Source organism: Mobula birostris, chromosome 7 (assembly GCF_030028105.1).
Source record: "Mobula birostris isolate sMobBir1 chromosome 7, sMobBir1.hap1, whole genome shotgun sequence".
Classification (NCBI taxonomy): Eukaryota; Metazoa; Chordata; class Chondrichthyes; order Myliobatiformes; family Myliobatidae; genus Mobula; species Mobula birostris.
In genome coordinates this window covers 39729734-40018091 of record NC_092376.1, presented here as the reverse complement: position 1 = coordinate 40018091, position 288358 = coordinate 39729734, and the positions used below count along the sequence as shown (strand labels likewise).

At 41.0% G+C, this 288358-nt stretch overlaps 3 protein-coding genes and 4 non-coding genes across 8 annotated transcripts; 1 reads left to right on the top strand and 6 right to left on the bottom strand.

Annotated features, from left to right (window-relative positions):
• Positions 1 to 36667: 36667 nt before the first annotated feature.
• On the bottom strand, positions 36668 to 74741 carry katnal1 (katanin p60 subunit A-like 1). Its single transcript, XM_072264292.1, has 11 exons — positions 74627 to 74741; positions 52815 to 52990; positions 49733 to 49896; positions 47894 to 48059; positions 46872 to 46999; positions 46678 to 46783; positions 43531 to 43689; positions 40831 to 40957; positions 39997 to 40131; positions 39701 to 39827; positions 36668 to 38412 (listed from the first exon to the last, which is right to left on the bottom strand). Exons 2-11 carry the CDS (start codon positions 52974 to 52976, stop codon positions 38214 to 38216), a joined length of 1473 nt encoding a protein of 490 aa, XP_072120393.1. The 5' UTR covers positions 52977 to 52990; positions 74627 to 74741; the 3' UTR covers positions 36668 to 38213.
• A 16801-nt stretch (positions 74742 to 91542) lies between these two features.
• uspl1 (ubiquitin specific peptidase like 1) lies at positions 91543 to 244396 on the top strand. 2 transcript variants are annotated; one of them, XM_072262957.1, is made up of 11 exons: positions 91543 to 91579; positions 92130 to 92267; positions 208707 to 209142; positions 214819 to 214989; positions 215469 to 215597; positions 217236 to 217869; positions 226105 to 226218; positions 231817 to 231946; positions 234086 to 234211; positions 234290 to 234450; positions 242097 to 244396. In XM_072262957.1, the coding sequence occupies exons 4-11, from the start codon at positions 214864 to 214866 to the stop codon at positions 244004 to 244006; spliced, it is 3330 nt and encodes a 1109-aa protein (XP_072119058.1). In that variant the 5' UTR covers positions 91543 to 91579; positions 92130 to 92267; positions 208707 to 209142; positions 214819 to 214863; the 3' UTR covers positions 244007 to 244396. The 2 variants fall into 2 exon arrangements, with proteins under 2 accessions (XP_072119058.1, XP_072119059.1); XM_072262958.1 differs by lacking the exons at positions 91543 to 91579; positions 92130 to 92267; positions 208707 to 209142 and having other exon boundaries at positions 213553 to 214989.
• On the bottom strand, positions 165994 to 173789 carry LOC140200130 (high mobility group protein B1-like). Its single transcript, XM_072262956.1, has 5 exons — positions 173644 to 173789; positions 171988 to 172152; positions 168828 to 168976; positions 167466 to 167640; positions 165994 to 166611 (listed from the first exon to the last, which is right to left on the bottom strand). Exons 2-5 carry the CDS (start codon positions 172138 to 172140, stop codon positions 166435 to 166437), a joined length of 654 nt encoding a protein of 217 aa, XP_072119057.1. The 5' UTR covers positions 172141 to 172152; positions 173644 to 173789; the 3' UTR covers positions 165994 to 166434.
• A 9487-nt stretch (positions 244397 to 253883) lies between the features above and the next one.
• trnav-aac (transfer RNA valine (anticodon AAC)) lies at positions 253884 to 253956 on the bottom strand. Its single transcript has one exon. It is a non-coding gene; the product is annotated as a tRNA-Val (tRNA).
• A 182-nt stretch (positions 253957 to 254138) lies between these two features.
• Positions 254139 to 254212, bottom strand: trnan-guu (transfer RNA asparagine (anticodon GUU)). The gene has a single exon. It is a non-coding gene; the product is annotated as a tRNA-Asn (tRNA).
• A 4734-nt stretch (positions 254213 to 258946) lies between these two features.
• Positions 258947 to 259018, bottom strand: trnae-uuc (transfer RNA glutamic acid (anticodon UUC)). The gene has a single exon. It is a non-coding gene; the product is annotated as a tRNA-Glu (tRNA).
• A 1063-nt stretch (positions 259019 to 260081) lies between these two features.
• Positions 260082 to 260153, bottom strand: trnae-uuc (transfer RNA glutamic acid (anticodon UUC)). Its single transcript has one exon. It is a non-coding gene; the product is annotated as a tRNA-Glu (tRNA).
• Positions 260154 to 288358: the final 28205 nt, after the last annotated feature.

Below are 288358 nucleotides of genomic sequence, written 5' to 3'. Positions count from 1 at the left end.
TTTTTGAACCAACATGTCGAGGAACCGACTAGAGAGCAGGCTATTCTGGACTGGGTATTGAGCAATGAGGAAGGGTTAATTAGCAATCTTGTCGTGAGAAGCCCCTTGGGTAAGAGTGACCATAATATGGTGGAATTCTTCATTAAGATGGAGAGTGACATAGTTAATTCAGAAATAAAGGTTCTGAACTTAAAGAGGGGTAACTTTGAAGGTATGAGACGTGAATTAGCTAAGATAGACTGGCAAATGACACTTAAAGGATTGACGGTGGATATGCATTTAAAGGTTGCATGGATGAACTGCAACAAATGTTCATCCCTGTTTGGCAAAAGAATAAATCAAGGAAGGTAGTGCACCCGTGGCTGACAAGAGAAATTAGGGATAGTATCAATTCCAAAGAAGCAGCATACAAATTAGCCAGAGAAAGTGGATCACTTGAGGACTGGGAGAAATTCAGAGTTCAGCAGAGGAGGACAAAGGGCTTAATTAGGAAGGGGAAAAAAGATTATGAGAGAAGACTGGCAGGGAACATAAAAACGGACTGTAAAAGCTTTTATAGATATGTAAAAAGGAAAAGACTGGTAAAGACAAATGTAGGTCTCCTGCAGGCAGAAACAGGTGAGTTGATTATGGGGAGCAAGGACATGGCAGACCAATTGAATAATTACTTTGGTTCTGTCTTCACTAAGGAGGACATAAATAATCTTCCAGAAATAGTAGGGGACAGAGGGTCCAGTGAGATGGAGGAACTGAGCGAAATACATGTTAGTAGGGAAGTGGTGTTAGGTAAATTGAAGGGATTGAAGGCAGATAAATCCCTAGGGCCAGATGGTCTGCATCCCAGGGTGCTTAAGGAAGTAGCCCAAGAAATAGTGGATGCATTAGTGATAATTTTTCAAAACTCGTTAGATTCTGGACTAGTTCCTGAGGATTGGAGGGTGGCTAATGTAACTCCACTTTTTAAAAAAGGAGGGAGAGAGAAACCGGGGAATTATAGACCGGTTAGCCTAACGTCGGTGGTGGGGAAACTGCTGGAGTCAGTTATCAAGGATGTGATAACAGCACATTTGGAAAGTGGTGAAATGATCGGACAAAGTCAGCATGGATTTGTGAAAGGAAAATCATGTCTGACGAATCTCATAGAATTTTTTGAGGATGTAACTAGTAGAGTGGATAGGGGAGAACCAGTGGATGTGGTATATTTGGATTTTCAGAAGGCTTTTGACAAGGTCCCATACAGGAGATTAGTGTGCAAACTTAAAGCACACGGTATTGGGGGTAAGGTATTGGTGTGGGTGGAGAGTTGGTTAGCAGACAGGAAGCAAAGAGTGGGAATAAACGGGACCTTTTCAGAATGGCAGGCGGTGACTAGTGGGGTACCACAAGGCTCAGTGCTGGGACCCCAGTTGTTTACAATATATATTAATGACTTGGATGAGGGAATTAAATGCAGCCTCTCCAAGTTTGTGGATGACATGAAGCTGGGTGGCAGTGTTAGCTGTGAGGAGGATGCTAAGAGGATGCAGGGTGACTTGGATAGGTTGGGTGAGTGGGCAAATTCATGGCAGATGCAATTTAATGTGGATAAATGTGAAGTTATCCACTTTGGTGGCAAAAATAGGAAAACAGATTATTATCTGAATGGTGGCCGATTAGGAAAAGGGGAGGTGCAACGTGACCTGGGTGTCATTATACACCAGTCATTGAAAGTGGGCATGCAGGTACAGCAGGCGGTGAAAAAGGCGAATGGTATGCTGGCACTTATAGCGAGAGGATTTGAGTACAGGAGCAGGGAGGTACTACTGCAGTTGTACAAGGCCTTGGTGAGACCGCACCTGGAGTATTGTGTGCAGTTTTGGTCCCCTAATCTGAGGAAAGACATCCTTACCATAGAGGGAGTACAGAGAAGGTTCACCAGATTGATTCCTGGGATGGCAGGACTTTCATATGAAGAAAGAATGGATGAACTGGGCTTGAACTCGTTGGAATTTAGAAGATTGAGGGGGGATCTGATTGAAACGTATAAGATCCTAAAGGGATTGGACAGACTAGATGCAGGAAGATTGTTCCCGATGTTGGGGAAGTCCAGAACGAGGGGTCACAGTTTGAGGATAGAGGGGAAGCCTTTTAGGACTGAGATTAGGAAAAACTTCTTCACACAGAGAGTGGTGAATCTGTGGAATTCTCTGCCACAGGAAACAGTTGAGGCCAGTTCATTGGCTATATTTAAGAGGGAGTTAGATATGGCCCTTGTGGCTACGGGGGTCAGGGGGTATGGAGGGAAGGCTGGGGTGGTGTTCTGAGTTGGATGATCAGCCTTGATCATAATAAATGGTGGTGCAGGCTCGAAGGGCCGAATGGCCTACTCCTGCACCTATTTTCTATGTTTCTATGTTTCTATGTAACGTACAATTTTTTTTCATGACTTACTGGCACAAAACAACAAATTTCATGGGCATATGACAGTGATAATAAACTTGATACTGATTATTTTATTTTAATGTTTTAATTATTTGATGCATTTGAATATTTTTAAAGCACGTTTGACTTTCAGAAACATTTAAAAACTGCTAAAAGACAGCTGGCATTGGCAAACTGACAAAGCTATCAGACTCAGACAGTCCAGGGTGCAGTGCCTGAAGACGCCCAACTGCTCCAGATCCATTTATCTTCACTGGACCATCAGCTTCTTCAGTCCTCCACATCCTGCAGGTGAACAGGTGAGTTCAAAGGTTCATTTTATTGTCAAAGAATGCATGTACAGTACAACTCTGATACTTGTCTGCTCCAGATAGCCATTAAATACAGAAAGAGCATGGGTGCGGATGAAAGAAAAGGCATCAACTTCCCCCCCCCAACCGACACTAAAAGTAAAAGATACAGAATGTGCAAACCCCAAAATCCCCTTTCACGCACGGCCACAATAATGATCAACGAGCCCCTACACATAACAATCTCCGACCCCTCACTCGCAGAAAAGTGACAGTAGCACCAAACCCCCAACTCCCCTCTTATACAGAAAAAAATTAACAGATCACCCACCTGTCCATCATCCACAAGGAAGAAAACACCAAAAAACTGAAATAAATCAATATAAAGTACAGTCCAATAATCACGTAAGTCTCAGAATACGGGAAACACGAACTTAGTCCTTCCGTAAAGAGTGACAGCCAACCTGGGTCTGAGCACTGTCAATCCAGGGCCCAACACGCCAATCCGGCTGCTGACCGTCTCTGTTGGGAGCCATTGCTGACCCCTCCGCATTCCCCACCATGCTTCAATCTTCCTCGTTGCTTTGAGATGGAGACGTTTGTGACCCCACGGCTCATCTGTGGTCTCTTCCACAAGTGAGCTTGTGTTCTCGGAGTGCAGAGCAATCCAGCCCAATTAATTAATGTGGTACATCATCTGCCAGAAGATCGTGTGAATTTCTGTAACTACTGCACGCATTGCAATTTACAGTCAGAGTACTGAATGGGGCAGGGCATGGGGAAATACCATTTTCTGGCTAAATTTGAAGAGTAACAAATAGTTAATGCACTCTACCACATATCCTTTCACAATACTAAAAAAGTTCGACAAGTAGGAAAAACTCTATTCAAAGTTCAAAGTAAATTTATTATCAAAGTGCATATAAGTCATCATATACAACCCTGGAATTCATTTCACATGTTCTATGCCATGATTTTAAGTTAAGTAGACTAATTTTACACTGTTGAAAGAAAAAGCAGGATTATATGAGAACTTGAAGTGAATTGGCTTTATTGATTTAATTTCTTACATCCTTCATATACATGAGGTTTATATATACATAAAGCTTTACATTACGTCTCCATCTAAATGTGCAATATCAGAATCAGAATCAGGTTTATTATCAGCAGCATGTGCCATGAAATTTGTTAACTTAGCAGCAGCAGTTCAATGCAATACATAATATAAAAGAAAAAAATAAAAATAATAAATAAATCAGTTAAAGTATGTGTATATTGAATAGATTAAAAATCGTGCAAAAAAAAAGAAATAACATATACTAAAAAAGTAGGGTAGTGTCCGAGGGTTCAATTTCCATTTAGGAATCGGATGAAAGAGGGGAAGAAGCTATTCCTGAATCACTGAGTGTGTGCCTTCAGGCTTCTGTACCTCCTACCTGATGGTAACAGTGAGAAAAGGGCATGCCCTGGGTGCTGGAGGTCCTTAATAATGAACACTGCCTTTCTGAAACACCACTCCCTGAAGATGTCCCGGGTACTTTGTAGGCTGGTACCCAAGATGGAGCTGACTAGATTTACAACCCTCTACAGCTTCTTTCAGTCCTGAGCAGTAGCCCTCCCATACCAGACAGTGATGCAGCCTGTCAGAATGCTCTTCATGATACATCTATAGAAATTTTTGAGTGTAATTGTTGACCTACCAAATCTCTTCAAACTCCTAATGAAGTATAGTCGCTGTCTTGCTTTATTTATAACTGCATCAATATGTTGAGACAAGGTTAGATCCTCAGAGATCTTGACACCCAGGAACTTGAAGCTGCTCACTCTCTCCACTTCTGATCCCTCTATAGGGATTGGTATGTGTTCCTTCGCCTTACCCTTCCTGAAGTCCACAATCAGCTCTTTCGTCTTACTGACATTGAGTGCCAGGTTGTTGCTGTGACACCACTCCACTAGTTGGCATATCTCATTCCTGTACGCCCTCTCATCACCATCTGAGATTCTACCAACAATGGTTGTATCATCAGCAAATTTATAGATGGTATTTGAGCTGTGCCTAGCCACACAGTCGTGGGTATAGAGAGAGTACTGCAGTAGGCTAAGTACACACCCCTGAGGTGCACCAGTGCTGATCGTCAGCGAGGAGGAGATGTTATTGCCAATCCGCACAGATTGTGGTCTTCCGGTTAGGAAGTCGAGGATCCAACTGCAGAGGGAGGTAATGTGTAATTTATAGTGATTTATAATAAATAGTATGTAGAACAGGATAGTCAATATAATAGAAATACAATTGTGTCAGCAAGAATTCAATTCAAACAAGATCCTGCAACACTTTGTACAAGTTCTTTACACATACCAAGCATTCATGCAACTAAATAGATTGTAATCTTTCCTGTCAATTGTTCAAGGAACTACACAATGAGAATACAAACTTTGTATGAGATGTTAAGATAAATCTTCTTATTCTGGCAGATAACAATTCTTTGAGAATTTCTGGGAGAAAACTGCTCTCTCGGTGTAGTTAATGATATTTATTCTGCCCCAAACACAAGTAAAACAATTAGTTAGATATTTATCTTGCTGATTATTGTGTTCCTTTGAAGCCACTTCACTTCTAGTGTATTTCATTGCCTGGAAATTGCTTTGGAACATCAAAGGGTCCCAAATTCATCTTACAGGTCAAATTTTTCTCTCCTTTATCCTTGCACTCCTGTGTTATGCAAAAAAGTTCAGCAGCATCTCTAGGAAGAGGTACAGGCGACGTTTCAGGCCGAGACCCTTCGTCAGGACTAACTGAAGGAAGAGCTAGTAAGAGATTTGAAGGGGGGAGGGGGAGGGGAGATCCAAAATGATAGGAGAAGACAGGAGGGGGAGGGATGGAGCCAAGAGCTGGACAGGTGATTAGTAAAAGGGATATGAGAGGATCGTGGGACAGGAGGTCTGGGGAGAAAGAAAAGGGGGAGGGGGGAAACCCAAAGGATGGGCAAGGGGTATAGTCAGAGGGACAGAGGGAGAAAAAGGAGCGTGAGAGAAAGAATATGTGTATAAAAATAAATAACAGATAGGGTACGAGGGGGAGGTGGGGCATTAGTGGAAGTTAGAGAAGTCAATGTTCATGCCATCAGGTTGGAGGCTACCCAGACGGAATATAAGGTGTTGTTCCTCCAACCTGAGTGTGGCTTCATCTTTACGGTAGAGGAGGCCGTGGATAGACATGTCAGAATGGGAATGGGACGTGGAATTAAAATGTGTGGCCACTGGGAGATCCTGCTTTCTCTGGCGGACAGAGCGTAGGTGTTCAGCAAAGCGGTCTCCCAGTCTGCGTCAGGTCTCATCAATATATAGAAGGCCACATCGGGAGCACCAGACGCAGTATATCACCCCAGACAACTCACAGGTGAAGTGTTGCCTCACCTGGAAGGACTGTCTGGGGCACTGAATGGTGGTAAGGGAGGAAGTGTAAGGGCACGTGTAGCACTTGTTTCACTTGTTTTGAGATAGAGACAGAAAGATCTAGAAAGGGGAGGGAGGTGTCGGAAATGGACCAGGTAAACTTGAGGGCAGGGTGAAAGTTGGAGGCAAAGTTAATGAAGTCAATGAGCTCAGCATGCGTGCAGGAAGCAGCGTCTCTGTCTCTGGAAACTGCTTATCCACTGATGTCTACTATAAGCCCACTGACTCTCACAGCTATCTGGACTGTTCCTCTTCTCACCCTGTCTCTTGCAAGAATGCCATCCCCTTCTCGCAATTCCTCCGTCTTCGCCGCATCTGCTCTCAAGATGAGGCTTTTCATCCCAGGACGAGGGAGATGTCTTCCTTTTTTAAAGAAAGAGGGTTCCCTTCCTCCACCATCAACTCTGCTCTCAAACGCATCTCCCTCATTTCACGCACATCTGCTCTCACTCCATCCTCCCGCCACCCCACTAGGAATAGGGTTCCCCTGGTCCTCACCTACCACCCCACCAGCCTCCGGGTCCAACATATTATTCTCCGTAACTTCCGCCACCTCCAACGGGATCCCACCACAAAGCACATCTTTCCCTCCCCCCCCCAGCTTTCCGCAGAGATTGCTTCCTACGCGACTCCCTTGTCCATTCGTCCCCTCCATCCCTCCCCACCGATCTCCCTCCTGGCACTTATCCTAGTAAGCGGAACAAGTGCTACACATGCCCTTACACTTCCTCCCTCACTACCATTCAGGGCCCCAGACAGTCCTTCCAGGTGAGGTGACACTTTACCTGTGAGTCAGCTGGGGTGATATACTGCGTCTGGTGCTCCCGATGTGGCCTTCTATATATTGGCGAGACCCGACGCAGACTGGGAGACCGCTTTGCTGAACATCTGCGCTCTGTCCGCCAGAGAAAGCAGGATCTCCCAGTGGCCACACATTTTAATTCCACGTCCCATTCCCATTCTGATATGTCTATCCATAGCCTCCTCTACTGTAAAGATGAAGCCACACTCAGGTTGGAGGAACAACACCTTATATTCTGTCTGGGTAGCCTCCAACCTGATGGCATGAACATTGACTTCTCAGACTTCCTCTAATGCCCCACCTCCCCCTCGTACCCCATCCTTTATTTATTTATATACACACTTTCTTTTTCTCTTTTTTCTCCCTCTGTCCCTCTCACTATACCCCTTGCCCATCCTCTGGGTTTCCCCCCCTCCCCCTTTTCTTTCTCCCTAGGCCTCCTGTCCCATGATCCTATCGTATCCCTTTTGCCAATCACCTGTCCAGCTCTTGGCTCCATCCCTCCCCCTCCTGTCTTCTCCTATCATTTTGGATCTCCACCTCCCCCTCCCACTTTCAAATCTCTTACTAGCTGTTCTTTCAGTTAGTCCTGACGAAGGGTCTCGGCCTGAAACATCACCTGTACCTCTTCCTGGAGATGCTGCCTGGCCTGCTGCATTAACCAGCAACTTTTATGTGTGTTAGTTAAATACTTTCCTAGTCACAATACAATGAGAAGTGCATTGTAATGCACAAAATACAGTCAACCAGAAAATCAGATACAGAAATAATTTGATGCAAATCCTAAATGAGGCCCCCTTGAGCAATTTTCAGTTACCTTGCTTCCTTTCTGTCCCTGCAGAACAATCACAACTTTCACTTATGCAGCACAAAGTTAGTTAAAAAAACTGATGGCAACATACTTAGGGAAGATGATCAAAGTTTAAGGAGCTTTGTTTAAAGGCAAAGATGTAAGGAAGCTGAGAAATTTAGGGTAACAACTCTAGAAATTGAGTCTTGGGAAGCTGAAGCCATGATGTTCAAATAAGGAGCATTTACATTTGGAAACTATCTAAGGGCCAGAATCGGCACACACAGATTTCACAGTGAATTGTGGAACCGGATTACAAAAAACAGCAGTGAAAACCTAGACAGGATCAAAACAAGGTTGGGAGTTTTGAATTTAAAATATTGCTTGGACAGTCCCCAATTAGCAGCTAACAAGGACAGTGCTGGTGGGCAGATATGGCTAAGTCATCGGCAGGAGAGTGTATTATAATAAGGGATTCCATCTTGGAGTGTACTGGGAAAATCCAGAGAAAACAAAGGTATATGTGAGCTTTACAGCAGGAGATGAACTGAAGTGTGAACGATGGTAGAAAAATAGAAATGGGTGATCCTGGTGAAGGCCCAGTGTTGAAAACAGAAATGGCCAAACAGCTTTAGAGAGCTGTAAATCAGGATGAAAGGAGAAGAGCTGGTATAACTAATAAAATGGGAAAGGTTTAATAACCAGCTGATTTATTCTTGTTCCAATGGAATCTATTTTTACTTTTAATGCTCTTGGCAGAAAAGTGGCCAGGAGCACTGCAGCCAGAATAATTACCACCATGCTTGCTTTATCAAAACAGGCATGTGGAAACAAGAAGAAAGTAGATAACTATAAAGTGAAAAGCCAGGGGAAAAAATAGATAACATGTAAACATAATTAAACATAAACGCTCATACCTTATTTTCCCTATACTTGTTTTCATTTTACTAACCGTTTGACAATAATGTAACTATCACAGATATTCCAATAATGCTTTCATTTGGAACAAGGGAATAGAAAACTGATTAAAACATGAAGCAGGGTTGAGTATGACAATTAATTCAAGGTCTGCTGTAATATCATTTAACATACCGGAACATAGACGGTAGCCGTCAGCATACAAAATGTATTTCCAGTAAATCCTGAGGAAATAGCAATGAACAGAATTGATTGCTTACCAGTCTCCTTACCCAATGTATTTTTTATCCAGTCTATTTAGCAATGTTCAATAAGGCTTGATTAAATTTCTAGTAATAATCGAAAAAAATCAAGTGATGTCAAATAAACATTAAACCAAATATTTATTTCCCTCTTCAGTACCGTCAACATTTGTCAGAGACAGGATAAGAGTGAAAATAACAATGCTGAACCTACGTCACTGGTTCACAAAAGCTTGTGCTATGCTGGAAGTCTGATATAAAATGGACCACATTTTTCACCACATTTCCTGGCAGGTGATGGAACCATGAAGTTTCATTTACTCTGGGTCAAAGGATAATCAATCATTCTGCTCCCTGTGTGAGAACCAACATTTTTTTTGGAAATCTGTGATAAAAATCTGGCCAGTGTACCAATTATCTACTTTTAGCTCAGAATGCACTCCACAGCTGTGGACATACTTTCAGGTACTCTCAGTTCCTATTCCTTGTATTCTTGTTTACTTTTTTTAAACTATTTGTGCGATTTGATCAAGGCACTTTGGTGTTGAACTTAACCTGCTTTGTAGCTGTGGACTCACTTTCCGGAACTCTGCTATTTGTTTACTTTTTATTGTTCTTTTCTCACACATTGGCTGCTTGATGGCCTTTGTTGTGTGGGGTTTTCTTTAAATGGGTTCTATTTTGCTTCTTTGTTTTGTGGCTGCCTGCAAGAAGACAAACCTCTAGGTTGTATACTGTATTCATACTTCGATAATAAATGTACATTGAATGTTGAACTTTCAGACAATGCCTGTCTTAATGGGATTCTAGTCAGTTTCTAACAATATGGATTTAGCACAATGATGAAAGTTAATGATTGTCCCAATCTGTTGTCATGAAGTCTGGCTAACAATTTGATGTAGCATGGAATTCTTTAGAATAACATTTACTTGCAAAAAGAGGCAAGCACATTTTGGGAGTGATTAACATAATAAATTGACTGCTTTATATCATTCCACTTTCATCTACTATTTAAAACTGCTGGGGGTTCCAAAGAACATTCACTCATTTTTAAAAACAGTTTCAATAAATTATTTAACAAGATATTCCACTATCAAAACTATTAAATAATGAGTCTGTTGCTTAGCTCTGAATAAACAGGTTTATTTCCTCCCCTTATAAATAGTTCATCTTCTGTGCTAAAGATCTGCCAGGGACTAAAACAAAACTCGAGACTTTGAATTTACTGAGCCAGATTTGTAAGCAATACTTCACAGTTTATTCAGTACAAAGGAAGGCAAGTATTACCTGAGGGGGAAAAAACAGATAAACCGCGATAAAATCCCATATCCTGGACCTCCCAGTAGTAGCTGGAAAACACTAGAATGTTTTTGGAAGTTGAATATTCCAGTATGTTAAATCATTTATCTTTCCTCTGCAAATATAGGGCCATGTGTGATTATTTCCAAATCATAAACTTGCATTTACAGTATTTGATAATTTTAACACGAAATTCAGCCCAAGGTTTGCACTGAGGTGAAAACAAAAGAATAGATGTAGACTAAAAGAATGGGTGGAATGATTGAAACTTATTAGTGTGAGGTGGCTTGTAAGGAATCCAGGATGACTGAGGTACAGATGAGTTTAAAGAGTAGATTTTACAACATGCATTTTAGTGGATTGAATACATATTCTCCAACAGGTTGACAATTGGGGAGGTCGTGAATTAAACGGGTGGCAGGAATTGGCATTTTTTTGACAAGTTAAAAGATTAAAATAAAATTGGTGATGGAGCGAGTTGTGTATAAGGAGAGATAATGTAAAAAAATGATTTTGATCTTACCTGTGATTATTTTGAGAAGGTTGCAATTTACTCAAGGCATGTCTGAACACGCATTTAAAGTTTAGAATCAGTTGGTAGGTGACCTAAGATTGCCAAAAATTGCGGCCATGTGTCAACAGTGGACAATATGTCATGGAGAAGCAATTTATAATTGAGAAAGAAGAGGGAGTCAATGTGGGGAGCAATAATGATGGTATAGGGCAAGGAAGTTAAGCATTTTCTTAAGTGTCTCAAATAATCAATTTGACAGTATTGTACTGAGAGGAGTGAGGAAGTAGAGGATGATATGTTTGTACTGAGAGGGGTGAGGAAGTAGAGGATGATGTGTTTGACCTATCAGGAGCTACAAAGTCCACAGCTTATGAAGAAAAGGAGAGAAAGCACGATTTTCACAATCAAAGGGGGATAAATTATGGGTTCCATTATGGCCTGTTCAGGGCTGTGGGGTGTGGCAGAAATCTGTTTGAAAGGATTCAGGTGGGAAATTTTGGGAAGGATGGACCAGGACAAGTATAGGAATTAGAACGCATTCAACAACTTTGAAGGATGGTGCTTTTCAGGGACAGAGACTGGAAGGTCCATAAACCCATAAACACTATCTCTTTATTCATCTTTTGCACAATTTACTTATTTTGTAGCTTGCAGTAATTTAATGTCTTCTGTACTGCTGTCATAAAACAACAAATTTCACAACATACGTCAGAGATAATAAATCAGATTCTGAAGTTCTTGAAGTCCTATTTGAATTCATGGTGATACATTCAATGTCCAATTAAAGCAAATAAACTTCATTTAGCCCTATGTCTATGTTCTGATAACTGTGTTCCAAATGTCAACATAATTCAAAGTTTGTAATTAACTAGTACATTCTGGAAAATGGGTCAGAGGAAATGGAACAAGCTTTCACCCAAATTTGGAGCCCCTTCATTTGGATCAATCTAAATCAAAGGATAATTACTCTAATTTTGTAGCAATTCAACATTGGTTGAATATTCAATATATTAGTAGTATAAGGATTGTCCTGGTACAGGTAACAGATAAATGTATTAAGAACACTTATGTTAATGAGGCTAATTTCTTTAAACCTGTTCGATTCTTATTAGGATTATGAGTTTTGCATAACCAGAATATTAACTGAAAAATAAATCAATTCTAAAGTAAGTTTTCTAGACCGAGACTTTGCTGGAATATTGCTTCAGCAAATCATACTGGCTTTGTTTTTAATCTCTCCAAACTGTAAACATACCAGTTTAGACCACCAATAAAACATTAAGGCTGTGACTTACACTTCTCCATCACTTCAAAAATTTAGCTGCATATGAACATTGTATTTCTAAAATGTATTTCTAAATGCTGTTACAAATATGTCAGCGAGATATCTGTGGAATTTTAACTAACTGCATTGCTGTTCTTCTTTTTTACCATATTGTCTCTCTGCAATATGAGGGTACTATGGTGCAATAGCTGACATTTGAAGTTCAAGTTTAATTATCATTCTACTGTACACGAATGCCCACGAATACAGCCAAATGGAACAGGGTTATTCCGGGCCCAATGTGCAAAACACTGTACCAACAGTCACACACAGCACAAAACACACATATAAGATATTATCAAAGTACAGTCACACAGTCTATGAGTGTTGCAGCAGTCTGCAGTCAAAAACAATACAGTCTGTCTTCTGCCCAGTGAACACAGGAGAGCAGCACGAACTCCTCTGTCCTGGGCAGCTGCAAACAAGTGACATTGTGGCTTGTGGCCTTGTCCTTGCTACGATCGAGGCCACACAGCTCCCCCGCCGCCTGCCTATAAGTCAGTGAATCAAACATATAGCATTCCACATTAACAATGTCCAGCAAGGTCTTGTGATCACAAGAAAAGCAGCTAAGACGTTGACTCATTTTTAGGCTGCACAGCACCTACGCGCACCGACTTCTCTGATGCCTCTCTGATGTAGGCACGATCCCCACCAAGTCCAGCTCCTTCAGTTTCTCCACTGATGGGGGAGACCTGCAATATCTTAAGTTCTTAATGTCCAGCAAGGTCTTGTGACATGTAAAAAGGACAACCACACCTTTATAAACTTGTTCATCTGGATCAAAAGTTACTGCAATAATAAGTACCAGTGTGTTTATTAAGAAAATTGCTCAGTGATAGTCACTGTTTGACCTTTACAATGATTGTTACTTCATTATTTATTGCTGACAATTCTGTAAACATAAATAACAGTAAGTTCTCAGTGGAAACCTTTAGTGCTGTTAATACACATTGATTATGCCAGTCATTCAACAAGAACAAGGCACATGGAGCCACTACTCTGTTGAGCACACTCTAACCTAATGCCAATGTACTGCATTCCAGTCTTGTTGCTAAGATGCTCTATGGGCTCGGTGAACAAAGAACAATGAAAGGGTTTATTTAAAGTTGGCCATGAAGATTTAGAAATTTGTGTTGGCCTTTCATGCTCTCATTCCAGGATGCCAGGGAAGAAGGAAATTAGAGAACTTTTGAAACAGATTTCACAGATTGTGGCCATGGTAAGAGTCAAAGCATGTTTATTTCTCCATTTTAAAAACCCAAGTGCAGGGTTAATCAGCATTTGTCAACTTTTAGTAAATATCGCTGGTTCTTTACATCATGTTGTTAATGACATATTGTTCACAACCATCACATTTGCATTAGCACAGCCATATTTTTAGCAAGTAGATTATTAGTTGTCATGACTAAAAATTTCTGCTTTTGAATAAAAAAATACCATCTCTAATTTTAAAGAATAAAATTGTATTTACTATGATGGCTATTTGAGAGAAAATTCTATTCCATATTTAGTACGTTCAATGTTTGGTTGTTTCCATGGAGGCTTATTTATTCTTTCCCCCTCCTGTGTGATACAATTTACAATGCTGCAGGATTGTAATAGCTTGTTTAATTCATTTCACTCTAACACATGACTTTATTCAGTTCCAAATAATAGTTGTTTCATACTCGTTCCCTGTTGTGTTCCAGGCTGTTTCACTTTCCTGTATTAACAACTCCTTTCACCCAAGATTGATATCTGAATACTTAGCCTTTCATCATTCATTTACATGTATAGTGTAAGCTGATTTGCAATTTTATTTATCAAAGACCTCTTCAACACTCCCAATCTTAAACTTACCCATGGTATATAGTCATTTTTCAATAAAATTCTTGCATAATATTGTAAAGCTAAAAGCTCCATATGACTTTGTTAACTGACCAGAATTTTCTATTGTCCATTACTTTAAAGCTTGTCCCCCCAAGCCTGCCTACTATTCAATATGATGGCAGATCTATCCCAGGCCTCATCTTCTCTGTGCCAAATCCCCATAGCTCACATTCTCCTGATCTTCCAAAAAATGTCTACCTCTACTCTATAATAAACAAACCTTTACCACTCTCTGGGGCAGAGAATGTAAAGATTCACCCCTGTCTGTGAGGCACAAAATTAGTTGGATGGTTTAACACTTCATTTTATATTTTCTTACCATACAAAGAGCCACTCAGTCCATGGGGTCTACGCTGGCTCAGATCATTCTCATTAGTCCCAGAACCCAACTATTTCCCTGTATCTTGTTCTCCTCTAAATGCCCTACACCTGGCAAACACCCACTCTAGGGGCAAATTAGTGGCCAGTTCACCTACCGACAACCCAACAGAGGACACCTTTAAAAGATGGTGCCTCGAGAAGGCAACATTTATCATGAAGAAACTGAGTGACAAAGAGAATATTCAAATTCTACCAACACTGTACCCATTCTTCTGCTCATATTCTATTGACTTGGTGAGAAGTAGGATAGTTATACTATCTAGATTTTACTAAATATATAGATCAAAGTAGCTAAATTACAATTTCAAAGATTTAATATCTTAGACTGCTACTTTAGATAATTAACTTAATTAGGTACTCTGTTAAAATTATACTTAATTTTTATGTCAGGAGTAACATGAGAAGTAAGAGTTTGAGGAGGTTTATTGTCATCGAAGACGAGCAGGTTTCTACAGATGTTTTGTGGAGAGCATTCTGATTGGTTGCAACACCATTTGGTGTGGAATCATCAATACACAGCGTCATAAAGAGGCCTCAGAGGGTTGTAGGCTCAGCAGCTCCATCACAGACACAAGCCTTCCCCCACCTTTAAAAGATGGTGCCTCGAGAAGGCAACATTCATCATGAAGAACCCTCAACATCTGGGACTTACCCTCTTCTCATTACCACCATCAGCAAGGAGGTACAGGAACCTGAGAAATGTTCATTCAATGTTTTAGGAACAGTTTCTTCCCCTCTGTTATCATATTTCTGAATAGTTCATAACCTCATTTCCTCTAAATTCCTCTTTTATATGACGGCATTGCTCTTTTGTACTACTTTATTTTTTAATTGGAAATACTGTAAAAAAGAATTTGTTGGGCTTGCACTCTACTACTGCTACAAAATAACAAATTTCACAACTTGCAGTACATCAGTGACAATAAATCTAATTTTGAAAATTTAGTTACTTGTGAAAATGGGCATGAGAATCATTAAGTGTGATTAACCCCTGCCCTCGTCTGCAAAACTGGCAGCACAGCAGTTTTAGGTGTCTGTTCATTTGAATGATTTTTTTTATCTTACTAGTACAAATCATGCTAATCCATTTGTGATTGAATTAGCGGTGTGCCAGTAGCAGGAGTGACTAGTTCCAGTTAAAGTTAGCTAGCTCTTATAGGGTTCCAGCATTGTGGCTGGAACTGGTTTCAGTGATCATCCTACCGGTATATCTGATTTGGAAACAGTGAAATCTACAATAACAGGGTGGAAAGAATCTCAGGATAGTAATACCATCCTTCGGTACTGAACATTTGCATTCCAGAACTAGATGTACCTCCAGTCAACTTGCTCCAGTGTGCTTACCACAATGGCACCCAGCTGACAACACAGAATAGGCTGGATATTTGCTTATACAAAAGGCCATCTCTGTCCAGTCTGGCTTATAACCCACAAATGCATCAAGTTTCAATCATAAATAAAGTGATAAAAGTTGTCGTAACAGTGCTATCACATGACATTTACTCACCGATCACCTGCTTACTGATGTTCAATTTGAGTTTTACCAAATGGAGACAGGATAGCGCCAGTGACCCAAGGTGACGTTCTATGGGCTACGTACAATACTTGTAAACATACTGCTTTTGAATTACTCTCACTGCAATCTGCAGCATGTAATTTCCCTTGAAGCAACAAACTTTTAAATCAACTTAATGAACTATAGATTTCATAATCTACTGAAGGACTCAGCAGGCTCAACTCTCACACAAGCACCTTTAAGTGGGCGAAAGTTCTTCGCCTTAGCCGGAAGCGAGGCAGGAGTTGTGGGGGGGGGTGGAGGGGCAACTCAAAGCTAAGCTGAAACACAGAAGAATGAGGCCCCGCTACACAGCTTCTTTTTAGTAAATGTGCAGTCACTGGAGAACAAAATTAAGAACCTGAGGCTGAGACTGCTATTTCAAAGGGCAATGAAAAATTGCAGTTTTCTGTGTTTTAGTGAGACCTGGCATACTCACAGTACCCAAAATAAAGTGATCAGACTTCAAGGCTTCTCGATACATAGAATGGACCGAACTGCTGATTCAGAAAAGTCAAAAGGTGGAGGTACGTGTTTCGTGATAAAATCTCTGTGATGCTCCAATGCGACGGTTTTGTCGTTCTTGTATCCCCCTGACCTTGAACACCTAATGATCGAATGCCGACTGTTCCATTTACCCAGAGACGACTTCTCCGTGATCCTGACTGCAGTTTACATACCACCAGTGGCTGACTATAATCAAGCACTTAAAATACTGCATAATGCCATCACCAAACAAAAGAACAATCCATTCCGATGCATTTCATATCATAGTCAGGAATTTCAGTCAGGCTTGTTTGAAGAAATCCCTGCCCAATTACCATCAGCACCAGAGGTCCCAACACACTAGACCATTGTAATACCAAGATAAGGAATACCTACCGTTCTGTGACCATAGGGGCTCTGGAACCCTCTCACTGAACTGTTCCCACTTTCACTTTCACTTTTTTTTGTAATTTATTTTTTATTGAAGTTCATCATCGAACAAACATTTCCATAAGATGTATTTCAGATACTGTACATATATATCATATAGTCATATTTGTCACAAATTTCCACATAATACTCATCTGAGGTATATACTTATAGAAAGGAAAGGAAAGATAGAACAATCAAAAGAAGAAAACTATGTACAAAGTAGGGACTCTTCACCTCGTGTTCTCGATGTTTAGTTCTATTTATTTATTTATTCATTCATTCATCCATTTGATCATGTAGTCATCCATTTGTTTATTTGTTTGTTATTTATTCATTCATTCTCAGCTCAAGCTGGTAAAACCTGAGGTGTGGGCATAGCCAAGCACGCTCATTTGTCAATTGCTGGGAACTTTCAGACTAGTCTAGTGGTGTTTAGTATTGTGGCTTTCTGAGGATTTACTAGGATACTGCTGTGTAGCCCTAATGTTTAATGCTATTGTGTAGTGCCTTTGGGATGACACCAGTTGTAGATATTACTATTGGGGGCAATATATACCCACCACATATTCCAAAGTCTTTCAATTTCCCCTTTTATTCGGCAGATTTCTGGCATTTTCACTTATTGATTTCTGTATGTTATGTGTGCTTGGAATAGCTATACCTATTGAATAAGTTGTTCTTGCATGTTTTTCCTGTATTACTATATCCAGAGTTATTATGAATTGTCCTATCTGTAATAATGGATCAGTTGTAATATAATTTGTGGGATTCTGACTCTAAAACTGGATCAGGCTAGTGTTTATAGTAAGGTGTGATTTCTTTTATGAGTTTGTATTTTAAAGCAAGATTTTGGTGAAAGATGTTTGCTCCTCGATTGTGCTTGTGCAAGTAATCATTTTGCTAAACTGCTACAGGATCCTGTAATGTGTTGCATTGTTTCTGGTTTTCCTTAGCATTTTCTACATTTACCATATTTAATTTGTTGGTCTTTTATTATGTATTTTTGATCATTCAGAATCAGATTTATTATTATTGGCACGTGTCGTGAAATTTGTTAGCAACAGTTCAATGCAATACATAATATAGAAGAAAAAAAGTAAAAATAAGTAAATCAATTACAGTATCTGCATATTGAATAGATTAAAAATTATGCAAAACAGAAATAATATATATTAAAAAGTGAGGCAGAGTTCACGGGTTCAATGTCCATTTAGGAATCAGATGGCAGAGGGGAAGAGCTGTTCCTGAATCACTGAGTGTGTGCCTTCAGGCTTCTGTACCTCCTACCTGATGGTATCGGTGAGACAAGGGCATGCCCTGGGTGCTGGAGGTCCTTAATAATGGACGCTGCCTTTCTGAGACACCGCTCCTTGAAGATGTCCAGGGTACTTTGTAGGCTAGTACCCAATATGGAGCTGACTAGATTTACAACCCTCTGCAGCTTCTTTTGGTCCTGTGCAGTTGCACCCCCCCCCCCATACCAGACAGTGATGCAGCCTGTCAGAATGCTCTCCACAGTACATCTATAGAAGTTTTTGAGTGTTTTTGTTGACATACCAAATCTCTTCAAACTCCTAATGAACTATAGTCACTGTCTTGCTTTTTTTATAGCTGTATTGATATGTTGGGACCAGGTTAGGCCCTCAGAGATCTTGACACCCAGAAACTGAAAACTGCTCATTCTCTCCACTTCTGATCCCTCCATGAAGCTTGCTATGTATTCCTTCATCTTGTTCTTCCTGAAATCCACAATCAGCTCTTTCTTCTTACTGACGTTGAGTGCCAGGATGTTGCTGCGACACCACTCCGCTAGTTGGCATATCTCATGTATGCCCTCTCGTCACCACCTGAGATTCTACCAACAATGATTGTATCACCAGCAAATTTATAGATGATATTTGAACTATGCCTAGCCACACAGTCATTGGTACAGAGAGCATAGAGTAGTGGGCTAAGCACACACCCCTGAGGTGCACCAGTGTTGATCGTCAGCTAGGAGGAGATGTTATCACCAATTTGCACAGATTTTTTGTGTTGTAGCGTGGCTGAAATCACCAGAGAGACAGAGTCACTGGTAGATACAAAGCAGCTTCTTTAATCGACACAACAAGGTACAGCAGGCATCATACGGACGGAGACGCTTTCCACAGAAAGGTCTGCTTGCTCAATGTGGGCTCGATATTTATATGCTAAACACAAAGGCAATCGCTACTTAAAAAGTTATAGACAATGCTTAGACGATGCTTCCTTTTGAAGCTACATACAAACATCACACCTTCAGATTTCATCCTTTCCTTCCGACGACAACATGTCTGGGATGGTATCCACAGCCTTTAGTTCAATCCACAATACATTTATTTGGCATTTTACATGCTAACATAGAAGACAATTAATATTTATAATGTATAGATAATACTGTCTTTGAAACTACAGCATCTTGTCAAACTACGGTGCCAGAAGCATCTGGTATTCACACCTTTTAGGAAGCCAGTTGTGGTGGACTCAATCCACAGTCCTTTGTCAAACAGTTAAAATAGAAGTCTGGTGGCCAAAGTCATTTAAGTGTAAACAAATCATCTACCCAAAAAAATTCACTCTAACATTTTGTGTTAGCAACTTGGTCTTGTATTGCCAGTAGAGCAGAAGACAAAGTGTACGTGCTTGAGCGGCAGTAGTGTTAATTATCAGTGAGGAGAAGATGTTATCTGAGATCTGAACTGACTATGGTCTCCTGGTGAGGAGGTCAAGGATCCAATTGCAGACGGAAGTACAGAGACCCAGGTTTTACAGCTTGCTGATCAGAACTGAGGGTATAATTGTATTGAACTCTGAGCTATAATCAATAAACAGCAGCCTGACGTAGGTATTGCTGTTGTCCAGGTGATCCAAGGCTGAGTGGAGAGCCAGTGAGACTGCATCCATTGTAGACCTATTGTAGTGATAGCAAATTGCAACAGGTCCAGGTCGTTGGTTAGGCAAGAGTTGAGTCTAGCCATGACCAACCTCTCAAAGCTCTTCACTACAGTAGGTGTGACTGCAACCAGGTGATAGTCTTGAGGGAATTCACCCTACTGCTCCTGATTGTGGCCTTTTTGAAGTAGGTGGGAACCTCTGATTGCAGGAGTGAGAGATTGAAGATGTCTTTGAACACTCCCAACAGTTGGTTGGCACTGGCTTTCAGTGTCCTACAAGGTGCACTGTCTGGGTCTGATGCCTTGCAAGGGTTCACCCTCTTGAAAAATGTTTTGATGTTCGCCTCTGAGATAGAGAACACGGGTCACTGGATGCTGCAGGGATTTGTACAGGTATAGTTTTATTCTCCCTTTCAAAGTATGCATAAAAGGCATTGAGCTCATCTGGGTGTGAAGCATTGCTGCCATTTATGGTGTTAGGTTTCACTTTGTAGGAAGTAATGGCCTGCACCTAGAGCTGAGATGCATCTGATCCTGTCTCTAACTTAAATCAGAATTGCTTTTCTGCTCTTAAAATAGCCTTTCATAGGTCGTACCTGGACTTCTTGTATAGTTCTGAATCACTGGCGTTGAATGCCACAGACCTGGCCCTCAGCAGTCTAAGAATCTCCTGGTTCACTCATTGCTTTAGGTTTAGGTATGCCCTGTATGTTCTCAAAGGCACATATCAGACATACCCAAACTCCTCATCACCATTAGGAATTCACATGCCCTGAAAATTTCATTAGTGAAATATTGTAGCCTTGCTTCATGCACTCCATGTGAAAAAAATATGCAGCTCACAAATTCAGCAAAGTTTAAAGTCATTTAGAGCCTTGGACCTTCTGAAGAAAGACTGCTGTTTCAGAGTGCATCCTCTACGATATGAGGAAACTGTATCTAGATCATCAATCTCCTACAAGATTAGAACTAAATTACCATCAACTACTTTTGGCCATATGGAAAACCCAAAAGTTGCTGCAGCATTCTTAATAAGAGGACTGGATTTGCCTTTTGTTAATCAGGGTGAAAGTGCCACCCATCACCTTCCATAAAAGGACATAGTTACAAACTTCTACAGTTGACATAGATATGTGCATGGTTAAATGTGGGAATCTAGAAGCTGCCCTGCATTCCAATTTTGTAGACTTTTCCACCAAAATCTCTAGTAATCGATTTTAAGAACAAACTTTGGTATCCAGAAATGCTAAACATAGCGCTCACTTAGGAATGTATTTTTCCATTTATATGTTCTCTTGTATTCAAAGTATTGGAGCTCCCCAAGTAGTAGTGCAGTGGAGTGCCATCAGCACAGGCTCCAGTCAGAAAGGGAGGCACTAGGAATGACCTATGAATATTAAACTGTCTACAAAGTCTATCATCCCTCAAGGGAAATCTAAAATATAATGTTTTTCACAGATCAGTGTCTCCTTGAGCAGGGATCATAAATATCAGAACCTAGGAAACCAAACCTGCAGCCATATCCATCCAAAACCAATGCCATATAATTGTTGTCTAATCACCATTTCAGTTCCTGTACCTATAATACTACTTGTGCATAGGGCAACCATCATAGACACGTTGTTCACCTCTAGTGCAGAAGGGCCGGTGACTGTCAAGGAAAACCATGAGGAGTGCTGGGTCCAGTTCTGCTGAGTGCTGCTCCAGTCCCTCAGAATCAGCAAGAGTTTGGTTCAGCTGACCCGGTCCTGTGGGCAACAGAGAAGGCAAACCAAGGGCAGCAGTGTGGAATGCGGTGGCAGAACAGCAGAGTCCTGCTCAAAAGAGTCGGCACCATTTCCAATGGGCTGCATCGGCAATCCTCTGAATGTGCAGGACCACTTTATGTCCATCTCTTGCCTGATTATTATTACCCATTCTATCCTGTTCAATCATCTCTAGCAGCGTATGGAATTACTGATCTCCTTAGCTTTAAGTGAAATGCATATTTATCCGTGCAGGTTAGTTTCAACTGGTTCTTGGCTCTCCTGAATTTACTCATAGTAATAGTTGCTAATGCAAAATAAATTACAGATAGCTGTCCTTCAGTGAATGAAGCTGAGGCACTCAAGAAAATCTTGCACTGAACGTAGACTAACAAACTGGCACAAATTACTTGCTCAATGGCATTTTAACAGATGGTTTCAAATAAAATTAACTTTCCAGACCTTCATCGTTTAATGGTCCTGAACACAGAGACAGAGGATACTCTTCTGAATGCTTTTGTTTTGCAATTTTCAAGATAACAATTTACCACCATTAACTTTGTCAACAACACTGCTATTCCAAGTGATTAAACAATAATTAGAAAATCAAGTCTATTCTGATTTGAAAACATTCAAATAATGCCCTAGTTTCTTCTTAAACTTCTGTTGCCTCTTCTGAAAGAAGGCACCATAGAAAAAGAAGTATTCAATCAGCATGGTGTCAGCTTTACTCTAGTTTTCACACTCAGACTTTATCTGAATTTGAATACGTAGTCTTGCATTGCAGAGGGGCAAGTGCTTAGCAGTCAGCCATAAATGGAAAACATAATCAGAATAGACCTGATTTTCTTGATGCACTGTAAAACATGAGCATGTTAGAATAACATAAAAGTAGGTACTGCAAAAAAAGTACACGTAAACATGTTCTTAAGAAATGTGTATTGTTTCAGCTCTAATGATATCAATCCTTATACTGTATCAAATCAATGTTATAAATACCTCTACATTACGAAGTACAGGTTGAAGAGAGTAGGCAGTTTAAATGGTTCAGCACAGACTAGATGGGTCGAAGGGCCTGTTTCTGTGCTGTACCTTTCTATGACTCTATACCTGCTTATTTTCTGTGCAAAGCAAGTGAATGCTGCATAATTATTAATTTCAGTTTTTGAGTCCAGATATTTTGGTTGTAACTTCCAGTATAAGTCAAAGACAAATATAGCTGCCAAAATTACAGTGATTACATGTACAATCTTCTGGTTTTATGACTAAATCACATGATATAATGCATAATTTATAGTAGAAAAGTACAATGATTATCACTGACTAATATTTTGGAATAGCTATTAGCTGAAATAATTTCATGCTGTCAGTCTAGATTTATGATAAATATATTTAGTCAACTACCACTCACCTGGAAGTTCACAGAAATGAGGTTTTTTTTTTGTTGATAAACCTGGTCAAACCAATCCATTTGAAATACAACATTTTATGATTTGAAATATTATGAAACAGAAGTTCTATTATATATACAAACTGAGCAAGCTACCAACTGAAAAGATGTATTTGGCCACATCAGAATTTGTCTTCATATTGCAGTGAACAATTCTAAAATGGTAATAATTGTAATCAAACATAATCAGCAAGGTACTATGAATTTTGACAATGGTATACACCATTTTTGTAGACGAGAAGTTCATTGATTAAGGGTCTAGTTCTTCTGCATACAAAGACAGCAATTGTTGTCTAACAGCAGTACATCAGATGATGGTTTTGTACTGCCCTCTATAGTCATAAAATCCCCCAGCAGTTACTGAATCGCTTGACATCAGGCAATGGAAAAAAACCTCTTTAATGACTCACCAAAAATTACACTCTTGACCATTATAATTTATAGTCTGGTCATACCATATTTAGCATCTTACTAAATCAACGAGCCAAACAATATACAGAAGTAAAACTGTCCGGATATTGTGAATCTCAAATGAAAAAAACAGAAAATAGTGGAAATAGTCAGCAGCTCCTGCAGCAGTCATGGAGAAACAGAGTTAATGTTTCAGATCAAATCCCTTTCGTGTGAATTAGAAAAAACAATCAGATGGTCTACAGCATTGGCAAAATTCTTAGGCATCCTAGCTATAGATATGTGCCTTAGACTTACACAATACTGTATATGGTAAAATTTGGTAGCTGAAAGAATAGAGAAACAAAAGCCAAGATTAGGGAAGCTAACTGTTTTTACTAGAGTCGAGAAGGTTAAAAAAAGATATAATTGTGTTATGTAAAATGAGGGCTATGGATGGGTAGACTGCTGGAAACTTTGATATGTTAGATGTAGATAACCAGAGAACTAGAGGACATAATTTTAGGGTAGAATCAGAGATGAAACTTTTTCCACTCAAAGACTAGCAAGTACCTTGAAATCTGAAGAACACTGGAAGGCCAACTACCGGAAGATGTGAGTAACATGGATAGGTGCCAACCAGTCAGTGAAGGCACGATAATCCAAATGCTCTGTCTCCATGCTGCAGGACTCTATGAAGCACTAATTTGTGAAAACCTTGTAGTAAAGATAAGGTCAAATTTACAGGATTTCAGGCATTGATTCGATAACACAAACCACTTGCAATAACCAACTAGGAAAGGTACGAAAGAGCTTCATATTCCTATAGACAGTGTGGCCATCTTTTCTCATATAGTTTGACACCAATTTTAAGCACTTTGTGAGAATATCACCTATAGAACCAATTAGGAACTTTCATGGTGAAATGAAAGTATTCTGAAATGTATGATTGTTGCTGCACAGCAACTTAAAGTAATTTTTCACTAGTTTCCTAAATGAATATATGGATAAAACTGTAGAATGGCCAACTCAAATTAGTGCATTAGCACCATTTATTAAACAATGTTTTGTGGTAATCAGACAGAAGAGTAAAGGACTGCATGGTGCAAAGTATTTAGGCAACCTTCTAAAGGGTCACTATCATACAAAAAAAAGGAAGCCATTGCTACTTGTACAAAGAATTAAAAAATTAATCAATGATTTATAATTGAAAAAATAGTTGAAAGTTGTAGCTTAACATAGTTGTTTTGCCTCCAATCGAACTGAGAGGGAAGGCTGCCCAAAGGTCGGGGTAAACATTTAGATTGTTTCCGTCGGCCCAATCTAATCATAGCTCATTAGCAAAGGCAAATAAAAATAACGTAGGGACAAGCAGAAGGGTCATTAATGGAGTGGACTAGTGTTAGAGTGGGAATGATTTAGTTCAACAGGCTTGGGCAAGATAAGTTTCAGGGAAGTTTCTACTTCTGCATTCTTCATCAGTTAGTGCAGTGAGAGTTGTTCCAGGGGCCATGTTGCGTTCTTTGTGTGAAATGTGGCAATTCTGGGAGCCCTTCAACCTCCCAGATAACAACATCTGAACTAGATGCAACGAGCTGCAGCTTCTCAGAGAACGTATTCAGGAACGGGAGCTGCAGCTCGATGGCCTTTGGCTCATATGGGAAACTGAGGAAGTGATAGGTAGGAGCTACAGGGAGGTAGTCACCCCTAAGTTGCAGGAGGAAGGTGTCAGGCTGTCTGTTGGGGGGGGGGGGGGAAGGAAATGGACAGCCAGTGCAGAGTACCACTGTGATCATTCCCCTCAGTAATAATTATATCACTTTGGATATTGTTGAGGGGGCAGCGGCTTTGGCTCAGCAGGGAAGTGGGGAGAAGTTGACTGCAGTAGTGAATGTGTGGCTGAGGAACTGGTGCAGGTGTAGAGCTTCAGATTTCTGGATCATTGAGATCTTTTCTGGATCATTGGCTGTTCAAAAAGGAAGGGTTACACCTGAACCCATATCTTTGCTGGCAGGTTTACTAGAGGGAGGGTTTAAACTAAATTGACAGGGGGATGGGAACCAGAGTGATAGGGCTGAGGATGGAGCTGTTGCTACACAACTAGATGCAGTGTACATTGAAACTGTCAGGAAAGACCGGCAGATGATAAGACAGAATTGCAGTTAATGGAATGAGTTGCATTGTAACAGGGGAAAAAAATCTAAAAGAGTGATGAATACAGGATTGAAGGTGTTATATTTGAATGCAAGCAGTATACAGAATAAGACAGATGATCTTGTAGCGCAGTTACAGATTGGTTACATATGATGTTCTGGGTACCTCTGAGTTATGGCTGAAAGAAGATTATAGTTGGGAGCTTAAAATCTAAGGATACATATTGTATCAAAAGGATAAGCAGGTAGGCAGATGGGGTGGAGTGGCTCTGTTGGTAAAAAATGAAATTAAATCCTTAGAAAGGGGTAACATGTGATCCAAAAATGTAGAATCCTTGTGGGTAGAGTTAAGAAAAAGCAAGGGTAAAAAGACCCTGATGGGAGTTGTATACAGGCCTCTGAACAGCAGCCATGATGTGGGCTATAAATTACAAAGTGAGATATAAAACATATGTGAAAAAGGCAATGTTATGATAGTTGTGGGGTTTTCAACATGCAGGTAGGTTGGGAAAAACAGGTTAGTGCTGGATACCAAGAGAGAATTTGTAGAATGTCTACGAGATAACTTTTTAGAGCAGCTTGTGGTTGAACCCACTTGGAGAAAGGTTATTCTGGATTGGGTGTTATATAATGAACCAGACTTGATCAGGAAACTTAAAGTAAGGGAACCCTTAGGAGAGTGATCATAAACTGATAGACATCACCCTGCAATTTGAGAGGGAGAAACTAAACATAACTTCCATCAGGGTCTTTTTACCCTTGCTGTTTCTTAACTCCACCCACAAGAATTCTACATCTTCAGATCCCGTGTTATCTCTTTCTAAGGATTTGATTTCATTTTTCACCAACAGAGCCACACCACCCCATCTGCCTACTTGCCTATTCTTTTGAACCAATGTGTATCCTTGGATGTTAAGCTCCCAATTATGATCTTTTAACCACAACATCATATATACCAACCTCTCACTGTGACAAGATCAGTATCAGTATTACAGTGGATTAAAGGGATTATAGAGGCATTAGAGGAAAACTGGCCAGAATTAATTGGAAGAGGACACTAGCAGAGATGATGCAGAACAACAATGGCTGGAGTTTCTGGGAGCAAGTCGGAAGGCATAGGATAGATACATCCCTAAGAAGAAGTATTCTAAAGGCAGGACGATGCAACTGTTGCTGACAAGGGAAATTAAAAACAACATAAAAGCAAAAGAGATAGCATATAACAGAGCGAATATTTGTGGGAAATTAGAGGATTGGGAAGCTTTTAAAAACCAACAGAAGGCAACTAGAAAGGCATAGGGAAGGAAAGGTTAACTATGAAAGAAAGCTAGCTAATAATACCAAAGAGGATACCAAAGATTTTTTTTAAGATATATACAGAGTAAAAGAGAGGCAAGGATATTGGAGCACTGGAAAATGATGCCAAAGATGTAGTAATTGGGGACAAGGAAAGGCCAAATGAACTGAATAGGTATTTTACATCCATTTTCACTGTGGAAGACACTAGAAGTATGCTGGAAGTTCGCATGTGTTGAGGACAGAATTGAGTGCAATTGCTATTACCAGGGAGAAAGTGCTTGGGAAGCTGAAAGGTCTGAAGGTTGATGAATCACCTGGACCAGATGAACTACACCACAGGGTTCTGAAACAGGTGACTGAATAGATTGTAGAGGCATTAGTAAAGATCTTTCAAGAATCACTAGATTCTGGTATGGTTCCAAAGGACTGGAAAATTGCAAATGTCACTCTCTCTTCAAGAAGGGAGAAAAGCAGAAAGGAAGAAATTATATAGCCTTGAGATTTGTTTGCTTACAGGTAGCCACAAAACAAGGAACCCGAAAAAAGATCCAATTTTTAAAAAATGAAACAAGGACCAACACACAATGCCCAGAGAAAGGGAAAAAGACACAAATCATGCAAACAATAGAAGCAAGCAACAACAATCTGAACCAAAATGAGTCCTTAGATCCGAACCTCAGAGCAGCCCAGAATAGGCCCGGTATCAATCCATCATATTAATGGGCATGGAGCAGCTAGGGCAAGCCTTCATGGCCATGGAGAGAGGAGAGGACATCACGAGAGAGTGAGCAAAATCAGCTCTCGCCTCCGATCCCGACACCATGTCTTTCCAGAATATCGTTTAAATTGTCCAAACAGTTCATTGTTGCTTGCATTAGGACTCGGCACCACTGCCACGAAAGGCTCCAGGCCTAGAATATGCCGCACAGCGACTCGCACCTGGGCCATATTTTGCTCCCCCACCCAGAGCTGCTCTCAATTTCTCCAAACTGGCTTGGTGCCCAGAATGACCCAACCTTGCACCTGGACCTGTTGTATAGGCATTGAAACCCCTCTGCCTTGGCTTCTCCTCTGTGTTGATTCTGCAACGTACCAGCATGGTTCACCCTTCAAATTTGCGTTGAATGGCTCTGTCCATGTGCATCAATTCTGTAACATACCGGTATGGTTCATCCTTTGAATTCGCTTTGCCTTCACTCGCTTCTTCATTGTTTGCAGTGATAATTTACCACAATTCACTTCATAAAAGGTTGTATTAGTAATATGTTTAGTCAAATTTCTTGTCATTTGAACTACAAGTGAGCTGTTGCATGTGTTTGGTAGTGCCATCTTAAACCAGAAGTTTGAGAAGTATAGGCCTGTTAGCTTGACGTCAGTAGTTGGGAAGATGTTGGAGCCAATTATTATGGATGGGGTCTCAGGGTACGGAGGCACATGATGAAATAGACTAAAATTAGCATGGTTTCCATAAGTAAAAAACTTGCCTGACAAATCTGTTGGAATTCTTTGAAAAAATCACAAGCATGATAGAAAAAGGAGAATCGATTGATGTTGTGTACTTGTATTTTCAGCAGGCCTTTGACAAGGTGCGGCATATGAGGCTGCTTAACAAGATTAGAGCCCGTAGTATTACAGGAAGGATACGTGGCCGGAGGCAAAGAGTGCAAAGGAAGGGAGCTTTTTCTGGTTAGCTTCAGTGAACAATGGTATTCCACAGGGGTCACTGTTGGGACCTATGTTCCCTCTCAGCTGTGCGCGTGTGTGTGCGCACACATTTTTCAACCAACACACAAAGGAAATTAATGTGCACACTAAAGGTTCGTTACCTAAAATAATGTAGTAATTAATAATTATACTTATTGAAAATAATCTTTTAGCTAAATGTTTCTGTTCACTAGTTGGTTTTTCAAATACCACAATGCACATCACTAATTTACGTCACCTCACCTTTCCTGTTCTGGTTTGTACAGCTGCATTACGGTGGCAGCCATTTTTGGCGGACAGTGTTCATATCGTAGAGTTTACAAAGATCTGTTTCAAATCCTGTAGATAGCTTACTAAGTTTTTATTGAAAAAGATCAGTCAAATGACCCTGTGGCTGAATACTGTCACAAGAAATTGATAAACATCACATACAAAGTAGCTTTACAGGTTTTAAGTGATGTCTTTGATGAACTGGCTGCACTGTGCAAGATTCTGTAAAAGAGTGGCCTCACACCAATTGATTCACTTCATTTTGCGCGAAGTAAAATTAACAGGATAAGAAAGCAGTATCTGGGAGACAACGTTTCGCGGAGTGACAAAGTTAAAGTTTTGCTGAGCCAACAACGTGAAGAAAATGTCACAGTGGATACAAATTCGCTGTTGACTTTTATAGTCTTTCTGTTCATTTAGAAGAAAGGTTTCCTGAAGATGAGGTACAAGAATGGTCAGCTTTTGATTTCTCTGCGTTGCAGATTGTGACTTCACATTTGGCGACGGAACAAATTAATGCCTTATGTCTAAAATATCATGATTTTCTAGCTGAAAGTACTGCAATAGTTAGACAGTTTAATGATTTCAAATTTTCTGTGCAAGAAAAAAATAAATCCAAACTGATTTCAAACTTTGCTCAAATGGTGTCACTTGTACATCAAAATGAACAGTTTTGCGACCTTCCACAGTTGATGGACATTGGGGGAACCTTTCTTGCATCTAGTGTGGACTGTGAGCGAGGTTTTAGCCTAATGAATCAACTCAAAAACAGGCTGAGAAACTGTTTAGGTGAATGTCATTTGGATATGTTAATGAGAATCAAAAGCTATCAATTGGATGGAAGTTCTATTAGCCTAGATAGAGTTTACAAAGAATGGGTAAATGCCAAAGACAGGAGAGAGAAAAAATAACTGAGTGACTTAAATGTGTATGTTATTTTGTTGTTGTTCTGTGCAGTTTTATGTCAAATATTTTGTAAACCTACATGTGCCATGCGTGCATTCAGTGCACACATACTTTTGTCACAGGAAAAAAATTTGCACAACATAAGATTTTTGCGCACACTGACTACTAAAAATTAGAAGGAACATTGGTTGGGACTGATTCTTTTTACATTATATGTCAAGTGATTTGGATGACAGAACTGGTGGCCAAGTTTGCAGACGATACTAAGATAGGTGGAGGAACAGGTAGTACTGAGGGAGCAAGAAGACTGCAGAAGACAGGTTCGGAGAAAGGGCAGAGAAATCGCAGATGGAGTACAGTGTCAGGAAGTGTATGGTCATGCACTTTGGTAGATGGAACAAAAATATGGACTATTTTCAAAATGGTCAAAAATCTGTGGTGCAAAGGATTGAGTAAGGCCTCACTTGGAGTATTGTGAGCAGTTTTATTTAAGGAAGGATGTGCTGACATTGGAGAGGGTTCAGAGGAGGTTCACACAAATGATTGCAGGAATGAAAGGCTTGTCATATGAGAAGTGATTGATGGCTCTGGGCCATTACTTGCTGGAATTTAGAAGAATGAGGTGGGTTGGGGGTGGGGAGGATCTCATTGAAACCCATCAAATGTTAAAAGGCCTAGATAGAGTGGTTGTGGAGGTGATGATTTTTTTTTATAGCGGGGGAGTCTAGGACCAGAGCGCCTAGCCTCAGAGTAGAGGGACATCCATTTAAAATGGAGGAATTTCTTTAGCCAGAGAGTAGTGAATCTGTGGAATTTGCAGCTGTGGAGGCCAGGTCATTGTGTGTACCTAAGGCAAAAATTGATAGATTCATGATTAATCAGGGCATGAAAGATTACGAGGAGAAGGCATGAGAATGGGGTTGAGAGGAAAAATGGATCAGCTACGATGAAATGGTGGAGCAGACACAATGGACTGAATGGCCTAATTCTGCTCCTGTCTCCTATGGTTACTGGTAAGATGGCAGTGGTTTCTAAGGGGTCAACCAAAGGTGCTATTGTCCACTTTAAGCGTATTTGTTTTATGATTGCAAAACCCTGCTGGACGTTAAGAACTTAAAGTACTGCAGGAGTACCCCATCAGTAAGTTACTCATTGGCAGAGAAACTGAAGGAGCTGGACTTGGTTTGGATTTTGCTGCTGCATTAGAGAGGTGGCAGAGGAGTTGGTGCACAAAGACAGTGCAGTCTAACAGCAAGTGATTATCGTGGGTCATTTTCTTGTGATCACAAGACCCTGTTGGACGTTGTTAATGAGGAAGTCCTATTCACTGGTTTATTGGCAGATGGTGGGGGAGTTGCATACCCTTGGTTGTTGTGAGGACTAAGCCTCAACCCACAGTGTCACCTGCTTACAGCCATCTAGAGAGGCATGCGAGACAGTGCCCTCCACCAGAGGCAGTGTGGTGTGGTGTAAGAGCTGGAGACTGTGCTGTTGCCCAGTGTTTGCTTTGCCACAGCCAAGCTGTATTGTGTTCACCTGCAGATTTCTGCAACATTCCTGGACTCAAGAGCCTTAGACTATTCATTTATTTGGTGATCTACACCATGTAGTAGGCCCTTCCAGTCAGCCACCCAACAATCCCCAACTTAACCAGCCTAATCATGGTCATGGGACAAGTTACAATGACCAATTAACCTACCAACTGGTATGTCCTTGGACTGTGGGAGGAAACCGGAGCACCCAAGGAAACTCACGCAGTCACGCAGAGAACATACAAACTCTTTATAGGCAGTGGTGGTAAATAACCCAGTTATCAAGCATTGTGCTCACCACTACACTACTGTGACCATGTTGTGACTGTATTTTAACTGATATCTCTATGTGTCTTGTGCTGTGTGTGATTGTTGGTATTGTATTTTTCACCTTAACCCCGAAGTAATGCAGTTTCATTTGGTTGTATTCATAGGTATAACCATAAGACCGTAAGTTTTAGAGGCAGAAGTAGGCCATTTGGCCTCATTCAGTCTGCTCCACCATTCAATCATGGGCTGGTCCAATTCTTCCAGTCATCTCCACTCCCCTGCCTTCACCCGATACCCTTTGATGCCTTGGCTAATCAAGAACCATCTATCTATGCCTTAAATGCGCCCAATAACTTGCCCCCACAGCCGCTCTTGGCAACAAATTCCACAGATTTACCACCCTCTGATTAAAGTAATTTCTCTGCATCTCTGTTCTAAATGGACGTCCTTAAATTCTGAAGTTGTGCCCTCTTGTCCCAGACTCCCCTACCATGGGAAATAACTTTGTCATAGCTAATCTGTTCAGGCCTTTAAACATTCAGAATGTTTCTATGAGATCCCCCTTCGTTCTCCTGAACTCCAGGGAATATAGCCCAAGAGCTGCCAGACATTCCTCATATGGTAACCCTCCTCATATTCATGTATGACTGAATGACAATTAAACTTACTATGTTACTCATTGTGCAACAATCACAACATAAACTCACCATGAAGACAACTTGGAAGTGTGTAGAGTAATGACAATAAAAGACTGAAATATTAACATACATATTGATTTTAAATGAATTTAAAAATAGGGGAAAAAAATCCCAGTTTGTCCCTACTTACTTGATTAAGCAAATATTTCCATTTCTACACACAATTCAATAGATGTCCCAATTCATTTAAAACTAATGCAAATTGACTGTAACATGCAGAGACAATACTAAAAGGAAGTTTTAAATACATTCATATATTAGTTTTCAAACTCTAGTTTTTAAATGGAACTACAGTGAGAAGTTTGAGGCTCAAAATGCTACAGGAATATACTGGCAATCCACAGCATTTACATTTACAAAAATGTAATATTAGTTCAGGATATCATTCATTAAAATATTCCAATTTGAAATACTGAGGTGGTGGAAATGGATTAATACCAGCTTTTGACAAATTAATTGTAAGAGTCTAAAAATACTTGAGTAACCTGCTTGCATCAGAATGTTTACTAATTAAATACAAATGGAAGCCATGGAGCTGAGTGTGAAAAGAAGCCTGTGAATGCAAGAAGAAATCAAAGAAGTCATATGTGTAGGAACCTGGTAAAAGGAATTCAAACTAGGGAAGGCTCAGATTATGCTTTTGGTAAAGGCAAATAAAAGACAGGAAATAACAATTAAATTATAGGACACTGGGAAGTTAGGGGTATTCATTGTACCTACAATTGTGTGTCCACCAGCGTACGAAAATAGCAGAAGAGGTAGGTGGTTAAGGAAACAGAGAGAAATATTTCCTTTATACTAAGACATTGCTTAAGAGCAGGAATCTTGTAATGAAACACACGAGTTAGGTTGCATTAGTGTACTGGACTATATTATTGGAAGAATAAAATATCACTAGAGGGACTTCAGAGATTACAAGGAATCACTAAGATGGAAAAGTTAAGAGGATAGACTTCTGACTGAAGGTTCAAAGCTCAAAAAGTTCAACTACATTTTATTAACGAAGTATGTATACATTATACAACCTTGAGATATGTCCCCTAAGAGGCTCCTTTCAGGTCATTGACATGAAATAGATACTACCTTATCTGCGAAAAACTTTAGCCCTTTCCGTTCTCATTTCAATACTTAAGCCCATAATTAATATTACTAGAGGATACTGGGGGATATTTAAATTGAAGTGCAAAATAATGGACATTTAGATAGCTACAAGAGGTAACTACTGTATTTCCCTTAAGTAGCAAGGTCAAATACAAGCAGGGATAGATTTAAGGCAATAGAAGGATGAATGTATAAACACTCTGGAGGCAGCAGTTTGAAAGTCAATACCTAAAGCATAGAAACGATTTTCACTACTGAAAGAGTACCTGCAAGACTCCAGACTAATACCCTGAAATTCCATATTTAACACCACCACAGGTTAGACATCTACAGTGCAATTAATTCTTGAGATGGAATTACAAAATTTTATTATATTGCACAATTACATTTATATAGTAGTATTTCCAAGCTCTGAACATTGCAAAGCACTTTCCAAAGTAATACCTTCAATAAATAAAGTAATGAATTTGCTGGTGATACAGCCATTGGTGGTAGAATCTCAGGTGGTGACGAGAGGGCGTACAGGAGTGAGATATGCCAACTAGTTGAGTGGTGTTGCAGCAACAACCTGGCACTCAATGTCAGTAATATGAGAGAGCCGATTGTAGACTTCAGGAACAGCAAGACAAAGGAGCACATACCAATCTCCATAGCGGGATCAGAAGTGGAGAGGGTGAGCAGTTTCAAGTTCCTCGGTGTCCAAGATCTGAGGTCTTAAGTTGATCCCAACATGTTGATGCAATTATAAAGAAGGCAAGACAGTGACTATACTTCATTAGGAGTTTGAAGAGATTTGGTATGTCAACAAATACATTCAAAAACTTCTATAGCGATGTACTGTGGAGAGCATTCTGACAGGTTGCATCACTGTCTGGTATGGGGGTTGGGGGGGGGGGCTACTGCACAGGACCAGAAGCTACAGAGAGTTGTAAATTTAGTCAGCTCCATCTTGGGTACCAACTTACAAAGTACCCAGGACATCTTCAAGGAGCAGTGTCTTAGAAGGGCAGCATCCATTACTAAGGACCTCCAGCACCCAGGGCATACCCTTTTCCCACTGTTATCATCAGGTAGGAGGAGGTACAGAAGCTGAAGGCACACACTCAATGATTCAGTAACAGCTTCTTCCATCTGCCATCCGATTCCTAAATGGACATTGAACCCTTGAATACACCTTTTTAATACATATTATTTCTGCTTTCTGTGCGATTTTTAATCTATTCAATATACATATACTGTAATTGATTTATTTATTATATTTCTTCTTTCCTCTATATTATGTATTGCATTGAACTGCTGCTACTAAGTTAATAAATTTCATGACACATGCTGGTGATAAATCAGATTCTGAAAGAATTTTTTTTTTACAATGATCGGAAATGTGTCAGCCAATATGTACATAGCAAGCCTCCACAAACAGCAACGTGGAAACTAAATAATGTTTGTAAAGATAGATGTCGGCTATGACCTTAGAATAATACACCCACCATCTTCCCTTCTTTGAAACACTGCCAAAAGGATCACCTATACCCTTCATGTAGTAGATTGGATCTTGCTTTAATCTTTCATTTGAAACATGCTGACAATTCACCATTTTGTAACAAAGACTTATAATTATTGTGTATAGCTGACCAAATGTCCAGAAGCACTTATTATTCTCCTTTACAGATCAGAATCTCATTGTACCGTATCATTATTAACACAAGTCAGAATCAGATTCAGGTTTATTATCACCTGCATGTGCCGTGAAATTTGTTAACTTAGCAGCAGTTCAATGCAATACGTAATCTAGCAGAGAAAAAATAAACAATAATAAATAAAATAATAATAATAATAAAGTAAATCAATCATGTATATTGAATAGATTTTTTAAAAAGTGCAAAAACAGAAATACTGTATGTTAAAAATAAGTGAGGTAGTGTCCAAAGATTCAATGTCCATTTAGGAATCGGATGGCAGAGGGGAAGAAGCTGTTCCTGAATCACTGAGTGTGTGCCTTCAGGCTTCTGTACCTCCTACCTGATGGTAACAGTGAGAAAAGGGCATGGCCTGGGTGCTGGGGGTCCTTAATGATGAACACTGCCTTTCTGAGACACCGCTCCCTGAAGATGCCCTGGGTACTTTGTAGACTGGTACCCAAGATGGAGCTGACTAGATTTACACCCTTCTGCAGCTTCTTTCGGTCTTGTGCAGTAACCTCTCCATACCAGACAGTGATGCAGCCTCTCAGAATGCTCTCCACAGTACAACTATAGAAGTTTTTGAGTGTATTTGTTGACATACCAAATCTCTTCAAACTCCTAATAAAGTATAGCTGCCGTCTTGCCTTCTTTATAACTACATTAGTTAGAATAAAAGAGTATCAACTAAATTTTAACTAATTCCTCTTTGCTGAATTAGCAGTGAAAACTCTTACTGGGTCTGAGTAATACAATGATACGAGTGGTAAAGGTTACTATACAGTTCTGAAATTAAAGTTTATGATTAAATTTATTTATGAGAAAAATGTTTAGTGTTAATTTAAGTATTGTGATCTAGGGCAGAATTAGATGGTTCACTAGCCTTCTGTCTAGATATGGTGTGAAATTTAACACAGACTTTAAAAAGAATATCTATCCCTTGAGTGTCTAGATATGTTCTCAAACTTACCTCAGACTTAAGAGGAACATCTGTTCCTTGAGCAGCAAGGATGTGACTTCAATAAATTTAAGAAATGTCAGGCTAGGTCATAGGATGAGTAGTTATACAGCAGAAACTACTTTCAAGAATGCTCATACAAAATCGATTATATAATTACCTACCTGTTACGCACATCACTTAATAATCAACTTGTAGGCAGAGGAAGAAATAAGAAAATAAATTTATTGCCATTGAATACTTTTTCCGTCCATGCAAATGACACCGATATTGGTAGCTAAGTTGACCACAATAAACCTATTATTTGATATTCAGTAAACTCAAAATATTGTGAATTTTGAAATTATTTACTCCCTTATGTAACATCACTGACACTAATCTTTAATAATTAATCTCAATAATTACAGATAAATAAGATTGCATAGTATTTTTTCTCAACAGTTTATCTAACAATGGCATGTGAAATGAAACAACTAATCAGTTAACACAAATTATGTGCTTCCATATTGACAGAAGCCAATCTCAGCACGGTTTATCTCATCTGCCAGCCGAGATCAGTCCTAATGATCATTATCATGAAAACAGAGTAACTGGTTATTTATCACAATGCTCTCTATGGGATCAACTATGTTATTTATTTGAGTGCTGATACCTAATTCTATGTTAATCAGTTGAAGTTAACTAGAGGATATGATGGATATTTTATAAATGTATGCGTTCATTTTCATAAAGTATTGATTAAGTAAAAATAAATCCGAAACCGATAAATTCAGAAGTATGTTTACTAATAAGCTTATCAGGATTAATCCATTGTACCAGATTTCACAAGTGTTTAAAAAATTATTTAGAACAGTTGCATAACAAAAATACAACATAAATAATATTCAGAAGTAATATGAGTGGTCATTCACATAGTACACAATGCTTTTACACAAACAATATAAAATGACATAAAACATTAGCATCCCTATTCTTAGAAAGATTTTTACAAAAAGTGCAAGTACTAAAAGGAATGCTCATAACTTAATACTGAATTGCTGATGTTTGCAGCACTATTCAACTCAACAAGCTTAGCTAAATTAGTCATTGTATTAGCATGGAGTTAATTTATAAAATGGAAAAAGAACCCTGCAAGATATTCTGCCTCATTATCATATTAGAAACAATTGAACCATTAAAATTATTCATTGACTTTTGACGTTCTTGTGCAATGCTTAGTGTATCCATCCTTAAGTTAAGGTTACTAGTAGTTACTTGTAGTTAGATATACTAATCAGCTCAGTAAGTTAATAAGATTCTTCATATCTGCACCACAATTAAATCAAATTACCAAGCATGGAAATACCAGTTAGTTCTCTGCTATTAAACTCCTGTAACAAGTTTATCTACTGGCTTGGTTATTCATAATTTAGTATGCAGAGGGTTAAACAGTTAACTTTATAATGCTGGTATATGTGAGAGCAAAATAATTCAAAGAAAACTAAATATTCTCAAAGATTAATGCAATTGTAATAAAGTAATATTATATTAGCTCATTATCACTTTTACACCTTTGAGTGGCAAACATCACTCTCTGTAAACATGGTCGGGAAGCTAATTGTAAACACAAAATTAGGGTCAAGGGGCAATAGGGTAAATGACAGAGTAATTACTTGCTACTATGGTCTAGCATACAGCAGACCAAAAAAATCAAGAAGAAAATTTAAATATTTTGTTAGTATGTTTGATTTGTACCACCATGGAACTAAATGATTAAACTCACCTGAAGGTAAGCAAATGAATGAAGCCTTTTCAATTTTTTATAAAACCATAAAAAAATCTAACAAATGAAAATACATTGTTGCTTATGGAATTGTTAGTTTTGTTCATGATTAATTAAAGCATGTAGTTTCTTCTATACTTTAAGTCCAACCCACACAATTATTGCTATGCATTATATGGCTGTTAAACAAAGGTGTACGTTTGGAGCATTCAGATAAGCAATGTACTGAATTATGGAATGAATCCAATAAATTAGACCAGAGAGAAGAATTATTTTCAATACACACCATAGTTTTATGTTGAGATGTAATTAAAGATTTCTCTAACATGAATAAAGGGAAAAAAGTTCTTTTTTAAACTAATTGGTCAACACAATTAAATAACCTGACATTACTTTGACCCAATACATGACAGTTGGTTTAATTACAAGTATAATAAAGTGCTTTAATTTGTATGTATCAAGTCAGCATTAGTAAACAGACAGTTCACAAGGCTCAACTTATTAATACATTGTCTATTTATGAACCAAAATGTACCAACTTAATGCTGATTTCCCTATGACTCACACAGTCTATATAACTCAAATCCATTCACTTTCACCTAGAGCTACACTGAACCAAACTCAGCCATCCACGTTGCATACTTTTCAAGATCTGAAGCAGAAACCGATTTGGAGATTTTCTTTAGAGACAGTTCAAAGTCATCCATTGTTACAGGCATTTGCAATTCTTCTTTGGATAAAGCTTTGATTTCTTCAGGGGACAGGCCTTGAATTCGTCGACGCATTGCCATCATGCAAGCATCTCTAAAAGTAGAACAAAAGTTACAAAAATACATTTAAATTTACTATTTAAGGCCCAGTTTCATCTAAAGATAACACTCTTCCTTCACCATCTTTATTAATTCAAGTATATTTGCATATTGGCATGTCTAGATCAGTGAATTCTATAAGGCTTTCTTTTGTTTGATTATACTCCATGAAATGACCAGAATATATCCAAATTTACAAATAAATAAATAAATATCAAGTATTGTAGTCAATAGATAAAGTTGATTCCAATCATCTTTTTCACTACTACTGTATGTTAATTGGTACAATTGCAAGTTAATAATTAGTTCTATAACATGCTAAACATACAAAAACGGGAAAATTTTCAACTTCTCAAAACAAAATTTCTTGAACACTACCTTCTGAAAACCACAACTAAACCCAAGTTCTAGACTCCATTGTCTTGACAAGGACAGCATTCGGTAAGGATTGAAGGCAGCTATATATTATATCTCCAATTGGACTTATGGTAATGCATTACACATTGAAATCAGATTCTTGCTGAACAGCAGGAGCACTTTAGTGATAGACAGTTGCTCATTTGATGGAAAGTTTGAATTGCCACCCACTATCTGGTCCTTATTTCATTGGCATCTGGTTAGGGGCATTTGCTTATATATTGGAATTGACAGAAGCATGTTTCAGTATGGGTCTCAAAATATAGGTATAGAGTGAGATCCAATCAGGTACTGACTTACATCTTTTGCAAGTTCCTAAAAATGACTTTTATTTCAATCATGTTGGCTCATCAATACTCAGAACAGGAAATGATCAGATTCATCCCAACTGTCCGTGCTCAACCTTCCCTTGGTGTTTAAGATTGGTAACTAGCATAACTAAATCATTTGGCAATAGGACATAAGGTCACCATTAGTGAAGCAATGGAAATCTGGACACTGGTCTTAACAGTAATGACAAAATTTAAAGTGCTTAGGGACTGGAAGACCTTACAGATATGGAGAAGCCAGTGGAAGGATATACCGTGTAAACTGAAAATTACATTGTAAGATGTAAAGGCAAGACTTTTCCCATTGGATAAAAGCATTGGAATTTCATTGTTTTAAACAATATGAATAAAACCTTGTTTAATTTAATTTATGCTTCTTCAAACTATTTTCATTTAATAACTCAACAACCTTAGCAGAAACTTATTATATTGTGACTGTGGCACACTATTAATTTCCTAAAGAAATCAAGATGCTCTTAACAACCTACATCTTGTATTACTTTGGCTAATTATATTACTTTAACAAATTATCCTTACCTGCATACATTGGTGATATCAGCACCAGAATAACCTTCCATCTTCTCAGCAATTATTGTAACATCAACACCTAAAGCAACATCTACCCCTCGTAGATTTATTTTCAGTAGTTCTGCTCTTCCATTTGCTAATAAAAAGATATATAGCATGAAATAGTGAAGTACATTCTCCAATAAGAATTCCTTACTCAAAAGAAACAATGGTTTAATGTCCCTAGCAACTGAGGCATAATGAGTATAATTCAGTAAGCACATTATTTTTCAAGAAAGCCCTTAAAAGCATTAAAACAGCTTAACCTGTTGGCAAAGAAATGTACACTCTTTTTTCCAGTCTCCTCCGTAATGCTTCATCTATATCCCATGGAAAATTTGTGGCAGCCAGAACCATTACCATTCTTGATGGATCCTCATTCTCTGAACTACCCCCTACACCTGAAATAATAAAGTAACATTAAATACCATAAATGTTAATGAACAGATTTCAATGTTTTACTAGTCATAAAGTATATCAAGCATTAATTTATATTTTGTTAATCAACTTGATAAAGTAGTTGATTTTCCTTTCATACCAGCAAGTTTCAAAAACACATACAAGTTATGTTTATTTCACAAATAGTCAGTCGCTGTCATCACAATCTATTCCACATGATCATGCTTGCCAACATTATCAGTTATTCAACAAATCTGTTTCTGTCCCTGAGGGGAGAAAATGCAAGTATTCGTTTCTCATAGGACAACCACAGGGTAACCACTTAAGGCACTTAACAAATGAAATTTTGTGTATCCAATACAAATTGCTTTTCCTTCAACCTACTAAGCTCCTATAGCCACTTCAGGAGACAGAACCAGAGTTTTTGGTAAATTTGAGTGTTCTAATGGTTTTTTTTTTTAAATAGACAGTATCACAAAATATGCCTTTAGATGTTTGCAAAGCTATTCTCTGATTCATACCAAATGATAATTATTTTTATTAAGTTAGAAACCTATAATTGGCATTCTAATTCCAAGACATAATGACCTTTACATTAAGCAAACAAAATAAAAACAAACTGCTTTAAATAATAGTTGTCCAGAAGACACAACAGTAAATATTACCTATTTACTAATATATTTTAAACAAAGATAACGTACCATCCATCTGAATGAGCAATTCTGATTTGACTCTGCGACTGGCTTCATGCTCATCAGAGGTGCCTCTACGACTACAAATGGAATCGATTTCATCTATAAAAATAGTAGTTGGAGCATAAAATCGAGCCTGAAAGAAGATCATAAATGTAGAGATTTTGTACACAAATGAATATTCAAGATATTCAAAGCATTTTCCTCCACGACACCTGTGTGCAAACTTAATTTAACGCCAGGCTGTTAAGAATAGTTACTTCATTTTGAAATCAGTAATTTTACTGGTTTCTACAGAACTATGGAAACTTTTGGGATCTAACCGTTTCACAAAATGCAGAAGACAGTGCAGAATATAGATGCTAAAAATATTTTAAGTAATTGAAATCTGCACTTTTTTAAAAAAGAGACTGAGAATAATTTGGAGAAAGGTTTTATAAATATTCTTTAAATACCAAATCTGAAAAAAAGATTTGTATTTATATGGTGTTTCATCATGTCTTAATACATGCCCTAAAATATTTTTCATTATAAATACAAAGTAATTACAGACTTGTAAGCAGAAATTTTCATGGAATAATAACTATGTTACTGGTGCTTATGTGGAGAAATGTTGAACTAACAAGTGGCTTAATGTATCATGTCAAATAAACATAGAAAATAGGTGCAGGAGTAGGCCATTCGGCCCTTCGACACTGCACCGCCATTCAGTATGATCATGGCTGATCATCCAACTCAGAACCCTGTACCTGCCTTCTCTCCATACCCCCTGATCCCTTTAGCAACAAGGGCTATATCTAACTCCCTCTTAAATATAGCCAATCAATTGGCCTCAACTGTTTCCTGTGGCAGGGAATCCCATAGATTCACCACTCTCTGTGTGAAGAAGTTTTTCCTCATCTCGGTCCTAAGAGGCTTCCCCTTTATCCTTAAACTGTGACCCCTTGTTCTGGACTTCCCCAACATCGGGAACAATCTTCCTGCATCTGTCCAATCCCTTTAGAATTTTATACGTTTCAATAAGATCCCCCCCTCAATCTCCTAAATTCCAGTGAGTATAAGCTTAGTCAATCCAGTCTTTCATCATATGAAAGTCCTGCCATCCCAAGAATCAATCTAGTGAACCTTCTTTGTACTCCCTCTATGGTAAGAATGTCTTTCCTCAGATTAGGGGACCAAAACAGCACACAATACTCCAGGTGTGGTCTCACAAAGGCCTTGTACAACTGCAGTAGTACCTCCCTGCACCTGTACTCAAATCCTCTTGCTATGAATGCCAGCATACCATTCGCCTTTTTCACCGCCTGCTGTACCTACATACCCACTTTCAATAACTGGTGTACAATGACACCCAGGTCTCGTTGCACCTCCCCTTTTCCTAATCAGCCACAATTCAGATAATAATCTGTTTTCCTGTTTTTGCCACCAAAGTGGATAACCTCACATTTATCCACATTAAATTGCATTTGCCATGAATTTGCCCACTCATCTAACCTATGCAAGTCACCCTGCATCCTCTTAGCATCCTCCTCACAGCTAACACTGCTGCCCAGCTTCGTGTCATCCGCAAACTTGGAGATGCTGCACTTAATTCCCTCGTCTAAGTCATTAATATATATTGTAAACAACTGGGGTCCCAGCACTGAGCCTTGTGGTACCCCACTAGTCGCTGCCTGCCATTCTGAGAAGGTCCTGTTTATTCCCACTCTTTGCTTCCTGTCTGCCAACCAATTCTCTATCCACATCAATACCATACCGCCAATACTGTGTGCTTTAAGTTTGCACACTAATCTCCTGTGTGGAACCCTGTCAAAAGCCTTTTGAAAATCCACATACACCACATCCACTGGTTCTCCCCTATCCACTCTACTAGTTAGGTCCTCAAAAAATTCTATGAGATTCGTCAGACATGTATGAAATGTAAGAAATCTTAAGCATCTGCGTCTCATTTACCTCAAGACTCGCACCACCAAGTTCAAGAACAGTTACTACCCCTCAACCATCAGGCTCTTGAACAAAAGGAGATAGCTACACTCACTTAAGGACTGTTATATTGTTATTTCATGCTCATTATTTATTGTTACTTATTTATATCTGCATTTGCAGTTTGTTTATAGTTAACAGTTCCTGGTGTTTACAGTTACTGATCTATAGATTTGCCAAGTATGCCGCAGAAAAAGAATCTCAAGGTTGTATGTGGTGACATGTATGTACTCTGATAATAATTTTTACTTTGAACTTTGAGGTTAACAAACTTCCTCAAAGGAGATCATCTCTGATAATGAAGCATTCTTTAATGCTGCAAAGATCCCATACCAGTCAGAGAGTAAAGGAATGTTTTCATTTCTAATCCTGCATTGGTGGGAAGCCTTCAACCTTCATGAAGCTACATGCTCCAGCAAGCAAAAGTGAAACAGTCAATTGAAAAGAGAACGTCATGGTGGATAGTAAACTGTAGAATGTTGCATTTATTCAAGGGAATGTTTGCAATAGTCAAAAATTTAAAGATTGGAATTAATCTGATCTGTCAACATCACTTAACGTACAGTATTTGCAGATTGCATTTGTGATTGGTACATTTTACGTGAACATTCCCCACTAATTTGACTCATGAAAAAATGCAAACATCAACACTGTTTTAGAATTTATTCAGCACCCATTGCGACCACAGATACACAGCATACGTATATAAAAAACAATTTTACTTACCATTTCAAACAACAAACGAACCAATTTTTCAGACTCTCCTCGGTATTTGGAAGTTAATGTGGAAGAGGACACATTAAAAAAAGTTGTACCACACTCCGTAGCCACAGCTTTAGCTAGCATGGTTTTACCTGTCCCTGGTGGTCCAACCATTAAGATCCCCTAATAATACAGAAAACAAGAATGTTTACTCAAAATTGTATTTGGATGCAATTAAGCTAATTTATCCAGCATTCAAATGCTGACTCATTATGCACTAAATGTAAGGTGAGTGTTTACTTTCTTCATCTCCTCTCCAATTAAATAACAAACCTCCTGTCTTCCTCAGTTTGAAAAGGTGGCCTCGATATTGTTCTTTTAATCATACGTTGCTGGTTTGCTGAGTAACAGTGAATAGTACAAAGAGCACAAAAGCAACAATAAAATAACCCCAAAGCTTGTCATCAGAATGAGAAATGAAGAATCACATCAGGAGAAACTTGAAGGTAGAAACTCAGCTTCATTCAAATAAAGGAAAAATGTATAATCTAATAAATAATCCAACATTCTTTTGAGCTGCTATGTCACGACATTAAAGCTTAATAAAAGCAATAAGAGGGTTATAAGATGGAATACATATATTTTTTTAAAAATCCAATCAGTTGATGGAAGTTACTCAACAAGTAAACAAATATATTTAGAAATAATACCAGCTTTACTCAGTAATTCAGATCCTGCCAATATTCATGCATGCACATGCAATTTTCTGCTTCAAATTAAAATATGCCTCCTGGAATAACATCAAATTTTCTGCGCAATGCATTTATTTTTGTACCATGTTCCAGATTCATAGTCACATTTCTCAAGTTGCGTTATTGCAATTGTTCTATGGAACACTGAAATTAATCTTGAACTAATGCCACTTGTTTTACTACATTCTGAGATTTGTACCTGCTGAAACTATGCACTGTTTCAGCTCGTTTCAAGAAATCTGTTATTATTCCATTCCCCCCACCAAAAAAAAATAAAGATCACTGGATTCAATAACTGCATGCCAGTTGCACTCACATCAGTCATAATGAAAACTTTTGAAAGGCTAGTCATGTAATTTCTCAAATCCATAAGTCAATTTTCTGGATTCTATGCAGTTCTCCTACAGAGCTAACAGATTTGTCTGTAGATAATGTAGTTAACGTTGGTCTGGATATCTTGGAAGGCATGGGACTTCCTCTTGGACAGATGGCACTACATGAGACTAGGGAAGCACATCTCTACATTGTACTCAATCAGCACTGGTGCACCACAGGGGTGCGTTCTCACCCATCAGTTAAACTGATAAAGTTTGTAGGTAACACCACTGTCGTTGGACTAATCATCAGAGGTAATGAATCCAAGTACAAACAGGAAGTAAACAAGCTGGTATCCTGGTGCAATCACAATAACTTGGAAGTGAATGCCCTTAAAAACAGATGCATATTGACTTCAGGAGAAATGAGTCTCGTCATCAACAACTCTACAGTTAGCACTGTTTCAACATTCAGGTTTCTGGACATTATTATTTCACAGGACCTTACGTGGTAGACCCATATGTCCTTCATTAACAAAAAGACTCGACAAAGGATGTACTTCTTGTGGTGGTTGGTAAAATTCCACCTTCCACATAACAGACTGGTGCAATTCAACATTGCCATCACAGAAAGCATTCTCACATCATCCATTACTGTTTGGTTTGGTCCAGCATCCTCTCACAATATACAAGAACTATAAGACAGCAGAAAAGTCTATTGGCTACAGTCTACCATCACTGCAGGACTTGCATGTGCTCAGGACAAAGAAGCAGGCAGAAAAATCATTGCAGATGCTACCCACCCGGCAAACTACTTCTTCCAAAAAGCTCCCTTCTGGAAAGTGCTATAGGGCTACTAAAACAAAAACTTCATGCCACCTTATAAGTGTCTTCCCTCAGGCTGTTAATCATTCTAGTTAGCCCTCCAACCCCCAATCTATTACCACAGTCACTGCAGAACACTGTAAACACTCTAAGCCACTTTTTACAATGCTGTTTACGTTAATATATGCTGTGTTTATGTATTTACGCACATTTATTCCATAACTATACTTCTAACAGAATAAATGGAACATTGGCCAAGTAACTAAAAGTAGATCACTTAGGGTGCCAAGTTGCAAATAGCAGGATGACAGGAGTGATCAGCCTGAAGCAATTAATAACAATCTGTATTCACAAAAGATTAATTAAAAGTAGTAAAGCAAATTACTTTTCATTAAAAGTTATTTCCATTTTGCTTAAACATTTAATTCTTCACTTGGTTAGATGTTTCTAGCCACCTATTTTAATTTTATTTTTAAAAATCACATTGAAAATCTGTTTGGTTGTTTTATTAGCTTTTAAATGTCTCTAATAACTATTAATAATCTCTTACAATCTTAGCAGTTAGCAAAACTAAGAACCGTCAAAGGTTTCACAGGCATGGTTTCATCACTGCTTCCCTGCCACTGCTCAAGCAACTTCACCACAGTCCAGGATGCTCTAGGTGAGTTAGCTGTACTTTGCATCCAAATTTGTTAAATAAGGGAAGGAGAGAGCACTATGACTTAGATTCTATAATATTTCGCCCAATTAGTTCAAATAATATTTAATTTTATTTTGCAAAGTCAATATTTTATGTAACTTCCTATGTTAAATGCATAATCACTTAAAAACAGAAGACTTGCAGGTAAGCAAATCTTAGGGGAAGAAAATAATATGATTTAGAAGTATTATTTTCTGGGTTACAATAGGGACTGACAGGGTGCAGATTCAGAAATATATGAACGTGATATACCGTGTTGATATAATATTTGAAATATGGGAAACTTGAATGAAGAAATCATGTTAAATTTTTACACGTCTCTAGCCAGTGGGTGGTTTGCATTCCTAGATACTACCCCTAGGAAGCACATTAAGGTTTACCAAGATCATGTGTGAAATAAGAGCTCAATTACTTTGAGAACTATTCTCCTTTAAAGGTAAAAATTAAGGTAAGAATCAAAAGAAGTATTTACAACTAGGAATGGTTTTAATGGAACAAGCGAGGCTAAACTATTTCTTTTGGCAGGCATGATGCTAAACAAAGGTGATCAATTTAAGATCACAACAAAAGTAATTTCTACCTTCCATGGTCGTCTTATTCCTTTGAAAAAGTCAGGCATCCACATTGGTAACACAACAGCTTCTCTCAAGAGCCTTTTAGCATCTTCTAAATCCGCTATATCATCCCTGAATAGAAAATGAAGATAATGAATTTTTCCACCCGTGACTAAATTAAAAGTATATTCAAAACAGTAGTTTAAAAATAATTCAATACCAGTGGACATTTGGATTCCTAGATATTATATCTCTCTCCAGAACATCAATTAATTCTTTGTCATAACCAGTTCCGTCAAATTTCTTCCCATCTGCATCTCCTGCTGCTTCCTGGGGATTCCTTTTGCCCTGCAATCAAGTTAGCAAAGGATATTAATATTCTTATTATTTTTCCTCTTATTAGCATATGCATGAAATAAGCATACCTTTCACATTTGCAGTTACTATCCTATAGATTTGCTAAGTATGCCCGCAAGAAAAAGAATCTCAAGGTTCTATATGGTGATGTGTATGTACTTTAATAATACATTTTACTTTGGACTTTTAATTTTTCAAGAAAATATTTCAACAAGGTATTTAAATACTTCAAAACCCCAAAAAGCTTTGATTTACCATTAATTACTAAACCTGTGAAGATAAGTTCGGTTGCTGTCATTTTCTTTCCCTACCTTAAAAGCAATTTTAATCAAATTGTAATCTTAGTTTCACTTCAGGCGTTTTTCTGCATTTAGATGGGCCTGAGTCACTTCAAGCAAGCGAAAATTCGAATTAAAAGTATTTATCACAGAAGCAGAAAATTAGGAAATGGGTTTTTTTTTAGACTTTCTTACAAAGTCAGGAGTTAATTAATTGGTCTCAAGTTAGCCATCTCAGGTACATCCTCAAGGAAGAAGAGAAGATAAAATTAGAAGTCCCAAAAATATATGAAAACTGGAAGTTGAAGGAAGCAAGAAGGATATTATAAGCCACACACCTCTCACACTACAAAGCTAGGGTTTCCCATGCTACTAGAAGACCATCCATTAGAGAGGAGAAACAATTATGTAAAATAAAAATAATTCTTTGCTGTATGATTCTATGGCTCTAAGACAAATAATAGAAAACTGTTTTAAAAAAACACATGATTTGACAGTTTCAAAATTAAAACCATAAAGAAGTTAATAACCATACAGAATGTTTGACCATAAATAATAATTTTCAGGAGTTCTACAGCATAATTTACAAGTAGCACAATTTATTTACCTTTTCATCTTTCCCCCTAACTCTGGAATCACCACCATACTTGCTGCTAGACTTCTCAGCTCTACCAGCCTGCTGACCTCGACCTACAAGTCCTCGTGCCTGGACAACTGGAGACTCTTTACGAGAGGGTTTAACTTCACGATTTTGCCGCTTCATCAAAGGAGCTCTGTGAAGTTCAGCATAAAAATGTATTAGGTAGAACAGTCATGCAATCCTATCAGGTGATGCCAGAGAAAAAGCTATTATGTAGTCAGTAACAGCGTAATACTTTTCCACAAAGTTTCAGTGAAGAGTAGAAAGGTTGATGTTTTGTAATTTTAACAGACTTTAGAAAAATTCAGGTTATTTCATTTCAATGCAATAAAATTTGATAACCATATGTAATAAAATATAACCTCTAGCAGATTTTAATCAAGATCAATACTGTTCTAAGGGGTATGAAACCATACATATGAGTACTTAATTTCATTTCCTATTAACTGTGACTTTTTTTTAAAATGTAAAATTAGTTTAAATAGTTTCAATTATCTTAAGCACTTGTTATCCAAATTATTATTTTGATATATAGCGAATTCCAGTTAATTGGGACACATCAGGACCAGTAAATGTTGGCCTAATTAAGTGGCGAAGTTTCATGGAAATAGTTCAAAAAGGTATAAAAAAGACAAACTAAATAACAAAATAACGTATTTAACTGAAATACAAAACAAATTAGAATACTGTCAATATCACTACAATACTATAAAACTAGCTATTCGTTCCTAATAGTTTTTGACAGAGGAAATCAAACATCACCATCATCATTATGTGCTGTGTCGTATGATGTAGGCAATCATGGCCCCATAATCATGACTGTTCTTGGCAAATCTTTCTATTGCCTTCTTTTGGGCAGTGTCTTTACAAGGTGGGTGATCTCCGCCATTATCACTACTCTTCAGAGATTGTCTGCCTGGCATCAGTGGTCACATAACCAGGATTTGTGATATGCACCATACAACCATCCACCACCTGCTTCCATGGCTTCACACGACCCTGACTGGAGGGTTAAGCAGGTGCTACACTTTTCCCAAGGATGACCTGCAGGCTAGCAGACGGAAGGAGTGCCTTACATCTCCTTTGGTAAAGATGCATCTCCACTCTGCACCCTATGCATTTGTGTACATGGCTGTGTTCTTTGATTGACTGTAAATGAACAATATCAGCACAGAGACACCTAGTGCAGATAATGGATTTCCTTCATACACTGCTTTCATCCAAAACTTAATTTTCATTGTAGCATTCAAGATGATTGTCAATACCTTCAAATTCTTCGTAGTTCCTAACTTGTTGAAGTCATGAATTATGTTAATGTTTATTTTTCACCAACAGTGACAAAAGTCACTGTTTTTTAAAAACACAAACACACACAATTGACTACTTATAAACTGTTTGCTGTAAGCTTGCTATAGCATCTAATTGCCACACAAGTGCATGCGATTGATGCCAGTTAGAACCCATTTTACAAGTCTCCTGTCCCAATTAAGCAGCATAGTATTCAAAATAAACGAAAAGAATCCCAGCAATTTTCTCCATTAGTTTTTGTTCTTTAAGAGTCTTCCCCAATAAGCACTTCCCCAATTAACCAGAAACTTCTGTACTAGCTTTTTGTAAAAGAAACTTCTATAAAGTAGAAGGTCCTGACTGGCCACTCTATCTATGACATGTATTATTGATTTTGTAACAGTGTTTTCCTTATAATACTTACATTTGATAAGAGGTTACCATTTACTTTCACAGACAAAAAATTAATGAACTTGTAATTCATAACTTTATAGAATGAACATTATTTACTTTACACACCTATGCTCAACTGGAATAGGTGGTGGCCAAATACTTGGATCTTTGGGAGACTCATCTTGCTGTGGTGCAGAGAAATCAGTTGGAGGTTTCTCTACTCGAAAGCTTTCCAATGTGTTTACAATACTTTTCACCTGCTCATACTCTTCAACTAGCTCCTGTCGCACCTGTAAAACAAAACTCAGTTCAGCATATAGTTTCTCAGACAGAGTATCTTAGTGTTCTAGTCAAAGACTAAACATCTATACCCTCAACAGTTCAAGAAAAGCACATTAAAATAATATCGCTTTCTGCCGTTAATCTTCAAAAGTTACAGGTCAATATATGTCAAAAAAGGGGCATTTAGTTTAGTCCAACTCATATCCGAACAGAGATAAGGTGGTAAAATAAACCTCAAAAACCACATCCAAGTAGGAAAAAGTAACATGAGTCACATATAAAGAGCTGCTACTCTGGTTCAAACTGGGAAAAAAATTGGTGAGGTGCAGCTAAGAAAGCACATAAGATATATACAGGATGGGCAGCACACCAGTGCAGTGTGAGGTCCCCCAAGCTGTGGAGCAATAGAACATGCCTTGCATAATTTAGGTGCACAAGCCTCAAAGCCTACCGGTTCCCATCACAACAGAAGCACCTGGAAGACGAAGAGCATCTCAAGTTCCTTGCGGCATGTCAGACTGGGTTAACCTACTGCTAAAACAAGCCACAGACCTCCATGTTGTCTGCAGGCTCACATTATTCTCTAGCCTCTAATGAAGGGAACAATTTTATGCATTGAAATTCAAACGTGTTTGACTGCATTTTGCAGGTTAGCATATGATAAAATTCTATTTCAAGGAACACAGTATTATTGTGTTACACAACAGGATTTTCACTGCTCCCTTGTCCATTAAGGTAAGTCAGAATAGATAGTTTAAAAAAAAGAAAATACTGGAGATCAGGCAGCATCTGTGCAAAGGGAAACAGTGCTAAAACTTCTGATTTGAAACCTTATTGTCAAAACCAAAATGTTTGCTTCAAACTCAGTGATTTTTACTAGCACTGCAAATCATTACAGCTGGCTTCCATACTTAGCGTTCAGAAGAATAAAATTAGACATGGCTCCAGGAACAATCTGTTTGTTCTGGAAATACTCATGATCATCAAACTCAGACAGGGAGCCTACAAATGAACATCTGGCATAACATGTAGGCATACATTCTGGTAAAGTACTTAGGGTTTGATATGCTCAAACAAGGAATATACATCTGTAAGAACTTAATGCAATTTTATACTGCCACTAAAATTCATGTATATAAAAGCAGTCATTTTCAAGTATTCCCATAAAACACAACTTGCCTTATTTGCATAAATATTGTGCGAGCAACAAATATCCCTACATCCTATTTTGTCTGAACCTAAGATTCTAACCTCCAATCCTATTCATGAAAGAATAACACCTTTTGTTTGCAGCTACCTTACCAACATTAAGGACAATTTCTCTCTAACGATTGCCATTCTCGATTCATCCAATGTTCTCCTAAATGGCCCTTCATCCTCTGCCCTCAGTGTCTTTCATAGAGTCACGCTGACATACAGCAAAATAGCATGGAAACAAAGGCCTATGGCCCAAATCGTCCATGTACATCTAAGCTAATCGCATTTGCCTGCACTTGGCCAACATCCTTCTAAACCTGACCATGCTATATACCAGTCCAAATCCTTTTAAATTTTCTCATTGGAACTGCCTCAACCGCTTCCTTAGTCAGCTCAATCGATATGTGCACCACCTTCTGCATGAAGAAGTTACACCTCAGGTTCCTTTTTAAATTTTCTCCTCTCAATTTAAATGTATAGGTTTTTAAAATTCTCTTTCCTTGGAAAAAAAGACTGTGCATCCACATCTATGTCCTTCATGATTCTGTGCACCTCCATAAGGTCATCTCTCAGTCTCCAATGCTCCAAAGAATAAAGTCCTGGCCTGCCTAACTGTAACTTATATTTGCCGGACCAATAACCACACCACATACAGTTCTTTACTTTATCCTTTCACCAGTTTATTTGTTCCAACTCAGCCAGCGAGAATACCTCTGTCTCTGGCGGCTCATGACGAACTTCTGTCTAATATGCAGAAACGTTACAATTTATAGAACTAGCGAAACAAAGAGCGCTTAGAGAAACTGGTATTCTCACCAGGTCTGTTGGAGCAAAACTTAATTACTTAGATAAGATAGTCTACTAAATCAAAGTTTTAATTACAAATGAATGTTCTGTCCAATCCTTATCGGTTATTCTCTTTCATTAGAAAAAGGAAGGAACTTAGTTCAGTGGTGTGAGCCTGTGTGAATCCAGCCTCCATATCGTTCTCAAGGGACAGCTATGAGTCATTAATCTAAACAACCTGAAGGCAGATTCCTCAACACAAGCCAGCACTTAATTTTAACCCATTATTTACAAGAGTCCAAGAATCATTTCTTACGTCCCCCAATTCCCTTAAAACTTCATCATAACGTCTGTCTAAAACTCAAATCCTCGAGTCCTGCAGACATTCTTATAAATCACCATCATACTCTTTCCAGCTTAATGGTATCTTTCCTACAACAGGGTAACCAAAACTGTACATAACAATTCAATTTTGTACAACTGCAGCACAACACCCCTACTCCTATACTCCATGGACTGATGAAGAACAGCATGTCAAGCATCTTCATCATCAGCCTGTTTTCCACTTTCAGGAAATTATGCACTTGAACCTCTGGATTCCTCTGCTCTACAACACACTCCAGGGCACTACTATTCACTGTGAAAATCCTACCCTATTTTGAATTGTCTTGTCTGAACACCGTTTACCACTCCTCAGCCCACTCTCCTAGCTGATCAACATCTCTACTAATAACTCATGTGTTAGAGGTAGTCAAATTATATAATACATAAACAAACATCTATATCAGGGGTCCTCAACCTGGGGTCCACAGACCCCTCGGTTAATGGTAGGCGTCCATGACATAAAAAAAGGTTAGGAACCCCTGATCTATATAAAACATGACTCAGAAAGAAATTTCAAAATGTAAATCATAGAAAAAAAATTTCAAAATGGAAATCGTACCTGCAACCATTTCACCTTTAAAGCTGGATCTCTTATTAAATGAGTGTGTTTTTGAATCTGCTGGATCACTCCTTGGTAGTAAACCATTGAAGAATCATAGTTTCCTAAAAGGGCATACTCTCTCCCTTTTTTTACATTATCATAAATTTCTGCTAAACTCATGGTGTTCCACACTCCTGTAAGATTAAGAAAATGAAATAACATGCTTTAGAGTTCACTTTTCAATCATGCCACTTTACTGCACTAATTTCCCTATTATCAAATAAAATACTGATCTTTCTTGAATAAATTAGGAATGATTCATCTTTTCATCTGAGACTGTAACTCTTGGTTCTTGATATCACAGCTGGGGACATTTACTCTGTCAATCCTCTGAAGAATACATTATGTTTCATTAAATTCATTTCTTGTTCTCCAGAACACAAGCCCAGTCTGCTTAATTATTTTCCACAAATGACAAAAACCCAACAAATGTCAGTGTACTCCTTTATTCCAAGTATATTGTTCCTTAGATGATGAGACCTGGTCTGTATACAATATTCCAGATATGACCGCACTCTTGTGAAATATAATTGTAATGTCATGATCCTAATTTTGTCCTCAAATCCTCTTGCAATAGAGGTCAAGATTCAATTTGCCCTCTTACCTGCTTGCGAAAACTACATGTTAACTTCCAGTGAAAATCCACGCAAGGTCTCTTAGAATACCAACAAGTTCTAATTTCTTGCCACAGGTTGTTCTGATAGCTCAATCAAAGTGAATGATCTCACATCTTTCCATGCTATATACTCAGTGGTCACTTCATTAGGTACACCATCATGTGGCAGCAACTTAATTCACACAAGTATGCAGACATGGTTAAGAGGTTCAGGTGATGTTCAGACCAAAAAATCACAATGGGACAGAAATGTGATCCAACTGATTTTGATTGTGGAATGGTTGTTGGTGCCAGACAGGATGGGCTGAGTATCTCAGAAACTGCTGATCTCCTGGGATTTTCACACACAACAGTCTCTAGAATTTATAGAGAATGGAGCAAAAAACATAAAGCATCCAGTGAGCATCAGTTCTATGGATGAAAGTGCCTTGTTAATGGCAGAAGTCTGAGGAAAATGGCCAGGCTGGTTCAAGCTGACAGGAAGGCAAAAGTAACCCAAATAACCATGCATTACAAAAGAGTTGTGCAGAACAGCAGCTCTGAAGGCATAATATTGAACCCTGAAGTGGATGAACTTCAGCAGCAGAAGAGCACTTTCCTATGTACACAGTGACCACCTTATTAGGTACAGGATATTATCTATTAACAGATAGGCTAATAAAGTGGATTGTTAGCCTATCTATTAGTAGATAGGCTAATAAAGTGAATGCTAAGTGTATTTTATCCAAGATGTCCTCATTCATTCACTTAGCTATCTGCATCCCTTGAAATCTCACTGCATCATCCATAGGTATAAGCACAAACTACCACCTAATTCCTACTTCCATGGGGTGAAGGAGGCAGAGTTGTAACTTTATAGAGCTTCATAAAATTATGATATAGTTAAGAGAGATAGCCAGTCTTTTTCCCAGAGAAGGGGAGACCAAAACAACAGAGCATAGGACTGAGGGCAAATTTTTCACATAATTAGTGGGTAATTACTTTACTGTCGCCAAACAATTGATACTAGAGCATACAATCATCACAGCGATATTTGACTCTGCGCTTCAAGCTCCCTGAAGTACAAATCGATAGTAAATAGTAAAAATTTAAATTATAAATCATAAATAGAAAATGGAAAAGGGAAAGTAAGGTAGTGCAAAAAAAAACTGAGAGGAGCAGATTGGAGGTTTAGAAGGGTTTCCTCAGGTATAGGATAGTGTAGAGGGCAGTTTGCTCGGGAGAGCACGCGTAGAGTCGCCAGATACCGGCACCATCTTAATATATAACAAACTCATCAAATTAGAAAAAACTGCCAGCAAAGGGGGTAGAAACAGGTACAATTACAAGATTTATAAAAAAACATTTGGACAGGTACATGGATAGAAAATGTTTAAAGCATAAATGAGATTAGCTTAGATAGGCACCTTGCTTGGCAAGGATGATTTGTGCCAAAGGCCTGTTTCCATGCTAACTATATGAAACTAATCTTGTACTGTAGCAAACTTGGATATATTAGACTCCTCTCATTCAAATCATTGATACAAATTCCAAACAACTGAGCCTCTGAATTGTGCAGCCCCCCACTAATCACAGCCTCCTCTGCTCTTACCTTGTTTTATGTCCTCATTCCTCACCTGTATATTACCCACTAGAGTATTATTTCATTTTATTTAATGATCTTGTGAAATCTTATCAATGGCATCTGGAAGTCCAAAAACAACATTGCCATTGGCTCCCTTTTGATCTAGCTCAAATTTCCAGTTACAACCTCAAATAACACTAAGAGATCACTCAAATGTGAATTCCTTTTCTTTAACCCTTCTTTACTCTGCCCAATTGAACTAACATTTCTAAGTGCCACATCACACTGCCTGACTCCCTTTAGTGCCAAAATGTTCTTCTAACTCTTCCTCTCATCCTTTGAAACTATAATTAAAAATTGGATAAACAAACTTGCTGACTCACTGAAAGGTTTTCCTGAATTAGAAACATGTCATTACTTATAACATTCTTTTTTATATATACAAAATCTCTTTCTAAATTTGACTGCTTCTGCACATAGAATAAAAACAATGATTGAAATTATATGATGGGGCTTCTCTGCTCACTGGACGTGTACACTTTCATCACAATTGCTCCCAATTCATTGCTAGTATAATATTTTTTGAAATTCTTACACTCATCTTTTGAGAATTTAAGTGCCTCAAGGGAAAAACTATGCCAAAATTTAGATGAACGAAGATAGCCAAGATGATGAATTCTGTGTGGTTTCCTAAATCAGCACATTCTGGAGGCAACCAGAGAACACGCTATATTAAAATGTCAGAAGCACTAAGGAAGCCAGGCAGCATCTATGGAAAGATAAACAGAGTTAATATTTCGGGTCAAGGACCATTTGTCAGTGGGAAAGGCAGAAAAACAAGAATGCCAAAGGCATTTACGAAGGAAAGAATTGAGAGTGTGGAAGTGAGTTTTGGTCAACATCTTATCAGAAGGGAAACAGAAACCACTCACTGAGAGTGAACAGGCAAAAGGAACAGATGGAATCACTCTGTAGAGCATTGGTAAACATCTTCAAAACTGGCATTCCTGGAAGAGAAGTGAAAGTGAATCAACCTGCTGTGAATTTACTGCATATTCTGTTTATGCTTCAGATTTCTACCATCTGCAGCCCCCACCACCCAAACAATCTGTCACTGTATAATGGGATAGAATCTATTAATAACCTCATTGTGAGCGCAGGCCTAGGCGGTAACAATTTGATCGAATTTTAGATTGAGATTGAGGAAAATAGAATGGGTCCAAGGCTTGTATTACAAACTCAAAAAGGGCTATTATGGAAACAATGAGCCACAGAGTCAAAGGTTCAAAGTTCAAAGTAAATTTATTATCAAAGTACATATATTACACCATCTACAACCCTGAGATTAGTTTTCTTGTGGATATACTCTATAAATGCAATAACCATAACGGAGTCCATGAAAGACCGCACCAAAAAGGGCAGACAACCAGAGTGCAAAAGACAACAAACTGTTCACAGAAGACCATAAGACAAAGGAGCAGAAGTTGGCCATTTGGCCCATCGAGTCTGCTCCGCCATTTTATCATGAGCTGATCCATTCTCCCATTTAGTCCCACTCCCCCGCCTTCTCACCATAACCCTCGATGCCCTGGCTACTCAGATACCTATCAATCTTTGTCTTAAATACACCCAATAACTTGGCCTCCACTGCCGCCCGTGGCAACAAATTCCATAGATTCACCACCCTCTGACTAAAGAAAGTTCTTTGCATCTCTGTTCTGAAAGGGCGCCCTTCAATCCTTAAGTCACGCCCTCTCGTACTGGACTCCCCTATCATGGGAAACAACTTTGCCACATCCACTCTGTCCATGCCTTTCAACATTCGAAATGTTTCTATGAGGTCTCCCCTCATTCTTCTAAACTCCAAGGAATACAGTCCAAGAGCGGACAAACGTTCCTCATATGTTAACCCCCTCATTCCCAGAATCATTCTAGTGAATCTTCTCTGTACCCTCTCCAACGTCAGCACATCCTTTCTTAAATAAGGAGACCAAAACTGCCCACAGTACTCCAAGTGAGGTCTCACCAGCACCTTACAGAGCTCAACAGCACATCTCTGCTCCTATACTCTGTTCGTCTAGAAATGAATGCCAACATTGCATTCGCCTTCTTCACCACCGACTCAGCCTGGAGGTTAACCTTACGGGTATCCTGTACGAGGACTCCCAGGTCCCGTTGCATCTCAGAACTTTGAATTCTCGCCCCACTTAAATAATTGTCTGCGCGTTTATTTCTTCTGCCAAAGTGCATAACCATACACTATCCAACATTGTATTTCATTTGCCACTTCTTTGCCCATTCTCCCAATCTATCCAAGTCTCTCTGCAGACTCTGTTTCCTCAGCACTACCGGCCCCTCCACTTATCTTTGTATCGTCAGCAAACTTAGCCACAAAGCCATCTATTCCATAATCCAAATCGTTGATGTACAATGTAAAAAGAAGCGGCCCCAACACAGACCCCTGTGGAACACCACTGGTAACCGGCAGCCAACCAGAATAGGACCCCTTTATTCCCACTCTCTGTTTCCTGTCAATCAGCCAACGCTCTATCCACGTACGTAACTTTCCCGTAATTCCATGGGCTCTTATCTTGTTAAGTAGCCTCATGTGTCGCACCTTGTCAAAGGCCTTCTGAAAATCCAAATATGCAACATCCACTACATCTCCCTTGTCTAGCCTACTTGTAATTTCCTCAAAAAATTGTAATAGGTTTGTCAGGCAGGATTTTCCTTTAAGGAATCCATGCTGAGTTCTGCCTATCTTGTCATATGCCTCCAGGTACTCTGTAACCTCATCCTTGACAGTCAACTCCAACAACTTCCCAACCACCAATTCAAAATACAAAAGAAATAGTAATAATAATAATAATAATACTAATAATAAATAAATAAGCAATAAATATTGAGAACATGGGATGAAGAGTCCTAGAAATGACACCATAGGTTGTGGGAGCAGTTCAGTGATGGGGTGAGTGAAGTTATCCCCTCTAGTTCAAGAACTTGATAGTTGAGGGGTAACAACTGTTCCTGAATCTGGTGGTGTGAGTTCTGAGGCTCCTGTACCTTCTTCCTGATTTCAGCAGTGAGAAGAGAGCATGACATGGTGGTAGAGGTCCCTGATGATGGATGCTGCTTTACTGCAACAATGCTAAACGTAGATGTGCTCAACGGTGGGGAAGGACTTTACCCATGATTGACTGGGCTGTATCTACTACTTTTTGTAGGATTTTCTGTCAAAGGACATTGGTGTTTCCATACCAGGCCGTGAAGCAACCAGTCAATATACTCTCCATCACACATCTAGAGAAGTTTGTCAAAGTTTTAGATGTCATGCCAAAAGTAGAGGCGCTGCCATGCTTTTTTCGTAATTGCACATACGTGCTGAACCAGGGCAGGTCCTCTGATATGAGATCAGAGGAATTTATAGTTGCTGGCCCTCTCCACCTCTGATCCTGATGAGGATTTGCTCATAGACTTCCAGATTCCTCCTCATGAAGTCAATAATCAGCTCCTTGGTCTAACATTGAGTAAGAGGTTATTATTCTGGCAACACAGCGAAATTTTTAATCTCCCTCCTATATGCTGATTCATCACCATCTTTGATTCTGCCAATGACAGTGGTGTTGTCAGCAAATTTAAATATGGCATTGGAGCTGTGTTTAGCCACACCATCATAAACATAAAGTGAGTAGAGCAGGGGCTAAGCACAGATCCTTGTAGTGCATCTGTGCTGATGAAGGTTGTGGAGGAGATATTCTTGCCAATCCAAACAGACTGGGGTCCGCAAGTAAGGAACTGAGGATCCAATTATACAAGGAGGTATTGAGGCCAAGGTCTTGAAGCTTAATGATTACTTTTGAGGGGATGATAGTACTGAATGCTGAGCTGTAGTCAATAAAGAGCATCCTGATGTACGCACCTTTACTGTCCAGATGATCTCGGATTGAAAGGGCATCTGCCGTGGACCTGTTGAGCCCGTGGGCAAATTGGTGTGGATTCAAGTCACTTCTTAAGCAGGAGTTGATATGTTTCATCACCAAACTCTCAAAACACTTCTTCATTGTGGATGTAAGTGCTACTAGATAATAGTCATTGAGGCAGGTCGCCATGTTCTAGACACCAGAATAACTGAAGCAGGTGGGTACCTCAGACTGCCAAAGTGAGAGGTTAAAGATCTCAGTGAACATTCCAGACAATTGATTAGCACAGGTCTTTGGAACTCAGCCAAGTACCCAATCTGGGTTGGATGCTTTTTGTAGATTCATCCTCCTGAAGGATGCTCTCAGATCAGGCTCAGAGACTGAAATCACAGTGTCATCAGGGGCTGTGGGAGTTTATGATGGTTCCTCCATGTTTTGACAGTCAAAGCAAGCATAGAATGCACTGAGCTAATCCAGAAGCAAAGACCTGTCGACTGATTTCACTTTGTGAGAGGTGATAACATTCAAGCCCTGCCACAGCTGTTGAACATCCTTCATTGATTCAAGTTTAGTCCAGGTGGCTTTCTGGAGCTCATACCTGGACCTCTTGTAAACCACCTTGGGCGCCAGACTTGTATACCTCTGAACTGACCCTCAGCAGATTGCGGATCTCATGGTTCACCCAGGACTTCTGGTTGGGCAAGACTCTGAATGATTTTGTGCAGACACATTTGTCTATAACTGTTTTTATAAAGTCCATGACAACTGTGGCTAATACATTCAGATCCACAGACAGACATCCCACCTTGCAAAAACTCATTTCAGGGAGGTAGCACCATCAATTTGCGGGAGACTCCAGGAACTTCTGGGAGAGGTGGAATGTCTGCAATAGAGTAGATCCTTAGCAGCTAGCCAGCTAATTTAAATAACGTTAGCTATGCTAATAAATGAAGGACACCTGTTAAACTCACCTCAACATGTCTTTTACAGTCATTTAACCCACCATGGGCAATAGAAAAGTCACTGTTGCAAACAGTGCAGCGAGCAACACTGTCATTATTTTTGACCCCTATTAGGCAGGGTGTAGTCTTTTGTGTTGTCTAGGGTGAAGTATGTTTTATTTTTTTTTAGGAACACTCTGCCATGGCTCCCTCGCACTCTCACTCAAAAAAATCGATTTCCGGGATATTGTATATAACTTCCGGGCAACAGGGAGCCACTATCAATATGCGGGAGACTCCCAGAACTTCCGGGAGAGGTGGGATGTCTGCACAGGTGAGCCCTTGAACACAGCCCAGTCAACTTACTTGAAGCATTCCTGTAGCTGTTCCTTTACCTCCTGCAACCACCTCCTTATGTCTTAACCTCTGAAGCCTTGCTCTTTAGCCTCTACCTGTGTGTGTAGGAGAAGGGCAGCCAAGTGATCAGATTCCCGAAATCACAGTCAAGAGTCATACGGCACAGAAACAGGCTCTTCGGCCAGCTGGTTCATGCTGATCAATTAATATATCCATCTAAGCCAGTCACACTTCCCCTTATTCTTCTAAACATTTCCTATCCATGTACCTGTCCAATTGTCTTTCAAGAGGTGTTATTGCACCTGCCTCAGCCACTTCCTCTGGCAGCACAGTGCATAAATGTACTATCCTCAATGTCAAAAAAAAGTTGCCCATCAAACTCCTATTAAACCTCTCATCTCTCACCCTAACATGCTGTCTGGTTCTTGATTGCCCAAATCTGAGAAAAAAAGCTGAGTGAATTTACCCTATCCATGTCCCTCATGCTTTCATAGGCCTCTCTAACAGGGGTTCCTAACCTTTTTCATGCCATGGAGCCTTACCATTAATCGAGGGGTCCATGGATCTCAAGCTGAGAATTCCCGCTCTATAAGATCACACCTCAGTCTTGTGCTCTACAGCAAAAACAGTTCTAGCCTTCCCAGCTTCTCCCTATAAGTCAGTCCCTTGAGTCCTGACAACATTCTTGTAAACAACAGGAATTCTGCAGATGCTGGAAATTCAAGCAACACGCATCAAAGTTGCTGGTGAACGCAGCAGGCCAGGCAGCATCTTTAGGAAGAGGTACAGCCGACGTTTCAGGCCGAGACCCTTCGTCAGGACTAACTGAAGAAAGAGCTAGTAAGAGATTTCAAAGTGGGAGGGGGAGGGGGAGATCCAAAATGATAGGAGAAGACAGGAGGGGGAGGGATGGAGCCAAGAGCTGGACAGGTGATTGGCAAAGGGGATATGAGAGGATCATGGGACAGGAGGTCTGGGGAGAAAGACAAGGGGTGGGACCCAGAGGATGGGCAAGGGGTATATTCAGAGGGACAGAGGGAGAAAAAGGAGACAGAGAGAAAGGATGTGTGTATATAAATAAATAACGGCTAGGGTACGAGGGGGAGGTGGGGCTTAGCAGAAGTTAGAGAAGTCAATGTTCATGCCATCAGGTTGGAGGCTACCCAGACGGAATATAAGGTGTTGTTCCTCCTGAGTGTGGCTTCATCTTTACAGTAGAGGCCGTGGATAGACATGTCAGAATGGGAATGGGATGTGGAATTAAAATGTGTGACCACTGGGAGATCCTGCTTTCTCTGGCGGACAGAGTATAGGTGTTCAGCAAAGCAGTCTCCCAGTCTGCGTCGGGTCTCGCCAATATATAGAAGGCCACATCGGGAGCACCAGACGCAGTATATCACCCCAGCAGACTCACAGGTGAAGTGTCGCCTCACCTGGAAGGACTGTCTGGGGCCCTGAATGGTGGTAAGGGAGGAAGTGTAAGGGCATGTGTAGCACTTGTTCCGCTTACAAGGATAAGTGCCAGGAGGGAGATCAGTGGGGAGGGATGGGGGGGACGAATGGACAAGGGAGTCGCGTAGGGAGCGATCCCTGCGGAAAGCAGAGAGAGGGGGGGAGGGAAAGAAAGATGTGCTTTGTGGTGGGATCCCGTTGGAGGTGGTGGAAGTTACGGAGAATAATATGTTGGACCCAGAGGCTGGTGGGGTGGTAGGTGAGAACCAGGGGAACTCTATTCCTAGTGGGGTGGCGGGAGGATGGAGTGAGAGCAGATGTGCGTGAAATGGGGAAGATGCGTTTGAGAGCAGAGTTGATGGTGGAGGAAGGGAAGCCCCTTTCTTTAAAAAAGGAAGACACCTCCCTCATCCTGGAATGAAAAGCCTCATCCTGAAAACAGATGCGGCGAAGACGGAGGAATTGCGAGAAGGGGATGGCATTTTTGCAAGAGACAGGGTGAGAAGAGGAATAGTCCAGATAGCTGTGAGAGTCAGTAGGCTTATAGTAGACATCAGTGGATAAGCTGTCTCCAGAGATAGAGACAGAAAGATCTAGAAAGGGGAGGGAGGTGTCGGAAATGGACCAGGTAAACTTGAGGGCAGGGTGAAAGTTGGAGGCAAAGTTAACAAAGTCAACGAGCTCAGCATGCATGCAGGAAGCAGCGCCAATGTAGTCGTCGATGTAGCGAAGGAAAAGTGGGGGACAGATACCAGAATAGGCACGGAACATAGATTGTTCCACAAAGCCAACAAAAAGGCAGGCATAGCTAGGACCCATATGGGTGCCCATAGCTACACCTTTAGTTTGGAGGAAGTGGGAGGAGCCAAAGGAGAAATTATTAAGAGTAAGGACTAATTCCGCTAGACGGAGCAGAGTGGTGGTAGAGGGGAACTGATTAGGTCTGGAATCCAAAAAGAAGTGGAGAACTTTGAGACCTTCCTGATGGGGGATGGAAGTATACAGGGACTTGGACATCCATGGTGAAAATAAAGCGGCGGGGGCCAGGGAACTTAAAATCATCGAAAAGTTTAAGAGCGTGAGAAGTGTCACGAACATAGGTAGGAAGGGATTGAACAAGGGGGGATAAAACCGTGTCAAGGTATGCAGAAACGAGTTCGGTGGGACAGGAGCAAGCTGAGACAATAGGTCTGCCAGGACAGGCAGGTTTGTGGATCTTGGGTAGGAGGTAGAAACGGGAAGTGCGAGGTGTGGGAACTATAAGGTTGGTAGCAGTGGATGGGAGATCCCCTGAGCGGATAAAGTCAGTGATGGTGTGGGAGACAATGGCCTGGTGCTCCTTAGTGGGGTCACGATCGAGGGGTAAATAAGAGGAGGTATCCGCGAGTTGTCGCTGTACCTCGGAAAGGTAGAGGTCAGTACGCCAGACGACAACAGCAACCCCCTTATCGACGGGTTTAATAATAAGGTTAGGATTTACATTCTTGTAAATCGTTTTTGCACTATTCCCAGTTTAATAACATTTTTTCTATAGCATGGTGACGAAAACTGAATACAATACTCCACGTGTAGCCTTGCCAGTATCTTGTAGAACCGCAACATAAACCCCCAGCTTCTTTATCCAATGCCTGACAGATGAAGGCCAGATTGCAAAAAGCCTTCTTCATCAACCTGACTGTCTGTGGTTCCACTTTTAGGGAAATGTGCCTGAACACCAAAGTCCCTTGTTGTTCCACTCTTTCCAGGGCATTAAATGTGAAAGCCCTACCTTAATTTGACTTTCTAAAAAAGCAACACCTTGCACTTATTACAATTAAACTCCATTTGCCATTGCTTAGACCACTTGCCCCAGCTGATCGATATAGGCATGTAATTTCTATTAACTTTCTTCATCATCACTGATATCACTTAACCTTGTGTCTGAGTTGTGTATATTTCAACGCAAAGAGTATTGCAGGAAAGACAGATCAGCTTAGGACATGGAACAGCATGTGGAATTATGACACTGTAGACATTAGTGAGATTTGGTTGCAAGAGGGGCAGGCATGGCAGCTCAATGTTCCGGGGTTCTGTTGTAATAGAGCAGGAGGGATTAAAGCGGGAGGAGTGGCATTTCTAGCCAGGGAAAATGTCATGGTAGTGCTCAAACAGGACAGACTAGAGAGCTCGTCTAGTGAGGCTTTTTTGAGTAGAACTGAAGAACAAGAAAGGGATGACCATGTTAATGGGATTATATTATGGGCCACTCAACAGTCCATGGGAATTAGAGGGAGAAATGTGTAGAGAGATCGCAGACTGTTGCAAAAAACATAAGGTTGTGATAGAAGCAACACACACAAAATGCTGGAGGAACTCAGCAGGCCAGGCAGCATCTGGGAAAAGAGTATAGTCAATGTTTCGGGCTGAAACCCTTCAGCAGGACTGGAGAAAAAAAGCTGAGGGGTAGATTTAAAGGTGTGGGAGGGGAGAGAGAAACAAGGTGATAGGTGCTGGAGGGGGAGGAATGAAGTAAAGAGCTGGGAAGTACAAAGTAAATTGGTGAGAAACAGAAGGCCATGGAAGAAAGAAAGTGGGGGGGGGGGTGGGAAGAGCACCAGAGGGAGGCAGGTGGGCAAGGAGATAAGGTGAGAGAGGGAAAAGGGGATGAGAAATGGTGAAGAAGAGGAGGGGTGCGGGGCATTACCCGGAAGTTCGAGAAATCAATGTCATGCCATCAGATGGAATATAAGGTGTTGTTCCTCCAACCTAAGTGTGGCGTCATCACAACAGTGGAGGAGGCCATGGATAGACATATCAGAGTGGGAATGGGAAGTGGAATTAAAATGAGTAGCACTGGGAGATCCCGCTTTTTCAGATGGAGCGTAGGTGCTCAGTGAAGCGGACTCTCAATCTATGCCAGGTCTCACCGATATACAGGAGGCCACACCAGGAGCACCAGACACAGTACATGACTCCAACAGACTCACAGGTGAAGTGTTGCCTCACCTGGAAGGACTGTTTAGGGCAGTGAATGGTAGTGAGGGAGGAGGTGTAGTGGCAGGTGTAGCACTTGTTCCACTTTCAAGGGTAAGTGCCAGGAGGTGATGGAAGGCGATTTTAACTCGCCACTTATAGACTGGGACTCCCATAGTGTAAAAGGGCTGGATGGGGTAGAGTTTGTCAAATGTGTTCAGGAAAGTTCCCTTAATCAGTACATAGAAGTCCCAACTAGAGAGAGTGCAACACTAGATCTCCTATTAAGGAATGAGCCAGCAGGTAAAAGAAGTTTGTGTAGGGAACACTTTGCATCTACTAATCACAATACCATTAGTTTCAAGGTAATTATGGAAAAGGATAGGTCTGGTGATCAGATTGACATTCTAAATTGAAGATAGGCCAATTTTGATGGTATCAGAAAGGATTTGGCAAGTGTGGATTCGGACAGATTGTTTTCTGGAAAAGGTGTACTTGGTAAGAGGGAGGCATCCAGAAGTGAAATTTTGAGAGTACAGAGTTTGTATGTTCCTGTTAATATAAAAGAGAATAATAATATGTTAGGGAACCTTGATTTTTGATAGACATTGAGGTCCTGGTTAAGAAAAAGGAAGTGGTGCACAGCAGGTACAGGTAGGAAGGAGCAAGTGAGTTACTTCAGGAGTAAAATAAATGAAAGAGACCATATGAGAAGGAAATCAGGAGGGCTAAATGAAGATATGACGTTGCTCTAACCGACAAGGTGAAGGAGAATCCCAAAGGCTTCTATAGATACATTAAGTGCAAAAGGATAGCAAGGGACAAAATTTGCATGGAGCCAAAAGAGATTTGGAAACTCTTAAATGGATTTCCTGCATCTGTATTTACTCAGGAGATGGGCTCAGGGTCTATAGAAGTGAGACAAAGCAGCAGTGAGTTCATAGACCATATACAGATATACAGAGGAGGAGATGTTTGCTGTCTTGAGGAAAATTATGGTAGATAAATCCTCAGGCCCTGACAAAGTGTTTCCCAAGACCTTGTGAGTGGCTAATACAGAAATTGCAGGGGCTTAGCAGGGATATTTAAAATGTCCCTAGCCATGGATGAACTGCCAGAGAATTAGAGGATAGCTAATGCTCTTCATTTTTTTTTAAAGAAAGGCTCTAAGAATAAGCCTGGAAATTATAGGCCGGTGAGTCTGACATCAGTACTGGGTAAGTTATTGAAAGGTATATACTAAGCGAACAGATACACAGTATTTGGATAGACAAAGACAGATTATGGATAGTTAACATGGCTTTGTGCATGGCAAGTCATATCTAACCAATCTTATTGAGTTTTCGGAGGAAATTACAAGAAAAGTTGACGAATGCAAGCCAGTAGATGTTGATTACATGGATTTTAGCAAGGCTGCTGACAAGGTCCCACATGGGAGGTTGGTCAGTAAGGTTCAGTAGCTTGGCATTCAGGATGAGATAGTAAATTAGATTAGACATTGGCTTCACGGGGGAAGCCAGTGGTAATTTTATTGATTTTTTTATCTTATTGTGATACAGCATGGGATAGGCCCTTCCAGTTCTTCAAGCCATGCTGACCAACAATCCCCAATTTAATCCTAGCCTATTCAATTTACTATGGCCAGTTACCCTAACAACTGGTTCCAACATCAGGAGGGCCTTAAAGCTCGCCGCTTCTTTTAGATAATAGACCCAACCTGTTACCCTCCACCACCCCCATTCTCCTCTGTCTAGCAGAACTGGTCCTCACTCTCAATAATTTCTCCTTCGGTTCCTCCCACTTTCCCCAAATCAAAGGTGTAGCCACAGGCACTTGCATGGCTTCCAGATAATCCTGCCTTTTGTTGGCTATGTGGAACAGTCTATGTTCCAAACCCGTACTACACGTTTGCAGTATCTCTCCTAAACTTTTCCTACACTACATTGATGACTGCACTGAGGCTGCTTCCTGCACCCATACTGAGCTTGTTGACTTCATCAACTCTGCCTCCAACTTCCACCCTGTCCTCAAATTTACCTGGCCCATTTCCGAGACCTCCCTCCCCTTTCTCGATCTCTCTTTCTCCACCTCTGGAGGCAGTTTATCTACTGATATCTTTAATAAACCCACTAATTCTCATAGCTACCTCTTCTTACCCTGTCACTTGTAAAAATACCATCCTCTTCTCTCAGTTCCTCCATCTTCAATGCATCTGTTCTCAGGATGTGGCTTTTCATTCCAGAACTAATGAGATGTCCTCCTTCATTAAACAAAGGGGCTCTCCTTCCTCTACCATCAACGCTGCCCTCACGTGCATCTTTTCCATTTCATGCACGTCTGCCCTCACCCCATCTTCCTGCCACCCCACCAGGAAGAGGGTTCCTCTTGCTCTCACCTACCAACCCAGTAGCCTCCACATCCAGCACATAATTCTCTGTAACTTCCACCATCTCCAACAGGATCTCACCAACAAGTACATCTTTCCCTCCCCCCCCGCCCACTTTCCACATTCCTCAGGGATCACTCCCTACATGACTCCCTTATCTACTCATCCTGCCTCACTGATCTTCCTCCTGGTACTTATCCTTGCAATCACAAAAAATTCCACACCTGCCCCTACATCTTCTTCCAGTTCCAGGCAGCAGTTCACCTGTGAATCTGTTGGGGTCATCTACTGTATCTGGAGCTCCCTGTGTGGCCTCCTGTACATCAGTGAGACCCAGCGTAGATTGGGAGACTGCTTCGCCAAGCACCGATGCTCTGTCCTCCAGAAAAAGCAGGATCTCCAGGTGGCCACCCAGTTCAATTCTACATCTCATTCTCTTATGTCAGTCCATGGCCTCTTCTACTGCTACAATGTGGTCACACTCAGGTTGGAGGAGCAACACCTTATATTTCATTTGGGTAGCCTCCAACTTGATGGCATGAACATTGATTTCTCAAACTTCTGGTATTTGCGCCCCCCCCCCCCACCATTCCCATTTCTCTCTTTCTCACCTTATATTCCTTACCTGCTCAACATCTCCCTCTGGTGCTCCTCCCCTTCCCTTTCTTCTACGGTCTTCTACCATCTCCTATCAGATTCCGCCTTCTGCATCCCTTTATCTCTTTCACCAATCGACTTCCCAGCTCTCTCCCCCTCCCAGTTTTACCTATCGCCTCCCTTCCCCCCACCTTCTTGCACTAACTTTTCATCTTTTTTTTTCCAGTCCTAATAGAACGGTCTCGACCCAAAACATTGACTGTTTACTCTTTTCCATAGATGCTACCTGGCCTGCTGAGTTCCTCCAGCATTTTGTGTGTGTTGCTTAACATAACAACTGGTATCTCTTTAGACTGTGGGAGGAAACAGACAGCAATGGGAATTGAACCCACGTCGCCTGTACTGTAAAACATTGTGCTAACCACCAGTTGCTTCTCTGACTGGAGGTCTGCGACTGTTGGTGTGCCACAGGGATTGCCCATTGTTGTTTGTCATCTACATCAATGATCTGGATGATAATGTGGTAAACTGGATCAGCAGATTTATGGATAGTGCCAAGATTGGGGTTGTTGTGGACAGTGAGGGAGACTATCAAAGCTTGCAGAGTGATCTGGAACAGCTGGAATAATGGGCTAAAAAAATGGCAGATGGAATTTTTTGCAGATAACTGTGAGGCATTGCAGTTTGGGAGGACAAACCAGGGTTGAATTCACACGGTGGATGGTAGGGCACTGTGGAGTGTGGTAGAACAGTGAGATCTGAGAATACAGATCCAAAATTCTGTAAAAATGGAATTACAGGTAGATTGGTTGTTTTAAAAAAAATTTTTAGTACTTTGGCCTTCATAAAAAGAATTGAGTAGAGGAGCTGGGATGTCATGTTGGAGTTGTACAAGGTGTTGGTGAAGCCTAACCTGGAGTATTGTCAGCAGTTTCGATCATCTACCTACAGAAAAAATGTCAATAAGTTTGAAAGAGTACAGATGTTGTTAGGACCTGAGGACCTGAGTTATAGGAAAAAGTTGAATATGTTGAGACTTTATGCCTACAGCATAGAAGAATGGTGGGGGGAGGGGGCAGGAGAAGATTTGATAGAGGTATACAAAATTATGAGGGGTCGCTCTCTCTGCCTATCCATCCCATAGGATGATGATGGTTCCTTTCAGTCAGTTAGTGGGGTTTGATATGTGTGTACTGGAGTGGCTGTACAGGCCGATCCTTGACAGACACTGCTTGCCACATACTTGGCAGGTGAGGCCTGAAGGGGCAACAGGGGCAGAAGCTCTGTTGTGGTGCTTCCTGTGCCTTTCCTCTGTTACCTCGTTGAGCTTGTTCTCCGCAGCGTCCATACCATTTCAGATGGCGTCCCTCCACTGTGAGCAATCTTGAGCCAGATCCTCACATGTTGATGGGGCAATGTCAGCTTTCTTGAGGCTCCTGTGCAGAACATCCTTGTACTGTAGTCGCTGGCCTCCTCGTTTTCGGGTACGACTGGACAGTTGGCTGTCCAAGACGTCCTTGGGCAGTCTTCCGTCAGGCATTCTGACATCACCAAGGTTGAAACTGCTGGCATTCCGGCTCGAGAGAGGACCTCGGTATTGGAGACCTTGTCTCACCAGGCGACCCTCATCAGGGAACGTAGGTGACGCTGCTGCAGTTGGTCAAGCTGGCGTAAGTGTCTCTGATATGGGCACCATGTCTCACATCCCTATAACTAGGTTGATATGACAACAGCCCTGTATACCTTGCATTTGGTGGCCAACTTGATGCTCTGTGACCAAACTCCATCTTTCAGCTGACCAAAGACAAAGCAGGCTTTTCTGGTTCTTGACTCAATCTCTACATCCAGAGAAGCTGAGGATGTTATTATGCTGCCCAGTTAACAAAACTTGTTGACAGCATTGAGATAAGTGTCATCAATGAGGACGGTTGGTTCTTCGTAGCTTGAGCCAGGAGCCAGTTGGTACAAAACTTACATCTTTTTCAGGCTGATTGTCAGTCCGAAGCTTTTGGCTGCACTGGCAAAGTGACTGGTGATGTCCTGTAAGTCTTCAAGAGAGTGGGCAACCAGTAACTGTAGCTCATGCACCACAATATCCCTGACTTTTGTTTTTGCTCTCAATCTTGCGAGGTTGAGAAGCCCACCATCAGCCCTCATTTGTAGGAAGACCTCTGACTTCAGGTCTGATATGGCATCCTGAAGAACAGCAGCGAAGAATAGTCCAAACAGAGTAGCAGCCAGAACACAACCCTGTTTTACGCTGTTGCTGATGGAAAATGGGTCTGATAACTCACCACACATTTTGATGCGGCCTTCCATGCTTTCGTGGAACTGACGGATGATGTTGGTTAGGCGTGGGGGGCAACAGAATTTTGGTAGGAACTTCCACAGGCCATCTCTACCAACAGTGTCAAACGTTGAGGGGTATGAGGGGTATACACAGGGTAAATGTAAGCAGGGTTTCTCCATTGAGGTTGGGTGCAACTTACACTAGAAGTCATGAGTTAAGGGGAACATGAGCGGGAATGTCTTCCTTCAGAAGAAAGTGAGAGTGTGGAACAAGCTGCCAGTGCAAGTGGTGAAATCAAATTCAATTTCAACATTTAAGAGAAATTTAGATAGGTACATGGATGGAAGGTATATGGTCCAGGTGCAGGTCCATGGGACTAGGCATATTAATAGTTCTGCATGGACTTGATGGGCCAAAGGGCCTGCTTCTGTGCTGTAGTGCTCTATCACCTTAGTGTCATCTCCATACCTTGTACATTCTTATCAAAATAGTTGATAAAAATGACCAACACCAATGGGCCCAGTACTGAACCTGAAGCACACCACTAATCACATGCTTCCAATTCAAAAGTGAACAAGCAATTTAGTTTGCTGACCAATCAATCAAGATGCAAGACATTTAACAGGATCTTTCAGATTAATAGATACATTTTAACAGAAAATAACATTAACTTAAACATAATTAGACCAAGAGTTGCAGATGAGAAGACAGATTTTTAAAAAACAAAGAATAACTAAAAGATAATAATGACTCCGTCCGTCTAAGTAGACAATGGACACGCCCCGTTCTGGGACGCAGACCTGGGCGATGAATTTGGAGATCCCGGGCTGCCCAGACATCAAAATCCCCCTCCCGGCCTCGCAGATGTGGTCCAAAGGAATGCGAAACAGTACATTTGGCATCAGCTTGGCTGCAGGAGCTGCTGGGAGGTGACGTGATACGTCATCCAGCCACCTTAGGGGCTCCAGTCCGGATTTGTCTAGGGTTTACTCCTTAGCCTTCTCTTCTCCCGAAGATACCCACAAGGCAGTGGGATCCGTAACCCTGGATAGGGGCCCATACCAGGTATTGTCAGCCGGAGCCAGCTGAGCCCAGGACTCGTGTAAGGCAGGGTCGTCACGCCCTGTATTAGTGACATATGGAGCCACTACCCACTATCTTAACTAAAACATAAAGGATGGGAAAAAAATGGAGTGGGAAGCAAGCTAACCAGGTTCATAAAAAAAGTGGTAAATATCCCTCCAGACTTTTTTTTAAAAGTTAGCAAATTGAGCTTTGTGCCCTAGAAAGCTGTTGAAATTAAGTAGAGCAAGTTGTGAAGAGAAAAAAAAGGAATCTGCAATAGATATAGATAGGCTAAGTGAATGGAATGTGTGAAAATGTAAAACTGTCTAGTTTGGTAGCAAACATTTAAACAATCCTATTATCTAAATGGTGAGAGTTCAAGGTGCAGAGAGATTGGGTGTCATTGAGCATGATTTATAGTAGTATGCAGGGTCAGCAAATAATGAAAAAGTCAACTGAATGTTCTTTTTTGTTGATGGAGAAATTGCAAAAAACATTAGACATTCAGAGTGTTGTTGTACAGTTCAGTCCATAAGACATGTCTACCTTTCCATCATGGCTGATTCAGTATCACTCTCAACCCCATTCTCCTGCCTTCCCCCCCATAACCTTTCAGACCCTGACTAATCAAGAACCCATCAACCTCTGCTTTAAATGTTCCCAATGACCTAGCATCCACAGCCTTCTGTGCCAATGAATTCTACAGATTCGTTACTCTCTGGCTAAAGAAATTCCTCAGCGGCTCTAAGGGATTCTGAAGCTGTGACGTCTGGTCCCCTCTATAGGAAACATCCTCTCCACGTCCACTCATCCAGGCCTTTCAGGTCTCCTATCTAGGTCCAGCTAGACATTTATCTAGCTCTTAGCAACATCCCTCCCCCTCCTGTCTTCTCTTATCATTTCGGATCTCCCCCTCCCCCTTTCAAATCTTTTACTATCTCTTCTTTCAGTTAGTCCTGACGAAGGGTCTCGGCCCAAAACATCGACTGTACCTCTTCCTATAGATGCTGCCTGGCCTGCTACATTCACCAGCATTTTGTGTGTGTTGCTTGAATTTCCAGCATCTGCAGATTTCCTTGTGTTTGCATATCTAGTATCAACGTCCTTTATTCAAGAAAGGGTGTAAATGCATTGAAAGTAGTTCAAAGGTTTATTTGGCTAACACCTGGAAAAAGCAGCCTATCTAATGGCAAGAGGCTGCACCAGCTCACCTTGTATGTTGTTTCAAAACGGGGCAGAGGTGTGAACGGAATGTTTCATCAAGTGAGAGAATCTTGAATTAAGAGTCACTTTTGTAAAATACGGAGACACACATTAAACCAGACATCCCACCTCTCCCGGAAGTTTCGGGAGTCTCCCGCATATCGATAGGGGCTCCCTGACGCCCAGAAATTATATACAATATCCTGGAAATAGATTTTTTTTTGAGAGGGAGAGCGAGCATCCTGATTTGTCTCTCTTTGTGCTAAGGGTGGTCCCCAGCCACCAGGCCGCGAGGAAACATTATGATTTGGTGATATGAAACTATATGAGTCAGCTGCACCTTTCCTCATTCCCTGTCATGCCCACTGTTGAATTTTAATGCACGCAAGGTCATCAGTGACCCAAGACGTGCAAAAGAATGGGTCCATGACCCATTTGTGAATGTCCCCAGTGAATCAGCACGGGAAAAAGATCAACTCCTCGAGCTTGCAAATGACGGTGGGCTGAAAAGTATGTTTGACATAACATCTCTGCCGGCATTCTGGATCAAAGTCAAGGCTGAATATCCAGAGATAGCCACGAAAGCACTGAAAACGTTGCTTCCATTTCCAACATATTTCTGCTAAGCGGAGTTCTGCAATGAATGCAACGAAAACTAAACTGCGGAATAGACTGGACATAAGGAACCCCCTTCAAGTATCGCTGTCTCCCATCACCTCTCGATAGGACCGTGTTGTAGCAGGAAAACAAGCCCAGGGCTCCCACTGATTCAGCGATATTGGTGTGCTGCAATGATTTTATATGTTCATACGAGGAAAATATGCCGATTGCGTCATCTCTGATCTCGGCTGACATTTACGTGCCGGGCAGCGCCTAATCAATTAGCTTGTTTATTTCGGTTTTTTTCTTAAAAGATGTGCCGGGTGCGTTCTGGCTACCGCTGCATTCTTTGCAGCCTGGAGGTTTGGGACCACTGTTATAATTGACTTATCACTACATTCATGCGAGGAAAATATGCGCTGTGTGTTTAATATTAAATTCATTAGATAAACCTCTTTAGAAACAAAATTGAGTGTATTAGTGACTTATAGTTGACTTTTCACCTATATTCCGGTGCCCTTTAACACCCCCCACCACCACCGGGGGTCGGCCAGTCCGCAAGAATATTGTCAATATTAAACCGGTCCACAGTGCAAAAAAAGGTTGAGGACCCCTGATTTAAACTAGGTGGCTAGCTGCCAAGGAGCTACGCTATTGATGTCCTACGTGATGAGGCCAAACTCCCCGTAGACTTGTTTAAAGTTGTAATAGAATAAACATGATAATATAACATAAGTACATATTTTAATGTCACATTTGCTGCATATACCCAACTTGGTTTACAGATTAGACAAAATCACTAAACAAATTATTACATACACCCTTGGGGGTCGACCGGGGGGGGGGGGGGGGGGGGGGGTGCTACCTCCCTGAAATGAGTTTTTGCAGGGTGGGATATCCGTTAAACACAAATAACGTGTTTTCTCCTTAAAATGTCACGAGTCTTTGGAACCCTCCTCCTCAAGGGGCAGTAAAATCTTTGAATATTTCGATGGTCTAGGAGCGAAAGGGTATCTAGGGTAAGCCGTCAGGTGTGATAATTTTACTAAATGGCAAAGTAGGTTTGAGGGGCTACGGCCTGGTCCTGCTCTTATTTTGCATGCTGGATGTAAAATCCACGAAGACGAACAAAGACAACTGCACAGAGTAACGGTACGGTACGGTACTGATTTGGAAAAATAACACAACATGTTCAGGCAGTTAGATTTGAAACAGTTCACTTTTAGCAGTTTACGAATTAAATTCACCTTTAGACAAAAGGAGCTAACTGGATATGCAAATGGTGTATTAATAATTAAAATATGAAATTAAGTTTAAACTGATTGCCGGCTGCCCAGAGAACGTGCAGAGATAACCGATTTTCGTGTCACACCATTATTCCCATATTACAATTATCACAAAGCTCTCATTGCACACACAATGGACACCGCCCTCCTCTCTATAACCAGCTGGCGCTTCTCGTCTCCAGGACAACCATAACAACCCACAAAGGCCGCAAACGCCGAGAGGACGTGCGAAATCCTTAAACCTCGCTAGACTGTATTTCTAACTCCATTTTTCCTCACTTTGGCTGTTTTTGACTTGTAATTGTCAAATTATACGGATGACAATCAGTTATGATCTCCCGACGCACAATGGGATTTGTAGGCTATATTCACATCTGCCGCTGCCAGCACCGATCTCTGACTACAACTCCCACAATTCTTCGCGCCGGAACCGCTTCCACACTGCAGGGCGGCGATTAGGCCGCGCAGGGGAGATGCGGCTTGATATTCACGCACGGTGTAGGGTAGCCGCCGGTTTTGCAGCGACCACAGCCTTACGTACCTGCCTTCCCTTCAGAGCCCACCGTTCGCCCTGCTTAAGCCGGAGGCAAGCGATGGGTCGGTGTCGGTGAGCTGTAGGAGTATACGCTGAGCCGCTTCCAGTCCGTTACCCTGTTACCCCGGCAGCGGACAACCAACAGAACTGGAGCTGTGGCACCGCGCATTCGACTCAAAACCGGCCAATCAGCAGGACAGCTGTGCAGGGGCGCGGGAGGTGCTCAGCGAAGCGGCGTGCAAAGGGAAGGGGAAGGTGGCAGGGTTGGTTAGGGCTCCAGCGTCTCTCACAAACTCCATTCCTATATATTAACACGTAAAAATACAGTCAACATGTTAGCTTTGCCACCCTCGTTACAGATTTTATACCTCGTGTTAGCAAAAACAAATTTATTCTCTCCTTCACCCTTAAGAAGCCACGGGAGCGATTTGAAAATATTTCCCTTAGCCTCCCGAAAACTGACTTGTACGAAGCCAGAACGGGCTGCATAATATGTCTTACAAAAATATCTGCTGCAAAAATAAAAGGTGTGAATGCTTTGTTAGCCGACAATATCGACACGGTGTCAAGATACAGACATTATCTAAAGAGGTGTGAGGATGGCCTTGAGCTGCTTACTCTATTCCTGTTCGTAAATCTTTTATAAGAGCTAGCGAGACCATCATTTATTGTCCTTCTATAACTTACTGAGACATCAGACAGTTGCCGCCCTAAACCAAAGCAATCCTGTATTGTTTTTAAACAGTGAATTCTAGGATTGCAAACAACAGGAATTCTGCAGATGCCGGAAATTCAAGCAACACACATCAAAGTTGCTGGTGAACGCAGCAGGCCAGGCAGCATCTCTAGGAAGAGGTACAGTCGACGTTTCAGGCCGAGACCCTTCGTCCTGACAAAGGGTCTCGGCCTGAAACGTCGACTGTACCTCTTCCTAGAGATGCTGCCTGGCTTGCTGCGTTCACCAGCAATTCTAGGATTGATTCACTTCAAAATGGTAAGTGATTGCATACGTACTGAAACATGTTATATTTCCACAATGCTTACAAAGGACCTGCCATCTGAACTTGTTGGATTAGCCCTGCTGCAAGGAACAGGGAATCCTTCATTCCAATAGAGATGAAGAGCTGTAAGGGATCTTGGTAAATTTAAGATCATAGAAAGGTATATAATAAAAATAGAGATATACTGCATCTATGTGTGCACATTGATATATAGGCTAAATATACACCATTACTGTATTAATCCCCTTTTTATTCTTCCTGTAGCCTTGTTAACTGCCCCCAGATTCAACCACAAACCTGCACATAGAGACAATATACAGTGTCCAGTTAGCCTATCAACCTGTTTGTCTTTGGGATCTGGGAGAAAGTAGAACACCTGGAGGAAACCCATGTGGTCTCAAGCAGAATGTGTGCACCCCACATAGAGATCACCTGAGGTAAGGATCGAAACCAAGTCTCTCGCACGGTGCATCAATTTCTTTTTCATCAGGATTGTGAGTGGGGCTTGCTCCTCTCTAAGACTGGCATGTTCCTGTTGGGTGAAGGACAATGCTGGTTTAAAAAAAAGAGGAATACATACACTAGTGTATAATCAATTGGGAACTGTTGTACTTATTAGAGAAGCTAGCAGGGCAAAGGATCAGGCAGGCAAGGTGAAAAAAACATCCCAAGGGATTCTGTAGGTTCTTTTAAGAGTAAAGCGGTGGCTAGGGAGAAAATAGTATCATAGAACCATAGAATACAGCAGCACAGAAATAGCCCTTCAACCCACCTAGTCCATCCCAACTATCAATCTGCCTAGTCCCATCAACCTGCACCCCAGACCATGGCCCTCCATATCCTTCCCAGTCATGCAACTATCCAAACTTCTCTTCTCTATCCAGTGGTTGAAATTGAACCTGCAAACACCACTTCTGCTGCCAGCTCGTTCCACACTCTCAACATTCTCTGAGTGAAGTTCCCCCTCATGTTCCCTTAAGCATTTCATCCATGAACTCTAGTTATAGTCTCACCCAAACTCAATGGATTCAACGTACATTTAGTATCAGAGTATGTATGCAGTATACAAACCCTGAGATTTGTCTTCCGGCAGACAGCCACAAAACCATGGAACCCATTCAAAGAAAACATCAAATACCCAATGTACAAAAAAAGAACAAATCATGCAAACAGCAAAAAAAAGTGAATAGTTTAAAGATTACTAAACATAAAACTGTCCTTGATTTGGTCTAGGAATGTTCAGTTTAATTCAGTTCAATTCAATTTAGTGCTGCGTTGTTTGTTGACTGTAGGCTGCAAACTAATCTGCCCCAATCAAAATCGGGCAAAATAGCATAAAAACAGAAGTAATCAGAAACCATAACAGCAGAGAGGGAGAGGGAAACCAGTCAAATGCAGGCAGATGACGCTGAACACCCGCATGTCTTCTGCTTTTGTCCTTGTTGATTTCAATCTTGCTTGACATTTTAAAAGGGCTGCTTACATTTACCCCTTCTATACCCCTCATAATTTTGTATACCACTAACAGATCTCCGCTGATTCTCCTACACTCGAATGAATAAAGTCCAAACCTAAAAGTCCATAAGGCCAAGGAGCAGAATTAGGCCATTCGCCTGTCAGCACACACAAAATGTGCAGGGAGTGCAGCGTAGGTTCACGAGGTTAATTCCCGGGATGGCGGGACTGTCATATGTTGAAAGATCGGAGTGACTGGGGTTGTATACACTGGAATTTAGAAGGCTGAGAGGGGATCTGATTGAAACATATAAGATTATTAAGGGATTGGACATGCTAGAGGCAGGAAGCATGTTCCCGATGTTGGGGATGTCCAGAACCAGAGGCCACAGTTTAAGAATAAGGGGTAGACAATTTAGAACGGAGCTGAGGAAAAACTTTTTCACACAGAGGGTTGTGGTTCTGTGGATTGCTCTGCCTGAGAAGGCAGTTGAGGCCAATTCTTTGGATTCTTTCAAGAAGGAGTTAGATAGAGCTCTTAAAGATAGCGGAGTGAAGGGATATGGGGAGAAGACAGGAAAAGGGTACTGATTGTGGATGATCAGCCATGATCACAGTGAATGGTGGTGCTGGCTCAAAAGGCTGAATGGCCTACTCCTGCACCTATTGTCTGTTGTCTCAAATGCTAGTGGAACGCAGCAGGCCAGCAGGTCAGGACGAAGGGTCACGGCCCGAAACGTCGACTGTACTTCTTCCTATAGATGCTGCCTGGCCTGCTGCGTTCCACCAGCATTTTGTGTGTGTTGCTTGAATTTCCAGCATCTGCAGATTTTCTTGTATTCGCCTGACAAGTCTGCTCCGCCATTTCCTCATGGCTGATCCATTTCCCTCCCAACCTCATTCTCTTGCCTTTTCCCCGTAACCTTTCATGCTTTCATGCCCTGACTAACCAATAACCTATCAACCTCTGTCTTTAATATGGTGAATGACCTGGCCTCCACAGCCACCTGTGGCAACGAATTCCACAGGTTCACTGCCCTCTGGCTAAAAATTTCCTCCTCTTTGTTCTAAATGGACATCCCTCTATTTTGTGGTTGTGCCCTCTGGTCCTAGACTCTCCCACCATAGAAAACGTCCTCTCCACATCCACTCTATCTAAGCCTTTCACCATTAGATATGTTTCAATGAGATCCCCCCCCCCTTATTCTTCTTAATCCCATTGAGTACAGGCCAGATCCATTAAATGCTCCTCATGTGGTAAGCCTTTCATTCCCAGAATTATTTTCATGAACCTCCTTTGAACTCTCTCCAATGTCAGCATATCCTTTCTTAGAAAAGGGCCCAAAACTGCTCACAAAACTCCAAATGAAGCTTCACCAGTGCTTTATAAAGCTTCAGTGTTACATCTTTGCTTTTATATTCTAATCCCCCTAAAACGAATGTGAGCATTGCATTTTCCTTCCTCTCCACAGACTTAACTTGCAAACTAACCTTCAGGGAATCCCCTTTGCTCCTCTGATTTTTGAATTTTCTCCCCATTTAGAAAATAATCTACCTTTTATTTCTTCTACCAAAGTGCATGACCATACACTTCCCAAAAATGTTATCCATCAGCCACTTCTTTGCCCATTTTCCCAATCTAAGTCCTTCTTAGCCTCCCTGCTTCCTCAACACTAACTGCCCCTCCACCTATCTTTTTATTGTCTACAAACTTGACCACAAAGCCATCAATTCCATCATCTAAACATCTAATGTGAAAAGAGGCTGTAAATCAATGTGGAACGCCACTAGTCACCAGCAGCCAACCAGAATAGGCTGCCTTTATTCCCACTCTTTCCCTGCTGCCAGTCACCCAATTTTCTATCCATGCTGGTATCTTTCCTAAAATGCCATGGGTTCTTATCTTGCTAACCAGCATCATGTGTGGCACCTTGACAAAGGCCTTCTGAAAATCCAAGTATACAACATCCACCAATTCTCCTTTGTCTATCCTGCCTGATATTTCCTCTAACAGTTCAAATAGATTTGTCAGGCAGTATTTTCCTTGAAGGAAACCATGCTGACATTGGCCTATTTTATTATGTGCTTCTCAGTACCACAAAACTACATCCTTAACAATCGACTTCAACATCTTCCCAAGCACTGAGATCAAACTAATGGGCCTATATTTTTTTTTCCTCTACCTCTCTCCATTCTTGACAAGTGGAGTGTGATTTGCAATTTTCCAATCCTCCAGAACCATGCCAGAATCTAGTGATCCTTGAAACATCATTACTAATGCCTCCGTAATCTCTTTGCCACCTATTTCAGAACCCTGGGGTGTACACCATCTGGTCCAGGTGACTTATCTACCTTCAGACCTTTTAAATTCCAAGTACCGTTGCCCCTCTGTATCCACGGGTTCCGCATCTGCGGATTCAACCAACCGCGGATCGAAAATATTCAGAGAAAGATTACAGGAAGTTCCAAAAAGCAAAACTTAAATTTGCCGCGCGCCGAGCACTACGCTTAATCCACACAAATGAAGCGATGTGTAGGCATACCCTGCTGTAGCCTCCCGCCATTTCACAGATCCTCAGTCTCTCTCCAGCACTCGTTGTTTGAGCATTGTTCGTTCGCTACATGTGTTGTGTGCACCCTTTGTTTCTGTGAAAAAATGGCTCCTAAAAAGCAATTAAGTGGTCAAAGCAATTCTGCAAAGGCTAAGAGGGAGTGTAAAGTGCTATCTCTCGCTGAGAAAATAAATATCTTAGATCTTTTGAAAAATAGCATGTCGCTTGCTGAAGTGGGCCATAAGGTCGGTAAGAACGAATCAAGCGTTCACACAATAAAGCAGAAAGAAGCTGAAATTCGTGGAAGTGTTAGTGCTACCCCTACAATGGCAAAAATGGTTTCTCTGGTTCATGATAAAGTGCTTGCAAAGACTGAGAAAGCATTAAGTGTGTGGCTAGAGGACATGTCACAGAAGAATATCCCTGTTGATGGCAAAATTATGCATGAAAAAGTACTTAGCCTCTGTGAGCAGTACTGTGAGGGGGTTGAGGAGAGCGAGAGGAAGGAGTTTAAGGCGAGTAAGGAATGGCTGGCTAGCTATGTAAAGCGCTACAGCCTCAAGAACTTAAATATCACAGGAGAATAGGTATCGGCTGATGCCGAGGCAGCATCAGTGTTCCCAGAGGAGCTCAAGAAACTCATAGAAAAGAAAGGCTACCTTCCAGAGTAGGTTTCTCTGACAGGATCGAGGATGATGTCGAGGAACCATTACCAACGAGGAACTCGAAGATCTGCTGAAATCCTCTACAGAAGATGATGATGATGCAGAAGGTTCAGAGGAGGCAGAGCCGTCAATTTGGACACTTGAAAAATTTGCAGCAGTTTTTCAACAGGCGCAAGTGTTAAAGGAAATGATCCTTGAGCACGACCCTTTGATGGAACATAGCCTCCGTGTCACCCAAGGAATAACAACATGCCTACAACCACTTAAAGATTTGTTTGATGATGCAAAGAAAAAGAAGAAACAGCTTCCTATAACCATGTTTCTAACTAAAGCATCTGCAATTGTGAGGCTCATAATAGCAACTGAACTCACTTCTGCCCCCTGACACCCTCGAACTTCCAGCATACTGCGAGTATTTTGCACAGTGAAGATAGATGTAAAGTACATATTCAGCTCGTCTGCCATTTCCTTGTCCCCCATTGCTACCTGTTTTGCCTTTCTATCCTATTTGATATTTTTGCCTAGCTTACCTTCATATTTTGTCTTTTCTCTCCTTGTGTCATTGGTGCCAATAGGTAGCAAAACTTCTGGCTGCTGACCCTCCCTCTGGTAGTGATACAGTCCATGACCTTGATGCTGCCTTTCCTCATTTCTATAGACTCTGTGTCCATCTCCCAAGTAAATACAGATGTAAAAAAAGTCCTTTTAAGATCTTTTCCATCTCTTTCAGCTCAATACATTGAATACCACTCTGATCTTCCAGAGGACCAATTTTGTCCCCTGCTAAACTTTGGCTCTTAATATACCTGTAGAAGCCCTTAGAATTCACCTTTGCCTTGTCCGCTAGAGCAATTTCAAGCCTTCTTTTAGCCCTTCTGATTCCCTTCCTAAATGTTCTCTTGTATTTCTTAGACTGCTCAAGTACCACATTTGTGCCTTCCTGCCTATGCCTGCTAGGCAGCTCCTTTTTCTTCTTTACCAGTGCCTCGACATCTCTCAAAAACCAAGTCTCCATAAATGTGTTATCCTTGTCATTTATTCTGACAGGAACATACAAACTCTGTACTCTCAAAATTTCACCTTTGAAGGTCTCTCACCTGCCAAACGCACCTTTGTCAGTAAACGACCTTTTCCAATCCATACTTGCCATCAAATTTAGCCTTTCTCTAAGTTAGAATCTCACCCTGAAGACTAGTCCTACCTTTCTCCAAAATTACATTGAAACTAATGCCATAATGATCACTAGATGGAAAGTGTTCCCTGACACAAATTTTGTTACCTGCCTTGTCTCATTTCCTAATAGGAAATCACTCTCTCTAGCTGGGACTTCCATGTATTTAATTAAGGAAGCTTTCTTGAACCCTCTTGACAAACTCTATCCTTTCCAGCTTTTTTACAGTATGGAAGTCCCAGTCTTTAAGTGGAAAGTTAAAATCACCTACTTTTATTACCCAATGTTTCTTGCGACAGTCTGCAATCTCTACTTATTTGCTCCTCTAAATCCCACTGACTGTTGAGTGGTCTAAAATATAATCCCATTAATGTGGTCATCCCTTTTTCCTCGTTTCCACCCATATAGCCTCAGTAGACGAGCTCTCCAGCCTGCCCTGTCTGAGCGCTGCCGTAACATTTTTCTTGAATCATAATGCCACCCCTCCCGTTCCATCACATTTAAAACAATGGATCCCTGGAGCACAGAGCTGCCAGTTCTCCGCTCCTGCAACCAGTAAAGAGCAACATGGTCATCTGTGTAAGGAACCAAAGGAAATTGATGAGATTTTTAATGAATGCTTCTCTTTTAAGTTTTTACTTGGAGAAAATGTTGGAAACGGGGGAAATGAGCAGTTTTGTATTGGACCGCATATGAATTAGTAGGAGGAATTGGAAGCTTTAGAGTGCATTAGGTGGATAAGTTCTCAGGGCCTGACCTAATGCATTCGCGGACCTCGTGTGAAGCTAGAGAAAAAAATTGCAGAGGGCCTTGCAGAGATTTTAGCTTTGCTTCTGGCTACAAGTGAGATTCCAGAGGACTGGCTAGTGGCTAATGTAGTACCATTGTTTAAAATAGGTAGCAAAACAAGGAAAGAAACTACAGGCTTGATGTTGGTGATGGGTAAATTGCTGGAGGAGGTGCTGACAGACAATCACCATAGCTTTGTGCCTGGGAAGTTGTAGTTAACAAGTCTTGGAGCTGACCAAGATAATGACCCAGATTTCGGAGGTCAAGGGAGTGGAACTGGCTCAGTACGATGGCTTTTCCACTTTCAAAACTCTACCACACAGATTTCGTTGTCATTGGTGGATATAACCAACACACTGCTGTGTTCTTTTGATTGCCTGCAAATGAAGAGAATTGGCACAAACACCTAGTGCTGATAATGGACTGACTTCATACAATGCCTTTAATGATTGCATCATAAAATCTTCATTTTCATTGTAACATTCAAGATGATTGTCGCTACCTTCAAATTCTTCATGATTCCTAACTTGTTGAAGTAATGAACTTGTTTCATTTTCACTCCTGGCTGTTTCTGGCATCTCTGAGCCTGAATGCTTGAAACCACAGTGAGCAAAACAATTCTAAATTGTACTGCTTATTTCTCGGCAACTATCAGTGACAGAAATCACTTCTTTTTGAACACAAGCACTAACACTATTTAAAAACTGTTCACTCTAAACGCAGGTGTTGTGTCTAACGGTCACACAAATTCACATGACTGACGATAGTCGAAAACTGTTCAGCAACAGTCTCTCTTCCAATTAAGTAGCATTGTGTCCCAAATAAACAGAGAGAACCCTGGCTACTTTCTCCATTGGATTTTGTTCTTTAAGAGTTGTCCCAAATAAGTGGCTGCCTGGATGGACCAATTTTCTAGAATCCACTGTACTTGGAAGTGAGAGACTTAGAGGGCTATGGGCCAAATGTGGGCAGATGGGACGAGCTTGCTGAGCAACACAACGGGCAAACTTCCATGCTCTATGACTCTGACAGTGATGATATAACCTCACTACAGCTCTACTGCCGTGTAGGGCCTAGCACTTTAAGATTGAGTGAATTAGGAGCCTGGGCGCAGATGTCTTGCACGTTGCTAAGGGAAGTTGGGATCGAGAATGTGGAAGTGTTTGCTATAATTTTTTAATCATAGATACATGGGAGTTTTCAGAGGCTTGAAGATTTTCAGGAAAGAATGTGACGGCATTCTGAGTAACTGCAGGTCAGGTACTTTAATATATGTGGTGGACATCATGTTCAAATGAATAATCAATAAACAAAAAATTTGGCAACATTTGCAAAAATTTTAGTTAAGATGAGGCATCACTAACTTTTAAAGGTAGAACAAGTTTGACAATCATAATTTTTTTGATTATATTACAAAGATTGTTAATGAGAGACTGAAGTAGATGTTTTAGATTTTCAAAGAGTATTTGAAGAAGTATCACACTTCTGATTAGCAAAATAGGAATTATGCAATATGAAGTTTAGGATCATCTTGGATGAAGATTTGAATGAAGAATGGAAAACAGGGAGATGATTGATTTTCGGACTGAAAGATGTTGGTCTGTGTTCATGTTGTGATGAGAGACCTTGACAAGGATGATTAGCACCCAAATGCTGGAGTATCCGAGGCAAGGATCAAGGCACGGTATATAGTTGGAATGAGAACTGAGCACAAACAAAATGCTAGACGATACCTCTAATTGAATTTATAATTGTGCATTGAGACTGTTCAGGTACTCTTTAAATGCTGAATTCTTGATGCCAAAACCAATTAACAATTGCCAATTAACAGGATGTTCTTGAACCCTTAAAGGGGCCGCACCAGCTATCCATACTCCAGAAAGTTAGAGCATCTTTCTTTATAAATCTTTTTATTGAATTAGTACACAAAGAGTAAAGCATATAGCAACCAATACATTGTTAGGATATAAATATAAAAGTAATATTAACACAAAAAAAATACAAACAACGTATGTTAATTATAGAATAACAAGGTAATATAATTGTATACTAATGTTTCATATATACCTAATAGAACGGAAAAAAAAACCCAGAAAAAAAAACCTACCGTGCAACTAACCTAACAAAGCAAAACAATGGGCTAACTAGGTATATACCAGACTTTGAACAATTAAACAATCGCGTCCTCAAACCCAACCTCCGCTAATAACAGATAAAATCCACGAAGGGAATGTATATATGGTCAGAGAGGAAAAAAGTAGTTACATTAAATGAAAATATTGAATAAATGATCTCCAGGTCTGTTCAAATTTAACTGAAGTATCATGAAGATTACTTCTGATTTTTTCCAAATTTAAACACAGTATCGTTTGAGAGAACCAAAAAAACATAGTTGGGGCATTAATCTCCTTCCAATGTTGTAGAATACATCTTTTCGCCATTAAAGTAAGAAATGCAATCATTCTACGAGCTGAGGGGGATAAATTACTAGAAGTTTTAGTAATCCAAAGATAGCAGTAATAGGATGGGGAGAAATATCACTATTCAAAATCTTCGAGATAATATTAAAAATGTCTTTCCAAAAAGTTTCCAGAGTAGAACAAGACCAAAACATGTGGGTCAGGGAAGCTATCTCCCCATGACATCTATTGCAAAGAGGGTTAATATGAGAGTAATAGCAAGCTAATTTATCTTTAGACATGTGTGCTCTATGGATCACTTTAAATTGAATTAAGGAGTGTTTGGAACAGATAGAGGAAGTATTAACAGTTGTAAAGAAAGTTAGAGCACCTAAATTCCAGAAAGCTGGCGCAGTTGGGTGCTTCTGATAACAGGACCCCCTCCCCTACAGTCGACTCCTGAAGGCCCTGGCTGCTCACACAAATGGTGATGGTATTCGTGGATGAGAACCAGATCCCAGGTATCTTTTTCAGGGATCCAGCACCTTTCCTTGGGTCCAAATCCTTCCCAGACAGCAAGGTTTCAAAGGTACAATTTAATGTCAGAGAAGTGTATACAATATACATCCTGAAATGTTTCCTCTTCACAATCATCCACGGAAACAGAGGAGTGCCCCCAAAGAATGAATAACAGTTAAATGTTAGAACCCCAAAGACCCCCCAGCTTGCCTCCCTCCCGCACATAAGCAGCAGCAAGCAGTGATTCCCCCCTCCCCCTCCAGGAAAATAAAATCGGCACGCACCACCAAGCACTCAAGCGTGAGCAAAACAACAGCAAAGACACAAACTTGCAGTTTGTTATGTCTCCATTTCACAATGAGAGGGGAGACATAACAAACAACTTTATGATTTATAATGTTAAAAGTCCATTGCGTCGCTTTTTCTGAGCTCTGTGCCCAAAGTTCTCGGGGCATACAGCCAGAGATCTTCCGTCTCCAACAACATACCGATCTGCAGAGGCACAGACCTTCTCCGGAGCCATGAAATCTCGGTCCTCTGAAGGCGAGTGAAGCTCTTAGGCCGGCCAGCTGTGAAACCCCGAGACCGGGTACAGTTCCCGCAAAGAACCGTAGTCAGTGTGCAACTCCAGGTCAGGGTTTTCAAAAGAACCCTGAAAGGGAAAAATTGAGATATTAAAGATGGAGATAGAGCTGTTTCTGAAGATGCAAGCAAAGGAGTCTCCTAAGCCTCTATTAATTCAGGTACTGCTGAATTCTCCGAACAGTTCATGAGTCCAAAATTCTTGTCACTGTGAAGACCTGTTCCCCATTGATAAACCTGGTGGTGGTGGGGCTGACGGTGTTGCGGCAAAGGGACTAATGCAGACAGGTAATTCAGAGATGTGGAAGGGGGTTTGATCTTCAGGGTTTTGGGGAGCTGCAAAGGTTTAAGTTTACTTACTTGAGGACAAGGTTTACTTTCTTGAGGACCTTGAAGGCTCTGATGAACTTGGAAGCTAACTTTCCAGACTCCACCCTGAGAGACAAATCGTGAGTAGATAGCCAGACCTGTTGCCTAGGCTGCAAGACGGGTCCCCTTCTGCTGATTCGATTAAGTTTGGTTTCTACCTTCTGGGTAGAGGCCAGCAAAATCTCTCCTGCCCTGGACCATTTCTGTTTGTAGCATTGGATGAGATCTTTGGCTGCAAGAACCTCAACCTCAGCCTCCTATTCTGGGGAGAGTGGCAGGGTATACCCAAACTGGCAGTTGAATGGTTATATCCCATGCACTGAATGCTGTAAGGTGTTGTGGGCGACCTCAAATGGCCGCACCACTTGTCAAGTCTTTCTGAGGCTAGGCACCGTAAGGTTTGTTCCAAATTTTGGTTGACCCTCTCCATCTGGCCATTGGACTGTGGGTGGAACCCAGAGGAAAGACTCTCAGTTGGCCCAATCAGTTTACAGAATGCCCTCCAGAAACAAGATGCGAATCGTGGACCACGATCTGTGACAATGTCAACTGGGAATACGTGGATCCTGAAGACCTGGTCAAGGACAATTCTGGCTGTCTCCACCACAGTTGGTAACTTGTTCAAGGCAATGAATCTGCAAGCCTCTGAAAACTGGTTGATAACTACCATGACGATAGTTTTCCCCTTGGATTGTGGAAGACCCATGACATGCGCCCATGGTCTTTCTGGAACAGGTTGGGTATGGAGCTCCTTGTTCCGGGCGCATACTTTGCCTGGCTGCACTTTTTGCTGAACCTCTTTTGCCTTTCTGGGCCAACAATACCTTCCCTTGATGAACAGGAGGGTCCTGGCAATCCCTGGGTGAGCAGCTATTCTTGATGAATTTCCCCATTGGAGTACCTGAGACTGGATGGAACTCGGAACGAACAGCCGGCCTGGAGGACCGTACTTAGGAATCTCCCCTTGCGCTGGTGCCTTGCGAACAGAACATTGATTCTCCACTTTGGCTTGGGGCAAATTGGTCATAGGCTGTTCCTGTTGTTCAGGTTTGTCAAACTGACAGGACAAGGCATCTGGTTTCCGTTTCTTTTACCTCAGTCATAGTTCAGGATGAAATTACAGCAGTTAAAGAAAATAGACCACGTGGCCTGCCTGGCATTCAGTCTCTTGGCCTCCTGAATATAAGCCAGGTTCTTGTGGTCTGTCCAAACAATAAAAGGGTTCTTGGCCCCCTCAAGCTAGTGGCGCCATTCTTCCGAAGTCAATTCAACTGCCAGTAGCTCCCGTTTCCTGATGTCATAGATTCTGTCTTTTGGGGATAGCCGTCCGGAGAAGAATGCAAACAGGTGCAGTTTACCACCCAAAGATGACTGTTGAGACAACACTGCACCCACGCTGATGTCTGAGGCATCCACCTCCACGATGAAGGGAAGATAGATAGATAGGTAGATATACTTTATTAATCCCGAGGGAAATTTGGTTTCGTTACAGCCGCACCAACCAAGAGTAGAGTGTAAATATAGCAATACAGCCAAGAGTATTGCTATATTTACGCTCTACTCTTGGTTGGTGCGGCTGTAACGAAACCAAATTTCCCTCGGGATTAATAAAGTATATCTATCTATCTATTGGAACGGCTGTACCAGGCTGTATGCATGACCATGTACGAAGGTTGAGACAGGTGAAACCAAGATGGGAGCTGATATAAACTGCTATTTGAGCTCTATAAAACAACCTCCGCTTCAGTAGTCCAGACAAAATCCAGACATGGATTTCTTAAGTTAGAGCCGTCAGCAGAGCTGCCACGAAGCTGAAGTTCCTGATGAACTTCCGGTAAAAGTCCATGAATAGTTAGACTTGACACTGGATGGTTGTGGCCAATCTCTAACTGCCTGAGACTTCGTAGGGTCCATCTTGAGATTGCCATTGGAGATGATAAAACCCAAAAATGAAATGGTTGTCATGTGAAATTCAGACTTCTTCGGCTTAACGTAAAGTCCATGGTCTAGAAGCCGCTTTAAAATATCCCTGACATGAGGAACATGCTCCTCCATGGACTTTGAGAAAATTAGAATATCATCTAAGTGGACGAAGGCGAGAGAGAGCACATTTTTTATAAAGGCTGGAGTGTTCACAAGGCCGAAGGGCATAACCAGGTACTTGTAGTGCCCCCTTAGTGTATTGAATGCAGTCTTCCACTCATTGCCTTCCTTTATACAAACCAAATTGTACGCACCCGGTAGCTCTAGCTTAGTGAATATTCTTGCCCCTTGAAGAATCTCGGGCAGTATTCATGAGTGGAAGATGGTGGCAATTCTTGACTGTTATGCAGTTTAATCCTCTATAATCAATTCAGGGTTGCAGGTTCCCATCCTACTTTTGTATGAAGAAGAAGCCTGCACAGGCTGGTGATGTGGAGGGCCGAATTAATTCCATAGCAGTAGCCTCCTTATACACTCTTCCATTGCGCTTCTCTCTGGGCCTGAGAGTGCATATAATCAACCCCTTAGAGAAAAGGCAATACAGACAAAGGTTACAGTTTTAATGTCAGCAGGAATAAAACCACCTGCTGCTGCTGCTGTATAGGTAGATTTTTGAAGAAAGACAGAAGTATTATAGGTTGAATTCGTATGAGGCAAAAAAGGGAGATTTTGCTGAACTTTAAAGCATTGATTAGGAGGATAAGCATTACGTAAGCTAAAGCACTGATCCAGTTCTAGTCACCACATGTCAGGAAAGATGTTATACTTCTTGAGAAACTGACAAAGAGATTTACCAGAATGGGTTGTAGGGATGAAGGAATTTAGCTGCAAGATTAGGTCAGAGAGGCTAGGATTGGTCATCTTAGAGCAACACAGTTTGAGGGGAGATTTGAAGGAGATAATCAAGATTCTGACAGGTTTATGTGTAGGCAGAGAATGCTATCCCTCGCAATATAAAAACAAAGGGACACATAGTTTAGTTTTCCAGCAAAAAGTATTAGTATGGGAAATATATTTGTTTTACTCAGGGAATATTGTTGATCTGAAACTACGAGGGTGGAAGCAGAGATGATAATCAATTTCAAAAGGCCCTTGAGGGAAGTGAACCTACAAGTCTAGAGGGAAAGTGCAAAGGAATTGGATTTGTGAGATTGCTTTCTGTAGAACCACTATGGACTCGATGGGCTGAATGGCCCCTTTCTGCATCACAATCACTCTGAGACTAAGCAGTAAATTTGAACCTACTACATGAGTCATTTGTGTGTTGCTGGCAATTTGTCCCCGGCAGCAAGATGTGGCCTAAATAATACATATATCAATTTTGACCCAGTGAAAAGAGGAACAGGCATCTATTTCCAGGTTAGGATGGTGCATGAGTTGGAGTGGATCCTGCAGAAGATGGTGTTGCATGCATCTGTTGCCCATTTCCTCCTTGATGGAAGAGGTTTTAAGTTTGTAGTCTTTGTTAATAGCATCAGTGCATCACTTGTGTGGATGTTGTCAATAGCTGCTGCAGTGCAACAGGGTGAAGGGGAAGTTTATAGCGGTGAATGGAGTGCCATTCAAATGGGCACATGGTTTTGTTCTGGACAATGTTGAACTTCTTGAATGTCGCTGAAGCCACATTTATCCAGACATGTGGAGAATATTCCATCACATCTCTGACTTGTGCCTTGAAAGACTGTGCAGAGACAGGAGGTGAAGATATCCAACTTGTAACCTGGTGTTTTCCCTTTATTTCTCACAGCCTCTTTCCTTTTCCTAGTTTATTTTCCTTCTCAAGTTCCTACCCTAAACCTTTGACACCTCTTGATCTTGCTACTCTGTTTCCGTATTGTGTGTCTTTGAAGTAAGACTTTAATCTTACTCTGTGACTCTCTATTTTTCAAAGTTCCTTGAATTGTATGATGGTAATGCTTCTGCTTAATGGTCCAGTTGAACCTCTTTGCAGGATGTTGATTACTTCCTTCTGCACACCCACCCAATTCTTCATCTACACCTTTGCCAAACTTCATGCCTAGCAAACCCTTGTGAAGTAATCCTTCTCCTCACTTTCTCGTCCAACTCACCCTTCCTAATGACTCTTACATTTCCAATGCTTCAGGTTAAGTAGCAGAAAGTTAAAAGGCAGAGGGAAATATCAGTAAAGGAATACTAAACCACAGAGTTGTTAGTTCATTTTGGGGTTTAGCATTTAGTTGAGTGTGTCTTTATGTGGGGATAGTGTTCCAGGTACATAAAATTGTAAAGGTATTTGTATCTCCGCATTATATATGGTGACATATATGTATTTTGATAATAAATTTATTTTAAACTATGAATTTGAATTTTAAAGTTTAATTGTCTTTCAATGATACATAAATCCTCATGAATACAGAAGAACAGTGATACTCTGTACAAATCACAATACCAACAGTCACACACAGCAGAAGACACATATAGCACATATAAGATATCAGTAAAATACAGTCACATAACAAATGCAGTCTAAGACCCTGAGTCCATGAATGTTGCTGCATTCAAACACAATACAGCTTCTTCTGCCGAGCAAAAACTGGCCAACTCCAGCTTGCATGCTGCGCAACACCGCCTCCAGTGAAGTGCACCGGCTCCAAAACTTTTCTCCTGGGTGGCTATGAACAGGTGACACTGCAGCGTGAGGCCTATTCCTCACTGTGACTGAGGCTACGCAGCTCCCCTGCCGTCTGCTAATTAGTCAGTGAATTGGACTTCCAGCAGTCTACATTAACAATATCCAGCAAGGTCTTACGATCACAAGAAAAGCAACTAAAATGATTACTCATCGTTAGACTGCACACCAACTCCTCCGACGCCTCTCAGGCACAGGCAGCAGCACGATCCACACCAACTCTAGCTCTTTCAGTTGCTCCAATAAGCAACTCACTGATGGGATAGACCTGCAGTACTTTAGGTTCTTAATATCTGGCAGGACCTTGTAATTGTGAAAAATACGTTTAAAAAAAAAGACAATAACACCTTTGGTTGACTCAGTAGAAGCCACTGCGATCAAATGTGTCGCATCTTAGGGGAAGTGTCAAACTTCTTATTCAAATTACTTGGGCTTCCATTTCATGCATCAACAGTTTATGCTGGCAGATGATTATGTGCAGCATAATTTGAACAGGATATACAAAACTTCCAGTCTGATTCAGTCCATTGGACTGAAATGTGAAGAATATTTGTACAAACTGGGATTTCTGTCCTCAAATGCCAAACATGAAAAAACATTCCAACTTATATGAATATAATTAATACATGCAATAAAACCAATAATTGTCCAGTAGCTTTCGTGCTGAAGCTATCAATTAATTTACAGTGTCTTATCTGACATGTTTCAACTTTAATTGTGGACTGCAGTAAGTTTGTCGAACCTCATTTGCCACTAGGGGGAGTCGTAAGGCAAATATTGCACAAGACAGCAATAGAGTGGCCACTCAGCCTGATGCCGAGCAGGTCAGTGAATTTGATAGATCTGTCTCAAATGTCTTTGACTGCAGCGTGTGATTTAGATGTACATTGAAACATTTTTTTTAAAAATCTAAAATTTTAAAAATGGGTTTGGAAACAGCTGACATGTCAGTTAAGGTTCTCACTTGAAGCTCTAAAGTCAGACCTGAAAATTCTAGGCCTTTGATCAAAATAGCAGGATAAGCCTGCACAGAATTTCTGCTACCTCAAAAGGTAGGTTTAAGTGAAGTTCCTCACTTTAGGTTTAAATAGTGGGCATCTTTGATATTCCAGGTCCACAATACGGAGGAAGGATGTCTATTGTTAAGTACTCAGGAAGAGCGACAACAGGCGACAAGTATAAATATATTGACAGATAACACATTGTCATTTTTGGTCTGGAAATAGAATATTAAAAATGGGCCATGAAACCTGAAGTGTTAGAGATACCAGAGAATGTAAACATTTAACAGAATATCAGCAATAGCTAGTTTACATGTTAAATAACTGAGTGAATCAGGTGGTATTATTGACAATGATAATTTTGTTTTTTTAGGAAGAATAATAAGCAACAAGATGAGGATCACTGGGATCACTACTGAGAGATGGTCCCATCATAGCTGACCCTGTCTGCATTTATCATCGTCTCATGGTTTCTCCCAATCGTATTTCTCTTCAGACCACCCCATTCTCTGTAAGTTTATTTTTCTAAATTCTCCTGATTTTCATGATAGGCCTTCACCTTCAAATATTAACTGTTTCTTGCTCCGTAGTTGCTGTCTGATCTATTGAATGTTTCCAGCATTTTCAAATTTATTTTGTTCATGTTATTGCTAAAGTGCTCCAAGTTCAGAAAATAATTTTTACACAAAATGGACCATTTCCAAAAAAGGAATGATTGAGCTCAACAGAGGCCTTAGATCAATTGGATAGTATTTTGTATTTAAATTGTCGGAAATAACAAACGGTAGAGGTGCTTGCACACAGCAAAATTGCACTAGGTTTTACTATTGTCTCTGTATTAGAAAACAAGGATGAAAGGATTGTCTTTTCAAAAAAGATTAAGTCAGGGCCTACACTCATTGGAATTTAAAAGGATGAGAGGTGAACTTATAAACACGTAGAAAACTCATGCAGGCTTAACAGAGCAGATATTGAGAGGACATTAAGTAAGAACTGGGATTAGATTGTAAATAAGGTGGGGGGGCAGAAACCTGATTGGACGAGGAGTAACCAATCAGGAGGGACGAACTACAGGGGTATAAATACCACCGGACTAGACATGCCGAGGCATCGACCCTGATGAAGGTGGCAGAGTTTGTCAATGAAATGCTGGTTGTAATCAATACCTGTACCTGGCTGGAAAGCCAAGGTGAGTTTATTTGACCTAACATTTGTCCTCATAGGGGAATCTAGACCAGGAGAGCAAAGTTTTAGAGTGATAGATCATGCATTAATTTAATTTTATTTTATTTTATTTCATTTTAGAGATACAGCACAATAACAGGCCCTTCCAACCCAATGAGCCCACACTGTGCAATTACACCCTTGTGCCAATTAACCTACTAATCTGTACATCTTTGGAATGTGAGAGGAAACTGGAGCACCTGGAGGAAACCCACTTGGTTACAGGGAGAACGTACAATCTCCTTACAGATAACAGTGGGAATTGAACCTAGGTCACTATCACTGGTGCTAAAATAGCATTGTGCTAACCACTTTGCTACCACAGCAGCCAAAGCTTCAATCCCATACTAGGAGTCAAACCCAAGGCAAGGCTGGGTGAATATCAGGTATCCTAACTACAAGGCCATACAGGAGATTTGCTAGATCTTCATATAAATGAAGAGTAATTTGTTCTTTCAGATAGCTGAAAGCCTCCAGAATTCTGTATTACAGAGAGCTATGACGGCTGAATCTATTCAACCTATTAAAGGAGTTAAAGGGGAGGGGAAAGGCCTGTAAATTGGAGCTGAGGGTAAGGTCAGATCAGCCCTGCTCTTATTGAATGTCTGAGTAAACATGAGAGGCCAAATCATCTACTCTTGTCCTAACTTCTTGAAGATTAATGAAGCAGAAGAGACATTTTAATGATTTCCAGGCCATGTGTTAGATTGATCTCTAATCAATGCAGCTCAGATCCCATGCTCAGTGGAACATTAACCTTCTTGATCCTATTTCCTCTGAAGACAACAACATGTACCAAACTTCTTCTAATCATCTTTGGAAGAGGTACCCAAAATAACTCTGCGTTGGGAGTTGGTCTTCATCAGAGGAAGACTGTGATCTGTCTGTACAGCGTGAGCAGCCATCTCATTCTTGTAGTATTTGTTCCAAGTAACATATAGGAGAAGCATCAGATCTATTAAAACAATCTTCCGAAAATTATTGTTATGAAGGGTAAGTTACCTTGTGTTTACGAATTTAAACGTGTGCAGATGCAGGGAATCTGCAATAAAAACAAATGATCAGCATGTCAGGCAAAATGTGGAAAGAGGAACAGAATTAATGTTTCAAAATCGACAAATAATAAGACAATACAATCTCCATTAAATATAAGCAGATGGTATCTGGACTTTGGGCCTGAAAAAATGCCAGCGTAGTTAGAGAGTATAAAGACCCGTTTCCCAGAGCTGAGTGAGTCTGGATGTGAGGAAAGGCATATTATTCTTCTCTGGGCTAGCTCTGCTATAGCAACCCCTGTGGCAAATGTTAACTTTCCCACTAGAATTGACAAGGGGTCAGAGTTATTGTATGGAAGGAAAGTTCTTACTCTGCACCCAGGTGAAATAAAACAACACCAAAGCAGAATTATATTGAAGTTGGAAATCTTGACAGGTGACCCCACATTATGGGGAGAATGTCTCTAGAAAATGGTCCATATCATGATTTCCCATAAAACAAAGCTGTGTCAATTGTGCGTGCATTAAGAAACACAAGTTGTAAAATTGCCTTTTTAAAAATAAATTCTGTGGGAACAACTATTATTTTGTAATTCAGACTTTTGTGATAATGACTATAAGAAATCTGTAAGTACAAATTTCTATTACATGAATGGTTGTAGCGTGGGATTAGTAATAAGCAACCTAGAAGTCTGAAATTTTGCATGCGAATCACATTTAGCATAACTTGGGTATTCTAAAACCCATAGGAGGCTCACTAGAGCCCACGGGAGACCAAATTTTAATGTTCCTATTGAAAAGTGGTGGGAACCTGACAGAATGGACATTGATTTCTCCAACCTCTGGTAATTTCTTCCCCTCCCCCTTTTCTATTTCCCATTCAGGTCCCCCTCTTACCCCTTCTCTTCTAACCCGCCTATTTACCCCACTCTGGTGCCCCTCCTCCTTCCCTTTCTCCCACGTTCCACTCTCCTCTCCTATTAGATTCCTCCTTCTTTAGCCCTTTATCCTGACCATCTATCACCTCCGTGGTTCTAAATTTATATCCCACCCCGACCCACCTACCTTCCCCCTCAACTGACTTCACTTATCACCTTCCCTCCCCCCCCCATTCATATTCTGACTTCTTTCCTCCTTTCTTTCCAGTTCAGATGAAGAGTTTTGGCCCGAAATTTGGACATTTTATTCCTCTCCATCGATGCTACTTGACCTGCAGAGTTGCTCTAGCATTTTGTGTATGTTATTCGGGATTTCCTGCATCTGCAGAATAGTTTGTGTTTATGTAAATTAATGGGATTGTTTTCAGATCTATTTTTGAAATGCTAAATACTTGAGTGGACCTCAGAATTATTTAGGTTCTCTGAACCGCCAAGGAAATCGAAATATTTATGCACCAAGTTTCTACTGGAAGTTTCTAAGGAAATCGAAATATTTATGCACCAAGTTTCTACTGGAGACTAACTATGATTTTAAACCAATTAGACGAATGTGTCCAAGAGAAAGAGCCAGGTTTAGGGAAATATCAAAGAAATATCTGACATACTGGTGCAAAGACTATTTACATTAATGAAAAAATCATGCTTTTTGGATGCTTCTTGTAGAATGGAAGGTATTTCCATCTAGTCCATCACAGGAAAGGCTCTCCCCACTGTTGAGTGCTACCACAAGAAAGCAGCATCCATCATCAAGGACCCCCACCATCCAGGCCATGCTCTCTTCTCGCTGCTGCCATCAGGAACAAGGTACAGGACCCTTAGGTCCCACAGAATCAGGTTCAGGAACAGTTATTACCCTTTAACCATCAGGCTCCTGGACCAATGTGGATAACCTCACTCACCTCAACGCTAAACTGATTCTGCAGTCTATGGACTCACTTTTCAGGACTATACATCTCATGTTCTAATTATTGTTTATTTATTTGTGATTTTTTTTTATTTGCACAGTTTGTCTGCTTCTGCACTTTGGCTGTTTGTAGCTTTTCATTGATTCTATTGTATTTCTTTGTTCTACTATGAATATCTGCAAGAAAGTAAATCTTGGTAGTGTATGACGACATATACATACTTTGATAATAAATTCACACTGAACTTTTCAACTTTGAAAACTTCTGTTTATACCACTGTACAGTGGTATGCAAAAGTTTGGGCACCCTGGTCAAAATTTCTGTTACTGTGAATAGCTAAGTGAGTAAAAGATGAACTGATTTCAAAATGGCATGAAGTTAAAGATGACACATTTCTTTAATATTTTAAGCAAGAAAACTTTTTTATTTCCATCTTTTACAGTTTCAAAATAACAAAAAAAGGAAAAGGGCCCAAAGCAAAAGTTTGGGCACCCTTCATGGTCAGTACTTAGTAACACCCCCTATGGCAAGTATCACCGTTTGTAAACGCTTTTTGTAGCCAGCTAAGAGTCTTTCAATTCTTGTTTGGGGGATTTTCGCCCATTCTTCCTTGCAAATGGCTTCTAGTTCTGTGAGATTCTTGGGCCGTCTTGCATATACTGCCCTTTTGAGGTCTATCCACAGATTCTCGATGATGTTTAGGTCAGGGGAGTGTGAGGGCCATGGCAAAACCTTCAGCTTGCGTCTCTTGAGGTAGTCCATTGTGGATTTTGAGGTGTGTTTAGGTTCATTATCCTATTGTAGAAGCCATCCTCTTTTCATCTTCAGCTTTTTTACAGACAGTGTGATGTTTGCTTCTAGAATTTGCTGGTATTTAATTGAATTCATTCTTCCTTCTACCAGTGAAATGTTCCCTGTGCCACTGGCTGCAACACAAGCCCAAAGCATGATCGATCCACCCCCGTGCTTAACAGTTGGAGAGGTGTTCTTTTCATGAAATTCTGCACCCTTTTTTCTCCAAACATACCTTTGCTCATTGCGGCCAATAAGTTCTATTCAAAAGGTTCAAAGGAACATCTAAACAAGCCTGATGCATTTTGGAAACAAGTCCTGTGGACTGATGAAGTTAAAATAGAACTTTTTTTTACTCTCTCGGGGGCGCTAAATGGAGTAGGTGGCATCTGGGCTTTGCTCCGGTCATTTTAAATTTACTTACCACCCTTTTACTATCTTTATCAAAGTGTTTATAACACTTCTAAGGGGTTTCTTCTTTTATGTTACTGCGTAGTCTAATTAAAATGGCTTCTTTGTTATGTTAACTGGTGAGAAAGTCCTCCCGCTAGCAGTTTGTTTGGATTATGTTACCAATAAGAGAATGAACAAACCAATTGGGATAGATGTTATTCTTTCTGTGTGTCTGTAAGTTAGTGTGATGTGCAGATTTTTGTGCAAAAGGCAGGAGAGAGAGAGACAGAAGATGGACCAGGTGCTGTGAGTCTGCTAATGAGGGCGGACCCCGAGCAGGAGTCCAAGGTCCAGGGTGTTCGGTGAGGAGAGGAGACGGAGACGGACTCGTGTGGAGCATCTGGTCAACCACCATTGTTGGTCCCAGGCAGCAGGTCAAGGTGGTCCAAGGGGATCGCAGGGTGAAGAAGGAGGGTCCCGAGCTCCAACTATTTGTGCATGAAGAGATTGAACTTTGATAAATGTGGCACCTTTTATTTTCATTTTATATTTTATTCTCTATTAATTATATAGTTCCAGTAATATCTATAAACTGTAAATCATTTAATTGTATCTGGTGTATTGTCTGTTATTTGGGCGGGGTGGGGTACATCACACAGCATCCACACAAACTATTACCCAGTTTGGCGGGGCCAAGGGCTGTTTCCCTAGGCGACAGCGAGCTGAGCGACCCTGAGGCTTGCCAGGGGGGCTACACACTTTTACATGTTTGAATTCTGAATCTTAATCGACGGAAGTGGCTTACAGAGGAAGAAAGGCATTAGCCGAAGGCAGAGAATCTGGTAATGAAAAGAAAGGGTATGTCTTTGAACAGCCTAGAAAGTCTCAACTTACTTTAGAGGCTATCTCGAATCTATTGGATGAAAAACTTGATAAGCGATTTACTACTTTGGAAGTATTGTTAAAGGAGAGCGAAGGTAGATTGGCAGCACTTGAAAAGAAGAGCAAAAAGCAGCAGCGGCAAATTTCAGAGCTTACTGAAGCTGGAAAACAGAGAGATCGCAGACTGAATTCTTTGGAAAAGAAATTAACTTCGACCACTCATACATTGGAGCAGTATAAAGGAAAGATTATTGATTTGGAGAGTCGAAGTCGCTGATAGAATTTGTGAATAATAGGACTCAGTGAAGACGTCAAGAGCGGGGATCTTACTAAATTTTTTTCTCGATTCCTAATGGAGGTCTTTGGCTCGGAGGTTTTTTCTTCTCTTCCTGTGCTTGAATGTGCACATAGGGCGCTGAGACCAAAACCGCCGAAAGAGTTAAAACCGCTCCATGTAATTCTTCGATTTCACTATGTGAATACTAAGGAGCAATTAATTCGGGTCGCTCGTCGGGAAAGAATTATTGAGCATCAAAATCTTAAATTTCGTTTGATTGAAGATTATTGTCCTGAGGTTATGCAAGAAAGATTGCGTTTTAAAACGGTGATGTCGGAATTATATCAGGGGAATTTCCAACCGGCTTTGTTATACCCTGCTCGCCTGAAGATTGTTCTGCCTGATAAATCGTTTAAATAGTTTAAATCCGTGGATGAAGCACAACAATTTCTCGAAGGTCTATGTTTGAGTTTGGATGTCTATTAAATTTTCCATTCCTTTATGTCTGTGTATATCTGGTTTATTAGTTAATAACGAGCTTATAGATTTGGACATTTTAACTTTGTAGAACTTTGCCCTTGGGTTGATTCCAATTGTACTTTGTTTTGACGTACGGATGTTTATTATGTTTCTATGTTAAAGTTCCTTTCTTTTTCTTTTATTGTTTCACTCACAATTTATTCAGGTAAGCCATTTGTGGCGAAGGTAGTCCTCAGAGCAGAAACAGTCTTTTCTGATGTGTGACTTCATTGGTATGACCTCCAGCCACTTCAGATAAGCATCCACACCATTCAGAAACATGGACTCTATAAATGATTCAGCGACCCAGTACCCACTCTTTGCCTCTGTCACGGATGTAATGGTGCCCATGGGGGTGCATTTTGAACTTTGTGGCATACCAAACAGCTTTTGATCAAGTCTTCAATCTGTCTCTCTTTCCCCGGCCACCACACATAGCTCCAGGTGAGACTCTTCATCTCTGCTGTACCCAGGTGTCCTTGTCGAACATGGGTGCACAGCTTAGGGGGAACCACAACAGAGATCCATACATCAGCATCTGCTGACATACAGACAGTTGGTCTCATCTCATTGAGAACTCTGGAAACATAGGATTACCATGAGCTGGCCATTCTTGCATGGTGATGTCATAGATTTTTGACAAAGTTGGGTCATTCCTTGTTTCTTCTTGCATTTCAGAATTTGTTACTGGCAGCTAGTGTGGAAGACCTCTGCTGGGTCACAGAATGAAGACTTCTCTTCTTCAATTGCCAAAAGTGGAAGACATGACAAGCCATCCACATTGCTGTGTTGTTTGGTACCCTTAAACTCCATGTCATAAGAGTGTGCTTCTAGGAAAATTGCCCAATGTTGTAACCGGGTAGCAATCATCACGGGGATCTCCTTCCTGTGATTGTTAGTGGTCTGTCATTTGGGTAAACTTTTGTCTGTAGAGGTAGGTGTGGAACTTCTCTTTTCCCCATACTAGACCAAGGGCCTATCGGTCAATCTGTGCGTAGTTGCATTCTGTGCTCATCACTGATCTTGAAGCAAATGCAATTGGGCATTCAGATCCATCTTCCATAGTGTGTGACAGAATAGCTCCAATGCCATAAGGGGACGCATCGCATGCCAGTCTGATGGGTCATAATGGGTGAGTGGGTGAGCAGTTCATCTGGTGTTATTAGTCTCTTTGTTTCCTTCAATGCTCTTTCAAATCTTTCTCACCGTTACCACTTTGCTGCTGTCTGCAACAGTGCATTTAAGGCGTGCAGCACTGTAGCAATGTTTGGGAAAAACTAGTGGTAGTAGTTTACAAAGTATGACCTGAGCCATGACACAGTTTCCAGTTTGGATGCCTGTAGCACTGCTTCCATTTTCTCTTGTGATTTACATAAGCCATGCTTGTCAATGACATGTCCATAGTATGAAATTTCATTCTTGAAAAACTCACATTTCTCTCTCTTTGCAAGTACACCATACTCACTCAGCTTGGATAGCACTTTACCAAGGTTGTGGAGGTGCTCTTCATTGTTCTTGCCAGTCAGTGATGATGTCATCAAGGTAACTTTGTGTCCCTGGGGTATGTTGGAGCATCTGGACCACTGCTCTTTGTATATTGCTAGGGCTGATGCAACACCAAAGATGAGACGATTATACTGGAACAATCCCTGTGAATATTGATTGTGAGGAACTTCCTGCTTGACTCCTCAATCTCCATTTGCCTATAGGCTCGTGACAAGTCAATCTTTGAAACCCTCTCCCCACCTGTCAATTATGCTGATATGTCTTCTATTTGTGGCAGGGGATACTGCACAGTACGCAGCTCAGGATTGACACTCACTTTGAAGTTCCCACATGTGCAAACAGCTCTGGCCTTCCCTTTCCTGATCACCAGGACAATGAACGTGGCCCAATCGCTCCCCTCAACCTTGGAGAGAATGCCAGATGCCTCCAAGCTCTGCAGTTCAGTATCCACTTTACGCCATGCGTAAGGCACTGGACATGCTTGAAACTTGGTATTGCTGCTTCATGCAGTTCAATTCTGGCCTTTATGGCTTTGAGTTTACCAATACCCTTCTCAGACACCTTCTCATTAGCATTCAACAGCTGTGACAGCCTTTAGTTAGTGCTACCATTTGGGCCACAGTTGTCTGTTGATGACACAATGAGAGATTTGATTGTCTACCAGTGTAGTTATTCACATCCGAAAAGTGCTGGCACTGGACTTTTCAATACCTAAAGCTCTGACTGCTGTGTTTGACCTCCACACGTCACATTCACTTTCCGTTTGCCTTTGAGAGAAATTCCTTCACCGGTGTAGGTCTCTGTACACTGCTAGCACTGAGGTCTTTTCCAATGGCAGATTAGAAGTTAGTCTGTTGTAGTCAGCCTCTGGAATTATGGACAAAGCTGACCCTGTATCCAGCTCCATTTTCAGTTTTACACCGGACTCATCTATTGTGATCCAGATGATTTTGTGATCTGCTTCAGTAATACTATGCAGTTCTAGACATGACAGCTCACCTTTGTCAGACTCTGTTGTCTGATTCTGTCTCACATTTAGTGACTTTATGCATTTGTTTAGTTTTGTGTTTAAAATTTTTCACTCTGTATAGTTTTTCTTTTCGGTTGTGCTTTTTGTCTGCCTTCCACACTCTCTATGTGACCTCGTCTGTGACACTTTCTGCAAACTTTTTCTTTGAAACAGCAGTCATTTGCATCATGGAAGGATTTGCCACATTAATAACATGTTTGGCTTCTTCCACCATTCTGAACGTTTTGTGCATTTCACATTCTAAACTCTTTTTCTATAGTTCTACTACATCCTTTGCTGCAGTCTCTAACGATATTGCAATGGTCAATGCCTGTTAAACAGTTAGGTCTCTTTCTGACAGTAGACTCTTTTAAGTGCTTTGACTATGCATGCCATATATAAGCCTGTCCCTTAATGCATCAGAAAATCCATCTCTAAAGTCACAGTCTTGGGAAAGTTTGCGCAGTTCTGCAATATATTCAGAAATGCTTTCATCCTTTGATTGGTTCCTTTTGTAAAATCTAAATCTCTCAGTGGTTCAGGGCTCAAGTGATTTTGTAAAAATGTAATAATTTCATCGAACGTCTTGCTTGCTGACTCTTCAGGAGTTACTAAATTGTGTAAAAGCCTGTATGTTTTAGCACCCAATGAGCTAAGAAGCATGGAGACTTCCTTTTCCTCATCCACATCGTTCACGTTACAATACAGTTCAACCCTCTAGACAGACGATTCTCAGTCATCATTAGCACTATCAAGTTTGTCAACTTTCCCAACTAAGGGCATCGTCACCCTGTTTTCAGTTAAACTTTGCTAGTTGTGCATCTTTCACTGTGTACTATGCAGTCTTACTCATGTGTCTCTTTGTTTGTGTCCATGACTCCATGTCTGCCTTCTCTGTACTGTTTAACTCTTCCCTCTCGCTGTCACGTCCCATAACTGTCGGTACGGTCGGTGATGTTCTCTGACATTCAGGTTAGTATTCGTTGCCAATTTGTTGTGTCTGTGCAACTACATATCAATTGAATCAAAGCACTCACGTGGGAGATGATTAACTGGTGTATTCACATTGCAGAGAGAGTGAGAGAGAGAGAGAAAAAACACACAGATCATTGTGCATGCGTAGACAGCAGATCAATGCGCTTAGTAAGTTACCAGTCCATCAGTAGCGCTAAGGAGAGTCATTGCTCTAAAAGAAACAGATTCATACAGTACAGATATCTTCTTGATTTTCTGAACTGATGTTTACTTTTTTTAAAAACTGTGTACACCTTTTCTCATCTCATCACCCACTGCACTTTCTCCCATCTCCCCTTCCCCCAGAAATGTAGGCAATGGGGCAATGTGAAGCTGAGGGAGCCGAAATTAAATAATATAACTTAAAGGAATTGGAAGTGTGCAAATCTTTGAAGGTGGTAGGATGCAATCCTGAGCAGTTTATAAAGTTATGGAATTCTGTTAGACTGAAAAAAGTAAATTGTGCTCAAGCTTCCAATTTGGCCACAGTAGGAGTCTTGCATTCAGTTATGGGCAAATTCAGTTCTCACCAGAGAGAGTATATAAAAGTTTTCAATAGGGAAAAGAAAGCCTGTTCCAGCCATGTGTTTCATTCATAGTTGAAGATTCACAGTGACATCAAGTTCTGCTCTTTAGATGTACTGACTATTGTACCCAGCACGAACAATAGTTTAAATAATGCATTTTCTTTTGATGGTCAGAAGACTCATGTTTAGTATGTCCACAGACAGATCTTCCAGAAAACTCTTGGTTCAAATTAGACTTGAGTTAAAGTGCTTCTGCTCTGAATTTCCATAGGGTTTGACCAGATTTGGGGTGGGGTGTAGTTACTTAGATTAATTGGAGAAGTTGGTGTTGAAGCACCTTCAGTAACTCCAAAAGACTGAAGTTGGGTAAAATACAAAGGCTTTTATTCGCTGTACAATACGACCTCCACGGTGAGTGTCTGCCCCTGGACTGAGGGGGAGGGGCAAGGCAAAACACCTTTATACAGGATCTGTGGGAGGAGCCACAGGGGCAGTCAGCAGAGGGGTGTGTCCAGACTGTTAACCCAGTTACAACATATATATGGTTTACCACATTCACCCCTCCTTTTTTAAAAAGAGTCCCACGGGGTGAAGTGACTGACAATATTTTAAACAAGTATATTTACAGGTCAAGTCTATTAGACGGTCGAGTCCGTCGCTGTGATCTACGTAGCACCAGTGGTGATTGCATCGGCGACGGCGATTGTGCTGGCTCCAGCCTGACTAATCCCACGTGCGTGTGTGTCGCGCCCGGTATGGGAGTGTCGTGTGGTGTCTGTGTATGTGTGGTCAGTAGCGGGGTATGTGACGTATCCCTACAAAACTGGGGATATGACAGTAATTGATGGGAGGGGCCCATCACACTTCGTTGTCATGCTTTTCACGTGGCCCTGGAAGTCGAGCCCCAATAGCACAGGGGCACACAGTTGAGGCATGACCAGTAACGTAAAGTCTCAATATTCTGTGCCCTGCACCACTAGCGTCGCTACACAACCCCCCCAGATGTCTGTTGAATGCGACCCGGAAGCCATGGTGACCCTCTGACTTAGCGGCCATAACACGAGTCCACAAGGCTGCTCCGTGTCCGGGTGGATAAAACTCTCCGTGCTGCCTGTGTCAAACAAGCAGCTTGTCCTGCGCCTCTCCACCAGGATGTCCATCATTGACGGAGGCCAGGGTTGAGTCGCTGTCTTGGTTCGGCGCGGTGGGGTGCCCTGTGAGCACCTGTTGGTCGTAGGCGGTGGGAGGGGGCGCCGACCAAGATGGCTACCCCCATGTCTCGCACGTGGTGGCGGTGTGCAGGCAAGATGGCGGCAGGCAAGATGGCGACCCCCAGTCATGCACGCGGCGCTGCTCGATCCCGCTCGCGATTTGGACTTACAGACCTTGGCGAAGTGGCCCTTCTTTCCGCAGCTGGAGCAGGTAGCTTGTCAAGCCGGGCAGAGTTTCCTGGGGTGCTTCTCGCGTCCGCAGAAGTAACACTTCGTGGACTCGTGACTGGCGGCAGCCGAGATTGATTCGCCGACGGGTTGCAGGGTATGCGGCGCCCATGAGGCCATCAGGGGATCGCATGCCTGGAGAGCCTCGGAGTTATGCAGAGCGGCCTCCGGCGTGTCGGCCAGCTCGATCGCCGAACTTAAGGTAAGATAGGCTTTTTCCAATAGCCGCTGGCGCACATACACTGACCTGGTCCCCGTGATGAAGGCGTCTGTCACTGGGAGCTCTGCATGCTGCGCCGCTGTCAGCTCCTGGCAATTGCAGGCTCGCACGAGTGTCCGTAGGGCCTGGACGAACTCAGCACTTGATTCCCCGGGCCGTTGTTGCCGTGTCGCTAGTGATGCCGAGCATAGACGCTGTTTATCGGCCGCAGGTATTGTCCTGTGAGGGCGCTCATCACGCCATCGTCGCTCGGCTGGTCTCTGATCAGCAAACTGACCCTGGAGTGTAGAAATCCAAGCTTCACTACGGGGTCGGTTGCTTTAATCTCCTCTAGGTATGCTTCGAAGCAGGCCAGCCAGAGTTCGAAAGCATTTCCAGCTTCAGGCGTTTGCTGATTGAGGTCTAACTTGTCGGGTCTCAGAGCCTGTTTCATGCTTTAAAATTTACAGTGAATAAAATTGAAGCATCTTCAATAACTCCAAAAGACTGAAGTTGGGTAAAATACTGAAAGGCTTTTATTCGCTGTACAATACGACCTCCATGCTGAGTGTCTGCTCCCGGACTAAGGGGGAGGGACAAGGTGAAATTACCTTTATACAGGAACTGTGGGAAGAGCCACAGGGGCAGTCAGCAGAGGGGCGTGTCCAGACAGTTAACCCAGTTAGAACATATCTATGGTTTACCACAGGTGTTATGTTACTTCTGTTTAAACGTACCGTGGGTTAACAGTAAAGAATCATATTCTGGAAGAATTAGAGAACTTTTATTTACAGTAATAAACAAACATGTCTTAACCCAGTCACGTGCTGGAACATTCTGGCAATCACGCGCATGCTCAGCGCTCTGTCCAATCATATACTGGCACATCATTGCACGTGATATCACTGCTTCTGGGATTGTGCAGCAGAGAACAAACTTCCCAGAATTCCCTCTGTACACTGTAGATGTCCAGTTGTTCATGGACCAGCTGTAATTCAGAGCAAGAAATGAACAGTGGCTTGTTAGTGAAGTTTGGCAGTTAGTACACCAGAACGTATTTGTGTGACTGGGGAATTTCTATCTCACCTGCTCAGAATTAAATTGTGCAAGAGATCTAAGTATTCACAATGTCAACAAACTAGTGGACAATGAGAAAGAATTTCAAATGATCTGTGTGTTTGAAATATCCAGTACCCTAGTAATCCTGCTTGTGACTTTACTTAATTGCAATGCCAGATGCAAATTATTTTTAAATTTGCCAATCATCCAAAAGAGCAAGGGTTTGGATCATGAAGTGCGTGTGCTTCATGGATTAGTCTCAAGAGTTAATATTTAATTAGTGAAATGAGTTTCACTAATGCTGGAATTGATAATCAATTCTTCTTTTGAAAAGCATTTGACAAGGTCCTTTGTGGCAGACTAGTCCAGGAGATTAAGTCGCAGGTGATTCACAGTGAATCATCCATTAGATGCAAAATTGGCTTTGTCATAGATGACAGAAAAGAGTGGAGAAGGAGTTTTTTTGTCTGGAGGTCTCTGGTCAGTGAAGTTGTGGAAGGATCAGTGCTGAGACTCAATTTGTAATGTATATTTAAGTGATTTGGAGGAGGACATAGGTTGTCTGATTAGTAAATCTGCAGATCACACAAAAATGGGTGGAGTTTCAGATAATGAGCAAGCTCATCAAAGGATACAGCAGTGTATAGATTAGTTAGAAATTTAGGTAGTGAAATGGCAGTTGGCGTTTAATCTGAACAAATGTGAAATGATGCATTTTGGCAGGTCAAATGCAAGAGAAAAGCACAGAGCTCTCTTATTGCTGCTGTCATCTGGAAGAAGGTATAAGAGCCTCAGGATTCACACCACCAAGTTCAGGAACAGTTAATATCCCACAAGCATCAGGCCATTGAACCAGAGGGGTTAACTTTAGTCAACTTCACTTACCCATCATTGAACTGTTTCCACAACCTATGGACTCACTTTCAAGGACTCTACAACTTATTTTCTCAATATGTATTGCTTATGTATTTATTATTATTTTGTTTTTTTTCTTGTTTTGTATTTGCAGTTTATTGTATTTTGCACATTGATTGTTGTCTATCCGATGAGGGGTGGTCTTTCATTGACTGTACTGTGATTCTTGTATTTACTATGAATGCCCACAAGAGAATGAATCTCATGTTTGTACGTGGTGACGCATACAGTATGTACTTTGACAATAAATTTAATTTGAACTTTGGATATGGTTTATCGTGTAGTCATAAGAGATTTGTTGAATTGGCCATTTGATTATGGATTTATGTATTTCAGCACAGGATTGTGGGCAGACAGGCCTCCTCCTGTGCTGTACTGTTCTATGTTCTTTGTTTAATACAAACAAAATACAGACCTGGTGAAGGATCTCAGCCCAAAATGTTAATAGTTTATTTATCTCCGTAGATTCTGCCTGATCTGCTGAGTTCATGCAGCATTTTGTGTGTGTGTGTGTTGATAACCGCATAGTAGTGTTCCTGTATCAGCAATACTATCAATAAAGAAACTAAATATGTTCAAGGACTGCATTTCTTTGCAGAAAATACCCTTTAGCTGCCGTTATTCAAACAAAAAAACTGTGATGTACGCTAGCTAATCATAATTCACATAGTTATGAATAAATTGCCACATTTAAACAGACTGCATCAATCATTTAGAGAGGAGTACATGTTGGTAACAGGCCAGGTAATTGTCCAGTGGCCTATCCGGACATCATAGTTTTGAGAGGAGGGGATTTCACTCAGGTCCACTGCCCGAGTAGAATAGGGAGCAGTGGGTTGCTACAGAGAAATAAAGCTTTGAGCAGGGTCCAGTCCGCGTTTGGGATTGATTAGCATGAGCAAATTAAAGGAAGGCAGGATCAAGTACGGTGGTCGTCGTCACAGCAGCCGTTGTCTGCATGGGTACAGTCAGAGTGGTGATCTGGAGGTTTTAACTCTTCGACGCTTCAGCGAAGAAAAGCTTCAATCAGAGAAAGCAAAGAAAAGAAAAGGTCTTGTTTTTTTTTTCTTTCCTTTCTTTACATCTGCTCAGCTAGGACAGTAGAGATGCCAGGCAGGGTAGTGAAATGCTACTCTTGTGGGATGTGGGAAGGCAGGGAGATCTCCAGTGTCCCTGACTACTACAAGTGGGAGAAGCACATCCAGCTGCAGCTTCTAATAATCCGTTCAGGAGTTGGAGCTGCAACAGGATGAACTCCGGGTCATTCGGGAGGCTGAAGGAGTGATAGACAGGACATATAGAGAGGTAGTTACACTCAAGGTGCAGGTCACAGAAATCTGGGTGACAGTCAGGAAGGGGAAAGGGGTTAAGGAGCCAGTGCAGGGTGCCCCTGTGACCATCCCCCTCAACAACAGGTATATCACTTTGGGTACTGCTGGGGTGGGGGTTGACCTAACAGAGCAGAGTCACAGGGTTTCTGAGTCTGGCTGTGACTCTGGAAGGAAGTGGGGAGAAGAGGCACACTGGGATGATAGGGGATTCATTAGGGGAATGGACAGGAGGTTCTGTGGGTGAGAACAAAATTCCCATGTGATGTGTTGCCCCTCAGGTGCCAGGGTCTCAGATATCTCAGATTGAGTCCTCAGCATTCTTAAGTGGTAAGGTGAACAGCCAGAAGTCATGGTCCATATAGGTATCAATGACATGGGTAGGACGAGAGACGAGGTTCTGCTTAGGGAGATAGGTGCTATGTTAAAGTGTAGGAACTCCAGGTTTGTGATCTCAGGATTGCTAATTGTGTACTAGTGAGGCCAGAACTAGGAAGATTATACAGTTTATTACATGGCTAAGGAATTGGTGTAGGAGGGAGGGCATAAGATTTCTGGATCTTTGGTCTCTCTTGCAGGGAAGGTGGGACCTGTACAGAAGGGATGGCTTGCACCTGAACTGGAGGGGGACTAATATAGCAGGAAGGTTTGTTAATGCTGCATGGTGGGGTTTAAACTAGAGTTACTGGGGGATGGGAACTAGACTACCAGAACACTTAGTGGAGAGGTTGTGGAGGCAGATGTTGGTAAGACCTCAGAAGAAGTTAGGAATCAAATGGTTGAGCATGGTGTGACTAGTGTCCTGAGCTGCTGTGTTTCAATGCAAGAGGTATTGAAGGGAAGGCGGATGATAGTGCTGAAGATGAGGTAGCTGGTTGACAAACAGAGGCGATGTGTAGTGAGGAGAGGCTGTTGATAGGGCAAAATTGCAGTCAACAGGATAAGTTTTAACTTAAAAGGTGGACGAAATCAAAAAGGGTGAATACATGACTGAAGGTGTTATATTTGAATGTGCACAGTATACGGAATATGGTAGATGAACTTGAAACACGGTTGCAGATTGGCAGGTATGATGTTGTAGGCATCACTGAATCATGGTTGAAAGATTATAGCTGGGAGCTTAATGTCCAAGGGTGTAGTTTGTATCGAAAGGACAGGCAGGAAGGCAGTGAAACCAAATCATCAGAAACAGGTGACATAGGGTTGGAAGGTGTTGATTTATTGTGGATAGAGTTAAGGAACTGCAAGGGTAAAAAGATCCTGATGGGAGTTGTATACAGACCCCTAAACAGTAGTAAGGATGCAGTCTACAAATTACAACGGGAGATAGAAAATGAATACCAAATTGGCAATGTTACAATAGTCATGGAGATGTAAATACGCAGATAGATTGGGAAAATCAGGTTGGTGCTGGATTTCAAGAGAGGGCATTTCTAGAATGCCTACAAGATAGCTTTTTAGAGCAGCTTGTGGTTGAACCCACTAGAGGATCAGCTATTCTGGATTGGATGTTGTGAAATGAACAGAATTGATTAGAGAGCTTAGGATAAAAGAACCCTTGGGGGAAAGTGATCAGAATAGCATCAAATTCACCCTGAATTTTGATAAGGAGAAGCTAAAGTCTGATGTATCAGTATTACAGTGAAATAAAGGGAATTACAGAGGCATGAGAGAGGAGTTAGCCAGCATTGGTTGGAAAAGAACACTGGCAGGGATGATGGCAGAGCAACAATGGCTGGAATTTCTGGAAGCAATTTGGAAGGCTCAGGATATATATATATGAAGGACATTAAGAAGGTAAAGATGGAATGCGAACGTAAGCTGGCCAGTGATATTAAAGAGGATACTAAAAGATACTAAAAGTTTCTTCAGATACATGAAGTGTGAAGGAGAGGTGAGAGTGGATATCAGACCATTGGAAAACGAAGCTGGAGAGGTAGTAATTGTGGAACAAGGAAATGACGGATGAATTGAATAAGTATTTTGCATCACTCTTCACTGTGGAAGACACCAGTAGTATGGTGGAAGTTCCAGGTGTCAGGGGTCATGAGGTGTATGAAGTTACCATTACTAGAGAGAAGGTTCTTGGGAAACAGAAAGGACTGAAGTAAGATAAGTCACCTGGCTGAGGTGGTGTACACCCCAGGGTTCTGAAAGAGGTGGCTGAAGAGATTGTGGAGGCATTAGTCATGATCTTTCAAGAATCAGTTCTGGAAGACTGGAAAATTGCAGATGTCACTCCACTCTTCAAGAAAGGACAGAGGCAGAAGAAAAGAAACTATAGACCAGTTAGCCTGACCTCAGTGGTTGGGAAGATATTGGAGTCGACGTCTCAGGGTACTTGGAGGCGCCTGATAAAATAGGCCGTAGTTGGCATGGTTTCCTCAAGGGAAAACCTTGCCTGACAAATCTGTTGGAATTCTCTGAAGAAATAACAAGCAGGATAGACAAAGGAGAATCTGTTGATGATGTGAACTTGGATTTTCAGAAGGCCTTTGATAAGATGCTATGCATGAGGCTGCTTAACAAGCTATGAGCCCATGGTATTACAGAAAAGATTCAAACATGGATAAGGCAGTAGCTGATTGGTAGGAGGCAAAGAGTGGGAATAAAGGGAGCCTTTTTTGGTTGGCTGCCGGTGACTACTGTGTTAGGGGTGTATGTTGGGAACAGTTTTTTTTTGTTATATGTCAGTGGTTTGGATGTTGGAATTGATGGCTTTGTTGCAAAGCTTGCAGATGATATGAAGATAGGTGGAGGGGCAACACACATCAAAGTTGCTGGTGAACGCAGCAGGCCAGGCAGCATCTCTAGGAAGAGGTGCAGTCGACGTTTCAGGCCGAGACCCTTCGTCAGGACTAACTGAAGGAAGAGTGAGTAAGGGATTTGAAAGTTGGAGGGGGAATGGGCGATCCAAAATGATAGGAGAAGACAGGAGGGGGAGGGATGGAGCCAAGAGCTGGACAGGTGATTGGCAAAAGGGGATACGAGAGGATCATGGGACAGGAGGTCCGGGAAGAAAGACAAGGGGGGGGGGGACCCAGAGGATGGGCAAGGCGTATATTCAGAGGGACAGAGGGAGAAAAAGGAGAGTGAGAGAAAGAATGTGTGCATAAAAATAAGTAACAGATGGGGTACGAGGCGGAGGTGGGGCCTAGCGGAAGTTAGAGAAGTCGATGTTCATGCCATCAGGTTGGAGGCTACCCAGACGGAATATAAGGTGTTGTTCCTCCAACCTGAGTGTGGCTTCATCTTTACAGTAGAGGAGGCTGTGGATAGACATGTCAGAATGGGAATGGGATGTGGAATTAAAATGTGTGGCCACTGGGAGATCCTGCTTTCTCTGGCGGACAGAGCGTAGATGTTCAGCAAAGCGGTCTCCCAGTCTGCGTCGGGTCTCGCCAATATATAAAAGGCCACATCGGGAGCACCGGACGCAGTATATCACCCCAGTCAACTCACAGGTGAAGTGTTGCCTCACCTGGAAGGACTGTTTGGGGCCCTGAATGGTGGTAAGGGAGGAAGTGTAAGGGCATGTGTAGCACTTGTTCCGCTTACACGGTTAAGTGCCAGGAGGGAGATCAGTGGGGAGGGATGGGGGGGACGAATGGACAAGGGAGTTGTGTAGGGAGCGATCCCTGCGGAATGCAGAGGGGGGGAGGGAAAGATGTGCTTAGTGGTGGGATCCCGTTGGAGGTGGCGGGAGTTACGGAGAATAATATGTTGGACCCGGAGGCTGGTGGGGTGGTAGGTGAGGACCAGGGGAACCCTATTCCTAGTGGGGTGGCGGGAGGATGGAGTGAGAGCAGATGTACGTGAAATGGGGGAGATGCGTTTAAGAGCAGAGTTGATAGTGGAGGAAGGGAAGCCCCTTTCTTTAAAAAATGAAGACACCTCCCTTGTCCTAGAATGAAAAGCCTCATCCTGAGAGCAGATGCAGCGGAGACGGAGGAATTGCGAGAAGGGGATGGTGTTTTTGCAAGAGACAGGGTGAGAAGAGGAATAGTCCAGATAGCTGTGAGAGTCAGTAGGCTTATAGTAGACATCAGTGGATAAGCTGTCTCCAGAGACAGAGACAGAAAGATCTAGAAAGGGGAGGGAGGTGTTGGAAATGGACCAGGTAAATTTGAGGGCAGGGTGAAAGTTGGAGGCAAAGTTAATAAAGTCAACGAGTTCTGCATGCGTGCAGGAAGCAGCGCCAATGCAGTCGTCGATGTAGCGAAGGAAAAGTGTGGGACAGGTACCAGAATAGGCACGGAACATAGATTGTTCCACAAACCCAACAAAAAGGCAGGCATAGCTAGGACCCATACGGGTGCCCATAGCTACACCTTTAGTTTGGAGGAAGTGGGAGGAGCCAAAGGTGGAGGGGCAGGTAGTTTTGAGGAAGTAGAGAGGCCACAGAAGGACTTAGAAGAGATGGAGAATGGGCAAAGCAATTGCAGATGGAATACTGTTTTGGGAAGTGTAAGGCCATACACTATGGTAGAAGAAATGAAAGGGCTGACTATTTTCTAAATGAAGAGAAAATACAAAAATCTGAGGTACAAAGAGACTTGGGAGTGCTTGTGCAGGATTCCCTAAAGGTTAATTTGCAGGTTCAGTCTGCAGTGAGGAAGGTAATTCCGATGTTAGCATTCATTTCAAGAGGATGGGAATAGAAAAGCAAGGATAAAGTACTGGTGAGGCCTCACTTGGAGTATTGTGAAGTTTTGTGCCCCTTATCTTAGAAAGTATATACTGAAACTGGAGAGGGTTCAAAGGAGGTTCACAAAAATGATTCTAGGATTGATTGGCTTGTCATATGAAGAGAGTTTGATGTCTCTGGGACTGTATTTACTAAAATTCAGAAAAATAAGAGGTAACCTTATTGAAGCCTATTGAATGATTGATTGCATGTAAGTGGAGCTAGTATTTCATATGATGGGGAGAGTCTAAGACCAAAGGACACAGCCTTAGAATAGAGGGGCATCACTTTAGTACGGAGATGAGGAGGAATTTCTTCAGCCAGAGAGTGGAGAATCTGTAGAATTATTTGCCACAGGCAGCAGTGAAGGTCAAATATACAAGGCCAATTAATATTTAAGACAGAAGTTGATAGATTCTTGATTGGTCAGGGAATGAAGGGTTACGGAAGAAGCAGGAGATTAGGGCTGAGAAGAAAATTAGATCAGCCATGATGAAATGGAAGAGCAGACTCGATGGGCCAAATGGCCTAATTCTGCTCCTATATCTTATAGTCTTAGGATGGTTTATTTGAGATGTGAGAATCTATACACAATCAGTTGAGATACACTCAATAGTCACTTTATTGGGTATACCTGTACATCTGCTCGTTCATGCAAATATCTAATGAGTTTATCATGTGGCAGCAACTAAATGCATAAAAGCATGTAGACATGGTCAGGAGGTTCAGTTTTTCTTCAAAGTTCAAAGTAAATTTATTATAAAAGTACATATATATCACCATATACAACCCTGCAAATCACTTCCTTGTGAGCATGCTCAGTAAATCTACAGTATAATAACCATAGCAGAATCAATGAAAAACTGCGCCATCTGATCAAACAGCGGAATGGGGAGGAAATGTGACCTAAGTGACTGTCCATAGTATGTTTGTTGGTGCCAGATGGGGTGATTTGATAATCTAAGAAACTGCTGATCTGGAATTTTTGTGCACATCAATATCTGGAGTTTACAGAGAATGGTGCGAGAAACCCCATGCAAGGCTTATTGAGAAAGTAAGGAGGCTTAGGATCCAAGGGGATATTGCTTTGTGGATCCAGAACTGGCTTGCCCACAGAAGGCAAAGGGTGTTTGTAGACGGGTCATATTCTGCATGGAGGTCGGTCACCAGTGGTGTGCCTCAGGGATCTGTTCTGGTAGGTCAAATATGGCAGAATATAGTACTAATAGTAAGACTCTTGGCAGTGTGGAGGATCAGAGGGACCTTGGGGTCCGAGTCCACGGGACACTCAAGGCTGCTGTGTAGGTTGACTTTGTGGTTAAGAAAGCATATGGTGCATTGGCCTTCATCAATTGTGGGATTGAGTTTAGGTGCCAAGAGGTAATGTTGCAGCTAATAAGGACGCTGGTCAGACCCCACTTGGAGTACTGTGCTCAGTTCTGATCGCCTCACTGTAGGAAGGATGTGGAAACCATAGAAAGGGTGCAGAGGAAATTTGCGAGCATGTTGCCTGGATTGGGGAGCATGCCTTATAAAAATAGGTTGAGTGAACTCGGCCTTTTTTCTTTTTTCCTTGGAGCATCGAAGGATGAGAGGTGACCTGATAGACGTGTATAAGATGATGAGAGGCATCGATCATGTGCATAGCTAGAGGCTTTCTCCCAGGACTGGAATGTCTAGCACGAGAGGACACAGTTTTAAGGTGTTTGGAAGTAGGTACAGAGGAGATATCGGGGTAAATTTGTCACGCAGAGTCGTGAGTGCATGGAATGGGCTGCTGGCGACAGTGGTGGAGGCAGTTACGATAGGATCTTTTCAGAGACTCCTGGACAGGTATATGGAGCTCAGAAAAGTAGATGGCTATGGGTAACCCTAGGTACTTTCTCAGGTAAGGACATGTTCGGCACAGCTTTGTGGGCCAAAGAGCCTGTATTGTGCTGTAGGGTTTCTATGTTTCTCAACAAAAATATCCAGTGAGCGGCAGTTCTGTGGGTAAAAATGCCTTGTTAATGAGAGAGGTTAGAGAAGAATAGCCAGACTAGTTCAAACTGACCGGAAGTACCTCAGATAACCACGCATTACAACAGTGGTGGGCAGAAGATTACATTATCTCCCAACACACAACACTGCGATCCTTGAAGTGGATGAGCTACAGCAGCAAAAGATTGCATGCACTCAACGTCCACTTTATTTGGTACAGGAGGTACCTAATTAAATGACCATTGAGTGTATACTGTATGAATGAAACACATTTTAGAACTGTTCAAAATTTTTCATTTTGTTCTAAGCTTGCAAATAAGTTATCAAATGAATGGAGACACTTGATGTGTTAAAATCGCTCTCTGGGGTATGGTGATGTAATAGTTTATCTATAGGAGTTACAATCATAATCCAGAGGCATGAGTTTGAATCCCATCATGGCAACTTTAACAATAGCAGCCATGAATCATCAGATTAGAGACCGTGCTAGGAACTGGAGCTGCAGCTGGGTAAGCTTAAACTCATAAGGGAGAATAAGGAGGAGATAGATAGGTGCTCCAGGGAAATAGTCACCCCTAAGTTGCAGGAGGCAGGTAGCTGGGTAGCTGTTAGGAGAGAGAAAGAGAATAGGTGAGCAATGTGGAGTACCCCTGTAGCCATTTGCCATTTTAATAAGTATACCACTTTGGATACTGTTTGGGAGACAACCAGTCAGGGGAAATGCCACAGCATCCAAGTCTTTAGCACTGAGTTTAGCTTTGAGGCTCAAAAGGAAAGGGCAGAGAAGTGGAGTGTAATGGTGATAGGGGATTTGATAGTTAGAGGAGCAGGCAAGGCATTCTGTTGACATGAAAGAGACATCCAGATAGTATCTTTCCTCCCACAGCATTCTAAAGGGAGAGGGTGAACAGCCAGAATTCGTGGTACTTATTGGTACCAAGGATGTAGGTAGGAAAAGGGAGGAGGTACTGAAGAGAGAATATGGGGAGTTAGGTAGAAAGGTGAAAAGCAGGACCTCCAGTATGGTCGTCTCTGGATTACTTCCTGTGCCACGTGCCAGTGAAGGTAAGAAAAAAAATGAATGTGTGACTGAGGAATTGGTGCAGGGGGACTCTGATCAAATCAAACCTTAGAAAGAGGTGAGCTAGGATTGGAAGATGTAGAATACTTGTGGGTAGAATAAAGAAACAGCAAGGGTAAAAAAAAAACACTGAAGGGAGTTATATACAGGCCTTCAAACAGTAGCCAGGATGTGGGCTACAAATTACAATGGGAGATAGAAAAGGCATGTAAAAAGGGCAATGTTACAATAGTCATGGGGATTTCAATATGGAGGTACATTGGGAAAATCAGGTTGGTGCTAGATCCCAAGAGAGGGAATTTGTAGAATGCCTATGAGTGGTTCTTAGAGCAGCTTGAGGTTGAGCCCACTAGGGAAAAGGTAATTCTGGATTAGTGTGTAATGAACCAGATTCAGTTAGGAAGCTTAAGATAAATGAATCCTCAGGAGGCTGTGATGATATTATGATAAAGTGATCCTGTAGCTTGAAAGATAGAAGCTAAAATCAGATGTATGAGTATTACAATGGTGTTAAGAGAATTACAGAGGCATGAAAGAAGAGCTGGCCAATGTTGGTTGGAAGTGGACACTAGCAAGAAGGGGATGGCAGAACAGCAGTGGCTTTAGTTTCTGGGAGCAATTCAGGTGGTGCAGGATAGATACATCCCAAACAAGAAAAAGTATTCTAAAGGGGGATGAGGCAACTGTGGATGACAAGGGAAGTTAAAGATGGTGTAAGCAAAAGAGGGGGCATATAATATAGCAAAATACAGTGAGAAGTTAGAGTACTGGGAAGCTTTGAAAAACCAACAGAAGTCAACTTAAAAAACAATAAGGAGAGGAAAATGAAAAATGAAGATAAGATAGCCAATAATGTAAAAGAGAATACCAGATTTTTTTTTCAGATATATATATAGAGAGTAAAAGAGAAGCAAGACTAGATATTAGACCACTGGAAAATAATGCTGCAGAGGTCGTGATGAGGGACAAAAAAATAACAGACAAACTTAGTAAGTATTTTGCATCAGTTTTTACTGTGGAAGACACTAGCAGTATGCCAGAAATTCGAGAGTGTTGGGGACAGAAGTGAGTGTAGTTGCTATTACTAAGGAGAAGGTTTGGAAAAGCTGAAAGGTTTGAAGGTAAGTAAGTCACCTGGACTAGATGGAGTACACCCCAGGGTTCTGAAAGAGATAGCTGCAGAGAAGGCATTGTAGAGGCATTGTGGGGGCATTAGTAGTGACCTTTCAAGACTGGAAAATTGCAAATGTCACTCCACTCTTTAAGAAGAGAGGGAGGCGAAAGAAAGGAAATTGTAGGCCAGTTAGGCTGACTTCAGTGATTAGGAAGATTTTGGAGTCCATTATAAAGGATGAGGTTTCGAGGCATATGATAAGATAGGACAATGTCAGCATGGTTCCCTTAAGGGGAAAACTTACCTGACAAATTTATTGGAATTTTTTGATGAAATAACAGGCAGGATAGACAAAAGAGAGTCAGTAGAGGTTGTTTACCTGGATTCTCAGAAGGCCTTTATAAAGTGCCACACATGAGGCTGCCAAACAAGGTAAGAGACCATGTTAACGCAGGAAATTTACTAGCGTGGATAGAAGATTGGCTGACAGGCAGGAGGCAATGAGGGAGAATGAAGGGAGGCCTTTTCTGGTTGACTGCCATTGACTGGTGGTGGTCCGCAGAGGTCGGTGTTGGGACCACTTCTTTTCACGTTATAGGTCAATGATTTAGATGCCTGAATTGATGGTTTTGTGGCCAAGTTTGTGGACAATACAAAGATAAGTGGAAGGGTGGGTAGTGTTGAGGAAGCTGGGAGTCTACAGAAGGACTTAGACAGATTAGGGGAATGAGCAAAGAAGTGGAAGATGGAATATAGTGTAGGGAAGTGTATGGTCATGCACTTTGATAGAAAGAATAAAGCCATTGATTATTTTATAAATGGGGAGAAAATTCGAAATCAGGAGGTGCAAACAGACTTGGGAGCCCTTGTGCAGATTTCCCTAAATATTAACTTGCAGGTTGAGCCAGTGCAACATTAGCATTAATTTCAAGAGGACTAGAATATCAAAGCAAGGATGTAATGCTGGAGTTTATAAGGCATTGGTAAGACAGTACTTCGTGTACTGTGAGCAATTTAGGTCCTCTTTTCTAAGACAGGATGTGCTGCTATTGGAGAGGACCCAGAGGAGGTTCACAAGAATGAGAATGAAAAAGTTAACATACGAGGAGCGTTTGATGACTCTGGGCCTGTACTTGCTGGAGTTTAGAAGAATGAGAGGTGATCTCATTGAATCCTATTAAATACTGAAAGCCCTAAATTGAATGGATGTGGACAAGATGTTTCCTATAGTGGGGGAGTCTAGGACCGGAGAGCACAGCTTCTGAATAGAGGGATGTCCTTTTAGAACAAAGGTGAGGAGGAATTTCTTTGGTGGTGAACCTTTGGAATTCATTGCCACAGACAGTTGTGGAGGCCCACTCATTGGGTATATTTAAAAGGATGGTTGATAGGTTCTTGATTAGAAAGGGCAACAATGGTTGTGGGAAGAATGTAGGAGAATGGTGTTGAGAGGGATATAATAAATCAGCCAAAATGGAATGGCACAGCAGATTTGATGATCCAAGTGGCCTAATTCTACTCATGCATTTTATGGTCTTATGGTCATTAAACAATCCCATCTGGTTCACTAGAGTACTTCAAGAAAGAAAAGTGGAACTTCTTACTGATTTGGCCTATAAGTGGCAAGAAATACAGGAGGGACTCTTCTCTCCCTCTTCTGTTCAGCAGTAATTGGAGATAGACACCATGTCTGCATCCTGTGAATGAATAACTAAAACTGTGAAGATCTAAGGTAACTGAAATGATAGTAAGCAGCAAATTAATACATAGTATTCACAGAAACATGGCTCACCCCTACACTTTCAGACGCAGCACTCCAGCCCGAGGGCTTCACCATCCACCGCAAAGACAGGACAGCTGAGTCTTTTAAAGGTAGAGGAGGCACAGTATGCTTTCTGATTACCTCATCATGGTGTAGAGATGTGGCGGTTCTGTCTCAATCCGGCTCACCTGACTTGGAATATCTAGTGGTCAAATGTCATTCATTTTATCTGTTGAGAGACTTTTCCGCCATCATCGGGGTAGCGGTGTACATTCCGTGCATGGCTAACGTCAGGCAGGCACTGGAGGAGCTGAGCACTGTGATCAGCATTCACAAAACAATGCACCCTGATGCCTTCCCTATCACTGTAGGGAATTTCAACCAGGCCAGCTTAAAGAAGTCTCCGACCAGCTGGCACCAACATATCACCTGTGGAACCTGAAGAGCCAACATATTCAACCAGTGTTACACCACCATCTCATGCCCGTACTTTGGAAAATCTGATCGCCTGGCTGTACCTTTACTCCCGGCGTACAGACAGAGACTAAAAACTGCAGCAGCAGTGGAGAGGACCAGAAAGGTATGGACAAGGGAGGTGAGGGAGCACTTGCAGGGCAGTTTGAGTCAGTGAACTGGACAATATTAAGCGATTCGTCTTTAAATCTGAATGAATTTACCACAGTAGTCACCAATTTCATCAAGACCTGTGTGGTGAGTGTCTGCCTTTAAGAACATGCCAGACAAACCCAAACCAAAAGCCATGGATAAACCAGGAGAATCTTAGTCTGCTGAGGGCTAGGTCTGTGGCATTCAAAACCAGTGATCCATAACTGTACAAGAAGTCCAGGTACGACCTATGGAAGGCTATTTTAAGAGTGAGAAAAAAAACAACTGTTTGAAGTTAGAGACAGAATCAGATGCACGTCAGCTCTGGAGGATTTGCAGGCCATTACTTCCTACAAGGTGAAACCTAACATCATGAATAGATGTGATGTTCCACTCCCAGCTACGCTCAATGTCTTTTATGCAGGCTTTCAAGTGAAGAATAAAACACCTGTGCGAACCCCTGCAGCATCTGGTGGCTCTGTGATGTATGTCTCAGAGGCCGATATTGGAACATCTTTCAAGAGGATGAACCCTTGCAATGGATCAGGCCCTGAAGGTGTACTGGGTAGGGCACTGAAGAACTGTGTCAACCAACTGTTCAAGGGTATCTTCAAACTCTCACTGTTGCAGTCAGAGTTCAAAGGGGAGAGAATCATACCATTGCCCAAGAAGAGCAGGGTGACTATCGCCTAGTTGCACTCACATCGACTGTGATAAAACACTTCAAGAGGGTGGTCGTAGCCATAATCAACTCCTGCCTAAGGAAGGACCTGGTCCTGCTGCAATTTGCCTATCGCCACAATAAGTACAGCAGATGCCATCTCACTGGCTGTCCACTTGACCTTGGATCAGCTGGGCAATAGCAATACCTACACGAGACTGCTGTTTATTGATTACAGCTCAGTGTTCAAATCTATCATACTCTCGGTACTAATCAACAAGCTCGAAAACTTGGGCCTCTGTACCTCCCTTGCAACTGAATCCTTAACTTCCTTAGCGGGAAACCACAGTCAGTACAGATCAGAAATAACATCTCCTCCTTGCTGACAATCAGCATGGGTGCACCTCAACAATGTGTGCTAATCCCAATGCTCTACTCCCTCTACACCCATGACTATGGCTAGTCACAGCTCAAACACCATCTATAAATTTGCCGATGACGCAGCTACTGTTGACAGAATTTCAGATGGTGATGAGGAGGATTGACATAGATCAGCTGGTTGACTGGTGTTGCAACAAGAAGGCTGCACTCACTGTCAGTAAGACCAAGGAATCGATTGTGGACTTCAGGAAGGGGAAGTCATGGGAACACACACCGGTCCTCAGCGAGAGGGTAGAAAGGGTGCGCAGTTTCAAATTTCTGGGTGTCAACATCTCTGAAGGTCTATCCTAGGCTCAACACATTGATGTAATTATGAAGAAAACATGCCAGTGGTTATATTTCATTAAGAGTTTGGGGAGATTTGGTATGTTATCAAATACTCTAGTAAATTTCTACAGGTGTACTGTGGAGAGAATTCTAATGGTTGCATCACCATTTGGTATGGAGGAGCCACTGCATAGGATCAGAAAAGCCTGCAGAGGGTTGCAAACTCTGCCTGCTCCTTCATGGGAATTAGCATCCCCAGCATCAAGGACATCTTCAAAAGGCGATGCCTCAAAAATGCAGCGTCCATTGTTAAGGACTCCCATCACCCAGGACATGCTCTCTTCTCATTGCTACTAATCAAGGAGGTGGTATCGGAAGCTGAAGACGCACGCTCAATGGAACAGCTTTTTCCTTCTGCCATTAGGTTTTGGAATAGACAATGAACCCACGCACATTATCTCACTATTTTCACTCTCTTTTTGCACTACTAATTTAATTTTGAAATATATATATGTGTGTGTATATATTCTAATTGTAATTTATAGTTCTTATTATGTTTGGCATTGTCCTGCTGCAGCAAGATAACATATTTCACAACATATGCCTACAATATTAAACCTGATTCTGATTAGTCTCACAAAGGAGGTTAAATTCAGCTCCTATTTTTGCCCTGCTAGGTGTAATGGAAATGCTGACCAAGAGTGAAATATATTACTGTGTTGTCTGTGATCTGTTGGAGCAGCTTAAAGAAAGGCAAATTTCACAGGAATGCCGAACTTCTGCTTGTCAGATGTACTGACTGCTTTATTCAACATAAGCAACAGCTGCAATAATCCATTTCCTTTAGTAGGTCATAAGATTCATGTTTGACTTGCCAGCTGTAACAGGTTTGAGCATGAATATTAGGCAAATGCTATTTAGCCAAGGCTCGTGGATTATGGGAAAGAATGGAGCAGTAAATGTTGGGTGGCTCTGAATGTCTCAGTTTGCCCAAGGTTTATGGCATCAGGCATATGTCTCCTGGCCTCGGAGTTTCTTTGGAATATGCTGGGATCTGCTAGTTAACAGGTAAAGTGATTTTCGTTCTCCAGAAGAGCATGTGTATACCTCCTGCTGTTCCAGGCTTGGTCTTAGTTTATATGCCATTAAACAAAATGCAGCAAACTTAAGGCCTATCCCAGTCGTATAAGATGTTCGAAAGATGTAGGCTTTGGATTTGGCACACTGGCACCCTGGAACCCTGTCCTGATAGGAAGGATGCAGGAAACATACCAGTAGTGGCATTTGTCAGGAAAATTAGATGAAAAAACTTGGCGCTGACTTCCATACACTCCTTCAAAATTTTAAGTACTTTTGGATGGGAAAATAATAACAAGAGAACAAAGGAACGTAAGCTTATCAAGTAACATTTTATTTTAAAAACAGTTAAACAATAAACATCCACATTTCACAGATCTTAAAATTCCAAACATCCTGGCCTTCTAATCTGACCCAGGAGAGAGCCCATGCTAGAGTATGAGGATGTAATACTGTATGTATAATATTCACTTTCATATTGCTGAGTGTGTTGTGGACAATAACTCACTTGTTGCCATGGTATTTAGGATTGTGTCTCAGGGCAGCAGGCATCAGATCCTCATCTGACCTTTTTTCCTCGCCAGAGCTTAAGCCTAGTTTTTTTAAAAACAATTATTTTAAGGTGGTACCTGTGTGGCAGTACATGAAATGTTAATCTGCCATTTACCTTGGAGCCTTTAAGTGTTGAGGTGGTTGTCCTCTGACCCCAATCAATTCTGCCACAGTCCAAAGGGCGCAATGTGGAAATGGCTGAAGGCATTGATATAAATATATAAAGGTCATCAATGATCTTAAAGAAGAAATGTATAATTGAGGTGGAATTGTGTGTGAGAGGACAGAGGTATCCAGATAAAGTTTGGAACTAAAGTAGAAATAGAAGTAAAATGTGCTATCAAAAAAAACCACAAAGCTAAACCAGATCCATTGGGGATCAAACTATAAGACATTCTAAAGGAACCCCATTTTTCAGCCACATTCTATTTCACAAAACTGTTTAGATAGGTCGATTTTTAGTTTATTATATAAGCTGGCATGAGGGATGATTTTAATGAAAATTGGACAGTTTCTTTATAATTCTCATCCTAACGCAAATGTCTCTTTTGATTGGTACGGAAGGCAAAAGTTTAAATCTAAAGGCAGCATCTTAAAAACATGGACATTGTCAACGTCCTAAATAAACCTCTGGAAATTTAGTCCAATAAAATGTGGCTTTAGCAGTGGTGTATTTTTCTGGAGAAATGAATTCTTGCACATGTTGGGAAACTGTATCACTAACAAAATAGATTTCTCAAGACTCTGATGTAGTCCAATTAAAGAAGACGGAAAGTAAGTCACCTAGCAGTAATGAAAACACTATTAAATACAGATGGAAAAAATTGACCCATCCAACTCTATGAGTTCATTTTCAAGTGCTTATACTATTGAAACTTGTTTTCTCTATGCGAGCAGATTTATATATATTTTATTATATTTGAATGGAAGTATAATATTAAATCAGATAATAGTGCCTGAAATTGACAGTTTTGATTTTTTTGGGACCCTGTGTTCCTAACAATGCCAACATTTATTCACTGTCTATTAATTGCACTTGAAATGTTATGTTGAGTTGCCTTCTGGAATTACTGATATCATACTGCTGAACACAATCCCAGAATACTGTTGAGGAGGGACGTCCAAGACTTAGCTACAGTGATGAATGGCAATATAATACCATATCAGGATTGTGTGCTAATTGAAGGGGATCTGTAGATGGAGATGATCCCCAAATGTTGAATTATGGTGTAGAATTATTACTTTTCTTGTAGTTTTCTTGTGCTTATAATTTTTAAATAATTACCAATATATGTGTAATTGTTCAGTGAATTTCCTAGTAATTGCAGTATAGCTGATGCTGTATTTTATTTATTTTTATTATTTAGAGATACAGTGAGGATAGGCCCTCCAAGCCGCGCTGCACAGCAATCCCACAATTTAACCCTAGCCTCATCATGGGACAGTTTACAACGGCCATTTAATCTACTAGCCAATGCATCTGTGGAGTGCAGGAGGAAACCAGAGCACCCAGAGGAAACCCACATGCATGGGAAGGGGCATACAAACTTGTTTACCGAGCTTGCCCAAAAGCTTCTCAGTTTTTTCCACAACAGGTGTCACACCACCTGAATCTGGCTATTTTATAGGTTAGTTGTTATCACTGGAATGTTGTCATCTACAGTTTGAGTATTAAATGACTATAGCTTTTTTTGTTGTCTGTTTTTTCTTTATTTGTTCTTTGTTCTTGTAATACTTAATACTACCTGTATTAAGCCATAACCACCAAGTTTTATGCCGTATGCTTGATTTCCAAAGAATCTCCGGATCTTACCTGGCTGCATCATTGTGCGGTAAGGAAGCTGCAAGGCGTCTGACCACAAGATCCTACAGAGGATAGTAAGAGGATTAATGCAGTCTCCCTCCCCGCTTCTTGTGAGATTTTCCAGGAGTGTAGTAGATGAAGGGCCCAAAGCATTGTTTAGGATCCCTAGCACCATTTCACAATCTCTTTGATCCACTACCATCAGGTAGGAGGCACAGCAGCATCAGGACTAGGTCTTCCAGGCTGGGTAACAGCTTCTTCCCTTCAGGAACTAATGAATACCCTGCCACCACCAAGCTCTTGTCACTAGGACAGTGAGTTGTTTACGGTTTACTACTTATCTGTTCTGTGTACCACATACATTGTGAATTATACTTTATAACTTATTTATGGTAATATTATGTTTTCTGTTCTGTGTGATATACTTTGTTGGTGCACTGTGATCGAGAGGAGCATTGTTGGTTTGGTTGTATGTATCTACAGTCTGGTGACAATAAACATCAATTTGAATTTGAAACACTAAATAATGCCTGAAGGTTGGTAGGGAATTGTGCATGCAGGCATGGACTGCCTAATGTATGGAGGAGCTTTGTGGCCACGATTGTAAACGATTCAAAGATAGATAAAAGTACAGGTAGTGTTGATGATGCAGAAGGACTTGGGTAGGTTAGCAGAATGGGAAAAGAAGGGGTAAATGGAATACAGTATCGGGAAGTGTACGGTCATGCACTTTGGTAGAAGGAATAAAAGCATAGACTATTTTCTAAATAGGGAGAAAATTCAAAAATCTGAGGGAAATTGGGTATCCTCATGCAGGATTCCCTAAACATTAACTTGCAGGCTGAGTCAGTGGTGAGGAAGGCAAATTCAATGTTAGAATTTATTTCAAGAGGACCAGTATATAAAAGCAAAAATGTAATGCTGATGCTTTATAAGGCACTGGTGAGCCTCATAGAATCATAGAACCATAGAACATTACAGCACAGAAACAGGCCTTTTGGCCCTTCTTGGCTGTGCCGAACCATTTTTCTGCCTAGTCCCACTGACCTGCACCTGGACCATATCCTTCCATACACCTCCCATCCATGTACCTGTCCAAGATTTTCTTAAATGTTAAAAGTGAGCCCGCATTTACCACTTCATCTGGCAGCTCATTCCACACTCCCACCACTCTCTGTATAAAGAAGCCCCCCCCTAATGTTCCCTTTAAACTTTACCCCTTTCACCCTTAACCCATGTCCTCTGGTTTTTTTCTCCCCTAGCCTCAGTGGAAAAAGCCTGCTTGCATTCACTCTATCTATACCATTCATCATTTTATATACCTCTATCAAATCTCCCCTCATTCTTCTACGCCCCAGGGAATAAAGTCCTCAGTGGAAAAAGCCTGCTTGCATTCACTCTATCTATACCCATCATCATTTTATATACCTCTATCAAATCTCCCCTCATTCTTTTACGCTCCAGGGAATAAAGTCCTAACCTATTCAACCTTTCTCTGTAACTCACTTTCTCAAGTCCTGGCAACATCCTTCTAAACCTTCTCTGTACTCTTTCAACCTTATTCATATCCTTCCTGTAATTTGGTGACCAAAACTGTACACAATACTCCAAATTCGGCCTCACCAATTCCTTATACAACCTCACCATAATATTCCAACTCTTATACTCAGTGCTTTGATTTATAAAGGCCGGTGTACCAAAAGCTCTCTTTACGACCCTATCTGCTTGTGACGCCACTTTTAGGGAATTTTGTATCTGTATTCCCAGATCCCTCTGTTCCACTGCACTCCTCAGTGCCCTACCATTTACCTTGTATGTTCTACCTTGGTTTGTCCTTCCAAAGTGCAATACCTCACACTTGTCTGTATTAAACTCCATCTGTCATTTTTCAGCCCATTTTTCCAGCTGGTCCAAATCCCTCTGTAAGCTTTGAAAACCTTCCTCACTGTCCACTACACCTCCAGTCTTTGTATCATCAGCAAATTTGCTGATCCAATTTATCACATTTGGAGTATTGTGAGCAGTTTTGGGCCCCTTATCTAATAAAGGCTGTGCTGACATTGGAAAGGGTTCAGAGGAGGTTTGCGAGAATTATTCTGAGAATGAAAGGCTTATCATATTGAGTAGCGATTGATGGCTTTGGGCCTTTACTTGCCAGAATTTAGAAGAATTGGCGGGGGGGGGGGGTGGAAATCTCATTAAAACCTATCAAATGATCAAAGGCCTAGAGTGGATATGGAGAGGAAGTTTCTTATGGTGGGGAAGTCTAGGATCAGAGGGCAAAGCCTCAGAATAGAAGGACATCCATTTAGAAAAGAGATGAGGATGGATTTCTTTAGTCAGAAGGTGGTGAATCTATGGAATTCGTTGCCATGGGCAGCTGTGGAGGCCAGGTCATTGGGTGCATTTAGGGTGGATGTTGATAGGTTCTTGGTTAGTCAGAGCATGAAAACTTATGAGGAGAAAGCAGGAGAGGAGCATGAGTTTGAGAGGAAAATGGATCAGCCATGGTGAAATGGAAGAGCAGACTCAATGGACTGAATGGCCTAATTCTACTCTTATGTCTTAATGGCCTAGTAGAGTGCTGTCTTAAAGGAATCATTAATAGTGCACAAAAGAGCAAAAGATTTAAACAAGCATATATAGATTGAATATGATTTGATTGCAAGATATTTGGCCTGAAAATTTCTCTAAGTCCACCTCAAAAGTAGGAGGGGCTAGTGAAGAACTAACATTTTAAATGAGAGGGATTTTTCTAGAAACAAGGATAATTCCATAAACAACAATCCACATGTGTGTGAATATTCTGGCTCGTTAGAGATAAAGCAATAATCTGCTCTTCTAACTTTAAGCAGAAGGAGGCCACAATCTCTCAGTTTGTGATGCATTGATACACAGCTGCATATGGACGATTCATTCTGTTGAAGCATTTGAGTACAAGTACTTCATTTGGCATTGATTTTACTTTTTCGGACTAAAAAACATCAATATTGAAGAATGGCACATGGTTTAATGTCGTTTCATAAGACCATAAGATATAGGAACAGTAGTAGGCCATTTGGCCCATCAAGTCTGATCCAATTCTTCCAGTCATCTTCACTCCCCTGCCTTCTCCCCATACCCTTTGATGCCCTGGCAAATCAGGAATCTATCTATCTCTGCCTTAAATGCACCCAATGACTTGGCCTCTACAGCCGCTTGTGGCAACAAATTCCATAGATTTACCACCCTCTGACTAAAGTAATTTCTCCGCACATCTGTCCTCATTAGACGTCCTTTCAATCCTGAAGTCGTGCCCTCTTGTCCTAGTCTCCCCTACCATGGGAAATAACTTTGCCATATCTAATCTGTTCAGGCCTTTTAACATTTGGAATGTTTCTATGAGATCCCCCCTCATTCTCCTGAACTCCAGGGAATACAGCCCAAGAGCTGCCAGATGTTCCTCATATAGTAACCCTTTCATTCCTGGAATCATTCTCATGAATCTTCTCTGAACTCTCTCCAATATCAGTATTTATGAATCTTCTCTGAACCCTCTCCAATGTCAGTATATCCTTTCTAAAATAAGGAGCCCAAAACTGCACACAATACCCCAAGTGTGGTCTCACGAGTGCCTTATAGAGCCTCAACATCACATCCCTGCTCTAATATTTGATACCTCTAGAATTGAATGTCAACATTGCATTTGCCTTCTTCACCACCAGCTCAACCTGGAGGTTAACCTTTAAGGACGCCCAAGTCCCTTTGCATCTCTGCATTTTGAATTCTCCCACCCCATCTAAATAATAGTCTGCCCATTTATTTCTTCCACCAAAGGGCATGACCATACACTGTCCAACATTGTATTTCATTTGCCATTTCTTTGCCCATTCCCCTAAACTATCTAAGTCGCACTGCAGGCTCTCTGTTTCGTCAACACTACCTGTTCCTCCACCTGTCTTTGTATCATCAGCAAATTTATCCACAAATCCATTAATCCCATAGTCCAAATCATTGACATACATCGTAAAGAGCAGCAGTTCCCCACCAACCCCTGTGGAACTCCACTGGTAACCGGCAGCCAGCCAGAATGGGATCCCTTTATTTCCACTCTGTTTTCTGCCGATCAGCCAATGCTCTACCCATGCTAGTAACTCCTCTGTAATTCCATGGGCTCTTATCTTGCTAAGCAGCCTCATGTGTGGCACCTTGTCAAAGGCCTTCTGAAAATCCAAGTACACCACATCTACTACATCTCCTTTGTCTACCTTGCTTGTAATTTCCTCCAAAACTTGCAGTAGGTTTGTCAGGCAGGATTTTCCTTTCAGGAAACCATGCTGGCTTTGGCCTATCTTGTCATGTGCCTCCAGGTACTCCGTAATCTCATCCCTAACAATCAATTCCAACAACTTCCCAACCACTGATGTCAGGCTAACAGGTCTATAGTTTCCTTTCTGCTGCCTCCCACCCTGCTTAAATAGCAGAGTTACATCTGAAATTTTCCAGTCATCTGGTGCAATGCCAGAATCTATTGATTCTTGAAAAATCATTGTTAATACCTCCGCAATCTCTCCAGCTACTTCCTTCAGAACCCGAGGGTGCATTCCATCAAGTCCAGGAAATTTTTCCATCCTCAGACCATTAAGCTCCCTCAGCATCTTCTCAGTCGTAATTTTCACTGCACATACTTCACTTCCCTAACACTCTTGAATGTCCAGTATACTGCAGCTGTCTTCCACTGTGAAAACTGATGCAAAATATGCGTTCAGTTCTACTGCCATCTCTGTGTCTCTCATTACAATACCTCCGGCATCATTTTCTACTGTTCCTATATCTACCCTGAACTCTCTTTTACCCTTTATATACTTAAAAAAGCTTTCAGTATCTTCTTTGATATTAGTTGCCAGCTTCCTTTCATAATTCATCTTTTCCTTCCTAATGACCTTCTTGGTTTCCTTCTACAAGTTCTTAAAAGCTTCCTAATCCTCTATCTTCCCACTAGCTTTGGCTTCCTCTGTTTTGCTTTTACTTTGGCTCTGAATTAACTTGTCAGCCATGGCAGTGTCCTTCTTATATTTGAAAAGTTCTTCTTATTTGGAATATATCTGTCTTGCTCTTCCCTCATTTTTCGCAGAAACTCCATCCATTGCCGCTCTGCTGTCCTTCCTGCTAGTTTCCTTTTCCAGTCAACCTTGGCCAGTTCCCCTTTCAGGCTATTGTAATTTCCTTTATTCCACTGAAATACCAACACATTGGAATTTAATTTCAAATTTCAAAGAGAACTCAATCATATTGTGATCACTGTTTCCTAAGGGTTCCTTAACCTTAAACTCTCTTATCACCTCCGGATCATTGCACAACACCCAATCCAGCACAGCCAGTCCCCTAGTGGGCTCAACAACAAGCTGTTCTAAAAAGCCATCCCTTACACATTCTACAAGTTCTCTCTCTTGAGGTCCAGTACTGGCCTGATTTTCCCAATTCACTTTCATGTTAAAATCCCCAACGATTATCATGACATTGCCCTTCTGACACGCCTTTTCTATCTCCTGCTGTAATTTGTAATCCACGTCCTGGCTGCTGTTTGGAAGCCTGTATACTACAGCCATTAGGGTCCTTTTACCCTTGCCATTTCTTAACTCAACCCATAGAGACTCTACACCTTCCAATCCAATGTCATCCCTTTCTAATGATTTAATATTATTACTTATACACAGGGCCACACTACCCCCTCTGCCTACTAACCTATCTTTCTGATTCACTGTATATCCTTGGACGTTCAGCTCCCAATGGCAGCCATCCTTTAGCCAAGTTTCAGAGATAGCCACAACGTCATACTTGCCAATCTGTAGCTGACTTTCAGGATCATCCATTTTATTTCCTATGCTGTGTGCATTCAACTACAACACATTCAGTCCAGTATTTGTTGCTTTCTGTTTTAATTGCACCAGCCCCTATTGCCCTGTAACTCATCCCATTGGCTGTGATTATGCCTCATCTCTTGCCTGTCCTTTCTATCATCTCTGTCGCATGCTATCTTTGACTTATTTCTGTTTTCCCCTTCCTCAGCCCTATCACTCCAATTCCCACCCCCCTGTCAAATTAGTTTAAACCCTCCATAACAGCTCTATTAAATCTGCCCAGGGATATTGGAGCCCTTTGGGCTCAGGAGTAACCCGTCCTTTTTGTACAGGTCGTACCTTTCCCAGAAGGTGTCCGAATGATCCATGAACCTGAAGCCTTGCCCCCTACACCTGTCTCTCAGCCACACTTTAATATGCCTGATCATGCTATTCTTGTGGTCGTTAGCATGTGGCACAGGCAGCAATCCTGAAGTCCTGCTTTTCAGCTTCCTATCCAACTCCCTGAATTCTCTCTTCAGGACCTCCTCCTCCCTTTTTCTACTTATGTCTTTAGTACCAACATGTACCAAGACTTCTGGCTGTTCAGCCTCTCTCTTCAAAATACTCTGCACCCAATCCAAGACATCCTGTACCCTGGCACCTGGGAAGCAATAAACCATGCGAGTATCTCTTTCAGGCTAACAGAACCTCCTGTCTATTCCCCTCACTATGGGATCCCCTATGACTACTGCATTCCTCATCTTCTCTGCCTTCTGCACCACGGAACCAGGCTCAGTGCCAAAGACCTGATCACCGTGGTCGTCCTCTGTCAGATCACCACCCCCCCCCCCAGCCCAACAGCATCCAAAATGAGATCACGATTACTGAGGGGGATGGCCACAGGGTTTCTCTACTGTCTGAGCTCTTCCCATCCCTTCCCTGACAGTCACCCACTTACCTAACTCCTGCAGCCTCGGGCTGACTAACTCCTTGTTTCAAAAGTTTAATAGTACATATTAAGAAGGAATGCCGTATATTTTTACTTTTTTTTATGCTCTGTTCCTATACTCAGGAGGTCACTTTATTCTATTTTTCCCAGAACAGGCATCCTGTGCACTCCGTCCAAGTGTGAGTCAATTGAGTGATACTGCACTTGGCATTGTAGGCTATGTTACATTGACCCCAGCGACTATTAAGTTTTTTGATGGGAAACTGGATTGTATCCTTATTTGGCGTTCTACATGCACTGCATTTAGTTTTAATGACAAAATGGAAACTGCAGCCCTGCTGACCCCACCCACCCCCACACCAACATTCATAAAATTTACTGCTAAAAAAGAGTCAGAGTGGTTTTCCCATGACCACTGCATTAAAACACGCCCTGCCGCTAGGAAGCATGGAAAGCAGGTTCCAGCATTTAAAGAGCTCCCTTCATGGTAACCAAACTACAGCAGCATAAAAACTGCCGTCGGGATGAGGGAAAATGTGGGGGAGGGGATAGACGCGCCTTTGGTGCGTGTGGCCACACAATTCCCACCACCCCCCGCCAACTGCAATCGCTGTCATGTTGTGAGAAGCTCCTCGCTACTGCAGGTCACAGGTTCATTACTCAGGCAAAGATTGCTGCATATCTGTGCCATGTATAATTCTGAAAGCCTGCAGTAAGCACTGTGAAGCCCAGTAATGATGTAACTAATGTGCACAGCAAATGCAGGCAGTAGCACAGTGAAGTCCCAGGCGGAATCCTCTATTTCCTTTCTCCTTGCCAAATTGCTGCTGGGATTGCTCCTTGTTTTACTGCTGGTTATAAACAGAAGTGGTTGGCTGTACTTTATTACTCCATTTTCTTTGTAAGTAATGAGGAAATGAGTGTCTTGTACGTTGATGACATCATTGCCTGTGCACAAATTAAGCCAAAGAAACACCAGCTGCATGAAGATGAATTATGTCTGGTTCAGTTTCCTGAGTGCAACAGTTTTCGTGCACTATTTGTGCATGAAGTGGATACTATCTATGCACCTCCAATTCTAGGTATTTGAGCTTTCAAAATCAGTTTCACAAATCTTATCTTCTAATTTTCATCTACTTTACACTGAGTAGAAATATATGCAAAGTACAAGGGTGAGGTGGGACTGGAGAGATAAATTGAATACAGTAGTCTTTGTAGGGAGGAAAACCTCATTGTCCTCTCAATGGGCCTCACGCCAACTTTTTATGTTGTGATACTGTTTTTCAGCAAGTTCCCATTTCAGTATATCCCCTGCTATACAAGATGTGTAAAGTGACAGAAGGTTTCAGGAGAAATTCCCATCTCCCTAATCACCGCCTCCAAAACCTTCAGGTCTCTGAATTACCAGTTTCTAAAGGGGCTCTTGTAAGTTATTCAAGATCGTCCAGTCCTTGAAATCCCAATGAAATTAAATCAAATAATCCTGTTTATTTACCAGCAAATTGATCTTCAAATACCCATTTGCAAACAAATATGGAGTTTCTAACCAATATATCTATCAATCAGTGTCACATCAGATTCCAGGAATTGAAATCAGTATAATTCCCCCACTAACGCAAATCTGAAATCTCCTCTAGTACTATGAGTATCCAATACTGTTCCAAATCTAATTTTCCATATATCTCAGTCTCCCCTCCATTCGACTATTGCCACCCTCATTGTTAACCTTGCATTTTAAGCTGTAATTCCACCACCTTATCACAGACTGTGTTTATCCAAGCTCTTTTGCCAAGGTCCAGAGTTACTTAATTCCAGCGAAGTGCCTTCAACCTGAAACATTATCTCTGTTTCCCTTCCCAAAAATTTAATAGGCACATCAGAGTCAGCTTCTTCCCACAAAGGGTGTGCATATTTGGAATGAGCTGCCAGAAGTAGTGAAGAGGAGAGGTTTGGAGGGCTATGGGTTACTTCACTGGCCGTGGACAAGTTTGGCTGAAGGGCCTGTTTCCAGAGATAAATCTGCAACTCTGTACAACCTGGCCTGCTGAGTCCGCCATTTTCTATTTTATTATACAATTATAATCAGAAACAGAAGCAGAATTGGATTTAATATCACTGGCATATGTTGTGAAATGTGTTGTTTTGCGATGGAAATATATTACAATATATAATTTTAAAAAGCTAAATGTAAAATTAGAAATATGTAAACAATTTAAATTAAATAAGTATTACAAAAAGAGAACAAAACAACTCCAGAGATGCTTCCTCCAATTCATCTCCACTCCACCCCCATTTTTCAATCAAATCTGTAGACATTTACTTTATCGGAGAAACTAAGTATATCCTTCATAAAGATATTGAAAGCGAAATGAAATTAATAGGGCAGAGAAGGAGAAAGTGTGGTAAAGCACAAACATCTTGCTATATCAGGCAGTCTAAATTGCTCATAACCATGCTCAAAGCTTGATGTATCAGTAAACAAAATGCCTCATGCTAAATCAGCACAAGCAAGAACATAGGAAAGTATGGCACTGGAATAGGTTCTTCAGCCCACAAGATCTGTGCTAAATGTTTTCTACCTGTATGTGATTCATAACCTTCTATTCCCTGCATATTCATGTGTCCAAAACAGCCTCTTAAAAAACACTATCGTATCTACTTCCACCACAACCCCTAGCAGCCTGTTCCAGGCAACTAACACTCTCTTTGTAAAAAATTTTCCCCACATATATCCTTTAAACTTTACCCCCTCACCTTAAATGTACATCCTAAAGGTATTGATTTTTGTGCCCTGGGAAAAAAATTCTGATTCTGATTGTCTATGCCTTGCATAATCTTATAAATTTCTATCAGATCTCTCCTCAGCCTCTGTCGCTCTACAGAAAAAAAATCCAAGTTCATCAAACTTCTCCTTATAGTTCAAAGCAACACACACAAAATGTTGGAGGAACTCGTCAGGTCAGTCAGCATCTATGAAAATGAATAAACAGTCGGTGTTTCAGGCAAGGATCCTTCTTCAGGACTCTGGCTTCCTGTATCTGCAGAATCTCTTGTGTTTATCCTTATAGATTCTTCTAATCCAGGTAAACCTCTTCTGCACTATTTCCAAAGCTTTGACATCCTTCCTATAGTGGGGCAAGCAGAGTTGCACACAGTACTCCAAGTGCAACCTAACCAAAGTTTTATATAACTACAATATGAGCCACACTCAGTGCCCCTGACCAATGAAGGAAAGCATGCCGTATGCCTTCTTTTCCATCCTATCTACTTGTGTGGTCACTTTTCAGTGAGCTATGGACTTGAGTCACAAGATCACTCTGTACATGATGAATGCCGTTAAGGATCCTGCTATTAACTGTAGAATCTCTCCTTACATTAGACTTCCCATTAGCTAGAATTAAAGTCCACCTGCCTTTTCTCCACCCATCAACATGTATTAAAATTTCAAACAAAAAACAACTGCATTCAGAATTAAGAATTCTATCACAGTTATGAACGCATTAAAACATCTAGGTGGTGTTGTCTAGCTGCATTTGCTATCTTTCACATCACTGATTCTCATTGCAAAAAGAACATAAAGGTTAGTATCACCTTTAAATAACTTTTACCATGATTCCTTCTCCTGAGAGTAATACAGTACAAAAGAAACCAGCTACGTACAGAGTAAGATCACTAAATATTATGACTTTACTAAATTGAATAGTATTCCTCCTTATTATATTATGCAAGAATAAGTGAATAATTTGAATCTATCATGTCCATGCTTATCATGTAATTCAGTTTTATGTAATTCTGCATTTGTTCCTCAATCACTTTGATAAATAGGCAAGCTTCAGCTATTTTTGTAAAGAATCTGTTAACAATTTTATTCTATATAATGCACAGGGGAAATATTTTCCCTTGGTCAGCAGGGTTGCATACAGGGAAAGAGGTCTCCGCTGAAAGTTGAAAGTTGTTAGCAATTCTGCATTTCTAAAAAGATTGCTGTGAGAGAATCAAAGTAACAGAAAAGTGCTATATCTTTAACATTGCCCAATGTAGAGAATAAATTAATAGATTTATTTTGTATAAAACTAAAGACAAATGAGCTAAAAGATCAAGAACTAAATAATGGAACACAATTAGGAGCTAATAAAGCATGGCCTCATCTCATTAGTTCAACAGCTCATGATGTACTAGTGCCTCATTTTAGCCTTGAGCCTTTCATACTCTGAACAATTCATAACACAACTGGAAATGTTTCTGACACTTTAAGACTTTGCAACCCCAACCACACTGAGACTTCTTGTATAAACTGAGTTACTTCTTATAATCCATTTGAATTGAGCATATGGAAGTCTATAAGCTAAGTGGATGTTGAAATGGGGTCCATATTGGTATTCTGAAAATTTGTTCCTTTAATTTTAAGGGAATGAATCGGTGACAGTAGTTAAGTTTCTGGCACTTACTTCATAGCTGTTTTGCTATTTATCCTTTTGTGAAGTTGCTTGTTTAAATGCCTCCTATACTGACTAAGCAGAAAATATTTAGTGGGAGCTGAGTCTTTTCTGTTATCAAAGTCAGCTTCCTTAGCATTACTTCTTCGTATGCTTTAACCATTTGATGTATCCCCTTGGCTGGGTCTTTGTTCTTTCAGAGTGTCAAGAAGACTGGAAACAAGCAAGACACAATTTTTGGCATTTAATGGGATTATTTATGAGCTGCCATTTTAAGCCAAAGCTTTGTGGTAGCCACTTTGATATAAACATATGGGAAAAATCTGCAAGCAAACTTAACAATTCTTCAAAAATACGTAGAAAAAGAACTATTTCACAGCAGGGATAGTACAGTACGCACTGTTCGATTTGAACTAGCAGGTCTCCATTGTCTTTGCCAAGATTAGTGTAATTCTGTATTTATGCTAAAGAAATTATGCACTGTCATGCCAGGAGAATATGAAGAGAAAATTGTTTTTTTGGAACTTCTCAGTGATTTTGTCTCTGGGTTCCTCTGAACTAAAAAAAAATCTTTACTTTTTCATGACACCAATAAAATCAAACTAATCTCTTGCCCGAAAGACTGCCATTGCACCATCTATGGATTGAAAACAACCAAATTTGCTACCAAATCTGCCCCATCCCAAAAGAACGTCCTTACGTTTTTCTCTTTCTCTCCTTGTCTGTGTCTCTCTGCCTCTCCCTTTCCACAGCCACCTACCACCTTGAAGGTTGCCTGTGGCATTTCCTTTACTCGCCATTGGTTGCTATGTCAGTTTAATAATGAGATTCAGAACTTGATATCAGGGGCTTCTCAGTGATGACTAATCTGCAAAAGGAATAGTCTATTGTGTTTTCTGCAGTCGCCACATTTTACCTTACCTTACATATAATTTGTAATCCAAAACCTCAATAGTTGCAATAGGTATCTAATAACTAATCTGCTTCAGAGCTTGTTTTTTTATTTTGGGCAGCTCCCAAATAAGACCATAAAATATAGGAGCAGAAGTAGGCCATTTGGCCCATCGAGTCTGGTCCGCCATTCAATCATGGCTGATCCAATTCTTCCAGTCATCCCAACTCCCCTGCCTTCTCCCCATACCCTTTGATGCCCTGGCTAATCAAGAACCTATTTATCAATACCTTAAATGCTCCCAATGACTTGGCCTCCACAGCCGCTCGTGGCAACAAATTCCACAGATTTACCACCCTCTGACTAAAGTAATTTCTCCGCATCTCTGTTCTAAATCGAAGTCCTTCAATCCTGAAGACGTGCTCTCTTATCCTAGACTCCCCTACCATGGGAAATAACTTTGCCATATCTAATCTGTTCAGGCCTTTTAACATTCGGAATGTTTCTATGAGATTCCCCCCCTCATTCTCCTGAACTCCAGGGAATACGACCCAAGAGTTGCCAGACGTTCCTCATACAGTAACCCTTTCATTCCTGGAATCATTCTCAAATGCCTGATGTCTCGGAATTGCACCTCATTCAATGTGCTGTAAAGGTCCCCAGAATCTTCTGTATGGCTATTCTGATGCAGGCAACGATTGTTTTGTCTCTATTATAGCCAATGTTGCTCCGTTATTCAAGAAAGGCTCCAAGAATAAGCCACAAAATTACAAGCCAGTGAGTAAATTATTGGAAGGTATTCTAATGGACAGGATATATAAGTATTTGGATAGACAAGGTCTGATTAGGGATAGTCAACATGGCTTTGTGCAATGATCAGTCGTGTCTAACCAATTTTTTCAAGCAGGTTACCAGGAAACTTAATGAGAGAAAGGCAGTAAATATTTTCTCCATGTACTTTAGCAAGGCCTTTCACAAAGTCCCACATGGGAAGCTGGTCCATAAGGTTCAATTGCTCGGCATTCAGAATGAAGTAATAAACTGGATATAGCATTGGCTAAGTGGGAGAAGCCAGAGAGTAGCGGTAGATGGTTGCCTCTCTGACTTAAAGCCTGTGACTAGTAGAGTGTTTCAGTGATCAGTGCTGGTCAATTGTTGTTTGTCATCTATAATTAATGATTATTTGGATGATAACATGATAAACTAGATCAGAAAATTTATGGATAGCACTAAGCTTAGGGGTGTAGTGGACAGCGAGAAAGGCTATCAAAGCTTGCAGTGAGATCTGGACCAGTGGAAAAACGTTCCAAAAAATGAAAGATGGAATTTAATGCAGATGGAATTTAATAAGTGAGATGTTGCACTTTGGGAGGACAAACCAGGATCGGACTTGCACGGTGAATTGGAGTGCCGTGGAACAAAGGTATTTTGGAATACAGATCCATAGTTCCTTGAAAAGTGATGCCACAGGTAGATTGGATCGTAAAGAGAGTTTTTGGCATATTGTCCTTCATAAATAAGAGTATTGAGTGCAGGATTTAGGATGTTATATTGAAGTTGTTGGTGAGGCCAGATTTAGAGTATTGTGTGCCCTCCCTGCAGGAAAGACATAATAAGATTGAAAGAGTACTGAGAAACTTTACAACAATGTTGTTGGAACTCGAGGACCTGCGTTACAAGGAAAGGTTGAATAGGTTACGATTTTATTCTCTGGAGCATAGAAAAATGAGGGGAAATTGTTAGAGATAGACACAATTATGAGGGGTATAGATAGGGTAAATGCAAATTTTTTTTCCCACTGATATTGAGAGAGAGTAGAACTAGAGGTCATGGGTTAAGGGTGAAAGGTGAAATATTTAAGGGGAACCTGAGGGGGAACTTCTTCACGCAGAGAGTGGTTTAAGAGTGGAAGTGGTGGGTGTAGATTTGACTGCAATAGTTAAGAGAAGTTTAGATAGGTACTGTATATAATTGAGAGGTATATGGAGGGCTTTGGTACAGGTGTGGGTGAATGGGATTAGGCAGAACAACAATTCTAGATGGACTGAAGGGCTTGTTTCTTTGCTGTTGTGCTCTATGACTCTATTTCTTAGGGACTGTAAACATCCTCAGAGGATGGGTTGAAAGGTTGTTCCCATTTAGTGGGTAGAGCTCAATATGTTTTGTTCATAATATGTAAATATCTGAATCTTGCTGCGGGTACTAATTTGTTCCTTTTGTTGGTGCTGCTCAGCAACTCCGAGTTCCAATTATTCTTCCTGAATTACATTCATGAATTTCATCCAGTGCATTTTTCTGCTTCTTCTTCTTTGTCTCTGTGAAGGTGGCTGCTTCTGGACTGGTGTTTAAATAATCTGAAGGGCTTTGTGGAGGATTATGCATTGGTCATCGGTTTCTGATTTTTAGAGTGCCCAGAGCAATAAGAAAGGAAGCATGTGCTTAAACAAGCCATTGGAATAGCCACACTGGTATGAAAGCAGATAAGCTCAGGTAAGGACAGAATCAGGCTGTGTTAGAGAGAGAGTAAAGAAGGCAGACTTGTTCATGGAGCAGAAGCAGTCTGGCTCTATTCTCTTATAGGGACAGAGACAGAAAATATGGAAAGGAACCTGTGACTGAGTCTGAAACCAAGAGACAAGCTGTCTACCCTTATCTTTTATAAGCCCACCAGTTTCTATAGCTATCTTGACTATACCTCTTCCCATCCTGACTGGTAAAAATGCCATTCCATTTTCTCATTTCCTTCTTCTGTGCCACATCTGTTTCCAGGGTGAAGCTTTCCTTTCCAGGACATCAGAGATGTCCTTCTTCAAAGGTTGGGATTTCCCTTCCTCCACCATTAATGCTACCCTCAGCCACATCTCCTCTTTTTCCCAGACATCTATGCTTACCCCATCTTCCTGCTGCCTTGGCAAGCATTGAGTTCCTTTTGGCTTCATCTACCACCCCATGAACCTCAACACATCGTTTTGTGCAATTTCTGCCATCTTCAATGGAACCCTAGCAAGCACATATTTACCTCCCCCACACTCTCTGACTTCCACAAGGATTGTTCTCTCTGTGTTTCCCTTGTTCATTCATCCCTCCCCACTAATCTTTTTCCTTGCACTTGTCCCCGAAAAAGGAAGAAGTGCTATTTACCTCCTCCCTCACCTCCAGTCAGGGATCCAAACAGTCCTTCCAGGTGAGGCATTAAACAGTTAACATTTCAAGCTGAGCTCTTTCATGGTGAAATTCTGCTCTTCTTAGTCTTTATATTCCCTTTAAATTTTATCTAACGTGCTTACAAAATCATTCAAATATGAAGGAGATTTGGCTTAGATGATGCATAACAGTGATCACTTTCAGGATTTGAAGACATGGGTTGTCTTTTCAACTGGGGTGGTTCAGTTGCTTCAGCGATTTGCTCATCCACTTTGGATTCACTGACAGCAGATGGTATTTTGAGTGCTTTGAAGGAGGATATGTTCTTTATGATGCTTTGCAATGTTGTGATTCTACATATATTTGTGGCAGTCAAATGTGATAAGGGAATACTTACTTGTTGTGTTCAATGAGATCTGTGGCCTGAGCTAATATGATGTAGACCAGAATGTTGGTGTTTTTTTGAATGTTGCTTTCATTCTGTTTTTCATTGCTTTAACATGAAATAAATGGTTTATTCTGATGGCTCGGCCTGTACTCATTGGAGTTTAGAAGATTGAGGGGGAGGTCTTTTTGAAATGTATCAAGTATTGAAAGGCCTAGGTAGAGTGCATGTGGGAAGAATGCTTCCCATAGTGGGGGAGTCTAGAAGCAAGTTCAAGTTTAATTGCCATTCAACCATACTTGATTACCCATGTATACAGCTAAACAAAACAATGTTACACTGGTGCCAAAGTACAAAACATACTGCCAACAGTCATACACAACACAGAGCACACATAGCACATAAAAGACAGCCGTAAAAAAACAATACCGCCTTTGATTGGCCCGTAGAAGCCGCTGCATCCAACCTCGTGCTATCTTACCAGACCAGAGGGCACAGCCTCAGAATCCAAGGATGTCCCTTTAGAACAGCGATAAGAAGGAAGTTCTTTAGCTAGAAGATGGTGAATCTGTGGAATTCACTGACACAGATGACTGTGGAGGCCAAGTCAATGGGTATATTTTTAAAAAAGGTTAGTAGGTTCTTGAGTAATCAGGGTGTCAAAAGTTATGGGGAGAAGGCAGGAGAAGGGGGTTGAGAGGGATAATAAACCAACCATAATGGAATGACAGAGAAGACGATGAGCCGAGGGGCCTACTTCCGCTCCAATGTGTTATGGTCTCACGATGCTAGCACAAGAAATTGATCAAGGCTTTCATGAGATGTTTCTTGAATACATGCAAGAACTAGCTGAGTCAAAACCATTATAGCTGACAGCATTCCCATCACTGACTGGTATTCTTCTGTAGTTTTGTAAAAAATAATAAACTCCTTTCTCCCATAATATTCCTTTTGTATGAACAAAATGATTTTTTTTCATTCTTTGATGATTGGACAGCAAAATGTGATTTTTGTGAGGTGTTAGCAAACTTCCTAGAGTCTTGGTTGTTGAATCGTAGTCCATTATCCATCCTCGTTGTTTCTGTAATATTAAAAAAAACTCAAATTTTGATCATGGTGTCTTGAATGGAGAATTGATAATTTCTGCAACTGACAATCTACTATAGTTGTCAGAAAATGCAACCAGGATATAGTTCTGTGAAAGCCTCATGTTAACCCATGGTTCATTGGAAAACTCTGATATTTGTATTGATCCATGAAAGTCTGAAGCCAACACTACATCACACACTGGACATGAGGTGATTTCACATTCAGCAAAGCAATCTAATCTGGCATCCTCAAACACAAAAGCCCATCCGCTCCTCTGCAACCTAGTGGAATCTGTTGTAGGCACTGTATATACCATCACTACAATACAAAGAGCCAATACAGTGTCAAAGCTAAGAGTATCAAAGCCAACTAAGATTGTTTCAAGTGTTGTGAAGATTTTTGTGATTTGTGTTGAGTTTTTTTTCAGAGCAGTCAAAGGTGTACTACAATTATACAGTAATATTGTTGCCAATGACCTTGCCTAATATCTATATATTTTTTATTTATTCTCATTTTAAGAACACAAAGATTCACTATACCAGGGGTTCCCAACTTTTTTTATGCCTATGAGCCTTAGCATTAACTGAGGGGTCTGTGGACCCCTGCACTATACAGATCAAACAATTACTTAACTCTTTATTTTCACAACCTTAAATAAAACTCATGCAGTATTTAGTTACGTAACTCATTTGTTACATAATTCATTCACAGCTTCCAAATTACTTGTGTTTAGATATTACCACACGGAATCAGAATCAGGTTTATTATCACTGATAAGTGACTTGAAATTTGATGTTTTGCAGCAACAGTACACTGCACACTGCAGTACATATATTAATTCAACCATCAGTTCCTTAGTTATCGAAGTGACTGTTTATGCTTTGCAATCCATCAGACTATCCCTTCCACCAGATGCCAGTCCCAAACCATCCTTATTTACTTGTTCTGTGCCCAGGGTCAGCTGTGTGCTAGTACCACTCTACTTTCTCACATTGATGCTGACCAAACATTGGCCACATAGCTTTCCCTCACTGTGCTCTTTGTACTGGGATCCCAGCATCTTTATCTCTCTTTAGCTAGGAGAGTGCCTCCCAGATCTGTTGGGATAGTTGACATCTCTCTGACTGCTACAATACCTTGGCATTTCTTTGCTGACCTGGAGTAGGATGACAGTAATAAATGTTGAAGGTTTGTTCACTCATTATGTTGATAGATATATCTAGAACAACCAATAGAACTATAAATTGCAAAATGTTACTTCTACCTGTGATTGAGTGTTCTGGAAATTGGGGTGAATAACAAATGTGTGCATGGGATCATCAGAACAGTTGTTGCACAGCCTTGAGGAACCGCAGTGATAATTGAGCAGGAGCAGGATGGGAAATCCATGCAGATGATTTTTTGACTACCAGGATAGCTAAAAATAGAAATAGACTAAGGAAATCCTTTCCAATTTGACAATGAGGGATAACGCATCTTAGTTAGTATAATTAATCATGACAAAAGCCTGAAACAGATTTAGAAGAATAAAGTGGAGAGTTCTAATAAAGTCACAAATCATGAATGACTTTGATAAAATCAATTTCCGTGCTGTAGTAAGTGTAGGATCTACACTAAATCAACACAAGCATAGAATTCAGAGGATACGATCTCACATTTGAGAGGCAATGCTACATCAATGGATTATAGAAATGGGGAGAGGGAGGTTGATGGGGATAGGTAAAGATGGAAAAACTGAGGGTTGAGGATGAAGAGGATGCTACCTGTCTGAAAGGAACTGTCAATATGGAGACCAGGAAAGGAATCTGTGTGCTTAGCAGATGTGGAAATTGGGTACTGGGAGCAGAAGAGAGAACTTAAAGGTAAGATGAGCCTGAGGAAAATAAAAGGGGAGACCGGTAAATGGAAAGGCAACTGAACATATGATCTCAATCTCCATGATGGAAGTCCACAAGTTCAATTGGCATCATTAGAGGTGACATGGCGAAGGTTTTCAAAAGGCAATTTGTGTTGAAGGGAACCTGGGCAATATCTTTCAATTCCAGGTTTATATTGCCAAAACTATATGAGGTATCAACAACAAAACTAAGTTGAAATAAGCTGGGTTGAAAGGAGTCCTTTGATGGCCTCCTTCATTCCAGCTCTCCCTGCTGATCTAGGACTTCTCACAGTTACACTGTTTAGAATGTCAAACTGTATCTACACCAGTTAGGTCAGTAATTGGGAGACTCATATATTTAAAACATCTGTTCTGATGATAGATTTTTCTATGACATGAGCTTGGATAAGCACCTATCCATGTATTGCCATAGAGGTGGACAAATTGAAGTCTGATAGAAACAAATGATAAATCAGATCTTAGCCTTGACTGATTAGAAGAAAAGCTGTGATTTATTACATCTTATTTCAAAATTCTAGAATGTTTGCTTTGTTTACAGATAAAAGTTCTGATTCTAGAGACCTATGGGCAATTCTAAAGTGTGTGTGAACATTCTGAAGAGCAGCTGCACGTCATGGTACATGTTAGCACTAATGACACAGGTAGAAAGAGGACTGAGGCCCTGTAGGGTGAATTTGGGGAAATAAATAGAAATTTAAAAAAGCAGGACCTCAAGGGTCATAATCTCAGGACTACTCCCTGTCCCATGGGCTAGCATGAGTAACAATAAGAAAACAGGACAGATGAATGTGTGGCTGAAGACCTGAGCAGGAGAGAAGACTTTGAGTATTTGGATCAATGGGACCAGATGGGATCTGTAGAAGAAAGGCAGGTTACACCTAACCAACACGATTACTTCTTCAGGAGGCTAAAGAAATCTGGTCCGAACCAGAGGTGAGTTTGGGCGGGTTCTGCTTGCTGTTTAGTGACGTTTGCTCAGCTCTGTGCTGAACTGAGGTTGCGGCCTGCTCCTGCTGCTCCGGGCTTTGTGCCCGTAGACTCATTCTTGTGCTGCATGCCGTTTGCTTACTTTATTGTTTGCATGATTTGTTTTTTTCTCCTTCCACGTTGTGTGTTTGACAGCCTTCCTTCTTTTTAATGGGCTCTTTTGGGTTTATTTGTTTTGTGGCTGCCTGTAAGGAGACGAATCATAAGGTTGTATGTTGTATAATTTATACATACTTTGTACTTTGAACTTGGAAATTTGGCATGTCCCTTTAGACCCCCAACAATTTTTATCGAGGCACCATAGAAAACATTCTTTCCAGATGCATCACCACTTGGTATGCAAGTGCTCTGTTCGAGACTGCAAGAAACCTCAGGGCATGATGAACACAGATCAGTGTGTCATGAAAACCAGCCTCCTTTCCATGGACTCTGTCTATACTTCTCACTACCTTGATAATACAGCCAACATAGCCCCATCCACCAGAGACATTCTATCTTCTCTCCCCTCACATCAGGCAGCGGGTACAAAAAGCTTGAAAGAACATACCACCAGGTTCAATGGCAGATTCTGTCCCACTGTTATAAGACTATTGAATGGTGTGTAGCACAATACAATGGACTCTTGACCTCTCAATTAGCTTTGTAATGACCTTGCACTTTCTTCTCTGTCTGCACTGCACTTTACCTGTAAATGTAAGACTTTATTCTGCATTCTGTTATTGCTTTACCTTGTACTACCTCAGTGCACTGATGTAATACTGTAAGACCATAAGGCCATTTAGCCCTTTGAGTCTGTTCTGCCATTCCATCATGGCAGATTTATTATCCCTGTCAACCCCATTCTCTTGCCTTCTCCGCATGACCGTTGATTTTCTTATAAATTAAGAATCTATCGACTTCCACATTAAAAATACCCAATGACTTGGCCTCCACAGCCATCTGTGGCAATGAATTGCACAAATTCACCACCCTCTGGCTAAGGAAGTTCCTCTTTATCTCTGCTCTAAAGGGACATTCTTCTATTTCCAGGCTGTGCACTCTGGTCCTAGACTTTTCCCACTATAGGAAACATCCTCTCCACGTCCACTATATCTAGGCCTTTCAGTATCTTATAGGTTTCAATGAGATCACTCCTCATTCTTCTAAACTCCAGTGAATACAAGCCCAGAGCCATCAAATGCTCCTCATGAAATGATCTGTATGTATGGCAGGCAAAACAAAGTTTTTTCCACTGTATCTTGTGACAATAGCAAACAAATTTACCAATTGAGTAGATTGCTTTGTCTTTGATGGTTTGGAGCTTGTAGAGAGTTGTTAGTTCTGCACTGATTCACCATACTTCAGAATTGTACCTTGAAGATAGGTGCAAAGAGTTAGATGCATGTTGCAGCATACTAAATCTCTGATCTGTTCTTACAGCCACAATATTTCTGTGGCTGGTCCAGTTGAGTGTCTGGTTGATAATCCCTAGGGTATTGAAGGTGGGGGACTTGATGATAGTCATGCCATTGAATGTAAAGGGAAGTGGTTAGATACTCTGTTGTTGGAGGTGTCATTGCCTGGCATTTTAATGGTGCAAGTCTGACCTTCACTAAATATTGTCTGGGTCTTACTGCATGCAGGCATGGGCTGGTAGATTTGCAAAGAGCAATGCAAATTGAATTAAGCATTGTGCAATCATCAGCCACCACCTCCATTTCTGACCTTATAATGGAAGGCAGGTAATTGATGAAGAAAGTTGGACATATGATACTGCCCTGAGGAAGTTCTGCAACAAAGATTCAGGGCGAATGGGATGACAACAACCACAACCACCTTCTTTTGTGCAAGGCATGACTCCAGCCATTCAGTTGTTTTGCCTTCGATACTTTTTCACATCACTTTTCTCAAAATAAATTGATGCTACATTGGATCAAATGATGTCTTGATATCACAGTCAGTTTCTTTCACCTCATCTCTGGAATTCAGCTATTGATCTCTCTTTGGATTGGATTAATGTATTAGCTGAGCTGAGTTTTCTTGGGCATTGGGAAGCAGGTTATTAGTGAGTTAGTGCTGCTTAATAACCCCATTGATTGCAGTTTCCAAGACTTTGCTGGTGATTGAGTGTAGACTAATTGGCCTGCAATTATTAGGATTGAATTTGTCTTGTTTTTTTTTGAGAACAGTACATACTTGGGTAATTTTCCACATTGTTAACTTGATGTCAATGTTGCAACCCTCGTGGAACAGCTTGACTAGAGATCTGCGTAGTTTTGGAGTGCGGGTCTTCAGTGCTACAATGTGACTTTGTTTGCTCCAAAGTCCTTTCCTGGATCCAGTGTTTTCCAGTGTTATGACTGGTTTAGGTAATGGTGGGCTCTCAGAAGGAAACTGAAATGGGTCGACAACTTGGCACTTGTGGCTGAACATTGGCAGTGAATCCTTCAGCCCTCTCTTCCACTCGGCCATCATTGAAGATGGAGGTGATCTTAGAGGTTCTACCTCCCTTTAGCTGTTTACTTGTCCATCTCTTATGCCTCCTAGCACTGGATATGCTAGGAGGCATAAGAGATTCTGCAGATGCTGAAAATCTTGAGCAACAAGCACAAAATTCTGGAGGAACTCAGCAGGTCGGTCAGCATCCATGGAGGGAAATGCACAGTTGACGTTTTGGGCCTTCGTCAGGACAGGTAAAGGGGTAGAGCCAGAAAAGATAAGGGGGATGAGGAGGGCTACAAGCTGACAAGAAAGGGTATGAGCCCAGATATGCTAGGCCTATGTAGCCTCAATTTGATGCTTCCATTGTCAAATTCCCTAGCTCTCTCTATCGCACGCTGTTTGCAAGCAATGCATCTGTATCTTATATTTGTTAAAAAACCCACATAAAGAAATAAATTCTGAAAAGAATTGCATTATAAAGTTTTGTTTAGACTTGGAGAAGAAGAGGGACTTTACAGTCAGTGCAAAAACGTTTCTATAGATCTTGCAGTTTTAACAGTATGGAGCATTTACAGGTTATAGCATATTATAATTCTGGCTGAACTTTAAACAAAGACTTTGGGGTGTATGCATTAGAACTTGTTTTTGTCAGATAATCAAAATGCCAAAATGACCAAAGTGCCATCTACTGTCAGCATTAAGCAATACAGGAAGAACTTTACGAAGTGCTGTTTTGCAATTGCCAATGCTGGTAAGAAGTAGCATTGAATTTATAAAATATATATGTTGATATTCTGTTCACTTTTAATGTCAAGTAGTTAAAGGGCATTCCCATTGATATAGTTTACCCTAATTTATGCAATATTATATTATGCTATATAGATATATATCTGTAAACTGATTTTTATGGTTTAATATGGTGCGTTGTTAATTTCCACATCAACCCTTTCCTGTCAGCTTGCTGAACATCTTGCGCACAGATTTGCGAACTCATAGTACAGCCTGATTGACAGAAAACTACCACCAATCAATTGTTTTTGTTTAGATCGTTCTAGAAATTTACTTTAACTTAAGGGCTGCACACACTGGTGTGACAGTTAGTCCTGCTGCTGCAGTGCTTGAGAAATCTGGGAGAAGCCTAAACCCAGTCCTGTCTCTGTGCATTTTCTCCTGCGGTTCCTCCACATTCTGAAGGTATGTTGTGAGACTAATTGGCAGCTGTAAATTGCCCCAGTGTAATTATTTTGCATGAGAATTGGAGTATGTTTATGGACATATGAGAGAGAATGGGTTATGGAGAAGTAAGTACATGAAAGAAACTAATCCAGTTGAGCAGAGAACCAGGGTACATTCAGTGGGCAATATACACTCAGTGGTCACTTTATCAGGTGTATGTTCATGATCTTCTACTGCAGTAGACCATCCACTTCAAGGTTCAACATGATGTGTGTTCAGAGATGCTCCTCTGCACACTACTGTTGCAACACATGGTTATTTAAGTTACTCTTGCCTTCCTGTCAGCTTGAATCAGTCTGGCCATTCTCCTCCGAACTCTCTCATCAACAAGGCACTTTGCCCAAGAACTGCTGCTCACTGGATTTTTTTTTTGTTTATTGCACCCTTCTCTTTGAGCTCCAGAGACTGTTGTGCCTGAAAGTCCCAGGAGATAAGCAGTTTCAGAGATAATCAAACCGCCCAGTCTGGCATCAACGATCATTCCATGGACCAAGTCACTTAGATGACATTTCTTCCACATCCTAATGTTTTATCTGAACAACAACTGAACCTCTTGACCGTGTCTGTGTGCTTTTATGCTGATTAGATACTTGCACTAATAACCAGGTGTTCAGGTGTATCTAATAAAGTGGCCACTATGATTCAGAATAATCCCCAACCTGAATAAATAGGAAGCCAACTGGCAAAAATTATGTGACGCTTTGAAGTTGAAGTATGCAAGCCCTGTTTCTGAAGCCACAGGTAAACTTCTGTTTCTCATCTGCTGAAAATTGGACTGAATTAAAGTCAGTCAAAATTTTGCTGGAGAGGGTTATTCCATATGGGAAGCTAAAGGTCTAGACATGTCTGTGCTTGAATTGTAAAATGTTAGCAGGCAAATCATTAGGACTACAAATGGTGTACTGGCCTTTCTCGAAAAATCAAACAGTTTATAAATAAATTTGAGTTTATAGTCAGAATCAGAATTAGAGTTATCACTGATGCATGTTGTGAAAGTTGTTTTATGGCAGCTGTACAGTGCAATACATTAAAAATTACTATAAGTTACAATAAAATATACAGTATAAAGAAAAAAAATTTAAGTAGTGCAAAAATAGAGAAAATAGTGAGGCAGTATTTATGGGTTCATGGGCCCTACAGTAATCTTATAGCAGGCCAGAAGAAGCTGTTCCTAAAATGTTAAGTATGTGTCTTCAGGCTCATGTACCTCCTCTATGATGGTAGTAATGAGAAGAGGCCATGCCCTAGGTGGTGAAGGTTCTTAACGATCGATGCCAGCTTCTTGAGGTGTCACCTTTTGAAGACGTTCTCAATGCTGGGGAGGCTGGTGCCCATGGTGGAGCTGGCTGAGTTTACAACTCCCTGCAGCTTCTTCCGACCCTGTGCAGAGGCCCCTCCGTACCAGACGGTGATGCAACCAGTCCACCACACACCTGTAGAAATTTGCTAGAGTCATTGGTCACATACCAAATCTACTCAAACTCCTAATAAAATATAGAACGCTGCATGCCTTCTTCAAAATTGCATCAATATGTTGGGTTTAGAATAGATCTTCAGAGATGTTGACATCCAGCAACCTGAAGCCGCTCACGCTTTCCACTGCTGATCTGTCGATGAGGACTGGTATGTGTTCTCTTGACTTCCCTTTCCTGAAGCCCGTTATCAGTTCCTTGGTCTTCCTGACACTAGGTGCGATGTTATTGTTGTGACACCACTCAAACAACCAATCTATGTGACTCCTATACACTTCCTCGTCACCATCTGACATGTGATTATATAAGTACATGTATGCACTCGTGTAATGGAAAAGAGGCATATAAAATCAGATAAGCAGCATTCCCACAAAAAACATAAATTCAACACAATTTTTTTTCAATAAAGAACATAGAACAACAGAAAGCAAAGTCCCTTCTAGTGAAATTGATAAAAGTGGTTTATAATACTGTTAAACGGGGGTAGTGTTCATGGTTGTGCAAGTTGGTTCAAGAATATAATGGCTGAAGGAACTGTCCTTGAACCTGGTGGTGTGGGACTTAAGATTTCTGTACCTCCTATCTAATGGTAGCTGTGAGAAGATAGCATGGTCCAGATCATGGGAATCCTTTATGATGGATTTTGCCTTCTTGAGGCAACATCTATTATTGCAAGAGAGCTGGGGTTAGGAAAAATAAAAAGCTGTTACATTGGCACTAGTGAGGCCATACTTGGAGTATTGTACATAGTTTTCTTCCTCTTATTTAAGAAATCTATATTCATTAGGGTTTAGAAGAATGAGTTGTAACCTTATTGATACTGTATATCTAAAATCCTTAGCATTATAGAGTAATGTCAAGATGCTTCTAATAGTGAGAGGATCTCTAATGAGGGAACACAATTACAAGATTAGTTGGGGGTGTAATTACTTTAAACTCCGGGATGTAGTGTCACTGCACCTCTTGCAGAGGATGGTGAGACTGCAATCCTGGGAATTCAGTTCACGGCCACACTTCTGGCTTGTTCAACCCATGTTCCTAACAGTTAACAGGAACAGAATCCTGCCATAACCTGTATATTTTTAAATGTAAACTTATGCATCCACACAACATTCAAAAAAGCATTATATGTTATGACAATATACACACCATATTTTAATGAAATTATTGTACCCTTTGATTATTTAGTGTTTCTTGGAATATATTTATGTTCTTTTAGATAATACCCATTGAGTTTGCTCTGCCATTCCATTATGTCTGATTTATTATCATTCTCAAACCCAATCTCCTGCCTTCTCCCTGTAATGCCCTTATCATTCAAGAACCTATCAACCTCTGCTTTAAATGTACTCAGTGACTTGGCCTGCACAGCCGTCTGTGACAATGAACTCCACAGATTCTACGCGTTCTGGCTAAAGAAATTCCTCCTCATCTCTGTTCTAAATAGACATTTTTCTATTCTGAGGCTGTACCCTATGGTCTTAGACTCTCCCAACTATAGGAAACATCCTCTCCATTTCCACTCTATCCAGGCCTTTCAATATTTGATAGGTTTCAATGAGATCCTCCTCATTCCTCTAAACTCCAATGAGTACAGGCCCAGAGCCATCAAACGCTTCTCATTCTGTACGTTAACCCTTTCACTTCCATGAACTACCTTTGGGCCCTCTCCATTGATAGCGCATCCTTTCTTAGATAAGGGCCCAAACGTGCTCACAATATTCCATGTGCAGTCTGACCAATGTCTTACACTAGAAGCAAACTTGCCAAAGGGTTGTCCTGAGTACTGAAGAATTGATTAGGTCTCAGTTCATGTGAGGTGCACCCAGTTTCTGATCATCCATTTGGTTTCTTTCCTGCCTCTTTCAGCCACTGAATGGTTTGATTTGGTGAGTGGGTACTGTGCTATGAGGGGTATTCTTTGTGAGATGCATTGTGCTGCTGCCTCTGTGTGAAGGCAAAATGTCATTTGTTTCAAGTAGAGTTCACCTTTAATGATTCAAAGGCATATTTATGGTGGGAAGTGCAGTTCTCTAATGAATGCGAGGATGGATGTTCCTGCAATTAATATTGTGAATCATGCTGATTTATATGAGCCTGTCTCTTTAGTGGACAGGATGAAAGAGTATGGAAGCAGGAGTGAAATGTAACAAACACTTTGTGTCTGTCAGAGATTTTATAGGTTGTAACTGGCAGATGAAATAAGGGCAAGCTAGTTGATTTTAATGTATTTGAATTTTCAGCAGGCTTTCTAAAGGAGCCACACAAAAGATTATTAAAGAAAGTTCGAGGGAACGATGGTTTCAAGGGTAATACACCAGCTGGATAGAAGCTTGGTTAATAGACAGAAAAAAAGCGGAAGGTTGCAGTGAATGGGGTACTGCAGGAAGCAGTGCTGATTTCCTAGTCATTCACAATCTGTACCTTGCAGGAAGAAAATATAATATCTTTAAGTACATTGATGTTGCAAAGCTAGGTGGCAGTGTGTGCTGTGTGGAGGATGATGCAGGGCAGCTTCAGGGTGACATGAATACAGTACAAAGTAAAGATATCCTAATATAATTGTGAAGAATTCCTAGTAAGACCACAGCTGGATTATTGAGTACAGGTCTGAATTCCTGAAATCAGGAAGGAGATACTTGTTGTATGGGGATAAAGTTTCACCAAGATGATTCAATGAAGGGGTGGGGTGGATTTTTTTTTCTTGTGAGGAGGGTTGAGGTCTATTTGGCCTTTAGAGGAATGAAAGATGATATCATTGAAATTCAGTATATTCAAGTCAAATGTAAATAGATTTCTAGGTATGAAAGGAATCAAGGGGTATCAAGAAAGTGCTGGTGAGGTAAAGATGAGCCATGATCTTACTGAAGAGCAGAGTGGCACAAGGGGTTCAAGTAGCTTACTTCTGTTTCTGTTCTCGCATTTTCTTGATTTTTCTGATATATTGCTAGTTACAGCCTCAAAGAACAGACAGGTTTATCAAAACTGATCTACCTTTCAGAAATTTCAGCTAAGTTTTTAATTACTTTCTAAGTGCCCCATTATTATCACTTTTTTTTATTATTTGAATCTAGCAATGCCCTGGCTATTGGTGTCAATCTAACTGCTTTGTGGCTTCCTGTTTGTCTGTCCCTTCATTCTTAAATAGTAGAATTTACCCTCGTTACCTTTTAACCTAAAGGAACCAATCTAGAATCTAAGGATTTTTGGATGATGATAATCAGAGCATTTACCGTCCATCTTTTTCACAACCTTGGGATTCAGGTGATTAGATCAAGGACTTATTGGCTTTTTACAAGACCTTTTTCTTTTAAAGTTTTTTTTAGCTCCTCATTCATGCTAGACTGTTTGCTCAGTAATTTCAGGCGAGACAGACTGGTTTAGTTTTTATTTTATTTCCTTATACTGCCATATAATTTCTTCCTTTTCTCTCTGTAAAACACCCACATAAACTTTTCTAATCTTTACCTTTCCACATATTTCTCCTTTGTTTGTCTTCTTTCTGTTTTACTGAATTCCGATATTTTTTTCAAACCATCAGGTTTCTGTCAATATTGTTAGCCTCTCCTCTGATCTAATCATTTCTTCTTCTTCTTTTTCTTCCTCTTCTTGCTCTTCCCAGCCTTCTTCAAAATTCAAGACTGTTTAATGTCATTTCCTGCACACAAGTATAAAGGAGAACCAAGTAATTCCTTTCCTTCTTTCTCTTTCACCTGCTCTATGTTTTGGAATCCGGGGTAAGATGCCACCTGGCTTCTGAGGTGACAGAGAGGAAATGCAAATCTTTTCACACATGGGACAGAGCAGGACGTGGCTGACAAACCAGGTAGGTCAATACTTCATGAGGTGGTGTACTCCTTCTTTTGTTTCTGCACATTCCCAATGCATGGACTGACTCAATGTTCTTAATACATTCCCAAATGCTGCTTCTCTTCTTTGTGGTCTCCTGTTTCTCTCTCACTCCATCCTTAAATTGTAGGATTACACGTGCTATCTTTTAATATGTAGGAACTAAAATCAAAGCCCACACAGGGATATCCTATTATTGTAGGTTCAATGTGGTCCTGCGAGATGATTTGGGATCCTTCAGGAAGCTGAAGTGTTAACAAGATGATTTTTGAATTTTTTTTGTTATCCTTCTGAGGCTGCAAAGTGCAGGTTCTAGGGTCTTTGAAATAAGTAGATTGTTTTCCAGCCATAAACATGAGGTATTATTCCCGGTGACCAGTGACTATGAAATTAGCTCATTAGTTCAAAGCTTTGCATAATAGTGAAAACTGTCAAGAATTTATACAGCCTTTCACTTACTGTCCTACCCACAATTCAGCATCCATTACGGAAAGAAATCCCTGTGGCAAGCACTGGTGTCCATGTCTGAATTTCCAGTGTGAGCTGCAGAGGAGTCTGTGCTGAGATTTCAGAATCATTTGCGTTTCTGGATTATTTTCACAGACGTGATTCACCAGAATTAGAAACAGATTGACTCTGTTTCTGTGAGCTTCGAGTCACTGTGCCCAGTGATGTCTCTGTGTTCCAAAAATGGAAGCGGACTTGTAAAGGTTTTACCTACTTCCCACCGATAACAAAATCACGAACATACCTAAAAAAGTGCAGTCACAATTCTTCAGAAATACTAATGTAAAATGCGCATCTAATTTTTTATTGCAGTTTGATTAATTCTTCTGGTAATGTCAATCTATTTGTACACTACCAAGGGCCACATCCATAAGACCATAAAATATAGGAACAGAATTAGGCAATTTGTCCCATTGAGTCTGATCCACCATTTCATCATGGCTGATCTAATTTTCCTCTCAGCCCCAGTCTCCTGCCTTCTCTCAGTATTCCTTCATGCCCTGACCAATCAAGAATCTATCAAACTCTGCCTTAAGTATACATAAAGGCTTGGCCTCCGCTGCTGCCTGTGGGAAAGAATTCCACAGATTCACCCCTCTCTGGCTAAAGAAATTCCTCCTCTTCTCCATTCTAAAGGACACCCCTCTGTTCTGAGGCTGTGTCCTCTGGTCTCAGACTCTCCCACCATAGGAAACATCCTCTCCACATCCACTGTATTGGATTTGCCTTTCACCATTGAAAAGGTTTCAATATCACCTCTCATTCTCCTGAATACTGGTTCAGAGCCTTCAAATGCACTTCATGTGACAAGCCATTCAATCCTGGAATCACTTTTGTGAACCTCCATTGAACCCTCTCCAGTTTTAGCACATCCTTTCTAAGGGGCTTTAAACTGCTCATAATACTGCAAGTGAGGCCTCGCCAGTGCTTTATGAAGTCTCAACATTACATCCTTGCTTTTATATTCTAGTCATCCCGAAATGAATGCTAACATTACATTTGCCTTCCTCACCACAGATGCAATGTGCAAATAACCTCTTGGAAATCTTGCACAAGGACTCACAAGTCCCTTCGCGCCTCAGTTTTTTTTTGTATTTTCTCTCCATTTAGAAAATAGTCAACCCTTTCATTTCTTCTACCAAGGTGAATTCCTGGTCTCTCTTACACCCAGACAAGATATTTATCAGGAGCTGCATACATAGGCCCCTTGCATTGTCAAGAATCCCTCCCATCCATCCCACAATTTCCTTGGCCCCCTACCACAAGCAGGAAGTACCATAGCATTAGAACAAGGAAACACTAGGAAACAATTTCTTCCCCCAGTCTGTGAGACTACTGAACTCCCTGCCTCCACCCAGGTCTCATCACATATGAAGTAGCAGTAATGTTATATTGTTTGCTTTTTAACTCGTGTCATTAATACACTTCATGCTAATTGTCAATCTTCTGGAATATATTTTATTATACGTTAACGTATTTGTAATAATATGTTGTGTATGATTTATAAGTACTCTGTGCAATTTCAGGGGGTACCTTTTCACATTTGGTGGTATACATGTGTACAGTTGAATGACAATAAACTTAAACTTGAACGAACTTAAATCAAGTCAATCGCTTTTTTACCACAAGTCCATGGGGAGTGTCCATTTGAATTTCTGGAGTAATTTGAAGTAACCTGAAAATCATTCTACTAATATAATTTTTGAAGAAGGCCATTTTGCAATCTTTGTTGCTGAAGTTAGAATCAGAATCAGGTTTAATATCACTGGACAGGCATATGTTGTGAAATATGTTGCTTTGCTGTAGTGGTACATTGCAATGCATAATAAAAGAACTATAAATTGCAATAGGTATACTGTATATATAATAAATTAAAAATAAATACAGGTTGAGCACCCCTTATCCGAAATACTTGGGCCTGGTAGTGTTTCATATTTCAGATTTTGGAATATTAGCATCTACGTTAGAACCCAAGTCTAAACATAATATTTTTAATAATTTTGTACATGAAACAATAACGTATACATTGAACCATTAGAAAGGTAAGATATCACTATCTCAGCCAGCCAGATGGACATTCAGTGGCTGTTTGGCATCGCCATCATTCCCTAATCTGAATTTATGGGCTACCAGTAAGCAGTCTTTGTCTAACATTTTAACAGTAAAAATTATTACAGATTGTTAATAAAATGAAAATATAATGTGTGCAGGGTATCAAAAGCAGCACAGCACCTGAATCAGCTGCTGAAGAATAACAAGCAATGATCGATACACAATCGAGATCTTAATTGTTTATGCAGTATTTTCTATTTTTCATTAACTGTTCATTACTTGCAGCACAGAACTTTAACAGTTTGTTCTTCTGTTTCTTCAGGTCATAGATCCTCTGTTAGGTGCTTCACACACACCGCTCTCAAGGTCTTTCAGTAACTTGACTTTCTGAATCAGAATCAGAATCAGGTTTATTATCACCGGCATGTGTTGTGAAATTTGTTAACTTAGCAGCAGCAGTTCAATGCAATACATAATATAGAAGAGAAAATAAATAAATAAATAAATAAATACCGTATGCGTATAATGAACAGATTGAAAATCATGCAAAAAACAAAATAATATTTATTTAAAAAGTGAGGTAGTGTTCAAAGGTTCAATATCCATTTAGGAATCGGAAGACAGAGGGGAAGAAGTTGTTCCTGAATCACTGAGTGTGTCTCTTCAGGCTCCTGTACCTCCTACCTGATGGTAACAATGACAAAAGGGCATGCCCCGGGTGCTAGATGTCCTTAATAATGGACGCTGCCTTTCTGAGACACTGCTCCTTGAAGATGTCCTGGGTACTTTGTAGGCTAATACCTAAGATGGAGCCGACTAAATTTATAATCCTCTGCAGCTTCTTTTGGTCCTGTGCAGTAGGTCCCCTCCCCCCATACCAGACAGTGATGCAGCCTCTCTCCATGGTACATCTACAGAAGTTTTTGAGTGTATTTGCTGACATATCGAATCTCTTCAAACTCCTAATGAACTATAGTTGCTGTCTTGCCTTCTTTATAACTGCATTGATATGTTGGAACCAGGTTAGGTCCTCAGAGATCTTGACACCCAGGAACTTGAAACTGCTCACTCTCTCCACTTCTGATTCCTCTATGAGGATTGGTATGTGTTCCTCCGTCTTACCCTTCCTGAAGTCTACAGTCAGCTTTTTCATCCTACTGACGTTGAGTGCCAGGTTATTGCTGTCACACCACTCCACTAGTTGGCATACCTCGCTCCTGTACACCCTCTCGTCTCCATCTGAGATTCTACCAACAATGGTTGTATCATCAGCAAATTTAGAGATGGCATTTGAGCTATGCCTAGCCATACAGTCATGGGCGTAGAGAGAGCAGAGCAGTGGGCTAAGCACACACCCCTGAGGTGCATCAGTGTTGATCGTAAGCGAGGAGGAGATGTTATCACCAATCCACGTAGATTGTGGTCTTCCAATTAGGAAGTCGAGGAGAGAGGTACAGAGGCTAAGGTTCTGTAACTTCTCAATCAGGATTGTGGGAGTGATGGTATTAAACGCTGAGCTATAGTCAATAAACAGCATCCTGACACAGGTGTTTGCATTGTCTAGGTGGTCTAAGGCTGTGTGAAGAGCCATTGAGATTGCGTCTGCCATTGACCTATTGTGGCGATAGGCAAATTGCAGTGGGTCCAGGTCCTTGCTGAGGCAGGAGTTCAATCTAGTCATGACCAACCTCCCAAAGCATTGCATCACTGTAGATGTGAGTGCCACTGCAGCTCACATTATTCTTCTTAAGGCTGATTTATACTTCTGCGTCAAATGTACACCATAGGTATCGCATACTCTACGCCGTAGGGTGACGTGCACCTCCCCAAAAATGTAACTCACGTGTCGTGGCAACGCAGACTGCAACATCTGTGATTGGTCCGCTTGGTAGCATCGCATTTCCTCCTACGTATTTCTGGTTGCTTTTCTCCGCAATGTCTGTACACTGATGCGAAATAAATGGTTGGAGACGATGAACCAAATCGTCAAATCTACCTGCCGACATCCGAAAATATTTGAAATGCATTTCCTCGTCCATGTCTCTCACAAAGAAACTCAACACAGTGGCATAAAAACCTCACCGTCAACTAGCGTTTTGGCGGTGAATTGCAGAGCGACGCAGACACAACTACGCATGCTCGCTACGGCGTAGGGCTACACAGAAGTATATATTAGGCCTACGGCATAGGCCACGACGTAGTCCGTACGCACAAGTATAAATCAGCCTTTAGGCACTGATGATGTTGCCTTTTTGAAACAAGTGGGGACTTTTGCCCGTAGCAGTGAGAGGTTCAAAATGTCCTTGAATACTGCTACCAGTTAGTTGGCACAGGTTTTCAGCCTTACCAGATACTCCATCGAGACCTTCCACCTTGCAAGAGTTCACCCTCCTTAAAGACAGCCTAACATCGGCCTCTGAGACAAAGATCACAGGGTCATCAGGTGCAGCAGGGATCTTCACAGCTGTCGTTGTGTTCTCCCTTTCAAAGCAGCCATAGAAGGCATTGAGTTCATCTGGTAGTGAAGCATTGCTGCCATTCATGCTATTGGGTTTCACTTTGTAGGAAGTAATGTCTTGCAGACCCTGCCAGAGTTGTTGCACATCTGATGTGTTATAGATAAACATAAGTACTGCCTCTTTTTCTTTTCACTATTGCCCATAGGGGTGATTGCAGGCCTTTTTGACATTTTCAACAATACCTTCACAGCACAGAGCAGAGAATAAGCAAGAAACACATGGAAATCACTGTGAGTAATGCACTGAAGGTCTGGCTATGTGGACTGCTGAAAACAAACTGGCCCCAATGGGCCCCACTCAGGATATGTGAGGTCACTTCTCAGCAGTGCTCAGAGACCTATGCATCAACTGGGAACCTTCTGTACGCCCTGTGAAATTTCCCAATTGCGGCATCATGTCAGTGCTCAAAAAGGTTAGGAGTTTGGATTCTCGGATAAGGGGTGCTCAATCTGTAGTGCAAAAAGAGAACATGAAAAAGAAAATAAAAAGTGAGGCAGTGTACATGGGTTCATTGTGCATTCAGAAATCTGATGGCGGTGGGGGAGAAGCTGTTCCGAAAACGTTGAGCAGCGGCGAAGAAGTTGTTCCTAAAACATTCAGTGTGTGTGTCCAGGCTCCTGTACCCCCTCCTTGATGGTAGCAATGGCAAGAGGGCTTGCCTTACATGCTGAGGATCCTTAATGATGAATGCCACTTTTTTGAGGCGTCACCTTTTCAAGGTGAAGCTGCAGCAACCAGGTCTCCAGCACTGATTCTGGCTCTGTGGTTCAGAAGGGGAGAAGGGGAGTGCAATATCAATAGGGAATTCAATAATTAGAGGAGCAGGAAGCAGAATCCGTAGACATGAAAGAGACATTTGGATAGTATGTTTCCTCCCAGGTGCCAGGATCAGGGATGTCTCGGATTAGGTCCACGACATTCTAAAGGGGGAGGATGAACAGCAGGAAGTTGTGGTACAGATTGGTACCAATGACATAGGGTGGAAAAGGGAGGAAGTTCTAAAGAGAGAGTATAGGGAGTTAGGCAGAAAGCTGAAAAGCAGGACCACCAGGGAGTTATCTCTGGATTGTTGTCTGTTCCCCCAATCTGTCTAAGTCCTTCTGCAAATCAACTTCTGCAGGCTTCCTGCTACCTACCTACCCTTCCTTTCTTGGGATCCAGCACCAACCGGATTTTTCCTATCAACCTGCATTGAAATCGCCCGTGATTATCATAGCATTACCCTTTTTACATGCCTTTTCTATCTCTCATTGTAATTTGTAGCTCACATCCTGGCTGCTGTTCAGAAGCCTGCATATAACTCCCATCAGGGTCATTTTACCCTTGCAGTTTCTTAACTCTGCCCACAAGGATTCTACATCTTCCGATGCCATGTCACCTCTTTCTGAGAAATTGATTTCAGTTTTTAACCAACAGAGACACTCCACCCCCTCTGTCTACCTGCCTGAATTTTCGATATCCTTGTTATATCCTTGTTTGTTAAGCTCCCAACTGTGATCTTCTTTCAGCCATGACTCAGTGATGCCCACAACATACCTGCCAATCTCTACTGCACTACAAGAGCATCTAATTATTCCATATACTGCATGCATTCAAGTATAACACTTTCAGTTCTGTATTTATCGCTCTTTATGATTTTGGCCCCCCCCCCGTTACACTTTAACTCATGCCTCTGACTGCAATTCTGCCCTATCATCTTCCCCTTCCTGAAATCCACAATCAATTCCTTGGTCTTTCTGGTGTTGAGTGCAAGGTTGTTGTTTCAAAACCCCTCAACCAGTTGATCTATCTCACCCCTATATGTTTCCTTGTCGCCAACTGAAATTCTGCCAACACAAGCTGTGTCATTGGCAAATTAATAGATGGCATTTGAATTGTGCCTAGCCGCACTATCCTGGGTGTAGAGAGAATAGAGCAGTGGGCTAAGCACACATCCTTCAGGTGTGCCTGTGTTGATTGCTAGCAAGGAGATTATGTTATTTTATGATCTGCACTGACTGTAGTCTCCCTATGAGGAAGTCAAGGATCCAGTTGCAGAAAGAGGTATAGAGGCCCAGGTTTTGGAGCTTGTTGAATAGTGCTAAGGGAATGACTGTGTTGAACGCTGAGCTGTAATCAATAAACAGCAGCCTAACAGGTATTTGCTGTTGTCCAGCTGATCCAAGGCTGAGTGGACGGTAGCCAGTAAGATTACATCAGCTGTAGACTTATTGTGGCAGTAGGCAAATATTCTGCAATTGATTTTTTAGCCACATGGGGGTATAAAACAGGAAAATGTGAGGCAATACAAAAAGATTATTTTTCAGCTTCGAAAAGTTATTGAATGTTGGTGTATTGTGAGATCTTGGTGTGCTGGTTCATGAGATACACAGAGCAAACGCACAAGCGGCAGTGGTAGAAACATAGAAAACCTACAGCACAATACAGGCCTTTCGGCCCACAAAGCTGTGCCAAACATGTCCTTACCTTAGAACTACCGAGGCTTACCCATAGCCCTCTATTTTTCTAAGCTCCATGTATCCATCCAGGAGCCTCTTAAAAGACCCTATCATTTCTGCCTCCACCGCCATCGCCGGCAGCCCATTCCACGCACTCACCATCCTCTGCGTAAAAAAACTTATCCCTGCCATCTCCTCTGTACCTACTTCCAAGCACCTTAAAACTATGCCCTCTCGTGCTAGCCATTTCAGCCCTGGGAAAAAGCCTCTGACTATCCACACGACTGTCATTCATCTCCAAAAAATTAACAGTTTCAGTCTTGAATATACTCAAGCTTCTACAGCCCTCTGAGGCGGAGTCTTCAAAATATCTGCAGCCCTTACATTAAAAAACTTTCTTTACTTGACTAATTAGCAAGATAACCCCATTTGAAGAAAACACAAGCCCTGATCATCCACTCTTGTCAAATCCTCTAAGAATCTTTGATATCTCAAGGACTTCATTGAAATACCAGTGAGAATGGGCCAGTCTTCCTTAATCTCTCCTCATGAGGCAACATCCTCTTCTCAGGAATGAGCCAGTGAACACAGGTTGCATTTACTCCAAGACAGGTATATCGTCCTCAGACATGATTCAAATTATGCTGTGTATTTAAACGTGGTGTCACCAGAGCCATTTACTTTCAACAAAGCTTTGTTACTCTTCTACTGCAAATCCCTTACAGCAAAGTCCAAATTTCTATCTCCCTTTCTGATTGCTTGAGGTTCCTGTGCGTTTGCTCTGTGTATCTCATGAACCAGCACGCCAAGGTCTCACAATACACCAACATTCAATAACTTTTTGAAGCTGAAAAATAGTCTCTTTTTGTATTGCCTCACATTTTCCTGTTTTATACCTCCACGTGGCTAAAAAATCAATTGCAGAATATTTGCCTACTGCCACAATAAGTCTACAGCTGATGTAATCTTACTGGCTACCCTCCACTCGGCCTTGGATCAGCTGGACAATAGCAAATACCTGTTAGGCTGCTGTTTATTGATTACAGCTCAGCATTCAACACAATCATTCCCTTAGTACTGTTCAACAAGCTCCAAAACCTGGGCCTCTATACCTTTTTCTGCAACTGGATCCTTGACTTCCTCATAGGGAGACTACAGTCAGTGCAGATCATAAAATAACATAATCTCCTTGCTAGCAACCAACACAGGCACACCTGAAGGATGTGTGCTTAGCCCACTGCTCTATTCTCTCTACACCCAGGATAGTGCGGCTAGGCACAGTTCAAATGCCATCTGTTAATTTGCCAATGACACAGCTTTGGTGGAGGTGGAAATGATAGGATCTTTTAAGAGGCTCCTGGATGGATACATGGAGCTTAGAAAAATAGACGGTTATGGGTAAGCCTAGGTAGGTCTAAGGTAAGGACATGCTCGGCACAGCTTTGTGGCCTGAAGGCCCTGTATTGTGCTGTAGGTTTTCTATGTTTCTATGAATGAAGTCAGGTGAATCAGGATCTGCAAGGAAATAATTTTGAGGTACATGAGTGGGGCAGGCTCAGGCCTACTCCTTATAACAATCAGTAGTCTATTCTAAGTGGGTTCTTTAGTTAAATATAATCGCAACAATTCCAGCATACTCCCTAGCACCTCCCTTATACTACTGTTCAATATCCCGAGATCATTGGAGTCTCTGTTGTGTGAGTCCTGACTTTCACCTTGCATTGAACCATTACCACTGAATTCACTTATTTAACATATGCCTCTGGTTATTTCTCGTTTTCATTATCAACCCCTTAGCTTCATTACATCCCCCCTCCATCCCTAATTCTGAGCAACCCCGAATTTAATCCCTTCAGCTGTCAAGCCTCTGAGTTCTGGAATTCTATCTTTAATCATCACAGCCTATTTTTCCTTTATATTTTCCTTAAAATGTATTTCCTGCTCCAAGCTTTTGGTAATCTGTCCTGCCATCTCCTTTGATAGCCAACTGTCACTCTTACTTTTTATAATGATCACTATAATTTTATTTGTATTTGTTGTAATTAAACTCTGGGAGATACTGTATCTGTGACTATAAGCTTTTGGTGTTCAAAGGTTCTTCAGTCAGTATTGACTATGTCACTTAAAGAAGTCTTTTTGAAGAATTAAAGTTCATGAATCAAATAGTGGGTGTTTCAATTAGCAATCTAAAGTTAGGAATCAACTTGATCTTTCTGTCAGTGTCTACCATCACAGTTTCAATTACAATGACCTGTTGTGTTCCTCCAGCATTTTGTGTATATTACAATTTCCTATATCTGTGATTGAATTTGTACCTTCATTCGCAACCCAAAAGTTTCTATTCAGCATACTGACATATTGAAAACCATTAAAATTTAATATGTTAACCGCAGTTTGCAAATTTAGGCTGAAAGTATAAACAATGTATCTTCAAGCTTTCATTATATCATTTGTCCTGTCAAAGTAGTCACAAGATAGATAAAATTCAAACGGCAAGGACAGACAGGACAATTTGATGGTCATGATTACAGCACTAAAAATTAATTTGTTTTCTCTCTATTTCGTGTCTGAAAAATGCTTCCTGGCCTGAAATGTTAACTCTTTCTCTTTCTGTAGATGCTGCCTAACCTGCTCTTTTTCTTCTGTTTTTATTTCAGATTTCCTGCAGCTTTTTTGATTTTCTTTACAGTTACAATATTTTCCTGTATGTAAACCTTAATCTGAATGTTGACCAACTACTTTGATGAGAAGGGGAATGCATCTCGTTTTTCATGAGTGGAGAACAGCAGTCAGTAATTCATCCGTTTTGTGCATGGGGCAGATACAATTAATTGTATCCATGTGATTTTGAGTGCCTTGTCTTAGACTTAGAAGAACCACAAATAGTTTCACTCTTTTAATTGCAAATTCCTCTCTGTCACCATTAATCCAGTGAGCAGATGAACTCTACAGTTTAATCCCTAGCCTCAGTTTATAAGAGATATTCCATTTGTTCTTGCCGCTCCTCCACTATTTTCCGTGTAAAACTAATATTTTGTTTTCTCTTTTTTAGTTCTGAGTAAGGGTCTTTGACCTGAAATAATAACTATGTTTCTCTTTCCAATACTGCCTGGTCTGCTGTGTGTTCCTAGTGTTTTTTGTTTTTCTCTCAGATTTTCAGTATCTGCAGTTTTTGATTTTTATCTGCCTCCAAAGCTCTCTGGGCTAGAAAACTGAAAGGATTTATATCTCTTGACAGAGTAACTTCCTTCTTGCCTTCATATGGAATGGATAACTCCTTATTCTGAAAAAATGTCCGTAGTTTCAGATGTCCAGACTAGGAGAAACCTCCTCTCTAAATCCGCCCTACCAATCCTCCTCAAAATCTTGTACACTCAATGGCCATTTTATTAAGTACAGGAATGGAATCCGGTGTGTTTTGCAGCTGTAACCCATGCACTTCAAAGTTTGATGTATTGTGCATTTAGAGATGCTCTTCTGCACACCACTGTTGTAACATGTGGTTTTTTTGAGTTACTGTCGCCTTCCTGTTAGCTTGAACCACTCTGGCCATTCTCCTCTGACCTCTCATTAACAAAGCGTTTTCACCCACAGAACTGCCTGCACTGGATTTTTTTTTGTTTATCGCACCATTCTGTGTAAACGCTAGAGACTATTGTGTGTGAAAATCCCAAGAGATCAGCAATTTCTGGAGTACCCAAACTATCCCGTTTGGCACCAACAATCATCCCACAGTTAAAGTAACTTTTCTTCCCTGTTCTGATACTTGGTCTGAACAACAAATGAACCCCTTGACCATGTTACACACATAAAAGTTGCTGGTGAATGCAGCAGACCAGGCAGCATCTATAGGAAGGGGTACAGTCGACATTTCGGGCCGAAACCCTTCATCAGGACTAACTGAAAGAAGAGCTAGTAAGAGATTTCAAAGTGGGAGGGGGAGGGGGAGATCCAAAATGATAGAAGACAGGAGGGGGAGGGATGGAGCCAAGAGCCGGACAGTTGATTGGCAAAAGGGATATGAGAGGATCATAGGATGGGAGGCCTAGGGAGAAAGAAAGGGGGATGGGGGAAGCCCAGAGAATAGGCAATGACAGGGTACAAGGGGGAGGTGGGGCATTAACAGAAGTTAGAGAAGTCAATGTTCATGCCATCAGGTTGGAGGCTACCCAGACAAAATATAAGGTGTTGTTCCTCCAACCTGAGTGTGGCTTTATCTTTACAGTAGAGGAGGCCGTGGATAGACATATCAGAATGAGAATGGAACGTGGAATTAAAATGTGTGGCCACTGGGAGATCCTGCTTTCTCTGGCGGACAGATCATAGGTGTTCAGCGAAACAGTCTCCCAGTCTGTGTTGGGTCTCGCCAATATATAGAAGGCCACATCGGGCCATGTTTGCAAGCTTTTATGCATTGAGTTGCTGCCTTGTTGCTTGTAATATACATGAATAACTTTGATGTGTATATGGTGAATATAGCTTGATGAAATGGTCTGAAAAATGGCGGATGCAATTTAATCCGGACACTTATGAGGTGATGTATTTTAAAACTGTTAATGAGGCTGTGCCATATACCATAAATGGTAGAGTCTTAAAAATTATTGAGGGACAGAAACGTTGGAATACAACTCCACAACTCCTTGAATGCGGCAACACAGGTAGACAATATGGTTAGGAAGGCATATGGTATATTGGCCTTCATAAATCAGAGGATTGAATACAAAATTAGGAAGGTTATGCTCAACTTTATAAAACTTTGGTCAAATCTTAGGCTGGAGAAGACAACTAGAATGCCATTTGTGGGTGAAGGAAGTTTAGAAAGGTGCAACCAGAAATCACAATCAGCAGTGAGAATAGTTGCTGACTTAAGGTGTTCATCACCTATTAGTTTATGATCTCATGGATTCTTGGTGATGAGTCAAAGTGTGCCTTAAAGGCCTTAAGATCATTTAAAAAAAACTTGAGAAAGCTTAGTTAGCAAAGCCATGGCCTTATCAAACCTTTTGAAAAAAAATCAAGGTTTCAAATACAAAATTTCTTCATAATTTAATGTGATAGTGTGATAGGAAAATCACTACTAACAAACTATTAGGAAAGTTAGTATTTTTTTAAAAACTAACCAGTTGGATGTTTCTCCACATTAACAAGACCTGGAGCAATTACTTTCCATTCACTTGGCACAGGAATAGCCCATAAACCTCTTGCACTGACACTGATTTTTGTTGAGCTTATAACTTAGTTATCAGGAATTAGACAAAAGTCATCCCCTCTCATTGAACAAATATTAGGTTTAAACTTATTTAAATACTGTTTGCCTAATCCAGAGGTTTCCCTCCTCAAGCAAAGAATTTCAATAGAGATTTAAAATCACTCTCATTTGTTCAAGTAAACTTTACAAACATTGCAGACAAGCATTTGAATGCACTTGGTGCTTTTCACTTGTCATTCAATTTAGAGGACTTAATGATAGTTGTTTGCGAAGTGGAAGGTGAAACTTGCATCCTTTAAGGTAGCAAATATATTGGTAAGATAAAAACCAGTTAGTTTATAGAACCAGATTCTCCCATCTCTGGTCATGTTAGAGCCCACCCAACTCCCAATGTTTACATTTATCTGTCCAGCAACTGCAAAATGAGGTGAACACATCCACTATAACTACCTTCAACTAGTTATGCAAAGTTTAAAAAAAGGCAAATAAATAACAGCAATAATCAGACAGGGAGTTGACACCATCAAGAGTGCCCTATGTGAGTGCACTGGTGTGTGCTATGGCAGCTGAAAGGCATCGTACCGCGAGACACTATGGGGAATGGTAAAAACCGCTGAGGATCACTGGGGTCTCCCTCCCCACTATTTGTGATATTTACTAGCATTGTATATGAAGGACCTGAAACATTGCTTTGAATCCTTATCACCCATCCCACAACTTCTGACCTGCAGCTTCTTCCTCCAAGACTGTGAGGCTAATGAATACCCTGTCACCAAGGTCTCCTCACTTGGAGAGCAAGCTAATGTTTACCTGTGCTGTACATTTCACATACATAGAATATTAACTTATCATGGTAATGTTATGTGCTGTGTGAGATAGTTGTATTGTAACCCAGAGGAATGTTGCCTCAGTTGGTTGTATATATGTACAGTCAGATGATAACAAACAGAATATCAAAGAATAAAAACTCCATTGGAGAGCATTAATAAAAAGTTTATTTTATAAGCGTTTCAAAAGGTCAAACAAAATAAGCTGCAACTTCTGGCAATTACAGAGTGGCAATTTCTAACACAATGTTGGATGCACCAAGAATGTTACAATAACTCAATAGCAGATTAATGCCCCCTCCCCCAGACCCAAGTTGGTGCATGGATCCAACATGAAATTGCTCACCATGCCAATTCATATCCCCTCACTGTACCAGCCATGGTAAGTGTCAAACAAAACAGCACTAAGAACAGAGACAATGGGCCACCCAAAGACACTTTCGTAGTGTGTTAACTATACAAAACAAAAATAAACTGTACAGTTTAAAATCAAATTCTCATATACATAGCCTTATATATTTTTAAAAAGAAGCAGTGTACAGGGCAGGGGTAAATGCTCTATAGCTAAGTGTTGCTGGAAGCAAAATTAATTCAATCATCATCATCCTCATCATCTTCTTCCTCTTCCTCCTCTTCATCTTCATCATCTTCATCTTCATCCTCATCATCCTCTTCCTCCTCTTCTACCTTCTTTTTCTTTTCAACTTTGGTAGCTGGAGTCTTTTTAGTAGTATCGGTCTTTGCTTTAGCACGATATGCTGCAAGATCCTACAAAACAAAATGAAAAATATTTTAGCCTAGAGTAAGTTTGCTCATGATTCGGCTAGTTTAACTGAACCATATATTTAATAGGCCCCTAATATTAGCTGAAGGTCAGTACTGGAACCTTAAAAATTAAAATCCAGCATCTCATATCCACATAAATATGACACTATGTTTACCAATAATACCAAGTTTCATTCATCTTGACTTTCAACATGAGTGATTTTTTTTAAAGTTAGCATCACTTCCAATGTTAAGAATCACCAGCCAAATCCTAAAATACTCAATAGTGTAGTACAAAAAAGTTAGCTGTGCTCAGTGGCCACTTTGTTAGGTACAGGAATGGCTGTTGCCCACCCACTTAAAGGTTTAACCTGTTGTGCATTCCACTCTTCCGCACACCACTTGTTGTAACATGTTCTTTGAGTGTGTTGCGTTCCTGTCAGCTTGAACCTGTCTGACCATTCTTCTCTGACCTTCCTCATTAACAAGGTATTTTCACCCACAGAACTGCCACTCACTGGAATTTTTGTTCTTTGCATAATTCTCTGTAAACTCTAGAGATTGGTATGTGTGAAAATCCCAAGAGATCAGCAGTTTCTGAGATACTCAAACCACCCCATATTTCTTTCCCATTCTGATGTTTAGTCTGAACAACTGATTCTCTTGATCATGTCTGCATTGAGTTGTTGCCATATGATTGGCTGATTAGATATTTGCATTCACGAGGTGTATAAGTGTACCTAATAATGTACACTGGAGGCATTATGCATCTTAAGTTACATTAATTGTCCATTTACAAGCTGTGGAAGTACAAAAAAAAATCCCACTAAAGCTTATAACTTTTAGTCAAATAATACCTGTTCATATCTTTCCTTGAGCTTGGCTGCCCTCTTTTCATATGGAATCTTATCACTTGCAGAAGTTGCATTCCAAAGCTCTCCCAGTTTCCTGGCTGTTTCTCCAATTGATAAACCAGGATTTTCCTCTTTAATTTTAGGACGCCAGTCAGAGCAGAACACAAAGAAAGCAGATCTGAAATGAATTGTAATCAATTAAAATTGGAAGTGAACCTGCACAAAGTAGAAATCCTCAGCCACACCCTTTGCACCCAAAAGATGACTATTTGGACAGCTTTGTCAACATCCCTCCACAAGTTCAACCCAAATCTTGCAGTTTTAACCCATCTCCTTTGAAAAAAACACCACCCCCCCAACACCAAATCTTCCAATGGTTCCATTCTTCCCATTTTCAAGTCGTAATTTTCCTTCACAAGTATCCAGTCTAAATTACTCCATTATTGGTAGCCTTCATCTCCATAATCTGTTGACAAGGCCCCTTCCCCCAAAGCTCTAGGAATTCCTTTCCTAAACTCCTGTCTCTTTAGATACTTCTGCTACAACTTATTGTCTCCATAAACAGGAGAATATTAATGTTACTATGAAGTAAGCCACAATATTAAAAAAAAATGCTGAATACAAGTTTAAGTCAATGTTTGGGTTAAAAGCAGGTACAGACATATGTAGCTTGTGTAACCCACTCACAAATGGCCACGTGGCTTCCGTTGTTCCTGCACAGGAGTTATTGCGATATCGTATCCATAGAAAGCAACTGCTATACTACAAGAAACTGCAAAGCTGTGGACACAGCTCAACAAATCACAGCCTCCCTTCCATGGAATGTCTTCACTTTTCGCTGTCTTGGAAAAGAGCCAACATAATGGTCTTATAATAAAAATCCACTCCACAAATTTGCCCTCCTCCCCTCTCCCATCAGACAGAAGCTAAAAATGCCTGAAAGAACATAGCATCAGGCTCAATGACAGTTCTATTCCACAGTGACAAGACTATTGAACAGTCCTCTATTATGAAAGATGGATTCTCGTCTTCACAATCTACCTTATGATCTTGCACCTTACTATCTACCTGCACTGCACTCTGTAAGTGTGTAACACAGACATATTCTGCATCTTATTGTTTTACTTTATACTACCTCAATGCACAGTTATAGTGAATTGTTCTGTATGGACAATATTCACATTGTTCACTGCCCAGGTGAGAATAGTAAACCAATTTAATTTACCAAGTTAATGCCCATCTTAAGAGTATCATTAAGATAAACACAACTTGGAAGATTCAAGCACCGCATTAGAAAAGTTATACTGGGAACAATTTTGAGGTATTTTAGCAATATCTACAATGTATTTTTAGATGTAAACTTACGGAGGCCTCTTTGGTGCATTAGGGTCCTTCTTTCTCTTTGCTTTTTTGCCACCTGTTGGTGGCACATAATTTTTCATTTCCTTCTCCCAACGAAGTTTGTCTTCTTTTGCCTTTTCTTCAAATTTTGTTTTCTCTTTGCTGGTCATTGACTAAAAATCAAACCAAAAATAATGCCAAAAATATTTAGTTCACCAGATTTATGACTGGCCAAACAAAAAGTAGTCTGTGTACAACTGGTTCATTTTGTTTGTACATGAATATATTTTTGTATTCTACACCCTAATCAATGGTTTGGTAACATTCCAAATAATTCTTTCCAACACCAAAGCCTTATCCTATTTCAAGAGTGCAGAGATGTCATGGTAGACATATTTCCTTCCAATTAACCTTATATCAGGGTATAAACTTGTCACGTCAAATTTCCTTACAATTCTTAGCCATGTACTCAAATATGAACATAACTCACAAGATTGTTGGAAAACAAAACTTAAACGCCAATCTACAGAAGGTGATAGATAGGCACTCATCCAATGGTCAGACAAACGAGCAGGCTTTAAGAAAAGCCTTAGGAATGTGAAGAGAAAGTGGAAAAAAAATACAAGAGGCGTTCATGAAGGAAATTCTAGAGCTTAGAGCTTTGTCAATGGAAGGATTAGTTGACAATAAAACAATAATATTCAGGGATTTTTAACTGGCCATATTTGGAAAAATATAGATATCACAGAGAATCAGTTACAAAAATTGATGCTTTGCTTAAGAGAGGTACAATGAGTCAATGAAAAATGCAATGCTGTGTAAACAAAAATATTGTAGAGAACATACGATGGCAGCCATATGTGCATTAGAAAGTAAAGGGTAGTGATAATAAAATCATGGAGCAAACTTTTCAGTGAGATGTCAGCACAGTGGTTACTGTAATGGTACAAATATGACCTAAAACTCCTCAGGATGAAAAAAAAATCAGGTTTCTTCCAATCTATTTCAATTTCAGAGATGGGGTTGGTGGGTAGGGAATAGAATGTAATTAATCCAAGACTATTGTTTTGCCTCACCAAAATGTAATAGGTGGTCTTCTTTACCACTGTATGCAAAACATGCTGTTGTTTAGAAACAATGATTAATTGATGACAATGAGGTAGTCGTAGGTATTGTCAGTATATGTGGAGAAATTAACATTCTTATTTAAACGACGACACCAAGGAACAACAGTTAGGAAGTGGCCTGGGACGTAGGTGTGTGCCTATGTATAAATATAGCAGATAGGGGAAGAAGAACTGAAGTAATGGGACAGTTTCATTAAAGGAAGCTAATGCAGGTAATTCACTGGCCACGACTGGATAGGTCATGGTCAACCACAAACAAAGTGAGGAGTATGATGAGCAATTATTTTTTGTGACAATCACAAAATGTCATTACTGCTCTTAAAAGTCAACTGAGTGAAACTTACTGATGAATTATGACAGTAAGTCCCAACACCTAACATATCCCCAAAGGCCTGGGTTTATTTCCTTCCTGTCCATCCAATTTTCCTTTAAAAATCACTGATTCACATTCACTTACAGTACCCTCAAGATAGGAAGTTACAAATTATTACCACAGCATACCCCATATCTTTTGCCCAAAATCTTTGCATACCTGGTCCTTGTGCATCTGCTAACAGAGTTGGGAATATAAAGCAGTCTGTTGTCTTGCATTCAAGGTTAAGCAAAGCATCCACTCCAGGAATGGCTAGGCTTAATAATTTATACTATTAATTTTCATGTAATCCATTACCTCTACTATCTCCACTTCTGCCAATATCTTGTCAGCATCCTCTTGTGCAGAAAATCTCAAAGTACTTATCGTGTGTTCTAGTCTTACTGTGCCTAAGCACATTCATTCCCAAAAAGGATCCACCCCATCCCTTATATGTTTATATGCCAGTAATAAGATTTTTCCATTTCCTTCTATGTGAATTGACATTCTATTCTCAAACTTCCTCATTACTTGTAGTTTAAGAGTTACAACAGGAACCTGAGAAGAATCATCCATTCAACTAGATGAGGAAAAAATTATTAATGCTGTTAATTTCAATGATAAAGTAGTCCTCATGCTCATCACACAATAGAACAGAGCAGAAAGCTTGGAAGAATCCAAATGGAGAAACTCAATTAGACTTTGTCTTTGCGATCCAGGATATCCATGATATAGTTAATGGAGTTTGGTTTACACAAAAACAGCTCAATTTGGTAGTAATTTTTTTAAAATTCCATTTAACTTTGGGTCTCTCAGATGGAGTAAAAGGCTGCAAGAGGAAGTATAACAATTTTAATAAAGATTAGGGAATTAAAAATGGAAGCAAAAATATTGTTAACTAGTTCGATAACTGCAGAAATGCAATTACATATCACTTTCAGAAATCTCAACTGTCTGTCAGTTTGGCTTTAAATCACGATGTGGAAAATAAAGAAGCAGTATCTACAAAGGATGTAATATCAATGTGCAAAATTATAACCAAACATCCCAAGCACACCTACAAAATGCTGTAGGAGCTCAGAGGAACAGGCAATGTTTGCAGCAGAGACCCTTCATCTGTGTCTTGGCCCAAAATATTAACTGTTCATTTTCCTCCATAGATGTCACCTGATCCAAGCTCCTACATCATTGTGTGGGTTGCCCTAGACTTCCAGCATCTACAGTCTCGGGTGATCCCAAGAACACCATTTAACTTAATTGCCCAAATTAGAAAGGAATTTTTCAGCACCAGAGGCATTGTAGATAAGGACAATCATAGAACTGATCTGTATTGTAAATGATACTATAAAAAAAAGTGATTTTTGTATTGTAGGATTTTTGACAATATCCTATTTAAATGTTAATTCAGAGCATTTTATTAAAATTTAAACTTTAAAATTACAAGAAAATGGAACTTAAAAAATCAATAATGGGCAAACTCTGGATCATGAAAACCCATTTTGTATTTGCATGTGAAAACCTTGAATTCTTTTACACATACTAGTGTTGGGGGGGGGGGGTTGTTTCTGACAGATCCATATTACAGTGATCTGTTTTCAACCATTATTTTTGCTTCAGTTTTAATATACATATTGTGAGGGGCAGAAGATACCTATAAAATATGGCAACTAGATTTGCCACCAAGTTACAGAACGCAAACTCCCACCTTCCACCTTTCTGCACACTTCTTTGAAAATTCAGAAAAGTTGACAGTGGCATCAGGATGCTTTTTCTTGTGCTCCTCACGGCAAGTTTGGACAAAGAAGGCATACGAGGACATTTTGCCTCGAGGTCTTTTAGGATCACCTCCCCTTACCATTTTGGCCCTTTCCTGAAAGGAAAAAATCGTAGACAATTAATTGAATCTTGTAGGATTCATAACATTCCATGTACTCATGAGGTGTATGAAATCGAGACACATTGCTCATTTTACAGATACATTCCAAGATCCAACGAAATTTCGATGAACATGCAGCGTGGTGTACGTTAAATGGTGTAAAAACAAGTTTTGTGGAGATTAATACTGTATTACTGTTGATATTCCATTTGCGTTCGCATCACATTCTTCTGAGACAGTACAGGTTTAAGCTACCTGTGCCTTTGTCGGTATCTATCACGAGAACTATTTATTAATACATCCTTACAGTTCTCAAAAAAAAAACAAAAAAAAAGAACGAGTGCAAATTGCTATCCCGTTTACAATAAGTGTATGAAAACAACCGCGCCCCTGCATTTTAACATGGGACTACGAGGTGGGAAGAGACGGTGAACGGTGCACAAATTCAACGAGCAAAATAAATTGCACTCCCGGCTATGTCATTTTCCACAAATCTGCTCTAAATGTTAATTCCATCCTTCGCGCCATTTTAAAATCAGTGGGAAAAAACAGATCTAATTTCTTTACCCGTAATAAAAAATGTTTCCGCGATTTAACAACCCCGCCTAACTCTTCCCGCAGTTATACTGCAAAAGTTTAAATTAGAATCGAAAAATACACTTCGAAATCTTAGCTTTCATGGTCACTTCCCGCCACATTGTTTTCCATTCTTGGATAAAGAATATAAAATAACGTCCATTAAAAATTTAAATCTCTAATCCAAATCCCTAAAAATAATAAAAAGTTAATATGCCCAACGCGTTGGTTCTGTTTAAAAATCATCGGGATAAAGCGGAGCCACTTCACTAGAGTCTGGAGCAATGGCTGAGAACAAAAAAAAATGAGGTCAAACAACAACGACAATATTTCTTCTTCCATGTTGAAAAATCCTTCTTCATGAGAGAAAGTCCCCTTCAAATGTCACCAACCACCATCTTCAGACGGTTTGCTAACGCCAAACGCCCGTTTTCCACGTTTTTCTCGCCTGTGGTCTTTGCGCTTGGCGGTATATAGTTATAGTGTGGGGTTTGTACATATAGTTTAGTAATACAGCCGCGAATGGCCGCTTGACTCTAACATTGAGTACATGGCTCCATCTTGATAGCAGCGTCAGTGCGAGAGCAGAACAGCCCGGCTCACCTTACAACCCGCATTTCTCCCCTTTAACCGCCTGCAAGCCCGACAAAAAGCGTATCGTTAGATAGCCCAGAGCCCCTGCTACCCGACCTCGCCCCGAAAACCCACTGTGAACGGCGCTTTACAGCGCCTGACACGGTTTGGAAAAGTTGAACTCAACTCGCTCTCGACGCGCTGCTATTTAATAATGGCTTTTCCTCAGCCGCCGTCAGCCATATTAAACAGCGCGGCTGAGGGAGATTTTTTAACTTTAATTCTAACACCCTACTAACGCACAGTTTTAAAATAAAACTAAAGAGTAAGACATGCCCGTTTAGAATATGCTGAATTTTGGCCCTCTCGGAGCCTAAAAGCGAGGCGCTGTTGTAGAGTCTTTCCTTGCACTTGGTCCGCACGCTAACAATCAGCCTCACTCCGTCTCTCGCTGTAATGGCTGGGAAGGCGCTTGCTGCCTGCGCACTATCACTAGCCACTGCCGCGCTGCCATTGGCCGCGGCCGAGCCATTGCGCTCTTTGATTGGTCAACGCCCCGCCATTGTTCTGACTACAGCTGTTCTTCGATTGGCCGCCAGGGGGAAAATGACAGCTGAAGGCGAAACAGCGCGCAAATACAAATCCAAAGAGACTGCAAAGATAGGTACAGAGCAGTCGGAGAACATAGTCACATAGTCTCTATGCAGCCTTGGTATATATATGCAAACTGCACTCCACTGGCTTTACCCCAGCTGTCTCACTCCTCGACGTCTGGCTTGGTACGGTGGTCGCATATCGTTAATGACACCCCTTTCATTTAAGGTTAAGAGTTGTATGTGACAGAATGCAAAAATGTACAAAAATAAATGTGAATATTCAGCGCGAGAGACAATGTTGGCTTTTTAAAATTCAAGTCCAGCGATCTGAAATGTTAATTGAATTACTTTTTCTGAAGATACTGAACATCTTCAGCATTTTTGGATTAGATCAGCTTTCTGGCACCCGTAATACTTTGCTTTCTGTCAACTGCATTTATGGACAACGAATGCGGCATAATTTAAAAAGTCCTATCACGCATTATCTAACATATATGAACAAAACATTATTGCTTCGGAAGTAAACTTTTCTGTTAATTTAATGATTAATTTGCAAATTATACATTTCCACAAATATCAAAGTTTTGAATATCCAGAAAACACCATATTATATTCTCTTACTCTTAATATCCCTTACTTTGTTCAACATATGAATATAAAACCATATTACAACAAATAAAAACGTGTTACTTGGTTCTGTCGTGTATATCAGATCCTGAAATGTCCTAACAAAACTATGTTCATTGAATACCGAATGTCTGCGAAAGTAAAAGAGCGTAAATCAGATAATTCCTAATTTTGAGTAAGGATTACATATTTCTTTCTCGACATTGGGCAGACATTCAATCGGTAGGTTTAACGGCAATCTTCAAATAGACATATCGTACCGATATGAAACTTATGCTAATAGCCCGCAGCAATCCCATATAAGAGAATCTGTGTGTTCCTCGAGATTGCCAACATCTGCAGAATCTCCTGTTTACGATTTGTATTCAGCATATTTATTTAATTGTGGATCAAGTAATTCAAAAATAAACTAAGAAAATAGTAGAAAGGGACTTCAACGAAAAAGTTAATGATAAACTGTAGATTTTGTTCATTCATATGTCATTACAATTGTATTAAACACTGTTCACGGCACATTCTGGGTGTTTTAAACTGCTTCGACAAGATTCTTTCATATATTAAAATAACCATGCATATGAACAGCTTGGCATCTAAACCAGAAAGCCAGAACTTGCCATATACAGTAAATAATGATCTTAAAAGTTTACTCTATTAACTACTTTCAATGTGTAGTCTGGTCATACTTGTGTTTAATACTTCCTTTCTTTTTCACACTTTTCTCTTTAATGTCATTTTCCACCTCCTACAAATTTATTATGTGTGTTTCTTCATTTTAATGTGTTGTTACAAATCAGTGAGGCTAAGTTAATTTCTTGGTATTAATCAACCCCTCCTCTTTCTCTAATTCTACTTCCTCGGGAGTTCTTGGCGAAACATACACAGGTCCAACCCATAAGACCATAAGACAAAGGAGCAGAAGTAGACCATTCGGCCCATCGAGTCTGCTCCGCTATTTTATCATGAGCTGATCCATTTTATCCTATTTAGTCCCACTGCCCCGCCTTCTCACCATAACCTTTGATGCCCTGGCTACTCAGATACCTATCAATCTCTGCCTTAAATACACCCAGTGACTTGGCCTCCACTGCTGCCCGTGGCAACAAATTCCATAGATTCACCACCCTCTGACTAAAAAAACTTTTTCGCATTTCTGTTCTGAAAGGGCGCCCTTCAATCCTGAAGTCATGCCCTCTCGTACTAGACTTCCCCATCCTGGGAAACAACTTTGCCACATCCACTCTCTCCATGCCTTTTAGCATTCGAAATGTTTCTATGAGGTCTCCCCTCATTCTTCTAAACTCCAAGGAATACAGTCCAAGAGCGGACAAACGTTCCTCATATGTTAACCCTCTCATTCCCGGAATCATTCTAGTGAATCTTCTCTGTACCCTCTCCAACGTCAGCACATCCTTTCTTAAATAAGGAGACCAAAACTGCCCACAGTACTCCAAGTGAGGTCTCACCAGTGCCTTATAGAGCCTCAACATCACATCCCTGCTCCTATACTCTATTCCTCTAGAAATGAATGCCAACATTGCATTCGCCTTCTTCACTACCGACTCATTCTGGAGGTTAACTTTAAGGGAATCCTGTACGAGGACTCCCAAGTCCCATTACTTTTATATCTTATACGAGAGCATCATTGGATCCAAGACATAGAAACCAGAAAAAAACAATTGAATTCTTCAAACCAGAATTAACTCCAGTCCTGCCAAAGGGCCTCTACCTGAAATGTTTTCCATAGCTGCTGCCTGACCTGCTGAGTTCCTCCAGTATTCTGTGTGTGTTGCTTAACTGCTAAATACGTGTTTATAACGGGTCTGGGAAATTCACTAGAGAAGGCAAGGACTCGTTAAGGCAGAGGAGACCTGAAATGAGTAAAGATTCTTTCTCTGAACCTTCTGCAATTCCGATTGATTAAATTTGAAGAGGTTTTTAAGAGGGGAAAATTCACAAATGACATTGCCTTGGTTGCTCTCACATGGTCTGGAGTTCAACAGCAACAAATAAGAAAAATCATAATATGAAGAAGCATAGACAAAGGCCATTAGGCACAATATATCTGCATCTTTAAGAAACAATTGGTTGGTCCCATTTCTCTGTTCTTCTTCAATTCTCATTTGTCCTATTTACGTATTTATAGACTTCTCTTCTGAAGATTTGAAATCATAGAATCAGTAGTATAAACTATTTTCACAGCACCCAGTGGTGCATTTCTAGTCTAAGACAACCACTGCTGGTTTCACACCCCTGAACAGTACCAATCTAGTAAAATGCCTCTGCACCTTGATCCTGGAAGCTGCAAGCTGCTTGTTTCCAGCAAATCCGCTGGCAGCACTCAGCTCCAATGGACAAACCATGCTGTTCATATTCCTGGCATGTGCTTCACAATAAAGACACTCTTCTGAGTTCCATCTCATGGAAGGAGATTACTTTGACTATCATAGGAACACTTCAAGAAGGTATTCAAACCATGTTTGAAACAATTCACTACCTTCACTGACTCATGTGCATGTATTCTCCATGCCTTATCAAAATGGAGCAGCATCCACAAGTGATACTAAGAACCTTAAACCTTTGTCAGGAGCAGGTGGAAGCACAATGAAAATGGTGGAAGGAATGTACAACATCCCTGTAGACTTTAGGGTATTAATGGTGATGGGGATGACATGGAAAGTAAAATGATGCATCATTTCAGCCATGATTTCACTTAAAAAGATGTTAGGGGCTATGTGGCTTACTTCTGTTAATATTTCTTATGCTTCTTAAAATTGTAACATTTGCTTTAGATTGTTCCCATCTTTACACCAAAATGCATCACTTTACAATATGTTTTTTTTTACAACTGCAACAGTCATATTTCAACAAATACAGGAGGATGACAGCAGCCAGCAGAGAAGTTAATAAGGGAATAACAAAGGGGTTAAACTTACATTAGGCCCCATTAATGATGTACAGAATCTAGCTTCCTCATCTGTTCCAGAACAAGTGTTTCCACGAGGCTGAAATGGCCATGTCACGTGGTCACAAACCTCTGAAAATTTATTCCTGCTGAATAACATATCACCCATTGCTCATTTTGACCAAGTATTGTTACCAAGTTCATTGTTACTAAACTAGTTCTCTGCTGCCTGTTCCTAGCAGGTTGCTACCAGAGAGATGGAGAGGAAGAGCAGTTGTCTCTTCATTAAAGGACAAGTAGGCTGATGGTCTGTTTATTTGCCATGACTGGAGGATGTATAACAATTTGTCCCGTAATGACAATAATCAAAATATGCACATACTGGATTTTCATTTCTGGCTTACAACTCTCTAAGGCACAGATGTCATGAATCGTACAATTAAATTCTACACACTTTCAGAACAACCAAAAGAATTAATCAACTCTAAGGGATTTTATTTTATCAAGGCTTAGCTGGAGAGCTGGAAAGCTGGCAAGTCAGGCTAGGTTAGGTCAAGTCAAGCTTATTCTCATATGCACAAGTATGGTAAGGTACAGATACAATGAAAAACCAGCCTGCAGCAGCATCACAGGCATGTAGTTTCAGCCAATACAGAACTTAAGTAATATGTAAATGATACATTAATTATACACAGTAGGGAAACTAAACATTGCAGAACAAGCTATTAGTGCAAGCAAAACAGACTCAGAGACATGTCCATGGCAGTTCAGGAGGTGGTCGGTAATGTTCCATTGCTGAGGTAGCATTAGGGTTGTGCATCTCAGTTCAAGAACATGATGGTTGTAGGAAAGTAGCTGTTCCTGAACCTGGTGTTGTGTAATTTCAGGTGTAAGTACCTCCTACTCAACTGTAGCAATGGGAAAAGGACACTATTCGGATAATAGGATCCTTGATGATAGATGCTACCTTGTTGAAGATGCACCTCATGCAGATACTTTCAATGGTATGAAAGGCTGTGCCCATGATGGACAGGGCTGTGTTCACTACTCTCTGCAGTTTTTTGCTCTGCATGGGAATTGCTGTATCAGGAAACTTTCAACAGTGCATCCACAGGTTTTTTTTGGTATTTGATGACTTGTTAAATCTCCTTCAGCTTCTGAAAAGAAGTAGAGGCACTGGTTCACTTTTTCCATTATTGTGTCCATGTTCTGAGCCCAGGAAAGGTCATCTGAGATGTTAATACAAAAGAATGTGAAGCTGTTCACTCTCCCCAACTCTGCCCCATCAATGAGAATGTGCATGTGGTCTCCCAGCTTCCCCTTTCTGAAGCCTACAATTAGTTCCTTGGTTTTGCTAGCACTGAGGTGATTATCGCAACACCACTCCATCAGGTGTTCTATTGCACTCCTGTATACTGACTCATAACCGCCCATGATTCAGGCCTTTGCAGATTCCCCATAAGATAACATGCTTCATTCATACTTTGTCAATCTAACATTCCTAACACCTTCCAAACTGGAGCAAAGAATGGCAGCTTGGTGGAAAATGATATTCCTTTCAAACCTTTTATGCTCCGCCAGTGAGAATCTTGAGGTTAATCACAGTCTGCTGTGTTCTGTACAGAACAATGCAGCAGTAGAAAAAAAGGACACGAGAGAGAATCTGCTAAAAATATCTCCTGAAGGTAAAAATCACAAGGAAAATGATGTGCACAACACACAAGACCAAAATGGTATTCTTAAAGTTCAGGTAATCTCGCACACTGAACATGTAACAATAGAATCCTTGCACCATCTTCCGTAAGCACTCCTTTACCTATCACCAATTGCTGTGAATTTCCACTTTTAGCACTAAACAAATAAGTACTACAGATTAAGTACTCTTTTTAAAGTGAGACAAATGAGAAATTCTAATTCCCCAATTTAATATAATTTAAAAATCAAATAACAAAACTAATTGGTTTGATGAGCTTATGCATAACATCATCAGACTTTGCTCCTCTCTCAGTTCATCTTAAAGTTCAAAGTAAACTTTATTAGCAGAGTACATACATGTTACCACATACAACCCTGAGATCCTTTCTCTGTGGGCATACTTACCAAATCTACAGAACGGTAACTGTAAACAAGATCAGTGGAAAACAAACTGTGCAAATGCAAATATAAATAAATAACGAGCATGAAATAACGAAATAAAAGACTCCTTAAATAAGTGTAGTTAACCTCTTTTGTTCAAGAGCCTGATGGTTGAGGGGTAGTAACTGTTCTTGAACCTCTATGGCAATGTTTCATGTAGATGTTTCATTTGCTGCTGAAGCTCTCACCATAACTTTGATTACTCTGGATGTGACTATCCATTAAACACTTGGTCAATTATTTGGCTACTTTGCCAAATAACTCCTTGAGAAAGCAGATTATTGTTTTCTCAAAGTTCAAAGTGAATTTATTATCAAAGTGTATCTCACCTTGAGATTATTTTTTTCTTGCAGCCATTCACAGTAAAGCTCTTTTTCAATGCCTTAAGACATTATGCTATTACTATATTCAAACTGTACTTGTTTCAGTTGTGCTGGGACAGACTAGGCCTGGGAAGGTGAAACAGAATAAGGATTGTTAGCAGGGTGGTGTTTATACACTCTAAGAAGACAGTACTTTTTCCTTTAATATTGTCAGTCTCCCAACCCCAGTCATAGCCCAGAAATCTTACTCCCTGTCGGTAAGCAGCTCAGAGTTCACAAATATCTTGGAAGCCCACTTCAAACCTATCTACCGTCATGTGTAATCCAGTTAAAATATCTTCAACCACAAGCCCTAAGGTTTGTATTTGTGAGTCTGTAAATAAGCCTTCAAAGGAGTATCCAGACTGTAAATGGAAAATTGTATGGTTTAAAAAAACCTTTGTTATTACTCTATAAATGTTTCATTCTGTGTGCCATTGCGGGATGTTTGTCTTGAAATACAGGCAGTAATTTATTCTAGCTGTTCTTTATCCTCAGGCATTCTTGGTGTCCATCAGCCATTGGCAATTCTGCCATGACTGGCATTGGGATCTCAGTCCAGCCAAACACAGCTTGGCAAACACCCTCAAATGTTGTTGCTACCATTCTCTATTTGTCTTCAAAGATGCTCGGTCATAAAGTCAGAGTCAGATAGTTATATAGCACAGAAAAAGACCCTTTGGCCCACTATGTCTGTACTAATTCCATTTCTGTCACTTCCCCTTTATTTATATGTGCATTGGTGTTTCAGCTGCCAAGTGTCTGTTTCTACTACATCCTTAAATTCCAGCGATTCAAGATTCCAACCAGCCTTTGGCTGATGAAAAATTATCTTCCTACCTATCACTTTAAACCAATATCCTTTTATTTTTAATTCATCTACAGTACTATGCAAAAATCTTAGGCACATATATATAGACAAGGTGCTAAGTTGTTTGCTCTGTACTGTAGTAACCTTATGTATTGTACTGTATTGTTGCAAACAAAAACAAATTTCATTACATATGTGAGTGATGATAAACTTGCTGCTGAAATGAGTCTCTGTGGTGGAGTGAGAATGGGAAGGGGAGGGAGTAGGAAGCACCAGAATGATATTCGATAATGATTAATAAACCATTTTTTTGAATTTCAAAATATACTTTATTCAAAAATAAAATTATATACAATAAACCATTCAATAACTTTCCATCCTTTACATACGTTTCCATTATACTCTGTACATATCCATACTTATGGCCACCCACGTGGCACTCCAGTTGTTCACCTTACCACATCATTGTTGAGGGGTATACTCCCCGTCCACCGACCCCTCCCACTCCCGTGGGTGAAGAAACCTATACTGTGGTCCTTCCCCACCAGGCTCTTGCGGTGGCTGCACCAAGTTTCAGTGCGTCCCTCAGCACGTACTCCTGCAGCCAAGAATGTGCCAATCGGCAGCATTCTCCCACGGACATCTCCGTGTGCTGGTAGATCATCAAGTTTCGGGCCGACCAAAGAGCGTCTTTCACCAAGTTGATGATCTGCCAGTAGCACCGGATGTTGGTCTCCGTATGCGTCCCCGGGAACAGCCTGTAGATCAGATAGTCCTCTGTTACACAGCTGCTGGGGATGAAACATGACACTAGCCCGTCCATCCTCCTCCACACCCTCTCTGCGAACTGACAGTGTGCAAAGAGGTGGGTCACAGACTCCTCCTCACTGCAGTCCTCCCGTGGGCAGTGGGGTGTGGAGATGACGTTCCGGGCATACAGGAGGGATCTGACTGGGAGGGCCCCTCTCACTGCCAGCCAGGCGAGGTCCTGGTGCCTGTTGGTGAGATCTGGCGATAATTGTTTGGAATCTATTTACCTCGCCTGGTGTCTCAGAGTTAGGTGCATCTGCACCCGTCCCACACCCCTACTGCGGCACTCCACTCTTACCATATTCAACATCCTTTGTTCCCGCCAGATTTACAAACACACTCTTCACTCCACAGTGACAGCCTCCTCCTCTCTGCCAATTACAAGGTGACAGAACATTTTCTTAACAAGCCCTACAAATAAAGTTTAAAACAAAAATGCTGTGGACACTGGAAATCTGAAATTGACTGCGTAACCAGATTATGCTCTAACTCCATCTGCAAGTTTGCAGACGATACACCAAAGCGGGCTGGATCTCAACTAACGATGAGTCGGAATACAGGAAGGAGAGAGAAGCCTAGTGACATGGTGTCATAACAACAACCTTTCCCTCAATATCAACAATTCTAAAAAGCTGGTCAATGACATCAGGAGGGGGTGCCAGTGTACATGTTCCTGCCTTCATCTATGGTGCTGAGGTTGAATGGGTTAAGAACTTCACTCTTAGGAGTGAACATCACCAATGTCCTGTCCTGGTCCACCCATGTAGACACCACAGTCAAGAAAGCCCACCTATGCCTCTACTTCCTCAAGAGGCTAGAGAAATTTGGCACTCTATCCAGATGCATCATGGTTTGATATGGCAACTGCTCTCCCCTTGACCAGAAGAAACTGCAGAGAGTTAGCAACACAGCTCAACACAGCATGGAAATCAGTCTCGCCTCCACAGACTCAGTCTACACTAACCAGCATAATCAAAACCCCAACCTCCCAAGACATTTTCTCCTCTCCTCTTGTCAGGTAGAATATACAAAAGCCTGACAGCATGTACCACCAGGCTCAAGGACAGGTTCTATACTGTTGTTTTAAGATTATTGAAACGTTCTCTGTTCAATGGCTGAACATGCAGAAATCACTACCATAGAAGGCAGTAGAGACCAAGTCATTAAATTAACAATTAAAGTCACCAGGAAAAGGTAGCTATAGTTCTTAATGCCAAGATGACCAAGGGATATTGGGAGGAAGCAGTGGATGATCAGGCATGATTAAATTAAAAAATGCAGCAGGTCGAAAGGCTGAATAGCCTATACCTGCTCCTATTTTCCATGTTTATTCATTTACGGAAGATGCATGATTGGAGTTTACTCATGCCCAGATAAAACAGTGGCCACAGGGCCCAGCAGTAGATGCCATGAGACAGTGTGGTGATGTATTATGTTACACAGTTAGGTGTTCTTGCTGATGGAAATGTCTGAGGTTGGGATCTCAGTTCAGGTCAGATGTGGCCAAAGTTTCAGATAGTCTGGACTGCTTCTTCGAGGTCCCTGACCATGTGGTTGAGTACACATGCGAAAAAGAGGTTGAACAGCACACGGGCCAGCACACACCCTTGCTTCACCCTACTTGGGATATTGAATGGCTCTGAGGCTTCCCCATTTGAGAGCACAAGGACAGTCATATCATCGTGGCAGAAGCGAGTAAGATCGACAGACGTGAGTGGGCATCCCAACTTTGATAAGATTGTCCAGAACGCTTCTCTGTTAACTGTGTCAAAGGCCTTGGTTAAATCTATGAAGGCAATGTACAGTTCCAGGTTCTGCTTTTTACACTTTTCTTGAACCTGATGGACAACGAACATCACATTGATGGCGCTTCTTCCTGGGAGGAAGCCACACAAGGTGCCCGGCAGGTTCTTCTCTGATACTGTGGTGATTAGGTGGTTGAGAATCACGTGGACAGAGATCTTCCCGGCGATCGACAGCAGCAAAATGATACGGTAGTTACTGCAGTCAGCTTTGCTGCCTTTGTTCTTGAAAAGAAGTACGATCTAAGAGTATTTGAATTCACTGGCCATGTCTTCATCTTCTTAGATGCTGTCAGAATGTCATGAAAAGCCCTTAGTGCAACCGGACTCATTGCCTTGAAGATCTTGGCAAGCATTGTGTCCTTCTCAAAGGATTTCCAGAACTTAAACCTCATCTAAAGGCTCGGGATAGACTTTGACTTTGAATTGATTGTAGGAGGGAAGTCGAGGCTGATGGCAGTGGGTTTCTCAGGGATCTGATCAAGTGCAGTCTAGTTTACAGTAGAGAGCCTACTGTACAAGTTGATGAAGTGCTCTCTCCACCTGTTGTTAATGGTCTTTTTTTGTCTCTGAGCGGGACTGTGCCATCTACTGACAGAAGGCATGTGGTGCATGGCTTGTATGATCCCTAGATTGTTTTGATGGCACTGAAAAGCATCTTTAAGATTTTGGCGTCAGCATAGTACTAATTTCCTTCACCTTTCTCTCCCACCATTCAGTCTGCATTCTGCATAGAGCAGTCTGTGCTTGTTTCTGAAGATGTTTGAAGTGATTGCTTTTCGGGATGGAAGAAATATCATTTTGCTTTACGAGAAATGCCTTCTGCTTCACTTCCAGTATCTGTTGATATCTCTGTTAATTTTGTCAGACCAATCCTGATGAACTCTCTTTATAGGTCTGAGGGCTGACTTTACTGATTTCGTCACTAGCGTCTTGTAGTGATCCCACTTCTGCGCAATGCTTCCAGTCAAGGGCCTATGGGACGCCAGTGTGTCATCGAGACTGTTTGCAAATTGCTCTCGATGTTTATGGTGATGCAACTTGTCGGATTACTTTTAAGATATAAAATACCATAAAATATAGGAGTAGAATTATGCCATTTGGCCCATTGAGTCTGCTTCGCCATTTCGTCATGGCTGATTCATTTCTCTCTCAGCTACAATCTCTTGCCTTCTCCCTGTACCCCTTCACACCCTGACTAATCATGAATCTATCAATCTCTGCCTTAAATATATCCAATGACTTGGCCTCCACAGCCATTTGTGGCAACAAATTCCAGATTCACCACCATCTAGCAAAATAAATTCCTTCTCCTTCTGTTCTAATGGATGTCCCACTATTCTGAGGCTGAGAGAGGATATACGAAGCTAGGTAGGAAGCTCAAGGGTAGCAATATCTGGATTACTGCCTGTGCCACACACTAGTGAGGGCAAGATAGGATGATTTAGTGTGGGTGGAAGTCAGTAACAGGAAGAGAGCAATCACTCTATTAGGTGTATCTGATAGACTCTTGCAGTAGCAACAAAGACAATGAGGAACAGATCAGGAGGTAGATATTGGAAAGCTGCAAAACTAACAGGGTTCTTGTCATTGGTGACTTCAACTTCCCTAATATAGATTGGTACTTCCTTAGTGTAAAAGATTTTGATGGGATGGAATTTGTTAGGTGTGTCCAGGACAGATTCCTGATTCAATGTGTACACAGGGAGACTAAAGGTCATACTGGATCTAGTACCAGGCAATGAGGCAGGTTAGCTGTCAGGTACCTTGGTGGGTGAGCATTGCAGAAACAGTGACCACAACTCCCTGATGTTTACCATAGCCTTGGAGAGGGGTAGGAGCCGACAGTATGGGAAAGGTTTTATTTGGAGGAGGGGTAATTATGATGCTACTAGGCAGGAACAGGAGCATAAATTGGGAAAAGATTTACTCTTGGAAATACACAATAGAAATATGAATGTTCTTTTGGCAGCACTGCATGGGGTTCTGGATAGGTCTGTCCCATTAAGATAGGGGAAGGATGGTAGGGTGAAGGAACCATGGTTGATGATTGATATGTAACATCTAGACAAGAAGAAGAAAGAAGATTACTTAAGGTTTAGGAGGCAAGGATCAGACAGGGCACTACAGAATTACAAGGCAGCCAGAAAGGAGCTGAATAATGGACTTAAAGCACTAGAAGGGGCATGAGAAAGCCTTGGCGAGTAGCATTAAGGGAACTCCAAGGTCTTCTACACATATATGAAGAACATGAGGATGACTAGAGTGAGGGTAGTAGCAATCAGGGATAACAAAGGAAACATATGCCTGGAGTTGGAGAAGGTAGGGAAGGTCCTTTATGGATACTTTGCTTCAGTATTCACCAGTGAGAGGAACCGTAATGATCATGAGGACAGTGTCAATCAGGCTGATATACTCAAACATGTCAATGTTAAGAAAGATGCTGTGCTAAACTTTTGAAAGCCATTTGGATAAATAACTCCCCAGAGCAGGATGGGATTTACTCCAGGCTACTATGGGAAGCAAGGGAAGAGATTGCTGTGCCTTTGGTGATGATCTTTGTGTCCTGAATGGCCAAAGGAGTAGTACCAGAAGATTGCATGGTGATAAATCTTATTTCTTTGTTCAAAAAGGGAGTAAGGATAATCCTGGGAATCTTACTTAAGTGGTGGGTAAATTATTGGAGAAAATATTCAAGATAGAATTTATGAACATTTAGAGAAACATAGTCTGATTAGAAATATTAAACGTGGCTTTGTGAGGGGCAGGGAATACCACACAACCCAGAGTGAATTCTTTGAGGATGTGATAAAGCACATAGGTGAAGGTAGAGCAGTGGATGTAGTGTATATGGATTTTAATAAGGCATTTGACAAGGTTCCCCATAGTAGACTCATGCAGAATGTTGGGAGGCATGGGATCCAGGGAAACCTGGCTGTGTAGATATAGAATTGCCTTTCCTATAGAAGGCAGAGGGTAGTTGTAGATGGAACATATTCTGCCTGGAGGTCAGTGACTAGTGGTGTTCTGCAGGGATCTGTTCTGAGACTCCTGCTCATCGTTATTTTTATAAGTAACATGGATGAGGAAGTAGAAGGGTGGGTTAGTAAGTCTGCAGATGAAATAAAGATTCCTGGAGTTGTAGTTCATGTAGAAAGATGTCAAGGATTGCAACAGGATATTGAAAGGAGGTAGAGCTGAGCTGAGAAGTGGCACATCAAGTTCAGTCCAGAAAAGTGAAGTTATTCATTTTGGAAGGTAGAATTTGAAGGTAGAATACAGGGTTAACAAAAGGATTCTGGGCAGTGTAGATGAACACAGCAATCTTTGGGTCCATGTCCATAGATCCCTAAAGGTTGCCACACAAGTTGATAGGGTTGTTAAGAAGGTGTATGATGTGTTGACCTTCATTACTTGGGGGACTGAATTCAGGTACCATGAGGCAATGTTGCAGCTCTACAAAACCCTGACTACACATACACTTGAAATATTGTGTTCAGTTCTGTTCACCTCATTATAGGAGGGACTTGGAAGCTTCAGAGCAGGTGCAATGGAAATCTATCATGATGCTGCCAGAATTAGAGAGCAAGTCTTATGAGGACAGGTTGAGCAAGCTGGGGCTTGTCTTTTCAGAGCGAAGAAGGATGAAGGGTGACTTAACAGAAGTGTACAAAGTGATAAGACGCATAAATAGAGTGGATACCCAGAAACTTACTCCCAGGGCGGAAATGGCTAATATGAGGGGAGAAATTTTAAAATAATTAGAAGAAGGTATAGGGAACAGTAAGTTATTTTTGCACAGTGAGTGGTGGGTGCATGGAATGCCTTGCCAGGTGGTAGTGACAGCTATATTAGGGACACTTAAGGAACTCTTATATAGGCACATGGATGGCACAACAACATGGGCTAAAGAGTCTGTATTGTGCGGTAGTATTCTGTGTTCTAAGTTCTATGTTACATAAAACTTGCAGGTTATCAGATAAAGGAAAACATTCAGGATTGTCCATGAAGGCATCATTACATTTTCACTAACTGCCAAAAGACAGGGCTTCTCCAACATACCAGTATACCAGTATCTAACTTTCCTTTCACAAATCTTATACTGTAATCAATGACAATTCAAAAACTTCTTTAAAAACCAAAGTGAACAACTAGGCATTGCTCAGACATATTGCAATAATTTTAACCTCACTGCACCACCCTACGATTGAGATGGTCAGGGGGACATCTATCCTGAAAATCATGACCCCAAGCAATTGTGTAGCCAGGAAGCGGATTCTATACTGTTCTGTGTTTCATTTTTGAGATCAGGTTTCCACCATACAAATTTAATGCTGACAGCTGGGTTTCCCGGAATTCACAGAATATGGCAACGAAATGGAGATGGAAGCGGGCAGATACAGCAGCCTGAAAATTCTAAAGCAATTCGTTTGCCACAATCACCCACAACTCTGCAAAACCACAATTTTTAGTTTCTTACAACACAAGAACAAAAGAAATCGGAGGAAGAGTAAATCATCCAGCCCCTCAAGACGGCTCTGCCGTTCATTAAAACCATGACTGATCCTCTATCCTGACACCATTTTTCAACACAATCTTGATAACCCTTGATTTATGTCCAGAAATCTACGAATTTATGTTTGAACTAAAACAATGCATTTGCGTTTATAGTCATTTGGGGTATGAAATTTCAAAGATTCACCACAACTCGGAGTGAAGAAATTTCTCACCTCAGTCATAAATTGCTCGTTTTATTCTGAAACCATGGTTCTAGTTATGTCTTCCTCAGCCAGTGGAATGACTTCCCTGTATCATGCCTTTGTATGTTTTCATGAGGTCTCTTTTCAGATCTTTTAATCTTCTGAATCTCAAAGAATATAGTCCTATTTAATCTTTCCTCATCTGGCAAAGCCACCTTCTCTTTAACCAAACGGATGAATCTTTGTAGTACTCCCTCTGGCTTGTGATTCTCTCAGTCTAGCCCGATTTCCATCTGCCTGCTGATTCTGATTCTCATTCTTTCTTTCTTTCTTTTTCTCTCTCTCTCTCCTGACTGAAGATCACTATTATCCCTTCAACCCCACAATCACTCCTTTAGTCCCTTTACATTCTTCAGATCATGTTTTTAAAAGTCAGTCATACAACACAGAAAGAGGCCATTCAGCCCAATTTGTTTATGCTGACCAAGAACCTCATCTAAGATAATCTGCATTTGCCCACATTGGGCCCATATCCCTTTAAACCTTTCCTATCCACATACCTGTCTAAGTTCATTTTAAATGTTGTTAATATACCTGCCTCAATCACTTCCTCTGGCAGCACATTCCCTATACTGAAATAAGTTGCTCTTCAAGTTCCTATTAAATCTGTCCCACTCACTCTAAGCCTATGTCCTCTGGTAGTTGATTCCCCAACCCCATGAAAAAGATGGTGAACATTCAGCTTAACTATGCTCCTCATGATTTTATACATATCTCTAAGGTTATCCTTCATTCTTCTTCATTCCAATGAATAACCTGCTCAACCTCTTACAATCGCTCAGTCCCTCAAATCCTGGCAACATCTCATAAATCTCCTCTACAGTCTTTCCAGTTTAATGCCATCTTTATACAGCAGGGCAAACAAAACTGAACATAATTTTCCAAATGTGGCCTCACGACAATCTTGGACGACTAATACGAGTACTTCAATGGTCAAATGTTGAAAATTCTAATTGCCATAGCTATTTCAATAATCTATGACGATAATAGAATTTCCAGATGGTGATTTAGAGATTTTATAGATTAAGGTGTCTTCAAAAGGATACACTGGCATCTTTTCCAGCCATCATTGTGTCAGACTATGTAACAAGAATAGTACAGAAGGAGGAAAGTAAATGTGGCTTTAAAATCCCATGATAAGGAATTATAAACATATGGATCAACAAAGATCACTAAATTTATTTCTACGGATGACATTATTCTATACAGTAAAAATTGAGTGGAATTTATTCATTAAAGGGTGAAAATAGAGTTTGAACTGCTAAAAGTCAGCAACTGGAGAGGGAGAGGGGCTAATTTCAGTGACTTGGAAAGGAATCTGTTTGGAATTGGAAGACTTAAGGCTAACGTTGCATGGAACAAATACAAGAACTATAGCAGCTACACATACCTTTCTGGAGCAAATACATAAAAGGAAAAGTGACCCATTCATGGCTCACAAAAGAAGTCCAGAATAATATTAAATCCAAATGAACTAAAGAGCAATGAGCCTGAATTCTGAGAGCAGTTTAGAATTCAGGAAAGGCAAAGGAAAAAGAGGGATGCACTTACACTACAAGGGACACAGAAGTTGGCTATATACGTTCAACAAATATACACTCAGTGGCCACTTTATCAGGCACCTCCTGTACCTAATAAAGTGGCCACTGAGTGTGTATTTGTGGTCTTCTGCTGCTGTAACCCATTAAGGTTCGACGGGTTGTGAATTCAGAGATGCTCTTCTGCACACCACTGTTATAACACGTGGTTATTTGAGCTACTGTTGCTTTTGTTTCAGCTTGAACCAGCTTAGCCATTCTTCTCTGACCTCTCTCATAACAAGGAGATTCGCCCACAGAACTGCCACTCACTGGATGTTTTTTGTTTTTATCATCATTCTCTGTAAATTCTAGCTACTGTTGTGCGTGAAAATCCCAGATCAGTAGTTTCTGAGATACTCAAACTACCTCGTCTGGCAGCAACAATCATTCCTCAGTCTAAGTCACTCAGATCACATTTCTTCCCCTTTTTGACGTTTGGTCTGATCGACAGCTGAACTTCTTGATTATGTCTGTGTGCTTTTATGCAGTGAGTCTTTGCCACATGATTGACTAACTAGATATTCGCAATAACAAGCGTGTATAGGTGTACCTAATAAAGTGGCCACTAGTGTATAACGAAATGTAAGTCCCTTATAGTTAGAAACTTGAGATTTTAGAAGGGGGAAACAAAACCATTGAACAATTACTTTGACTTTGTTTGCATGGAAGAGAACACCAATATCTTCCCACAGATGCTTGGGAATAATGAATAGGAAGAGTTAAAGGAAATTAGTATCAGTAAAAATAAAACTGCTGGAGAAATTAATCACACTGATAAAGGATAAATCCTCTGGGGGCAGATAATATGCATCCCAACATAGTAAAAGAAGAAACTGTTGAAATAATAGAAGCATTGGTTATCCTCTTCCATAGTTGAAGCTGGGTGGCTGACAACATTAGTGAGTGAATTGCTTCAGCATGGAGGGCTGCAACTCATGTGCGAGACAAAGGGGTTAATATAGAAGGATGCCCACTTGTCGACAAGGGCAACTTAAATCAAATGGCCTGTTTCCATGCTTTAAGATTTTAAGAAAAAAATATTGTAAAAGAGTTCCTATAGATTGGTGGCTGGTAAACGAAACACCACTATACTAAAAAGAGAGAGAAAACTATAGAATGTCTAACATCAGTAGCAGGGAAATTGCTAGTGTCTATAATGAAGGATGCAAAGTCAAGTCATTTACAAAATATCAATAAGATTAAACAAAGTCAACATGGATTTACAGAATCAGATTTATTATCACTGACATATGACATGATATTTGTTGTTTTGTGGTAGTAAACATAAAAATCTATCAATTACAAAAATAAATCATGCAGAAATAAGGAGTAACAAGGTAGTGTTCAAGGACTGTTCAGAAATCTAATGGTGTTCATACATATTTGAGTGTTGGTTTCCAGGCTTCTGTACCTGCTCCCTGATGGGCGTAACAAGAAGAGGATATGTGCTATGTGGTGGGTTGTCCTTAATGATGAACATCACCTCTTCAGGCCCCACCTTTTGAAGATGCCCTCCATGGTGGGTAGGGTTGTGCCCTTGATGAAGCTGGCTGAGTCTGTAACTCATGCACTGGGGGCTTCATACCAGCCTGTAATATAACCAGTCTGAATGCCCTTTACAAATATATTGAAGAGTCTTTGGAAACATACCAAATCTCCTCAAACTCCTAACAAAGTAGAGCCACCAGTATGCCTTGTTTGTGTTTGCATTAATGCATGAAGCCCAAGACATCTGAGATGTTGATGCCCAGAACCTCGAAGCTACTCACTGTTGGCTCCTCAATGAGGATTAGTGTGTGTTTTCTGACTTCCACTTCCTAAAGTCCACAATCAATCCCTTGGTCATCGACCTCTCCTGTAAGCCTGCTCATTGCCATCTTAAATTCTACCAACAACAGTAGGTAGAATTGTCAAATTTATAGACAGTGTTTGAGCTGAACTTAGCACCACAGTCATGAGTGTAGAGAAAGAGTAGTAGCTAAGCATGCATCATTGAAGTGTGTCTATGTTGGTCGTCAATGAGGAAGAGATGTTATCAACAATCATCACTGACTGTGGTCTTCCAATAAGAAAGTCGAGGATCCAGTTGCAGAGGGAGGTACAGAAGTCCAGGTTCTGAAGTTTGGTTAATAGTACTGAGGGAATGATGGTGTTGAATGTCAAGCAGTTGTATCCCTTGTGGCTAACTAAGTGCTTCAAAGCAGAGTGGAGAGCAAGTGAGATTGCATCCACTGTAGACTTGTTTTACTGGTAGGCAAAATGCAGTGAGTCCAGGTCCTTGCTCAAGCATGAACTAATTCTAGCCATATGTCGAAGCACTTGAGTACTGCCATGCAATCGCTAGTGAGGCAGATCACCTTGAATCTTCTTGGGCACCAGAATGATTGCTTCCCTTTTGAAGCAGGTGAAAATCTAAGACGGCAACCATGAGATGTAGAAGATGTCCTTCAACACTCCAACCGGTTGGTAGCCTCAGGTTTTTAGAATCCAACCAGGTACACAATTAGACCCTGCTGTCTTGCAAATGTTCAGCCTCATAAAGGATGTTTGGACATTGACCTCCAAGAAATCACAGCGTCACTGGATGATATGGGGATTTGCACAGGTGTAGTGTTATCCTCCCTTTTGAAGCATACAAAAAAGATATTGGGCTCACTGGGGAGTGAAACATCACTGCCCTTAATACTGTTAGGTTTCGCTTTATGGGAATTAATGGCATGCAAACCCTGTGTATTGTTCATCCAATCCTATCTATAGCTTCACTCAGACTTGCCTCTTCAATGGCTTTCATAGATCATAACTAGACTTGTAGGTTCTTGATTATCAGTCCTGAGCACAGCACATCTAGCCCTCAGCAAACTTCAATATCCTAGTTCATCCAGGGCTTCTGATTTGGAATATCTTCAAAAGTCATACACTCATCCACACAGGTCTCGATGAAGTCAGTGATGACCATGGCATATTCATTCAGATTACAACTCATGCAAAAGATAAAAGGCAGCTACTGGATGTTATGTATTTGAATTGTCAGTAAGTTTATGATAAAGTCCTACATTAGGGGCTTATGTGAAAAATTCAAGCACCTGTGATTGGAAGTGATGGACTGGCAGAGATTGAAACTTGTTTGACAAATAGGAAGTAGAGACTTAGAAAGGTATTTCTTCAGCTAATGACTATTACGGCTCTGAACTGAGCAGTGCTTGTGCCCTGGCTTTTCACAACATACAGCATATCAATAATTTGGATAGAAGAACTTAATTCAATATTCCTAATCACAAGCAAGAGAAAATCTGCAGACGCTGGAAATCCAAGCAACACACACACAAAATGTTGGAGGAACTCAGCAGGTCAGGCAGCATCTATGGAAAAGAATAAATAGTTGACATTTCAGGCTGAGACCCTTCATCAGGACTGGGGAAAAAAGATGAGAAGTCAACGTAAGAAGATGGGGAGAAGGGAGGAAGAAATAATAAGGTAGTAGGTGATAGGTAAAATCAGGAGATGGGGAGGGGTGAAGTAAAGAGCTGGGATGTCAATTGGTGAAAGAGATACAGGGCTGGAGAAGGGGGAATATGATAGGAGAAGACAGAAGGCCATGAAAGAAAGGGAAGGGGAGGAGCAGCAGAGACAGATGATGGGTAGGTAAGGAGATATGGTGAGAGAGGGAAATGAGAACGGGGAACGGTGAAGGGGCAGGGGTATTACTGGAAGTTCAAGAAATTGATGTTCATGCCATCAGGTTGAAGGCTACCCAGACAGAATATAAAGTGTTGCTCCTCCAACCTGAGTGTGGATTCATTGCGACAGTACAGAAGACCGTGGACTGACATGTCGGAATGAGGATGGGAAGTAGAATTAAAATGGGCGGCCACAGGGAGATGCCGCTTTTTCTGGCAGATGGACCATAGGTGCTCAGCAAAGATGCAGCAAGCAGCTGAGAAGGCAAATGTATGTTGGCCTTCAATACAAGAGGTTTTGAGTACAGAAGAAAGAATGCCATATAATTATACAGGACCTTTATAACATCACCAAGACATGGTCTCCACACCAAAGAAAGGATATACTTGCTATACAAGAGTGCAGTGAAGATTCATCAGCGTCTAGGGATGGCAGGTTTATATTTATAGATTTTAGAAGAATGAGAAGGGAGCTTACCAAGACATAAAAAAATTCTGAATGGGCTAGACAGGCTAATTGCAGGGGATTGCTTCCCCTCGCTGGGACCCAAGAGAAAAAGGTCACAGTCTCAGAGATTTACTACTGAGATGAAGAGAAAGATCTTCACTCAAAAGGTGCAAAACGTGTGGAATTCTGTACCAAAGAACATGATAGAGGCTAAGGCTGAATATTTCTAAGAAGAAAATAAATATATTTCCAGATACAAAACGTATCAAGGAGTATTGGGTTAGAAATACGGATTAGAATAGTGCAAGATGGCTCAGCAACCAATGTCAACGTCCTGCAGACAGTTCATCAAACTACTTCTTCTTCTTCTTCTTTTAAATATGCTTCTACTACTAATCTGTATGTGATTGGAGCCTATAATTTACATTTTGATAACATGTTTTTGGGCTGACTAAGTGATCTGTTGCTTTGGCTGTACCTGAGAGAATTCGACGTGGTTGGGAGTGAGATTGGGTATGGCGTGTGCAGCCTAATAACAGAACCCAAACCCATGATCGACTTCAACTCTCAACCAACTTGCTGATTAATGCCAAGCAAGATTGAAATCAAAACGAGGACAAGAGCAGAAGGTGAGCAGGTGTTCAGCACCCTCTGCCTGTGTTTGACCAGTCTCCCTTTCTCTCTCGCACGCTGCTGCTGGAAGAAGGTGCAGGAGTCTTGGGTCTTGGTCAAGATTTGATCGGCGCAGTTCATGGATTGGACTCAGTTTTAGGGGACTCTACAGTTTATATTATTTGTGTTCTGGTTTCTGATTACTCCTTTTTTAATTGCTATTTTGTGCGATTTTGATCGGAGTGGCCTGGTTCTGCAGCCTGTAGTGAATGAATGACACAGCACCAAAATGAACAGAACTAAACATTCCTAGACTATTCAAGGCTCTGTGGTTTGATGTTTAATATTCTGTGTGCTATTCACTGATTTTTGCTCTTCACCAACTTTTGCTATTCGCCAGCTTTTGGTATTCACCAGTTTTTGCTATTTGCGTGATTTGCTTTTTTTTTTAGGCGTTCCTTGTTTGGTGTTTTTTTGAATGAGTTCCATGGCATCCCTTTGCTATGTGGCTACCTGTGTCTGAGGGTTGTATACTGCATACATACTTTGATAATAAATGCACTTAGAATCTTTGAAATAAGGTATTGTGGTAGAAGATCAGGCATGGTCTTCATGAACAGCAGGGCACACTTGAAAGGCAGACTAACCTGCTCTTGCTGACATCAAATTACAATAACAGGCAGCACTGGGCATAGCAGCTACCATAACGCTTTACAGTGCCAGTGATCTAACGAGCACAAGAATAGCATGATCAGGCATATTAATGTGTGGCTGAGAGACTGGTGGAGGGGGCAGGGCTTTCGGTTCCTGGATCACTGGGGCCTCTTCTGGGGGAGATACGTGTACAAAAAGAACGGGTTACACCTGAACCCAAAGGGATGCAATATCCCAGCAGGCAGGTTTAATAGAGCTGTTAGGGAGGGTTTAAACTAATTTGGCAGGAGTATGGGAACTGGAGTGAGAGGACTGAGGAAGGGGGAAACAGAAATAAATCAAAGATAGCTGCAACAGAGATGATAGAAAGGACAGACAAGGAGATGAGGCATAATCACAGTCAGTGGGATGATTTGCAGGGCAATAGAGGCATGGTGCAGTTAAAGCAGAAAGCAACAAATACGGGACTGAAAGTGTTGTATTTGAATGCACGCAGCATAAGAAATAAAATGGATGATCTTGAAATTCAGGTACAGATTGGCAAGTATGACATTGTGGCAATCTCTGAAACTTGGCTAAAGGATGGCTGCCATTGGGAGCTGAATGTCCAAGGATAAACGGTGTACTGGAAAGATAGGTTAGTAGGCAGAGGGGGTGGTGTGGCCTTGTGTATAGAAATAATATTAAATCACTAGAAAGGGATGACATAGGATCAGAGGGTGTAGAGTCTCTATAGGCTGAGTTCAGAAATGGCAAGGGTAAAAGGACCCTAATGGCAGTTGTATACAGGCCTCCAAACAACAGCTGGGATGTGGATTACAATTTATGGCAGGAGATAGAAAAGGCGTGTCAGAAGGGCAATGTCGTGATAATGGTTGGGGATTTTAACATCAAAATGGATTGGGAAAAACAGGTCAGTACTGGACCTCAAGAGAGAGAATTTGTAGAAAGTCTAAGGGATGGCTTTTTATAACAGCTTTTTGTTGAGCCCACTAGGGGATTGGCTGTGCTGGATTGGGTGTTGTGCAATGATCCGGAAGTGATAAGAGAGTTTAAGGTTAAGGAACCCTTAGGGATTAGTGATCACAATATAATCAAGTTCACTTTGAAATTTAAGAAGGAGAAAATAAATTCCAATGTGTCTGTATTTCAGTGGAATAAAGGAAATTACAATGGCCTGAGAGGGGAACTGACCAAAGTTGACTGGAAAGAGACACTAGCAGGAAGGACAGCAGAGCAGCAATGGCTGGAGTTTCTGTGAAAAATGAGAGAAGTGCAAGACAGATATATTCCAAGTAAGAAGAAATGTTCAAATGGAAGAAAGACACTACAGTGGCTGACAAGTGAAGTCAGAGCCAGAGTAAAAACAAAAGAGAGGACATGCAAGGAAGCCAAAGCTAGTGGAAAGATAAGAGGATTGGGAAACTTTTAAAACCTTGCAGAAGGAAACTAAGAAGGTCATTAGGAAGGAAAAGATGAATTATGAATGGGAGCTGGTGACTAATATCAAAGAAGGTACTAAAAGCTTTTTTAAGCATATAAAGGGTAAAAGAGAGTTGAGGGTAGATATAGGACCACTAGAAAATGACACTGGAGATATTGTAATGAGAGATGCAGAGATGGAACTGAGTGCATATTTTGCATCAGTCTTCACAGTGGAAGACATCTGCAGTATATCGGACATTCAAGCGTGTCAGGGAAGTGAAGTACGTGCAATGAAAATTACCACTGAGAAGGTGCTCAGTAAGCTTAATGACCTGAGGGTGGATAAATCTCCTGGACCTGATGGAATGCACCCTCGGGTTCTGAAGGAAGTAGCTGGAGAGATTGCAGAGGCATTATCAATGATCTTTCAAGAATCGATAGATTCTGGCATTGTACCAGATGACTGGAAAATTGCAAATGTTACTCCGCTATTTAAGAAGGGTGGGAGGCAGTAGAAAAGAAACTATAGACCTGTTAGCCTGACATCAGTGGTTGAGAAGTTGTTGGAATTGATTGTTAGGGATGAGATTACAGCAGGGGTTCCCAACCCTTTTTGCATCACGGTCTGGTTTAATATTGACAATATTCTTGCGAACCAGCCGACCGGGGGGGGGGGGGGGGGGGGGAGGTTGCCAACGGAGAAGCGTAGCAGTCAAATACGTTGTGTTTACCCTGAGAAAGACTACTATGACCATGAACAACAGGAATTCTGCAGATGCTGGAAATTCAAGCAACACACATCAAAGTTGCCGGTGAACACAGCAGGCCAGGCAGCATCTGTAGGAAGAGGTGCAGTCGACGTTTCAGGCCGAGACCCTCCTTTTTCTCCCTCTGTCCCTCTGAATATACCTCTTGCCCCTCCTCTGGGTCCCCACCCCCCTTGTCTTTCTTCCCGGACCTCCTGTCCCATGATCCTCTCGTATCCCCTTTTGCCTATCACCTGTCCAGCTCTTGGCTCTATCCCTCCCCCTCCTGTCTTCTCCTATCATTTTGGATCTCCCCCTCCCCCTCCCAACTTTCAAATCCCTTACTCACTCTTCCTTCAGTTAGTCCTGACGAAGGGTCTCGGCCTGAAACGTCGACTGCACCTCTTCCTACAGATGCTGCCTGGCCTGCTGCGTTCACCAGCAACTTTGATATGACCATGAAGCCTTGCGCGGGCACCTATGTGCGCATGCGTGTACATGCCGATTTTTTTCTACAAATCGTTTTTGGCCATTCTGTTCAGTGAAACTACACTGTACATACATTATTTCTACTTTATATAGGCTGTGCATTTCTCACATCATTCCTGCTTTGTCTACATGTTAGTGTTATTTTAGGTTTTATGTAACACAGCGCATGAATATAGTGATAGGTCAATTATAGGTCACTTATAAGTCAATAGCATCATAACATTTTAAGTAACGTTCGGATATTAAACACACAGCACATATTTTCCTCATATGAATATATAAAATCATTGCAACACACCAATATCGCTGAATCAGTGGGAGCCCTGGGCTTGTTTTCCTGCAACAAGACGGTCCCATCGAGGGGTGATAGGAAACGGCGATACTCGAAGGGGGTTCCTTATGTCCAGTCTATTCCGCAATTTAGTTTTCGTTGCATTCATTGCAGAAAAGCCCGCTTCGCAGATATGTTGGAAATGGAAGCTACGTTTTCAGTGCTTTCGTGGCTATCTCAGGATATTTAGCCTTGACTTTGATCTGGAATGCCAGCAAAGATGTTATGTCAAACATACTTTTCAGCCCACCGTCAGTTGCAAGCTCGAGGACTTGATCTTCTTCCCATGCTGACATGGATGACGCGTGCGTTCAAGTTCAACAGTGGGCATGACAGGGAATGAGGAAAGGTGTGGCTGACTCATATTGCCAAATCATATCATTTCCTCGCAGCCCGGTAGCACATGCTTTGCGGCCCGGTGGTTGGGGACCGCTGGATTACAGACTATCTGGAGGCACATGACAAGATAGGCCAAAGCTAACATGGTTTCCTGAAAGGAAAATCCAGCCTGACTAATTTACTGCAATTTTTTGAGGAAATTACAAGCAGGGTAGACAAAGGAGATGCAGTAGATGTGGTGTACTTGGATTTTCAGAAGACCTTTGACAGGGTGCTGCACATGAGGCTGCTTAGCAAGATAAAAGCCCATGGAATTACAGGAGAGTTACTGGCATGGGTGTAGCATTGGCTGATCAGCAGAAAACAGAGAGTGGGAATAAAGGGATCCTGTTCTGGCTGGCTGCCAGTTACCAGTGGAGTTCCACAGGGTCGGTGTTGGGACTACTACTTTTTACGATGTATGTCAACAATTTAGACAATCGGATTAATGGATTTGTGGCTAAATTTGTCGATGATGCAAAGATAGGTGGAGGAGCAGGTAGTTTTGAGGAAACAGAGAGCCTGCAGTGAGACTTAGATAGTTGAGGGGAATGGGCAAAGAAGTGGCAAATGAAATAAAATGTTGGAAAGTGTATGGTCATACACTTTGGTGGAAGAAATATACAGGCTGACTATTATTTAGATGGGGAGAGAATTGAAAATGCAGAGATGCAAAGTGACTTGGGAGTCCTTGTGCAGGACACACCAAAGGTTAACCTCGAGGATGAATCGGTGGTGAAGAATGGAATATTGGCACTCATTTCAAGAGGGACTGTATAGAATATAAGAGCAGGGATGTGATGTTGAGGCTCTATAAGGCACTCGTGAGACTACACTTAGAGTATTGTGTGCAGTTTTGGGCTCCTTATACTGAAAGGATATACTGACATTGGAAAGGGTTCAGAGACGATTCATGAGAATGATTCCAGAAATGAAAGGGCTACCGTATGAGGAACGTCTGGCAGCTCTTGGGTTGTATTCCCTGGAGTTCAGGAGAATGAGGGGGGGATCTCATAGAAACATTCTGAATGTTAAAGGGCCTGAACAGATTAGACATGACAAAGTTATTTCCCATGGTAGGGGAGTCTAGGACAAGAGGGCACGACTTCAGGATTGAAGGACGTCTAATGAGAACAGAGATGCGGAAAATTACTTTAGTCAGGGGGTGGTAAATCTGTGGGATTTATTGCCAGGAGCGGCTGTGGAGGCCAAGTCACTGGGTGCATTTAAGGCAGAGATGGATAGGTTTTTGATTAGCCAGGGCATCAAAGGGTATGGGGAGAAGGCAAGGAGTGGGGATGACTGGAAGAATTGAATCAGCCGAAGACTGAATGGCGGAGCAGACTCGATGGGCCAAATGGCTTACTTCTGCTCCTATATCTGATGGTCTTATGATCGGGGTTCAATTCCTGCCACTGTCTGTAAGGAGTTTGTCCATTCTCCTTGTGACCATATGGGTTTCCTCTGGGTTCTCCAGTTTCCTCCCACATTCCAAAGACATACAAATTAGAATTAGTAAATTGTGGGCATGCTACGTTGGTGCAAAAGTATGGCAACACTTGCAGACTGTGTTAGTCCAAGGAATTGCTAGGGGCATTTCTCTGCATGTTTCGATGTACATGTGAGAAATAAAGCTATACTTTAAATCTTTATCTCTAGTGAAAAAAAGAAAACTTAAAGATATATTATGAATGTATCAATAATTAAAAAGTTAAAGTTAGTATCAATTAGGCACCAAATAGTGGAAATATTTGAAGGGCTATGGAGACAGGAAAAGGAAAAAGAAATATTTTGCCACAGACACATAATGGACAGAATGCTGTATATTTCTATGATTCTCTATAACAGAGTCAGCTGGGTACATGAACTGAGGATTGGCAAATAGCATTCAATTCAGATAAATGTGAGATTTTGGGAGATCAAATCAGGGTTGGTTTTATACAATGAATGGTCAGGCCCTGGAGTGTGTTATGGACCAGAGGGACCAAGGACTGTAAGTGCATAGTTCGCTGAAAGCAATGTCACGGCGGTGAAGCAGGCATTTCCCACATCTTGCCAGGCCTCCATCAGTTCAGGGCATTGAGGATAGAAGTTCGGAAGTTATCATGTAGAGATATAAGATGTTGGTAGACCACTTTAGAGTATTGTGTTCAGTTTTGGCCACCTTATTGTGGCAAAGATGTTATTAAACCAGAAAGAGTGCAGAAGAAATTTACCAGAAAGTTTCTGCACTTGGGGGCCTGAATTACAAGAGACCATAAAACTCCAAGACATAGGAGCAGAATTAGGTCATTCAGCCCATCAAATCTGCTCTTCCATTTGATCATAGCTAATTTATTTTCATTCTCAACCCCATTCTCCTATCTATTCTCCGTAACCTTTCTCGCCCTTACTAATCAGGAAAGTATCAATCTCTGCTTTAAATATACCCCATGACTTGTGGCAATGAATTCCATAGATTCACCACCTCTGGCTAAAGAAATTCCTCTTCATCTCTGTTCTAAAGGGACATTCTTTTATTCTGAAGCTGGATTTTCTGATCCTAGATTCTCCCACTATTGGTAACATCCTTTCCACGTTCACTACCTTGGCCTTCCAATAATCATTAGGTTTCAATGAGACCTCCCTACACTATCTATGCCTCTCGTAATTTTGAAATTGGCTCACATCTGGTACTTGGTACAAATGGAATTTGCCACTGATTAGCCCATGTATGAAATTTATCATGATCAGACTTATTGTGACCAAAGGCTGCTTCATTATCTCAAAACTTGCATTTGGCCAAGATTGTATAGACTAGGACTTTATTTCCTTGGATATAAGAGAATGAGGGGATAAGATTCTAAGGGGCATAGACAAGGTGAAAGTACAAAGTTTTTTCCCCAGGAAGGAAGTGCTATGAACAAGACATTGCTTTAAGATAACAGCCAAGACTTAAAAGGGACCTCAGGGACAGCTTCTTACACAAAGGGTAGTGCGTATTTCAAATGAGCTGCCAGAAATAGTGGTTGAGGCAGGCACATTCGCAACATCTTAAAGCCATCTAGATGAGTACATGGATAGCAGGGGCTTAGAGTGCAATCTGCCAAATGCAGGCAGATGGGGCTAGCTTGCTGGCATGGAGTTAAGCCAAAGTGACTGTTTCCATGCTGCATGACTGAGTCTCGTCACACAGTCATACAGCAGGAAACCAGGCTCTGGGGCTCACCGAGTCCGTACCAACCATCAACTATTCATTTACATCAATCCTGTACTCCTCTGTCTTTTTTTTAAATACTCTTTCATTCCCAAGAGCTTCCCTCAGATTCTACCACTCAGCTATCAGCGGCAGTTCACAATGACTACTAACCCATATTGTTAGGATGTGATGATAAACTGCAGCATCTGAGAAAAGCACACAGTGTGAATAAACAAACTCCACAGAGATATCAGAGGTCAGGCTTGAATTCTGGTCACTGCAGCTGTGAAGAGGCAGCTCTATCACCTATCAAAGTTGCTGGTGAACGCAGCAGGCCAGGCAGCATCTCTAGGAAGAGGTACAGTCGACGTTTCGGGCCAAGACCCTTCGTCAGGACTAACTGACGGAAGAGCTAGTAAGAGATTTGGAAGGGGGAGGGGGAGGGGGAGGGGGAGGGGGAGGGGGAGGGGGAGGGGGAGGGGGAGGGGGAGGGGGAGGGGGAGGGGGAGGGGGAGGGGGTGATCCAAATGATAGGAGAAGACAGAAGGGGGAGGGATGGAGCTGCCTGGTCTAGGTCTACCACCTATTCTACTTTTCTGAAAAGATGTAAACTAGCCTTGAAAAATCTGGAATATTCCAACCTGACCCCCCTTTGAAAATTGTTACTTGTTGACATTGCACTGATCATGATTTATATTACAGGGCACCTACCTCAGTAAGAGAAAGGTACCGATCTTCCTTACTACAATAAAGTTAATCAAGAGTCAATAAACAAGCAGGCAAACCTGTTTCAAATGGCTGATGTTTCTTGGGAAAAGAAAAATCAGCTTAGCTCTTCCATCATAAAATTGAACCATAAATTCACTACTGCAAAGCCTCTTCCCAGTTAGTCCTGACGAAGGGTCTCGGCCTGAAACGTCAACTGTACCTCTTCCTAGAGATGCTGCCTGGCCTGCTGCGTTCACATGGCTTTCTTATCGTCTCTAAACCTTGAAGTCGAAATAATTTACTCATGTAAATAGAAAGTTATGCATCAAAACTTCATATAGAGCAATCAAATTGCCCTAGTTTCTGAGTTTAAAAAAACATACATACCCAATTTTTCATGTGTAACTGAGGTGGGAATAAATCTTGTGACCAATATCATTTCCAATACATCAATTTCATTTTGAGAAGACCAAAACAGAGTAGGCAGTAGAAAACTGTTGCATGTAATGACCTTTTTCAGTGCCATAGGTGCTGATGTGCTGCCTGGTAGCAGAAATATTTGCTTACCTAGAGTAAAAAGAGTACATAAATGGTTTCACCAACTCGTACACAACACTGATTTGCTGCCATTTTACAAGTTAGCCACAAGAAATCATCTAATTTCATAAGTTAACCATATTTGAAAAGTTTAATGTTTACCAGCAGTAAGGGCACCTCTGCACAAAATAAAATCCTCAATGAATTGCAAAGTTGTTAACGATTAAATGCAAGTATACTAGTTAAGATGGTTTCAAGAAGGCTTTATATTAATGATTATGGACTGCAGGAGGCCTTTGAACAGAGATACAACTATTCCCCATCTCTAAGCTTATTTTCACATTAAACAACTTCATTTGCAATTCAACTCATTTCTTCCAAGTCAAATGTGTACCTATGGAAACCTGCACAGATCTAAGCTAGCCTGGTTCTATGTGGAATAATTGGAACGGTCCTTGTTTCGGTCCTTTATGTGCCCACTACCTCACACCTATTTCCAGAAGATTGATAAGTGCATTGGTAACACTTCCTGTTCTGGTACAGAATTTGTATCTTTCATTATCTTTGCTGCCAATTTTCACCATTCTCTCACTTTCACATTGTTCATCTCTGACTCTTTGCTTCACTTAATCAATTTCTTTTCCAGTTCAGGGGACAGGAGAGTGATCAATTCCCAATACAAGTGTACAGAGTGCCACAATTCTCTAGACTAACCTCCTCCAGTCTACTCTTGCAACTCTCCTGAATTTGCATATCAGCTTTGATGAACAATTTCCATACCAGTACTTCTGAAGTGGCTTCCTGTTTCCTTAATTTCTTCTTCACGAAATTGACATGGCAGTCTGTTTCTAGTATTTTTGCTTTCCTCACAACTGCTGTAAGGATGGGGTTCCAATTCTCATTATCTATCATCCTATCAGGCTTCACACTCAATAGATTTTTCTCTGTAATTTACATCATATTCAATGTGATGCCATCACCTTACACATCTTCCCCTGCACTCCCGTTACAGAATTCTAAAAGGACCATTCCTTTTACAACTACCGGTTTGTACCTCCACTTTCACAAACATTCACTCCCTGATATGGCACTTTCTAGGCAACAAAAGAAAATACATACAATGTCGTTTACTTCTTCTCTTCCTGGTATTATGAGAATGGAACACTCCTTTCAGATCAAGCAGTGGTTCACTTGTATTGCATTCAGTAATCACAGTACAGAACATAGAACAGTGCAGGCCCTTCCGCCGACAATGTGGTGCCAAACCAAATAAATTAGTAATCAAATGGCCATCTAATCCTTTATGCCTACACAATGTATATATTTCTCCATTTCATGTACCTATCTAAACATCTCTTAAAAGTCCTTAATATATTTGTGTCTATTGCCACCACAAGCAGTACATTCCAGGCATTCGCCAGGCAAGTGTAAAAATCTTGCCTCTCACATCTCTTTTAAAATGACCCCTCCTCACCTTAAATGCATCCCGTCTGGTATTAGACATTCCAATCCTGGGAAAAGATACTGTCTGTTTACTCTTATCTATACCTCTCACAAGTTTATAAAACCTCTGTCAGATCTCCCCTCAGTTTCCGCTGCGCCAAAGAAAACAACCCAAGTTTTTTCAACCTCTCGTTATAGCACATGGCCTCTAATCCCAGCAGCATCCTGGTAAAACCTCTTCTGCACCCTCTCCAAAGCCTCAATGTCTTTCCTATTATGGGGTGACAAAAACTATGCAATACTCCAAATGCAGCCTAACTAGAGTTTTATAAAGCTACAACATAACTTCTTGACTTTTGAACTCAATGCCTCAACTGATAATAACTCTTCTTAGGCTGCATTTGGAGCACTCCTAGCAACCTGCATAGCCACTTTCAGGAAGTTATTAACTTGGACCCCAAAACCCAATCAAGTTCTTTTTCAGTATTGTCAACTGTTGTAACATTGGAAATATGGAAGACAGTTTGAACACTATATCTTCCAAAAAGGATCACAAAAGTGAACAGATCTCCTGCTTTACTGATGCATTTCAAGGGAATATTGTGGCAAATTCCCAATACTTGATTAGTATTAGCTTGGTTGAATGGAAGTACTGTCATCTCATTCAAAAGCACATGGATTCAGAAACCAATCAAAGGACTTGATCACATAACACAAGCTGAATAATACAATTTTGAAAATGTTGCTTTTCTGTAGAGATGAACTTGCGCTTACCAATTCAAGTATCTACAAAAGATCCCATGGTACTAATCAAGAGAAGACAATAAAACCTGTAGTATCTTAACCAACAAAGATCAACTTTAAATTCATAGTTTATATTAAATTCACCTTCTTTAACAGTCCTTTAGGGTGGGGGATGACCTGGTTGCACTCCTTTTCAGTTCAGTAACTGATGAGGCCCATGTGGAATTCACATATTCTATGTGCCGTTTGATGGAAGAGTACACGGACAGCTTTATGCAGCGTAAGCCTTTCGCCATTTTTGATGGGCTTTCACTTGCTTGTTACAAACATCCTTAAGATTTTTAGTAACATCCTGGCAGCCACTTTTCCAATTTGATTAATCACCAGTCAGGGATTTGCACATATCAACGAGGATGCTTCACCACTTTCAATGAACATTTCAGATATCTTTAATATACATTAATAAAAACAACTGCTATAAACATTGAGAATTTATTTCAAAGTACATAAAAATGTTCCTTGTCATTCTCCTCAACAGTCTTTTTTTTAATCTGGCTCAAATGTTTGGATATTTATGCATGCCAAATATTTCTCCAACATACCAGCTAAAATTAACTTTAAGAATCTATCAGACAGCTGCTAAACAGCCCAGAAAAAAGATTAAGAATTCTAATAACATCTCCATCAAAATCTTTCATTTATAGTCATTTTCTATCATTGCAGAGGAATACAAAGGGAATAAATGATTCTGCAACAGCAGTTTCCATTTCCATACTGCCCATTTCAAACATCCCAGTCACTTTCTGACTAGGCCTGGCATTGTGAATGCTTAGTGTCAACCAATTCTGTAAACTACAAATAGAAATACTGGATAGGAACTGTAAATGCATTCATTCGTGTTTATCTTTAGTCACTTGTTGGGCAGAGCAAGTAGGATCTGCATTTGGAGAAACCTCCGACGCAGAGCATAGAAACATAGAAAACCTACAGCACAATACAGGCCCTTTGGCCCATGATACTGTGCTGAACATGTACTAACTTTAGAAATTACGAAGGGTTACCCACAGCTCTCTATTTTTCTAAGCTCCATGTACCCATCCAGGAGTCTCTTAAAAGACATTATATCCGCCTCCACCACTGTCGCCAGCAGCTCATTCCTCGCACTCACCAACCTCTTTGTAAAAAACTTGTCCCTGACATCTCCTCTGTATCTACTTCCAAACACTTTAAAACTGTGCCCTCTCATGCTAGCCATTTCAGTCCTGGGAAAAAGCCTCTGACTATCCACACGATCAATGCCTCTCATTATCTTGTACATCTCTATCAGGTCACCTCTCATCCTCCGTCGTTCCAAGGAGAAAAGGCCAAGTTCACTCAACCTATCCTGATAGGGCATGCTTCACAATCCAGGCAACATCCTTGTAAATCTCCTCCGCACCCTTTCTATAGCTTCCACATCCTTCCTGTAGTGAGGTGACCAGGACTGAACAGAGTACTCCAAGTGGAGTCTGACATGGTACAATATAGCTGTAACATTACTTCTCGGCTCTTAAACTCAATCCCACAGTTGATGAAGGCCAATGCACTGTATGCTTTCTTAACCACAGAGTCAACCTGTGCAGCAGCTTTGAGTGTCCTATGGACTCAGACCCCAAGATCCCTCTGAACTTCCACACTGCCAAGAGTCTTATCATTAATAATATATTCTGCCATCATACTTGACCTACCAAAATGAACCACCTCACACTTATCTGGGTTGAACTCCATCTGCCACTTCTCAGCCCAGTTTTGCATCCTATCAATGTCCCACTGTAACCTTTGACAGCCCTCCATACTATCCACAACACCCCTAACCTTTGTGCCATCAGCAAATTTACTAATCCATTCCTCCACTTCCTCATCCAGGTCATTTATAAAAATCACGAAGAGAAGGGGACCCAGTACAGATCCCTAAGGCACACCACTCACTGGTCACTGATCTCCATGCAGAACCATCTACAACCATTCTTTGTCTTCTGTGGGCAAGCCAATTCTAGATCCACAAAGTAAGGTCCCCTTGGATCCTATGCCTCCTTACTTTCTCAATAAGCCTTGCTGAAATCTATATACATACATCTACTGCTCTACCTTCATCAACGTGTTTAGTCACATCCTCAAAAAATTCAATCAGGCTTGTAAGGCACGACCTGCCTTTCACAACGCCAGGCTGACTATTCATAATCATATTATGCCTCTCCAAATGTTCACAATTCCTGCCTCACAGGATCTTCTCCATCAACTTACCAACCACTGAAAATGCTGAAGGAACTCAGCATCTATGAAAATGAATAAACAATCAACGCTTCAGCCGAGACTCTTCCTCAGGACTAGAAAGGAAGGGGGAAGGAAAAGGAGGACTAGCTTGAAGGCGATAGGTTAAGCTAGGTGGGTCGGAAAAGTAAAGAGCTGGAGAAGAAGGAATCTGATAGGAGATTGGACCATGGGAGATAGGAAAGGAGGAGGTGCAGCAGAGGGAGGTGATAGGCAAGTGAGAAGAGGTAAGAGGCCAGAGTGTGGAATAGATGAAGAGTGAAGGGAGAAAGGAAAAAATTACTGGAAGGAGAAATTGATGTTCATGCCATCAAGTGGGAGGCGATGTAAATGGAATATGACGAGTTGCTCCTCCACTCTGAGGCCGACATGCTGGAATGGGAATGGGGAGAGGAATTAATTGGTTGGCCACCAGGAAATGCCACTTTCGGCAGGTGAAGTGGAGGTGCTCAACAAAGCGGTCCCCCAATTTACCTCGGGTCTCACCAGTGTAGAGGAGGTGGCACCAGGAGCACCGGAGATAATAGATATCACCAAAAGATTCACAGGTGAAGCGTTGCATCACCTGGAAGGACTATTTGAGACCCAGAATGGGGGTGAGGGAGGTGAATGGGCTTGTTGGGATATGTGCCAGTTGGGAGATTACTGGGGAAGGACAAAAGCACAAGGGTATTGTAGAGGGAGCAACCCCTGTGGAAAGCGGAGTGAGGGGAGGTAAGGATGTGTTGGGTGATAGGATCCTGTTGAAGATGGCGGAAGTTACAGAGAATGATGTTTTGGACATGAGGCTCATGCAGTGGTATGTAAGGACAAGAGCAAGTCTGTCCCTATTAAGATGGTGTGAGCGTGGATGTCCTGGAAATGGAGATGCGGGTGAGGGCAACATCAATGGTGGAGCAAGGGAAGGCCATTTTTTGACGGAGGACATCTCTCGTATTCTGGAAAGGGAAGCCTCATCCTAGGAACAGATGTCACGCAAACAAAGGAACAGAGGAAAGGAAAAAGCATGTTTACATAGTGGAACGAGGCATAGTACAGGTAGCTGCAGAAATCAGTAGGATTTTAAAAGTTGTCAGTAGAGTTTGTCTCCAGAGAAGAAGACAGAAAGATTAAGAAAAGGGAGAGATGTGTCAAAAATTAATTAAGTGAATTTAAGGGCAGGGTGAAAGTTGGAGGCAAATTGATGGAAATAATTAGCTCAGCATGGGTGCATGAAGCAGGACCAATGCAGTCGTCAATGTCACTTGAAATTTAAAAGTTACCTAGATTATGTAATTGAAAATTTAAAAAACTAGAAGTTTTAACGTAATTTCTATTAATGTTTTCTTCTCAGTGGTTGCAGTGTGGCTGCTCAATGTCGTCCAACGGCCTGATACAATATCCCAGATGAAAATGAGGCTCCAGCGATTCTCAAAATTTCCACTAGTTCGCGAATGTTTCCCAGAAACACGTAGAGGGAGCTGAAAACTTTCCTAACCCGCTCCTCGTTGTTTTTTTTTGAGTGGACGACGGCCGTAAACATCTCCCACATCAACAGGCAGACGAAACTTAAACCCGACCACGTGCTACCGCCAGACCGGATGTGGAAATCAGTCACCGGACGTTCGGCAGTGAAGTCGCTGGGCGAGAGTCGACTCTGCGGGCAGTCGTTTCGAGAGGCGGCGGGGTGACCGGCGGAGGAAGCACCGACACAAACGAGGGTTGGAGTAACTGGAGAAGTAAGCCCATAGCCGTGGGGCGGGCTGAAACCAAGAAAGGCGGTGGAACAGGTAAGAGTCGCTTTCACGTGGACCATCCATGTGTTTTAGGGTCGAGTTGTGGATCCCCCCTGTACCGACGCGGGGTTTGTGGAGATTCCAAAGTCTGGAGATATTGGAATCGGGAGCGGAAAAAAAATCAGTTTTTCTTTTGTTTGTGAAAACAAAACATCCTCTATCAATTTAATTGGTCGAGCAGTAACTGTGGGTAAAGTCCTGATGTAGTCCCTCGACCTGAACAGTCGACATTTCCTCTCCTTTCTCTTCCCCCGCCCCCCATAGATACTGCTCTACCTCCTTAGTTCCTTCCAGCGTGTATTTCTTCCGTTTATATTGCTAATTGGCTAGATGGGCTGCAAAGGGTGTGTGAGCCTACATTCATACAGGGCTGGGACTGCAAAATCTGCCATCCAGCTTTGGTAGGATAGGCTCTCCTAATTCATTTGGAGCTAATAACGAGTCTCTGCCGTTTTGGATCGTTATCCTTTCTGGGGAAACCGCACTGCCACAAATCTTAATCAGCTCTCACTCCTAACCTGTGCCTGGTTGAGTGGTTGTATTTAGTTTGGGGCTCTGCTTGGAGGTATGTAATGGTTGTTAACTGTTTAATCACATTCTTTCGCATCAAAGTTCAAGCACTTGAGTAGTTGAGATTCTTCAAGTGACTATGCTTTTCCTTTTCAAAATAAACAGAAAATCTTGGTTCATGTATTATGCATGTATTCTGATGTGGCTGAAATTTGTAATTAATTCATTCTTATGGACTTGGGAGTACCAGCATCCCCTCCTGCACTCTTCTGTGATTGATATGTCTTATTTTGATCCAATGAACTTAGACGGAAAGATTTGGGAGCTAAAGATTGTTTGATACACCACACACTAGACTGAAATGAGCTTTGGTGACTTCGTGTATCTGTTTTAATTCCACTGCTATTGGTAAACTCTATACAGTTATCGCAAATGATGCGTTCTTGGATACTCGTTAAAAAGAAGCTGTGTGATTTTAATTCAGTCAGGGGATTTACTTCACTCTCTCCTTCATTCTTACTGGATTCTTCCTTGTACTTTAGTGATCTCACATTTAGTATTTAACAGCAATATTAAGTCAAACTTCACATTATATCCAATTGCTAATATACATAAGAATTCTTAATCCTTAACATACTAGTTTACCCTGCAGATATTCTTGTTGAAATACAGTAGATTCCAGTTAATTGGGGCACATCAGGACCAGTACATATTGGCCCAATAAAGCAGCTGCCCCAATTAGTTGAAGTTTCATGGAAATAGTTGAAAAGGCATATAAAAAAAGACAAACTGGGTAACAAATTATGCATTTAGATGAATTACAGAACAATTAAGAACACTACCAATGCTACTACACTACTATGAAACTATTAGTTCCTAATATTTATCAATAGGAATTCATCCAGTGTACGCTGCTGTGTTCTTTTGACTGTAACTGAACAAAATCAGTGCAGACTCCTAGTGCAAATACAGATTGCAAATCATAAACATGAGAAATGCTGCAGATGCTGGAAGTCTGAAGCAGCACACACAAAATGCTGGAGGAAATCAGCAGATCAGGCAGCATCTATGAAAAATCAACGTTTTGGGCTGTGACCCTTCATCAGGATTGGAAAGGAAGGGGAAAGTTGCCAGAATAAATGATTCCAGTTAATATCAGAAAATGTATAACCTGAAATTCTTGTGCTTTGCAGACATCCACAAAAACAGAAGAGGGCCCCAAAGAATGAGTGATAGTAAAAATGTTTGAATCTCAACCCCCCACACACAAGCAGCAGCAAAGCATCAACCCTCTCCCTCCCCCACTTAATTCAGCAAAAAGCATCTGCACTTTCTGCCCACCAAGCAAGCCATAAAAAGGTGGGGGAAGAAGAAGGAGGATAGGTAGAAGGCGATAGGTGAAGCCAGATGGGTAAGAAAAATAAAGGTGCTGGAGAGGAAGGAGAGTGGACCATAGGAGAAAGGGGAAGAGGAGGGGATCCTGGGGGAGGTGATAGGCAGGTGAGAAGAGGTAAAGAGGCCAGAGTACAGTAGTATACTTCTGATGATTGTATCCTCCAAATCTTTATTTTCATTGTAATATTCAAGATGATTGTTGATACCTTAATTCTTTGTAGATCATAAGTAGTGAAGTAATTTTATTGCCACTCCTGGATGTTTCTTGAATGTTTGAAACTGCAATAAGCAAAACAGTTCTGAATTGTCTTACTGCTAATTTCTTGCCAACTATCAGTGACAAAAATCATTGCTTTTTGAACACAAAGCACACAACTGACATTATTTAAAAACCGTTCGCTCTGAGCATGGTGTAGTGTCTAAGGGGCACACAAGTACGTGCAGTTGACGCTAGTTAGAAATGTTGTCTCTTGTTCCACTAAGTGGCGTGGAGTTTGAAATAAATAAAGGGAGTCTCAGCTGTTTTCTGGATTTTTGTGCTTTAAGAATTGTTGCAAATAAGCAGCTGCCCCAATTAACCAGAATCCACTATTTGCCATTTAAGGTGCTTTCCATTTTACCATGTAAAAGTAACAAAATTAGCTGCAGGAGTTCTACTGCTATTTAATATTTACATGTATATAAAAGAAAGTGGTGAACAAAGTGAAGCCTGATCGTGGTATCAAATTTTAATGAGTCTTTTTTTTCAATCATTGTTAAAAACAAGTGCTCTAGCATCTGGAGATGCATTTGGATATAAAAAAATAGCAAAATGTCACATTAAACATTTTCATTTAGTTCTAGCTATAGTTAAATTTCACATGGCTCCCTCAACTTAGTCATTTATATTTAGAAATACACTGGCTTTTGGATTTTGCTATGTTGTTATTTCTATTGAGTCTAAAGATACCAACACTATGTAGGACAATTGTTTTTTTCAATTGGATGAAATTGCTCATTTTTTTTCATTTGGCTTCTTCCTTTAGAAATTAAAGCGGGCCAAATTAGTGATTAATCATAACAAGTATATAGGGACAAATGTTCTGTCAACCATGTGAACTAACTTTTTTTTGTTGGTGCATAGGAATAGGTCAACATTAATGTGGAACGGGTTAAATAAAAGGAAATATTTTAGATAACCTGTATTTAGAAACATTTCAATTTTGTGTTAACTTTGTATTTGTACTGCATGAGTACTACATATTGGACAAACCCTGCATGTCTTTAGTAGTTTCAAAATCACTGGCTACATGCAGTTGAGGAAGGCTTCCAATGTGTAAGTCTTTATTAAAAAATGGCTCAGCAGCTTTTCTGTTAGCCCGTTAGAAATAAATTGCAAATAAAGATAATAAAATAACACAATACTGGATACAATTTTCAGGAGTAGGTTATTTATGATAAGACATTTCAGCAAATCAGTGGGGAACAAATATCAAAAGGTAGAGGTTGGGGAATGGCAAATCATGCAATATAATTTTTAGTTGTCTTGGCATTTCCACATAAGCTTTTTTGTTTTCTCAAAGTGCATCCAATATGATTTAAAACATTGAATTGATTTTGGTTTTAACTTGATCTCTGGTCTAACTGTGGGAGCACTATTTATTACTCTGACTGCGGATGAATGAAATTAGGATGCAGATGACAGATTATTGCATTTATTAAGGTGAGTGCTTTTAATCAGTTTTGATGTTAATTTCAATTGTTTAAGTACCTTAGTGTAAAACACCCAATGTTGAAAATGTTAGAAATTTTTTTCTAGATTTCTTCTTGAACCAAACCCTACATTAAAGTAGGAAATAAAGACTTGGTTCATAAGTTTTAGTTTTGTTCTATTTTTTAATGTGCTCTTCTGAATTAACAAAAGGTGATATGATTGGTTTGACATTCTCCAGCTCCATAAAAGAAAAGCAATTTAGTGGTTTTTTAAAACCGTTATTTTATGTGAAATATATAGGGGATGTGCCACACCTTCCATATGTTCCAGCATCTCAAATTTCAGTCTGCATTGAATAAAGTGGCAAAATTTTTGTAAAATCATGTCATTGATTATACAGAATTTTGGAGGAAATCCTTTTTTCTCTATTTCTGCCATTTAATATTTTGCAACATATTACACATGGATATATTTCTGTATTTCAGTGAACTCTAAATTCAACCTTAGCACAGTGTATCCTAGCAATGGTGGCTAATACACCTGTTTTTTTTGGCTCTAAACGAACCAAGATCCTTGATCCCATGTCCAGTTTTTTATCTTTTCAGTCTGAAACAACTGTCCCAGTTGCTTTTTTTTTAACGGGAGGATCAACAATGCAAAAGTAGTTCTTCCGTCACACACAAAATGCTGGGAGAACTCAGCAGGTGAAGCAGCATATATAGAAAATAGTACAGTTGACGTCTTGGACCAAAATCCTTCGGCAGGACTGACTGCCAAAGGGTTTCGGCCCAAAACATCAACTGAACTCTTTTCCATAGATGCTGCCTGGCCTAAGTTCCACCAGTATTTTGTGTGTGTTGCTCGGATTTCCAGCATCTGCAGATTTTCCCCTTACTATTTCTGTCCTCTGGATCATTTGGTTGAGGTTTTAGATTTTAATTTCTAGTTAGTGGTCTAATCAACATAGGTCTAATTTTTCCTCTGTTATAATTTCTGTTTGGTTTCCTTTTAAATCCCTTTGAGTTCCTAGCTTTGCCAGCTGACATTGGTAAGTGTGGTATTTGGAGAGATCATTATGCATTACCATGCAGACCCAGCAACTGTTTATGAAGGCTAACATTACTAAACTTATTGCATGGAAAGAATAATGTACTCTAAGCACTTGAGGTTCTGCATGGTAGGGCTTCAGTAAGGGCTTTGATAAGGTTATGTCTGGTAGGCTTCTGTGGAAAATTGGGATCTAGGAAGAGCTGGTTAATTAGATGCTCTTTGCTTGATGGTAGGAAGCTGAGGGTGATAGTGAGGTTGTTTATTGGTCTGGAGGCTAATGGCTCTCTTGAAATGGGTCATCATGGGCTCATTACTATTCATCTATTTCAATAATTTGCTAATTGTACAAGGCACAGTTAGTAACTGCTACTGTTGGCAGTGAAGATAGTTATCAGGATTTACAGTACGATCTTGGCCAGTTGGGTAGGTGGGCTAAAGAATAGTAAATAAAGTTTAAATCAGATATGTTTGAGGAATTAAATGTTGGGAAGGTAGAAGCTTCCTCCTATGCATTGTAAAGTTGCATGCAATATTTTAGAAAATATTGCTGAATTTTGTTCATAACTTGGGTGCTTCCTTCAACCAAAAAAAGTAATAATCACCAGAGAATTGTAATAGCTCATTTGATACATGAGTTTTGACATTAGTAAGCAGTGCATGTGTTCTTTATTTAAATGCAAGTCCTTTGTGTGAGTTTAGTGAATGTTATCTAATGTTATTAGTTCAAGTAAATTGTCTTCAGGTTGGACCATTTTATTAAACTGTAACCACAATACCAAAGATGGCACTCAGATCAATTTCAAATTAAAACTGAGGTGCTGATCTGCTGGTTTTGATGTGGAATTTTTACTCAAAATATTGTAAACTAAATTACCACTTCAAATTTATACTTGTTATGTATATTTTCAATTTTGTAGCTGCTTGCATTTTAAAAATTCCAAAGTTTGCTGGCTGCTTTTATTGCAAGAAATGTTAGGTTTTGAGTAGTCTCTAATGATATCTTCATTCTTTTATTTTAACAGCTTTATCTAAGAAGTTCCTGATATGTGCTTCAAATCACCAGTGAGATGGTAAAGGTTAGCCTGTGGCCCAGCATGATGGATAAACAGAAGACCAAGACTTATTTGCCATTAAGTGGTGCAGGCACTGATATAAATATGTCTTCCATCCACACAGTGGGGTATTTGGGAAAAGTCAGTAAAACTGTTTATTCCTCTCTAAACTGCGCAAAGTTCTAAATTTTATTACATTCCAAATTATTTTAATCTATTATTTCTGGAAAAAATCAAGAATTATGGAACATTCTAAACTCATAATGACACGGAAATCTTGCACAAAGTGCTATGGCGAAAGATTTTTCTGAGATGAAAACATGATAAAAGTGGTAATCCTCAGTAATTATTGAATTTTTTTTTAAGAACAACCAAGATCTGCTTTCAAATGAGAACCAGAGTATGAAAGTAAACTTGGTATAAGCATTTTTTCACTTCTGTACAACAAAATATAAATGTAAATTTCATGTTGGTTACCAAGGATGGAGATATCATATTAGAGGAATTTAAGTTTGTATCTTGTAAGGAACTGGTGTAAAACTTTGATCCTTTTTCACAAAAACCATAATTGTAAACAAAGTCTACTCTTCTTTTGATGTCATTTTTTCGTTTGTGTGCAGTTTTCTCATAGTACTTCACCTGACCTGCAAGAATATTGTCCAGTTTGTGCAGCAAACGGGAAAAGCCAGGCACTACGGACATATTGTATAAGCTTTGAAGAATCCATTCTTCTTTGTGAAAATCCACAGGTACTGAATATTATTGAACTAACTTTTTCTTGGGAGAGTAGACTTGAACTGGAATATTCTCCATATCAAGCTGCTACGATCCTATTAGCCACATCAAAAATTGGTCTAGTTGTTTGTACTGTTAGTCAGTACTAGAAACTGCATTAACACTGCGATGGTGAACAGAACTTTTCAGTGGTGCCTATGTTGATGTACAGATGGAAAAATAAATGTAATTATTTTCCATATATAAATAGTCATAGAGCACTACAGCACAGAAACAGGCCCTTTAATCTATCCAGTTCATGCCAAACTTTTATTCTGCATAGTCCCATCAACCTGTACCCGGACCATAACCCTCTATACCCTTCTCATCCATGTACTCATCTGTACTTCTCTGAAGTGTTGAAATCAAATTGGCATCCGCTACTTCTGCTGGCAGTTTGTTCCACACTCTCACCTTCTTAAACAGTTCACCTTTCACCCTTAATGACCTACAGTTCTTGTCTCACTGAACCTCAATGGAAAAAGACTGCTTCATTTACCATATCTATGCTTTTTAATTTGGTATACCTCTGTCAAATCTCCTCTGATTCTTCTATGCTCCAGCAGATTATCCTAACCTATAAACTATATAACCTATAAAGTCTTTCCCCATAACTTGGGTCCTCAAGTTCTGGCAACATCCTTCTAAACTTTCTCTGTACTCTTTCAATCTTATTGATCTCTTTCCTGAGGATGGATGACTAGAACTGCACACAATACTCCAGATTTGGCCTCACCAATATACTGTGCAACTTCAGGATAACATCCCAACTCCTATACTCACTACTTTGCTTTATGAAGGCCAATGTGCCAGAAGCTCTCTTTACAACTCTTGTCTACCTAAGCCAATACTTCCGAGGAATTATGAATGTGTAGTCCCAGATCGTCTGTTCCACTGCACTCCTCAGTGCCCAACCATTCACTAAAAGTCCTACCTTGGTTTCTTCTCCTTCCAAAGTGCAACGCCTCACACTTATCTACATTAGATTCTATCTGTCATTTTTTGTCCCATTTTTCCAGTTAGTCCAGGTCCCTCTGCAAGCTTTGCCTTCCTCGCTGTCCACTGTGCCCCTAATCTTGCTGTCATCCACAAATTTGCTGATCCAGTTTACCACATTGTCATTCAGATTGTTGATGTAAATGAAAAAGAACAGACCTGGATTCCTGGTTCCTAGTGGATCCCTGCAGCATATCACTAGACACAGGCCTCCAGTCAGAGAGGCAGCCATTTTTTACCACATGAAAACAATGTCAAATCCAATTTCCCAGCTCATCCTGAATGCAAAGAGACTGAGCCTTCTTGACCACCTTCCCATTTGTGACCTCGTCAGAGGCCTTGCTATAGTCTATGTGGACTACGCCCACTACCTTCCCTTCATCTTTCCTGATAACCTCCTCGGAAAAGAAATTGGTTGGGGCACGATCTACCATACACAAAGCTATGTTGACTGTCCCAAATCAGGTCCTATCTATCGAAATGCTTGTGTATCCAGTCCCCTAGCCACTATATGAAGAAGACTGATCTGACATATGATTGTTCCAAATTTGGGGGGTGGTTTTGTCATTTGAGTTATTACTGCTTTTTAAATCTTAACTGTTTTCTCTCCTTTATAGTGTTTCTTTCCTTTGGGATGTAAACCTTTGAATGAGATCGTACTTGCATCTGCTTTACCAAGTCCTCAATCGTCAGCTTACAATGCAAAGAGCATATCTGAATCAAGTTTGTTGGTTCAACCATGCAAACAGAATATAAAACGGCAAAAAACTTTGTATTGTAATAATAATGATACTTGGAATAGTTTCAGTGGCATTTCCAAGGAAGGTGCATTTCAGTATTCGGGCAGTAGCTCAGGTAGAATTGACAATTTTGTTCCTTGTTCAAAAAATGGAAGTAATCAAGAAGCATTTAATTCTACTGCTGCGGGAGGCACAGTTGTCACAAATGAGGCTATTACTGTGGCATCTGGTCAATTGTGTGGCAAAAGGAAGGAGCCATCAACTGAATCAGAACATTCTGGATTGGAAGTTCCTAAAGAGAAATTGTGCGTCGACCAATTAGTCCTTCAGTGGAAGAACACATCTGCTCTCTGCTGGCTAGATTGTATATTAACAACCTTGGTTCACTTGAAAGTAATTCGAAATGTCATAAACAATGTAGGAACTGAAACAGAATCTCCAATTAAGAAACTATGCACCGAATATGATAAAGCATGTGCACTACTGTCTCACAGCCAATGTCATGGAACAGGTAGGAACTGATAATTGATCTCCTATGTTTCGCTGTAGTACATAACCTGATTTTTATTTTTGTATCATGTTCACTGCTTGATTTGAAATACTGATCATAACTAAAGAAATTCTCATGCCGAGGAAAGCCTAACTCTATGGAATAACTTTTTTTTTGGGAAGTTGAAATAAATCTTTAATGACAATTTAAATATAACTTTATTCTTGATAGTAGCTCAAGCTTCAACTACAATAGAATTTTAGATCAACCCAATTAAATATTTTTAATAAAGTATTAAGAATTCAGCAAAAGTGGTGACAACATTTGAGTTGGAATTTTGTGGATTAACACTTACTTTGGTACATACTTTAGGCACTTCTGTGGCCAAACCAAAGATTGATCCTGACAAATTTTGATGGCCTTAAAGTCAAGACCAAATTGTTTTAAGCAATGTCTTTAAAATGTACAGTACAGTATATTTTCTCTTTAGTTCTTTTCCAAGTCGCCTTAAGTGTGTATTCTTTGAACCTTCAATCGATGTGAACAATCTATTTTGTCTAGAATGTATTTTGAACTGCTCTATCACACTTACTTTCAACTTTAAATCCAAGGAAAACATTCTCAGTTTCTCAACCTTCCTAGTAACATCAGACCCCCATTCTTGACACCATCCTACCAAATCTTATTTCCATCTTCAGGGGGTTTGTGTCCCTTCTAAGGTCTAGCAACAAAAAAAAGTGCTTATAAAACAATAAGGTTTAGGAGCAGAACGAAGATGTTCAATGCATCATTCAATCCTAATGAGTTTTGTTTCAATCTTCTTGATCTCCTCACCAAATAAGAACCAATCAATCTGTGCCTTAAATCAGCGGTCCCCAACCACCGGGCTGCGGACCGGTACCGGGCCGCAAAGCATGCGCTACCGGGCCGCGAGGAAACGATATGATTTGGCGATATGAGTCAGCTGCACCTTTCCTCATTCCCTGTCACACACTGTTGAGCCATTACGCATGCGAGGTCATTATGCATGCGTTATTCATGTCAGCGCGGGAAGGAGATCAACTCTGAGCTTGCAAATGACGGCGGGCTAAGAAGCATGTTTGACATAACATCTCTGCCGGCATTCCAGATCAAAGTCAAGGCTAAATATCCTGAGATAGCCAGGAAAGCACTGAAAACGTTGCTTCCATTTGCAACATATCTCTGCAATGAATGCAAAGAAAACTAAATTGCAGAATAGACTGGACATAAGGAACCTCCTTCGAGTATCGCTGTCTCCCATCACCCCTCGATAGGACTGTCTTGTTGCAGGAAAACAAGCCCAGGGCTCCCACTGATTCAGCGATATTGGTCTGTTGCAATGATTTTATATGTTCATACGGGGGAAAATATGTGCTGTGTGTTTAATATCCAAACGTTACTTAAAATGTTATGATGCTATTGACTTATATAACCATATAACAATTACGGCACGGAAACAGGCCATCTCTGCCCTTCTAGTCCGTGCCGAACGCTACTCTCACCTAGTCCCACCGACCTGCACTTAGCCCATAACCCTCCGTTCCTTTCCTGTCCATACACCTATCCAATTTTTCTTTAAATGATAATATCAAACCTGCCTCTACCACTTCTACTGGAAGTTCGTTCAACACTACTTCAAGCCCCTGTCTTCTTCCCCGATAATTGACTTATCACTATATTCATGCGAGGAAAATATGCGCTGTATGTTTAATAAATTCATTAGATAAACACTTTTAGAAACGAAATTGAGTGTATTAGCCACTTATCGCCTATATTCCAGTCGTGATTAACACCACCCCCACCCCCGTACAGAATCGCCAAAAACGATTTATAGAAAAAATCGGCACGTACATGCATGTGCACTGGTGCCCGCGCAAGGCTTCATGGTCATTGTAGTCTCTCGTGGTAAACAACGTATTTGACTGCTACTCTTGTCCGTTGGCAAACCTCCCCCCCCCCCCCCCCCCCCCACCGGGTTGGCCGGTCCGCAAGAATATTGTCAATATGAAACCAGTCCGCAGTGCAAAAAAGGTTGGAGAACCCTGCCTTAAATACACCCAGTGAATTGACCTACATTACCACCTGTGGCAAACTGCTCTCTGGCTGAAGAAATTCCTTCTCATCTCAGTTTGAAAGGGACATCCTTTTAGTGTGTGTGCTCTCTGATCCCAGATTCTCCTAATGGATATTTTCAAACTAGAAAATGTTCAGATTGGTGATTTTTTAAAAAGCATGTGGATCACAAAAACAGTTTTTTTCTTTGTAATGTGCTTATGGCTTCAAACTAATAACTACTCTGGTGCCAAATTTAAAATATAAAAATTGTAAGGGAGAGGGTTAAATAGTCTAGGTTAGAATTAATGACTATCTTTCTTTAATTTATATTTTGAAATCCCTCTACAGAGTAAGCTGCCACAATGAAAAATAGTATTTCAAAGATAATATTTCTATGCTGTTGAGTAAATTATTACTGTACCAACCTGATTAGATATCTATCTGTCCACTTTGAAATAAGGGCCAACCTTCCATTAGCTTTATTCACTTTGTGCCTAGGGACCCAAAGTTCCCTTTGTACTGCAGCTTTCTGAATTTTGTTATTTCCATTTCAGTATCTGTTCAATAACTTCACTTCCCCCCCCCCCCACCTTATACCTCATTTATCAACTTTTGTCCACTTATCAGACACTCAGTATCTGTTTGCAGACTGTTTGTATCCCCTTGCAATTTGCTTTTCTGCCCATTTTTTGTCATCTGTAAATCTGGCTGTCTTACATCCGCTTGATTTTCCTCTATCACTAATTTATATGGTTAAAAAGTTGTAGTCCCAGCTCTGAATTCTGTGGTATCTCACTGATTGCAGGTTGCCAACCTAAAAATGACACCCTCATCCCCTCCTTTGGTTTTCTGCTTGTTAGATATTCGTTCCTTGCTGAGAAGTTGCCTGCAACAGCATGAGCACTTATTGTATATATCTATTTGGAATTCCAGTTATAAAGCATGATTCCCCTCTATCAACTTTGAAAGAGGCCTCCTCATTAAATTCCAACAAATTTATTAGACACAATTTCCCCTTCATAAAGCCATTGTGATTGATTATAGTTTTTCAAATGTACTGCAGTTACTTAATTGAATCTTAGTTTTTCTGTCAATAAATGTTGGACTAATTGGCATGCAATTGCATGCATGTTGCTCCAGTTTTTTTTTTGATTTGGTTGTCACATTGGTAGTTTTCTAATCCTTTGCCACTTCTCCATAATTTTTGGAAGCTTATCAGTAAATCACATTTTAGGATCCTAAGGTGCAAAATATCCTAGATAGAATAACACTACGCTTCTGCAAATCCACACAGCAGTTACTTCAGAAGGGCAGCGTTCATTCTAATGCCCAAGGAGAGCAGGGTGAGCCTAGTAGCACACTCATCTACTGTAATGAAGTGCTTCAAGAGGTTGGATATGGCTAGAAGTAACTCCTGCCTCAGCAAGGACCAGGACCTGGACCTGCTTCAATTTGCCTACCGCTGCAACAGATCTACACTCTATGCTAGTGATCACCAACCTTTTTAAGCCCAAGATCCCCTACCTCGACCTTGGTGAAAGGCAAGATCTACCTACTAAATCATTTAGAGAAAAAACAGCTCAGGTTGTACTTCCAATTTGAGGCCTTTTATTTGGGTGAATTGTATTTGAATTACACTAAATACTTTTGTCAAACTTTCAAATTAATTCAAACAAGAAAACACTGTAACTAGCATATCGAACAGGCCATAGCTGTCTTTCTTTAAGAATATTACAATACTTCACACCTTTAATTCTAAGTTTCATTATTTAATTTTATTTCAACATGAAAAATAAATGAATAAAAATTGACTGTTGCACTCAGTGTGATGACTGGGGCTGAATACTTTCTGCTAGTTCCCTGAAATTTGGCTCATAACTACAGACACAGTCTGAGGTGTAGGGTTGCCAACTGTTCCGTATTTCACCCCCCCCCCCGAGGTAGAACGTTCCTATGAAACCTTTTGTGCTGAAATGCTTTATGCCGAAGAAGCAATTACCATTAATTTATATGGAAAAAATTTTTGAGCGTTCCCAGACCCAAAAAAATAACCTACCATATCATACCAAAGAACACATAAAACCTAAAGTAACACTAACATATAGTAAAAGCAGGAATGAGATGATAAATACACGGCCTATATAAAGTAGAAATAATGAAGATTAAGCCAAAACGGATTTGTGGGGTTAAAAAATCGTCACGCATGAGCACACAGGTGCCCGCGCAATGCTTCATGGTCATGGTAGTCTTTCTCGGGGTAAACACAAGTGTCCCAGGATTTGACTGCTACTTTTGTCCATTATCTGAGAGTGAGAAAGTTGGCAACCCTAGTGAGGTGTCTGTCAGTAAGTCAGCTCCTGTACTTAGATTTAATAATTTTCATCTGTGAAAATGCAGTTTCACATAGATAAGTTGACCTGAAGTAGGCACTGACTTTTAGTGCTATAAAACCAACGCGCACACCATGCATTGCTCGGCCCCATCAGTAGTAATTGCCACCAGTTTATGAATGGGGATGTCATTTTCACAGACATTTTTTTAACTCATTGTAAGTATCCTCACCTCTCGTTCTTTCCTTTAATTGCAAAAGAGTAAGGAAGTCCTCCTTTGTTGTAAAATCCTGGAAAGCCATTCTGACAACATGCTGAGCTGTTTGCATTACATCCAGGGATTCATCGAACTGTAGTGAAAAATATTCACGTCCTCGGACAATGACTCTACCCTCCTTGTCACTGTTGCAGGGCCAAGCGGTATATTATGTATTGCGGTTGTGATGCCGTTTTTGTTTTTAAAGTTATTAAAACAGTCTCTGCAATAATGACCGTTGCTTCCTTGAATAAATCGCCATCTGTAAAAGGCTTCTTGTGCTTAGCCAAAAGGTGACTTACATGAAATGATGCTTCAATAGCAGCCTTATTTTGAACAGCATGTTTTGTGGAAAGCGATTGCTGCTGCCTGGCCTGCTGCGTTCACCAGCAACTTTTATGTGTGTTGCTTGAATTTCCAGCATCTGCAGAATTCCTGTTGTTGGTTGCTGGGCCTTCAACCCCGATTTCAGCTCAACTTTACAGGCATGAATTGCGCTCTTTGGGGGGTAGGTGTCTTTAAATTCCTGGTGGTTGGTGTTGTGGTGCCGCTCCAGATTCCCTCTTTTAGTCAGTGCTTGTGTTTGGTGGCACAACATACATACACACTTGTCTTTCACCAAGGTAAATAGAAATTCCTCTTCCCATTCTGGATGGAATTTGTATGTTTTCGCCTTCTTTCGTGGAGCCTCCGCTATGCTATCAGGATATCACGAGCGATGAGTGATTGCCGATTGCGTCGCCTCTGATCTGAGCCGACATTTACGTGCTAGGCAGCACCTAATTAATTAGCTTGTTTATTTCGGCTTTTTTTCTTTAAAATGTGCAGAGTGCATCCCGACTACCGCTGCACCACTGCATGCTTCGCGGCCCGCAGGTTGAGGACACTGCCGTATATTGATGTTTGCAACAGTCTGTACTCTTATCTAACCTGATTGGTCACTTTGATGTAGCACAGGCTACGCTGAAAATGAAGTGCATGGCGGGGGAACTACACACATGCGCACTGGGCAGAAAGAACAGAACTAAACCCCCGCAACCCGGAAACAATCTCTCTTTACAAACAGCTTTTTAGCGAAAATATTGCTATATTACCATTATCCTAATTAGTATTACTTTTATAATGCTCACATTACAACAGTATTTGTGTATTTATTTTTGATTTTTCTTCGGGATCTACTGGGAAAGTCTCAAAGATCGACCGGTCAATCGCGATCGACGGGTTGGCGACCCCTACTCTATGCCATCTCACTCGTTCTCCACTCTGGGGCACTGAGACAACAGCAAAACGTACATCAAATGACAGTATACCCATTACAACTGAACATTCAACACCATGGTTCCTTCAATATTAATAACAAAGTTTCAAAACTGGGCTACTGTACCTCCCTCTGCAGCTGGATCATCGACTTCCTTTTTGGGAGACCACAGGCAGTGTGGATCAGTAATAGCATCTCCTTATTGACAATCAATTTAGGTGCATCTCAAGGATGCTTGTTCATCACTGTGTGACCAGATGCAGCTCACACCTTCTATAATTTTGCCGATTGGCAGATTCTGCCAACATGAGCAGAATCTCAGATGTTGATGAGGAGGCTTACAAGAGTGAGATAGATGAATTGTAACAACAATCTCTCAGCAAGATCAAGAAACTGATTGTGGAATTCAGGAAGCTGAAGTTGGGAGAACTCACCAGTCCTTATTAAGGGGTCAGTGGTAGAAATGGTGAGCAGCTTCATGTTCCTGGGTGTTAACATCTGAGGAACTATTCTCGGCCCAACATGTGCAATAATGAAGAAAGCATTCCAATGGCTCTACTTTGGGAGTTTGAGATTTGGTATGTCACTAAAGGGAAAGCAGCATCCATCATTAAGGAACTTCACCATCCAAGACATGCCCTTCTCTCATTCCTGCTGTTAGGGAGGAGTTACAGGAGACTGAAGACCAGTATTTGAATGGTTTTAAGAACAGCTTCTTTCACTCTGCCATCACATATCTGAATAGTCCACAAGCATTGCCACATTACCGCATTTTTTTTCTTGCACAATATATTTGCAAGTTACAGATTTGTGTTTACTCTGTAAAATAAATTTCATGGCACATGTCATCGATAATTCTGATTGAGGCAACAAGACTTGTCCACTTGGAGCCCCATTAGTCTGCTTAGTTAATTATCTAGCAGTTGTGATAATATTTAATTCCCTCCCAGCTTTCTTTAATGTTAATAGATTGTTATAATGTCTTCTATCTTAAAGACTTAAACTAAATATATGTTTAATTCTCTGCTATTTCCTTATTCCCAATAATTATTTCTTAATCTCATTCTCTAGGAGGCTAATGTTCACCTGCAATTTTTACACACTAAAATAAACTTAACTTTTTTCACTAATTGCCTTGATAGTTTATTTTATTTTATCGTGCAGTCTTTGCATTCTTAGTTTATTCCATTCTTAGGATTTACTACTAACTTTTTGCTCTTTTTCAATTTGATGCTCTCTAACTTGCTCAGCTAATAGTTCATTTGAATCTTTTTCTACTTAGAAACAATTTTGTTGTGTTACAAATTACAAATACATGTCACTACTTCCACATAGTTGTCCCTGCTCATTTTTCAGCCTAATCTACTCTAACTCTCATCTCATTTTATTGTAATTATTATGATTTAAGTTAAAATGGTGTTTCAGACCCAAGTTTTTTGTCTGAAGGCAAAAGTTACTCATCATTGTAGTTTTAACACAAAGCTAAGTCCTCTTATTTCTGTTTCCTAGGCACATTCCTTATTTAACAGATATATAGTACTGTGCAAAAATCTTAGGCACCCTAATTATACACATGTGCCTAAGATTTTTGTACAGTAATGTCCCCTTTCCTTTAGAGTAACTAATGCTTTGGATATTGTGGGGATTGGTGGTGGTCTCTAAACACTGTTCTTACTGGTGATATCTTCCCCTTGTTATTTTTAACCTCCATCCAGATGGACTTCACGCTTGCAACTTTACTTATTTTTCTGTTATTAATATTGCTATCTCACTATCTTTCCCTTCCTGTTTGACCTTGGAAAATTAAAAAAAATCACAGCACTACTGAGAAAGGATGTGTTAGTAAACTTAATCAAATGGTTGTTCAGAAAAGAATTTTAAGAAGAAACATTTTCATATTGGGAACTGAAGTTGACCAGGAGCCATTAATAGAATTGAATAATAGAATAATTGAATAGGTGGAGCAGTGTTTACATGATTTAGGATATGCCTGGAGTATTGAATGAGATTGTTTATGAAGAGTGGAAGACTGGTCAGGAATAATGTAGACGAAGGAAGTATGGTTGAGTTTGTTACAAATACTTTCTTATAAAACAACAAATCCTGCAATTTAGTAGCGCCATGCCTACTATGTTTAGCATCATGAGAAGCCAGTTCGCAATCTGAATTATTGGTTTAGATAATTTTTCTGTTGATTTTGATCATATGTTTTGTTTTGAGCCCAACTTTGGTGCAGAAATAAAAGTTTAATTGATTTTAAGTGGATGAGTTGCTCTCTGTTTAAGTGATTTTTTTTTCTCTCCCTTAAAATAATTGATCTGTGTCCTTTTTTGCAGGTGATGGTTCATGGCAGATTCACCCTCAGCTGCTTGCTCAGATAGAATTAATACTGAATGATATCCGGGAGAGCTTCTTCGAGTTGCTTCAACCAAAGCTGAAATGTGAATTGGGTAATCACTAATTTGGGTGCATGTAAAATAAATGTTACCCTTAATATTTTTCATATATAATCAATTTTCTGTCCATTAATGGCTGAAAAACGGTGCTGCACTGGAAATAATTGTAATATGTACACCATCATGTAATATATAAAACAAGTGTGCGAGTATAATCTGTTGCTGCTCATACCAGAGTAGTTAATGTCTAAGATTATCTCTTTCCAGTGTTCCCAATTGAATAATTTTCACTTTTTAATTTTGGCGGGTGTTTCTTTTGGAGTTATTTGTTTTTTTTTTATTGAGATACAGCATAGAATAGGCCCATCCAGCATTTCAAGGTACGCCACCCAGCAACCTTATCCTAATCAGGATAATCTACAATGACCAATTAACGTACCAACCGCTATGTCTTTGGACTGTGGGAGGAAACCCACACAGTCATGGGGAGAGTATACAAACTCCTTACAGACTGTTGGGAATTGAACCCAGGCTCCTGCTACAGTAAAGTGTTGTGCTAAACATTATGCTACGGTGCTGAGAGTTTCAATGTGGGCTGAATTCCATGTCAGGAATGGGAGGAGAAAGGCCATTGTCTCTTTGAAACTGCTCTGCCATTTATTAAGATCATGATCTCTTCCTCAAAGCCATTTTTTTTCCCCCAGTACTATACCTTAGGCCCTTGATTCATGAAGCACAGTAAATAATGATTTCTGCTTAAATGAACCTCCACAATTCACCACCTGTTGTGAACAAGTTTCTGCCCATCTATTCTGAATGTCCTGCTCCTTGTTGTGAGACCCTGACCTCAACTCTGAGGCCATTTGAAGAAAAAAATCAGTGTTAATAAGACTTCTGCTCATTCTTTTAAACTCCAGAGTATACAAATCTGGTGCATTTGATCTTGCCTTCAGTGAATCTTTTAATGCACTCACATGACAATATATCCATTTTTAAGTATGGTATCCAAAACTAGGTTATTCAATTCTACCAAGGTGGATTCAACAGATTGGAGAAGTATGAATAAAGTAAAAGAGAAAAGTGTGGATAAAGATTAAAAGCAGAAGTTAAGAGAAAAGTAAGGGTGGAGTGAAGAAAAGTCAAGTGCATTAAGAGACAAAGATTACTAGATTTTAAAGAGACAATGAGTGTAGGGGCATTTTACCTGAATGCCCGTAGTATTCGTAACAAGATCAGTGAACTTGTGGCATAAATCAGTATCATGGGGTATGATTTAGTGGGCATTACAAAAATGTGGTTGCAGGGTGGAGAAGATTAAGAATAAATATCCAAGAATATCTGGTAATATGGACAGATCAACAGGAAGGTAAGGGAGGTGGGGTAGCACTCTTAATTAAGGATGAGATCAGGGTGATAGTGAGAGACTATCTATGGAGCAGAATGTTGATTCCACCTGGGTAGAGATTAGGAATAGTAAAGGGGAAAAAAATCACTGGTGAGAGTTGTCTATTGGCCACCAAGTAATAATATTACAGGAAATTGAGAAATATCTCAGATGTGTAAGAATGGAACAGCAATTATCATGGGGGACTTTAACTTGCACATAGATTGGGTGAATCAAGTTGGTTGAGGCTGTCTTGAGGACTTAATGGAATGCATCCGTGATAGCTTTCTTGAACAGCATATTACTGGAACCTACAAGGGAACGTGCTGCCTTGGATCTGGTCCTGTGCAATAAGATGGGTAAAATTAGCAATCTTGTAGTTAGGGATCCTCTAGGAAAGAGTGATTACAGTATGTTTGAGTCTCTCATACAAATGGAGAGTGCAATAGTTTGATCTGAAACCAATGTATTATGCCTAACCATGGGAGGCTACAACGGGATGAGGGAGGAGTTGGATAGGGTAGACTGGGAACACATGTAATATGGTAGGACGATTGAGGAACATTGAAGGACTTTCAGAGAGATTTTTCATGGTGCTCAACAAAAGTATATTTCAGTTAACAGCAAGGACAGTAAGGGTGGGAAGAGCCAGCCATGGATAACTAAGGAAATAAGGGAAGTATCAAACTAAAAGCTTGTGTGTACAAAGTCGCCAAGAGTAATGGGAAACTGGAAGATTGGAAAAACTTTGAAAAGCACAAAGAACCACTAACCAAGCAATTAAGAAAAAGAAGATAGATTATGAAAATAAACTAGCACAAATGTAAAAACAAAGCAGAAAAGGGTGGCTAAACTGACCATGGGTCCCTTGGAGGACGAGATGGCGGAATTGATATTGAGTAATAAGGAAATGGCCAAGGCTTTGACTATTTTGTGTCGGTCTTCATAGTGAAGGACATGTTTAACATGCCGAAGAGAGATGTTATGGATACAGTGGGAGGTGAGGACCATGATACAATAGCTATCACTAAAGAGGTGGTGCTGAGCAAACTTGTGGGCCTAAAGATAGACATGTCCCCTGGTCCAGATGGAATGTATCCCAGGGTACTGAAAGAAATGGTTAAGGTTTGGTGATAATTTACCAAAATTTTCCGGACTCAGGGCAGGTCCTGGCAGATTGGAAGAAGGCGAATGTCACACCACTGTTCAAAATAGGAAGCAAGCAAAACTGAAGGCCAGTTAGTTTAACATCAGTGGGGGAAAATCCTTGAAGCTATCATTAAAGAAGAATGGCAAGACTCCTGTAAAGAAATGGATCCACCATCAGATGCAGCACGGATTCAGCAAGAGCTGGTCCTGTTTGACAAACTTAATGGAGTTCTTTGAGGATGTAATGAGTGCAGTGGTTAGAGGGGAGCAGATAGACGTTATTTACTTGGATTTCCAGAAGACATTCGATAAGGTGCCACATAAGTCTTATCCATAAGATAAAGATGCAAGGAGTTTGGAATGATGTATTTGTATGGGTAGAGGATTGGTTAAACAATAGAAAGCAGAGAGTTGGGAGACATAGATGTTCCCTTGGTTGACAATCAGTGGTGAGTGGTGTGCCCCAGGGGTCGGTGCTGGGCCTGCAGCTGTTCACAATGTACATTAACGATCTGGAAGCAGGGACTGAGTGTGGTGTATCTAAGTTTGATAGCACTAAATTGAGTGAAAAAGCAAATTGTGCAGAGGGTATGGAGGGTTTGCAGAGAGATATAGATAGGTGAGTGGGCAAGGGTCTGGCAGATAAGTAAAATGGTAGATGCGAGGTCATCCACTTTGGAAGGAGAAATAGAAGATCAGATGTAAGTGGTAAAATATTGCAGTGTACTGCTCTGCAGAAGGACTGAGAATTGCTTGTACATGAATTGCAAAAGGTTCGTTAGCAGGTGCAGCAAGCTATCAAGTAGGCAAATGGAATGTTGGCCTCCATTGCTAGAGAGGTTGAATTTAAGAGCAGGGAGGTTATGCTGCAACAGTGTAGGGTACTGGTGAGGCCACACCTGGAGTACGGTGTGCAGTTCTGGTCTCCTTGAGGAAGGATATACTGGCTTTGGAGGTGGTGATAAGGAGGTTCCCCAGGATGATTCCAGAGATGAGGGGTTTCACTATGAGAAGTGATTGAGTTGCCTGGGACTGTACTCACTGGAATTCAGAAGAGAGAAGGTCTTATAGAAACATATAAAATTATGAGTGATAGATAAGATAGAGACAGGAAAGTTGTTTCCACTTGTTGGTGAGACTAGAACTAGGAGACATAGCCTCAAGATTCAGGGGAGTAAATTTAGGACGGAGAAGAAGAGGAACTGCTTTTCCCAGAGTGGTGAATCTGTGAAATTCTCTGCCCAATGAAGCAGTGGAGGCTACCTCAAATATATTTAAAATAAGGTTGGATAGATTTGTACATAGGGGAATTAAGTGTTATGGGGAAAAGGCGGGTAACAGGAGATGAGTCCATGGCCAGATCAGCCATGATCTTATTGAATGGCAGAGCAGGCTCAAAGGGTCAGATGGTCTATTCCTGCTACTGTTTCTTATGTTCTTATAATTATAGGATATCATTGCTCCTGGGCTCAGATCCCTTTCGGGTAAAAGGCCAAAACACTATTTCCCTTTCTTATTGCGTGCTGTACCTGTATATTGACTTTCAAAGGCTTGTCTATGCAGGAATCTAAATCCCTAGAGCATGGATGTTACCAATTGCCAGCATCTAGTAGGAAATGGGCTATTTTGGATAAACCAATGGTCAATTTTTCAGTGGTTACATTGCTAACAGACCTTCCACTCCTGCTATCACCAAGGTTGGATAACTCAATCTGGGCTTGCATTTTAAGGTGGAGCTTTTAGAAATATTTGGTTATCAATATTAAGTTATGTAGTTGCAAAGTAGATGAAAATTTCAAAGTGTTTGCTGCTTCTAGTCATTCTTTAAATCCATGGAATGGGATATTTTAAAATTTGAACAATTCTCTTTTTCCCTTCACCCAATTACTTTTCAAAGATTCAAAGTACATTATCAAGGTATGTATACAGAATACATCTCTGAAATCCATCTTCTTGTAGGCAGCCACAAAACAAAGAAACACCATGGGGGACTTTGAAGTTCATATTGCACGTGTTCTTAGATTTATTTTTTGCTGTTTTTTGAGCAAGAAAACATCAAGCACAATACATGCCAAAAAAAATGGATTTTGCAAAAAGCAAACAAATGACACATAGAATATCAAACCAGTAGTATTCAGTTTAGTTCAGTTCCACACTGCTAGCCAATGCAAGCTGCAGAGCAATTCTTTACCAGACCGTACCAGTCCGAACCAATCAAACCACTCAAAATAGCAAAAAAAAAAATCGAAGAGCACATGCAGTGTGAACCTCAAAGTCCCCCAAAATGAGTCCACAGCCTCGCCAATCAATCCTGGCGACTTGGATCTCAAGACTTACCTCTGACAACAGCTAGTGAGAGGGAGAGGAAGGCCTGTCAAGCACAGGCAGACGGTACTGAACCCCCTCCTGTCCTCTGCTTTTTTTCCTGTTGACTTCAGCTTTGCTCGACTGCTCAATTGGAGAGAAACAAGAGTCGGCTGTGGGTTTGTTCCGCATTACCAGACCTCCAGACTGCACACTTCGCTCCAAACCTCACTGATCTCCCTCAGAGACAGCAAAGCCCCAGATTCAGCCTTTATTTAAATTTGTCACATCTATCAAGTTCCTTCTGTGCAGTTTTAGTCCTTGCATCCATTACCATCTATACTCCTGCAGCCTGAGCCTGTCACTCTTCACTATTTACCATTCCTAGTATGGAGACCAACAATAAGCAGATTCAATCAGTTATTTATATTTTGTTAAAATTGCCATCACCATAATATTTTTGGATCCTGCTGTTAACTGTTAGGGGAGGAAATTGCTAAGAGGTCTGTCCTGTTTTTATAATGAAAATTTGCAAAATCTTAATGATCAATGCATATCATGCCAATACTAATTTAGCTGCTGTAATTGTGCAGACTGATAGTTGCTGTTGCCTCGGGATTAGTTCCGGACTTCAGTTGAGACAAATGAAACGCATGCAAGGTCAACCTGTATACTGCATTATTGTTCTCTCATATTAGACTATTTTTTGATGCTGCCTGACAAAATATTGCTGGCTATCATTAAAACTATGTAGCTGACGTATAACTATGTTGTCTTTTTTAATATAATGTGCTCCATTTTAATGTCTTTTCCAGGAAAACCTGATAGCCCGGTCTTTGCTTTTCCGCTTCTCCTAAGACATGATACCTATTTTGAGATGCTGTTCATGCAGTCATATATTTGGAGTTTTGAATGTATTAAGTGTGGCTACAAATATGATGAGAGGCAAGTATATCTTTAAAACTAAAATTTAACTTGTGTTGGTAGCAAATATTTGTGCCATATTACAGTATTACTATGGATAGCTAGTAAGATAATTCTGCCAATTCCTATAAAACATTATTCCTTCACTGTTTTTATTCTCGAGATTTGTGCATGAGTGTACAATACTTCATATTACCTTCAAAATATAAAGTATAATTTATGTAAAATAATTGATTTCTGTAAGATTAGTGAAACAATTACAGGTGGCCCCCGTTTTCCGAACGTTTGCTTTACGACACTTTGCTGTTATGAAAGATCTACATTAGTTACCCGGTTTTGCTAACAAGTTGTTTTCACTGTTACGGAAAAAGGCAGCGCGCGCCCGAACAGCCAAGCTCCTCCCCCGGAACAGCATTCTAGCCGGCATTGCTTAAACACGCGCTTTATCTCAATTTATTTTGTGCATCCGTTAACAATATGAGTTCTAAGGTATCAGAAAAGCCTAAAAGAGCTCGTAAGGGTGTTACACTTAGCGTAAAACTAGACATAATTAAGCTTTTCGATCGTGGTGAACGAAGTAAGGACATTGTCCGCGCGTTGAACTTGCCTGCGTCCACCGTTCACACTATTTATATGCAGAGAGAGAGAATCCTGAAAGCTGCCGACGTTATTCTTGGTTCTGCTCGTAGCAAAGTGGTCTCTCTTAGTCGGCATCCAATAATGGATAAAATGGAAAGTCTATTGCTTGAGTGGATTGATGGGTGTACAAAGCATGGTGTTCTGTTAGGTTTTCTTATACTTAAGGAGAAATCGAGCCTCAGCTATGGCAGCGTGTTTGTGCCCTTGAGCAAGGCACTTAATCACACATTGCTGTAGTCTGTGCGAGGAGTGGCGCCCCACATAGACTTCCAATCTGTGCCTTGTAAGGTATAAAAAATGCCTGACCCAGGCCTCTCATGGTCTGGGTCGACGTTCCCTCGCTCCCTAAGCAGAAATCAGTCAGTCTTTTTAATAAGCTGAAACAGAAAGCACTGGACGATGGTGATGAAAAGTGTTGCGAAAGTGGAATTTAAAGGTAGTCATGGGTGGTTTGATCGGTTTCTGAGGCGAGGGCAGCTTCATAGTTTAAGCAGTGGTCCCCAACCTCCAGGCCACAGATCGATACATTGCTGCGAAGAATGCAGTGGTAGTCGGAAAGCACCCAGCACATCTTTAAGAAAAAAAGCTGAAATAAACAAGCTAATTAATTAGGTGCTGCCCGGCACGTAAATGTCAGCCCAGATCAGAGGCGATTGCTGATTGCGTCTGGTGCTTATTTAAATGTGACGAAACTGCAATTTATTGGAGTCTTCCCAATTCCGATAAGTGAAACTACACTGTACATACATTATTTCTACTTTAGGCCGTGTATTCTTATGTGTTATTTGATATGATTTGGCAGCTTCATCGCTTAAAGGTTACAGGAGAGAGTGTTTCTGCCGAGAGTGCTTCCGCGAGATTTCGCTGCGCTAGACCGTGCAGAAAAGTATTTCTGCTTTATATAGGCTGTGTATTTATCATATCATTCCTGCTTTTACTATAAGTTACTGTTATTTTAGGTTTTATGTGTTATTTGGCATGATTTGGTAGGTTATTTTTTGGGTCTGGGAATGCTCAAAATTTTTTCCCATATTAATAAATGGTAATTGCTTATTCACTTTATGATATTCTGGTTTACGAACTGTTTCATAGGAATGGTCTGCCTTCGGATAGCGGGGGAAACCTGTATATGAATAAAAACTAAGTGGGTCCAAGAGTAATGTGACTATTTTGTATTGCATCAGTCGTTTGAATTAACCTGTTGGGTAATTATTTCTTGGATAAACCAGGTTGGACGCAACACCTTCGGAATAACATGATGGAAGATAGCATCAAATATCTGCCTTTGTTTCCACTATCATTTTGTTTATATTGGAATGATAACTTTTAATCTTTCATAAGATGGAAAATGGCTGATTCCAGTTCCCACTTGAAAAATCTAATTAGTAATTTGTATTGCAATAAGATGTCTTTTAAAATGTACATACCCTTGGGGGTAACCTCTAACAACCGATAGAAGGCACTTTTACTGAATATAAAAGCTTTTTACATGCATTGTTAATGGAAGGTTTTTCTTTTTAGGTGTACAAAAACCTTGACGACATTTACAAAAATAGATTCAGATTGGCATCCTCTGAATGCTGTTCATAGGTCGCCCTGTAATAAATGTCAAGATCAAGATCAAAGGAGGAAAATGCTTATAGAACGGTAGGTGTGTTGTTCATAAAGTTAATGTTACATTACAGTTCATGTTAGGAACTTAATTGCAACTTCTTTTCCTCCTAGGATTTCCTCAATATATATGCTACATTTTGTGGATGGCCTACCACATACAGATTTGGATGCCTACAGATTTGACTTTCAAGGCAGTGTGTACAGAATCTGCACCATTATTCAGTATTTACAGACTATGAAGCACTTTATCACTTGGATTCGGAATCCTGATGGTATGAATTGTGTTTTTTGGCTTGGCTTCAATGTTTCAAGTACTGTTTCCTTGGAATGTAGTGATGTTGGTCATTGCTTTGAAATTACCACACTGACAAGTGGGTATAAAAATTTGGAATTTGCAAAAAAAAAAGACTTAAATTGTAGCAACAACTCTTTGTAGGTAGCAAGCCTTTATTCTTAATAGCATCTCTTCAAAAAAAAAAAAAGCAAATATGCAGAATCTTGATGTAGACCAGTCTAGAAAATTGAGCTTTTTAATTAAAGTTGCTCCCATATCACGGATGGATAGGGGAAGCAAGGAGGCAGAGGAATAAAGGTAAAAGAAATGCCATGTTTTGGAAAGGAATTGATCAGAGATGAATTTTATAGGCTGTAAGACGATGTAGGATTTTTCTTAAGCAACACTCTTAAACTCCGGAGGAACTCAGGCCGCATCTGTAAATCTCTTGTGTTCAGGACTTTTCTTGCCTTCTCCTTGGATGATTGGAGAGCACATTTTACTAGATTAGATAGAATATTTTGTAGAATAAATTTGTCATTTTGACAGTTAGGGTTCTGATTAGGTTTGATTTAATTTCATTAAATCTGACTTGAATTCAGAAGTTCAAATATGAAGACTCAGACACAGTGTCACCTTGGGAAAATATTTTTTTAAAAGGATGAACAAAAGAAACGATTACATCTGTTGCAGATTCATTGAAAAGAAATTTAATAGCAGCCGTATACCAACTATTTGAAAAATGGAAAAAACAATATTTCTATATGTAGAAAGTAGTACTGATGAATGGATGATGTGATTAGAATGTACATGACAATTGAATTAATATTAGGATCGATATAATTGCTCTTCCAGAAGGCGTTCGATAAGGTGCCACATAAAAGACTTGCCCATAAGATAAGGATGCAGAGAGCTGGAATACATGGGTGTTTCTCTGGTTGGTTAGCAGTGCGCTGTAGGGGTCGGTGCTGGGCCAGCAACTGTTCACAATATACATTAATGATCTGGAAGACGGGACCGAGTGTAGTGTATCTAAGCTTGCTGATGACACTAAATTGAGTGGAAAAGCAAATTGTGCAGAGGATATGGAGAGTCTGCAGAGAGATATAGATAAGTGAGTGGGCAAGGGTCTGGCAGATGGATTACAATATTGGTAAATGCAAGGTCATCCACGGAAAGGAAAATTGAAGATCAGATTACTATTTAAATGGTAAAGGATTGCAGCATGCTGCTGTGCAGAATGATTTGGGAGTGCTTGTGCATAAATCGCAAAAGGTTGGTTTGCAGGTACAGCAGGCTATCAAGAAGGCAAATGGAACGTTGGCCTTCATTGCTAGAGGATGGAATTTAAGAGCAGGAAGGTTATATGCTGCAACTGTATAGGGTACTGGTGAGGTTGCATCTGGAGTACTGTGTGCTATTCTGGTCTCCTTACTTGAGGAAGAATGTCCTAGCTTGGAGGTGGTGCAAAGGAAGTTCACCAGGTTGATTTCAGAGATGAGGGGATTAGACTATGAGGAGAGATTGAGTCATCGGGGACTGTACTTGCTGCAGTTCAGAAGGAACAGAAAAGATCTTATAGAAACACAGAAAATTATGAAAGGGATAGATAAGATAGAAGCAAGAAAGCTGTTCCCACTGGTTGGTGAGACTAGAACTAGGGGACATAGCCTGAATATCGGGGAGTAAATTTAGGACAGAGATGAGGAACTGCTTTTCCCAGAGAGTGCTGAATCTCTGGAATTCTCTGCCCAATGAAGCAGTGGAAGCTACCTCAGTAAATACTGTATATTTAAGACAAGGTTGGATAGTTTTTTGCATAGTAGTGGTTATGGAGAAAATGTAGGTAGGTGGAGATGAGTCCATAGCCAGATCAGCCATGATCTTATTGAATGACAGAGCAGGCTCGACAGGCCAGATGGCCTACTCCTGCTCCTATTCCTTGTGTTCTTATAAAATGTGTAAGTGAACTAGAATGCAAATGGAGAACTTCCCTCATGGAGGCTTATTAAGATCAGCAACATTCTAATTAAATTGGTGGAAATGAATTCCAAAGGAACATTTTAAATGCAACTAGATATGTACTTGAAGGCAAACGATTAGGACAGTAATGGAGAAATGGTGTGGAATTTGAACTGGTTAGCTCTTCCAGAGCCAGCAAGAGATGAATAACTGAATAATTTGCCTTGTGGCTACATGGCTCTATGACTATATGGATGCAATGTCTGAATCCCAGTTTTACCCAAGCAATAGAACAACCATTTTAAGTTGTATTAATTTGCATAACCGTTAGATTTTATTAAGATGTGGCTAATGTGGTGGTCTATCGATTTGTTCTAATGTAATTTTTAGATTTGCATATCGAAAGTAAACAATGCCATTAAATAAGATGTTAGATTTCCATTTAAGTTTTCTTTCAGTGATACATTTGGAGCTGCTATACATTCTGAGAGAAAGCTTGTATTAATGATTGAACTAGAATGTTTGAATGTCGGGTTGTCATTGGATCTTTGACATGTCTTTGCTGTTCCACATGGACTTGACTGTTCATTTTGTAATTCTGCAGTCAATTTCCTCAACAGAAAAGACCTGTGCCTCAACCTTTACCAACAATTAACTCAGAATTTTTTTAATTAATTTTTCTTTTGGTAGTTATAAATTAATTCTTCATTAACTCCTCATCTTCCCCTTTTATTAAAAGCCTAAAAATCTCCCCAATGCCATCTTTATTTTTGGAAATGATTTTGGTGTAGCTGCTCATAATATCAAAAATATATATGCTGTTTACATAAGTTAAAAGCTGGAAGGGAGGGAGGGAACGTCGACTCAGACCATGAGAGGTCTGCGTCGGGCATTTTCATGCCTTACAAGGGGCAGATTGGAAGTCTGTGTGGAGTGCCAGTCCTCGCACAGACTAGAGCAATGTGTGATTAAGTGCCTTGCTCAAGGGCACAAACACGCTGCCACAGCTGAGGCCCGAACAAGCAACCTTGAGGTAACTAGACGAACGCTTTAACCGCTTGGCCACATGTCCAACATAAAAGCTGGAAAGTACTGGAAAATGTAACAAGCTGGATGACATTTATGCAGAAAGGAACTGTTACTGTTGCAAGTTGATTACCTTCCCATGTGAAATATCAATTCGTTCATCAGAACTAAGCAAAATTATGAAGCTAACAATGTTTTTAATTGCAGATAAAGGGGAAACGTGGGAGGGTGAAGATTTAATCGCACAAGTTGTCATAGTGCAGACTGAGTGGATGGTGAAGATTTGTTCTCTGAAGATGTCTGAAGGATTGTATTGTAAATGAAAGGATGTGAATGAAAACGGATGAGGGAATAAAAATATGTCCAAGCTATGTGGTACTGAACACTGCACATCGTGGAAAATGTCAACATGTCTGGCAGCAACTGGAGAGAGAAAAATAGAATTGTTAGGTCCTCCCAATTAGTGTCCTTCCAGTAGCAGCAATTCAGTTCAGCATACTATATTAAGTGTTTGTGGCTTACTCTGGAGAAAGTAAATGCAAATTGAGTGATCACTTTGCAGAGCAGCTTTGTTCAGTCCTCAAGGGTAGCATCAAGCATCCAGTTGTTGGTAAATAATATTCTAGCCCACTCACATTCTAACCTGTCTTGCTACTCATTATGCTGGGTTTCACTGGAATAGCAGTACATATTCCAACTTGATTCATGATAGCTTTTGGGGCTTCACACTGAATTGAACTATTTCAGGTTTAAAAAAAAATCTTCCAGAATGCAAAGACTGCCAATGCAGGAATCTGGGGTTGATGGTAGGGAAGAATGCTGTTAGAACCCAGTCACTCAACAGCATCTGTGAAGGTAAAAGCTGTATGTTGCTATTTTGGGTTGAGACCTTGCATCACGACTGAGGGATGAGGAAAGGTACAAGGGTTAGGTGGGACAGAGGCTGGTAAATGATAGGTGGAACCATGTAAGGAGTGATGAAGGAGACATGGGAAATGGAAGAAATGTGTCTGTGGGCTCCATTAGCTATTTCAAGGAAAAAGGATGGTTTAGTGGCCCTAGAACTGAAGGCCTCATTGAGAAAATGTGGCAGACATTGAGGAAAAGAATGTGATCTTTTAAAAAAAAAAGGGGGCATGTCATTGAGGTAGCTGTGGGAGTCAGGATAATTGAAGATGTTAGTGTCTTCAGAGATGGAGACTGAGGGATCCAGAAAAGAGATGTCAATGATAGTCCAGGTGAATTTGAAGGCAGGATGGAAGTTGGTAGCTAAGGTGTTGCAGTTGCTTTGTGCTGCTAGTGCAGAGGGTGGCAGCATTGTAGTCATTAATGCAGCAGAGCAAGGTGGTTGGGAGTGGGGTGAGGTGTAGGCAGTGGCACCAGATAGGCTTGGATCTTGAGGATGTTTCCTATGGTTGGTGAATCTCGGACCAGAAGTCACAGCCTCAAAATAGAGGGATGTCTATTTAGAACAGAGATGAGGAATTTCTTTAGCCAGAGGGTGGTGAATCTGTGGAGGCTGAGTCATTGAGTATATTTAAAGCAGAAGTTGTTTGTTTGTCAGGGCACCAATTGTTACGGGGCAAAGTCTGGAGAATGGGGTAGAGAGCGATGATAAATCGGCCACAATGGAATGGTGGAGCAGACTCAGTGGGACGAATGGCCCAATTCTCTTGTTTTATGGTCTTGTGGGTTATTCCACGTGGCTAACAAAAAGACCGGTATAGCTAGGGCCCATGTGCATGCCCATGGCAACACCTTTGATCTCCAGAAAGTGGGAGGAATTGAAAGGAAAACTGAGGGCAACGATAAAAGTTCTGCCATGCAGGAGAGTGTGTTAATGGCAGGGATCCCTTATCAAATAAAGATGCAGAGGGATCCCAAGTTCGTAGCTGGGAGTTGGGCTGGTGGGGGAGGAATGCTGAGGCCTAGAGAGTGGACATCCAAGGTTAAGGTGGGGAGGTGTGACTAGTGAACTGGAAGGTATCAAAATGGTGAAGGGCAAAGAGGTGTTTTGGGTGTAAGTGAGAGGGAACTGGATAAAAGGATTAGCCTGGCAAATGTCTTTTGTCTTTTCATTCATCTCCTGATTACTTATACTCGAGACATATCAAATGCAATTGACAAACTTCACCCACCTTCTTTAACTGGGCACCTCTACCCACTTGTGTTATTGTCTTCGTCTCCAGCTTCTTGCAGAACTTTTCTTGGTTCTCTGCACATCTCTCCCTTTTCGACCACAGAAAACCAATTTAATTTCAAGCTTCATATTTCTCATGAAAGGCCAATAAGCTGAAACACTGCAGCCTCTTGTGATCCTGTGCATTCGAGGCTCCATACCAGGCTTTGGTGCAACCAGTCAGAATGCTCTCCATTAAGCATCTCACTGAGGACCTTACACCTATCTGTATTTCAATACAGATTTGTCATTCCTTGCCCCACTTCCCTAACTGATCAAGATCCATCTTTAAAGTTGTGATAACATTCTTCCCTATTGAGACACTGTTAATTGTGTGCCATCCAGAAACTTACTGATCAAGTCTGTGCATTTGCACCTAAATCATTTATATAGTGAATAACAAAGTCTCAACACTGATCCCTGCAGCACACCACTAGTCACTGGCTTCCATTCCGAGAAAAAACCTTCAACTACCACCTTCTGCTTTATACTAGGTCTCCCTGGATTCTATGGGCCCTGACCTTGTTGAACGCCTTGCTAAAGTCTGAATACCCTATCTTCACCTAACTTTTTTGGTTAGCTCTTCAAAAAAAAACTCTACAAGGTTCGTCAAGTACGATTTTCCACACACAAATCCATGCTGACTGTCCAAATCAGACTCTATCTCTAAATGCTTGTAGATTATTAAGAGGCAAGTAGAAAGAAACTTTGAAAGGAGTATAAGGTTCAAAGGTTCATTTATTATCAAAGTATACAACTTGAAATTCTGCGGGTAGCCACGAAATCAAGAAAGGAAAAAAAGGCAGCACAATCCCCTCCCTGCGCAAAAAAAAAAGAACAAAAATGGAAAAGGCACATCAACACCCAAATCCCCCCTCCTGCCCAGAAAAAACTTAACAAAATGAAACAAGCACATCGACCCCTCCCTGCACAAAAAACAAGAAAGAAATAGGCGATAAGCATATAATATAAAAAAACTAAGACTGAGAAAAGGTCTATAGTCCAAGTCCGTGATCCAAAATGCAGAAAACCTGGGCAACACTCTCCAGGTCCAGCGCCAGACCTTCCCCTCTCCATTGCAGAGTGATCAAAAGATAGGCAGCTGGTGCTCACCCTTGGTACTTGCCTTGATGCTTCAGTCTCCCTTGTTGTACCCCTCAATCTTCTCTCCATGAAGTTCGCGCACACTGCCTCTGCCTCCCTGAATCCTCTTGGAGACTGCAGAGCGCTGAAGCACCCAAACAATTTTTAAGCTTCCACATTCGCCTCAATGCTTCAATCTCCCTCATCGCTTTAATCAACAAACAGTGGAAGCTTTAATCAGTGACATGGAGTTGAACATCGACTTGCGCTGTGCCTGCCATGAGGTTCACGCACGCTGCCTCTGCCTTCCAGATTCCTTTCGGAGATGGCAGAGTGCTGGAACACCCCAACAATCTTCAAGCAGCAAATCACAGGCTCTGACATTTCCAGAATCACATCCAAGATGAAAAACAAATGTAAAAGACATAAAAGAGCAGATATTGGGGCATTTGTGCAAAGTTTATTAAGAATGGGAGAGCAGATTGGGAAAATGGTTATGATAGGATGCTGGGCTTTAAAACAATTTGAATACAAAGAGGTCGTAATAAACTATTATAAAACGTTTGGTTCAGCCACAACTGGTTAAGTGTTCATTCATGGGTGCCAAACATCAGGGAGGATGTGAAGTTCGTGGAGAAAGTGCAGGAAAGGGTTACCAAAATTCCAAGGATGAGTTATGATGTAGGTGGACAAAAACTGATTTTGTTTTTGGAATAGTGGAGATTGCAAGCAAAATGATGGAATTTTTTGAAACAACATTTGTTGACAAAGAAAAGAAAATTGTTACAATGGTGAAACCTTTGGGAAGCGGGGTGGGGAATGAAAATGATTGGTATTGAATAGTTGAAGTTTGAAATGCAGAGTAGGGGTGCTGGTGCAGATGGATTCAATTTCAGTGTTGAAAAGGAAATTGGATGAGATTGGGTAAGTGATGGGGCAGTCTATTCTCAGTGCAATGAGACAAGGCAGGGATTTGCACAGATGAAATGGCCTGAATGGCATCCTTTTGTGATCTTTAATGCTCCTCAATAGTGTACACAAGTGCTCACCATTTAACATTTATACTTTGTATTTTTAGAAAAATGTTTACATGTATATCATATATTATAGACATATAATTGCAGAAGGCGCTGTCCTTGAATCCATAATGTAACCTTGCACTTTAGATCAGTTTTCAGTAAATTTGCATGATGAGCTGTATTTTTAAGAGGCCAAACGTGGGAATTGTCTCAAGGTATTAGGTCACCGTGTCTGCATACTAATGCTAATATGTTTTTAAAGATAGTATGAATATCTACAGTCATTCATTAATTTCCAATATTCCAACAGTGATTTTTTTTTTAAAAATAAGATTAGTTTTGCTTTTAAAGTTTTATTTCAATTTGCTCTTGTAGGTTCATGGCTTCAATGTGATGATTTGCAAGGTTCCAGTTGTTTCAGACGTTTGACGTTAGATGTTCCTGCAGATGAAGTTCACATTGTCATCTGGGAAAATAGTGACTTTGAAAAAAGAACATGGAACAGGGATACCATTCTGCGTTGTGACTCTTCATCTGCCACTTGTCCTAATGCTCCATCCTTAAATACTGAAGCTACTTCCTTTGTGCAACTTCCAACCAAAACATCATTGATGAGTTCTGTTCAGTTTAATACAGTAGTGACACCAATACACAGTACAGTTAAAGAGATTACCACACCATATAAAGACTGTGTAAAACAAAACAATATAAAAGATCTGGAGCATTCAGGAAATGAAACAATGATAACACTGAATCTTACTGAGGTTAAAGTGGATGACAAAGGGAATCCATTGTGCGACACTCAATTCATACCAGATGCACGGCTGTTACAAAATTCACCACAGGTGACTATTGATCGTAATATTGCTGTCCATCCTTCTACCGAAGTACAATATTCAAGTGAACAAGCCCATCAAATGGCTGAAACTTTTGTAAATTTTGATGTGCCTCAAAAACCTGTTTTACATTCTGAAATGTCATCTAGTCCGTTTGGGTCCTTACATTTACAAGGAACTGAGATACCTGATATTCAAATGCCGATGTTACAAAGGGATTCTGCTATGAAAATCCCATCTGAAAATTCAGAAATTCCTTTGAGGTCTGCTAACAAAATACAAAAGGAAGATTGTAATAAAATGCCAGCATCTTCAATGATGAAAACATCTGCAAATAAGCTATCAGCTGATATTACTCAGCCTGCGGTAACTAAACGAAACTTCAGTGCTGGCTGGAGAAAGTGTCTGTTGAATCGTCATCTATCAATGTTGAACACCAATGAACCTAGAACAACTAAGAATGAAGTTGGGAATATTCAAAGGGGTGGTAGAATGACAAATTCAAAGCATCCTGTGAAGGAACATTTTGATGGATTCAAAAGCAAAATTCTTCCAAAACTTGCACAAAAGGCAAGCAAAAATCTACCTGAATCACCAGATCTAACTGTTCCAAACATTACCAGTGTACAAAAGAGCAACCCTCTGTTTGTTAATATGAAGGAAAACTGCAAAGAGTTACTGTCAAAGAAAATATCTTTGGATGTCCATTCTTCAAATAAAATACATCTTTCCAATTCATCAAAATTTGGTAATCCTTTAACACATGAGGCGGGGGCTTGTAATGTGAACTATCAGGGCTCTGTCCCAGTTGATAAAACAGAACTGAATAACATGGATTCCAAAGTTCAAAAGCTCCGTCTTAGGTTACTCAAAAAGCTGCAAACCAAAAAAAATCAATTGGCATCACTCGACCAGTTAATGAAGACTAATCAATGTGAACCTGTGAGCGCTGAACAATCGTTAAATCTGGCAAATAACGATGGAGGCCTGCTGTATGATTTTTTGAATGAACTGTGGCGTCAGCCTGGAGTTGAAGACAATGAATCTGTTTGTACCAGCTCTAGTGCTTCATTGAGCAGTAGTCCAAGCCATGATGAATTACTTGCAGAACTATTCACTGCAACTAGAGCTTCAACTTTGGACTACATGAAACATGACTTGAGACACTTTGAAATGCCACCAGATGGTGGAGTAGCAAATGGAAAACTGAGTAATGACTGCAGCATAGATTCAAAGTCTAGAAACACATCTTCTATTTCAGCTTTAAATATGCAACAAGAAGTTTTCAAAAATGAGCTAATTGGCATAACAAACAACCATGCATCATCTTTTGAGGGTCCTATCAAGGATGAAATATTGGTAGATTTATTGTCCATTTCAACTCTTAACTCATTCACAGGAGAAAATGAATTGCCCATTTTTGATGAAAAACTTTTTGAAAACTGCTAAGAAATGATGGTTCACTGAAACAGTTTTAAAAAAATGCTGTTTAAACAGCAATATTGCTGCTTTTGAATTTACTCTTTGTTTTATCACTAAATTGTGACATGAGTAAAGTTTGCCCAGTCCATATTTGGAAAATTGTTTTACATTCTGGAAATCTCAAGATGAGCATATTTGTGTTTAAAATTTACTTCCACAGGCACTGTTATTTTATAAGTTTCATTGTACCTGGGATCCGAGAATCTGCATTTGCTGCTTCTGAATGCAATGTTTATGGTCATCCACTTTATTTGCTGACATTCTGTTTTGACGTAGTGTGCACCATTATTTATATGAATAATTTTTAAAGTGCAATTTATCAATTCTGAACTGTAAATAAATTTAATATTTCAATAATAGTTGATATGTTATTTGCAACAGATGCAAGAAACTTTGAATAATGATCACTGAGTTCACACCACACAAAAATACACTAAATTCATAGAATGCTTAAACCACTTGAATTATGCTAAAAGCAATTGATCCATTGGAAGGAATGTAACATTAAATTCAGGTATAAAATGTGGGTTCTTATTTTTATCACCTGTAATATAAAAAAGGCAAAAGTTCTGTTTTGTGCAAAAATTGTTTCTAAACTGATCGGAAAGAAATATTTAATAAAGTTACTGTAATTGTATTATAATTATTTTTCCTATAAAAAGGTAAATGCTAGAAATGGTTTGGTACACACCACCACGTTTCTTGCAGTTTTGCCCAAGATTGAAAACTGCATCTTCTCTTGCATAGATACATTTTTTATCTCCAGCATTTATGATATGGGTTCTAGAAGATCCAATAAACAAATCACTGGAAATTCTGTGGGTTGAGTAGTCACAGTTGATGAAACCTGTCAAATTATTTATGTAGGCATTAATTTTAACACCTGGAAGTTTGGTGTTTTTTGAAATTTAACATGTATATTGTGCTGTAAATTGCATCAATACGATGTATCTTGAACTATTTCAATTTTCAGGAAATATTTTTTGTAACAGTTTCTTGGTAGTCCAAAAAGGATTTGTATTTTCTCACTCTTATTCAAAATAGTTCAAAGTCTCACTAGAATTACCTTTTGAGGTTTCTCTGACAATGTAACTTGTTGGTTCTGTTAACTTTCTTATTAAAAGTATAATGACTAAACTTGGCATACTGCTATCAATAACTGTTCCAAATGCTTTAAACCTCATTGAAATTGATCAAATATTTTAATGTAATAATTTAAATGTCAATAATGCTGCTTAAATCTTTCATCACAGAAAACCTAAAGTGGAATGGTACTGAAGAAAAATATGAAAGGTTGAACACCTGTCAGGTTTTTCAAAAAGTAGTTGACATGCAAGCCTTTTGCTTTAGGATGTTGATTATCAAAGATTCCAGATGTCCTGTACATCAAAATCCAAAAGGTTCAAATACCAACCTTGGAATTCTGTGTACCTTGATGTCTCCTAAAAAAATTAATCACAACTTTTATTCATCTTCCTAAATTAATCTCTTATGCATTTGTCATCTCTATCTCCTGTAAATAACATTTGCCAATAGAATTAAAATTAATTTATTGCAACCAGTTTGAGAAGATATAATCTCAACCCTCATGAAAACCAATACTAGTTATTTTAGATTCATAGTTATACAGCATGGAAATAGACCATTTGGCTAATTTCATCCTCCCTGACCTATATTCCTAAACTAATCCCATTTGCCTGTATTTGGCCTGCAGCCATGTATCTGTCTTTACCGTGCTTTCTGTGGAAAAACGTCCTCAAACATCCTTTAGATCATTCCCTTCTCACCTTAAATGAATGCCCTCTAGTTTTAGACTCTTCCCATTCTGGGGGATAAAGTCTGACCATTCTCCTTTAACTATGCTCATTATTTTGTAAATCTTAGTACCTTTGCTCCAGGAAAAACATGTCCTAGCCTATCCAACCTCCAGTCCTGTCAACAAACTTGTTAATCTTTTCCTTGATGATCAGAACTGCATACAGTACCACAAGTATGGCTCAATCAATATTTTGTACAACTGTAACAGGGCATCCCAACTCTTGTACAAGTAACTTCAGAAAATGCATCACTTTGCACCCATCCTGAGTTAAATTTCACCTGCCTCACCTTGGTCCATTTACATAGTTGATCAATATACTGTTGTAATCTTGGATCTCTTTTCACTATCCAATGTTTTTTTTAAGATTCACTAATCTTGCCATCTTTATTTTTGACCAAATTAATATACAGTATACAACAAACAACATAGCCACCAGCACCAGTCCCTGTGACACTCGTTTTGGTCACCAAACAAGAACTTGATCAAATTTGTGAGACATTACTTCCCATGCACAAAGCCATTCTACCTATCTTCCCAAATGCAAATAAATCCTGTCTCTCAGAATCCTTGCCAGTAATTTAATGACCACAGTGTATATCACCACTATGAGTAGCAGAGGTGTGAAATCCATGTGTGAAAGGAGAAGTAATTACAGGTTTAATACCTGTGAAATTGACAGAGATAGATCAATGCTGGAATTTGAAACCATTTCAGAAATGCTGGCAGAACTTGGGATCAGAAACTCTTCTGTTACTCTTTCCATGGATGTTACTTAACTAGCTGAGTTCTTACAATGTATCTGTTTTGGTGACTCAATGTCACCTATGTAACACTGCACATTATCACCTGTTGATGGTGAACTTTTTAAAAAAATTTATTCAAAAAAATGATGGCGATAAATTAAAATTTAAAATATTTTGCATTGGATTATCCCAAATATTCTGTATTTTGTATAAAAAGCATTGACAAAGACCTTACAGAATTAGAAATATAGATTGGTAGACTTGTGAATTTGTGGTGGATTTTTTAAAGTAGCCACTCACAATTGTCTGTGTTTAAAAATGTAGATTTCCCATGGGAATACAAAGCAAACCAGAAAACATTCATTCCGAAAGGGTGGATCAAAATGAATTGCTCTGTTGGGGTGAAATAATGGGAGAGGAAAGATTAAGCTACTCTATTTAATATATAGTTAATGTACTGCAGACTGTAATGTTACTTCAGATTTTCTGCATCAGCAGTTTTCTTCCCTTGGCTAACTGAATTGAATTGACTTTATTTTTTACATCCTTCACATACAGGAGTAAAAGTCTTTGGGTGTTATGTCTTTGTCTCAATGTGCAATGTGTAATTTAATAATTACTATACAACAGAACAGTCAATATAGCTTAGAAATACAATTGTGTCAGCATGAATTAATCAGTCTGATGGTCTGGTGGAAGAAGCTGTTTCAGAGCCTGTTGGTCCTGGCTTTAATGCTGCAATACTGTTTCCTGGATGGTAGCAGCTGGAAGTTTGTGGTTGGGGTGACTCGGGGCCCCCAATGATCCTTTGGGCCCTTTTTATACACCTGTCACTGTAAATGTCCTAAATAGTGGGAAGTTCACATCCACAGATGCGCTGGGCTGTCCACACCACTCTTTGCAGAGTCCTGCGATTGAGGGAAGTACAGTTTCCATACCAGGCAGTGACACAGCCAGTCAGGATGCTCTCAATTATGCCCCTGTAGAAAGTTCTTAGGATCTGGGGATTCATGTCAAACTTCTTCGACCGTCTGAGGTGAAAGAGGTGTTGTTGTGTTTTTAACACCACAAAGCGAGTACGTACAGACGAAGTGAGATCCTCGGTGATGTGTATACCGAGAAACTTAAAGCTGTTCACCCTCTCAATCCCAGATCCATTGATGTCAATAGGGGTGAACCTGTCTCCATTGCTCCTGTAGTCTATAGCCATCTCCTTTGTTTTTGCGGCATTGAGGGAGAGATTGTTTTCTTGACACTACGGTGTCAGGGTGATGACTTCTCTATAGGCTGCCTCATTATTTGAGATAAGGCCAATATATGTATCATCTGCACATTTTATTAGCAGATTGGAGCTGTGGATGTCAAGACAGTCATGGGTATACAGAGAGTAAAGGCGGGGGCTTAGGACACAGCCTGGGGGTGGGGGGGGGGTTCCTGTGTTGAGGGTCAAGGGGTAGAGTGAGGGAGCCCACTCTTACCACCTGCTGGTGATCTGACTGGTGGTGTAGACTCAATATTAAATTTTATTGATACTAGCATTGGTTTATTATTGTCACATATACCAAGATACATTGAAAAGCTTGCATTATAAACTCTATACAGATTTTAAACTAGAATGGTTGGGGGGGTGGGAATCAAATTAAAGAGGCTAGGCGTGAGGAGGTTAGTTCACTACAGGGGGATGGGAACCAGTGCAGAGAGACAGGGGTGTAAAGTGAAACAAAAAGTACTTTGGAGAAAAGTAAAAGTGGCAGGCCGACAAATCCAGGGCAAGCATTAAAGAGGGCCACTTTTCAGCATAATTGTAAAAGGACTGAGAGAGTTGTAAAAGAGCGCCTGAAGGCTTTGTGTGTCAATGCAAGGAGCATTCGTAATAAGGTGGATGAATTGAAAGTGCAGATTGTTATTAATGATTATGATATAGTTGGGATCACAGAGACATGGCTCCGGGGTGACCAGGGATGGGAGCTCAACGTTCAGGGATGTTCAATATTCAGGAGGGATAGACATGAAGGAAGGGGAGGTGGGGTGGCATTGCTGGTTAAAGAAGAGATTAACGCAATAGAAAGGAAGGACATAAGCCAGGAAGATGTGGAATCAATATGGGTGGAGCTGCGTAACACTAAGGGGCAGAAGACGCTGGTGGGAGTTGTGTACAGGCCACCTAACAGTAGTAGTGAGGTCGGAGATGGTATTAAACAGGAAATTAGAAATGTGTGCAATAAAGGAACAGCAGTTATAATGGGTGACTTCAATCTACATGTAGGTTGGGTGAACCAAATTGGTAAAGGTGCTGAGGAAGAGGATTTCTTGGAATGCATGCGGGATGGTTTTTTGAACCAACATGTCGAGGAACCAACTAGAGAGCAGGCTATTCTGGACTGGGTTTTGAGCAATGAGGAAGGGTTAATTAGCGATCTTGTCGTGAGAGGCCCCTTGGGTAAGAGTGACCATAATATGGTGGAATTCTTCATTAAGATGGAGAGTGACATAGTTAATTCAGAAACAAAGGTTCTGAACTTAAAGAGGGGTAACTTTGAAGGTATGAGACGTGAATTAGCTAAGATAGACTGGCAAATGACACTTAAAGGATTGACGGTGGATATGCAATGGCAAGCATTTAAAGGTTGCATGGATGAACTACAACAATTGTTCATCCCAGTTTGGCAAAAGAATAAATCAAGGAAGGTAGTGCACCCGTGGCTGACAAGAGAAATTAGGGATAGTATCAATTCCAAAGAAGAAGCATACAAATTAGCCAGGGAAAGTGGATCACCTGAGGACTGGGAGAAATTCAGAGTTCAGCAGAGGAGGACAAAGGGCTTAATTAGGAAGGGGAAAAAAGATTGAGAGAAAACTGGCAGGAAACATAAAAATGGACTGTAAAAGCTTTTATAGATATGTGAAAAGGAAAAGACTGGTAAAGACAAATGTCGGTCCCCTGCAGACAGAAACAGGTGAATTGATTATGGGGAGCAAGGACATGGCAGACCAATTGAATAATTACTTTGGTTCTGTCTTCACTAAGGAGGACATAAATAATCTTCCAGAAATAGTAGGGGACAGAGGGTCCAGTGAGTTGGAGGAACTGAGCGAAATACATGTTAGTCGGGAAGTGGTGTTAGGTAAATTGAAGGGATTGAAGGCAGATAAATCCCCAGGGCCAGATGGTCTGCATCCCAAGGTGCTTAAGGAAGTAGCCCAAGAAATAGTGGATGCATTAGTGATAATTTTTCAAAACTCGTTAGATTCTGGACTAGTTCCTGAGGATTGGAGGGTGGCTGATGTAACTCCACTTTTTAAAAAAGGGAGAGAGAAACCGGGGAATTATAGACCGGTTAGCCTAACGTCGGTGGTGGGGAAACTGCTGGAGTCAGTTACCAAGGATGTGATAACAGCACATTTGGAAAGCGGTGAAATGATTGGACAAAGTCAGCATGGATTTGTGAAAGGAAAATCATGTCTGACGAATCTCATAGAATTTTTTGAGGATGTAACTAGTAGAGTGGATAGGGGAGAACCAGTGGATGTGGTATATTTGGATTTTCAGAAGGCTTTTGACAAGGTCCCACACAGGAGATTAGTGTGCAAACTTAAAGCACATGGTATTGCGGGTAAGGTATTGGTGTGGGTGGAGAGTTGGTTAGCAGACAGGAAGCAAAGAGTGGGAATAAACGGGACCTTTTCAGAATGGCAGGCGGTGACTAGTGGGGTACCGCAAGGCTCAGTGCTGGGACCTCAGTTGTTTACAATATATATTAATGACTTGGATGAGGGAATTAAATGCAGCATCTCCAAGTTTGCGGATGACAGGAAGCTGGGTGGCAGTGTTAGCTGTGAGGAGGATGCTAAGAGGATGCAGGGTGACTTGGATAGGTTGGGTGAGTGGGCAAATTCATGGCAGATGCAATTTAATGTGGATAAATGTGAAGTTATCCACTTTGGTGGCAAAAATAGGAAAACAGATTATTATCTGAATGGTGGCCGATTAGGAAAAGGGGAGGTGCAACAAGACCTGGGTGTCATTATACACCAGTCATTGAAAGTGGGCATGCAGGTACAGCAGGCGGTGAAAAAGGCGAATGGTATGCTGGCATTTATAGCGAGAGGATTCGAGTACAGGAGCAGGGAGGTACTACTGCAGTTGTACAAGGCCTTGGTGAGACCACACCTGGAGTATTGTGTGCAGTTTTGGTCCCCTAATCTGAGGAAAGACATCCCTGCCATAGAGGGAGTACAAAGAAGGTTCAGCAGATTGATTCCTGGGATGGCAGGACTTTCATATGAAGAAAGACTGGATGAACTGGGCTTGATGAAAGCCCAGGACTTTCATATGAAGAAAGACTGGATGAACTCATTGGAATTTAGAAGATTGAGGGGGGGATCTGATTGAAACGTATAAGATCCTAAAGGGATTGGACAGGCTAGATGCAGGAAGATTGTTCCCGATGTTGGGGAAGTCCAGAATGAGGGGCCACAGTTTGAGGATAGAGGGGAAGCCTTTTAGGACCGAGATTAGGAAAAACTTCTTCACACAGAGAGTGGTGAATCTGTGGAATTCTCTGCCACAGGAAACAGTTGAGGCCAGTTCATTGGCTATATTTAAGAGGGAGTTAGATATGGCCCTTGTGGCTACAGGGGTCAGGGGGTATGGAGGGAAGGCTGGGCCAGGGTTCTGAGTTGGATGATCAGCCATGATCATAATAAATGGCGGTGCAGGCTCGAAGGGCCGAATGGCCTACTCCTGCACCTATTTTCTATGTATGTTTCTATGTATTAAAATCATTACACTCTGCATTGTGGTAAAACAACAACAATGCAGAATAAAGTGTAAAAGTTACAGAAGAAGTGCAATGCAGGTAAACAATAAAATGTAAAAACATAGGTAGGTTCTGATTTTTGAGTCCATTTTATCTTACAAGAGGTAGATTCAAGAGTCTGATAACAGTGGGAAAGAAGCTATCCTTGAGCCTGGTGGTAAATGCTTTAAGGCTTTTGTACCTTCAGCCCAATGGGAGAGGGGAGAAGAGAGAATTTCTGGGGAGGGTGGGGTCTTTGATTATGTTGGCTGCTTTACTGAGGCAGCAAGAAATGGAATCGTGGTTAGACAACATTTATACTTATCTTAAACCCTGATCCTACTGAATGTCACAGCTGTCTTGAAGAATTATGATAGATTAATTATGGTGTGTTCTTTGTAATAATTTCCATTAAAGTAATAAATCTCCCTCTTGTTTCCTTCAGTCCAGTTTATCTGCAAAGTTGGGTTGGCAAAACTGAAGATAATTTTACTCAATTGTTGCCCCCCCCCAAGTATTGAAATAACATAGAGTAGAAATATGACCCAAGGGTTTCGGGGGAAAGGGGTTTCAGCTTTGTGACAAACGAGATGCTGGAGTTATTATATTGGAGCAGAGAAGGCTCTGCATATTCAATAGAGCTCTATAAGTGCATAAAGATTTTGATAATCTCCCAGTGGCAGAAGAATTGATCTCTGAAGGTTAAGGAGGTTTTTTTCAATGTTTCAACCATGACAAACCATGATCCATACACAGTCAATTGATATGAACTAGAATGCATTTCCTAGAAAGATGGTGAAAGTAGAACGGTATCATTCAAAATGAAAATAGTGGATGAATACTTGAAGTGAAGTAATCACAGGGTTTGTACTAACACTGAGAATGTGAGACCAACTGAGTCAACTTGACGGTGCTAAGGATGAAGAGTTTCTAAAAACTTTCTGGGATAACTATAAAGCAAGATATTTTTAGTTTCACAAAAAAAGACATTTTCAACAAGGAAATTTTAGGAGATACTGATCATAATATCACGAGGTTTGTGTAGTTAAATAAAAGAAGGAACAATTTAATGTCAAAAAGATTTAATGTAAGAAAGGTTAGTTTCAAAAGGATGAGAATAAATCCAACCCACATAGACAAGCAAAGCTGTAGCAGAACACTTGATAAATAAAAAAGATTTATATATGAAGCAAAACAAAGGTTGTTTATAGAATAGAACAGAAACAGGCTCTCAGTCCATTACTACACCATGCCCATGCCAGCCATTTCATGCCAATCCATACCAATCCTGTTCACCAGCACTTCGTTCATAGCCTTCTGCACCTTGGGGATTCTAGTACTCGATTAAATGTTGTGAGAGTATTGCCACCATCACCTCAGGCAACGTGTTTCAGATGCCACGCAAACTTCCCGACATCATTTACCCTAAACCTGTGCCCCTTCGTTTTAGGCAGCAATTATGAGAATTTATTTTGTTTCATTCATTTTTTTTTCTTTTGCCCTCAGAAACCCTTCTACCTCTACTGCTGTATAGAAAACAAACCCAGTCTGTCTGTGGTGACGAACTACACACTTTACTCTTGCCGTGGCATAAACTACGTGCTGTAAAGTTGCAGAATAACCATGACTTTACCTGTGGCAACCAAAAATTTAATCATTTCTGGCAGGGCCCCAGAAATCGCTTTCCCTTGCTCCTTTAGTAGTTAGGGATCCGTCCAGCTAGACCCCAGGGAGTAACCCACCTTTAATCCACTTTATATCTCTTTTTTAATGATAACCTGTTCCCGGATTTCACCAGCTCTGACATGAATTCTCTAATTGCAGATGCACTCCTTAGCGAATACAGATGCGAAGTAGCTACATAAGACATTTCCAACATCCTGTGCTCCGTGCACATACTGTCCTTTTGCCCCTAGTGGAGTTTGTTCTTAAAACTGGTTTCCTTCTTGTTTTTCGTATACTTTGAACAGGTTGCACATATTAGCAAGAACTCGAATGAATACAAAGAAATAGCGGGGAGGTAAAAAATAAGACTGTCAGAACGGCCTTCAGCCTGAAATGTTCTTATTTTCAAAGATGCTGACTGGATCTGCTGAGTGCTTCCAGCATTTTCAGATTTTCTTCTTCCTAGCATCTGCAGCCTAATGTCTAGCTTTAAAAAGATTTTATTAACATTGTTGAAATACATTATTCTATCAATTTTATTCCATTCCTGGGATTGAAAACATGTTTAATCAGCAGTATATAGCTTCCGCTGTTTCCAAATCTTAGTGAACAGCGATTGTAACTGCAGTAATACCGGAGAACAGCTAAGGGTCTCGGCCCGAAACGCCGACTGTACCTCTTCCTAGAGATGCTGCCTGGCCTGCTGCGTTCACCAGCAACTTTGATGTGTGTTGCTTGAATTTCCAGCATCGGCAGAATTCCTCGTGTTTACAATGTTTCAATTCGCAGTTTAAATGTTTAATGAATTAAAATATAGATGTTTCCGCCCGGTTTCGAACCGGGGACCTTTCGCGTGTTAGGCGAACGTGATAACCACTACACTACGGAAACGAAGTCATAAGAAAGCTTTACTTGTTCCCCCATGTGTAATTAAAGTTTCATGTATATATACATTTACAATGATAGTACTAAGTTATGCTAAAATTATCACAGTTGACTCCAATATTTATAAACAGTCTCCTTTCTAATGTATTTTAAATTTATCAAGATAATTTCAATTGAAAAAAATCATGCGTCCCTGGGTGGGCTCGAACCACCAACCTTTCGGTTAACAGCCGAACGCGCTAACCGATTGCGCCACAGAGACGATGACGATAATTGAATGAGAACCACAACTGAACTACGACAAAATATTGTGATTGGTTCATTAGTTGTGTTGCTATTATAAATAATAAGATTCTGCTGTCCCTGTGTATATAACCCTTCTGCAAACCGCAACAAATTAACTGACAAGAGAACATCTGCATATGCTGGATATCCAAGCAACACACACAAAATGCTGGAGGAACTCAGCAGGCCAGGCAGCATCTATGGAAAAGAGCACTATCGACGTTTTGGGCTGAGACCCTTCAGTAGGACTCTATGTGACTATGGAATTTCTATGAGTAACTTCGCTGCGCAAATACTGCAATCATTTCCGACCACTTGCTTAAACTGGCTTTGGAATCCCTGTAAACCACCAGCCTCTGGAATCAACGGAGTATAACAAAATCTCTGTAACACACATTCACTTCGGACTCAAAGTAAGTAGGGTAATTGAGGTCAACCCTCAGATGAAATTAAAAAGATTAAGGTAATTTACAGCTAAAGACAGCCGAGAAAGAAGAAACAGCTTGCAGTCAGGAGGACAAAAGAGTGGAGACAATCTCGTCGGGGGTGGGTGGTCTAGGACATCTTTGTCTGGTCAATGGTGTTAACGAATGAGTTGAATGGTTCCCACCCACCACGTTCCACCTCATTTGGTCTCACCTATCACCTGCCAGCTAGTACTCCTCCCGACCACCCCCCACCACCACCAGCACCACCGCCTTTCTTCTTCTGGTTTATGAGCCCTTCCTTCCAGTCCTGATGAAGGGTCATGGCGACTGTTTATTACCCTCTATAGATGCTGCCTGACTTGCTGAGTTCCCCCAGAATTTTGTGAGTGTCGCTAGAGAGAATCCAAACATGTTTTATGAGTAGATAAAGAACAGGAAGATAGCTAACAAAAGAGCTAACTTTAAGACCAAAAAGATCTCCTGTGTGTGGAGGTGCTGGGTTGAGCAAGAGCCTGAAATATCGTTTTGTAATCTTATGGGGTAAATAAAGATGATGGTAATGAATGGTGAACTATTAGAATTATAGAACACCACAGCACATAAACAGGCTGTTTGGCCCATCTAGTCTGTGCCAAACTATTTATCTGCCTAGTCCAATTGACCTGCAACTGGACCATATGCCACCACCCCCACCATCCACTTAGCTATCCAAATTTCTCTTAAGTGTTAAAATCGAACCTGCATCCACCACTTCTGCTGGCAGCTCATTACACACTCTCACCACACTCTGAGTAAAAAAAAAATCCCCCTTGTGTCCCCTCAAACATTTCACCTTTCACACTTAACCCATGACCTCTTGTTCCAAGATCTCAGTGGAACAAAAGCCTGCTTGCATTTACCCCATCTATTCCTCTCATAATTTTGTATACCTCTATTAAATCATCCTTCATTCTCCTATGTTCCAGGGAATTAAGTCCTAACCAATTCAACCTTTCCCTATAACTCAGGTCCTACAGTCCTGGCAACGTTCTTATAAATTTTCTCTGCACTCATTCAGTATTATTGGCATCTTTCCTGTAGGTAGGTGACCACACTGCATACAGTACTCCAAGTTAGACCTTAACGTCTAATACAACTTCAACATAACATTCCAACTCCTATACTCGGTACTTTGATTTATGAAGGCTTATGTGCCAAAAGCTCTCTTTATGACCTTATTGATTTGTGATGCTACTTTTCAGGAATTATGGATCTGTATTACCCGATCACTCTGTTCCACCACAGTCCTCCGTGTCCTACCGCTCACCATGTAAGTCATACCCTGGTTTATCCTCTCAAAGACCAACAATTCACATTTGTCTGCATTAAATTCCATCTGCCAGTTTTTCCAACTGCAAGCTCTGATAGTCTTCCTCACTGCTCACTGGCCTATAATTTCCCGGCTTATTCTTAGAGTTTATTCAAAGATTAGTCATAGTCATACTTCATTGATCCCGAGGGAAATTGCCACACTGATCTTCCAGAGGACATACTTTGTCCCTTGCTATCCTTTAACTCTTAATATATCTGTAGAAGCTCTTGATATTTTCCTTTACCATGTCTGCTGGACCAACCTCATGCCTTCTTTTAGCCCTCCTGATTTCCTTCTTAAGTGTTCTCTTGCATTTCTTATATATCAAGTACGTAACTCATTTGTTCTCTCCTACCTATACCTACTATGCATCCTTGTATTTATCACACTTCTTTATTTTGTCCCCATGCCTCACTGCAACTTACCACACTAACTGCTATTTTGCCCTATCATCTGCTTGTCTTTCCTGACAATCTCACTGCACACTGCATCTAGTTGTATACCAAATGCCCCTTCCTTAGCCTTATTTTCCCCGTTCACATCCCCCTGCCAAATTAGTTGAAACCTCCTCAAAAGCTCTAGCAAACGTGCCCGCTAGGATATTGGTCCCCCTCAGGTTCAGGTAGAACCTGTTCTTTTTTTTACGGGTTGTACCTTCCCCAGAAGAGATCCCAATGATACAGAAATCCGAAACCCTGCCCTCTGCACTAATTCCTCAGCCTCTCATCCATCTGCCAAATCATCCTATTCCTACCCTCACTGGCACGTGGCACAGGTAGCAATCCAGAGATTACTACCCTGGAGGTCCTGCTTTTCGGCTTTTTACCTATCCCCTATATTGCTGGCATTGGAGAGGATCCGGAGGAGGTTCACAAGGATGATTCCAGGAATGAAAGGGTTATCATTTGAGGAACGTTTGATGGCTCTGCGTCTGTATTCGCTGGAATTCAGAAGGATGAGGAGGATCTCATTGAAACCTTTCAAATGTTGAAAGGCCTAGACAGAGTAGATGTGGAAAGGATGTTTCCCATGGTGGGGGAGTCTAGGACAACAGGGCACAGCCTCAGGATAGAGGGGCGCCCTTTCAAAACAGGGATGTGGAGAAATTTCTTTAGCCAAAGGTTGGTGAATGTGTGGAATTTGTTGCCACATGCCAGGTCAGGTCATTGGGTGTATTTAAGGCAGAGACTGATAAGTTCTTGATTGACATGGCATCAAAGGTTACGGGGAGAAGAAAAAAGGATCAGCCATGATTGAACGGTGGAGCAGACTCAATGGGCCAGATGGCCTATATCTTATGGTCTTATAAGATAGACTCTTGACCTCAACTATCTACTTCGTTATGACCTGGCCCCTTATTTTCTGCTTGCATTTCATTTTCTTTGTAGCTTGTTTTACCTTGTTCTATCTCAATGCACTGTGTATTGATTTGATCTTCATGAACTGTATGCATGACATTCCAATTCCTTAATATTAATGGGGCATACTTTCTTAAAAAGGCCACAAATCCAAAACACATGATTAAAATTTATCTCCATGAAATTACTTATAACTTTACAGAAGCTGCTTGACAGGGTGAGTTCCTTCAGCAGTCTGTTTTATTTTACTCCAAACTTTGGTTTGTCTATTCTAAGGCATGTGTTGCTGTGGGGAGTGATGTCTAAAGACTGATTTTTTTTTGAGGAGGCAACAAGGAGAGTTGAAGACGCAACCTGTTTGCTTTCGAGAAGGTTTTTTTGACAAGGTCCTGTATAGCATACAGGTCAAAAAAGGTAAAAGCCCTTATGGTCCAAGAGAGACAGACGAGAATGGAAGATCAGCTTTATGGGACAAGAGGAAAGTATAATAGTAGATGTAAACTGTTTGCTGGAGAGACTCAGCAGGTCGAGCAGCAACTGTGGGGCATAGGGTTGGGGGAGAAATTAGGACGTTTGGGTTGTAAACCCTGCATGGAGAGTCCCTGGTATTGATAGCAAGATACCATTGCTAAAAGTTGCATGTTGCTCTTGGTCACCTCCCTTTTGCTCTCCTACACTGATAAACCCAGCAGTTTCTTGCACCACATGAGATAAACCTTCATGCTTATCGGCTAGTTCTTGAGAAACACAAAACATTAGGGACAAGAGGGCTCCATCCAGCCATTGGGGCGTGCTTATCACTCCTCAAAATCTTTCAACTTAGCTCCTAAAATTCCTCAGTTCCCTTATGTCCGGGAATCTATCTACTTCTGAAGCGTGGCCGGCATTTTAAGTTTTTTTTCTCTCTCTGGGCATGTTTTTGTTTGTGGTAAAGCGAGGAGAACTTTGTTGCTACTGCCTGGTGAGAGCGCTGTAAGGTTTGATTACAAACCGGAATTAACAAGCTAAACGAAGGCGCTTTAAGAGTCATATCATCATAACTCGGAACTACAGACCGATTACTCTATTAAACTTGCCATTTTCGTGTCCGCCTTAAATATGTTGCACCCGGAACACGACACAGAGTGACCGAATTAAAATACGAAACCACCGCAAAACAAATATTCCGCCTTTGTAAACGGTGCACTAGAAAGCCCTCATTAAATATATTAAATGTGGAGTCGCGATGACATTCGCTTTAAATTATGAACCCAAATCCTCAAAAAATGTACGGAACACTGCCATTATTGGCACTTGCCTTTCCAAACAACACAACGCTTTGGTGGTGGTTCTATATGATTCATGGTTCTGTAGATTTACGCTGCAGTGGTCCCTCCTGGTCTAACGTGAAAACTACTGCTGAGCTGCATCAGCCATTTAAGTAAGAGTACATAGTTAATTTTAATTTCGATAGAAAAATAAATGAGGTCTGTCACGACTTTTACTGAAGTGTGTACTGGAAGAAAAAGAGTTTTTAAAAAGTGATTAAACTACAACAAAAAAGGAAACCGGGGGGAGGGGGGGAAAAACTTCAATTCCCATACCGGGAGTCGAACCCGGGCCGCCTGGGTGAAAACCAGGAATCCTAACCGCTAGACCATATGGGAGATTGATATTGACAGGATCACAAAATGTCTTAATAAATGTACATCACGGTAGTTGTTAGATTGACTGCAGTTATATCGTGGGCCAAAGGGCCTGTATGGTGCTGTACTTTTCTATGTATGTTAATTACGCCACAAGAATTTATATAGTTATATACTATGATCTTTTTGATTTATTTATCGAAAGGGAGGTAGCAGAAGAAAATGGACGAGAAGGTTGGAGTACTTACAGACATGTAATAGGTGAAGTCAGGTGAGGGGAAAGGTAGGTGGGGGTCGTGGGGGGAATGGATTAAGAAGCTGGGAGGTGATAGGAGAAAGAAGAAGAAAAAGGAGGAAGGAGGAGAAGAAGAAGAAGAGGAGGAGGAGGAGCGGGAGGAAGAGGAAGAAGAAGAAGAAGCGAGGACAGTGGACCGTGGAACGAAGGGGGAACCAGCTGGGCAGGTGAGGCTTCTGCCCCCTTCTTTTCCAGTCCTGATGAAAGGTCTCGGCTGGAATCGTCATCTGTTTATTCCCCTCCATAGATGCTGACTACGTGCTGAGTTACTCCAACATTTTGTGTGCGTTGCTCAAGATTTCCAGCGTCTGCATAATCTTTAGAGTTTATGATTTTCTGCAATTAATTTCCTGGGTTACTCCGTAAGTATCTCCCATACTTGGTTGTGACCTCTAAGCGAAGACGGACAAGAGCAGCAAACGGATGAGAAAACCACTTCTGAACTTTCCCTCCAACTCATAGAAAATCCTGGGCATCTAAATCCCAACCCCTCTTTTATGGATCTGAATCCTGAAACCTCCCACTCCACATCATCGTGGAAAAAAATGCAATCATTTATGAAAGTGGCGCAGCAATTGATAAATGTTACCTTACCAGCGAGTCGAAGAAAACCGAATAATAAATTCAAAAATTCAACAATGGCATCAAACCAGATACAAAGGGATATTGTGTAGATTTATCCTGACCACTAAACGTAGTATAAATGCGATCAAGCCAAATCCCCTGTACTACGTACCAAGAACCAAGAACAAAAAAACTTTTTATAAGGAAGATACATAAAACAACTATTTCCCATACCGGGAGTCGAACCCGGGCCGCCTGGGTGAAAACCAGGAATCCTAACCGCTAGACCATATGGGAGATATTGAAATAAGGATTACTAAATATATTAATTAACCTGGTCTCCCTTTCAAAATGTTCTTTTTCAAAGTGTATTTTAATGTTAATTTTCAATTTTATCTTTTAATAAAAGAGCACTTCTATATTTTATAATCTGACTATATATATGCACACACACGAATGTAGGTAAAATGGTTAACAACGTTAAATTTGGTGGAGTTGTACAAAGTTGGGATATTGTCAAACGTAAGGATATAGACCAGTTGGAAAAGTGGAAAAGAAATAAGGGATGGAGATTAAATCCAGCGTTAGGTGTTTCACTTTGGGGAGGTTAAATGCAAGAGGAAAGTATACAGTTAATGGACGGACTCTCAGAAACGATGTATGGAGAGATCAAGAAGTTATGTTGCTTTCGTCAGGAGGGGTGTTGAGTAGAAAAGTCAGGAAATCACATTGCAGTTCTATAAAACGTTGGTTAGGCCACATTTGGAGTACCGTGTGCAATTCTTGTTGCCGCATTATAGGAAGGATGTGGAGGCTTTGGAGAGGTGTACCATGATGTTGCCTGGATGAGAGGATTAGCTATAAGGAGCGATTATACAAACCTGGGTTGTTTTTTTTTTCTCGGGAAAGTGCTGGAGTTTGAGGGGCGACCTGATAGAAGTGTATCGAAAGACATAGGTAGTGCAGATAGTATATCTTTTCCCCCAGGGTGGAAGTACCAGATAGCATTGTTTTAGGGTGAATGTAGAATATAGAAGAGCATTGTCAAGCACTTTGGCCCACAATGTTGTGTTACTTTTCAACCTACTCCAAGATCATTTTCCTCCTGCATAGCCATCGAATTTTCTTTCACTATGAAGTGCAAGGGGGAAGTTTAAAGGAGATATACAAAGCATGTTTTTTATATACAGGAAGTGGTAGACCCTGGAACTCACTAACAGGGAAGTGCTGGAAGCAGATACAACAGCAATATGTAGACAAGCACATGTGCAGAGAATGGAAAGATAGGCAAATGGATTTATTTTGATTTGCATCATGATTGGCACAGACCTTGTCCCGTGCTGTACTTGTTGTGGTCTGGTCTGTGAAGTCTGCGTTCTGGTTCACGGTCCGGTCCGTGGACTCCAGACTCCGGGTCTTCCGGCTGTCCCTGGTTTCAGTTGGGCTTAATCATAGGCACTTGATGCTTGTCTTGGGGCTGTGAATGTAAGTGGTCTGAGATCAAGTGTGGGCACTGGTTTGTCTCATTAGTATCCTGTCCTTGCCTCTGTGGGGTAAGTTAGGCTGTCTTTGCCATTACCCTGTGGTTGGATCTGTCCCTTCCTGTCCTTGCCTCTGTTGGGTAAGCAGGCCATCTTTGCCATTACCCAGAGGCTGGACTGTTCCCTTCTCTTCCCCTTCCTTCTGGAGCCTTGCCCGGCAACCTGTGTCTGGAGCCTTGCCCTTCAACCTTGTCAAATTCTACCACCAGAGCGAGACTAGAGCCTTGCTGTGTCAAGATAAGGAACTGTCTATCGTTGAGTTGGAACTGTCTCTGTTTCCACGCCTTCACTAGGTAGGTCCGGCCATTTACCGCTACCTAGTGTTAGGAACCGTCTCTGTATCCACACCTTCGCAAGGTAGGTCCAGCCGTTTGCCGCTACCTAGTGTTGGGAACCATCTCGCTGTGTTCAGCATTCTGTATAGAGCCCCGGCCCCAAGTCCTGTTCCCAAGGATGGGTCCTGGCTCTGTGTTCCATGTCCCTGTGTTCCTGTCTCTCAAGTCCAAGGCTCCGTGTTCCTGTGATCTAGACCAAGGCTGTGTGTTCCTGTCCTCCCCAAGACCAAGGCTCTGTGTCCTGCGTTCCTGTCATCCCAAGTCCAAGGTTCTGAGGTTCCTGTCATCCCAACTCCAAGGCTTGGCTGTTCCTGAGTACCAAGTCAAGGCTTCATGTGCCGCATCCTGTCCAGTAGCCTCACCTAGTCCTGTCTCCCAAGACCACGTCATGTCTTCGCCTTGTTCCGGAGTCCGAGCCTGAGTTGAGACCCAGGTTCTGAGTCTTTGCCCAGTCTCTGTCTCGGAGTCCATACCCAAGCCTCGCCATGTCCTCTCCTAGTTCCGGGGTCTGAGCCCGAGGCAAGACCCAGGTTCTAGGTCCTTGTCTGGTCTCCGGTTCAGAGTCCAAACCCAGGCTCCTAGTTTCCAATTCCTTGTCCTGGTCCCGCTTGCCTAGCCAATGTCCTAGCCCAAGTCTGTATTCTTGTCCCAGCTCCTAGTCTGCATCCAGTCACATCCCTAACTCAGCTCTCTAGTCAAGTCCTGTTCCTAGTACTTCAGTGTCTGTGTCTTGCATTTGGGTCTGCACCAACGTCCCTTTTATGACAGTGCTGTTCTATGTTCAGGGCAGGGCTGGATTAAGCTAGTGCGGGGCCTATAACATATGTTATAAAGGGGCCCTAAATTTTAAAAAATGCACATAATTATTAAAACATAAATTATTTACTTGCATAGTAAAGTAATTCAATTTTTTCATTTGCTATACAGCCAGATAATACAACAAATGTCTGACACTTCAGTAATAGTATTACCTACATGTAGGTATCAATTTCAAATGTCAAAAATAACAAAACTACAATTTAAAAGTTAGATTTTCTAGATTTAACATGAGCAAGTTTGTTGATGATACTGGAAAAGTCTGTTTCACGCAGAAGTTCATATTCAATGCTCATTAGAGTGATATTGTTCAATCTGTTTTGACCCATGGTGCTCCTTAGTTCATTTTTAATCCTTTTCAGTTTTGAAAATGAGCGTACTGCACTGCAGTTGGTAACCATGAGTGACAAGTAGATGCGCAAGGCATGTTCTAGATTTGGAAAACATGACTCCAAAGAATTGTCAGTTATCAAACGGCACAACTGTAACTTTACGAGATCTTGTTTGGCGCCAAAGTGAGGAGCAAGATCAGTTTTCAACAGTTCAGTAAACTGCACAAATTTTTCATTAAGACTTTCTTCCAGATCTTCCGGATATGATTTAATAAGATTTGATGACCTCTTTACGATCTCTTCAGGTGTCAACAACTGTAACTGATGAATGAATCTAAAACACCATTCACCTTTAGATAAGCTTTCTGCCTTTTTGACAGGGCAGAAAGCAAGCTGTCAACAATGGCAAGAAATGTTCGGCTTTTAAACTTCTGAGAAGGCGTTTGAGATTCAACAAGTGGATCAAGAGTGCTGGAACCACTGAAATCATCATACACGCGATTTTGCTCGTGTTTTCTTTGAGTTTGCTTTTGATAATCTTCACACTTGGTCAGATCCTTGGCTTTCTGCTTAATGTCTGAAAAAGTAGACCGCATAGCTTGAATATATCCATGCAAGGATTCATAGAGTGCACAAGCTATGTTCAAGTCTTGGACAGAAGATTGCAAAGAAGCGCTGGTTATTTGAAAATGCTGTAATACTTGATCCCACAATATGACCATTATTCCTGTTTCCAACTTCATCATGGTTGAAAATAGTCCACGAGCCTGTTGTCAACACTCTGCCTTCTGATCATTGTTATTTGAAATGTCATCCAAGACTTTTTTTTGCAGAAAAGCTGTGTAAAAGTGCTTTTGTTGCATCTGCACGAGCTGACCACCTGGTATCTGACATTCTTTTCACAATGGGCAAATGAGCACCTCCATCAGATAATGCAGCAGAAAGGAGATCCCACCGATAAGTAGAAGCAAAAAAAAATGTGTACAGGCTTTCTACAAATTGAAAGAAAATTAATTCTTCTTGACAACATTCAGCTGCACATTTTCCAACCAAATTTAGTAAACACGCAAAACATGGAATGTAATCCGCAAACTCATTCAGCTCTTTAATTTGTGCTTGTAAGCCACTATACTTGCCACTCATGTTGCTGGCATTGTCATAACTTTGACCACAGCAGTCTTTTATATCAATGTCATTTTCCTTTAAAAAGTCAAGTAAACTTTGAACGACACACATAAAAGTTGCTGGTGAATGCAGCAGGCCAGGCAGCATCTATAGGAAGAGGTATAGTTGATGTTTCAGGCCGAGACCCTTCGTCAGGACTAACTGAAAGAAGAGTTAGTAAGAGACTTGAAAGTGGGAGGCAGGGGGGAGATCCGAAATGTTAGGAGAAGACAAGAGGAGGGAGGGATGGAGCCAAGAGCTGGACAGTTGATTGGCAAAAGGGATATGAGAGAATCATGGGACAGGAGGCCTAGGGAGAAAGAAAAGGGGGAGGGGGGGAAACCCAGAGGATGGGCAAGGGGTTTAGTGAAAGGGACAGAGGGAGAAAAAGGAGGGAGAGAAAAAGAATGTGTGTATGTAATAAATAACGGATGGGGTACGAGGGGGAGGTAGGGCAATGTGAAGTTAATGTTCATGCCATCAGGTTGGAGGCTACCCAGATGGAATATAAGGTGTTGTTCCTCCAACCTGAGTGTGGCTTCATCTTTACAGTAGAGGAGGCCGTGGATAGACATATCAGAATGGGAATGGGACGTGGAATTAAACTTTGAGCGAGCTGTTCAGCACCATGACCTTCCATATCCAAAAACTTCACAAATCTTTCAACTGGTCCAGACGGCAAAACATAGCGCACAGTCAAAGTCAACGGCATAACAGCGCATGCTGCAGTGGCTTGAGAGTGTGGGAGATAGCACAAAGGTCACCACGACATAGCAAGGAGCCAACACACGCCTGCACACACATACTGTACCATGCAGCATGCAGCTCCCCCGACATGAAAACAACAGTGTTGCCAGATCGTCGTGAGAATACAGTGAGATATCGATTTCACCAGACTGCAGCTTGCAAGTATTTAGTGTGAGGCCCTCGAAAATGCGGGGCCCGTATCTTATGCTACTCTTGCTACTAGGTTAATCCGGCCCTGTTCAGGGGTACTCAGTGTCTGCGTGTAGAATGACAGCCAGAATATAACAGGTGAGTTAAGAAAAGACTTTGCGGCTGAATCTAGTAATGCAGGCCAGTCAGTTTCAATTTGGTAAACATTAATAAAGATAGAACTAGCAATTATTGAACAAGTGTAGGTTTATGAGAGAACATCCAGCATGGATTTTTAAAATTATGGCTAAAAAGCAATAGAGGTGTTTGATAAAGTATTAAAGGTGATGGATCAAGTTCATCTGCTTGCTCGGATAGTTATCATTTTCTAAAATGCACTTGATAAAGTGCAGTATAGTAGGTTTGTATCCAAGCTGAAGTCCGTGAATTATTAATAGTTGTAGCAGGAAACAGAAGCAGTGGGCTTTATACTGAGGAATCAAGTACAAGAGCAAGGAATTCACGATTTTACAATTCACTATTCATCAAATTTCACAATTATATTAAAAATGATTTTGGCCACATCTGGAATATTGTGTCCAGTTTTGGTTGTCACAGTTTAGAAACAGGTGCAGCTGTACAGAAGAAGCAGGCTTTGTTCCCCTTGGAACAGAGGAGATTGCAAGATGATCTGATTGAGATAGTTAAAATCATATAGGTCATCGACAAAATAGATAGAGAAAATATCTTATTAACAGAGGCGTGAAGAATTAGGGGACATAGAATGAACCTAAAGGAACTAAAATGACATGAAAATATTTTTTTTTATTTTCTGGGATCTTGGGGTCCAAGTCCATAACTCTGTGGAAGTGGCTAAGATGTACATTGGGTGGTAAAGTCATGTTTGCCTTTGTTTGTTGAGAGATTGAGTTTGAGAGCTATGATAATATGTTGCCATTTTGTAAAGCCCTAGCTAGGCCACAGATGGGATATTGCATTCAGTTCTGCTCAACCCATTACAGGAAGGATGTGGAGGCTTTGGAGAGGGTGCAGCAAAGATTTACCAAGATGCCACCTAGGTTAGAGGAAAGTGCTATAAGGAGAGCTTATAATTAGGGTCGATTTCTCTGGGGCAGTAGAGGATGGAAGGAGACATGACAGGTTTATAAAATTATGTAAGGTGGCGGGTATTTTACCTCAATGGCAGAAATGTCTAAAAATTGAGGCTATGCAGTTGAAGTGAAAGGGAGACATTTTAGAGATGTCCGGGGTAAATTTTTGCACAGGGAGTGGTGGGTGTTTGGGACAGGCTGCCAGTGCGAGTGGGAGAGGCAGATATAATAGGGAGGTTTAAAAGATTCTTAGATAAGCAAATGAATATGCAAAGAATGGAGGAAGGAAGACCATGTATAGGCAAAAAGATTAGCTTAATTAGGCATCAATAGCTTATTAGTTTTGGTTTTGGTTTAGTTATAGGTATTAGTTTATCACTGTCACAGGTACCAAGATATAGTGCAAAGCTTGTTTTTCATACTGTTCATACAGATCAGATCATTACACAGTGCATTGAAGTAGAATGAGGCAAAACAATAACAGCTGCAGAGAAGGTGCACTGCAGGTAGACAAAAGAAGTGATGGATCATAATGAGGTAGTGGTTAGTGAGGTCAAGAGTCCAATTTATCAAACTAGGGAAATATTTAATAGTCCTATAACAGCAGGTCAGAAGCTGTCCTTGGTGGTACATGCTCTTGGCTTTTGTACCTTCTGCCCAATGGAAGAGTGGAGAAGAGAGGATTCCCAGGGTGGATATTTGATTTGATTATGCTGGTTTGTTACTGGTGCGATATAGACACAGTCCAAGGAGAGGAGGCTTTGGAGTGAAGTACTGAGCTGGGTCCATAACTCTCAGCAGTTTCATGCAATCACGTGCAGAGCAGTTGTCAAACCTAAGCTGTGTTTTTTTTTAACTACACAACATGCAATTCAGTCAAGTTCTGATCGAGGTAGCACTGAGCTACAATGTCCGGAGGTCGTGGCTTCGAATTATTTGTTTTTAGGTTTGTAGGGATAGTCTGGGGGTCAGTACAGGGAGTTAGGGGTCAGGTTAGGGTTTAGGCAGGGCCGGATTTAGTGGGGCCGGGGCTGCCGTAAAATGCTGCTGTACCAAGCAAAAAAAAGGCAGGGACGAGAGCAAAGGTTGTACTGGTCTGAATATCAAAGCTGTGGACCAACACATTGGTTTAGTACAATACGTAGGCTATAAGCTTACAGGCCTTAAGAGGGAGGACAGAAAGTAATGCAGATTCTTAGTTTGAAGGACAGCATCTAAAGCACTCAAAAATAGACCTAGGCTTAGTTGGCTTAGTAAAGTTATGAGGGAGACGAAGTATCTTAAATCTTTATTTAGCTATTGCTGCACATACCATAGGCCTTATTTCTCAAATAATGCCAAAGCTTTTTTATCTAGGTATTTTTCTCAACCGTGTGTTCTGAGAAAGTAAAATGGAAACGAAACAAAAAGGCCAAGAGAGATGGCACTATGGCAAACTAGGAAACTTGACAATACTCCAACAATCTTTTTGAAAAATGAGATCTAGCACATACTAACCTATTGCTGTGCTGTGTGGCTTGCAGAGAAAAGACCACTTATTACTTACTAGGTTTGTAAACAGTCAACTATTAGCCTATTGCCACAAAAACAGGAACAGCACTGACACACAAGCCTAGATATTTACAAAGTCAGATGCATGTTTTTCAAAATTAAAGCCGACTTCTTCTGGATTTCTTTGCAGCAAAGTCCTTGATCAGATCACTAAAATCTAGTTTCCAAACAAGATCAATTTCAAGTGACATCAGAGTAAGATGATTCAGTCTGTCCTGTTTCATTGTGGACCTGAACCTATTCTTCACTACCTTGAGCTTGGAGAAAGATCGCTCACCACTTGCATTTGTGACGGGGAAAGTCAGGTAAAGCCTCAAAGCAACACTTACATTTGGGAAGATGACCTGCAAGTTTTTTTTCTGAGGAAGCATAAAAGCTCTGTTGCGGATGAAATATCTTTGCCACCTACAAATTCCCTGAAATGGACAATCTCCTCCACAAAGTCTAACTCCAGGTCAGCTGAATATCTGCTTTGGAGATCAGATGCTCTCTTGCGCAGATCTTGCACAGAGAGAGAACCAATATTGTTTAGGATGCCAAATGTGTTGTTAAGGTCATTACGTGATACAAATCTGCAATCAATTTCTGCAAGTAATCTATCCATCACGACCAAAAAAAAACAGTCGCTGAGAATTTTTCTCTGGCTGACAAGCCAACATCAGGTGTTGTGGATTCACCCAGAAAGGCTTTACGTTTTCTTAGTCGTTGGGTGTCTTCTTTGTACACGTGAGACAGTTGGAGACATAGTTTTAGCTTGGGTCTCAAAAGTATCAAATTGATCATGCAAGCTATCACTATCCCCGCAGTGATCTCACCAAATCCACAGTATTACACAGGTCTAGATTTACAGCTTGCAGTGCAACACTTACACTTTCAAAGCACTGAAGAATGCAATGCCACAATTTGCTCAGAAAAGCTATCTGAAGCTTGTGTATTTTTTGTATAGTGACCTTGCTTCATTTCTAGTTGCCACATTCTGATTAATGTCATCTGCAATGCTCTTTAACGAATCTTGAATAGTGGCATAATTTCCGCACAATGCCTGTGTGGCTTCTGCATGTGCAGTCCATCAGTCCATTAGAGAGAGTCTTCAGAGTTTCAGTGCGCTGGTTCGCATTAGGCTGAAGTCCTGCAGTCACCACCTTCCACCTAGAAGTTGACTTGGAGCAGAAGTTGAACGTATTCTGCACGAAGCTGAAAAAAAATCCGCTGTTTCAACACAGTAGTTGACACTGTTGATTCCAGCAAGATTCAATGTGTGTGCTGCACATGGAACCCACTCAGCAGGTGGATTGATTTTCTTAATGCGAGATTGTAAGTCTTTGTATGCACCGGACATATTTGCAGCATTGTCATAGCACAGCCCCCTGCAGTTGCTTATGTCTATATTCATCTCTCCTGAAACTTTGAGCACAGACTCACATAAAGCCTCCCCTGTGTGGCTCCTGATGGGTAGAAATCGTAAGAATCGCTCCTGAATGTTTCAATCAGCTGACACAGAATGTAAAATGAGTATGAGCTGATCTACGTGTGCAACATCTTTGCTTGAATCGATGCTAATAGAAAAGTATTTGGCCACTTTGATTTCACTGGCGATCTCTGTCAGAACTCGACCGCTCATGATCTCAATAAACTCCTCACATGTTTCAGGTGAAAGATATGAAGGGGTGCCTGATCCTGCATTTCCAAATTTCTGTATGTGCGCCTTCAAAAACAGGTCAAACTCACTTATTACCTCTAGGATGCTCATGTAGTTGCCATTATCAGGCCTGCCAAATATGTCACTGGAGCCTCAGATAGCCAGTCCCCTCTCGACAAAAAACTTCACAACCGACATCACTCTTCTCAATACCTCCGTCTAGTAGACACACACTGACTCGAACTGTTTTTACAGTTCTGTATCTCTTCTTCCGCTGTCAGACGCTAGTATAATGTAGGTCAGTATAGTTTTCCTGAGGTGTTCGCTATTTTCATGCTCTCCGGTCGCCAAAGCCGTTAGCTGCTGACTGTGGCAAGGACGGTGGTCCTGTGCTAACGCTGGAGCTAGCGCTAGCTGGTGAACAAGTCTTCATTTGTCCACTGGTCTCAGACTGTGACAAGAGCAATGGTACAGCTGCATCATCGAGAACGGGTTTAAAAAAATCCGTCAATTTCAATGTCTTTTTTAATGCTTCTTTCTCACGGTCCTCTTTTTCTTGTTTCTTTTTTCTTTTCTGTGCTCCACTCTCGCATTTTTTTTTGTCCGCCATGATGATAGCTACCTATTTTGGGCCCCTCTGCAGCTCGGGCCCCTGGGCTGCAGCCCAGCCTGGCCCTGCTTAAAGTCCAGCCCTGGGTTTAGGGACAGGGATGAGGCTGAGTTAGAAGTCAGGGACAGTCAAGTGTAGAAGCCAGTGGTCAGAGTTCAGGGTGGAGCACTTCATGGTTGAAAGCCAGAGATCCCCATGGATGTTGGGTTGGCAAGCACTATGGACGAAGGCTATCGATCTCTGTGGTCAATGACTGAAGTCGGCAAGTTCATGGACAAGGGCTGGTGACCCCACAGGTCAGGGTGTACACCAGGTCAGTGAGCCACAGGGCTGTAAGTCCGTGTGAGTCCAGAGGTTGAGGCCTGATGTTCAAAGTTCTGTGATGGTGAGTCCTGCAGTTAATACTGGAGGTTGAAGCTGAAGGTCGAAGTGACATGACTGCAAGTCTGGGCCTAATGTCTGTAAGTGTCAGAGTACAGAGTTAAGGACTCATAGACAGCATGTGCTGGGATTGGAGGCCTGTCTCTGTGTGAAAGTGGGTGAGAGGAAAGAGCTTGTAATGTTGTTGTTTTGGAATGTGTGGTGACATTTGCAGCTGCCCCCAGCACATCCTTGGGTTATGTTGGTTGATAAAGCAAACTGACTTCTTTGAGTTCATCTGCAAAACAGTTAAAAGTTTTCTCTTTAATGTCTCTTCTTTCCTTTTGAAGGTTGCTGGGTGCCTGTCAGAGTCCGTGATCTACAGCTGCACTCAAACTGTGGTTGTTCATGGTGGTGGGTTCCCACTCTCAGAGCCTGCCTAGTGGCCTAGAGTCTTTAATATCTCCAGGAGCGGCTTGGAAGATGTGTGTCTTTGTGGTGCAGCCTGTTGCAGCCCCGTGGATGACCCGATTCCTCACCGGTGTTGCCAGCTGAAGAGCCGCAGGAGATCGGAGCATTGAGACAGTGGGTGTGGCTGTCAGAACATCGAAAGAGCGGGCGTGGCTGTCAGAGGCCTCTGCACTCGAGCGATCGCACTCTCTCCCTCTTTTGATGGTGAGTGAGAGTCTGGTGGTCGTCGAGGCAGGGGAACTCGAAATAAAAGTGACACTGCAGGCTGTAACATTCAAACAGCAAGCTGTTGGCCTTCTCTCTCACTGTGGAAGGAGAGATACCCCTATCTTCCTCATTAGTGAGAGAGAGAGAGAGAGGGAGCACATGGATTATCAATCTTTGGGATGAACAGTGGCTTTTAATGGACTCTAGATTTGGCCTCTCTGTGGGCTTTGCTATTGCTTCCGTAGTGGGTGGTGGTGGGGGCTGATGCTTTCTGCTGGAACAAGTGGGGGAAGGGGGAAGGTTGATGCTTTGCTGCTACTTGTGCCTGGGGGGGAGGGGGGCTTTGGGGATCTAACATTTTTCAGTCCTTTATTCTTTGGGGTTTTCTTCTGTTTTGTGGATGTCTGTGAAGAGTAGGAATTTCAGGTTGTATACTGTATACATTCTCTGATATTAAATGGAACCATTGAACCAATACATTTCACTGTATATTTGATGAATAAATGAATTTGAATATGAATCTGAATATTATGCAATCAGATAGGATATTTTCTACAGATACAGTTATCATCCAGATCATTGATAAAGATGACAAACAACAACAGACCCAGCACTGATCCTGTGGCACACCACTAGTCACAGGCCTCCAGTCAGGGAATCAACCATCTACAACCACTGTGTGGCTTCTTCTGGAAAGCCAATGCCTAATACAATTTACTGTCTCATCTTGAACACCAAGCAACTGAACCTTGTTGACCAACCTCCCATGCTGTTCCTTGTCAAAGGCCTTGCTAAAATCTATGTAGACAGCATCCACTGCTTTGCCTTCATCAGCTTTCCTGCTAACTTCCTCAGCCTTTTATTCTCACTAGATCATACAAAGTCTGTATTCTCAAAATTTCTTTTCAGAATCCACACTTGCCAGAGCCTTTCTTATACCATCAAAATTGGCCTTATCCAATCCCAACCTGAGGACCAGACCTACCTTTTTCCATAATTTCCTCAAAACTAATGGCAACCAGATACAATGCCTTCCCCTACACAAATTTCTGTCACCTGCTCTCTCACTACCTTCTCTCTCCCCCGTGCTTCTCTCCCCCACTTTCTCTCTCCCCTTGGCTTCTCTCCCCCCATTTCTCTCTCTCCCTCGCTTCTCTCCCCACCCCCCCGCACTGCTGTCAAGTTCAGTTGCTGGAGCAAGATAAGGAACTGTCTATCAGTGTTTTGAACTGTTTGTGTCCATACCTTTGCTAGGTAGGTCCAGCCGTTTGCCGCTACCTAGTGCTGGGAACTGTCTGTGTCCACGCCTTCGCTAGGTAGGTCCGGTCGTTTGCGCTGCCTTGTGTTGAGAACTGTCCCGTTGTATTCTGCATTCTGTGTATGAGTCCAGGCCCCATGTCCTGTTTCCAAAGAGGGGTCCTGGCTCTGTGTTCTATGTTCCCATCTCTCCCTCGGCCAAGGCTCTGCGTTCCCGTCTCTCCCTCAGCCAAGGCTCTGCGTTCCTGTCTCTCCCTCAGCCAAAGCTCTGCGTTCCTGTCTCTCCCTCAATCAGGGCTCTGTCTCTCCCTTGGCGAAGTCAAGGGTTTGGGGTCTCATCCAGTCCTAGCCACAATCCTAGAACCTTATCCTGTCCAAGCCATGGCTTTCTGTTCTCGTCTTGTTCATGTGTCTCGCCCAGCCTGGTGCTGGGGTTCCCTCGTCCCGTCCAGGAGTCTTACGTCCAGTCCTGTTGCCTCTCCTCGTCCTGTAGCCTTGTCCTCGTCTAGTTCTGGAGTCCGAGTCCGAGTCAAGTCCCAGGTTCTGGGTCCTTGCCCAGTGTCTGGCTCGGAGTCCATACCCAAGCCTCGAAGAAACCCGAGGCATGTCCAGTCCTGTAACCACGTCATGTCTTCGCCTAGTTCCGGGGTCCGATCCTGAGTCAAGACCCAGGTTCTGGATCCTTGTTCAGTGTCTGGCTCGGAGTCCAAGCCCAGGCTCCTAGTTCTAAGTTCCATGTCCTGGTTCCGCTATCCTAGTCAAGTCCTAGCCCAGGCCCTGCATCCTTGTCTCGGCCAGGGCCTGTGTCATGTCCAGTGTCCTTTCTTCCCCACTCCCCTTGCTTGCTTAATTCTAGTCCTAGTCCTGTTCCTTGTTCTTTAGTGTCTGTGTCTTGCATTTGGGTCTGCTCCCAACACCCCCCGTTGTGACACTTGTAGCTTTCAAATGGCTCTCACCCTGCAAGATGTCACCCTCTCACTCAGTACTTCAAACAGTCTTCCCTGGAATTTGAAGCGCTCAACCTCCAACACTGCTAATATAGACAGGAGCATGTGCTCCATTCCTGAAGTCAATGATCATCTCTTTTGTCTTGCTGATATTGAGGGAAAGGTTTTTCCCATGACACCATGTCCCTAAGCTCCTTATCTCCTTCCTGTACCCCAACTCATCATTACCTGAGATACAGCCCACTATGGTGGTATCACCTGCAAACTTGTAGATGGAGCAGAGCAGAATCTGGAAATGTAGTCATGACTGTGCAGAGAGTAGAGTAGGCGTGTGGTAATGAGCTTGCCAGGAACTATAGTAGTGCAGGCAGAGCTGTAGTCAATAAACGATAGTCTAACATAAGTGTCTTTACTGTCTAGAGATGAGTGTAAGGTCAGGGAGAGGGCATCCACTGCAGGTGTGCTTCTTCAGTTGGAAGCGAATGGCCGCGTGTCTAGGAGGCTGGACTTAATGTGTGCCATGAGCAGCTTTTTGAAGCAATTCGTGATGTAGATGTCAGAGCCACAGGGCGGTAGTCATGAAGGCTGTTTACCTTGTTTTCTTTGGGGGCTGGGTTGACAGAGGTCTCCTTAAAGCAGGTGGGTAGCTCAGATTGAAGCAGAGAGAGGTAAAAATGTCTGCAAATATCCCCGCCAGTTGATTTGCACAAGATCCAAGGACGCAGCCAGGAATACCATCGGCCCATAGTTTCACTGTCTGGAAGACTGACATCGGTGACTGTGGGTTCAGCTGCACTGAATGCTGTCAGGGCAGAACCTTTCAGCCACTTGAAATAGTTTGCTATGATTTTCTTTCTATTCCGAGTAGTGAACAGAAGTTTATAGATATCACACACTCAGCCTGATAGCACTTATTGAACCTATAAGAAAATGCACTTATAACATTACCATTTAACATTTATCAATACTGAACAAATAATTCCCTGAAAAGAATTGTATTGCACAGACTCATATTCAGTAAAAAGCATGCAAATTATCAACTGAGCTTACAACAGTCATTCGGGTAGCTGTAAAATAGATGGCGGATGTGAATAATTATCTTGTGTGGGACGAGAATCAAGGTCATATGGCAAAGAAATATGCCCATCCATTGTATCTGTATTCATTTACCCTGTACTGCATCAATATTCAGAATAATTGCACAAGAATATAGCTGCATTTCAGTCATGATTGTAACTTTGCACGTATTTTAATGCAGAAGACATGAGAAAGAGAATTATCTGAAAAGTATCAAGTTCTACAGAGAGGAAACAACATGTTCAGTCAGTTTTCAAATTGAGATTAAATCTCACCCTTGCTAAAATCACAGATATGTGGTTGAGATAAGATTCATCTGCATTTCTTACATCTAATACTTGAAAGAACATTTTTAACCAACCTACATACATTTTCCTTATTGTACGAACATCAGCTGGCTATGGTTTTAAAAATGTATTCATTTCCTGGATGCGGGGATTAATTACAAATGCCTAGTTTTCCTGGAGGAGTGAATGACAAGCTTCATGTTTGAATTGTTGCAATCCGTGTGATGGAAGAGATCCCTATACATTGCTGATTACTGGGTTCCAGTCCCTTTACCCAGCAATGATGAAGGATTGGCAATGTACTTCCTAGCTGTGATATTATAAGACTGGAAGAGGAATTTGGAAGTGAACCTAATACTTCCTTATAGGTTCGCTTCCAAAAATTAATTCTTTGAAAATATTTCCATGGAAAGATGTGTACTGTGCAGTTCATACACATCCAAAGGAGATTCACCAGACTAATTCTAGGGATGAGAGTGTTAGGGTTAGGCAAGGAAATGTAGATAGTTTGGGTCTGTATTCCTTGGAGTTTAGAAGAAAGAAGGGGTGAACTTCTTCAAATGCGCAAGATCCAAAGGGGGCTTGACAGTAGGTGTGGAAATGTTTCCGCCAGCGAGACAGTCATGAACAATGGGGCACAGTGACAAAATAAAGGGTTGGCTATTTAAGACAGGGTGTGTAGAAATTTCTTCCCTCAGAAAATCAGTGTTCTCTAGAATTCTCTGCTCATTTGGATAGTGGAAGCCAGATCATCAGATATAGTTAAGGTGGAGATACTTGAAAGATTGAAGAATTGAGGTCTATGGGGAACTCAAAGCTCAAAGTAAATTTATTATCAAAATAACACATGTCACCATCTACAACCTAAGATTCACTTTCATGCAGGTATTCACAGTAAATACAAGAAACACAATAGAATCAATGAAAGACTGCACCCAACAGGACAAACAGACACACAATGTGCAAAAGACAATGATCTGTGCAAATAAAAAAGAAAGAAAATAAATTAGCAATAAATGAGCAATAAATATTGAGAACATGAGAGAAAGAGTCCTTGAAAGTGAGTCCATAGGTTGTGGGAACAGTTCAGTGATGGGTTGAGTGAGGTTATCCCCTCTGTTTCATGAGCCTAATAGGTTGACGGGTAATGATTGCTCATGAACCTGGTGGCGTGGGTCCTGAGGCTCTTATACCTCCTTCCTGATGGCAGCAGTGAGAAGAGAATATGGCCTGAATGGTGGAGAGGGCATAACTTGAGATGGACTGGACAATATTCACTACCTTTTGTAGGCTTTTTTGTTCAAGGGCATTGATTTTTTCCCATACCAGGCTGTGATGCAACCATTCAGTATACTCCCACCGTGCATCTATAAAAGTTTGTCAAAGTTTTAGGTGACACGCCAAATCTTCGCAAACTCCTAAAAAAGTAGAGGCACTAGCGTGCTTTCTTCATAATGCGGAAGAAGATGGCGGTGCAACAGCAGCGCGCGCGGCCTCTCCGGAGATGAATATCTGTTATCTGTCAAGTAGGGGACCGTGCACAATCCTGATTTGATGGAGACAGACATGAGTGCATAGCGGAACATCTGGAAAACTTCTGAAATGTCTGCTTTGCTACCGCTGCTACTGTGTGGTAACTGGAATCTCTGGAGCTGAAGGCCTCGAAATCCTCGGCTTTGCGTGCTTCAGCGGCCGGGGTGAGGTTGAAGGCGCTCGGCAGAGGATGGCGCTTGGGAGGCTGTATTGGAGAGGCTGCTCAGAAGCTTGGAGTTTTCTGACGGATGGACTCAGTGTCGGCTGTGGTCAGCTGCTTCCAAGGTATCGGCAAGTTGACGGTGCCTGGAGGTTTATGGCAGGGAGTTTCTCCCTTTTGCCGCCTGCTATCGGGGACTCAGGAGTCTATCGACTCGGGACTTTGAGACTTTTTTTTTTACTGTACCTACAGACTGTTCTTCATCAAATTATGGTATTGCTTTGCACTGCTATAACTATATGATATAATTATGTGGTTTTGTCAGTGTTAGTCTTTGGTCTGTCTTGTTTTCTATGATATCATGCCGGAGAAACATTGTATCATTTCTAAATGCATGTATGCATTTCTAAATGACAATAAAAGAGGACTGAGCGTTCTCATAATCTAAATAAATACATGCTGGACCCAGGACGGATCCTCTGAAATGATAACACTGAGGAATTTGAAGTTGCTGACCCACTCGACCTCTGATATCCCTTTGAGGAATGGCTCATGGATCTTTGGTTTCCTCCTCTTGAAGTCAATAATCATCTCCTTGGTCTTGCTGGCATTGAGTGAGTAGTTGTTTCCATGGCACCACTGAGCCAGATTTTCAGTCTTGTCCTATGTGCCAATTCATCAATTAAAAGCATCCTGATGTATGCATCTTTGCATGCCAGATGTTCCAGGCTTGAGTAAAGAACCAATGACATGGCATCTGCTGTGACCTGTTGTGACAGCAAGCAAGTTGGAGCGGATCCAAGTCTCATCAGGCAGGAGATGATGTGTTTCATCATCAGCCTCTTCATTACAGTGAATGTAAGTGCTACTGGATGATAGTCATTGGGGCAGGTTACCATGTTTTTCTTAGGCACTGATATAGCCTGCTTGAAGCAGGTGGGTACCTCACACTGCCGAAGCGAGAGGTTAAAGATCTCAGTGAACACTCCAGCCAGTTTATCAGCATATGTTTTTAGTACTCAGCCATGTACCCCATCTGGGCTGAATGCTTTCCATGGGTTCACCATCCAGAAAGATGCTCTCACGTCGGCCTCCGGGATTGAAGTCACAGGGTCATCGGGGACTGTAGAAGTTTGTGAACATGCCTCCATGTTTTGATGGTCAAAGCAAGCATAAAAGGCATTTAGCTCACCTGGAAGTGAAACCCTGTGTCACCTGCGTCGCTTGCTTTCACTTTGCAAGAGGTGATAGCATTAAAACCCTGCCGCAATTAGCGAGCATCTTTCTGTGATTCAAGTTTGGCCCGGCATTGCATGTGAGGTGGCTCTCTGGAGATCGTACCTAGGCCCTTTGTATCTTACTTGGTCACCCAGACCTGAACACCACTGATCTGACCCTCAACAGATCCTGGATCTCATGATTCATCCAGGGCTACTGGCTGGGAAAGATGCTGAATAATTTCGTGGGGACGCACTCGTCTATGACTGGCAAAGAAGAGGAGTTGAGGCTGGCATAGATCAGCCATGGTTATACTAAATGGCAAGATAGTCTTGAGGGGCTGAAAGGCCTAACCTTGCTTCTATGTTCTTGTGCTCTTTGTCATACTTCACACACTAAAGATACATATTAAACATTCAAATTTCATTTTGGATACCATATAGCCTTCCATTTTTTTTAATGCTACTTTATTCATAGAATTTGCAAATACTGTATACAGGTGAAGTCAGAAGCTTACACACACCTTAGCCAAATACATTTAAACTCAGATTTTCACAATTCCTGATGTTTAATCCTAGAAAGCATTCCCTGTCTTAAGTCAGTTAGGATCTCTATTTTAAGAATGTGAAATGTCAGAATAATAGTAGAGAGAATGATTTATTTCAGCTTTTATTTCTTTCATCACTTTCCCAGTGGGTCAGAAGTTTACATACACTTTGTTAGTATTTGGTAGCATTGCCTTTAAATTGTTTAACTTGGGTCAAACATTTTGGATAGCCTTCCACAAGCTTCTCACAGTAAGTTGCTGCAATTTTGTTCCATTCCTCCAGACAGAACTGGTGTAACTGAGTCAGGTTTGTATGCCTCCTTGCTCGCACACGCTTTTTCAGTTCTACCCACAAATTTTCTATCGGATTGAGGTCAGAAAATGATGTCAAGTCTGGTTCATCCTTGGGAGCAAATTCCAAATGCCTGAAGGTACCACATTCATCTGTACAAACAATAGTACGCAAGTATAAACACCATGGGACCACTCAGCCATCATACCGCTCGGGAAGGAGACGCATTCTGTCTCAGAGGGATGAACGTACTTTGGCGCGAAAGGTGCAAACCAATCCCAGAACAACAGCAAAGGACCTTGTGAAGCTGCTGGAGGAAACAGGTAGACAAGTATCTATATCCACAGTAAAGCGAGTCCTATATCGACATAACCTGAAAGGCTGTTCAGCAAGGAAGAAGCCACTGCTCCAAAACTGCCGTAAAAAAGCCAGACTACAGTTTGCAAGTGCATATGAGGACAAAGATCTTACTTTTTGGAGAAATGTCCTCTGGTCTGATGAAACAAAAATTGAACTGTTTGGCCATAATGACCATCATTACGTTTGGAGGAAAAAGGGTGAGGCTTGCAAGCCGAAGAACACCATCCCAACCGTGAAGCATGGGGGTGGCAGCATCATGTTGTGGGGGTCCTTTGTTGCAGGAGGGACTGGTACACTTCACAAAATAGATGGCATCATGAGGAAGGAAAATTATGTGGATGTATTGAAGCAACATCTGAAGACATCTGCCAGGAAGTTAAAGCTCGGTCGCAAATGGGTCTTCCAAATGGACAGTGACCCCAAGCATACCTCCAAAGTTGTGGCAAAATTGCTTAAGGACAACAAAGTCAAGGTATTGGAGTGGCCATCACAAAGCCCTGACCTCAATCCGATAGAAGATTTGTGGGCTGAACTGAAAAAGCCTGTGCAAGCAAGGAGGACTAAAAACCTGACTCAGTTACACCAGTTCTGTCTGGAGCAATGGAACAAAATTACAGCAACTTACTGTGAGAAGCTTGTGGAAGGCTACCTAAAACATTTGACACCAGTTAAACAATTTAAAGGCAATGCTACCAAATACCAGCAAAGTGTATGTAAACTTCTGACCCACTGGGAAAGTGATAAAAGAAATAAAATCTGAAGTAAATCATTCTCTCTACTATTATTCTGACATTTCACATTCTTAAAATAAAGTAGTGATCCTAACTGACCTAAGACAAGGAATGTTTTCTAGGATTAAATGTCAGGAATTGTGAAAAACTGAGTTTAAATGTATTTGGCTAAGGTGTGTGTAAACTTCTGACTTCAATTGTATATACATACATCTATGTCAGGATGTTATTCATCGACTATAACTCAGCATTTAACACCATCACTCCTACAATCCTGATCGATAAGTTACAGAACCTGGGCCTCTGTACCTCTCTCTGTAACTGGATCATCAACTTCCTAACTGGAAGACCACAATCTGTGCAGATTGGTGATAACATCTCCTCCTCGCTGACATTCAACACTGGCGCACCTCAGGGATGTGTGCTTTGCCCACTGCTCTACTCTCTCTATACCCATAACTGTGTGACTAGGCATAGCTCAAATGCCATCTATAACTTTGCTGATGATACAACCATTCTTGGCAGAAACTCAGATGGGGATGAAAGGATATACAGGAGCCAGATTTACCAGCTAGTTGAGTGATGTCGCAGCAACAACATTGCACTCAACATCAGTAAGACCAAAGAGGTGATTGTGGACTTCAGAAAGTGTAGGACAAGGGAACACTTACCAATCCTCATAGAGGGATCAGAAGTGGAGGGAGTGAGCAATTTCAAGTTCCTGGGTGTCAAGGTCTCTGAGGATCTAACCTGGTCCCAACGTATCGATGCAACTATAAAGAAGGCAAGAGAGCGGCAATATTTCATTAGGAGTTTGAGGAGATTTGGTTTGTTATCTAAGACACTTGGAAACTTCTACAGATGTACTGTGGAGAACATTCTAACAGGCTGTATCACTGTCTGGTATGGGGGGTGGGGGGCTATTGCACAGGACCAAAAGAAGCTACAGAAAGTTGTAAAATTAGTCAGCTCCATCTTGGGTACTAGTCTCCAAGACATCTTCAAGGAGTGATGCCTGCGACATGTCCTTTTCTCACTGCTACCATCAGGACGGAGGTACAGAAGTCCGAAAGCACACACTCAGCGATTCAGGAACAGCTTCTTCTCCTCTGTCATTGGATTCCTAAATAGACCTTAAACCCATGAACACTCCCTTCCTTTTTCTAACATATACTATTTCTGCTTTTGCACTATTTTTAATTTAACTATTTAATATACATATATATATTTACAGTAATTTATTTATTTTTTTAAATTTTTTTCTACTTTATCATGTATTGCATTGTACTGCTGCTGCTAAGTTAACTTTCACGACATATGCCAATAATACTAAACCTGATTCTGATCATTCAATAGGTCCTGGCATGGTTCTGGAGGACAGGAAAATTCAAATGTCACTCCACTCTAAAAGATGGGAGAGAGGCAGAAGAAAGGAAATTGTAGGCCAGATAGTCTGATCTCAGTGGTTGGGAAGATGTTGGAGTCGATTGTTAAGGATAAGGTTTCGGGGTACTTGGATGCATATGATAAACTAGGCTGAAGTTAGCATTGTTCCCTTAAGCGAAAATCTTGCCTGTTGGAATCCTTTGAAGAAATTACAAGCAGGATGGACAAACATATGGTGGATGTTGTGTACTTGGATTTTCAGAAGGCCTTTGACAAGGTGCCACACATGAGGCTGTTAAACAACTTTAGAGGCCATGGTATTAGAGGAAAGATACTAGCATGGATAGAGCATTGGCTGCTTGGCAGGAGACAAAGAGTGAGATAAAGGGGACTTTGACTGGTTAGCTATTGGTAACTAGTGGTGTTCCACAGGGGTCTGTGTTGGGACTGCTTTTTACGTTATATGTCAATGATTTGGATGATGGAATTGATGGCATTGTGGCCAAGTTTGCAGACTATACAAAGACGGGTAGAGGGGCAGGGAGTTTTGAGAAAGTAGAGAGGCTACAGAAGGACATAGACAGATTAGGAGAATGGGCAAAGAAATGGCAGATGTAATACAGTATCAGGAATGGTATGATCATACACTTTGGTAGAAGAAATAAAAACATAGTCTATCTTCTAAATAGAGAGACGATTAAAAAATCTGAGGTGCAAAACAACTTGGGAGTCCTCATGCAGGATTCCCTAAAAGGTTAATTTGCAGTTTAGGTCAGTGGAGAGGAAGGCAAATGCAATGTTACCATTCATTTTGAGAGGACTACAATATAAAAGCAAAGATGTAATGTTAAGGCTTTATAAGGCAATGTTGAGGCCTCACTTGGAGTATTGTGAGCAGTTCTGGGCCCCCTATTTAAGAAATGATGTGCTGACATTAGAGAGGGTTCAGAGGAGGTTCATGAAAATGACTCTGGGATTGAAAAGTTTACCATATCAGCAGCATTTGATGGTTCCAGGCCTGTTCTCACTGAGTGCAGATCTCATTGAAACCTATCAAATGTTGAAAGGCCTAGATTGAATGGATGAGGAGAGGATGTTTTTTCATGGTGGGGTGTCTAGGACAAGATGACACAGCCTCAGAATAGAGAGGCATCCATTTAGAATGGTGGTGAGGAGAAATTTCTTTAGCTAGAGGGTGGTGAATCTGTGGAATTCATTGCCACAGGTGGCTTTCAAGGCCAAGTCATTGGGTATATTTAGTCATAGTCATAGTCATACTTTACTGATCCCGAGGGAAATTGATTTTCGTTACAGTTGCACCATAAATAATTAAATAGTAATAAAACCATAAATAGTTAAATAGTAATATGTAAATTATGCCAGGAAATAAGTCCAGGACCAGCCTATTGGCTCAGGGTGTCTGACCCTCCAAGGGAGGAGTTGTAAAGTTTGATGGCCACAGGCAGGAATGACCTCCTATGACGCTCTGTGTTGCATCTTGGTGGAATGAGTCTCTGGCTGAATGTACTCCTGTGCCCAACCAGTACATTATGTAGTGGATGGGAGACATTGTCTAAGATGGCATGTAACTTGGACAGCATCCTCTTTTCAGACACCACTGTGAGAGAGTCCAGTTCCATCCCCACAACATCACTGGCCTTACGAATGAGTTTGTTGATTCTGTTGGTGTCTGCTACCCTCAGCCTGCTGCCCCAGCACACAACAGCAAACATGATCACACTGGCCTCCACAGACTCGTAGAACATCCTCAGCATCATCCGGCAGATGTTAAAGGACCTCAGTCTCCTCAGGAAATAGAGACGGCTCTGACCCTTCTTGTAGACAGCCTCAGTGTTCTTTGACCAGTCCAGTTTATTGTCAATTCGTATCCCCAGGTATTTGTAATCCTCCACCATGTCCACACTGACCCCCTGCATGGAAACAGGGGTCACCGGTGCCTTAGCCCTCCTCAGGTCTACCACCAGCTCCTTAGTCTTTTTCACATTAAGCTGCAGATAATTCTGCTCACACCATGTGACAAAGTTTCCTACCGTAGCCCTGTACTCAGTCTCATCTCCCTTGTTGATGCATCCAACTATGGCAGAGTCATCATAAAACTTCTGAAGATGACAAGACTCTGTGCAGTAGTTGAAGTCCGAGATGTAAATGGTGAAGAGAAAGGCAGAGGTTGATAGATTCTTGATTAGTCAGGGCATGATGGGTTATGGGGAGAAGGCAGGTAATTGCGGGGGGGGAGAGGGAAATGGATCAGGCATGAAGAAATGGTGGAGTAGACTTGATGGGTCTAATTCTGCTTCCATATCTCTTGGTCTTATATATCCAGTACCATATTATGCCATTTATATTATGAGAGCATGACTTAAATTGTCCTTTTACAAACATCTCGTGAGTAACATTCTGAGGGTTTAATAAAAATTAAGTTCCAGTCTCTCAATGTGAAAAGACCAGAGAGCCTTAAGCAATGGCTTTTACCCCGCATCATGACCGCCTTTGCGCCAACTGCACTGGACTTCCATGCAAGCCTCAGCTTCAGACCTGGACTTTGGGATGTTGCACTCTGTGCTGTTCACTCACTCACAGCTCCTCACACTTTAACAGCAACAACTTTGTGGTAGGTCAAAGAGCATAGCTCCCCCAATTCAAGAAATCTTTAGAGCCTGTTCTCTTTATTTTAAGTTCAAAAACCTAATTTATTCAAACGTGTCAAGTCGAACCAATTATTGCACATCTTATTCCAATTATTTAATGTTTACCTTACACGAGTAATTAATATACAACCGTTGATTATGGAGAGATTATGGAGTTTCAGTGGGCAGTGACAAGAGGGTTATATACTGACCTGTCCCCATAGAGCCCATGCAGTGTCTGCACCAGCCCCACTGTGACCCACAGCTCAACATATGCCAGTTTGTGGCTTCTAATCACGGACAATACCTTGTACTGGTAGATAAGTGAGTTTATAGAATCATAGAGCACTACGGTACAGTACAGTAAACCTCTGGAGTGCATGATTCTTCCATGGTGTTGCTTGGTAGGGAGCTTCAGGATGCTGATTTGGGTAAAAAAAGGAATTTTCTAGGTTAGCTTGTACTGTGAGCGGTAATCAAGCTTCCAGACAGTGGTGCTCCCATCTGATTACTGCCCTTGCTTTTGTGGCTGGTAGCAATTCTGTAACAGAGGTGCTATCAAAGTGTCCTTGCCAAGTTGCTACAATGCATTGTGCAGATACACTACAGCCCTGGTGCTTCAATAGTAGACAGAGGGAATGTTCTGAGTAATGGATGAAGTGGCAATTGAAAAAGCTGCTTCAACCTAAATGATAGCAAGCTTTTTGCATCTTGACAGAACTGAATTTCTCCTAGAGTTCTAGACAAGGCTTGTTGATAGTAGAGTCTCACCCCACAGAATGCCCAGCATTTTATGCAGTCTTGTAGCCTGGGTATTTAACTATCTGCTCCAGATTCTCTGATTCAAGATTCAAGATTCAGCTTTGCTTATTGTCAGTCTGTTCCGCTGTCCAGCTGTGAGGGATGGTTCCACAGTGGAGGTCTCTCAACACAGGAGTCCTCCTACCCTGCACCTGGAATCTGGGGTGGAGGGTGCTGCACAGAGCAGCCCCAAAGCAACAGAAAGTCTGGACGCTGGAAATCCAAAGCAACACACACAAAATGCTGGAGTGAACTCAGTAGATCAGGCAACATCTATGAAGATGAATAGACAGTCTGACGTTCCGTCTGGGTAGCTTCCAATCTGGTGGCATGAATATCGATTTCTCCTTCCAGTAAACAAATTCCCCCCAAATCCCCTTCCTCCATTCCCCACCCTGACCTTTACCTCTTTTCACCTGCCTATTACTTCACCCCGGGTCCCTTCCTCCTTTCCTTTCTCCTTTCCCAGCAGATTCCTTCTTCTCCAGCTCCTGACCTTTCCCACCCACCTGCTTCACCTATCACCTTCGAGCTGGCCCCCTTCCCCTCCCCCCACTGTTTACTCTGGCATCTTCTGCCTTCTTTTCCAGTCCTAATGAAAAGTATTGACCCGAAGCATCAGTTGTCTATTCATTTCCATGGATGCTGTCTGACCTGATGAGTCCCTCCAGCATTTTGTGTCTGTTACTTTAGATTTTTAAGCTGGCTTACAAACTCCTGGGCCTCCTGCCATTTCTACAGCATGGAAGAATTTCCATGCCATGCTTACTTGGAATGTGAAAGGCTGTAGCACCTTCTTGTATCCTTGCAAGGGCCACTTCTTGTGTTTTGGTTGCACTTCGGCCCTGTGATCATGCTGGGGTAAAAGGGTTGCAGGAGAATGTCCTCATTGGTCTGAAAAGGTCTGCTCCACATATGACTGATGAGGGCTCTGGCCCAGCCTGACCTTCCTCTGAACCCAGGTGTCCACAGAGAGGGAGCACACCATGACCACAGCCTCCTTGGAGGTTGTCTCGGACAGATGGGCATCATGGGGGCAGTACTGGACAGAGTGGAACTGGTTTCCCTTGAGGTAAGGAGCCTAAGGGTTGCCCAATCGAGATTTATAAAACCATGAAGGGCATTGATAAGGTGAATAGCCGTAATCTTTTCCCCATGGTACAGGAGTCTAAAACTAGAGGGCACAGGCTTCAGGTGAGAGGGGAAATGTTTAAAAGGGACCTGAGGGCAAGTTTTTCCACACAGAGAGTGGTGGGTCAGGAAGTGGTAAATACAGGTGCAATTACAGCATTTAAAAGACATTTGGATAGCTTGAAATGAAGGCAAAATGGATTAGCTCTGGTTGGTGTGGGTGACTTGCCCTCAGGACCTGTTTCCATGCTGTTCAACTCTACGACTGCAATGATCACATTTAAATCTAAAATTGTTGTGACGATTGGAAATTCCTAAAACAAAATGTACTGTTTTAAAAGGTTGCTCTGGAGGAAAGTGCCAAGGTTCAAGGCCCTCCTGCCATTACACGCAAATTTGTTAAGATTTGTGTTAAATCCTTAATGAAATATTTACTTTAGGTTTGTAACAGATGATAATTGATATGTTAAGCTATACATTAGATCTTGCTTGTAATAGAGTATATTTTGAAATTAAAAAACAGCATTTAACTAGCAGAAGCTCCCCTCATTACTGACATTCCGGCTGTTTATTTTGTTTATTGATGGAACAGTAGCTGCAAAGCGATAAAACACCATGATGGGTTACAATGCATCAAGTGACTCTTTACATTAAGAGATTTGGCATATGATCACAACAGTTACAGAATTATTGTAATAATTGGCTAAATTCAGAGCAATGTGGAGTTCAGATGTTGGAGACAACTTTGTTGCTCATCTGCTGACAGCCTGAGACAGTGGTCATTCTAGAGGGGCAGGGCTTAATAACCACACAAGATCCTATCAAAGTTAAAGCTAAGTTTAGCAAGGTCCTTGTTATTCTAAAACTCCAGCAGCACTGCGCAAAATCCTTCAAATGGTAAAAGACATTTGCTCTATTTATCATCAGTGCTATCACCAGTAATAAAATGTGACCCCGTCAACTACTGGTGACATCAAACTCATGGTTAGAAATGTCTTTGACAAGCAAAACTGAGAGTTGGCTTTAAAATCCATCCCAGCTTGCTGGTATCTTGGAATGAACTTTAAAATTATAAGTCAGAATGATAAGAAAAACATGAATAAGTAACATATTTTATCTATAAAACTGTTATTTTTACTCAGAAGTAGAATTTTGTGGTCAGTTATTCACATCCTTCTCCTTCCTTACTCACAATAAGTAAGTAAGGAAAAAACATGACAGATTGGTTGATAAAAATTCAATTATTTTTAAAAGGTTAAATGTTCTGCTAAATGTGAATAAAAGATTATTACAAAGAATCTCGAAAGAGAACAAACGGGAAAACCTAATTTAAAAGCTCATTATCATTGTGGCCTTTTCCACTAATTTTGAAAAGGGGGAAACTCTATTACAAAATAAATGCTGCAGGTCTCACCTGTGCAGGGAAAAGCAGAATTAATATTTCAGGTTGACGATCTTTCTTCTCTCTTTAGTGTATCATTATGACACCTAAGAAATTTACTGGTCTTCTTATACTCAAGGGTGATGCTGGTTTTTGGAAGACCACAACACTCTGATCATTATATTCTTGAATTCTATTAAGAATAATAGTAAAGGGTTCAGTAACCAAAGGGTACAAATTGGAATTTTTACTAGAGAAACAGAGACCAGATCAGGAGCATTCAGATTAATGTAAGAACAGGAAAAGAACAACCAGTCCTTCAAGCCTGGTCTGCATTCATTAAGATACCACCTAGTCTTCTATCTCAATGCCATTTTCTATCACAATCCTTAAAATTTAGATTATCTTAAAATACAGATTTGGGAACAACTTTCAACATTTACCCAGAAGAAAATAAATGCAGAGCATAGGGGAAGAGCTGGGGATTGGGAAATGTAGAAGCCTGACCCAAAAGCAGAGCAGTGAAGACAATATTCCAGTAAATGATATTTTTCATAATGGGCTGCAAAATAACAAGCCATGAAATGCCACAAAACAAGAGAGAACAGAAACTAAACACAACAGGCAGCAAGGTAAATATTAGGCTAGGAGAGGGAAGCTAAGAGCAACGGCTTGAGGCGGCTGGTTCAATGAGTGAACAAGGACAGTGGATGGGAACTGGTGTTAATAGGCTGCAGGTGATGAGTGGGAAGTGAATCCTATTAGCTGGATAGAGACCGCGAGGTGCCTGCATATGCAGTCTGGGAGGTGTCAGAGGGAGCAGGCCTGACAGGGAACAGCTCTTTTGAAGATTAGCAAAGATTTCCTTTGTTATTCTTCTTTGTGCTTTATACCGAAATTGACTCTCCATACAGACAATGAAGCTGAGCGTTCTTTACTAAGTTTCTTGCAATCTGAGTAAAATTCTTTTACAAATCACTCTTTACCATTATTGAAGGAAGAAAAAGATATATTTTTATGGAGTCTTCCACAGACCCTAATAATTCCCTAAGGGTATATCCTTATACTCAAAACCTTCCATCAAAGGTGGATGCTAAAATGTACAGACCTAAATTTTAAATTGGGAAGATTTTCACAAGCTATTTAGGATGTATGTCAGTACAAAGTTAGACACCTGTAGTTAGCATCTGTAATTAGCTACAGATGCTAGACAGACTAATGGGTGTGAAAAAATTGGTGACAGATGCCTACTCTGGGAAGCAAGATCACCAACAAAGGGAAGGGTAGCCATGATCATCAGTAAATACAAGTACTTCAGGAAGTGGAAACCTCTCAGAAACTCTGATATCCATGGATTTAATTCCTGATGTGCCACAACATCAGTGCACCAATAGAATACGGGGAGCTTGGGAAGAATGACTCCTTTGATAACTTGCAGGTAATGATTGAAGGGGAACTAAAAAATTATGATCTGCTGGTTATAGCAGACCACAATACTATAATAACATGGTCAGGGGGATATACAGCACTGAATCAATGAACAAGTCAAAGATAAAATGACCAGTCAATCAGAATCAGGTTTATTATCATTCATAGGATGTGAAATTTGTTGTTTTGTGGCAGTAGTAGGGTGTAAGGACATAAAATTACTATAAATTACACAATAAGTAAATAGTACCAAAGGTTGAACTCCATTTCAGATTAAACTAATACACAAACTGATCTGGAAATC

Excerpts from the sequence above, each read along its gene's own strand:
- katnal1 (XM_072264292.1), bottom strand. The coding sequence starts at position 52,976 with ATGAGTTTAGCAGAAATTTATGATAATGTAAAAAAAGGGAGAGAGTAT. Across the intron at positions 39,828-39,996 it reads GTACATTTCTTTGCCAACAG|CAAATGGAAGAGCAGAACTA; the intron begins GTTAAGCTGTTT and ends TCTTTTTATTAG. Across the intron at positions 38,413-39,700 it reads GATATCACCAATGTATGCAG|AGATGCTTGCATGATGGCAA; the intron begins GTAAGGATAATT and ends TTCTACTTTTAG.
- LOC140200130 (XM_072262956.1), bottom strand. The coding sequence starts at position 172,140 with ATGGTAAGGGGAGGTGATCCTAAAAGACCTCGAGGCAAAATGTCCTCG. Across the intron at positions 168,977-171,987 it reads AGTGTGCAGAAAGGTGGAAG|TCAATGACCAGCAAAGAGAA; the intron begins GTGGGAGTTTGC and ends TTTGATTTTTAG. Across the intron at positions 167,641-168,827 it reads AATGCACCAAAGAGGCCTCC|ATCTGCTTTCTTTGTGTTCT; the intron begins GTAAGTTTACAT and ends AATTCATTTCAG.
- uspl1 (XM_072262957.1), top strand. The coding sequence starts at position 214,864 with ATGGTAAAGGTTAGCCTGTGGCCCAGCATGATGGATAAACAGAAGACC. Across the intron at positions 231,947-234,085 it reads GGCTACAAATATGATGAGAG|GTGTACAAAAACCTTGACGA; the intron begins GCAAGTATATCT and ends TTTTCTTTTTAG. Across the intron at positions 234,451-242,096 it reads TTGGATTCGGAATCCTGATG|GTTCATGGCTTCAATGTGAT; the intron begins GTATGAATTGTG and ends TTGCTCTTGTAG.